General features: G+C 37.4%; 2 protein-coding genes and 1 pseudogene across 2 annotated transcripts; 2 read left to right on the forward strand and 1 right to left on the reverse strand.

The window, feature by feature from the left end:
- The first annotated feature begins 18,178 nt into the window (after positions 1 to 18,178).
- LOC118854063 (ATPase inhibitor, mitochondrial-like) lies at positions 18,179 to 18,684 on the forward strand. Its single transcript, XM_036764372.1, has one exon. The coding sequence runs from the start codon at positions 18,179 to 18,181 to the stop codon at positions 18,527 to 18,529; it is 351 nt and encodes a 116-aa protein (XP_036620267.1). The 3' UTR covers positions 18,530 to 18,684.
- Positions 18,685 to 25,224: 6,540 nt separating this feature from the next.
- On the forward strand, positions 25,225 to 28,590 carry LOC118854832 (annotated as a pseudogene).
- An 87,410-nt stretch (positions 28,591 to 116,000) lies between these two features.
- On the reverse strand, positions 116,001 to 235,247 carry GRXCR1 (glutaredoxin and cysteine rich domain containing 1). Its single transcript, XM_036762410.1, has 4 exons — positions 234,843 to 235,247; positions 165,811 to 166,053; positions 121,779 to 121,844; positions 116,001 to 116,180 (listed from the first exon to the last, which is right to left on the reverse strand). The coding sequence occupies exons 1-4, from the start codon at positions 235,233 to 235,235 to the stop codon at positions 116,001 to 116,003; spliced, it is 882 nt and encodes a 293-aa protein (XP_036618305.1). The 5' UTR covers positions 235,236 to 235,247.
- Between the last annotated feature and the right edge of the window lie 45,689 nt (positions 235,248 to 280,936).

The following is a 280,936-nucleotide window of genomic DNA, read 5'->3' on the forward strand; positions in this document are numbered from 1 at the left end:
TACAAAAATATAAATTCCGAGGTTAATAGATCAAGAAATAGAATACTTAAACAATTAAAGCCTATCTTGGAAAAAGAAATTGAACACACCATAAGTGAAATTCCTAAGGGGGAAAAAACCAGGAGCAGATGAATTTACAAGTGAATTCTACCAAACATTTGAAGAAAAATTGATTTCAGGATAACATAAACTGTTTGCAAAGATAGATAAAGAAGCAGTCCAAAAAATCCTTCTGTGATGCAAATATGGTCTTGATACATAAATTGAGAAGAGGTAAAACAGAAAAAGAAAACTATATGTTATTGTTTTATATTAAATAATGAATATAGAGGCAAAAATCTAAATAAAATACTAGAAAAGAGAATGTCATTATATATCATAAAGTTCATATATGATGAGTAGGTGGATTTTTACTAGGAATGCAAGGCTTGTTTAATAAAAGCAACTAAAAATTATGATTATTACAATAGATGCAAGAAAAGCTTTTGACAAAATGCAAATTCCATTGTTATTATTTTTTAAAAAGCCACTAGAAAGTATAGAAATGAAAAGAATTTTCTTTACAAGTATAAGTAGTATCTATCTAAAATGAAGAACAAATATTAACTGGGAAAACTTTTATGAACTGATGCAGGATGAAGTGTTCAGAACCTGGAGGGCAATCTCTGCAGCAATAGCTGTACTGCAAAAATAATCAAAACATGGTACTTCTGATCCACACAAAGACCAACCACAATTCCAAAGGATTGGTGATAAAAAAAAATCCTATCTACATCCAGATAGATAGCTAATAGACTCAGAGTACAGATTGAAGTGGATTGTCATCTATCTCTTTCTCTTTGTAGTTCTTGGTTGTTGTTTTTTTTTTTTTTTTGAACATTGCTAAAGTGGACTTTTTTTTTTTTGCATGACTATACTATTTGCAATGGTTTCTGTTTTTCTTGCATTTTCATTGGGTAGAGAAAAGGGGATGGAGAGAAAATGAAACCAAAAATAAAATAAGACTGCAAAAAGGAAAAAAAATTAAAAAGAAAATGAAATGATTACAAAGAACAATTTTGTGCTTCATCATGAAAAGATTGACAAAATAAGCTTTATTTCCTTTTTTTTTGATAGTATAACAAAGGTGATATGTCAAAGCAATGCTATAGATATTCTTGACCTAGATTTCTGTAAAACATGTGTCAAAAATCTCTCATGGTGGAATTACAAAAAATGGAGAAACTTTAGGTCAACAATAAAACAATTCAGTAGATTTGGAACTGACTGTGTAGCTAGCCTACAACAGTAGTAGTTTAATGTCAACTTAGAAGGAAGTCTCTAGTAGAGTATCCCAGGATTCAGTGCCTGGCACTGAGTTAACATTTTTATCAATAACTACAATAAAGGCACAACACAACGCTAGGAGGGAGAGGTAACACACTAGGTGCCATAGTCAGGATTCAAAAGGTTCTTTCAGGCTAAAATATTGCATTAAGCCTAAAAGGATGCAATTTAGTGGGATGAGTGTAAAGTCTAGTTCAGGTTAAAAAAATGAAGGAAGCATCATCAACTAGACTAGAAAGAATTCCCTGATGATTTCTATCAAGTTGGCTCAATGAATGCCTATGCCTAAATCCTATCACTTTTCATCACCTGAAAATAAAATGAAGAAGAAAGGATTTTCATGAGGTTTGCCTTGCATGAAAAATAAGCTGAAGAAATTATGTTAAAATGATAATAATGATGCATGGCCCTAATAAAATAAATAAGCAAATTCTATACTGTAAAAAGAAAGTGAGGAAAATTCTCCAGAAGAATGGCATAATATCCCAACAACAACAACTAATGAGAATCACCTACTTCCAAGAACCTAAAGCAAAAATAAGCAGCTTCACAAAAGAGTTAAAGGAAAAAGAAAAGTGAAGGGTTAGAGTTTTTTTTTTTTTAAGTAGAAGTTAGCATCAGATTGTCAAGGGCTTTAAAAAAGTAAATGGTGGCGTTTATATAAAAACATATGAATATGAATCAAACACTTAAAAAGAAAAAAAATTAATGCCAAAATACACACAAAAAGTTGAAATCAACAAAATTGAAAAGAAAATGAACCATTCTTTTCTTTAAGAAATTCAAGAGATTGCTTTAAAAAATATCTAGTACAGTACAATCCATATTGCCAAGAACAATTTCACAGTGAATTTATCTATAATAATAAAATTATCAGAAATCTCTACTAACAGGCCAACAAAATGGATAATGTCTTTACAAAAAAAAAGTAAAATGCCCCCAAAAGCCTGAAATAAATAACCTAGACAACTTGGCAATGGAAAAATTGAGCAATTCCCAAACTAATTACCCTTGGAAAAAAACTCTGTTATAGAATGTTTTACTTCTCCGATAAAAGTTTAATATTCACAATCTATGCCACAGATTTGTAAGGATAAGAGTCATTGTCCACTAGGCAAAAAAAAAAAAGGTCAAAAGGTATAAACAAAGAGTTTTCAAAAGGAGAAATGCAGGGGGGAGTAGAGCCAAGATGGCTGCTGAAAAGCAGGGACTTACTTAAGCTCTCCCCCAAATCCCTCCAAACACCTGTAAAAATGGCTCTGAACAAATTCTAGAACTGCAGAACCCATAAAATAGAAGAGGAAAGCAGGTCTCTAGCCTAGGATGGCCTGGATGATTGCTGGGAAGGGTCTATGGCATGGTGCTGGGAGCAGAGCACAGCCCAGCGTGGGCCACGCCAGGATCAACCAGACCAGGAGTCCACCTAGAGCAGGCCTTTGGGCCATGAATCATTGAGCTGTGGCAATTACTAGATTTGTCAACTCACAAATGCCAAAGACCACAGAGCAGGTTAGTGGGAAAACTGCTAGATCAGGTTAGACAGCAGTCAGGCCCCAGCCCTGGGGGTGGCAGAGGTGGTACAGTGGGGGTGACAGCAGCAGCAGGAAGCTCTTGTGGCTGCTCCCAGAGCTCCAGCATCAGCAGCTTCCCAAATCCCTGGCTCACATGGTGGGAGGAATCAAGGGGCAGACCAGAGCAGGAATGCAGGGCTTGCTTTGCCTTGCTTGGATCTGGGTTGCAATCCTGGTTGGCAGTTCTTGGGGGAGGAGGAGCACTGCTGTGGTGGAGATTGTGGTGACAGTGGAGTAGAAGTAGCTCTGAAAATGGCAGTGCAGCCACTGAAGCTTGGGACAAAGTACTCTCTACAAGCAGTCATACCCTGACAAAAAGCTCAAAGGTCCAGTAGTTGGCTGGGAATATGGCCAGGCAGCAAAAAAGGATGCAGACTCAGACTCAGACTCTAGAATCTTTTTTTTGGTGACAACGAAGATCAAAATATACAGCCAGAAGAAGTCAACAAAGTCAGAGAGTGTACATGAAAAGCCTCCAAGAAAAACATGAACTGGTCTCAGACCATGGAAGAGCTCAGAAAGGATTTGGAAAAGCAAGTAAGAGAAGTAAAGGAAAAATTGGGAAGAGAAATGAGAGACATGCAAGAAAACCATGAAAAACAAGTCAATGACTTGCTAGAGGAGAACCGAAAATATACTGAAGAAAATAACACCTTAAAAAAATAGAAAAACCCAAATGGCAAAAGAGCTCCAAAAAGCCAATGAGGAGGAAAATGCCTTAAACGGCAGAATTAGCCAAATGGAAAAAGTGGTCCGAAAGACCACTCAAGAAAATACCAACTTAAAAAATAGATTGGAGCAAGTGGAAGCTAGTGACTTGATGAGAAATCAAGAAATTATAAAACAGAACCAAAGGAATGAAAAAATGGAAGACAATGTGAAATATCTCATTGGAAAAACCACTGACCTAGAAAATAGATCCAGGAGAGATCATTTCAAAATTATTGGACTACTTGAAAGCCATGATCAAAAAAAGAGCCTAGACATCCTCTTTCAAGAAATTATCAAGGAAAACTGCCCTGATATTCTAGAACTAGAAGGTAAAATAGAAATTGAAATAATCCACCAATTGTCTCTTGAAAAAGATCCCAAAAAGAAAACTCCTAGGAATATTCTCACCAAATTCCAGAATTCTCAGGTCAAGGAGAAAATACTGCAAGCAACTAGAAAGAAACAATTTGAGTATTGTGGAAATACAATCATGATAACACAAGATCTAGCAACTTCTACATTAAGGGATTGAAGGGCTTGGAATATGATATTCTGGAGGTGAAAGGAGCTAGGATTAAAACCAAGAATTACCTACCCAGCAAAACTGAGTATAATGCTCCAAGGAAAAATATGGATTTTCAATAAAATAGAGGACTTTCAAGCTTTCTCAGTGAAAAGACCAGAGCTGAACAGAAAATTCGACTTTCAAACACAAGAATCAAGAGAAGCATGAAACAGCAAACAAGAAAGAGAAATCACAAGGGACTTACTAAAGTGGAACTGTTTTGTTTACATTCCTACATGGAAAGATGATGTGTGTAATTCATGAGACCTTTCTCAGTATTAGGGTAGTTGAATGGAATATACATATATATATATATATATATATATATATATATATATAGACAGAGGGCACAGGGTGAGTTGAATATGAAGGGATGATATCTGAAAAAAATTAAATTAAATTAAGGGATGAGAGAGGGAGAAAGGGAGAGATAAAATGGGGTAATCTCACATAAAAAGTGGCAAGAAAAAGTTCTGTAGGAAATGAAGAGGGGGCAAGTGAAGGGGAATGAGTGAATCTCGCTCTCTTCAGATTTGACTTGAGAAGGGAATAACATACATATTCAATTGGGTGTTTTACCCCACAGAAAAGTAGGGGGAAGGGGATAAAAAGTGGGGGTTGATAAAAGGGAGAGCAGATGGGGGAGGTGGTAATCAAAAGCAACACTTTGGAAAAGGTAGAGGGTCAAGGGAGAAAATTGAATAATGGGGGACAGGATAGGATGGAGGGAAATATAGTTAGTCTTTCACAACATGAGGATTGTGGAAGTGTTTTACATAATGATACGTGTGTGGCCTATGTTGAGTTGCTTGCCCTCTTAGGGAGGGTGGGTGGGAAGAGAATAGGGGAGAGAATGTGGAACTCAAAGTTTTAAAAACAGATGCTCAAAAGAAAAAGTTGTTTTTGCGTGCAGCTGAGAAATAAGATATATAGGGAATGGGGCATAGAAATCTATCCTGCCCCACAAGAAAGTAAAGGGAAACAGGACAGGAGTGGGGTGACAGAAGGGAGGGCTGACTCGGGAACAAAGCAATCAGAATATATGCCATCTTGGAGTTGGGGGGAGGGTAGGAATGGGGAGGAAGTTTGTAACTCAAAATCTTGTGGAAATCAATGTTTAAAACTAAAATATTAAATAAGTAATAAAATATTTTCTTAAAAAGAAATAAAATAAAAAAATTTTAAAAAGAAATGCAAACTGTCAGTAGTTACATAAAGAATAATTCAAATAAATAATGCAGAAATTAAATTAAAACAAATTAATGCAACCTTGAGGTAAGGCCTCACAACCAGCAAACTGATAGATGCTAAAAGAAGAAAAAATCATTTTGGGGGACCCCATAAAGACAGATACATTAATTCTTTCAATAGAACTCTGAATAATGCAACAATTCTGGAAAACATTTATTCAAGAAGTTCCCACATTGTTCATTCCCTCTGACTTAATAAGTGGTTTTATGCCCAAAGGAAGTTAACAGCATTGGGAAAAGAGCCACATGTGCAAAAATATTCATAACAACTGTGTTTGTAATTGTAACTTGTAAAATATTAGTCTATCAATTGTAGAATATCTGAACAAAATAGGTTCTGTAACAATTTATGCCAAATGAATAAAGAATATTAATATTTCAGAGAAATTTTCAAAAACTTCTAAGATGATATAGGATGAAGAAAGAGGAGCCAAAAGAACAATATAATGTAAAGCAGAACAAACTAAAGGAAAATAAAAGCTTGTGGCGAAGACAACAGACAAGGTTTGTGTTAAACTCTTAAAATTAAAGTGTACATTCTCCCTTTCTATTAATGAAGAAACTGAAATGAATTATTAGTCACAATCACTCTATTTAAAAGTGTTTCTTGACTCTGGGAGGAGACATACTTTTAGGGAAGCTTAGTTTGGTTGTCTATTAGTAAGTATCTGTTATGTCCAAATTAAATGTGTCTTTTTAGATAAAGTTTTTCTTCCATCAAGCCTAAATCTTCCTCTCTACAACTTTTGCCCACCGGCCTTAGTACTTTCTCTAAAGGGCCAAGTAGAACAAAATGGCAGCCCTTGAAATACTTGAAGACAACCAGTCTGACCACTCTCCTGCAAAGTTTTCTTTTCTCTGGGCAAAACTTCCTAAATTCCCTCAATCAATCCTGTTTGGGGCCTGTCATTACCTCGGTTGCCCTGCTCTGAAGCACTCTACAATGTATCTTTGTCCTTACTAAAATAGGTTGAACAGAACTGAACACAACATAGTAGGTGTGATCTGAATAGGGCAGAGTACAGCACCTGGAAGAAAATGAAATCAAAATATATGTATTTAAAAAAATGAAGAAATTAGAAAAAATCAAAAAGGTAATTGCCTCAAATATCTTCAAAAACCATAAATAGATTTCAATAAAACTTCCAAAATAAATCACCTAATGATTATTTGGGGGCTGAAGAGGGCACCCAACAATATATGCCATATATTTCAGTAGCTCCATATTTCCAGGAATGGAGACTTTTCATGTAAATGTGGACTTTTCTAAGAAACATAAGCCATGTAAAATGTTACAGTGCTTTGATTTTCAACTAAAAAAGCAAATTATTTACTTTAATAAACATTGCACAGAACACAGATAAGATATTATAGTATTATTTCACACATTTCTGCAGTCTATATTAATTGACTCAGCTCAGCACAGAACTCTAAAATAATTATTCTCACCTCTAAATAAACATATTCAATTTCTGTTAATATGCTGTCACTTTAAAGTAATGCTTGTCTTGCTAATTATTTCTGAAGAATTATTGGTTAGAAAGCAAGTTTGAATAAAAACAACTGAGAGTCACCCTCCCTGAATTAATTATGGAATCATAGTTATAGAACGAGAAAGGAGTTTAGAGGGTTTTCAATAAAACCCCTCTCCCATTTTCGAGATTAGGAGATGGAGTCACAGAGAGGTTAAATGATTTTTCCAAGGGTGAGACAGTAAGTTTATGAGGTGGAATTTGAACCCAAATCCTCTTGAATCCAAGTCCAGTGCTCTACACCATGCTGATCACAGAGAGAATGAGGGTAACGCTTTATTCCCCATATAAAGAGAACAAATTTCCACTATCTCTTCTTCTACTCTATCAATGTAACGGACTCCACATATCTATTTACCTCTGGTTTCCCATCCTTTCAACTTTAAATTATCTGGGAGTATATGGGGTTGTGCCTCGTATCACCCATTCTGGGTCCCATCTGACTCCCCTTTCCCCATTAGTAGGAATTACTTCAGGATGGCCAAAGGTAGAGGGGGGATACACTCAAAACTCTGAGGGCCAGAGACCAAAAAACAGTGTCAGTATGAGAAGCTGGCATTCAAAATGGGCAAAGCTTAGCCAGCGTCCTAAGGGTAGACAAAAGCATCCATTAAGCATAGCTCAAAGTCTAATCTTGAGGATACAAACACTTAAGAAGGCTTAAGTTAACTCATGTTGCAAGTATAAAGTTTCTAGCTGATTGCAGAAAGACCTGAAGAGATTATGAGCTAAGGGCAAAAAATAGTGCTTTAGGAAACCTGGAAGAGGGGGAGAACTAGGCATCATCCTTCATCCTCTCTGTAATCTCGCCATGGATCTCCATGAGTTACAGGTACTAGTCAAGGCTCAGGAAGACCCAATGACAGCCCCAAACTTTCTTTAAAGACATTCTCCTGAAAAAATGGCACAGAAAAGGATGCCTACAGAAAGTCTTGGTCAAATAGTCAGTTGAGTCAAGTAATAGAAACAATTGTTCAAACCAATTTCTCAGTACTGGGTAAACAAAAAGCTCAGATAAATTGCTGATTTTTTAGTTTGGAACTAGATGCCTGGTATTCCTTCAGTGTAGTGGGGAAGGGGTCAGTCAATGTTGGGGCAGAGGAGCTAGTTACCTGTGTTTGACATAGATCAAAAAAAATATCAACTGAAATAACCATTTTTCGAAGAGTCCTTGGGTCATTCTGTAGGTACAACCTATGTACTTTCCTGTACTGCTTACCTTTTTTAAAAAATAAGAAACAAGGAATGGAAACTTTTCTTGTACCTCTAACTTGTACCTATAACTTACCATCTAGTTTTCAAGGTGATCACCTAAGATATTGAACTATGGCTATAATTCTGCATTTCCCAGGTTTAACTGAAATGTACAAAGGCATCCATCATTTTTACAAGGCAAAGCTTGCTTGAAAGTGTCATATTTATACATTTAAATGTATAGTGTTTAATTTCCCTTAGTGTACTTCCAAAGGGCCCCATACGTAATCCTTCGTCTGTAACTTAGAAAACGAATTGCTTTAAACAATTACACTGATTTTCCTTTCATATATTCCTATATGCTGAGCATTGATAAGTAACCCCCATTTATCAATGATGCGCAGCTTTACTTGAGGTATATTTCAAGGAAGAAAGGGTAGTTTTTCTTTGGTAGCAGTTCTCTTTAATGATGCACAAATTAGCCATCTATAAAATATAAACTCTATATTTTTGCACTTTTATTCTGTAAGTTAAAAAAGTGCCCCAGAAAGTCAGGTTTGAATAGAATTAATAATACAAGTTCAAGAGAAAACTATGCAATGCCTATGTTAGATGAATTTTCCCTGGTTTCCCAGCCAAACTTTCTTTTAGATATTTAGCTAAGGACTAGCTGTTACCTAGCTTCATTTTTAGTTTGTACTCCATGATCTGTTGGTGCCTTCAAAATAATTTTGAAATTGGGTTCACTGTCTCAATCATTGTTTTTCCAACCACCATCGGATATAATGAAAAGGAATAAGATGCGACAGATACAGAACTGGCGCCAGATTCACAAAGACCAAGGTTCAAGACCTGATGACTCTGTGACTGAGGAAAAGTCACTTAACCTCACAGCTCTTCAGGCACCAACACTTCAAATTGCAAAGAAGATATCACCCTACACTGGGGAAATTTCCTCCCCAGGAGCCCTATACATCCATGAATTTCCAGGGTTGGTGAAAATAGCAACAGCAAAATAGGGACTACAATAATAGATCTAAGGCTGAAAAGGACCTTTCAAGGTCATCTGGTCTAAACCCCTCATGTTATAGTTAAGGAAACCGAGGCACAGAGAAATTGAACAATTTCCTCAAAGTCAGATTGCACTTAAGCGTCAGAGCTGGGATTGGAACTGGATCCTTCAGCTCCAAATCCAGCAATGTTTTCATTGCAATTTACTAGTGTTCAATAAAACTTTTATTACCAGAAGTCCTTACTTGATAAGACCTATGAAATTTAAAAAAAGAAAGAAAAACAAAAAACCTGTCTCTTTATCATCTCCCTTCCCTGACCCTGAAATCCTCAGCTCCAAGCTACAGGACCCTCTAATCTGAGCTTACATCAACTACCCCACAGAAGTTACATACAGAAGATAGAATCATTCACCACAGAAAATTTATACATTTTCTTAGAACAGCATAATTTGAGTTAGGGAACAGAATTCTAAATTGATTTGCAAATAGAACAAAAATCAAAGAGAAATTGAAGCTGGTACAAAGGAAAACAATCATGAAGATTTTCTTTGACATTTTTACTATTGGTATATAATAAGCAATCCAAGATCCCACTAAATCCCCGTGTCAGACTCTTCAGATAACTGTCCTGCCCTCCTTTTCCTCAGTAAGATCTCATTAGTCATGCAAAGCAATGTATCTGAGACTTTTTTTCCTCTTAAATAAATCTAGCACAACAAAGTGGGATAGGGATCTGAGGCTAATGAATTCTCCTATTCCCTAAGTACTCTATTTACTTTTGAAAGGAATTTTTTTAATGGCACTTTTCAAATAGTTCTTTTCCACCAAAACTAAAGGTGTGTTTACATACTAATGTGTATAAAATAAAGCCCAGAAAAATCGTGACTGCATTTCCCAAATGAACACATTATTTGCATTTGAAAATGATAAACCAGAATTGTACATTTGCTCCGCCCACCCCTTTCAATCTCACCCTAGAACTGTTTCTGATAAAATATGAGGTCTGTTTTTTCAACAAAGATATTAACAAGAGCTACACAACGCATTAACTAAAGACAGAAGCCAGTCACTTCAGAGAATAAAACTGGTCAGATCATCAATTGGAGTAAAATAGCTAGGCATTTCAATTGAAATATTACCACTAGCTCTTTCTAACACAGAGAGTCATGAAATCAAGGGACTGTACAACCCAATGCTGAAACAAAAATCAGATGTCCGGGTTCTATATGTGATACTTGTTCCCTTAGTAATGATGCTGACATAGTCAAATGAATGTATTCTCATCAGTATTCCTTTCAACAAGGAAGATTATAGCCTATTCATGTCTGTCCATTTTATGTGATTCTAGCTCATGTCCATTCTTAAGCATGTGCTAATGATACTTCTAACATGTTGGGTCTTGCTCAATTTCTCTTTGTTTTATGAGGACACCATGGAGTAATTATTCCCTAGTTTCTCCATGTTGCCAAGCCCTCACCATTTTTTACGGAAGATATTTGGTTTAAATAGTTTACTCTGTTGTGAACTGATCCAACTGATTTGGAGAGCAATTTGGAACTATGCCCAAAGGGCTGTGCATACCCTTTGACTCAGCCATTCCATTTCTAGGTCTGTATCCCAAAGAGATCATAAAAATGGGAAAACAATCCATCTGTATGAAAATATTTACAGCAGCTCTTTTTGTGGTAGCCAAGAATAGGAAAGTGAGGGGATGCCTCTCAATTGGGGAGTGGCTAAACAAGTTGTGGTATATGAATGTAATGAAATATTATTGTGCTATAAGAAATGATGAGCAGACAGACTTCAGAAAAACCTGGAAAGACTTGCATGAACTGATGCTGATTGAAGTGAGCAGAACCAAGGGAACACTGCACACAGTAAAAGCAACACTGTACTGTGCAATGACCATCTTAGATAGACTTAGCTCTTCTCAGCAATGCAAGGATCTAAGACAACTCCGGGAGGCTTGTGATGGAAAATACTATCACATCCAGAAAAAGAACTATAAAGTCTGAATGCAGATTGAAGTATATACTATTTGCTCCCTCTCTTTTTTGCTTCTTCTTTCTTTTGGTTTCTCCCACTGGGTCTAATTCTTCTTTACAACATGACTAATGTGAAAATATGTTTAATATGAATATATATGTAGAGCCTATATCAGATCGCATGCCATTCTGGGGAGGGGGGAAAGGGGAGAGGAGAAGAAAATTTAGAACTCAAAATCTCAAGGAAGTGAATGTTGAAAACTAAAAATAGATTTAAAAAAACTTTAAAGTACTAAAATAAATAATTTGCTCTACTTCTCCTTCATAATTCTTTTTTCTATAATGTGTTACAACTCCCCCTTTGCCCCCAACCACACACATACACACCACACACACACACACACACACACACACACATACACATGCATAAACACACTTGCCTCTTCTACTGCTTTGAGTGATCCAGTTCAGGTTTTTTAGAAATCACAGTGCTCCATGACATAATCACTCAACAACTCTAGAAGACAATTATTATTTTAAAAGATGAGCTTTTGATTCAGGGGAATCTTGGTAGTCATTAAAAGAACCTTGCAATTTCCTAAAAGTAATCCAGTTTCTTCTTTTGTGTTCAATTCTGGGTTTAACTAATTGTCCATTCCCAGTGTTTGTGCAAGACATAGATAAAGATGCATGTGCTTATACACAAGCTGTATAGTTTTCCTATTAACTGTCTACATTAATTTGAACAATAGACACTCTTCAACCACTTAGTGTTTTTCCAGTGTGAATAGTTAAACCAAGCTCTTTAAAGTAACTATTAATCTTATTAAAGAGCTCAGTAATATTTGGGGGCTTGATAGAATCAGTGCATTTTCTGAAAATAAGAGCATAAGGAAATCTTCCCTGGCTTGGTTTTCATACTGGATCTCCTCCTGGATCTCTTACTAACCAAAGGTGAATATCTTTGCTTGGTATATTTTGTGCACCTGTATGCCTCATTTGTTATTAACGATGAAGGGATCATTGAACAGGGCTATTTTCATTACTTCTTTCAAAGAATCAAGTAATATGTACATGCATAGGAAACAGCTTGTGGGAGAAGAACCTTCAAAATGAAATTTTGCTTCATTTTGTTTAGTTGAGTCAAAAGATGTTATATGAAGTTATATGAATCAAATATTTTTATAGTCAACAAACAAGCACAGTAGCTTATTTTTCTATATATATCAGTCAGTTGTTTGATAGAAAAAGCATGTTCTACCATAGGATATCATTTTGAAAGTCTGCCTATTCACTTAAAATTCCCTCAGTAAGGTTTCCTTCAATGTACGTGTAGGTTATTCTCATAAAAAAACTCATGCAGTTGGAAAAATATTCATATGGATCACATTTATCTTTATATTCTTTTTTGTTGCTGTAACAAGTCCAAGATTTTTCTTTTTTTTTTGTTGTGAACTTAACAAATACCACCAAACATAATTAAAGATATTTGAATATACAAAGAATAGCAAAGACAATCATACATGAAGCTATTACATATGAAATCTTCAATTTCCTACAGTTTTTAAGTATATATTAAATTTAACACAATAGTTCCAAACCTGACCTCCTTTTCTCTTTTTCCTTTTGAATTTCTTCTGTCTTCTTTGTATGTTTTATTGTTCAACATTTTTCTTTGTTGCATCATTAGTATGTCCTACCCATTTTGCCAACAATTTTGAGATTTTGCCCCCAACCACTTGGGCGTTAGTACCTCTTTTAGAAACCTTGAGAATGAGTCTTTTAATGACATCAGAATTATATTGGCTTTGGCAAGGACCTCTTCTGTTTATTGGTATCGTCCAGTTGCTTTTTTCATTTTTAAATTTTTTTTAAAGCTATTTCTACTTCCTCTGTTGGCATATCTGGGGCTATGACAGTAGGAGCTCTATTCCACTTGATAATAAAAAGAATTAGTCATAAAAATATTTGTAGATTATTGATATCTTTCACCTTTTCTTGTCCTTCTAGCTCCATCCTTAAATGTCCTCAGAATTACTTTGCTTAACTTGGTCTTTCAAAAGCTTCCTTTAAAATTTCCTCTCTACTGCTTCTCACTGTTTTATTAGATGTTACCGCTCATAATCATTCATGTCTATATTTGAAAGATTTCATGAATGAATTTATATTCTAAACCAGTGTTGCCCTTGATGCCTATATCTCTTAAAAAGGCAAGAAAAGTCTCATGTTTGCCATCTAAGGCAGTTTTGAGTCTTTTCTAGTCTCTTCCTTATAGCAATTGATTTGCATCAGCTAAGCATCTGTATGAAATTGTAATCAGTATTGTTGCTATTTCCTATATCCATTTCCAATTTCAGGGTATAAATAACTTGTCTAGATAAATCAGGATGTAATTGGCATAATTGCATAGCTTATAGTTTGCTCATTTTTATTCTATCAACTTTTTATTAAATTTAATATTTATTCTAAGAAGTTAGAGGTTTGACTTAGACAGGTGATTAAAGCCTGCCTGCTGCATCTCTCAAAATTTAATCAATTTTATTTTTTTTCTGACATTATTCAGTGTTTACCATGAGCAATGCCTTCTGAATCTTTCCAGAAAGAAAGCATTCATGAAGCACAGGCATGAATGTTCAAGTTTTTGGCTTCTCTTACCTCTTACTTTTGAATCCCATTTCCCCAAATAGTTTTCAATATCTTCACTTAGAACTGAAATCACTGCTATCAAAATTGGTTCTTGTTCAGTCATTTTTCAGTCATGTCTGACTCTATGTGACCCCATTTGGGGTTTTCATGACAAAAATTACTGGAATGATTTGCCAATTCCTTCTCCAGCTCATTTTACAGGTGAAGAAACTGAAGCAAACAGGCTTAAGTGACTCACCCAGGGTCACACAGCTAGTAAGTATCTGTGGCCACGTGTGAACTCATGAAAATGAGTCTTCCTTACTCCAGGTCCAGCACTCTATCCACTGTGCCACCTGATTCTATCAAGATACATGGGGATTAAATTGGGAGGACTTAGATTTTTTTCTGTCTCTTCATTCCCTACGACAGTAGTATCAAACTCAAAAAGAAACAGAAGTCACTTAAACATACATAAAGATCCCTGCAGGCCACATTTTGACTTAGAAAATCACCTATTAATATTATCTATGTTTTAGTATGTTGTTCTTTATTTTATTGAACATTTCTTGATTACATTTTAATCTGGTTCAGCCTCACTAAGGAGGATTATGAGCAGTATGCAACCTGTAGGCCTCATGTTTGATACCTCTACTCTACAAAATATGGTGGTACATAAGCTGTGATTATTTTAATTGTGATCATGTGCAAATATGTATTATTAACCCTATAATAAAAGGTAAAAAAATGTCCTATAAAATTATCTTTCTTGTTGCCTTCGAACACATGATAAAGTCAATTCTATCGACTCCTCCAAGAACTCATAGGCCATCTTTTTATTTAGCTGGAACTTGCTTCTGCCTATTGGTCTTTTTAGATCAAGAATGCCATGACTGATAGGATTTCAGTTCATCTTGGATTATATCTACTTTATCACTGAACAGCTGCCAATGCTATTTTCACATTTATGGTACCAACAGTTAATTGAATGCTTAACAAAGGTATAAAAAATGTGTTATTTTTTGTAGCCTATTCCCCATTTTTTTTTAGCATACCACTGCCATCACTGCAGTAGAGAAAAGAGATTGGGCAGAATTCAGGGTGACTGTATATTTTATTTTTGTTTCATGGATAGGCTAAGACAACTAATTGAACAACAGGAGGCCTGCCTCCTGGAAATGAATCAGTCTGTATTTCAGAGGTGTCAAGGACCAGGAGAGCAGATCAGACTCCTGATTGCAGCCCCAACTAGATCAAATTATAACTGGGAAACATTTAACAAAATTAATTTTTAAAATACAATAAAACATTGACAAATGTGCCCTGCAAAACTCTATTTGAGATTGATACCACTGTTATGTTTACCTGGGAATATTATTACAAAGGAAACATAATCTATTTCTGGGACTTTGCTTAAAACCTTTCTGACACAATGGCGTCTACCAAATCTTGTGATCTGCTCAAATAGCCTGCTAGAAGTCAGTTCCATGCTAGGTAGGATGAGATACAGAGACACAGTTTGTGAAGTAATAATAATGAAAAATGAATAATTAAATAGCAAAAAAGGAAATTTGAACTCATAGATATTAATAAGAATGGGGGGGGGTGAAACCCACGAGTGAATTGTAGTTCAGGATAGATATACTTCATTTGGAAAAAAAAAAAGGGGAATAAATAAAAGCAGACAAGGGGGCATCGTATATAATGAACATAGGCTAATATAAAAAAATCCAGTTTTGTCATCTATAAATTAGGATATTACCTACTGCAGAGAGTAGTTGTGAGACTCAGAATAGCACACAAAAAAATAGTTTGCAAAGCACAAAGTGCTATACAAAGTTAAAGCATTGTAGGATCATAAGTCTACTATTGGAAGGGACCTTGAGGCAACTCATTTTACAAGTGAAGGAACTGAGTCTCAGGGATATTCAGTGACTTGCCTAAATGTCAGAGATAGAATTTAAACCCAGATCCTCTGACTCTGGTATCAGAATTCTTTTTATTATACCACATGGCATCCTCTGTGATATATAAATAAATATTTGTAATCTAAATTATATTGTTTGTTAAATATTTAATGTGTCTTAGTTTTGCCCTAACTACTCTTCACCTACAGCAATAGAATATCTGCTCCTTAATGTCAGGGTCAGTGACACATGCATTATCTATATACAGAGTGCCCCAGTCTGATGTGGGACATATCTTCAATGGACAAAAACTTGTTGATTAAATTGATTAAATTCAAAATGTATTTTTAAAAATTGCTTTGATGATTAATTGTAATAACAATGCTACAGGTACCCATATTTTCTAACACTCAAAAATGACTGTCTTCCAATATTTGAGTAAATGTACATTAAATGTAGATTAAACAATTTCTGTTTAGCTCCCAAGGTGCAAAGTAGGACCAATGAGTGGAAGTTGTAGAGGAGACCATGTGGCACAATTTACTTACTTCATTACCAAATTTCAGTTCTTTCATATTCATAGAATCATGAGATTTAGAGCTGAATGAGACCTCAGAGATCACCTAGTCCCAACATATTCATTTTATGGATGAAGAAACGCAAATCATTTAAAGAAAAGTCCTTCCACACAATTACTGTCATTACTTTGGGGGCATTTTGAATGTTGTGTTCATTTTCAAATTCCTTTTGTCAAATGTTTTCCTCTCTTTAGCTTGAGCTTTATCTTAGTTCTAAGTTAATTGAAGCTAGAGAACTCACTAAGGAGCAAATGGTCTATTTTAGATTTACCCAAGAAAGTATATTGAATTCTTTAAATATGCATCTACACACATATATGCATAAATGTATATGTATATATAAAATTAGGTATAACTTAAAATGAACAGTGAAGGTCACGTTTTTCTAAGGATCTCTGAATGTTTTGCTAATTCCTTGAATTACACAAATAGGGTGAGAAGTAGATTATTAAATCATTCTAAACTGATCATTATTCTCTGCTAGATTTAAATGAAAAATCTGTGAGTTAAAACCCAGCTGTCATCAAGTTCAGGATCTATTACTTGATGGAATAATTAAAGAACTTGAATGCTAAAAGCATTCTGAGCACACTATCAGAATAATCTCTGTTATTTGCATAGTCCAGACACCTTTAAAGTTGAGTGGAGTCCAACTAATTTAATGTGAAGCTATAACAACACCATATCCCTTATGTAGCCTGCCAGTGGTTGATCAAAATGATTTCTTTTTTTAGCATCTAATGATGAACAAGTGTCCCTTTAGACCTGAGATTATCACACAGCATGTGTGACATGCATCAGGAACGAAGGCACATTGATTACAGAATGGAAATGTAGTTGGCTGTTGAGCTGAGGATTATGGAAATTGGTCCTCGTTTCTTCCACAGAGAGCCAGGCAGATTTTAGAATGTAAATGACCTGTAATTGCTTATGGATAATTGCTTCTTTCTGAGTTATGCAGGCTAGAAATTCATGTTTGAAATTTATAGATTATTCTTTCAAATAGTATTTTTCTTGGAGGACTATTGTATAGTTCTGTTTACTTGTGAGGGAAGGAAAGAAATTATATGAATTTAACACTGGTGCAAGCAAATCCTTGTTTTTTGGTGCAACAAAAATATCTCGCTCAGACTCCAATGCAAATGCCAAAAAAAGAGAAAATTTGCCCCCATTAATTCTAAAACCAATGTGGACATAGGGGTCGAGGGAGTTGAGAGAAAGGGACCATTGTATGTGCTTTCATTACTAAGTAGCCTCCAGAAGAGAGTTGTAGTACACAAATCTGGACCTGATTTTTTTAAAATCTATGCAATTTTATACTATGGTTCATAACAATATTTCTATGGTTGCCCTACATGTAATTCTCACTCTGTACACGTTATCAGACATAGAATAAACACAGAATTCCAGAGTCAAAAATATTTAATGGGCATTTAGTCCTATCCTGAAAAAAAAACCAATATTACCACCTTGCCACAACAAAGTGAATAATAGACTATTTCTCAAAGTGGCACTTTTCATTTTTGTGTAAGCTCCAAATTTTAACAAGTTTGGTTTTGTTTTGTTTTTTACTCTATTATCAAACTTAAATTCACCTCTTTGCAATACTCCCCTTGTCATGCAGTTCTGTCCTCTGAGACTAAGGAGAACATGTTTAATCCTATCTGCACATGCAAGAAAACACTGTGATAGCATCAACAAAGAAGCTAATGGGATTTTGTTCTACATTAAGCATCATAGTTTAAAGAATGAAGGAGAAATATTGTGCAGTGGATGAAGTGGACAGTGCAATGGATAGAGTCCTTCAAATGCTTAGAAATAGCTTCTATGATTCCTCTCCCTTCCCCTTGGTTTTGTCTGGCATAAACATCCAAGGTTCTGCCAAAAAAATTATAACACTAGAGTAGCTGGAGCAGCGAGCATGGCGTGTACTGCTGTGGCAGCGACGCGACTTGGACTCGGCCTGTGGGGCGCCCGAACCATGCAGGCCCGGGGCTACAATTTGGACTACCCCCGCCAGTTCAGCAGCAACCCTGTTGACGAAGTCGGCGGTGGTGCCGGTGCCATTCGAGACGCTGGCGGGGCTTTCGGCCAGAGGGAGAAGGCCGAGGAGGACCGATACTTCCGAGAGAAGAGCCTAGAGCAACTGGCTTCCCTGAGGAAACACCATCAGGAAGAAATTACGCACCATGAGAAGGAGATACAACGCCTGCAGAAAGAGATTGAGCGTCATAAGAACAAGATTAAAAAGCTGAAACAAGATCATGATTAAGCTGATTTTCTTCTTGTTCAGTGATCAGCCTTAATCTATGTATGGAATCATTGTGCACTACTTGTATGCCCGATGCGACATACTCTCTAGCTTGATATACTTTTTTCTGTGTATTGCAACCAAATGGTAATAAACTGTGGTCACTGAAAAAAAAATTATAACACTATATGAAAGAAATCAACGCCCTTCATTATCCTGGTTGTCCTTCTCTGGACATTCTCCAGCATATTCATGACCTTAATAAATTGATAAACTGTCTAACCAGGGCAGAGTACAGCAGGGAAGAAGAAGAGAGGAGAAACAAGAAGGAAGGAAGGAAGGAAGGAAGGAAGGAAGGAAGGAAGGAAGGAAGGAAGGAAGGAAGGAAGGAAGGAAGGAAGGAAGGAAGGAAGGAGAAGGAGAAACAAGAAGGGAGGAAGAAGAGGAGGAAAAACAAGAAGAAATGAAGGAGAAGGAGGAGAAAGAAGAAGAAACTGTCACTTACATAGCACTTTAAAGCTTGCAAAGTACTTTACAAATATTATTTCATTTTATCCTCATAATAACCCTGAGGAATAGGTGCTATTATTATTCCCATTTTACAGATGAAGACACTGAGGCATGAAGGTTAAATGACTTGTCTAGGGTCTCACTGCTGATAAGTATTTGAGGCCAGATTCAGACTCAGATCTTCTTGACTCCAAGTCCAGTACTCTATCCACTGAACTATCTCACTTAATTTTGAAACTATGACTCTGTTAATGTAGAATAAAATCACATCAGGTTTTTTTGATAGGTCTATCACAATATTGTTTTGTATTGGGAAGGAAGGTGGTTGTTGTTGTAGGAAGGAAGGAAGGAAGGATGGATGGAAGGAAGGAAGGAAGGAAAATCTGCAGTATAACCATGCTGTTCCTGTACTATAAAGTGGATTTTGTGAACTCCTACTGAAAGTACTCAAAGACCATATAGATCTAGTGACAAAAATGTCACCAAAAGGAAAATGAGCATGAAACGGGGTAGAGAAAGGTACATTTTCTGGAGTCATTTTTATTTCCATTTTCCTCTTCTATACATTTAGAAACCTTTCAGAACCAAACAAGTGATCCTCTAATCTTAGTATGGTTTTTATTCTCATCAATGGATTACATGGCTAACTGGATCAAACCTTTTTCCTCTGGGGAGAAAATGTTAAATTGCATAATCCTGTTTTGGAAGTGTCATGTTAATCTAAAAACAGTGTAATCTCTGAATATAAAAAGTAAAAAGGAGCATATATTGAGTAAGAAGAGTAGCGGTCCTTAAAACAGTGATCTTTACTTCCTCAAATAACTCATATTTATGTATTACAGTATATATTGTGAATCATATTGAAATAGCTCATCTTTCCTGTTCAATTAGTCATATTCTAAATAGTTTATCTCCCAAAATAGAGTGCAAGCTTTTTAAGAGAAAGGACAATATATTTTCCCCCATCTTTGTATTCTCGGTGTCAAACACGCAGTGGCTGCATAACACCTTCTTTTGACTTGAATCAGGCCAGGAAGGACCCTGAGAGGCTAGTGTATGTAGAGAGGAAATCAGTCACTAGCTGCCAAATTAACAGCTAGAAGAAAAATGGTGTCACAACACATAACTGGGAATGGGTCTTGGTATATACAGGCAAGACCATCACATCCCTGGCCATACCAGGCACTCAGCTAAGTTATTTCAGTCTTAATCAGAAGGGTTTATCAAGGTCCTTTTTGCTCTCAATATTTACCAACCCATTGGTTAGGTAGAAGGAAAATAACACTGAAAGTCTTCTGAAGTCTAATCAAGGCGATGATCAATCTTGACTTCAGAGGACTCATTGGAAAACATTCCTCCTTCCACTGAGGAGAGTTGGTTGGCTTTATGTGCCATGTAAGGTACACATTTGTCAGACACGGCCAATGGTTGGTTAGTTTTGCTTAACAGGATTTCTTTGCTACAGTGAAGAGTTCTGTAGATGAAGAAAACAAGGCAATAACATTTTTTAAAGATAAAATATTTTTTAAAAGGAGGATTGGTTTATTTGGTTAATACATCCTGGCACCTCTTTAATAAACCCTGGTAGAGGAAATAAATATCAAAGAAAGATGAACTTCCATATGATGAAATGTGACAGGAGTTAACCATTTCCCTTGGATATATTCTTCTCTGGTTTCAAGAAAATTGAAATTATGAATTTAAACCATACCTGAAATGATGAACATGAATTAATATACCCTCGTTGAAAGTTAGAATTGTTAATAAAAATACATCACCTGGGTAACCACAATTTAAGTCAAAATTAAGCAGTCATGCTAGAATCTGAGGTTCACTAAATGTTCACTGACAAAAGGACAAAAGACAAAGATTTAATTTTATCTCAATAACATCTGGCAAAAAACCCACATTTTTACATTAACTTCATGTTTCCTTTTTTAATGTACTTTTCAATGTAAGAAATTAAAGAAAAAAAATCCTTTGAGCTTTTGAATAAGATACCAACAAGAATGTTAGGCTGTATAACACATTTCTTTTCACAGACACGTCTGTTGATTCATTCTTTTGAAGCATTGAGTCCCTAAAATTTCAAGCACTAATTAGAAAGGTAACAAATGCACAAGACAATAAGCCTTCTGCTCCTCAAGGTTATACAACTGTGAGACATTTGAGCTTCCATTCATTCATTCAACAAATATTAATTCGGAGCAACCTGGAGGATGGAGCACTGGGCGTGGAGTCAGGAAGAACCAAGTTCAAATATGTAACCTTGACAAGTCAGTTAACCTCTGTTAAGTGTTTCAGCTTCCTCAATCATAAAGTAGGGATGAGAACAACACCTACCTTGCAGGGTTGTTCTGACACTCAGATGAGGCATCTATAAAAAGTGTTCAGCACAGCCCTTGGCACATAGAAGGCATTTTATATAAATGCTTAATCCACACTGCCACCCCCCCCCCCCGCCCCAGTCCTCAAATCCTGCCTCAGATATTTACTACCTCTGTGACTCTGCGCAAGTCATTTAACTGCCATGTGCCACATTCCCTCATCTTTAAATCGGGGATAATAATAGCACCAACATCCCAAGGTCTTGTGAGGATCAAAAGACATTTTATATATATATATATATATATATATATAGCAATTTATAAATAAACCTTAAAGTGCTGTATTAATGCTTATTATTATTATGTGCCATTTCTGTGCTAAATACTAGAGATACCAAGATAAGAATGAACCTCCCCTCCTTTTTTTTTTTCTTGAACAGTGTGTGTTAAGACAGGACTGGCCAGAATTCTAACCCAGGCTCTCACTCTCGTTGTGACCTTCTCCAGTTCACTTATTTTCTAGGCCTCAATTTTCTCATGTGCCAATGAGAAGCAGCATGGTATAGTGGAGAAAGAGTTGGCTTCTTAGTCAGGAAGACAGGCGTGCAACCCTGGCATCCAACACATAGCAGTTGTGTGACCCAGGGTAGGTAAATTAGCCTCTCAGTACCCCAGGGAGCTCTCTGGGTCTGTGACCTGTAGAACAGGGCAGATCTGCCTTACCAGAAGGCATTTCCTCCTCAGGGAGGTCCCTCTAACAGTGAAATCACTAATCCAGATCAAAAGAACTACCTTCATTACTACAGTATTCTAAAGAAAGGGCTATGTAAATAGGAAATGTTATTATAACATATTTGGAATTTTTTATAAAAATCAATAAGGAAGCACATGGTCAAAGCAGAAGAGGGGGAAAAGGATGAAAGACGAAAGACTTTATCAGCAAATGTCTGACCCACTTTCCTACTAATCTAATCCATCAGCAGGTAGGCTTTAGCTATCACATTACCAAATCATGAGTCATTAACGCCCTCCTTTTAATCACATACAAGTCAATTCATATGATCAAGTGATATGTAGTGATTTTGCTCATCCTCCACTCTACAAAAACGAGGTGCCCTTCCATTCATTTTCCATATTAGTTAAACAAATTGGCCATTGGTAGCTAGAGTAACTCACTTAAAAAATATTTATTTTATTTTTAATTTATGAAATAAAATGAGAGTTTCCAGAACACAGTAGGATAAAAAAAAAAGATGATTGCATGTGAAACTACAAATCTGTTTAATCAAGAGGCACAGCAAATCCCCAAATCACTAACAAAGGGAGGAAAACCCTTTTTATTTCATGAATATGTATCCACTGTGAATTTCTGCCCACTAGCCAAGAGTGATGGTAGGGAGGTATTCACAAGCTAATCTGCATTCCAAGGAGCTGCTGGCTATATACTATTAGTTATTTCCTTTATTAATAAGTAAAATATTAGGAATATTACAAACTTGTTATGATTTTAAGGCTTTCACAATTTCTCAAGCCTCTTTGAATCCCAGAATCATACATTTAGAACTGGAAGGCAACACTGAGGTTATCTAATCAGGACCCTCATTTTACAGATAAGGAAAGTGGGATTTGCCTGTGGTTGCCCAGGTAGTAAGCATCAGATCTAGATCCAGAGCCAGAGTTCTTTCCCAATGTGAATATCAATTGTTCTTTCGTAGATGTATTCAGTTATATTAGATGGTGAGCTCTTTGAGGGCAAGGACTGTTGTATTCCCAACACCTAGCTTAGTACCTAGCATGTAGTAGGTACTTAATACATGTAGTTGATTGATAAATACATAAATCTAGAAAACTTGAGAGACTGGAACGAAATACAGTAAATTGAGGACATACTCTGGAGATTTTTTTGGTTTGTTCTTTATCTCCTAATGTTTGATCTATTTTCTGGTAATTTACTTTTTCCTAAAAATAGAGTATAGAAAAATAATACTGCTTGATTAAAGATCCTAGTCATTTTGGCTTCTAGGAAATGATTTTTTTTGAGTCTGATGTTTAGTCACTAAGCCACAACTGCTTCCTTTTAGAATATTAACCTCAAAGTAACTAGGTCCAGAGTAAAGGGAAGCCACTAGCTAACCAAGCCATAACCAGCCCTAACTGAACCCCAGGACAAAGTCAGTAGGGAGAGGCTATAGAATGCATCAGTGAAAAGGAGTAGATGGTTGGGGATAGTGTCTTATTACAAGAAGCAGCCTAAAAGCTAATGGAGTTAGTGCAGTGGCAGAGAGATCAGTGAGCAGTCTGATGGGGGCAGAGAGAAAGGTTTGAATGTCAGAGAGGACAGAATAATGAGGTGGGGGGGCAGTGAATAGAACTAATGAAATTGTGGGGAGGAATTTAGCTTGACTAGCTAATATGATTTCTAAATTCAATGACAGAGGAAAACATTTTAAGTAATCCACCGCTTCCTCCCATCCCCAAACTTCTCCTCTAGTTGGTTGTTTTGGGTCTGAGTAATGCCAGTCTCTCAGAGGAAGAACTGCATTTTCATGTGGCCAGAAATAGATTGTGTTTGGAGTTAGGTCCTGAGGTGATAGAACTCTCTGACTGTAAAGTTGACTGACAAGCTGCCTGAAAGGTCAGCTTTTGAGAAACAGGTTGAAAGAGCTGCCACAGAGAGTGTCAAAAGGACTGACAACTAGAGATGAATGATTACTTCACTAATACAATTTCTTATTTGGAGGACGTGATCCAGACACTGCCCCAATATTATGGTTTTGTTGGTTGGTGCAGCATATATTTATATTCCTGCTGAGATAAAGAAAGATGATTTTAACAACAAATAATTTGGAGAAAGCATAGTATAATATAGTGTTAGATTTGCAGTCAGGAAGACTTGAGTTCAAACCTGGCCTCAGACACTTATCAGCTATATGTTGTTCAGTCCTTTCAGTCATGTCCGAGTCTTTGTGACCCTATTTGGGGTTTTCTTGGTAAAGATCCTGGAGTAGTTTACCATTTCCTTCTCTGAATCATTTTACAGATAAGGAAACTGAGGCAAACAGGGTTAAGTGACTTGACCAGGGTCACAGGGCTAGTAAGTGTCTGAGGCCAGATTTGAACTCAAAGAGGAGCCTTTCTGACTTCAGGCCTGGCACTCTATCCACTGTGCCACCTAGCTATTTGACCCTGGGCTTGGCAAATGAATTAACCTTTCTGGGTCTCAGTTTCCTCATCTATAAAATGAAAAGGTTGGGCTAGCTGAACTCTATGAGCTCTTCTAGTTCTAAATCTATAAACCAATGATCTTGAAATTTGTTTTGTTCATATTCACTTTTCATAAACCTGGGAACTGGAAAACAAAATTATATTTGTAGATAATCCATTATTTCTGGTGTCAAGTGTAGGGTTTCATATTATACTTTTAACCTGTATTAACACAAAGAATTTTATGGGAGTTACAACTTTCTTTACCTATGTTGTATACTAACTGATCGTTACCTATTGGAAGCACACTAGTGCCACCTGCTGAAACTGAAAAAGAAAAGCTATTTAGGTGACAACATACAATACTTAGTGGCTGTTGAAACTTTATCTGCTCTAAGATATTACACTAACTTCAGGTTTGTGTGGTTTTGTTTTGTTTTTTAGCATTCATTCTTTCTTCCTCCTCTTCATTCCTCTTCAATACCTCCAGGTTCCCACTTCTATGTACTTCCTAATAAGCAACTTTCTCTCACTTCCAAATTCCTTTCAACTCTAAGTAATCCCTTAGTAATCATAGTTGGTTTTACAAATATTCATAAGTTTGGACAATTTGCTTCCCCATCCACCTGTCTCTTCCTCCCTGCCCCAAAGTCTAATATATATCTGGTAGCTAAGATGTCTGGGGCCAATGTGATCACCATTATGGAGCAACCACTGAACCAAGCTGGCTGCTCTATCAGCTGCTTACTGTTAATTATACCAGTAGGACGGTACACTCTCTACTTTGTTTGCATTGTCTCTCATTGCTCTCTTCTACTATTCAGTACTCAGTTAATTCTACCATAAGCAAATCTCATTCATAAATATACCTGTTGTAGTTAGACTCCTTTCTTTCCCCTATCTCTTCTAATTCTTGCCTAGTTAATTTTTTAAAAAATCAACTCATTATTGATTACTCAAAAATCCACTACTTCCTGAAAGGAAATTTACTTTGAGAAAAGAGGAAATGACAGAACACTACCCTGCCCCCACTCCCAAACAACAATTACAAAAAGTTGTATTAAAAGGACTATTGCCATTGATTTCTAAAGTTATTATAAAAGTCCATTTAGAAATTTCCAGACAAATCTCCATGTACTTCTTTATTCCCCTTCTTAGGATGATAGATTAAGAGCTAGGAAAGGCCTGAGAAGTTATCTACTACAACTCCTTCATTTTCCAAAGGAGAAAAACTGAGGTAAATGAATGTTATGTGACTTGCCCAAGGTCATACAGACATGAGATATCAGAGATGGAATTTGAACACACTTCTCCTGATTCCAAAGCCAGTTCTTTTTCACCTACACCCTGTAGAAACTAAACCTCTTTGTCCTCAGTAGCAATATTCAAGGTAAAAAAATTTTAAATGTATTTTTCTATTTTCTTATGTTTTCTTACTGCTATCAAAACAAATATGTTTAATGGAATTTTAAGGTCAATATATGAACATGGCTTCTATGTTACAGGTTAATCAAGTTTCTTTGGGCTGACCTGGAAATCTAGCATTTACTTCATCAGAAAATGTATTTCAAACTCTAAGTAACAAACTTACAAACTAACAATTGGGAAAAATACATTTTTTAAAAATCAAGAACAATTCGTACCACATATTCTACCACTTCTGTCCCTTGTCTTCCTCCCTTCTCTTATCTGTCCGGAGTCACATTGTCACTATGCTGACCCACACTATAATGAACTATAAGAAAAAAATTGAGGGAGTATTTTAGTAAAAAGCTATAATAATGAAAGAAAATTACTGACAATACTGGAAAACCTTTTCATCAGATACATGTTTCAACTAGTGACAAAATAAAAGCAACTCCTTGAGAGACATGCTGGGGGGAGGAGAACAAATCGTTAGGCAAATTGGTGCCCACTGATCAGAGAATGACTATAGTAATTGTGATGTGTGAATGTAATTGAATGCTATTGTGCCATAAAAAGGGATAAACTTGATCTTTCAAAGAAAAGCGAGAAGATATGAATGAATGAAAAGTAGAGCATGAAGAAATGGGAGAACAATATTGTTGCAAGCGAAGACACTGAAAGACAACCAAACAGATTAATTACAAAAATCAATTTTGGTCAAAGGGAACAAATGCTGAAATATAAGGTCCTCTTCTCCACAGAGGTGTGAAAGACAATGAGCATGCAATGTTTCAGCAAACAGGGAAGAGTTTAGTGTGTATATAGTAGACAGGGAAGAAGAGGGGTTTTGTCCAATAATTTTAATGCAAAAATCACAACACATCAATAGTATTTTTAAAAATAGTAATTAGGGGAAATGTACAATAGAAATAGATATGAAGACTTTCTTCCTCAACCTTCAGTAAAGATTTCTTTCTTATCCACATTACTCACTGGGACTTAGAAAATATTATCTGACATTGTATTTGTGGTATGTCTTTTATGATGTTTTCTTCTCCTAACTAAACTATGAGCTCTATCAAGGGAAAGGGCTCTTCATAACCCCAGTGCCAACAAGTAATGTTTTCAGTAAACATATGATGATGATGACATTATAATGCCCTTCCAGCACCTTCATAATTGATCCCACTTAAGATGTAAATTCATCTCTTCTCTCTCCCCCAACTCTACCATACTGAACATATGTCTTGTGATATACGATTAGAACAAGCCAGGGTCTTTTTGAGATAGTAACTGAAATTAAAGATGCTTGTACCTCAACTTTTAACTGAAGCATCATAACAAAATATAAGAGGAAACAGAGATTGGAGATAGTCTACATCAGCTTAATTTAAGATAGCGATACGAAAGGTGATTTTTTAAAAGATGGAAGCTTTAAAATGTTAAAATACTAACTCATTAAATCATAGAATGAATAAACATTAAGGAGTATTAAAAGAACAAAATAATTTTTTAAAAAACTCTCAGGGGAAAAAACCTACATATAAAGTCATTCCAATTGAATCCTAAACCTATTCTGATTCTGCTTTTAAAGGTGTTAAGAAAAACTTAAGTATATAGATTTTCTTACATAATGATTAAAATGCTACATACATATTAATGGCTTGCCTCCCTAATTCCCCCCAAATATAACTACTTCTGCACGTATAAGGTACAACAATTAAGTAAAGAGACTGAATTTATTTCACAACTTTTAAAAGGCAAAACCAAATTGATGTTTTCAGCCATGGCAGATCCTTAAAATGAATATACATTTAGCCTACCAAAGTGACTAATTCCTTTGAAGAAAGGCATTCATAGCTTTTGGCTTTCAGAGTGGGATCGTGGCTGTGGGCACGAATAAATGCCTCACCAAAGGTGGCAAAAAAAGGAGCCAAGAAGAAAGTGGTTGATCCATTTTTGAAGAAGGATTGGTATGATGTAAAAGCATCAGCTGTGCTGAACAGTCACGATGTTGGCAAGACACTGGTTATAAGAACTCAAGGAACAAAAATTGCCTATGATGGTCTGAAGGGTCGAGTTTTTGAAGTGAGCCTTGCTGATCTGCAGAATGATGAGGCTGCTTTTCATAAGTTCAAGTTAACTGCTGAAGAAGTTCAGGGTAAAAATTGTTTGACTAATTTCCATGGAATGGATCTTACCCAGGACAAGATGTGCTCCATGGTCAAAAAGTGGCAGACCATGATTGAAGCCCATGTTGATGTCAAAACTACAGATGGGTAATTGTTCTGCCTCTTTTGTGTTGGTTTTACCAAAAAGAGCAACAACAAAATCCATAAAACTTCTTATGCCCAGCACCAACAGGTCTGTCAAATTTGTAAGAAAATGATGGAAACCATGACCCAAGAGGTGCAGACAAACGACTTGACTTCCAGACAGCACTGGAAAAGACATAGAAAAGGCCCTTTACATGATGTACTTATCCAAAAAGTCAAGAAGCCCAAATGTGAATTGGGAAAGCTAATGAAACTACATGGTGAAGGTGGTGACTCTGGAAAACTTTTAGGAGATGAAACGGGCACAAAAATAGAAAGGGCTGATGGCTGTGAGCCACCAATTCAAGAATCTGTCTAAAATAAGAACTTTTAAAGGTTGAAAAATAATGTCTCATTGTAAAAAAAGGCATTCATAAGAGTCACCACCCAAGCAAAAATTGCTGAAAGGATATGAAGAGGCCATTTCCTAAGGAAGAAATATAAGCTATCAATAGTCACACAAAAAAGTGCTCCAAATCACTGATAATTAGGTATGTGGAAATTAAAGCAAATTTCAGGTTCTACCTTATATCATTAGATTAATAAAGCTGGTAAAAATAGAAAATTATAAATATTGGAGAAGATATGGGAAATTAAGTACATTAGGGCACTCTTGGTGGAGCTGTGAATTCGTTAAGCCACTGTGGAAAAGATTTTGGAACTATAACCAAAAAGGCAGTATCATATCTTGTTCATATCTTGAACCCAATGACACTTCAACTAGACCTATTACTTGAAGGAGATCAAAGAAAGAAGAAAAGGATCCATGAACAAAAATACTTCTAGGAGTTCTTTTTTGTAGCATCAAAGGTGCACCCATTAGTTTGGGAATAACTGTACAAATTATATAGAGCATATGAAGGTAGTGAAATACTATTGTGCCACAAGACAAGATGAAAAAGGATTGGTTCATAAAAACCTGTGAAGATTTGTATGAATTGATGCAGAGTGAAGTGAACAGAATCAACCGAACAATTTATGCAATAACAACAAGATTGCAAAGACAAATAACTTTGAAAGACTTAAGAACTCTTATCAACACAATGACCAGCCATGATTCCAGAGGACCCGTGGTGAAGTATGCTACCCATTTCCTAAAAGAGAGGTGATGTACTCAGGGTACAGAATGAGAAATATGTGGTTTGATAAGGCCAATGTAGGAATTTGTTTTGTTTGACTACATATATTTCTTACAAGGATTTTATTTCGATTTGTTTTTCCCCGCAGTGGGGGAAAGAGGGGAAACTAGAATTAGGTCCATTTGGATGTATGGGTAATAGTGTGCTTGAGAGGTGTCGCAGACCAGTGGAAACCACACCAGACCTAGAATAAGGAAAACCAGGTTCAAATCGTGACACTTAATTACTGTGTGCCCATGGGGAAACTGTTTGATCTCTGAGCCCGAGTTTCCTCGTTCACAAAATGGGGATAATAATACCTGTAGGACCTTACAGGTTTGCTGTGAGGATAAAATGAAATAGTTATGCCAAGGGATTCCTGTGCTTCCTGTGTCTATGATCTGGTCCAAGTCATTTAACATCTCTATTTCTCAGTTGTCTCCTCTGCAAAATGTAAAATGAGGGGGTTGAGCTAGAAGCCCTTCTGTCTTTAAGTCTATGACCCTCTGACCTGAAGTGCCATTTAAATGTCAGCTATTACTGGCTTTTAAATTAGCCTACTTATTGTGTTAGTCTTCCCCAGGATAGGATTGATATCATATTACCTACCTCAGAATCCAAAATTTCTCATACAACATAGAACATCTTTTATAAGATTTTAGTATAAGATACTATTAGAAAATTTATGAAATATGGACTCTATTAACCAATTGATTCAAAAAACATGTATTGATTATGGGAAAGGAATTATTCTAGTAGCTATAGGTGATAGGAAATCGATTTGATTCAACAATATTAAGTGCATGATGTATATGAAGGTACCACATTAAGTACTCAGGGAGACACAAAGTTAAGATGATGCAAGATCATCTCTAATGATTCTTGTGAATACAACAGAGATAAAAGAGAAAGGAATGGGGAAAGAATAAACATTTATGTAGCACCCACTAAATGCCAGGCATTTGTGCTAAGCGCTATTTACAAATATTATTGGTATATGTAAAGTCTGAGGAGAAAAATGTAGGATCAAGAAAGGCTTCATGAAAGAGATGACATTTAAGTTGATTGGACTCTAAAGCGTAAGGCAAAAGGAGGAAGACAGCATTCCATGCCTGAACAAGGCAGGAAAGTGGGAAAGTATATGGCTGGGGCAAACATTTTGGGTCATAATCAGTGTATGGTTGGTTTTGTTAGATCACATTTATCTGTCATAACAGATTACTTGGGGGGTCAGCTAGAGGTTGATAGGTAGTGATATTGATTCAAAGGAAAAGAAAAATCAATGAAACACTTAAAATGTACAAAAAATAACACAAAAAAGTTCAGTAGATAACAGGAAAATTTGTTACTACTTTATAAATATACATATACACATATAATTAGTGCCTCAACTCTGGATGCTTTTTCTTCGAGAGAAAATAAACTTAATATTTAACATTGCATATTATGGGAGGAGAAGATATTTGTTTTGTTTCACGAATTTTTTTTGCTTCCTTAAAAAGTTCTTCAGCCTCTTCACTTTCTTTGCTGGTTCCCAGTCAGAATCCTCTTCTGCTCATTCATACTTTTCTTCTCCATCATCTAAAAATCTAGCATTCAAGCCATACTCATTAGATTGACCATTATTATCACTATCATCATTCAAAACACTTGTGCCTTTCTTAGTTGCTTGGTGTCTGGATCTCTTGATTTTCATCTCTGATGGTTTACTATGATTACATTCTATGTTGTGTGGAGGATTTTCCCTATAACAAGAAGCTCCATGTAGGCATTCAAGTCTGTTGTCCTCCACATGTTGATTCATAACTTGTTTATCTTTATAATCCTTCTCATCAGGATGGCTGAATTGTTGAAAATGGAGTTCTTCCTGTAGCAGCGTGTTCCAAACATGCAAGGTGTTCTTCTGAGACAATTTTTCCCAAAACCTTATGGAACTGCTATGCTATCAGTCCACCTTTAGCGTTCAAAGTCATAGCTCAACTCTGAGTAAAGCCCTTGGGCCTTATTCAGGAAAGCATATGTATATATGTATACATAATATAGGTCTCATACATAGTATATTCTTCTAAAATTGTGAAAAAAGAAAGCTCATAGCACGATATATGCTCCCCTTTTCTGCTCTTTGTATATAGAACTGTTCATGTTTGCTGACGTTAAAATCATAACAAAATGAATTTTGGAGGGGAGTAGAGGGCAGAGGGAATGGACTTGTTGGTCTCACTCACATAAGAAACTCCCAGTGAATAAACAAATACCAGTAATTCAGGTCAACACCATTCCACAACTTAAAAGTTTTAGACAGTTGTTTGGAACACTGTGAAGCTAAGTGGTTAACCTATGTCCACATGTCACATAATGATGTAACCAAGGTGGGAATTGAACCCAGGCCTTCCTAGCCATTCTCTATTGACTATACAATTTTATCTCTGTGAATTGTGTATATTGAATTGTGTACATGTTATATTAAATTCAAACTGAGAAAAATTGCAGCTCTCCTATTTTTCCCCTCACCTGGAATAGCAGATTTGCCATGGCAGCAGTTGAGTCAAATTCAGAAATCCCAGGGATGGAAACACAATTGCAATGTTAAAATGTAATTCTGTGAAAAAACAGGGTTTCACTATATCCAATTTTGCTTTTCAGACATTTTGTCAAAAATATATTTACTTCATATTTCAAGGGTTACCTATGGGTGCATTGAAATTGCAGTTATTGATTCTTTGGATCTTTATGAATGTTCGTATATAGACTTGGTGGGCCACAAACCTTCCAAATTTCAAAGGAAAAACATAAAAAGTGTATAGGTTCTGAAAAAGTATAAAGGTTTTTAATGACTCCCTCAATTCTTTTACCAAGGGAAATTCATATTTCTCCCCTGAAAGAACTTGATTTTTTTTTACCTATTCTCCCCAATACTCATAGCTGTAATTAACCATTTTGTTGCCTGGGGCTAATGGCACTAAACATGGGTTGAGAAGAGAAATCAGGAGTCCATTTCTGGGAAGGCTACCATATTGGACACAGGAAGAAAGCTTGGGGCAGCTCCAGAAAAGGCATGGCCCAATCAAAAAGAAAAGTTGTCTACGTTTCTGAATGACTATTAATACTATTTGAATCTTTTCCATTTAAAGCCCCAATTTTCATACTCTATACTTATGACTCTGCCAAAATTGATTGAAGAAATAATTTTCTTCTCAATTTGGACACACACACACACATATGTGTATGTATGTATGTATATATATATATGTATATATGTATGTATGTATGTATGTATGTATGTATATGCACTATGCTTGCAATGGAGAGCTGTTCTCCTGATATTTCATCCTGAAATGGGGATGGAATATTCTCACTTTTTGAATACCTCCCTTCTAGGCACTTTGTGTTAGAGAAAATAGTTTTTATCCAGAAGGGGAAAAAAATGACAATTTAACTTCTACTTTGTGACTTCAATAAATAAATCATAGTTACAACCTATATAGATTCTCATATTTCACACCGTTAGACTGTTGTATATTCAGGAAATTCAGGTCCCAATGGCATTGTACTCATATTTGATGAGTTCTCAAACAGGTGGTTCTCAAAATATTTATTAATGTTTTATTACTTCTCTATATTCTATATACTTGCAAACGTAATTCTCCAACCCAGATTCCTTATCAGTGTCTGTGAATGACCATTTGGATATTGTCACTTCATACTCAACATAGCTAAAACTAAGCGTGTTGCCATGAATCCTATTGTTGCTTATTCCTTTCATTCTCTGCTCTGGCCTCATGCACCTACTTGCCTACTTGTATTAGGAGGGCAGAGTTTATAATCTCAAAGAGGATTATATATATGTCTGAAAGGTTCAGAACTGCCGGATATAAGAAATTCTCAAGATAAGAGGCAGAAGAATCAAAGCATATATTTAGGCTCCACAGTAACCAACCCATGAACCAGCATCCCCATTTTGACATATTGATCAAAAGCTTCCAGGCCCAATAAGTACGCCGCACAAAAGTAACCAGGAGGCTACAGAGAAGCATGATGGTGTAAAGCAAAATCATGCTTCCCCCTCTATGGTAAAAAGATTACCCACTGGCCTCAAGTCCTTGTTCAGCTTCCTCCCGTAGGTCAGCTCTGCTACCGGCAGCTCCTGCTTCAGCTTCGGCTGTGGCTGTAGCTATAGCAGCCTCTGGCTCCAACGGAAGCTGTTTTTAACCATCCAGCTTCTGCGGGGGGTGTAAGGTACGCCGCGGAAAGCACAGGTTCTTTCAATCTGCTTAAGCAAGGTGAAGGGGTTGACCAGGAAAGCACAGGTTCTTTCCATCAGCTTAAGCAAGGGAAGCAAAGTGAAGGGGCCGACAAGCTTACTCCAGTCCAACATACAAACAGCATTCAGTTCAGGGGAAAAAGCCAAACTAGTCAAGGGCACTTGTTGACTAAGTGCTAAGGAGCCCATTTTTGGTTGCCAACACACTACTTCATCCACAATTTGTCCTGGTCCTGTTTAAGAAATATGTAAAGGATTCCTAACACTCTAAGCCTTCGACTTGGTACCAACTCTATTCTTTCCGCAGCTACCATGTAGTTATTGTTCAGACCTTTTTTCTAGATTTTAACTTTTGAGTGTCTGGAAGAACTTCTACTTACATACCTATCCGTTTGTTCCTCGAGCTTTTCACTGGAACTCCTTATTTCTTTCACTAACTGAGCAGTCTCTAAATCTCTTAGACATACAGACCAACAGTATATGACTTCTCTGTTTTTTTTTTTTTTTTTGCTGAACAAGGTATCTATTGTAACCCATAGTAATTTTTCACTCTCTAATCTCCAGAGTATTTGAGATCTGTATCATTGATTGGGAAGCATTATGACATAGTGCATACAAAGCCAGACTTCCAGTCCAAAAGTCCTGGATTTAAGTCCTATCTTGGACACATATGAACTATGTAACTATGGGTAAATTGCTTAATTTGCCAGTGCCTTCAGGAAACTTCCAAAGACTCTTAAGTTATAGGTTGAATTGCCAATGTCAGTCTGTGCTTATGGAAGAAGGTACCACCCTTGGATTTCCTCGTGACAATGAAATTGCACTCAAATCACTCACTGAGCACTTACTACTAGTTATACACTTTGCATATCCTGACGTCCCCTGCTAGACTGTAAGCTCCTTGAGGAGAGGTATACCTCATTTCACCCCAAAGTACCTGTGCAATCATTAATAAATAAGCATTTAGGAGATGTTCAATATGTGTCGATACATTGTAGTATTTTCTCCACTAAACATTACCACCACTATTTATGTATATACAATATATATGTACATAAATGTATATATGTGAACATATGTACATAAATGTATATATGTGAACATATGTACATTTAGATAGATAGATAGGTAGATAGATAGATGATAGATAGACAGACAGATAGATAGATAGATACAAACAATAGCTTAAAATAGTTTTTTAAAGCTAAGGTTCTTTTCACATCCAGTGCAGTGAGTGCAGTGAGTAGATATCGTCTTTTTATACTCACAAGCTGAAACTGATTCGCCCCTTTCAATTGCTTTATATTCACATAGTCTATCTGCTGTTTTACAATCCAGATCGATAACTAGGCCAAATGGCTTCAATTTGTAATTCAGTACATCATTGAAGTGTTTCTTCTGGCAGTCACCTTCCTTCCAACCCTGCTCAGCACTAGGTGAGGTACCTGATTGTCATCCATCTTCCTTATTTGTCCACACCAGCAGACCTAAGTCACAGGGGCCTGGAGCTGAAAATATGTGTCTCAATCATAGAAGTGAAGGTACCAAGGACTGTCAATAAGTGCCCTTCACCGGTAGTAAAAAGATATTAAGACTTTCTTACATGGGGCAAAAGCCAATAACTCATGAATTTCAGGACACTCTATTTACAGGCAAAAGTAATGAAACTTTGAACTGCTGTGAATACCATATCAAGGACTTTTAAGCAAGTTTATGTTGCTGAAGGTTGTTTTGAAGTTGTGCTACTTCTACTTTGTTCATTTGAGATTTGAGAGTAAAGATAGGAGAGAAGAAATCCATAGGTTTAAATGTGAAGAATTTAAGTTAGGGAGAATAATATATATCTCTCTGATGACAGCCCTTATGCTAATTCTACTACGCTATTCTTCATTTGTCACATATTGTAGCCACTTATGGCCGCTGGGTGTCAGTTCATTATCCTTTGGTCATTTATTCATGAAAAACATTGATATGTCATGAAGCACAGCCACACAGAATCAATCAATCGTCAAACATTTATTAAGCAACTATTAAGTTGCAGGCACTATGCTAGGTTCTGGGAATGAGAAATGAGACAGTTCCTGACTTTAAAGACCTTATGTTCTATTAGGATCATAGGACCATAGATCTAAAGCTGGAAGGACCCTCAGAGGAGATACAATACTATCCTTGGAACAATGCCGTGGTTTGTTTCAATGGCCCTTTGCTTTAGAGACAAACTTAATGAGATTAAAAGCACTATGATGGTTTCCAAATCAGAGACAGGCATGACCAGAGAAGAAGGTAGATCACCCATGTGGTAAGGGTGAAGGATATCTAATGGATAGTCCATGTGTTCCACTGGTATGCAATCAATATAAAGAGAACTAGAACTAGTAAGGCCCCCAGAGGGCTTCCAGGGTTCCAACTGCACTATGGGAGAGAACACCCCCACTGATGACAACACAGCTACATAAAAGTTTTGAAATAAAAATGGGGTATCTCATCAGTACGTTGGTTATTAAACACTTGATTGGAGCACTAAGAGGTTCCGAAGTCTCTTCTATACCTACTCAACAAAGAGCTTTTCATCTAGTGTAGAAAATGGAGAGCTAGCCTTGGAGATAGGGGTTAAAGTATTGACTAAGACACCCACTGGATTTGCGACGCTGAGGAAAGTCATTTAACCTTTCAGTGCTTTAGGCAACTCTCTAAGACTATCAGTGACAGAGAAGATGCCAACTTGCACTGGAGGAGGAAGGGAAGTTTCCTCACCTAGGAGTTCCCTATGTCTCTGAAATCACCGGTGCAGTCCCTATCCCTAGCCATTCGGTGAATTAGTGTGTGCTAGAAAAGCCAATGGAATATTTCCCTGCCCATGACATTGCTTAAAATTCATTTAAAAGTTAGGGGAAATGACAGTAGGTATTATACAGTAAAACTGGCAATAAATGAATATTATACATGATAAAATATATAGTTAGAGTTATTTATGTAAAGCTGTCTCCAATAAGCATTATAAAAAGAAAATACCACCATTAACTCTAATACTCAGGGGGAGGGGAATGAATAGAAAATATGCATACATTGATCTGGGCCTTGAATGATAGGTTAAATTTGGACAATAGAAATGAGGGAAATGCTCATTCAAGTTGAGGAAACAGCACAAGGTGAAAATGCACATGGTGTGTGATGAAACCAGGGAGCTGATGGACAGTTACACCCAAGGCCTATTGCATATTTAATCCGAATATGATATTATGTTCTAGGGAGATGGTTATATTATAGTGGATAGAGAGCTGGCCTTGGAGTGAGAAGACCTAGCTTCAAGCTCTGCCTCTGAAAAATACTGTCTGGATGACCCTGAGAAATCCACTAAAGGGCTCAGGGTCCACAGGCATCTCACTGAGACTATTAACTGCAGAAGAGGCACTAGTGTCATTGTCAGAAGTTTCCTCATCAGGCATTACCTATAAACAATGCAATCACAGCTCCAGTCCAAGAGCTAGCCAATAAACATTTATTAAGTGCCTACTATGCTCCAGGGACTATACAAAGTGCAGGAGATTCAAAGGAAAGCAAAAGGCAGTGCTTGTCCCTTGAAAAGCTCCCAATCTAATGGAGGGATACATGAGAATAACTATGCATTAATAAGCTATATATGGGACAAATAGGAAATGACCAACAGAGGAAAGGCACTAGAATTAAGAGGGATTGTGAAAAGCTTCCTATAGAAGGTAAGATTTTATCTGGGACTTGGTGGAAGCCAGGGAAAATCAGGATGCAGAGATGAAGAGGGAGAGCATTTTGGCGTGACATCAGCCAACGAGAATGCCAAGGGTCAAGGGATTGAGTATCTCATGTAAAGAACAAAGGAAGGTGTCCAGTGTCACTATGTGGAGAGGCATGATGTGTAAAAAGACTAGAAAGGGGGTTGGGAAGGTTATGAAGGGCTTTAAATTCTAAATGGAGGATTTTCTATTTGATCCTGTGGGTGAAAGGGAGACTCTAGGGTTTATTGAAGAGGGAGGAGGGATTGACATTGTCAGATCTTAGCTTTAGGAAAATCATTTTGACAGCTGAGGAGAGGGTGGACTGGGATGGAGAGACTTGTGGTAGGCAGGCTGTTACAATAGCCTAGGTGGGAAGCAATGAGGGCTTGAACCCCAGGGTGGTAGCAGTATCAGAGAAACAGGTATATATGAGATATTGCAAAGGTAGAATCAACAAGACAGCATTGGATTGGATATGGGAGGGGCAAGGCTGAGGAGTCCAGGATGATACTTAGGTTATAAGCTTGGAGTCCTGGGAGGATGGTGGTGCCTTCTGCAATAGTAGTTAAGTTTAGAAGAAGGGAAGGATAAGCCAGATAAAATGAACAAAAGTTTGTTTTGTATGTTTACCCTTTATGATTTATATTCTTTGACAGATGGCAGAAAAAGTTCCTAAATTCTCTGAAAATATCAAAAGAATCAGATTTATTCATTTATTTGTGTGAACACCACTGAAGATATTATGCTTCTCCAAACCAAAGACTTGAAAGTCCTTGAAATTTCTAAGTTGTCGTATACAGTGCTGACTATTTTTATCTTTACATGAAAATGCAGAAACCTTCACCTCTACCCTCCAGTTTTATTCTGCCTTCATTTTTCTCACTTTTCTGGCCTGACATAAATGTCTCTCAGTTTCCCTCTCTTGTGTTCTCTCTCTCTCTCTCTCTCTCTCTCTCTCTCTCTCTCTCTCTCTCTCTCTCTCTCTCTCTCTCTCTCTCTCTCTCTCTCTCTCTCTCTCTCTCTCTCTCTCTCTGCCCACCAATCACTTCCCCCTACTTAAGCATCTTTAGTCTCTATCTGTCTACTGGCTCCTTACCTTATGCCTACAGACACTTTCAGATCTCTTCTATCCTAAAAACCACAAACAGAGAAATGAACCCAAAACCCTCCTGTTGTGTCTAATTCTCAAGCTATGATCCCATTTATTTCCTCCCCCTTACTGACAGAGTTCTGAAAGGAGTAGCGTGATACTCAGCTGCCACCACTCATCAACCTTCTACTGTCTGGCCTCCATCCCCTCCATTCTAGAGAAATCAATTTCTTTAATGAAACCCATAACTTCATTTCAGAATTTCCAACTTGAATGGCTTTTTCTTAGTTCTCATAACCTTAGCTTTAAAAGGCCAAGGTCTTCTACCACATCTGGGGTTATCTCTAGTCATCCTGATGTGTATCTGGACACTGGACCCAGATGGCTCTAGAATAGAAAATGAGGCTGGTGATTTTGCACAGCCGTCCCTCACTTAAACCCAGTTCATTTGCAGGTCATGGCGTCACATCCATGATGTCATGGTCTTTTTTGAGAACAAAGGACAAGCAACAACACACAATAGCAATGGGTTTTTGTTACTATTAACCACTATCTCTACCATCACCACTACCCCTCTCCATTAATGATATTCTCTATCGCCTTGACTTTCTTCTATACCTCCAATTTATCCTGTCCAGTATCCCTCGATGATTCTTCTTATTCTACCCCCTGAGATATGTGCATTTTATATTGACATATTCATGTGAAAACGGAAGCAGAGAAAAGTATAGTGAGAAAACCACTCTAAAGTACAGAAGAGACTCTCTGAGTATCAAACCACCCAAAAGTAAAGTGACTTGCTCAAAGTTAAACAGACAGTATTAACTGAGACAGAACTGAAAGCCTAGGAATCCCTTCTCAGAACAATGTTTGTTTTTTAAATAATTGAAGGAAATTCTACACTTCAGTTAGAGGTTAGTGAAAATAAAATTGTATTTCTCCATCTAAATTCATGGAGCTGTCGAAATTTATTTTCAGACCTTGGACTTCAGTTTACGAACTCTTACCTTAGAGTTAGCTTTGAATCCTTCATCTTCACTGCCCACATGAATCATAACGAAGTCCTAGCTATTCTATCTTAGCAATGACTCTTGCATTGACCTCCTTTATTCTTTCCTCTTGCCACCACCCTAATTCAGACTGTCATGACCTGTGAGCTGGACTATTTTAACAGTGTCCAAACTGGTGTCCCAACATCTTGTTTGTCCCCTTCCTCCACAGAAGAATCCATCTATCACAAAGCTGTCCAAATTATCTTCATAATGCACAGGTCTGCTAACATAAATTTATGCTAAAAAATAAAATAAAACAGCAAAACAATAACAAACCTTTCAATGACCTCTCAATGCCCATAGAATAAATTAGAGGCTTTTTATCTTGACATTTGACATTCTCCACAACCTGGCTTTAGACTATTTTTTCTAGCCTTGTTTAATAGTAATGGTTTATGTAGCACTTTAAGTTGCAAAGCCCTTTATAATTTTTATCTCATTTTATCCTCACAGAACCCTGGAAGGTAAATGATATTATTATCCCCATTTTACAAAAGAGGAAACAGAGTTGGAAGTTAAATGACTTGCCCCACAGTCCCACAGCTACTATCTGAAGCCAGAGTTAAACCCTTTTCTTTCTGACTCCAGATCCAGTGCTCTAAACCCTGTACCCCTTTTCTGACTGTCCCCATTGCAGCCAAAATGTCCTATTAGCCACTCCCTCCCCGAACTTGTCCTGCACCTCCCTGGCCTCGTGAATCTGTCTATGTCATCCCCTGGGTCTGAAACAAATTCTCTCTACATCTTCAGCTATAGAACTATGCCTCTCTCTTCATGATCCAACTCGGGTACCATGTTCTCCGGGAATAACCTTCTGATTCTTCTACCACAAAGTAATTTCTTTTTCCCTCCTTAGTCTCTGAAGCATTTCTCTTTGATCATTTCTATGGGTTCATCGCTTAGTTTTTGCGTAGGACTAGAACTTTGGACAACTGTAATGATGAGCATATCAAGGCAATCAAAATACAGAATATGTTCATTGTTTAAGAGTTACTACATATTTTCAGGGAAACAAATCCTAGCATATGGACAAATGCTATTTGCCGATTGAAGATAAGCTTGTTTCTGTAAAGTGTTGGACCTTAAAGTATCAGGAAAAAGCATCGGGCATGTCTAGGACAAAGGGCATGAGAATATAAGAAGAATCATAGAATTAAAGCAAGAAGTGACCTCAGAGGGCAGTTAGTCCAATCCCTTCATTTTTCAAATGTAGAATCTAAGAAACAGAGAAATTAAGTCATTTGTTAGGTCCTATAGGCAGCAAAGTGGCATATCTGGGATGAGCATATAGGTCTTCTCTAAGTCCTGTAAGAAGAAGCTTTTACTTCCCCTCCACCAATAGAGGGGATTTACTTGATGAAAAGTGGGCAATGTGGGAAATGATTAATTAGAGAATCGTCAGGTTCAAAAGGGGAGCCCCTCCTTATAAAGGCAAGAGAATAGGTCACAAGGTGGATGGAAGGCAGGGAAGGAACACACATTCATTAAGTATCTACTACAGGCTAGACACTGAGCTGAGCACCTCACAAATATTATCTTATGTATTCCTCATAACTCTTCAGAGAAGGTGCTATTATTTTCCCTATTTTGCAGTCGAAGAAAATGAGGCAAATGGAGGTTTGGTGACTTACCCAGGGTAACATAGCTACTAAGTGTCTGAGGCTGTACTTGAACTCCAGTCTTTCCTGCTTCCCAGTCCAGCCCCTTATTCACTGAGCTACCTCTACCCATCGCTAGATGGAGATACGATATAGGTTTGGGGGTCAGAGATGTGGGCAATATTATCAGAATCTTTTTAAGAGCATACAAAAGAGAGTGTTGCCAGGAGTACAAGCTGTGCCACTTTTTTTTGTGGACTGCACAGTGAATGGCAGATAAAGTCATACCAAATGCTAACTAACATCTACAAAGTGTTCAGGTTACTTTGTGTCTCTGGAGTCACAACTACAGAAGGAGGTGAGAGCTCACAACTTGGTGGGAGATCAGTATGGGTAGGAGGATATTGGTACAGGGGTAGGGAACCTCCGGCCTCGAGGCCACATGTGGCCCTCTAAGTCCTCAAGTGAGGCCCTTTGGATCCAAACTTCACAGAACAAATCCCCACTAATAAAAGGTTTTGTTCTGTAAAACTTGGACTCAATCAAAAGGCCACACCCAAGGACCTAGAAGGCCACAAGGCTGCAGTTTCCCCACCCCTGCAGCTATTTGAAAAACATTGCTGCATTTACAACTTGAGTATCAAAAGGGAAAAGTGTGTTGTTAAAGACCAGATAGCCTGCCAGGCTTCGCTGGGTCATGAGGGATATTACCCAAAAGGAATAGCTGATGGTAGAAACTAGAAAAATGGGCTCTTGAGTAGCAAGTTACCTTGAGGAAGAAAATAAAGGTTGAAAGCAAGCTGTCAAAGGATGCAGGCTAATCAATGAATCGTTCTAAGAGGAGTAATAGTTACATGAGAAGCTGAGGCTCTAAGATAGCCACGGTTTCCTTGTCAATATCAGTTGCTACAAGCCTGGCATCAGTTATCATAGGAAGAATATCAGAATATCAAGGAAAAACAAGAGTAACATGTCCTTTGTTTGTTTTGAGCTAGTATTAAAATTAAAGCAGATGATGGATCATGTCACTGACAGTTTCTCTGCAGAGCACTGGATGAGTGGAGAGGAAAGCCTGTGACACCCAGGGAAGACTGATGGAAAAAAGCTGTTAGAGAGAAGGCTTCATTTGCATCCCTTTAGACCTAGGTTGGTAAATACTCTCCTGAGAGATTCTTAGGAAATGTCCTTTGATATATTCCAATAGAGAGAAAAAAAAAAGAAGAAGAAACAGATGAAAAACCCCACCTGGGAATTGTGGACTAAATTCCAAAGCAAGGGATGCAGGGCTTTGGGGATTAATGGATCGCACAGCTAAGAACTCAGAAAGCCTAGAAATTGAGCAAGGTAAAACACAGTTAACTGTGTACAGGCTTTGGGTTCCTGCCAGGCTGATGTTGCCACAGGTACAAAGCACAAATTGGGACTGCCATAGGTGTAAAAATGTGGATTTTTCTTGGTAAGGCTATCCGTTCTAAATTTGGGGTGCCTTTTCGCAAATAAGAGAGAGGCTGTGTTACTGATTAAAGTCCACATGGGACTTAGAAGGAGTATATAGAAGAGGCAGGAGCCAAATGGGGTCCAAGAACCCCGATAAAGATGTACAGGATACACACAATTATCCCGAGCAATTATCTAGAGATTAGAAAAACCCAAGAGAAGGAACAGCAGGTAGGGAAGGGTAATCTAAGTACTACTCTCCAGGAAATTACATATTCTCCTAAGTAGTGAATCTCCTGGATATATCTGTGTATGAATGTATACATGTACACATACACACATATGGCATTCGTATATATGGCAAATATACCTATGCCAAATACGTGTGTATACACGTTTGTATGTATGGAGAGAGAGAAACAGAGAGGCAGAGAAAGAGGCAGAGGGAGACAGAAAGACAGAGAAAGAGACAGAGAGAGAGACAAAAGACAGAGAAAGAGACAGAGAGAGTTTTATAGGTGTTAGGACTTGGCTCATACTCAGATTCAGAAAAACCGTCTAAATTCATAATGTGATACTATGTCTGTTTCTATTTTTCTGATAGACTTATTAGTCTCCTTCAGGAAAAATTGTTACTTTGAAAACTTTTATGATCCATTATTATGTGTAAAGAGATATGTAGGCATTTCTCAATCTCTTGTTTAAATGTGATGCTCCATCTCTGGTTTCTATGCCTTTGCAGTCCATCCCTGATGTTTGGAATGCACTTCATCCTTACCTCTGCCTCTTAGAATCTCTAGCTTCCATCAAGGTTCAGTCCAAGTGCCACCAACTCAATGAGGTCTATTTTGTTTCCTCCATTTACCAGACAGGCGGCCCAGCAGTTAGAGAATAGGACCTGGAATCAAGAAGACTTGAGTTCAAACCTGGCCTCGGACACTTAACAGCAGTGTAATGGTGGGCAAATCACTTACCCTGTCTACCACAATTTCTTCATCTGGAATATGGATCTAAGGATAGCACATGCCTCCCAGATTTGTAAAGATAAAATGAGATAATTTTAGTAAGTGCTTTGCAAACTTTAAAATGCTATATAAATGCTAGCTACCATCATCATCATCATTAGCACCCTCTTGCCACTGCCCCAAAATAACTTTGTGTTCAATTAATAGAAATGATAGATATTTTATATTTATGCATCATTTTACATAGTATTTCCTCCTTGTAGAATGTAAGTTCCCTTAGGGGAATTATTTCATTTTTTTTCCTTTTTGTTCCTAGTACCCAGCACAATGCCTAAGATATAACAGGGCTTTTTAATCAAAGCTGAACTATTAACTAATATACACTCATACGTCATATGCTTATTTCTTTGGGGAAAGCATTGTTTTTATAGCAGTGACAAGAAATATGCGTAGTTAGAAATGTCATCAGTCTCAATGTGGAAATATGTTTAATAAGATTGTACATACATAGCCTATATCGGATTGCATGCTAACTAGGGGAGGGGAGAGAGGAGAAAGGGGCGAAAAATTAGAACTAAAAATCTTATAAAAGTGAATGCTGAAAACTAAAGATGAATAAATAAGGGGGAAAAAGAAATATTATCAGTCTCCTAAAATGTTCTGCATGAGTAATTGCTATCTCTGTCAGTGAACAGGTAAAAATAGTTTATGGAATTCCAGAAGGCTAGAGAGAAAAAGTAGGGGAAAGGATGACCAATGAATAGGACTAGAGAGGTGATAGATAATCACATTCTAGGGCAGCTAGCTGTCACAGTGAGTAGAGCACTGGCCCTGGAATCAGGAGGACCTGAGTTCAAATCCAGCCTCAGACACTTCACACACTTACTAGCTGTGTGAACTTGGGCAAGTCACTTAATCCTAATTGCCCTGCCTTCCCCCTTCAAAAAAAAAAAGAGGAGGATAATACCATTCTATTGTGCCCTGTCAGAACATATCTGGAGTACGTTATTCAGTTCTGGGGACCATGTTTTTAAAGGGACCTTGATAAACTGAAGAGAATCCTGAGGAAGGCAACTAGAATGTTGAAGGTTCCTGAAATCACACTTTATGAGAGCTGGCTAAAAGAAATGGAGACATATGGAAAAATTTGGTGCTAAAAAGAACCAAAAATTACTTGGTAATTGATTGGTAAAGAACATAAAGTATTTTCTCTTTCACAGATGAAGAGTTTGATGAAAAGAGTAGGAAGGAAACTTTAATTTTTTAATTGCTAAAATCTCTATGTAAAGAAACAATTTTCTGATGTAATATGAGTAATTTGGGGGGGATGAGCTATGACATAAATATAAAGGCTTAAATCACCCTGTACAGGATATAAATTTACCACCTTACATCTTCTGTAATATATGAACATTTTGATGGTTAAAGGTGATAGAGAAAGAACTTTCATTTAAAAACTTATAAAATGTTAGTGCAGCAAAACAGAATTTTCATAGTCACAGACTTGAAAGAAGACTAATTTATGAAATGATAAATGGCTGAACTAGTTAAGAATAGGCAGGAGAATTAAAGCCTCAGCAGGAAGCATAAAAGATCACTATGTCAAGAGAGGTCTGAAGAAGTAACAGCCAGAGCAGTCAGCTGATAGTAATGTTCATTTACCAGATTTCTGACTGGCTGGCCGGAAATGGAGGTCCCTGGATGAGAGCATTAAGAGTTTTTGCCCTTTAGTGGCACCTAGCATGAGATAAATGAAGCCTCTCAGTAGTGCCTATTCAACTTGGTTACCCTCTGGCTTGAGAAGACAAAATAGAAAAGTGAAAGACAGGTTTTGAAATTTCTTTAGTGTATAAGAACAGATGCTGAGATCTTCTTAGATGATATATAATCCAGGTAAGGAAGAGCTGCCTAGGGGAGATTATAGTTCTCCTATTCATCACTCTAACTCTTGAGCCCCCAGTGTTAGGTTTCCATTTATACAAACTAGCCAGTCACATTGGCAACACTTTTATATCTTAAATGTAATCATTTACTTAGCAATAAGGCAAACTAAATTATAACAATGTCATAATACAGTTAGGTGACACAGTGGATAAAGTGATGGATCTGGAGTCAGAAAGACCTGTGTTCAAATTCAGTCTCAAATACTTAGTAGCTCTGTGGTCCTAGACAAATCACTTAACCTGTCTCAGTTTCCTTATCTGTGAAATAGAGATAATACCACTTACCTCCTAGGGTTGTTATGAGGGAAAAAAGATATAAAATATATACAGTGCTTTGTGAACCTTAAAGCACTCTATACATGCTAGCTATTATTATTCATAAATGAAGATGATGGAAAAGCAAAAGATACTAGTAAAGTTTTTTGAAAAGATGGTTCTCACTTTCCCTGCCCCCATCATATTATACACGAGCAATATTGATATGCTCAGAAATTATCCCCAGGTATCCTCCACAGATATACCACAAATTCAGATTCCCTATTATGTAAGATTCCTTTGTATTGCTCTTATTTCCAAAAAGGTTTATTAATTACCTCTGTAAAGCTTATAGCACTGCATTTTGGGGTACATTTACAAAATTCATTGCTTAGCATCAAGTCAACCTATATGATAGTGATGACATAAGTCCTTTCTATTTCCAGTAACATTCCTCTCTGCTCAGTTAAAGGCCCCTCTTTGTTGTTGCTTAATCATTTCAGTTGTGTCCAACTCTTCATGACTCCCTTTGGGATTCTCTTGGCAAAGATACTAGAGTGGTTTCCTTCTCATTTTACAGATGCAGAAATTAAGGCAAAAAGGGTTAAGTGACTTGCCCGAGGTCACACAGCTAATAATGTCTAGGGTCAAATTTGAACTCAGAAAGATGAGTCTTCCTAACTCCAAGACCAGCACTCTATCTATTGTGACACCTAGCTGCCCAAAGATCCCTTAGACTTGTCTTTCTGTGTGGCAGATGGGAAACCTCTTTATAAAAAGTCCCTTTCCCAAATGCATTTGCAAAACCTAGCTACCTCAAGTTTCAGGTGAATCAAAAGTTAATTCACCAGCTCTACAGAATCAGAGGACTGGGGATTGGATAACCACCAACCCCTTCATGGCCACAATTTTTTTTAATTACTGGCAAAAAGTAAGTGCTTAATAAATGCTTGTTGATGACTAGGAAAGTTGTCCAGACCTGTAATTGCATTGGTAAAAGGAACTCTCCCAGTCAGGAAAATCTCTCTGTCAGAGCACATATGCAACCATTCTGCAACTACCAGTCTTAGTTGCCTGGGGTATTAAGATGTTAAATAGTCAATAAGCATTTATTAAATACCTACCGTGTGCCATGGACCATGGATACAAAGAAAGGCAAAAAAGAGTTCCTGATCTCAAGAACTTCACAGTCTAATGGGAGAGATAACATGCTTTGGACATAATCAACAGAAGAAAATCTCATGTGTGTCAAAGGCACGCCAGTTCTCTGCCCATAGCATACTGCTATGCTGCTGAGTCAGCAATTAATGAGAGGAGCAGCTGTACAGAATCAGAGGGATTGGATTCTGTCCTACATTCCCAGAAAAGCAATTTCCCAGCAAAGAAACAGACGTACTCAATCCAATTTGGCAACCATTTATTAAGTACTTATTACACACAGAGTTCTGTGGTAGATGTTGGGGGAGATCCAAAGTTCGTTCAATTCAGGGTCTTCACCTTCATGGAACTCACAATCAAATGGAGATGTGGCAGGAGACAGTGGCTGTGACATATATTCAGATAATTATAATGCCAAATGATACATAAATGCTAATATGTTCATAATTAGACATGAAAAAATATAACCAGCAAATGGAAATGCAAAAGATATATATATATATATATATATATATATATATATATATATATATATATATATATATATATATATATGGAAGAACCGATGTAGTCATAGTGGTGAGATAATAGACATGAAATGTGGCTTTAGTAATGGGTTTCTGAAGGAAAATGTAGCATATAGAAGTTGGAGTACTTCCTGTACCATAGGAATTCATTCTGAATTTTGGTGAGAGGATTGAAATGGAACAGTTTTTTAAAGATGTTTGTGGAATTCTCATCTCCCGCTTACAGTCAGACTCTGGGGGCTGAGGTACCAATAGTGAGTGCAGCCCTTTGCATGTACAAAGGATTCACACTGGGGGATAGCTGGAGTCCTTCAGACATGCTCATTTTCCTTGACCTAGTGTCCTGCATGGCAGCTTCTTGTGGTATCTTGATGCTGATACATTTCTTCTTCCATTATTCCCAAACACTGATAATAGGGCTCCCCATGCTTCATGAAGTATTCCATTTTCTGAGAGTAGTGGTTGCATATAGAATATCTAAGTGTTCTCACATCTTAATTATTAGCTCCCTTCCTTAAGACTTCCAGTGCCATACTTAAAAATATCCTCCCTTCCCCCAGAACCCTAATAACAACTAATGACTTCCACAGTTCCTTCAGATCACTCCTACATAAGGAAGAACTTGGATACCAATGAAATTTCCAGGACAAGCAAACCTACATACTGTCACATTGCCAGCTTTCTTCATAGGGTACCAGTCCACAAAGGATTCCTTGACTTAACTAATGTTCTCATAATTACCAAGAAGGTCCTCCCAAGGCTTTTGTGGTATTTCTATCAATTATCAAACATTTGTTAAGCAGTTACTATGTATAACCCAAGAGCTAAGAATAAGGGTTTTTTTTACATTTTAAAACACAATAAAATTTTATTATTTTATTTTAAATAAAATGTTATTGCTTTTAAAAATGTAAAAACCATTCAAAGCTCTGGATGATCTGTGTGAAAACAGGCAGAGGATGGATTTGGTTCAAAGGCCATAGTTTGTTAATCCCTGTGCTAAGTACTAGGACAACAAAGACAAAAGTGAAACAATCGTGGCCCCCATGCTGTTGAAGAAGAGCATATCCTAACACATCCAAACACACATACCTAGAGAACCTAAGGAAGGACAAGCCCCCAAACACAAAGACTCTTCAATGTCCTCTTCCTCCTCCTACCCCTTACTCCTCACTCCCATTTAGAATACAGCTACACATAGACAAATCAACCCCCAGTAGTAATCACAGGCATCTCATTGTCATCCAAATGTAAATATACAAACATTCTAAGAACTCTGAGCTTCATTAGCAAGAAAACAATTGCAAATTTTGAAATCTGCCTGAATACCATGGAGAGACAAAGGAAAATCTGTTTTGATTAGGTGGTATGGGAGGAAAACTAAGAAGATAAGTAAATATTTTTCAACTCTATAATACCTTTTACCTACAAATCATAGAGCTCTGTGCCAATGTGAATTCATTAAGACTCATTACAGCCCTGTGAAATATGAATTATTTTTCTCTGTTTTGTATGTGGATGGGAGGACTGCACAAAGAGTAGACACTTCTTCCTACCCCCTTCAAAGGTCACAGATACGGAGGGAAGCAGAGTACAGTTCCCTTTCTGTGTTTCATGTCAATAAATAGTTAATTCTGAATGTCTAGTACATAGTCTATGGCTAAATTAAATTTTTTAATGTTACAAAGGCAATCCAAGATAGGCATTGGGGCAGTATTACTATAGTCGCTGGTGATTAAAGCCACTCGATCTTTGGATTTTGGTTTCTGAGGTTTCCTTAAAAAGCTAAAATGCTTATTGTCAGGCTCTATGGCATCTTCCTTCACAGCAGAGTTGACTAAAAGCTTTCATTTCCCCACATCAACTTTTCAAGGCAGTAAGTTTGCATAGTAAAGAAAGTTGCCATCCTGTCATTTTCAGGAAAGTCAAATGCACACCCTGATGAAGCTGTTGACAGAAATATCAGTGAATTATGGCTTGGCAAAGCATGAAGCCATTAAAGGGAAAATGTACTCCGAGTCATCCCTAAGGATCAGCAGATTTCATACTCGACAGCTTTTCTTTACTTAATGGAGTTTCAATGGGAATTATAGTCTCACAGTTTGTATTAGACTATTCTTTATTTAACACGTTGAAATATGGCTCCTAGTCAGGCAGGGCAGGCTCTAGAGACAGGAGGTAAGAAAGACAGGAGAGAACTGCCTTGAAACACATGGAGAATGAAATTCCACTTAAAGTCAGATAGTCACAACATAGCAAGTGATATTTTAGGGAAGACTGTCGCGTTGAAAGGGTGATGGACTGGAGGTTTCATTAACTTCTTCCCCTCTCTGCTCTCTCTGATTCTTCGGCTTTCTGAGAGGCAGGTAAGAGCTGCAATCTGGACTTTAAAAATCCAAGGACCTTTTAACTTGCTTCAGTTTCTTCCACTCAAAGACCTTAAGCAAATCATTGAATTATTCTCAGCCCAATCTAATTATTGGAAGTATCTAGAGAGTGCTGTTTGATTTTTTTTATCACACTTGTGATTTCATCTGTGTAACAAACTCCCACTACCAAGTCAAACTAGAGAGGTGTCGAGAGGCAAGCTTAAGCAACTTGCCTAGGGTCACACACCCAGTAAATGGAATTTGAACACAAGTCTTCTTGGTTCCAGTGTCATTTCTCTACCCACCATACCAGGAAGCCCTCTGCTTGATATCATGGGCTTAATTTGAACACTGAATCAGAAGTCTGTGCCCACTGGCAATGAAATTCATCTTCCCTGAAAAAAAATACTCCCTCTTCTTAATTTCTCTATTTTTTTCAAGGGCATAACCACGCTTTCAGGTACCCAGTTTCACAGCCTTGAAATTATGCTCAAAGTTTCATTCTCTCTCACCTCCATATCCAATCAGTTGTCAAGTCTTTTCAATTCATCCTCCATAAAATCCCTTGAATCAATTATCTCCATTCCTGCCTTATTCCTCTATCTTTCCACAATTCCCTGGAAATACTGAGTTATTAAATAATCCATTTTCTCTCACACAAATGTCAGTTAGTTATTCATGTCAAAGTTATTCATAAATGTAAACCAGAGTTATTGCTATTAGCATTTAATATTCCAAAACACATACCTAAAAATTATATAAGTTGCATAAATAGGGCTTCTTATCCTTAAAATTACTATTACACTTAGCATATTGTCCCAAACAAAATAGTGGGAACAGGTAACTGAATTTGCAAAATCTCCGACTTAGAAAGTTTCAGTCAAGTTATAAAAATCACATATATTTATAATGGGGAAAGTAGAAAGAATACTGGCTTTGGAATCAGAGGACTTGGGTTAAAATCCTTTCTCTGTCACTTACAACAGAAATAATTTCGGGCAATTCTCTTAACCTTGCTGGTCCTCAATTTTCTCATCTTTAAAACGGGGGGGGGGGCAATCTTAACTAGGTGACAACTAGCTCTGAACCTATTGTCTTATTCTTCTAACACAATAGGTGGTATTGCTAATGCCAACCTTTATTTCAGAAGAAAATAAAATATTTATGTAGTTAAGTTCAGGGAAAGAAAACACACTTTAAAGAATTGTCGCTGTCTTTCACCCCTACTTAAGCTTTCCATACAACTGTGCCTGTACAGGGTCACTGAATCTGCAAAACAGCAAAATATAGAAGTGAACCCCGGGACAAATACAAATACACTAAAAACGGTGAATTCAATGGTTTTGGCTCTCTGGACTCTATGGGAAAAGCAGCCACTTACCTAAGCAGTGAAGAGCAAAATAGAGGTAGGTGGCCCAGTGGCTAGAGCTCCAGGCTTAGAGTTGTGAAGACAGGAGTTCAAATCAAGTCTCCAACACTTACTAACTGGGTGACCCAGGGAAAGTCACTTAACTTCCTTTTGTCCCACTTTCCTGATCTGTAAAGTGGAGATAATAATAGCACCTACTTCCCAGGGTTGTTGTGAGGATCACTGGAGATGAAAATTGTAAAACACTTAGCACAGTACGAGGCACATAGTAGGTACTATGTAAATGTTGGTTGTCATCATCATCATCACCAGTCATCATTATCATCATCGTCATCTTCATCATCAGCATCAGCATCATCCTGGCCAGTAGCAATTGGAAGAAAGTCACTTTACAACTTTTTAAGTAGAGAAAGTTTCATCTGGAATGACTCAATCCTATTTTCTTTCTGACAGTATGAGTTTTCCTTCATTTCTTTCCTTATGTAATGACTCACAGTGAGTATAACAACTCACAATGAATAAATCTTCTCAAACTGATCTTGCATACAAAGTTGGCTGAATATTTTAATGGATTCTCACAGAATATTTCTATAATGTTGTCAGTACCAGACATTTTCTTATCAATATCAACTTAAGATTTCTTTTCTATAATCTTTAAATGTTTAGCATCCTCTTGGTGACTAATTTGGAGAATTAGACTCACGGTTTACTAAGTCTTCTCTATATTATTCCGATACATTAATAATCATCTTTTTTAACTTTCATTTTTATCACAATATCCTCTGTTGTGCAAAGTTTTCCAAGTCAATTAGCAAAAGTGAATCTCCTCTCTAATCTGTTCCCTCCATAAAAATTACACATTATACTACTCCATAGTATCCTAATTGACAGATATTGCTTTTTCCAAAATCTTACAAGATCAAATGATATTATTTCTTTGGTCCCACATAATATCTTGATGGCATCACCAGATTCAAACTGAGCATTCAGAGCTAATGAACACACACCGAGTTTTACTCTGAATCTCCTTTCGCAAACAATAGGTTACCAGAAAGCACAGAAAACAGCAACCCCATAGACTGATTTTCAGGCATGTCATATTTTGGTTTGACAGGACATAATTCAGATTTACTATCTGACTTGCAAATAGAAGCTATAAACTTCCAAATGAAACACAGCCCGTTGGAATTGGTGAGAAAACATCTTCATGCTGGTTCCTAATGGTTAAGCAGAAGACTAAGTACAAGTCAGTCTAAGACAATGAGAATGCTACCTTTCAACTTCCTGCTGCTGCCCAGGGGAGGCTTTGAAGGTGATTATAAGAAGATGTTGAAGTGAAAAGTGATGAAGTTCAGTGTTAGCTTCAAGGATGAGGAAGAATGAGTGGAGGCTAAAGGTCTTGATATTTCAATGACAGGATTTAATATTTGCATCACAAATTCCACAAGTGATACAGCTTCTGACAGTCTTTAGATGAGATTCTGTATTTTAAAAACATGTATAATCTTTTACAGGTGCTTTCTTTAGATTTAGAATACTCTTGAGGTTAAATACCTTACAAGACACACAGAAAAAACTCCAGCAAAGAATACTTAAAGCAAATATAGCATTTTGCCACATAGTCTTTTGTTCTTCTAGAATTAAAAAAAAATGTTAACATTTATTAAACATTTATGTGCGAATTGTGCCTAGTTGGCTAGGTGGCTCAGTGGATAGAAGGCTGGGCCTGGAGTCAGGAAGATCCAAGTTCAAATCTGACCTCAGATACTTATTAGCTGTGTGACCCTGGGCAAGTTCTTTAACCTCTGAATGCCTTAATCCACTGGAGAAGGAAATGACAAGCCACTCTAGTACTTTGCCAAGAAGAATCCATGGATGGTACTGGCATACTATGGTCCAGGGGGTCATGAAGAAGTAGACATGACTGAAGGACTTAATAACAACAAATTGCCAATTCCTAATTTCTGGCCATGCATTTTTTTAAGCAGAAAAAGTCCATGTCCTCATGGAACTGACATTCTACTAGGGGGAATATAAAATATACAGGGTGTTCCTAAAGTCTGGACACATAGGCAAAAATATATGTTTTCAAGAAATGAAATGAATGAAATGTTCAACATTTTATTTAATTGGAATATTAACAAACATCTTCAATATGATTTTCATCATTTGTGATGCAAAGGTTGATGGGCTTTGCAGGATTCACATGAATTTGATGCAATAACTCCACAATGCTGTCAGTTTTAGCACATTCCCTCTTTATGCATTCAATCAAGTGTGTTGTTGCATATGTGATTTTCATTGAGTACACCTTCTCCTCTAGTATACCCCAGAAAAAGAAGTCAAGGGGTCTAAGGTCTGTTAATATTCCAAATATTTCAAAATACGCATTTTTACCTATGTGTCCCAACTTTAGGGACAGCCTGTAGAGAGAAAAAGACCTAAGTGGGACAATGGAAAGAACATCAGGAGTCAAAGGACGTGGGTTAGAATCACAATCCTGCTACTTACCACCTGTGTGACCTTAAAAAAAGTCACACATTCTCTGAAACCTAGTTTTCTTATTGCAAAATGGCAGGTTAGAGAATGAAAGAATTGGACTTGATGACCTCTGAGATCCTTTTCAGGTCTAAGTTTGTGATTATAAGTTATAAAATTATAAGCATAATTCAATTGAGTTTATGATGGGGCAAGGAGAATTCAGGGTGGAGTATTCTGAGAAAATTTGAGGAAAAAAAACTTTCAGGTGTATTTCAAGAAGTGGGTTCCTGCATCAGAGAAGGCTTCACAGAGGTGAGCCAGACCTTGAAGGAAAACAAAGATTCTGAATGGCAGAGATGAGGAAGGAGTGCATTCTGGGAGTGAGAGGAGGCCTCTGCAAATGCTTAGAGGAAGAAGTCTTATAGAATTGGGGGAAAGAGCTTGTAGTTCCACTTAACTAGAAAGTAAAGTGCATAAAGGGGAATATTGTGGTCTGTGATTGATCAAAGTCAAAATACAGAAGGTCTTCAATGCAAAGAGTTTATATTTTATTTTTATAGGCAATAGGGAGCCAATGAAAAGTTTTGGAGCATACGGGTAATTTAAGGCTCATTCCCTTTGAATTTCTTCCCTTCCTTCCCAGTCTCCCACATTCCTTCATGTATGAGTATTTGACATATATTCACATTGATGAATAAAGTGTCACAAACATAATGAAAAAACCTAAAACAAATCTCAGCAATGGTAATGTGTGTTGATGTGTTTATATACATTCACATGGGGCAGCTAGGTGGTTGAGCAGATAGAGTGCCAGGTCTGGAGGTTATTTTAGTGGCTGTGTTGAAAACATTTCAGAATGAGAGGTAGCAGCATGGACATACATTAAAAATTACTTCTTGTTTTTCTGTCTGTGAGGAGATCATGGATGAAGCATTGAGAAGAAACCTAAGAGTTGCCAACAGGTAATCACAACTTCATGAAAACCTATATGAAAACTGGGTTTATTACAAGAGAAATGAATATGCAGGTAGAATCCTAAGCCGGGGCAGAGAGTTCACAATCCAAACAGAAGCTTGCGTATTTATGAAATTGGGACAAAGAGAGGAGGAGGAAAAGAAATATCCACCTAAATGGGAGTGGCAGAGGAGGAAAAACCACGAGTAACTAAGATGGCAAAAGCCACATTCTTTTCCCTTGGGAATTGCTGGACCATGAAGATAGGATGGTCTGCTTGTCTACAAGGGTCCCGACTACACAAGCAGCTTCCTAGCCTAGTGCAGACTGGCCGGTGCCTGTCTTGACTCCCAAGGACATGCTCTGGATACAAACAAGAAATTATGTCAGCTGGTGGTGGGGAGGGGAGAAGAGGAGAGTGCTCTGCCCTTAACGTGTTCAGGGCCAGGGCCAGTGTTTCTGGAAAATATGACAACTCAAAAAGACAAGTTCAAGGGACCCCTTAACAGAACTTAAGGGATCATGAGTCAGGAAGCCGATTACTCACATGCAAGGAAACATTCTCTTCCCAGCCCTAAAGTCCCACCAAGTACAGGAGGTGGCACAGGCATACATCAATGGACAGCCCAGATCTCTGGGTCTCTTCCCTTATATCTGACTGTTTCTGCTGGGCAGATTCAAAAGGACCAAGTGGGAGGGAGACTTAACAAATAGTCAGTCCCCAAAGGGTCTGAACTTCAATGTCTCTTATTGACTACAAGAGCATTGTGATCAGGAAAGTTTGCTAAGTGTGCATGTATGGATTAGATGAAGTTTGCTAAATAGATTATGATCAAGAGAGCTTTGCAATTCTTGCCTAAATGTTGCTGACTAAACCAATATTGGTAACATAAGAACTTTCCAGTACATCAGTATCAGTGGTCAAATATGGAGTTACTTCTTTCTGCCCTAGCTATTCTAGAAATAGGCCAATCCTCACACTCATATTCAACACAGAGAAAGCTAGAGGACCTGGACTGCAGTGTCTTTAATTCTTTAGAAATTTGGGTGTAAGCACTTTCTTGATGCTTTTATTTTTATAGAAATAACCTATTCCTAGACTAATTATTTGTCAAAGGACCCACATTTCATTCAAATATTAAAGAGGAAAACTGTCTCTTATGTAGGGAGTTGCAAGATGTCCAGGATACATGAAGCAGAGAGGGAAAGCCTTTATCTCATTCCTGGTGGTACATATGTTGTACGTCTACATGCCATATTCTGGCAATTTAGCCCATTAGGTATGACAAAATTTGAATATTTCTTTCTCAACCACTTGCAGGTAAGGTAGTGACTACTTTGTTATCACTGTAAGTTATTATAAAATAAGAATTTTTTCATCCTTGAATTTCAACTAAAGAGAGTGTGCATACAAAAATATATGTATATGTGACATATACATAATATACATATACATAACATACATCTATATACCATATATATATAATATACACATGTATATAAAATATGAGTGTTATAAAAATAATGTGCATCCATACATTATATGCATGTGTAAATTACATATGCTCATATGATGTGTGTGTATGTATGTGTGTGTGTGTAATTAAAACTTTTTGGGACACCTTGTATATATATAGAACATTTTTGCTGAAATCCAGTAATATATATTTGAAAAAAGGTACTGATTCTGTAGTGAGCAAACCTGGGTTTCAGACTTGTATGAGGGAGAAACTCACATGTCCTTTCCTTTAGGAAAACATGGCTCTCTTTCCAAACATCACTTCCCCATTCCTTTCAGGGCAAAACTTTCTTACCCGCTTATACTATTTCAGAGGCATGATTTTCCTTCAAACCCCGGGTGCTAATATGGTTAATCTCACGTTTAATCATTTCTGGGCAATTGTGGTTGTTGCTATTACTGTCAAAGATTTGCTCACATTTCAGGGAAATAAAGTCCCCAAGAACATTTTATTTTCTCCTTCTAGTAAATTCCCACCTCAGTTAAATATGAGAATCTTGAACCCTCCGCTAGATAGTTGTGGCAAGGTAACAAGTCCTGGGTAATTTAAAGCTCATCCCCATCGAATTCTTGCCTTCCTTCTCAGATTCCCACATTCATTCAAGTATGAATATCTGACATATATTCACATTGATGACTATAGTGTCAAATACAACAAAATCTAAAACAATTCTCAGCAATGGCAATATGTGTTTATATACACTCATATGGGGCAGCTAGGAGGTATAGTGGGTAGAGTGCCAGGCCAGGAGTCAGCAAGATTTGTCTTCCTGAGTTCAAATCTGACCTCAGACACTTACTAGCTATGTGAACCTGGACAAACCCTGTTTGCCTCAGTCCCTCACCTATAAAATGAGCTGGAGAAGGAAATGGTAAACTCCTCTAGCATCTTTGCCAAGATTAACCTAAATGGGGTCGTGAAGAGTCAGACATGACTGAACAACAACAAAATGCACTCATACATAGAGATGATTTGCTTCTCCTTTTGGGGTGCTCATATTATCCCGTTTCATCCTGTATCAGGAGGGCAGAGTTTATAATCTCAAAGAGGATCATAAACATGTCTGAAAGGTTCGGAATCGCCGGATATAAGAAACTCTCAAAGTAGAAGGCAGAAGAATCAAAACATTTATTTAGGCTCAACAGTAACCAACCCATGAACCAGCAACCCCATTTTGATATGTTGATCATAATCTTCCAGGCCCAATAAGTACGCCTTGAAAGAGTAACCAGGAGGCTACAGAGAAACATGATTGCGTAAAGCAAAATCATGTTTCCCCCTTGATGGTAATAAGATTACCCACTGGCCTGAAGTCTTTGTTCAGCTTCCTCCCGTAGGTCAGCTCTGCTACTGGCAGCTCCTGCCTCAGCTGTGTCTGTGTCTGTAACTGAAGCTGCAACTGTAACTGACGATGTAACGGTCGCTGTAACTGACGTAACTGTCGTAACTGTCGCTGGCTCCAACCGGAAAAGGAAAAGAAGAATCTTCAAGCTGTCCTCTCCCCTCTTATAGGGTTTTTGACATCATCAAGCTCCGCCCAAATGACCAGGGCCGATTGGTTCCTGAGTTGGCTCCTCCCCCTAGGGTAGACCAGGTTCTGGAGCTAACACCTCCCCTCAGCCAGCCCCATGACTCATCACACAGGAAGTTCTGGTCCTGCCCCGGAAGAGCAAGCCCCAGCGTCCAGGGAAGCTCAATGAGGTAAACTGAGTCATTCAAAGAAAACAAAGGCCATTCTGGCTACACTCCACCCCTTGTTATAGGATACATAATCTAATCAGCCATGTATCCTAGAACATACATTGTGATCCAATTACAAAGGAAACTAAAACATATCATTCATTATAAAGCAAAACATATCATTCAGTGACATTCCCAAACATTGGTTAACGATTCAAATGCGATCCACCCCTAGATCCCAGCAAAATAATCTCTTCAATCAATCATCCCCAAAATAATTATTAATAATTCAAATGTCCACCCCTAAATCCTTGTATCCATTACATAGGATCAATAATATCATAACAATAAAACAACACAGCAAGGATAACACAAAATAAGTAAACAGAACATTATCATCATTTCCACCCCCCTTGAACGATTGGGGCTCAAAATCTTGGGGTGAGGGGTGAAGGTCTCATTTTCCATAGCTTCTCCATGCTGAAATTGGATGTAGAGATGGCCCTGCCCCCAAAAAGTCCTATTCCAGAGGTCATTTCTTTAACGAGCTGGCAGGAATTCCAAGAATGCTACATGCTTAGGCAGTCACCGGAAAGTGCAGGGTGCTTAAGCCTGAAGGAAACAAAACTAGCAACAAGGTTAGCCAAAACAAAGGACAAAAAGAATAGACAAGTATGGACTATAATTCTTCAAATAAAATCATCTCAAGTTTGGTTGAGATTTCAGTTATGCAAAGATCCAACATCAGAGCCAAACTCAGGTGGGAAATGTTTCTTTTCAAAAGGAACATAATGAGGAAGCCAAGAGGATCCCACCCTAGATATAGACTAAGATTGTCCTCCCAGCCTTTCCCCAAATGTACAAGTTTTCATCCGTTAATCACACAAGGTCACCTTCAGTCTGAGTGGCTTGTGGGCTTGCAGGAGCAGTTCTTATTTCCCTATTTCTCGTGTTATCAAGTCCTCTATACATTCTGTATAATTCATTGGTTGGAATTCCATCTATCATTTCAAAACCTACTCCTGCTCTCAATAAAGCAGTAAACATTTCTTTCCTTGTTACTCTCCTTTGGCGCCAAGTTTGCTGGTTATTCACCCTTCTCTCTCGAGGAGATCTATCCCCTCCCCAGTCACCTAAGTCATATAACTGTAAAATCTTATTTATCACTGTTGTAAGACGGCTCCCTACTTCTCCAAGTAATAAATTCAAAATTAGTTGTTTATAAGCAGGGGGAGCTGTCCTAATTATTAAATTCCTATGAGGCAGTTCCATTGAATCATTGTAATATTTGTCTGCAGTTCCTACCATAATGGCAGTCTTCATTACCTCCTCCTTTAGTCTCATGATACAATCTCTAAGTGAATACCAGGGTCTGTGCTCAGTGGGCCACATAGAATCAGTAGCATATCTCTTATTGCATCCCACAGCGGCTAATGCCAACAGAGTAGTCCTGCTATCACCATCTCCTTGCTGATGATGTTCCCTAAAAGCTTGTTGAACTAGAGGATCATGGCTGATACCTATGAATCTCATGCAGTCTGTCCCATCTACTGATATTCCACCGGCCCCTTGATCACTGAGTCTTACCATCCAAGATATCAATGGTTCTCCTATTCTTTGGCTGAATCTACTCAAAATATCTGTGACCTCTTGCGGTGAGAAATCTTCCTGAATTTTCCTTGTAACTGAATCTTCACCTCGGGTTTCTGTCTTCCTCCTTTGTATGGGTCGAGCCCTTGTCTGATCATTTAACCATCTCCTATTCTCTGTGTGAGGCACATCCTGAACCCCAGTAGTGTTTTGTGCCTCAGCCCCTAACATTGTCTCATTCTCTCCCCACTCACTTCCTCTGCCACCATGGCTAGGACGAAGCAGGCAGTCAGGCTCTTTCTGGGCTGGGTTGAAATGCACTCTGGGCTTTTTGGTCTCCTGTTGCTCTTAGCCACATTAATAGAAAAGTTCTCATTTGAGTCAGTTTGGTCTCCTGCTATCTGAGATTCCTCTTCTTCCTGTGGGGTAGGAGTGCCCCCATGTCTTTCACTTAATCTCAATCTTTCGTATACTAGCCGGTAGGCTGATAACACTATCCAGCTTTGCCTAGATAGTGATGCCCCTGACTGAATCCCAACTTCTCGTAAACACTTTTCCAAATCCCTAGGATCTCCTCTCCGTAGCCTTGGTTCCCAGTTTTCACAGGGTCCAGCTTTTTTAGCCAATTCTTTTGCTAGGGAGGAATAAAATGGATCCTCCCATCCTGGGATATTCATCTCTTCCTCTGAAATTGTTCTGCTTCTAAATAGAGATCTTATACCTAGCGATCCTGTTCGTGACGCCAAATGTATCAGGAGGGCAGAGTTTATAATCTCAAAGAGGATCATAAACATGTCTGAAAGGTTCGGAATCGCCGGATATAAGAAACTCTCAAAGTAGAAGGCAGAAGAATCAAAACATTTATTTAGGCTCAACAGTAACCAACCCATGAACCAGCAACCCCATTTTGATATGTTGATCATAATCTTCCAGGCCCAATAAGTACGCCTTGAAAGAGTAACCAGGAGGCTACAGAGAAACATGATTGCGTAAAGCAAAATCATGTTTCCCCCTTGATGGTAATAAGATTACCCACTGGCCTGAAGTCTTTGTTCAGCTTCCTCCCGTAGGTCAGCTCTGCTACTGGCAGCTCCTGCCTCAGCTGTGTCTGTGTCTGTAACTGAAGCTGCAACTGTAACTGACGATGTAACGGTCGCTGTAACTGACGTAACTGTCGTAACTGTCGCTGGCTCCAACCGGAAAAGGAAAAGAAGAATCTTCAAGCTGTCCTCTCCCCTCTTATAGGGTTTTTGACATCATCAAGCTCCGCCCAAATGACCAGGGCCGATTGGTTCCTGAGTTGGCTCCTCCCCCTAGGGTAGACCAGGTTCTGGAGCTAACACCTCCCCTCAGCCAGCCCCATGACTCATCACACAGGAAGTTCTGGTCCTGCCCCGGAAGAGCAAGCCCCAGCGTCCAGGGAAGCTCAATGAGGTAAACTGAGTCATTCAAAGAAAACAAAGGCCATTCTGGCTACACATCCCTCTTGAATAGTGTTTATATTTAAATTTTCCCTTTGATTTAGAATCTGTCTTGATAACAACTAATTACATAGAGATATGATTTAAAGAACTGAATTAAGCAACTCCAAAAATCCTTTGCCAGTTTTGTCCATTTTTGCACCTTTTTCTGTAAGTTACGTATTTAGCTCCACTTGCATCTCATTTACAAAGTCAGCTCAATTGTTTTACCTTTTACTTTTACTATTGTGTATATGTGCATACATACACATGCCCACATATGTACGTTATATGTGTGTGAGTAACATATAGAAGGTGTCAAACAATCAAAAAAAACAACCCACTCATTCAAGCAGATTGAGTAGAGCAGCTGACCAGTTAAGGAGCAGGACACAAAGCTATCTTTTTCCATTCCACCTATCATACATATCTACCATTCCCAGAGGTAGCAATGGAGTAGAAGAACCATGATTTCTTTCTCAGTTGCTTTAATTCCCATCTAAACCAGTCCATTTTGAAAAATCATTGTTTATAAATTATTGACAACTCCATTTGTTTAGCAGCTATTCTGGGGTCCACTGAGGTAATCGTTAAACTGGGAGGCTATTGATCTGTGGAAAAGAGAGATTGAATCAATTTCGAATAAAATAAATGAAGAAGTCTAATCTTTGCCATTTGATGAAGTTCAATAGAGACTCAAGTTATTTCTATTCAATGTTAACAGAGACATATTTTTTTCCAAAGTTGCTGATAGAGTGTGTTTTTATGACAAAATTGAAACCATCATCTGACTTCAGTCAAATAAATCTAGGGATCCATGGAGGAAAGGGAAGGTAAGAGGGATTCATGAAGAGAGAGTTAGGACCACACCATAATGGCCTGAGGCTGACAAATGAATTCAACTTATTTTCTTGACACCTATACTCTCATTGATGTGCCTGACTGGTCCATTTCCAATTGATCAGCACTAAGGGGAAAAGAGTAAGTTTAAGGTCATTAAAATATAAAATTTATGTTTAAAATTCTTTCAAGTTTCAAGTATTAGATTTGAAAATTTAGAATATTTGACATATATATCGACCAGGGTGTCGATGAATTTGGCAGAGGAAAAAAAAACATCTTTATTTTCATTACTCTCTGAGATTTAGCATTTCCTTCAATGACTTAAAATATTATTCTAAGGAGTCCACAGCTTTCATCAAACTGCAGAAAGGGTCCACAACACAAAGGTTAGGAAGCCTTAGTCTGAGATAAGGAAACTCACATAGCTCTCTTTCCCTGACTTAGTGATCTTTTATCTGGCCAAACCAATTCATTAGAAGTCACCACAGCTTTTACTGTTTGTTTAACATGACAACCTGGGGTGGCCAAGAGAAGAACAGTTCAGATGTGAACTTTTTTGCTAGTTGAAAGGATCAGAAAAAAAGGATAATTGTGAGGGAAACACTAAAACAAATGGTCCATAGAGAAAAGGCAATTACTCAGGACAAAAATGGCCACTTTTTCCCTTTGCCCAACATCTAATTTGTATATGACTGACTTGAGGACTTTGAAAATAATATCTAGGAACCCCCAAGCCAAAAAAAATGTGTGGTGACTATGGTTCAAATACACACATACACACACACATACACACACACACACACCCCACAAGATAGATAGAAAGATAGATGATGGATAGATAGATAGATAGATAGAGGTGTGTATTTAAGAAATGAGGATTTTGGTTTGTCACCATGTGACAGAATGGCATCATTTAACTGAAGAGACTCAGCTATAGATTAATTAAGGTGGTTTAGGACTCAAAACAGAGCAGAGGGGCAGCTAGATGGTGCAGTGAGTAGAGCACCAGCCCTGGAGTCAGGAGGACCTGAGTTCAAATCCGGCCTCAGACACTTGATACATGTACTAGCTGTGCGACCTTGGGCAAGTCACTTAACCCCAATTGTCCTGCCAAAAACCAAAAACAAAAAACAAACAGAGCAGAGCCGAGAGTTTGGAAGAGCTCAAAAGAGCTTAGAGAAAAGCTGATCTCATGAGAGACCTATACTTGATTCTGGGAAGAGTCCTCGGAGTTTAGACTGTTACCTGATGCTTGGAAAGGCCATGGCCATGGAGGACAAAATGGCTATGCCTTTCTCTGCACTGTTGTCTAATGTTTGAAAAGTGGAAATCCATCAGAACCCAGCCAAAAGAACAAACTTGCGAAAGATCTGTTTTTGATAAAAGAGCATAGCAATACCTTAGCAGCCAGAGGAGAAGCACCTTGAGTAGAGTGGAAAAGTGACCTATCAGTAAAGTTTTAATGTAGATATGTCTTGAGGAAATTAAAGGGTATTAAGGCCTGCAGAATTGCCCCAGAGACACAGGGTACTTGCTCATGTGCCCCCCTGCTATGGTTCTGAAAGTTTGTGTCCATTCACCATCACTACCATGACATAAACACAAACCAAAAAAAAAAGCCTAGATATTGCATTACAAGAAACTATTTTAAAAACTGTCGATATCTCTTAGACAGAGAACAAAATCATAGAGTACAAAGAGTCAACCATGTAACTCCTGAAAAAATGACAAAAATGAAAATTCCCAGGAATATTGTAGCCAAATTTCAGAACTTCTAGGTGAAGGAAAAGAATACTGAAAGCAGTCAAAATTGTATTTTCCCAAGTATTGAGTAGTCGCTGTTAGTATCACACACAATTTAGAAGCCATGATTTTACAGGAGTGGAAAACTTGGAATGTGATATTCCAGAAGGTAAATGATATAGGCTTACAACACAGAGTAACCTACCCACCAAACTGAGCAATATCCTACAGAGGAAAAAATAAACCTTTAATGAAATGAAGGAGTTCCAAGAATTTGTGATGAAAAAAAAAACAGAAGTGAGTAGAAAATTTAAAATACAAATGCAGGAGACAAGAGAAACAGAAAAAGGTAAGCATGAACAAGAAATCAAATTGAACTAAATAAAATTCTGTTATTTATATTCTAATATAGGGAAGTGATACATGTATCCCCTCAGAATTCTATTATCATTATGGGTCACAATTAGACAGAAGGCCTCAGAGTATTTGTTATGTTTCAATGATCTTAAAAAAAGAATGGAAAGGAAGGAGAAGGAGAAGAGGATTACACTTTGGAGGAGGATGAGGAAGAAGAACCTTGCTCTCATCTGAACTGGTCAAAGGAGGGAAGAACACACACAGTTGAGTACAGAAATGTATTTTACTCAACAGGAAAATAGGAAGGAAAGGGGACAGCACATACAGTTTGTATTTCATTCAACAATGAAATAGGATAGGAGGGAAAGAAGAACAAAGAAAAGACGAATGAGAGGCAATATAAATTAGTGGAGAAGTTAGTCTTAAGTCAAACAAACTCTTAAAGATGAAATCAAAAACAGAGAAGAAGAAAAAATATGCAATAGAATGGGATGGAAGTCACAGTCACAATCATATCTGTGGATGTAAATGGGATGGAAGAAGGTAGCAGAATGGATTAGAAAGAAGAATCCAACAATATTTTGTTTATAATAAAATATTTAAAACATAAAGAAGTATATGAGTTTAAGGATCTAGAAGAATATCTATTATGCTTCAGCTGTAGTAAAAAAAAATGCAAGGGTACCACTAATGATTTCAGACAAGGCAACAGCAAAAATGGACCTTTTTTAAAAGATAAACAGGGAAATTGCATTTTAATTAAAGGAACTATAGACACTGAGGTAATATCAATATTAAACATATGCGCCAAATGGCACCATATCTTATTCTTAAAGGAAATGTTAAATGGGTTACATGGAAAAATAGAAAGTAAAATTATAATAGTGGGGTACTTAACTTTACCGAGGTTAGACCTAGTTAAACTAACAAAAATGAAATGAAAATTTTGAATTATTTTAAAAATAGATATAAAATTTCTAAATATTACTGAAGGGGAATAGAAAGGAGTATACATATTTTTCTACTATGTATGGCACCTTTACAAAAATTGATCATGTACTAGGGAACAAAAACCTCACAAACAAATGCAAAAAAGCAGAAATATTAAATGCATATTATATGGATCATAGCACAATACAAATTGTGTTCAAGTGCCTTGAAGTAAAGATTAAAAATTCATTAGGAACTAAATAACTTAATCCTAAAAATGGGTCAAGGAAAATATTATCAAATTAATCAGAAATTTTCATCAAAGATAAGGACAACAATGTAACAACACAGCAAAAATTATGGGATGTAGTCAAAGTAGTGCTTAGTACAGTCTTTACTTACTAAGTGCTAAGCCTGGGCCTACACCATTTCACTGGCTGGGTGTGGATCCCTCAGGGCCCTAAAGAGTGTATATATACTCTGAGGTTAGCATTTTGCTTTGGGGGCTTGCTCATGGGAGCAGTGTTCCTGTGATTTAGACAGAGGAGACTCTGGGTAGGTGTTAAGGAGCCCCCCAGCTTTGAAAGCCAGATGTTGGTGCTTCTCTCTCTGGTAACTACGTATATAATGTCTTGGTGAGACAGATAGAAGCCCTGCCTGTTGATTTGTGTTTATTTTCTCTGTTTACGTAATTTCTGATTGTAATTTCTGTTTGCATTTTCTATGAAATTCAGGGTGCTGGCTTTTCCCCTGAAGTAAGTGAATGATGTATGTATGTTTAAATAAAGATTGTAAACCCCTTAAAGTTGCTTTCCTTAGAAAAGCAGATCAAAATTGTGCTAGCAGCCCTCCTGTGTGCTGGTATTATTGGCCTTACACAGCCATAGTAGCTGTAAGTAACATTGTTGTTATAGCATGAAAACAAGATAATGAGAGGTGTTTAAAGTAATGGGTACCATACATAAATTATCACGATTCTTAACAGTAACTTTCATTTCTATAGCACTTTACAATTTATGAAATGCTTTCCTCAAAACAGTTCTGTGTAGTAGATAGTTATAATTATCCCCATTTTACAAGGCTTAGAGCGATAAAAAAAATCACATAAGTGACAGAACTGGCAGTTAAAGTCAACCAGGTCTTCCAACTCCAAATTCTGTGTATCTTCCATAGTCCAGCCTGATAACAGGATATCCTAGTCTTAGATTACATATGATAAGACTGTTTTAGAATTCTAATATCCCCCAAAAGACAAAGAAATGTATGTCATATTTTTAACAATAGTAATAGTTTACATGTAGATAGTATTTAATGATTACAGAACACCTTCATGCTGATTTTTTCAATCCTATGAGACAAGTAACGCAAGTGTGTTAGATCCATTTTATAAATGATGAAAGTGACAACCAAGCAATTATAAGTCTTCTGACTGAAGAGTCAATTCTCTTTCTACAACATACTGCTTCTACTAAGACAAATATCAGAGGAGTATATGTGCAATTTAACATTAAATGTTCAGATAAAATAAAGCTTAGATGTATGGCTAACACTGAGTGTTAGAGACAGGATCAAAAAATATCTCAGCAAGTTAACTCAATGGGATTAATTCAATAAAATGAAACTAACTAGGGACAAATGTAAAGTTCCATACTTGAATTAAAAATTAATTCCACAAGCATATAGTCATTAATGAAGGTATGACCAGACAAAGGATCTTGTTGAAAATGAGGTAAAATTTTAGTGGACTGAAAGTTCATCTGCTTATGCTCAAGTTCTTTAACTGAATGCTTTTGTAATTAACTGAAGTGTTTAGTAATTTCAGTCTTACACACACACACACACACACACACACACACACACACACACACACACTTTTATTTTTTCCGTATTGCTCAGTTTCATATTCCTTCACTTTTGATGGTGCTTTCCTTGGGGCGGGATATCAAAGTCATATCACCCTCCTCCTAGTCTAGGCAATCCTCTACAGCAATGATTGCTGGAGGAATAGAAATCCAGTGCCCGGACTCTCCCTCAGGCTTAGTGGAGTGTCACACAGCTATACATGTGTCCTGCCCCCGAGCCTTCTGTTCCTCAGTTCTCTGGCTGAGTTCTGTTACAACACAAAGCATTGCCACACTATCTGACAGGACAAGCTATGGACTTTCAGTTTTCCCCAGCCCTGTGCAATGGCAGGGAAAGAGTAAAGTTCTGTTGCACACTACTTGGTCAGCTTGTCCAGCCTTGATGGTGTGAAGGGCAGTGGGAGAGGAGGTGGAGCTGAGTGAATGGATTAGGGATTAGGGATTCCCCTGCTTTGCTGTTAGTTAGCCATGTTCTTAACCTCACATAGGTGGACCAGAAATTCAACATAAGCGATTCAACAGTATTACACAGTATCCAAAAAAATTAAAGCTGTTATTCTTGACTGAGAAAGAAGCATATCATTCATAACAAGGAAAGAACGGTTCCATTGTATTGCATTCTGGTCAAACCATATCTGTAACACTGTGTAGAGTTTGGGATACCATGCTTTTGGAAAAACCTCAACAAGATGGAGAACATGGAGAGGAGGACAACCAAAGTGCTGAGAGGACTTGGTAATATTCCGTAAGAGGATTAATTGAAGGAAGTGGGAGTATTCAGCCTGGAGAAAAGAAGACTTAAGAAAGACATAATAGCACAAATATTTGAAGGTCTTGAAAAAGGATATGTGATTGTTCTAACCGGAGCTATTCTGATATAGAATGGATTATGAAAAAGCAGGATTTCCCTCATTAGAGGTATTTGATAAAAAGACAGCATGACTGCCCTTCAGGTACGTTAGAGAGGGTATTCTTGTTCACGTGAACACCCCTCCTTCCAACTCTTACTTAGATTTTGTGAGTCTAAATTCTAAGTATGGTATTGGAGGGAGAAAAAAATTTCAAATTGCCTCTTCCAGAGGACATAAATGATTTAAAAAGCTATCTTTGCAGTTTATACATAAATAGATCCAATGAGTCTCAGAATGAAGGCTTCTCCTATTGCTTTATAAAGAGAAAGAGAAAACATATCCATAGCAGATTTCTTCCATCCAGCACCTTTCTTGAGTTCCAACAGGGCCTCGTGGTATTTCCAAAAATGTCTCTTGAAATACATCCCAAAAACAATAGAGCTGAACTGTCCTTGTAATGTGTTCACCTCTATGATTTTTATGGAGAAGTCCTGGCAAACAAACACAGACACTGCACAATTCAGGCAAATGGTGAATTAAAATCCACTATGTGTATTTATTTATCCTGAAGGTTATTCCTGGCTCTTCATAGACAGATAAAGGGGACAGTGCAATGAAGGAAAGAATCTCGGCAAAACTATGAAATTTCCTACTTATCTCTGGTGCCTCTCACCTCCCCATTTTGTAGCCTAAGCTTGGGAATCCTATCTTTTGTGTACAGAGATTAAAAAGTCATTATGATGCTCCTAAAACACTGTAGCTTTTCATTGAGGGTCATATCTAGACTCCAAAATCTCCCCTTCCTATATCAAAACTCCCAAATCTTTCCATTAACTCATCAAAAACTACTGTAAGGGGTAGCTAGGTGGCATGGTGGATAGAGTACTGGTCCTGGAGTCAGAAAGACCTGAGTTCAAAACCTGCCTTAGACACTTATTAAATATGTGACTCTGGGCAAGCCGTTAACTTCCAATTACCTCAAAACAATAAAAACTACAATAAAACTATTGTAAAGAAGAATGATATAACTATCAATAAGCAACAGATGATTAACTACTTTGGTTTAAAGCATTGACTGTCTCAAGAATACTTTCATTTTAAAAGAGGGCATTTGTGACTTGTTTCTGATGTGTTGATAGATTTTGCCAATTTTTTTTCTCTTCCTGTTTTTTAAATTAAAAAGTGCTTTGATATATGGAACAGATCTCTGGGAGCTAGAAGGAAGATGCAGGGGGAAATTTAGGTGATATAAAAACAAAAGATATCAAAAAAATGTTTTTAAATGAAGATCTCTTCCATCTCTAGCTTCCTAAAACCAAGAATGACTGCCTCTTTCTCTCTACTCATTTCCAAACCACCCTAGTTCAGGACCACTTCACTTCTGATGACTGTAAGAACTACATGACTAGGCCCCTTGAACTCAGTCTCTCCTAATTTTCAGTCCTCCACACAGCTGCCAAATTGATATTCCTAAAACTCAGGCCTGACCAGGTTACTCACACAACTTCTAAGCCTTGGTGGCTCTCTCTCCATTGTCTTTGGGATAAAATACAAACTCCTCTATTTAGAATTGAAAATCTTTCGCAATCTGGCCCTACCATATCTTTCCAGTCTAATTATGCATTTCTTCCTTTTTATGCTTTCTTCTTTCCAATAGAATTGGCTCATTTGCTGTTCTCTGTACTCAACATTCTCCCTTTTTCTCCACTCTATACCTTTGCATATGTCAGGAATTCTCTCCCTCCTTGATGCTATTTTTTGGAACCCCTAGCTCTCTTCAAAATTCATCTCATGTCCCTCCTCTTTTAAAAGGCCTTTCCTAATTCCCTGAATCATTAGTGGTCCAAAAAATCACTGTGTGTTTATTTGGAAAATATCCAAATTATAGCACATGATCTGGACCTTCTCCCAAATCACAATCATACTGACAGATTGTGTTCCCAGAGCTACATTGCCTGACATCCTAGGAGATAACCCTGAGTTGACAGCGGTTGTCTTACTAATGTTGCAGTTTACAAGCTCCTCCCCACCCTGGTGTGCTTCCACCCCATAATCATGATATCTATCAGTCAGATTTAATCAAATTATAGAAAGGGGTATTTTAAAAGATAATGTAGCAAAAAAACAAACAAAAAGTTAATTCAAAACATCATGCAAAACTTCCGTGATGAACTCTCCCATAATTACATACAAAGTCTAAGAAAAATTGGGCTGAATATTGAAGTACATGAGCTCCTGGATACTGCAAGCATTTTCTCCCTTTGTGGGATATTCATGAAGTCTTCCTTAGGCACAGCGTAGCTTTTCTAGGGTCTCTGCAGAGTCACAGAGCTGATTTTCATCAGTGTATCTACTTCATTTTCCACTCCCAATGCAGTCACTGCTACCAGTCACTACTGTCCTAGGGGCATGTTGCTTGGACACTGAGTAGAAATATGAATCTCTCAACCCTCCCAAGGTTACTAAATCCTCCTAAGGTCAAGGGAGAAGGGAAGGGACAAGGCCAAGGTGCTTGTCTCTCTCCTCCCCCAAGTGATTCTTTCTCAATGTCTTGGCTAGCTCCTCTTACTATTCTTCAACTAATCCAAATATACTTCCTATGCAATGTCATCCCCATTTAAAGACCTCTAAATTGATCAAATATTCTAGAGATGGAATATCTCTAGAACAGTGGGAAGAGAACTGTATATTCAGGAGACCTGAGTTCTAATGCCAGGCCTGTCCTGAAAGAGCTGTGTCATCTTCAACAAGCCAATTCACTCTTCTGGGTTTTGGTTTTCTTATTTGCAAAATAAGGAGTTAGAAGTAGATGATTTCCACGTTTCTTTCCAGATGAAATATTATATGATTCTACAAGATGTGTTCTCTACCTTCCAAGATTTTATATACTACATAGAATTTTTTTTTAAATTGAAAAAAGGCTAGTTTTATCAGAGCAGTGAAGCACGAAGGTATCAAGAGTGTGATTTGAGGATACCATGAATCAATTATTAATTCAGTAAGTATGTGTTAAGTACTTGCTTAACATGTGCCAGACACTGCACTAGGTGCGGAGTATACAAATACAGAAGTAAAACATCCTCGGTTCTCAAGGAGCTTACATTCCACAAGGGGGGTTACTCTATGTTCCCAGATAAGTAAATATAGCATAAAGGGGTGGGGGGGAGTTGACTCGGTCAATCAACCAAAACAAAGTAAGTGTCAAGATCCTGTACCCTGATATTTAACCAGGTGAGAACATAATCCTATTAAATGAATCAATCATAGGCTTTATTTAACAAGTAGCTAAAATAATTCTGAAAGGAAGCTATAGACTGGCCAAGTCACAGTAAAAGTAATTTTCTTCAAGACAATTTATTTTTACAATTTTTATTTTTCTTCTTCTAGGTTTTTAGCTCTTTTCCCTTAACATGTGTAAAGTAATAAAGAGTTTTAGAAGCTTCATCTAGGGACCTCTGTCCTTGTGCCTCACCATCAGGGCAACCTCAGCATTTAGACATGAGAGTTGTCCATGTATTCAATATAATTTGAAGTCTGCCTTGCCAAATGCCACTCAGTCATGATTTCACTTTCCCTTATTCATTATGTGTGAATTTTCTACTCAGCAGAGTGTTGACTCATCACAGAAATGTATGCTGGGATGAAACAGTGAGGCAGTCATGTATTGAGAGCAGGGATCATCTATGGAGAGTCCACACATTCCATTAGCACCCATGTGCTGGCAAAACAATGACAGAAAATTCTACCAGCATGATGAATGAGGGTAGTTCCATCATGGCAAATTTATGGTACAACATGGAAAAAAGTAGTGCTGGTTAAGCAGGCATGGGTTGATTTCAATGTGTATCCCTGGAGGTATATCAAAAAGTTCACAGACCAATTCAAGAATGGAAGTGTAGAGGCTTCCAGAAGACTACCACTAAAATGTTTTGATACACAGAAGTCTCCTTCAGACTCTCCTATTAGTATAATATCACAGATAGAACTATCAGATTATCAATCTGCCCCTGAGATGGTGAAATAGAGGATTATGGGAATTTAGAGGGTCATGGCAACAAAAAGCCTAGAGTGGTTCAAATGGAGCATAAAAGCACCAAGTCAATGAGAAGAAAGACAACCTGCAGTGAAGTAAACTCAGTTTCTCTGTAACTCTTTGAAAGTTTCTGTCACCTTCCTGGGTTAATTTACACTGGACCTTCTCTACCATACAAGTTCCAACACTATGCCTGGAAGCTCCTTCAGTCTAGTGGCATTCAGCCATATTCTAGTAATACCTTACAAAGTAAAAGAATGACCTTTACTAGTGAAGCAAAAATAGAATCGTGACTGAGAATTTCCAGATCAAGTAACTGTAGAGTTAAAGATGTGTTGTTATTTTTTTTTCCTTCTTCTCCCTAGGATTAATTTCATTTTATCATTTGCCACTGTCCTAGGTACAATGTCAAATGGACTATCTTTCTGGGAAGGAAATAGATATTGGCAGAAAACCCAAAGTGAGGAACAAAGTACAAAAGAACAAAGATGTCATGTTGGTCCCAATTTGGTAAATCTTCTCAGCATGGTTTGTATGAATTATCCCTACCCTCAAGGCCAGTGTTCTCAAAGCTATTGCCCAAACAGGCCTAAAGAGAGTTTTGAGTGACCTTCATAATTCTTTGCCCACTTCTGGCTCAATATCATTTTTACTCTCTTATTTTTGCTATTAAAAAATCAAGTCTACAACAGGGAGTGAAAGAGTATGAACAAATAGGAAAAATGATGAAATGGTAACCTTAAAGAGCAGTAATAATAATAGATATTGAAAGTCTGTTTGCTTAGCCCTGTGCAAAAGCGTTATAGGAGAAGCCAAGAAAAATAAAAAAATTCTGTTTTTAAGGAGTTCTCTTCTCATTGTCTTGTTGCAGAGATAAGTACACGAATATCATTCATTCATATCACATATCATCTAAGTACACAAATATCATTCACTCAACATATTTATCAAGTGCCAGCTATAATAACATAAAGGGACATTTGACAACTGTGAAATTAAAACGAATGTATAAAACCAAATGGTGCCATAGAAGAACACTTACAGTCTTTGTAAGCAAATGAAAGTAAGACCCAAATTATATTGCTATGCATTGATTCTTCTAAATATTTGCTAGACCTGTGTGGCTCTATAAGAAAAATCTGGTCAATGTGCTTCTGTCCTCAGGGAGAACAGAACATGGTGACATATTCTGAACTTATAGAATAAAATTTACTTTTTCAAAATTTTATTTTGGTTGCCCCCAGGTTTGGGCTCTGAAGTACAATGTCTTTAAAATGCAACAACGAAAATCTCTAGAGTCATGCAAGCTTAAACTTTCTGTCAACTAATCTAAACTTACACGCACACGCACACTCACACGCACACGCACACGCACACACGCACAGAGGAATAGCCTTACCAAAGTAGGTGCTTCCAAGAAGTGATCTCTTCTGTTCAGATTTGATACCTATGAGGTAAAAGAACAAATCTACTAGAATATGTATTATGGTTGTCTTGAAGTTGAATCTTCATCAAGGAATGAACAGTCCTTTCTTCCTACATGATGGTGGGCTTCATTTCATTTGTAAAATGAAGAGGGTAGTCAGAAATTATCTCCTAGGTTGCTTCCAATTCTCTATTATAAATCTACCATCCTACCCCCCACTGCTTCTCCTTCACATTGTACTCAGTTTGACTAACTAAAGACTGTTCTAGAGTACTGCTGCTGAGCCTCCTGGAAATGGGTGTTCACTTTTTAAAGGAAGAGAAAACTCCTAGGGCAAAGTTCCAGGATGGGTAGTCTTTAAAATAAATAAGCAACAGAGATTTTCTACCATTTTTTGAAGATAGCGATTGCATTCGATGTTACATCCAAGCACCACTTATACAGCCTAGTTTGTGAAACCTTCATTTGTATTCTTTGAACGTAAAAGGGTTCAGGTTCAAATGAAGGAAACACATTGTTTTTTACTGGGTGGGGTGGGGGCAGGAAGAAAAGGATTCCAAGAACTTTATAGCTCTTTATTTTCTGTTCAGATTTGCAGATAGATTTTAAAAACCTACCAATATGTCTACATTTGCATCAACCTTCTTAAATTCTCCTAATGACTCATTTCCCCTCCCCTCTGTTCTCTTCTTCCACCCCAACCTCAGCCTTCTAATGGTCTACAGGACGCCCTCTTATAAATAGGGCCAATCCTGCTACAAGTGGTCGGTCCACTGTTACTGTAGGACACAACACAGAAAGTCAGGTTTATATATGTGTATACATATATATATATATATATTTATATAAAAATATATATGTGTGTGTGTGCGCGCGCGTGCGCGCGTACATGTATGTATGGACATACACACACACACATATATACACACACACACACACACACACACATACATACTATTGTTGTTACTGAAGTTAACTTCTCTGTTTTTAAATTGCTTCCCAAAAATAGTTACCTCATTTAAAGAATCCCCACAAAAGCTTCTTGGCATGTTGTAGATTAGTTTCATTGTCAGGTTTGGGTGGGACTTGACAATCTCTGATGTCCCTTTTGGCTCTGAGATTCTGCCATTTTATGAATGTAAGGAATAATATTATATAACATTCTGATAACAGAGGAAACTTGGACCCAAAAGGTGGTTATTCATCAAAGCTGTGGCTAAAACAACATTCAGTCTTTTTTTTGTTGCTTACGGCAGGGCAATTGGGGTTAAGTGACTTACCCAAGGTCACACAGCTAGTAAGTGTCAAGCGTCTGAAGCCGAATTTGAACTCAGGTCCTCCTGACTCCAGGGCTGGTACTCTACTCACTACGCCACCTAGCTGCCCCAACATTCAGTCTTTTAAGACAGGGGTGCTTAGCCTTTGTTGGAGGGGAGGGTTGTCGCATCATCCCTGAGCAGTCCAGAAAACTCTATGGATGCCCTCCAGGAATAGTGCTTTTAAATTAATAAAATAAAACACATATGACTACAAAATAAACCAATTATATAAAAATACGATATTATGAAAACATTTTAAATCAAGTTCAAAGTTTCTAGGTTAAGAGCCCCTGTTATAGGACATTTGCCACAAATTCTCTATAAGTTTTTTTTTTTAGCAGAACTATCTAAAGTTTAAAGATCTTGAAAAGTTGAGTATGATATATTTTGATGGATTGCAATCTAATAAATGAGACAGATGCAGATTTTTTTCTTGCAAATTAGGGTATTTACAGAACTCAGAATACTCTATACACACTGATGACTTTGGGGGAACTTCAACTTAAAAATAAATCCGCTGGTCCACAAATAATTTTTGTAGGGTGAAAATTTAGCTGCAATATAAAAACCCTAGTCATTCATCCATAGAGCAAGCAGTCTTCGGACTTCTTGAAAACTAGATGCAAGGGAAAGCCTGAGCCAGGTTGTAGTGGCTCAGATAAAGAGAGAGAATGAAGAGAGAACCTGTCCTACAAGTATTCAGCTTCTAAAAACCACTGAGACAGAAAAGGTAACCTAGGAGACATTCCTACCTTAGAGTCCACAAGGCTGTAAGACTTGCAAAATGGAGCCCAGGAATATGTATTCCCAAGGGCATAGACTGAGAAAGGAAACTTATCAGCTCTGAAGATTAGTTCCTCCACAAAAGTAAATAAGTGAAAATGTAGAAATCATCACCCCTACTTTACAGTTTTATTATGAATTTATTTTTTTCACTTCTGGCCTAACAAAAACATTTCTCTCTCAGATTCTCTCTCTGTGCATCACACACACACACACACACACACACACACACACACACGCACGCACCATGCACTCTTGTGCATGCCAGAAATTATATCCAATTTTGTGAGCTTCTGTTCATCAAGAGTCAAAGCTCTTGTAGATCATACATCAACTCCTCCCATCATCTGACATTTTCTTCAAGAGAAGGTGAGCATGAGGTATACTCAATCTTTATTTTAATTACATCTACTTTCCCTACTTCCTTCTTGAAACTGGGCTGTAAAATTCTACTTTGTGCATCTCTGTCCTCATTCAAAAAGTTGATCCACAAGTTTATAGGGTGTCTTACCATTCTCAGGGAAGAAAAGCTGGCAAACATATAATTTCCAAGCCATCATCAACAAAAATCCATGCTCTAATTCAGTCATACTTTCTGAGTACACCTACCTCCAAGACCTTTACTCTGACTGGGTCTTCCCCTATGAATACCCCAGATCAGTGGTTTCAAACTTAAACAGAAATGGGGATCACTTAAACATACATAAGGCTCCCTGTGAGTTGCATATTGACTTAATTTTAAATTGTTATATTATCTACATTTTATCCTATTTTTATTTTTTTGTTGTTGCTAAATATTTCCCAATTGTATTTTAATCTAGCTTGGGCCTCATTTAGGAATGTTGTGGGATACAAGGCAAGTTGCATGTTTGATACCTCTGCCCCACATGGGAGATGAAGTAGAACAAGGTATTTATTGGTTCCTTCATGACTACGCTAGATGTCTAATAAACATGCTGTCAACTAAACACCTATTGTATCAGTAATAACACTGGGTTTACAACTGAAGACCTATGGTTTAGAACCTGTTAGATGGTGACACCTCTGGTCATTCAGGAACCTTCTCTCACAATAACTAAGGCACCGCTATTTACCCAGCCCCATCAGAGGGGCCAACAAAACTCATTCTACTTCTTTATCGATGCTTTAAGCTCTATGCTAGTCTCCCAGATACTCTATTCTTATGAGAAAAAGGGCCAAAGAACAGAAGCATCAGTTGTTTTGGGTTTTTTTGGGAGGAAAGGGGAAGGCAAGGCAATTGGGGTTAAGTGACTTGTCCAAGGTCACGCCGCAAGTACGTGTTGAGTGTCTGAGGTCAAATTTGAACTCAAGTCCTCCTGACTCTAGGGCCAGTGCTCTATTCACAGCACCACCTAGCTGCCCCGGAAGTTATCAGTTTTGACCCAGTACTGTACTCGCCTTTCCCCGCTTTCCCCATAATGAAAGAACTGGCAAGGTCAAAGAGTTGCTGGAAAATAGTATTGTACAATAGCTTCTCAGTTGGCAAGGATAGTCCCCAGAATTCAACCTTCAATCTATACAGGCTTATCTAGTTATTGCAACACATTTTATAAGAAAAGGAATGTAGGCAATGTTAAATCATTACAGCCTAGCATCATAGAAAAATTGAAGAGACTTTAGGGCTCATCATTTTCAATCATCTCCTCGTCCACGATGACGAAACTGAAGTGAAGTGATTGCTCAAAGCTACAAAGAGAGTAGTAGAAGCCCGATTCACACTCTGGTACTTTGCACGCCAGATATAGCCTATTTTGCGCCGGACTTCATTCCCAATTTCGTTTATAGAACAGGAGTGTGTCAAGTAAACATCGGCGCTATCTTGGACAAAGTTCTAAATTAATGAATGAAGGGGTTCTGCCACTATACTATATGAAAGAAACCTACTTTAGTAAAGCTGCAACACCACGGGAAATCAGGCTGTCTGGGTAATTAGAATGAATTAGTTTTGATACAACATTCCTATGAAATGGATGGAGGACTGGCTGGTGGGTCATAAACAAAAAGGAATGATAAATGGCAACGTGCTGAGTTGGGGTGATTTGAGTAATAGGCTCTGCAAAGGTCTGAGCTGTCTTCTATTTTGTTTAATATCTTCATGAATAGATTCAAGAAAGAAGTAAAAGGTGCCCATTAATTTAAGAGAACAGATCATATCGGAGATGAATGTTTTGTGCCTAAGAGAGGGCAAAGAGGATTCTTGGTAGGAGCTAGAGTGAAAGGAAAATGAGAGTGCAAATTAATGAGATGAAGGACTAACACTGAACAGCAAAAGGCTGCATTAATTGATGTGATTGATGGGACCCATAGGCAGAGAGACCTCAGTTTCCAGGGACTGGCAATTAGCGGCAGGCATGGAGAAAAAGTTGATCTCGTAAATGGCAGTCTAGGAGTTCCTTTGAAAACAGCAGGCAGAGGTCAATGGTCTGAGAGAAATATTTCCAGGTCTGAAAATCCTTCTTACTCTCTATCCCCTCATAACCCGTTCCAAAACAAGCTAAGAAGGGAGAGCTAGTCACTTTGCAAATAGTGGAAACGTAAATGTTATGGCTGTCTAGATGAGAAAGGTCTGACCTTACTGTGTTATACCACTGGGTATTTTTCCATTACTTAAGAAATAACTCATTATATAATTTACATTTTATTATTATGTTATAGATAATAATGCTATTAAATTATCATCATCATCATAATGACTTCTATTTCATAGTGCTTTATGGCTTACAAAGCAAGCATGTTATATAAACTACCTTATTTGCTTCTTACAGCAGTTTGTGAGGTAGATAACACAACTATAACTTTCCCACTTGACCAGATAAAGAAACAAAAGCCTAAGGGGCAAATTGGCTGGCCTAACATCATATACTTCTAGTCAATGGAAAAGGCAAGAGACCAACAGTTTGAATGTAAATATAGAAAGATCACTGGCCTGGAGGGTGAAATCTTCAGCTACAGCCCCAAGAATACCCTGACATTAGTTAGCTGTGTCGCCTATCCTACCTGAATAATAATATTCTCATCTGAAAATCTCATCTGAAACAAAATGATTTTAAAGATCCATTTTAAGCTCCAAATTTTGTGGTTCTATAAGGAAGCTATGCACAATGATGAGAAACCCGAGGGAACCAGTTTTATAGGCTTCTTCTCAGTTCTCATTCTCCTTTATGACTTCTTTGTATTTTTAATAAAAATTGTGGGGCAATTAGGTGGCACAGTGGATAGAGTGTCAGGCCTGGAGGAATGAAGACTTATCTTCCTGAGTTCAAATTCAGCCTCAGATACTTACTAGCTGTGTGATCCTGGGCAAGTCACTTAATCCTATTTGCCTCAGTTTCCTCATCTATAAAATGAGATGGAGAAGGAAATGGCAACCCAATCCAGTACCTTTGCCAAGAAAACCCCATATGGGGTCACAAAGAGACAGACACTTCTGAAACAACTGAACAACAATATGAGTTTTATTAATATCTTTTGTTTTACTATCTCCTAGTCCATTCCATTTCCCTCTTCCCTTCCCTGAGACTCATTCCAAAAGATAAATAATATTTTTTTAAGGAAAAAGAAAAAGAGGAAGAGAAGAAATCAGCAAAGTTGATCAATACACTGAAAAAGTCTGAAAATATATGCAACATGCCAGACCTATTGGCCTCCTACATCTCTGAAGGGCAATATCAAACCTTTATTGGATAAATTTGAAAAACTTCATTGCCTCCATTCTTAATCTACGTGAATTACCTTTATGCAGAAAGTTAAATTTCATATAATCAAAATTATCTATTTTATCTTTGAGAATATATCTACTTAAAGCTGTGAAAGGTATGTGATCTGCTACACACACACACACACACACACACACACACACACATTCTTCTTCTTTGATCTTTTTGGGTTATAGACCTAGTAGCATGATCACTAGGTCAAATAACACAGAGAATTTAATAGCTTTGGGGGCATCATTCCAAACCACTTTCTGCAATGGTTAGATCAGTTCACAGCTTCACAAACTCTGTATTAGTGTACCTGTTTTCCTAAGGCTTCTCTAGACTTTGTAATTTTCCATAGTTGTCACCTTAGTCTATCTGTTGAATGTAAGGTGTTATCTCAAAGTTATTTTAATCTGCATTTATTTTTATAGAGATTTAGGACATTTTATATGACTATTGATAGCTTTGATTTCTTCCTCTTAAAATTGTCTATTTATGTCCTTTGATCATTTATCATTTGGAGAACGGCTCTTTTTCTCATAAATTTGACTCAGTTCCCTATATATCTTAGAAATAAGACCTTAATCAGAGAAACTCCTCTTTTGTGCTACTTAATGAATGTTTATATCTTGGCTTTTGAAATTTTAAGAAAACACATTTTGAATTAGTCATCTCTTTTCCATTTAGTTAATGTATGTTAGGGAAGATATGTTTTCCCTTAAGCACTGCTTTAGTTACATTCTTGTAAGTTTTGTATGTTGTCCTATCACTGTCATTTTCTTTCATGTAATCAATGCTTCTTGATTTATTCTTTGACCTGATTAATTTGTATTTAATTCTGTTCTCGATCACCCCCTTCTTCTCTAAGCTTTCTCCACCCCTTAGATTCTACATCAGCATGACCACCTCTCTTCCACCTGCTTAATTGTATTTTGCTCTCTTTGAAAGGTCCCCTCCTACATTTTCTGACATCTCTACAAAAGTTTCAACCTCAGTTTTTTGCTCTCCATCTGCCTCTCCCCCTCCCTCACCCTTCTCATGAGCTAAAGACACTCAAATCTGAATTTTGATCTCCATAGCTGACATAGATTAGCTACATGTGAGGTTAAATACTCAAGATTGAGCAGGCAGACTTGGAAACTTAACTAGCATTTTAGAAAGCCTTCCAGAGAGAACTAGAAACATTACTATTCTAGTCATAGGACTCCACTGACAGATAGCAGTTGTGGCAGAAAGAGCGTGATGATACTAAGGGAATTTGATCTCTGCAGAGAGAGCTTTTCCTTGCCTCCAATGAGGGTCAGGTTGGCCCTTCATATATCCATCCTAGAATTGTGATTATATGCGGAACTGGCACCAATAAATGGAAAATCATGTCTCCTCCTGTGAGACAGAATCGCTTAGAAATAAATAAGGCAAAGAATACATGCTAAGATTTTGCACTTAATGAAAGATAGCAAGCCTCTCAAAGGCAGGGACTGTCATGCTATTGTATTTGTACCTTTAGAGCCTAGTAAAATGCCTTGCATACAATGTGTTCTTAATAAATAGTCATTGAATGATGTATGATTATTACAGTGATATCGTTAAGGTAAATTTCAATCAATGATACAGAGAAGTCAAAAATATAAACTGATTATCTATTATAAACTTTTTTATATTTAATGTCAGAACAAGGAGTAAATTGCCTAATAGAGCAATTCTATGTAAAAGATGAGAACTTTGAATTGTGCAGTAGGTGCAGTACAGCATAAGGCATATTATATTTAGAGTCAGAAGCCCTCAGTATAAATTACGGCTCTTTTACTATACTCACCAGCTAAGTTACCTCGCAAAAATCCCTTGACCTCTCTGATCACCTATTGCTTCATTATCTGTAAAATGGGAATTTTTTCTAGTTTTCAAATAAGATGTATATAAAATGCTGTATAAATCATTATTTAAGTGTAATCTATAATTATTACTAATAACAACTTTATTTTTGTCACAACAATTTTTCACACACCAAATCTATTGTTTCCTAATCATCTCATTAGTTCAATATCAAGGTAATTGTTATATAAAGGTTGCATTGCATAGATAGCTGTTAATGGGTACATGTGTGTATACACACACACACACACACACACACACACACACAGCGATCTACTCCATTTTTATTTAAATATTAAAAGTTATATTAAAGTCATATAAATAACCCAATTCACAAAATGCTCAAAACCCCTTTGTATAAGATATTCTCTTTCTTACTGGCAAACCATGCTTAAGAACTAAACCTTTACCTTTTTGTAGTTAAAGTAGTTCATTGACATTTGGAGACCAGATTCGACAAACAAAAAAATTAAACATAATCTCTTCTCTTCCTGGGTTAACATGTCCCAAATGTAAAGGTGAGAAAACAAAAAAAATTTTAAATATCACAGTTCCCCAACAGCATCTTCTAATTGAGTCATGTAACAGAGGAATAACTTTATTTTAGATTTTTTAAATATAGCAAAATGTGATTCCTTAAGGAGATTACAGAGCTATTTTATAAAATACACTAGAGTTAGCGTACAGCAAAATAGTTATAAATTTACAAGTTCATTGCTAGACAAATAATAATAATAAGTGAAATAATGGGATGAATCGGAGGAATTCAGGAAAGTGGGTGAATTGTGAAAACAGATCAATTCAAGAGCTGCCTTCCTGATGGTGGAAGGGAACAACTGGAATATCGTCTCCAGAACTGCCCAAATAGTCCTTCATTAGTAAGGAAATAAAGATACAGAAGTCAAAAGCATTGCACTTAAAGTCTGGGATGCCAACAGTAGTCTTTCAGCTGCTTCTCCCTAGTAGAATGTAACTTCTTTGAGAACAGGAATTATTTCATTCTTTGCACTAATATTCCAATGCCTATAACAGAGCCTGGCACATAGTAGATCCTTACTAAATACCTGATTAGCTGACTAATTAATACAACCAAACTATTTAAGGGATTGAGCCCTCACTACTTAGTTGCTAATGGGCTGGTTTAAACACAGTAATAGGCCAAATGCAGCCTAAAGCACTAGAAAACTGTACAGCTATACATTATACATGGCAACTTTGCTCATCACAGGTTCAATGTATCACAGATCAGCATAAAAAACTAAAGGGGAATTTGGGGGGAGTTTTGTGAAAGCCGCAGATGCCACACAAAGGCCAGCAAACAACACAGAAAAGATTTAAAAACTCAGAAATGCATAAAATATTTATAGTCTTGTATAATACCAAGCCAAATTTTACAATAAGGTACTCTAAATACCCCATAAAAGAAAAAGAAAAAAATTTTATATTTCTCTGGTAGGAAGGGAGGGCCAAAAAATTTTACACACATTTTCCAGGTCATGCCAAGCCCCTAACCCCCTTGATGTGGAAGGGATAGCTGTATTCAAAATCTAAGATATCTTGGGAATCCTTTGAAAGAAAGCCCTTGCTTCAGGCTCCAAATTCAAATTAGAGTCTCAGAAATATACCAAGATCTTGAAATCTTAGCCTTTTGTACCCCTCCTTTAAAATCCCAGATTCCTCTTATAACACAATTAGCTCACTATTATTTAGATTTTAATAGAGTGCAAATCAAGTTTTGACTCATGAAAGATAAATAATTGGGAGAAGGAGGAGGAGGTAAGAACAAAAGATCAGACAACAATATAAGGGTTAATCTATAAAGTGGTGTTTCAACAATTCACCTAGCAGCTGCTGTGGGGATGAAAAACCAACATGAGCCCAACAACAAGAATGCTGCAAGCCCAGGTTCTTTTGATCTGCTTTACTAAGGAAAGCAACGTTAAGAGGTTAACAATCTTACTTTAATCCAACATACAAATATCATTCACTCAGCTCAGGGGGAAAAGCCAGCACCGTGAGCTTCAGAGGAAATACAAACAGAGCAAATAAACATGAACCAACAGACAGATTTCTGTCTGACAAAATTCACAATATACAGTTACCAGAGAAGCATCAACATCCCGGTTTTCTTCAAAGCCGGGGAGCTCATAACAATGGCTTGCCTAGAGTCATGCACCACTCCTGCTGTGGCTCAGAGCTCCAAAAGAGAAAGCCAACCTCTGGGTTTATAAATCTTGCTCAGGGTCAAAGGAGAGTCACACATGTGATTCACCCACATGACCTAAAATCGTCACAAAAATATGACTTAAACCCACGTGGTCTAAAAGCCTCTGATGTCACAAACATGTCAGTCAAAGCCATGTAAACTAGGCTTTCCCTTGAGGCAAGGAGGTCACTAAAGACTCCTAATTTAATCAAGGAAACAAAGGGCACTTGGTTGAATAAATGCTAAGAGCGCATCTTGATTCCCAATACAAGGGGTAATTCTGACTACTAAAGCTAGGGCTAAGAATATTCCCCACTATACCCAATATTCAAAAACAATGGGTGTATGTGGATGGTTGACGAATGTTGAGATGAGAGTTTTCAGAAATAAGCAATATGGCTAGCTGAATAAAGAAAAATTATGCTTAGCCACAGCCCAAACGCTATGCCCTCCCCCCCCCAAAACGCCTTCTTTGCAGTCCCATGAAAGTTATAGGAGGAGAGGAAGCTGCAGTGCTATGCTTAGCTAAACAAACAAACAAAAAAGTCATTCATGCCCCCCAAAATCTGCCAACAGCCTTGTAAAATCCCAGTACAATAGCCAGATTATGACAAAAAAAAAACACTGAGAGATTTAAAAAGCAAGGATTAAAGACAAAACTCCAATTTCATGTTCAAATCCTTTTCATAATCAAAACTTCTCATCGTTTTGCAGAGAGTCGCTGGTGAAAATGAAAACCTAGATTTGTGTTTTAAACTGGGGAATCAATATCCTGGTAATAGCCAGCAAGGTGGCCAGGCCATCTTTAGAACTGCTGGGCAGGATTACACTTTGCAGTCTATAAAATGACATAACAAACAGGTCTATGTGATGTGGTTCATAAATCATGGGAAAGGAACACAGGAAGCCTTTTTATCGTTGCAGTTTTCTGTCTTTGAGAAAGTAAATTATGAGTTCCTGCTTTTGGTTTCTTTATCTGCAAAACAGAGGCATTTGCTCGTCAGAACCCCAAGGAGCCTTCTTTCTCCTCAGAACCAGAGCACACGTGCCCAGCTCAATGGCTGGTGCTCCATGACCACAGATCAGAGAGGCTTCTCCAATCTCTCCTATAACAGAGTTCATCAATTCTGCTGTCTTCATGTTGGCTTACTGTGTCATAGACTCTATGGAAGTTAATGAAGAGTGGGATAGTACTGGGAGCTTTCCAGCTTAAGGGAATTTAGGCCAATCTGGAGAGCCACCCCCTAGACAGGTTTAAAGATAGCATTCGCCCATGGACCTTAGTGATGACAAATAGAACCTTGAGGTCTTGGTTTGAATCAACTCCTGGTTTGTCACCTAGCATTGTACAATTACAGCCTGAAATTGGGGCCACGCAACTCATTTGCTCTCCTGAACTTATTGACCATAAGAAGCTTTGCAACAGATGACTCCAGCTCATTGTAGACTCTGATTGGATAAGCTCAGGTCTCCAAAGGGAGGAGTCAAAGTTGCCAAGAGGGCTCTGTGGAAAAAAAGAGGAAGAGGAAGGAGAGGTCAGAAATATTTGCTTTTCATTCTGCTTGCATTCCTGACACCATTCCTACCAGCGCATCCATATGTTTACCCAGGGTCTGGTACTGGCTTTAGCAATTCTGACAATATTTGTACTGTACCATATTACACTAGACTATTCATTCTTTGTTATCTGGATTTGCTTTAATCTCTGGGTCATTTCTTTTTTAAATCTAAGTTGGTTGGTGAGTTACCTGTGAATGCATGTTGTTTAGAAAGATCCCATGTTTCTTCTTCATTGGAATTGCTTCCCTTTGTGTCTGCAGAGTTTCATTCTTCAGTATCTCCCATCTCCTGAGACGATTTCCTCTGCTAACCCATCTTTCTACTGAATCCTTGGAAATATGAGTTTTTTTTCCCAAATATCTTATGTGTGGGTCTGAGACCACTATTCACATCAAAAGTAAACAGAGACTGTTCTTGAGAAAAGACAGAAAGGAGTTTATTGCTTTTTCATGAGAAAGGACACACCCCAGAGTGGTCCAAGATGATGCCAACAAATGTATGTGTCTTACATACAGCTCAAAGCAAGTTATATAGACCCTAACACAGAGTACCCCCAGCCCCTACTGGCTCCTCTTCCCATTGACTGGGTTTGGAGCTCACACTCTAAATGTGGAATTTTTTCCCCAGCAACGGAGAACAAAGAACAAAAAGACAAGCATGTGACCAGGGACAGGTATTCAGCAAAAAGGGAGTAAAAGCTAGATAAATAGGACCTTGCAAGGTTCTGTCTACTGATGTAATTTCTTATCTCTATTTTCTCAGGGGAGCAGTTTCTAAAAATATAGAAGGGGTAGACGGTGGAGGTGGATGGTAGGAGAGGTAAGGTCTTGTTCCCATGCTAAGGGGGCTTCACTATGTCAGCATTCCACTCATCTAGGATGTATGTCAGACTATGCCCAGATTTCCTCTTCTTTTTATCTCAAACTCTAGGATTCTTTTGCCCCTAGGTTCCCATCATTTCCACCTCAGCAAAAAAGTTCTTCCCTCTTAGTGAGAATCAGATCCAGAATAGAATTTCCTTTGTGGGCTCCTCCACCTTTTGAAAAAAGAAATTATCACTAAGGAAAGTCAAGAATTATTAACTGCTCTGTTTTTGTCACAGAGAGACACAGAGAGACAGAGACAGAGAGAGTGTGTTTCAGAAGATATCTGGATAATTGAAGAATTGAAATCACTCCTCACAAATCTATAATGCCCCTGTGTCACATTTGTAATCTATTCACCAAAATGTTCAGTTCCTTTCACTATCCAGGTGATACGAAGTAAACTCCATTGATAGTCATGTATGTTTTTCCCTCATTTGATCTTCATCCAAATACTATAATGCTTCTCCCCCATTCTTACTCCTTATTTGCTGATATGGCTATGGATAAAATACGTCCTGCCCCTTTTACCCACCCTGTTTCTTTTGAATACACATATCCGTCCACAGTCACAGTGTAGAAATAGGTTTTATCCCACCAACTATCAGTGATACCTATGGTCTAATTTATCTCCTTGTGTTAGGACTTCTTGTGCCTCCTGCTTAAACCTAAACTTTGGACATTTTAATAGATATTTGAGGCCGTGTTTATTTGGGTTTTGGGTTTTTTTAGGATGTTTTGTTTTGTTTTTACTATTGACTCTTTTCTTGGATTTTGTCCTCTGTGAATTTCTGATTGTCTAAGTAGCTGTTCTTAATCTTGTGGCAACTCTTAAAACATCTAACTTGTAAGAAATGTGTAGGCAGTTTTCTCTATTTCCCATGCTTTTCATTTTAGGATACTTTTGATTAGATTTGAAAAATTGTCAAGTATCTTGGCCAGAGATCTTTCAGCCTTGTAAGCTTTGACCCTAAAATCCAAACCTTGTTCAAAGATACCACCAGCTCTTCACTTCCCAAATTAACTTTCTGCACCCCTTTTTCTTAAATATACAACAGTGAAAGAAAAAAAAAACATCTCAACCTGTGCTGGCATGCCTTAGTTGGCCCAGGTTGAAACTAGCTCATCTTATCCTAGCTAAAAGTTACAAAACACAGCAAATATGAAGTTTGAGGGTTTTTTTTTTTCTCTTTAGCACATCAATAAACAGGGAAGAAACCAAAAGAGCCACAAACATGATAAGAGACCTAAAGGGAATTATTTGTAAATCAAAGCTTTGCTGAAATTACATGTTGAAGACAGTGCTTTTTAAAATGTTACAATAAATTTAGTTAATATTTCACCTGGGTCTTATTCAGAGTCTCAGGGTCCATACCTTTCAACTAAAATATTTTTCTTAAGTAAATAAATCTGTTAATAGTTTAAAATCGGTTCAATTTCCCCAATCTATCCCTTATACAAGGCCCATAAGCTAAAAATAAAATTTAAAATAAACTTAGGTTGAGGGTTTTTAAAAAACAGAAGTTATTTTTGCCTTTTATTTTTACAACACAATTATTCCTCCTTTACATTCTCTACCCTGTGAGTCCTTCCCTTTAATAAAGAGATTTAAAAAAGCTTTCTCAGTGAAAAGACCAGAACTGAATAGAAAATTTGACTTTCAAACACAAGAATCAAGAGAAGCATGAAAAGGTAATCAAGAAACGGAAATTGCAAGGGACTTACTAAAGTTGAACTGTTTTGTTTACATTCCTACATGGAAAGATGATGAGTATGATTCATGAGACCTCAGTATTAGGGTAGTTGAAGGGAATATGCATATATATATATGCAGATATATATGTTTATGTATATATATAAGTGAATGTGTATGTATGCATGTATCTATGTGTATATGTATGTATGTGTATGTATGTGTATATATATATATATGTAAAAGAAAGAGAGCAGACACAGGGTGAGTTGAGGATGAAGGGAAGATAGCTAAAAGAAATAAAATGAAATTAAGGGATGAGAGAGTAACTTACTGAGAGAGGGAGATAGGGAGAGATAGAATGGGGTAGATTATCTCCCATAAAGGTGGCAAGAGGAAGCAGTTCTAGGAGAGGAGGGGAGTGGGCAGGTGAGGGGGGAATGAGTGAACCTTGCTCTCATCAGATTTGGCCTGAGGGGGAATACCATACATACTCAGTTGGGTATCTTACCCCACAGGAAAGAAGAGGGAGGAAGATAAAAAAAAAAATAAAAGGCAGGGGGATGATGGAGTGGAGGGCAGATGGGGGTGGAGGTAATCAAAACAAACACTTTGGAAAGGGGACAGGGTCAAGGAAGAAAATTCAATAAAGCGGGATGGGTTGGGAAGGAGCAAAATGTAGTTAGCCTTTCACAACATGAATATTGTGGAAGGGTTATACATAATAATACATGTGTGGCCTAGGTTGAATTGCTCAACTTCTTAGGGAGGGTGGGTGGGAAGGGAAGAGGGAAGGGAATTTGGAACCCAAAGTTTTAAAATCAGATGTTCAAAAACAAAAAAACTTTTTGTATGCAACTAAAAAATAAGATACACAGGCAATGGGGCGTAGAAATTTATCTTGCCCTACAAGAAAGGAAGGGAAAAGGGGATGAGAGGGGAGGGGGGTGATAGAGGGGAGGGCTGACTGGGGAACAGGGCAACCAGAATATACGCCATCTTGGAGTGGGGGGGGGGAGGGCAGAAATGGGGAGAAAATTTGTAATTCAAACTGTTGTGAAAATCAATGCTGAAAACCAAATTTGTTAAATAAATAAATTGCATTTAAAAAAATAAATAAATAAATAAATAAATAAAACTGATATCATGACCACATTTGACTGTATACACTGTATTCTCTACACCTACCCTCATCTCTCTCCTGAGAAAATACAAATGTTTCATTATCAGCTCTCTCATAAGCAATTATTCATTACAATTCATCAGAGTTCAATTGCTTTTTAGTGTGGCTAACATTTACATCGTTGTGGTTATTATATATATGGCCCTCTGGCCTCCTCTTTCTTCGCTTTGCATAAATTCATGCAAATCTTCCCATATTTCTCCAATTCCTTATATTCATCATTTCTTAATGCTCAAGAAGATTCCATTACATTGACATACCACAAATTGTTCATCAATTTCCCAAATAATAAAGATTTGTTTTATTCTCCAACTTTTCATGACCACAATGAATGGTGTCATGAGTACCATGTTACATATAGGACATTTCTGTCTGTTAATTGACCTCCTTGTGTTCAATTGTGAAATCACTGTGTCAAAGGGCATGAAGAACTTAGCCACTTTTTAATGTGATTCCCTATTTCTTTCCAGAATGAGTGGACCAATTTCCAGTTCCACCACTGGGACATTAATGTGTCTTGACTCTCTACAGCCCATTCTAGCATTAGCTCTTTCCCTTTTATGTCAACTTTTCTAAGTTGATGGATTTGAAGTGAAACCTCCAAGATATTTTAACTTACATGGTGTGATGGTTACAATGTTGGGCTCTAATTCTGCCTTTGACACTCACTATGTTTCTGACCCAGGGCAAGTCATCAGCCTGAGTCTCAGTTTCCATATCTGTAAAATGGAGATTCTACTACCCTTAGTATCTACCTCACAGGGTCATTCTGAGGAACAAATGATGTTGTGTGAAGTAATTTTCAAACTTGAAATGCTCTATAAATGTACTTTGGACTAAAATTTTCTACAATGAGCCATTCCTATATATTTCTAGGAAAAAAGTAGCACCAGGTGGCATGCACAGGAGACAAAAGACCTAACACTGCAAACAGTATCAGACCCTAGGAAATATGCTCACCATGGCAAAGTGACTCCTCAGTCTCGTATTGAAAAGACTCCAAGATAAAATCTTTTCCATCATATATGAGAGGGAGTTGTTTATGTAGCTAACCACATGTATGTGGTGCATAGCCACACATTGGTCATGCATGATGGTGTTACATGAATAACTATGTCTGAGGGCACAGAGAGCTTCGATGACACACCCAAAGGTGCACAGCTAGCAAATATGTTATATGAATAACACCATCATCCATGAAGTATTTATGACTATATAACATATACAAGTGTTCAGCTACAGAAACAACTACTTGTCATATAGAGTCATGACCTATAAAGCCCTGAAGTTTGTTGATAGTAATTAATAAAATTGCTTCATTCCTTATTAGTAACCCTTGATTGAGATTAATTTTAATTAAAAGTAATCTTAGTAATGTAATATTCTATACTATAAGAGAAGACAGCAAAGAGATGATAAAGTATTGGGAGACCTAGGTTCAAATCTGACTGCTATATATATCAACTGATTGAATCTGCTCATCTGCAAACTTCAGTGCATTCCTCCAATCCCTTCAGCTCTGGCAGAGTTGACTGACCATGGAGAAGAAATAACAGTGCAACAGTGGCAGGAACAGGTGTTTTGATATGTGGTAGTTTTGTCCTTCTTGACCAAGAACAGATTACAGCAAGCTATAGCAGAGACAAGTACAAGCTAAATAAGAAATACTAAAAATGATACTAAGCCTAGTTGTGAGTAGGATCAAAATGCCCAGTCTCCTTCTGGGCTGGTGCTAACTAACATTCAGAAAGAACTAGGTAAATAGTAAAAAATGTACAAAGAGAAGTAGAAATGACTTTGATTTCTTAGCATATAGCTCTTACTTTTTCATTCTTTCATTTCTGATGAAAAAAACAAAATTTTCTAAAACTAATTACCTTTGTAGGCTCAGATGAGTTGCTGGACCTTTTAAGATCTCAGTTTTCTCATCTGCAAAATGAATATCTTAGATCTTAGATTCCTAAGCTCTTTTCTTCTAACGTTCTATGATCCTTTGATTCTAAAATACTTATCCTATATTTTTTTGTTGAACCCTATATTAGAAAATTACAAATGACTAAGCACATATCTTGGGAATCTGAAAAACAGTGAACTGATATTTTCTATGGGCCATTTGTACTTGATCTGTAGAGATGACTGTTTTTCTCCAGATTTGTCCCAGTTAAGATATTAAATTTCAAAAAAAGAGAGTAATAAAAAGTATTCATGGCATAAAATAAGGCAGCAATTAAATATTGATCACAATTATAAATAAAAACTGTTAAAACTATTCTCTGTGGCAGAATTGTTTAAGTATTTGTAATGAGCCATCATGAAATAACTTTTATTCATTCAAACTCCATCATTAATTAACTAAGCTTATTATTTTAATTTATTAGCTTCAAATGTTCTTTTTCTAAATAATTTCAATATAATCACTTTCATAAAAGCATAGATCAAATAGTATTTAGGGTAGAAGAGGCTTTAGAAATCATCAAGTCTAATGTCCTCTTTTTACAGATGAAGAGACTGGGACACAGAGAGCTGAAGTGGGTTTGCCCTGGGACACGCGGTAATCTAGTGATGGAACCAGGACTATAACCAAGGTCTCTAGACATATATGCACACATGTATACATATATGTATTTACATACACAAAATTTCTATATTAACTTAATTGTTATCTTCTTCATTCCTCTCTTTACCTTCCCTGTTGGGTTTTTTATAAACCAATGATTTTTTTCTTAAGTCAAGTTATTAGAGACACTGTGATTTACAGGTCTTAAGACTGTTCTCATGACCACATTGCCTATATGGTGCATGAGTTCAGGTAGCTGTTGTTCAAAAGCCCGTATTATATAACAGGGTTGACCTGAAAAATCATCACCTCTACTTTCTCTGAAATGAAAGGCACTTTTTAAATTAAAACAGTACTTACTAATTATCACTTAAAAGTAATTTCATATTTCAGGAGGACAGTGGCATCATATCAACCAATAAAAAATTATTAAGCACCTACTGTGTTCCAAGCATTGTGCTAAGTGCTAAAAAAATACAAATTGGGGTGTTGAGCATATCAGTAAAGGTGGATGTGTGGTGATTACTCTATATGAGACATGGCAATGCTGATTCCTTCAGCCCAGTCACATTGGTGGCCCTTGATCTTTGGGGCCCCTGTATAAGCAGCTTTTCCTAGCAGGACAAATCAACCTCTAAGAGCTTCCATGTCCACAGTGTCACTATCCATTCATTTCCTCTTCCTTTGCACATTCCCCCCTTACAGCAAAAGAGCAAAAGAGAAAAGAACTCTAGGATTTAAATACTAAGAATTATGCCCCATAATTTCACTTCTTAACATGTGGCTGGATTACAGTGCCCTTAAGTGCCACCCCTAAATTATTGAAAGAAAGCTGAGCAATGTAAATGCTTCTGCTGCCTAAATTATTTAGTGCATAAATATTTCCTGGTGAATGCTTTTGTGGTCACGTTATGTGTCCTCGGTCTAAGTGAATAAAATTAGCTTTAATGCAATAATACAAAAGCAATGTCTAGAAATAATACATGAAGTGGCTGCCATTATGTTCTTTCTTAAGAAAATGATGAAGCAGATACCAGCAATAAAATACATTTCTTATTTTCTTCAATAAAACCTAGTGTCTATATGGAATTTGTTACTTTTTTTTACAACATATGAAACGTCAACTGCAATAAATGTTCTTCTGCCCCTTTTATTCCACGCTGCAAAATTTGCCGCTGCTATTTCACGTTTCAGTATATGTTCCAATTTTTTATATTTGCAATAACATACCTCTCAATGCAGCCAATTACCTTGCTGAAGAAAGTTAGTAATCTGTCATTTTATTCAAAATCTAGTGCATTCTCTCCAGAGGGCTGCCATGATTTTTATTGGTTAGAACATATTGAACTTAATTTTCCTCTTAGGCACAGGAGGAAGCTGTCATGAGGGTATATAAGAACTTCATTTTTGTCAGTCACTTCGATTTCCTCACTAAAGTTTTTACTGTAGCTATTACTGAGTGCCAAGATTTTGTAATGCAGTTTCATCGTGCTTCATTGTCCCTCTCATCTTATGTGTGGGGAGGCAAAGGTAGGCCATGTACCCAAATAAAACAGTAGGAGGACAAGGAAGGGAAAACAGAGGGTCTGTATTGTTTATTTAATAAAATGTAAGGCAACCCCTCAGTAACTGAGTGTTGAATATATAATAAAATCAGTTCGTTCAACAGATGTGTTCCTGAAAAGTGTGCAAATCAAATCTTTTGTAAATTGAATACTTTAAATGCATCAGGGCATCTGGCTCTTTGGACCCAGAACAATGCTTGACAAATATTTGTGGGGTTGAATTGAAACTGGTACTGAATCTTTTTGTAAAATGGAAAACACATTTATGAAATAAATATTTACTCCCACACTACGCCAGCCCAAATGACAGCTGTATTGGTTCAGATCTGGAGGTATCTGCTTTTCTTAAAATAAGAGACATTTAAACTTAGCAAACACAATCTTAGGAATTAACAAAAAGCTAATTAAAGGCAGTGGGCCCTGTGTAAATGTTCATAAAATCAGGAGTGTTTCTATTTTGACACAATTCCCAGTGGCAGCTAAAAGCAAGAGAACTTTTCTCATGTTTCATGAATGAAATGTACACTTTCATCTGTCCACCATATGTTAGTTATGCCAGTTTCTGTTTATTTATTTTTAACCCTTAAGGCTAGATAGTTCAATTTACTTTTCTCTTTAAAATTACCTTTAAAGACGTGGTGGAAAGGACCATAAGCTTTGAGCTTCTATTCCTATGAAGTAAAATATACAGTAAAAAAACTCCAGCCTTGAATGTCTTTTTATTTACCTGTGGAGGTCATTTAAAATAGTCTTCTTGCTCTTCTTTGTCTTTCTTTTCCATTCTTGCTCCTTCTCATCTTACTTCTTCCTTCTCACAAAATCTGAGAGCTTGAAGGGACTTCAGGTATCATCTAAGACAACCCAAGCCTTAAAGGAGTCCTCATTGTAACCTATCCTCCAAGTCACCATCTGGCCTGTGCCTGAAGGTTTCCAAAGAAATACCTGCCATTTTCTTAAAGTAGCACATTTGACTTTGGTACAACTCTAATTGTTAGGAAGTTTCTCTTGGTATCAACCTTAAATTGGCTTTTTTACCCATCTTACCCAACCCACCCAACTTACACCCATCACTCCAACCTGAGGCTTTTCTTTTTCAGGCTAAACATGAATGATCCCTTCAAATAGACAAGCCTTTCACTAGCTGGGCTTCCTCCCCTGAACACTGTCAAACTCATCAATATCCTTCTTAAGCTGTGTCACTAAAAACTAAACATAATGCTCCAGTTGAAGTCTAACCAGGGTAGCCCAAAAATCACATTAACTTTTTTGACCACTGCACCATACTGCTAACTCATTGAGTTTTCAGTCCATCAAAACCTCTAGAATTTAAGGTTGGTTTGTTTTTTCCTTCAAAAATTATATATCACCATCTCTCCTGCCTCTTGACTTGAGAAGTTGATTTTTGTATCAAAGTATAAAACTTTACATTTATTCCTCTTGAATTTTACCTTCTTAGATTTTGCTCAATGCTCTAACCGTCGAGATCTTTTTTGAACAGTGGGTCTCTTATACAATGTACTAGTATCCTGCTCAGCTTTACATTATTTGCAAATTTCATAAACATGTCATTTATGGCATTATGCAAATCAGTTGAAAAGATATAAAATATTAGATAACCAAGAACAGATCCCCAGAGGTATTTCACTAGAAAATTCCTGCCCAACTGACAATGAACCATTAACATTTACTAGTAACTTTGAGATTAGCCATTGAATCAATTCTAAGTCCATCTAATTGTATTGTATTACCATCAATCCTACATCACTCCACCTTTTCCACAAGAATAATACAAGATACTTTATCAAAAGCTCTTCTATTCAAATTATTTCTATAGGTTGAATAACTTCAACAGAAACAGATAGCCTGGTATGATGTGATGGAGTCATGCTGGCTCTTGGTAATGTGTTATTTTAATGATCCATTCCATAATTTTCCCAGCAAATTGAGCCAAATTCACTGACTTACAGTTTGCAGGCTCTATTTACCTCTTTTTTTTGACAGAGTTAAGTGATTTGCCCAGGGTCACACAACTAATAAATGTCAAGTGGTTAATAAATGTCAAGTGTCTGAGGTCGAATTTAAACTCAGGTGCCCCTGATTCCAGGGTCAGTGCTCTATCCACTGCACCACCTAGCTGTCCCTGCCTCCCTTTTTGAAAATCAGAACAACATTTGTCCTTCTCCAACCACGTGGCACCTCTCCCATTTTCCACGATTGTTTAAATTATTGACAGTAGCTCAGCATATACAACAACGGCCAGTTCTTTCAGTTCCCAAAGGTGTAGTACATCTAGGGCAGATGAACTATATTTTAATTTGGGTTTTTCTCCCTTTTCTTTCTCCTCCTTCCTCACAATAACTGTCATCAGTTCATAGATTTAGAACTAGAAGATACCTTGGAGAACAATGAGAACCATCCTCTGACTTTACCTGGGTGGACATTAAGGCTGTGAGAGACTAAGTGACCTGTCCAGTTCCCCACAGCGAGTAAGGGTTTGAAGTGGGATTTAAACCAAGGCAGATCTTGCCGACTCCAAGGCTGGTGTCCTTTCACTATCCCTTTCCCCTTAAAAGGATACCTTATTTTGATTGATCTGGAGACCAGTTATTTTAAGCCAGAAATTCTGACCCATTTTCATAAGGAGATCAATTTCTCTTTTCCCTGAAATAAAAGCAACACGAATGGGGAGGAACAAGGAATCTTAGAGCATGGATACCAAGCTCTGCTTCAGTACACTATTCTTACTCATCACCTACCAACTTCACTTGCCTAGAGCAGAAATGATATATGTCACTATCTTCTAGCAAGGCCTTCCTTTGAGCTGAAAATGCCCCTGGGCCAAAGAACGGGCAGGACAATGAACCAGTTCAGTCACGTCCATTATGGGAGTTGATCATTGTCTAGCAAATGAGGCCCCCTGACTTAGATCCCTTGTATCTCCCTATCTGCCACCATGAAAATGACTACCAACCCTATTACACCTTCTGAAAGCTCCCAGACTTTTCTATTAGAAACCCAGAGGCAGAGCTGTCTTTATCTTTGGGCCTTCATTTCTATCCTGGTCTCCTATTGATCTAGCCTCTCACTTCTCTCATTCCCTTCCAGTTCTTAGTTTGCATTAAAGCAGATTGGAGCTGCTGGCTTTGCTTTAGATATTGAATTTGTATTATGTATACACCAGAAACCTTAGAGGACTAGGCACAATATAAATAAATCAAATCAAATGAATAAAGTATTAGGTGGGATGTGCAACGGGGCAGAAGTTTCTCTTAAGTTTGCTGAAAATTCAATACAGGATGAATGGACTTGGATAAAGTATGCTCAGCTAGGAAGGGAGTTCCAACTATGTAGGCCAAAGGCAATAACTCTTTCAGTCACACTCCAATGGGCTGTCCAACAGGAATTTGCATGGGTTTTGAAATGCAGCTGTTGCAATTCTCTTTTCTCTTTGAAAATGAATGCTTATGTTTCTCTGGTGAATACCTCAGCAAAAAAAAAATTGTAATAAATTACAATTTATTTTTCTTGGGGCTTGTTCTTAGAAAGTAACAGGAAGCGAATTATATTGAATTATAACATTATTGAGGAGATTTTTTCCTATGGTTTTAAGCATTTCCACTGTGCTTCTCTTTGTAATAATTTTATTTCTTTCTTACTTTCTTACAACCTATTCTTTTAAAGGGGTAGAGCTTCACTGCTGTTTTAAATGAATACTTCTCTTTTCCAGAGACAACAGTTCCCCTCAACTGAATCTCTTATTATTGAATAGGCTCCATGGTAAAACAGCAGACATCATAGTACGTAGGGTGCCAAGTAGTGACTCATCGCAGCAAATATTTCGATAGTAATTACAATACTGCACTAAGGCAAGGGAAGATGTGACTACATTTCACCCCATCCTTCTATACAGACAACTCCTTTGTTGGTAAATCTGCCTGAGAGGAACTGCCCACTGTGGCTCAGTTACAGTTTTGATTTTTTATCATACAAGTAAGAGGTTTGTGGTCTTCAATTTTCACTGTTGAGAAGAAAGGGCGAACACTGGTTTTGTCATTTTACTTTTAATTATTACTGCCTCCAATAGGTCTGAAATGGACACCAGACTTCAAAACTGAAAGTACTCACATGATCAGAAATAAAATTTGGAAAGTCATAAACTGTTTTTCCAGAGCTATAATGAGAAAAAAAACTAAAAACCTAAAACCTTTTTTTTTAATTCTAACAATCACAAGAGTATGTAATATATTTCCAAGCTAAGCCTCTGTGCAAACCAGAGCTAGAGCTGGATTGAGGGGGGGAGGTGTAAAGGGGAGGAGGGAGACAAGAGGGAGACATGATATGTGAAGGAACTGGAATGATTTTTTTGTCATTCCCCTGGGACTACCTGGGCTCACATCCTCCTCTGCTCCCCTACCTCCCAAGATTGTGTTTGTCCATTGTTTTCTGAAGAGCACCATGACATCAGGGAAATGATGACATGACTTGCAGTTGACTGATTTGAGGGAGGGAGGGCTGTGCAAGGTCGCCAGCCTCGCTTTCTCCTCCAGAGCCATCTGGATGCAGTAACCAGATATTAATCAAGATGACTGGAGATAACACAGGATGCAATGGGAGCCCCCTGGTCCTTTCAGGAGAAGGCCTTTTCATGTACTCACTTAGAGTGAGACAATACCAATTCAGTGAACAGGCCTCTTTAAGGAGTGAGTTCAGGGATGGTCCCTTTAAGTAGATAAAAAAAAATCAAGCTGGGAGGGGAAGACCCTCAGGGTTGCTGTTCCAAAGAGAAACAGTTACCAATGACATTCACTCCAAGCCTGGAGGTCCCAAAGTGCAGCCATTAAGTGGAGCCTGAGCAGGGACCTATTTATGAGCTTCTGAGAAGTAGAAAGCAGAAACAATGAAGGTGGAAAAGCTGTGGTGGATGTTCTCCTATGTTTCAATGGAACTTCTCTTTTAATCTAGTCAAAAGAAAGAGAATTAAGAGGCAGCACACTGTTGTGAATCACGTGGTAGACTTGGAATTAGGGAGACTTGGGCTCAAAACCTGCCTCAGAAACTTCCTCCTTGTGTGACCCCCAGCAAAGGAAACCACTCTGGGCCTCAATTTCTTCATATAAAATGAATGAGTTGGACTCAGTTACCACTCAAGTCCCTTCTGGCTCTAAATCTATGATGCCATGATCCTACAAAATTAAAAATCCTCCCCCAAAAGAACTAGCAAAAGGTCCTTCATAACTCTCCCCTACTCACACACATACACACAAAGTCCTGGTTGAATAACACTAGATGAGTCCTGAAGCATACATATAGGAAAGTTCACTTTTCTAGTTATGAAGAAGGTCACAGGTAGAATTCTTTGCAACATAAACCTTAGGCCAAGGCATTTCCCATTTGTACGTTAACTTAAGATATATGGAGTTCTCTACAGGCTAGAGAGCTTCTGCCTTCTGACCCTTGTGAGAGCTCAAAAAGCATATTGCATTCAAGAAAAAAGAAAAGAAGAAGACAGGAGAGAAAAGAAAAAGAAGAAAAGAGAATGGGAAGGGAAGGGAAGGGACGGGAAGGGAAGGGAAGGGAAGGGAAGGGAAGGGAAGGGAAGGGAAGGGAAGGGAAGGGAAGGGAAGGGAAGGGAAGGGAAGGGAAGGGAAGGGAAGGGAAGGGAAGGGAATTATATCCTTCAATACTTACTGTGTGGGTGGATCTTATTAAATAAAGGTGGATCCTTTTGGAAGCATTTTTCTGGCACAAACAGGGAACAAAACGTTCATTCCCTTAAATCCAATGCAAAATATTTTGGGTAGAATTGTCCAAATATTAGCTTCCTCTTTAAAATTGTTATTGTACCTGTATCTTGAGACCAAGTGAAGTATGGGCAATTATCAGATTATTCCAATAACAATTCTCCAGAGCAGCTTTCTGCACTGATAGAATTCACCAGATAGTTGCTGAATTACCTGTCTCATTTCCCTCAATACACAGCCTAGGAATTATTTGGTTTTTTTTAAGAATTATGTATAGCATTCTGAAGATGACCAGCACTTTTCTGGCTTTCATATTAGTGAGTCTACATGGATGGATAGATAGATAGATAGATAGATAGATAGATAGATAGATAGATAGATAGATAGATTTGGATGGATATAGATATAGACAGGTATAGCTATAGATATTTTATGTGCCAAAAGGAGTTGGGAAAGTTTCTGTCTCCAAGGTATGGGGCATGGTATACAGAACACTGACTCCCAGAATGCATGCCTAAGAAAGACCATAAAATAAGGTCTATCCATGAGTGAAATAAGGGTCTGGCACAAGGAAGAGAAGCCAAGGCATCTGTGTACCAAAAAGCTTCTGGAGCTAGGAATGGCTTCAGATATGATCACCAAAATAACAGGAGGAAATGGAGCCCTAAAGGGAAAATAAAGATTTGTGTGGCAAGGAATCAGTGAACCGAAGCTCATAGGAGAGAACAGAAGGAAGAAGCAATGAAGAACAAAACCTGGACCTTGGTTTTTTTCCTAGTACTGGGTCACAATAGAGAGAGCTAGACCAGGAATTTGATCTCATTTATTTAACCGCTGCATGACCCTAGGCTAATCACTCAACCTCCACCTGCCACAGTTTCATCATCTATAAAATTGAGGTATATGTAAGGAGGATTTTGTTATCCTTTTTAGAGTCCAGTTTCTCAAGAGCCATGTCCATGGCAATCCAAGTATTAGATAATAACTCCCCAAATAGCCCCAAGGACTCTAGATAGTAATTCCTAGAATCATAATGATGGGCAGTCTACTGGGGCTGCACCATGAGATACGGGGGTGACATAATGTGATATTTACTACACTTGCACAGAATGATGATATGGCTAAAGTTAACCTGTGAGCTTAATGTTGGCAAGATGCCTTCTTTGTCTGTTGCTCTATAAAGCAAGTGGGCACTGGTCAATGAGTGGGGAATCCATGGGGAACCCATGGGGGACACTGCAGGGAACCCATAAGGGAATCTAGGTGTGCCTTGACTGGCCCCCATTAAGGCTTGAGGGGATTTAGGGGAGTGCACAAGCTGTGCCTGTCTCCACTGACCCCATCGAGATATAGGGGTAGTTGCCTCCCCTTCTCGCGTGCCCCTGCAAGAAGGGTTATTAGGAAATGCTGTAGGAGCTGGTTCTCCCATTATCAGCAACCCTTTGAGAAGACTAGACTAGAATAAACTAAGATTATTAACGCCTCCGAAGGTGTCTGCCTGTCTGACCAGATCAGGAGTGAACCCGTTAGATGCTGGAGTCTAAGACCTCCAGTGCTTCCTGTTTGTTATCTGCAAAACAAGGTAACAGCAGCACCTACCTTCCAAAGTTGTTGTGAGTTTCAAATGACATAATATTTGCAAAGCTCATTGCAAACATTAAGCACTATATACATGCTAGCACTATCAACTGCTAGCTACAGGTTTCCTGGCAGGAGCGGGGAGGCTGGCTTTCTAATGAAGTCACACAGAGTAGTAAAATGCCATAAGGATTGATATTGGTCCTTGCGGACTCAATCAGGGAGTTTTTCCTTAACATTTTATTGGCTCAGGTACAAGCAATTTTTAACGTCTTTACATGCAAACAAAACCTTTCCTATGTTTAAGAAAGAACAGAAGGCCCTTTGGGGGAAGCCGGATAATGAAGTTCCCAGGGCTTCCCTAGGTTAAGACAAAAGTTGAAGAGATTTGTTGCTGTCCCTGTAAAGCTAGATGCTGAAATGTTGTGTCTCTATGCCAACACCTGTTTTAACCCTGATGATCTCAGTGTTCATGTTAATGACCTTTTGTTGTGACTTCCCAACTTATCTGTGGGTCTTCTTAACACCCATATAGCTCCCACCTCAACTCAGTCTCACTTCTCCAGGGGCTACATTGTTATTCCTTAGATCTTATCAGAACTTCAAAATGCTCCATCTCCAATATCTTTAAACTTGGAATCCCCCTGTCTCAGAACAAGGGACTGTCCTTCAATCTCCTGTGCTGCCTCACCTGTCTTAAACCTGCTTTTCTTCCTCACTGCATCTTCCAGGCCCTCAATCCTCCCCATTCTCTCAGTCTATCATCCTTACCTTTCCTCCTTTCATTGTTAGTATTGGCTTTTTAGGTATCTGTTCCAATACAACGGTGCACACTCCTGTAATTGAATCCATGTCCCCCGCCCTTTTTTGTCTTACTTGTTCAGATTTTGCTGATCTTTAGCTCTGGGACCACATCTTTGTCCAAGTTCTCCGCTCTTACTCCACAACTGCTTGGGGGGGGGGGGGATTAGTGAAATCATGGTAAACAACAACATCCACTATAAATTCATTTCAGCTGGTCTTACCTGGGTTTTCATTGCTACAACACAATTCTATTATTCATCTCTCATTAGCCAGCCATCATACATCCCACAGCAAATCTTCTAAAAACATTCTTCACCTCCATTCTCAACTCCCCAGTTGAACCCAATCACACTATGCACACCCCCTCCTTCTCTACTTGACTTAACTACATAGTATCGTGGCTAGAGCTATGGATTTAGAGGTGGAAAGGCCTGGGGGCAAACATTCCCTCAGATACTAAGGAGCTGTATCACCCTGGGCAAGTTATTTAAACATCCAAAACCTCAGCATCCTTAAAATGGGGGCGACAATAATAGCACCGGACTCATGGTATTGTTATATAGATCAAATAAATTATGTCTGTAAAATGCTTTGCAGATGTTGAAGTCCTAAATACGAGTCAGTTGAGCAGATAACTTTGCCTTTTACTTTCCTGAAAAAAAAAAAAAACAACAAAAAACTAAGATCATCTGCAATAGGCTCCATCATCTCTGCTCCTTTCTTGTATCTTACTTAAATTTACTACATTCTCCTTATTCTCATTTCACTGTCTCATAGGATGACTAGGTTAAAAAACTTGCCAAGGCTAGTCCCACTCTTTCTGCCTTTGATCTAATCATTTCCTATCTCCTGAAGGGGTTTGTCCCATAGAACATGCCTTCCCTGCCCCTCCCACTCTCCCTCCCCTTCCTATAGCCTGTTCTCCTTCACACGCCTTTCTCCCTCCTTCTTCCTTCTCCATCCTCCCTCCCCCTCCTTTTCTGCTCTCAAAACATAATCTCAGGCTTTGGCTATCTTTGGAAAACTCTTCCCTTGATATTGCCACCTCCTGTAGCTGCTATCCAATGTATCTTGCTTGGCTTTCACTGATAAATAGATCGAACAAGTTACCTCCATTCACGGCCTCTGCTTCATCACTATGTACTCACTTCTCACTACCGTATAATCTCTTTTCTAACATCACCCCTCCACTGAAACTACTACGGCAAAGATTATCAATGACTTCTTAATTAGTAAATATAATGGACTTTTTGGAGTTCTCTTCCTCCTCACATCTCCTGTCCCATTCCGCATCTACCAGCCCTCATTCTGGATCCTCTTTCCTCTTGCCTTCCAGTGCATTGGTCTTTGCTCTTTGTCCTCTTGCTTGTCTAACTCCTAACTAGTATTATTTGATTTCCTGCACTTCATCATTTTCCTCCTATTCAAGCATGGGTACAACTCAAGGTTCTCTTTAGGTCTTCTTCCCTCTCTAATTAGTCATTCCCATCGATGTCATCTGATCCTACATATTCTCTACACCAGTGGTATCAAATTCAAATAGAAACTGGGGCTAATCAAACCATCCCTACTAGCCCTATATTGTCTTAGAAAACCACAAATTTATGTCATTTTTGTTTTATTGTATTTTTAATTTTTTTTCACTATTACATTTTCACCTTGGGAGTGTTATGTGGCATTCAGCAGGCAGATGGCATGTTTGGCACCTACACAGATCATATACATATATGCCCATATACACATGTGTATAATATATGTATTGTGGGTTGTATATACATGTATGCTTATGTATATACATGTATTATATGTGTATATATATTTATTATTCAGTTCTAATCTATCTTGCATTTCAGTCATACATGTCATGTCTGATGGATGTCACCCATCAGGATGAGCCCCCCAGCACTGCAAGTTTGACATGTCTAAAATTGAAGTAATCATGTTTCCTGCAGCTTCCCCATTTCTGTTGATAGCACCACCCACCATATACTCTGTTGTCTGGGCTTGAATCCATGAAGCGATCTTTGATTCTTCCCCTTCTTAAACCCTTGCAACAAGTCAATTCCCAAGCCCTCTTGATTCCAAAGCATATCTTACATCTACCACCTTCTCTCCAGTCCCAGTACTACTCCCCTTTTTGACCCTCAACACCTTTCTTCTGGTAAGTCTATTGTAAGAGACTCCTTACGCGGCTCTCTATCCCAAATCTTATCCTTTTCGATCCACCCTTTACATAAATTACTAAATAATTTTCCTAAGGTACATACATTACCATATCATTCTCTTATTCACAAAACCCCGTTGGCTCCCTACTGGCTATAGATTTGTCATGGCAAGTAAATCTATTGTTTATTATTTAGAAGACAAGTCAATACAAGGTATTATTCTATATGTTCTTCTAAGGCCAAAGGTCTAAAGCCAAGCCAAGGGAATACATCAATCAACATATAGATATGCATCTCTATGGGATAAGTAAACTTCCTGAGATAAGCCACTTCCTACAGCCTTATGAGCAGTTTGTTGTGTTTTGGGGTGGAATAGTTAGAGATTTTCTAATCTGATAGTCTATCATTGGCCTTAGGTGTCTGAGACAGGATAGACTCTTTTGGCTGATCTTGCACAGGAATTAGAATAAAGGGGGACTAAACATAAAGCTTAGATGGGATTGCCCATTTATATTTAAAATGTGTCATTTTAAAATGGCATGATCCATATCAAAAATGGAAAATACATCCCCACAATGGCATTAAAGCCCTATCTCCCCCCACCTTCCCCAATCTGGATACAATGTACTCTTCCAATATTATTTCACATTAGTTCCCTTCATTCACTATCAATTCTAGCCAAGTTGGACTACTAACTGTTCCCTAAAGTTGTCTCTAGCCTCTCTAGATTTGTGTTGGCCCTCTCACATTCCTGGAATGCACTTCTTTCTCATCTCTGCCTTTTGGGGATCTATTTATTTTCCTTGAAGGTTCAGCTCAGGTGCCATCACCCCTGAGAAGCCTTTCGTGTCCTTCACCCCAGCTAAGAGTATCTTCAAATCTCAAATTCCTCAGAGTCCTTGGTCTATACTACAGTTATCCCTTCCACATCATGGGTGTTAGTGGCGCAGCACCCCTTCAATTTGAAAAATCTGCGTAAATGTTCTTGGTCCTCCCTTCATACTAGAGAAGAAGTTTGAAATTTTTTTTCTTTTGCTTTTATGGGGTGTTTATAGTACCTTCTTGTAAAATTTGGGTTGATAGTATATGATACATATTTATTATGCATATATTTTATGCATTTCTGAGTTTCTAAACTTTGTCTGTGTAGCCTACTGTCCTTCATGTGTCATCTGTGGCTTTTGCAAAACTCCAGCAAAAATTCCCATTTAATTTCTTCTGCAGACCCACCATATATGGAAACCACAATGGAGAAAGTTGCAATGTGGAAAGAAAACTGTAGAGCTTTCCCTCACTTCCACCACCAGTACTTGGTATTGTACTTGTTTATTGACATGTCTCAAGCTCCACAGTAGAATATGAACTTACTGAAAACAGAGACCATGTAATTAAAAATTATATGTAATTAAAAAACACATCCTAACATAATGCACCATCCCTTGCATAGGATGGGGCTTATTCAATGATTTTAATTGAATTTTACACAATATCCCTAAAATAATTTTTTAGGAAACTGCAGAAATATATAGTATTGACTTTGAACTATTTGGATACTGGCCTGAAATGTTTGAAACCATGCAATGATTCCATGGGCTATTTAAAATAATGTAAGCAGAGTTTTTGTTTCATTTTGGTTTTTTTGTTTTTGTTTTTGTTTTTTTGTTTTCATGTCTCTGCATTTATAATTGATAGGCCTTCAATCCTATTGTGTGATCTCACACTAATCTGTAAAATAGATGATGATTTCGAATGGTTCACCCATATGGTCCCATTCAGTTCATTGCAGAGGCCAGACCAAATATTCAGTGATACCATGAAGTGGGCCAAGTGACATATTAGCAAAAAAGGAAACTCTTTCTGAAGGGAGCCACAAAAGCATAGACTTTAGAGCCCAGATTTCAAGCCTTTTGGGGAATGAAGAATGTGTATTGATTTACAGCCATCATTGTGACTGTCTTTCCTCCATTTAGTAGAGTAATAATTTTCACAAACCGTGAATACAATTTAGGAATCGCTCTATCGCACTTCTACATATGCCCATTTAATTCCCATCTTAACAGCTGCACTCAGTCTATGAAACATTTATGGTAAGTTTGGGTTTTTTTCTCCCTGAAAGATGATCTACTCCAAACATTACTGTCAGTGTTTTCAACTCTATCTTAACAAAAGTGACATGAAGCTAGCCAAAGTCTCCAAGAAAGAGTTTTGAAGAAGATTGCACACTGGCCAAAACTTCTCCTAACTGATTTGTCTCCCATAGGTTTGGTCTTTGATGGTATTCAGTATACACAGTATATTTTAGGAAAAAAATGTAATTAATGCTCACTTTACCTCTAGGAGGCTGTATTAATGAATCTATAATATTGTTTTTCCTCAGATGTTTTTTAGCTATGTGATCCTGGCCAAGTCATTTGACCTCTCTCTGCTTCCTCATCTCTCTATGAGGATAATAACAGTACCTACCTCCCAGGGTTGTTGTGAAGACAAAATGAGATAACATCTACAAAGTGCTTTACAAACCTTAAAGTGCCATGTAAACATTAGCTATTATATTATTGTTGCAATACTAATAATAATTTGTATTTTCATTAAAGAGAGAGAGAAAGGGAGACAGAGAGAGAGAGGGAGAGAGAGAGAGAGAGAGAGAGAGAGAGAGAGAGAGAGAGAGAGAGAGAGAGGGGTCTTCTGCACTCTGCCCTGGTAAGATTACATTTAAATTATTGTGTCAGTTTTTGAGCATCATACTTTAGGAAGGATATTAGCAAGATGGTATGCAAATAGAGGAGGGTAACCAATGTAATGAATGGTTTTGAAATTATGCCATATCAAAATAGAAAATGGAAGTAAATGGGAGTGTTTGCCCTAGAGAAGAGAAGACAGAGGAATTAGCTTTCAAGTATTTGAATGGTTGTTGTATGAAAGAGGGATTAGATTTCTTTCACTTATCCCAGTAGGAAAGAATGAGGTCCAATAGAGAAAGTTTTAGAAAAGCAGGCTTTCAGTGAGTATTGTTTTCCTCACAATTAGAGCTATCTGAAAAATCCAATAAGGTAGGAGGAATGAGTCCCTATTACTTACTTGCATTCTCCAAACACACATTTGCTGGAGAAATCTCAAGGATGTCACAGGCAACATTTATGATTTGGTGAAGGGTTTGAATAAATGACCTCTGAGGTCCTGTTTGACAAATAACACACAGGAGGCACTGGAGTTCATGGACTCCAGCCTCTAACAGGTTCACTCTTGATCTGATCAGAGGGGAAGGACACAGGCAACTTCAGAGGGGTTAATAATCTTACCTTATTCTAGTCTATTCTCCTCAAAGGGAGTTGCTGATAATGGGAGCATCAGCTCCTACAACATTTCCTAACAACCCTTCCTGCAGCGGCTGATTAGAAGGGAGGGCAACTACCCCTACATCTTGATGGGGTCAGTCGAGACAGGCACAGCTTGTGTACTCCCCTAAATCTCCTTAAGCCTGAATGGGGGCTGGTTGAGGCAGGTACATGCATTCCTCTATGCAATTCCCAAATCCCAAATGGGTTCGCCCATGGCTTTCCCTATGAATTCCCCACTTACTGACCAGTGCCCACTTGCTTTATAGGGCAAGAGACAAAGAAGGCATCTTGCCAACTTTAAGCTTACAGGTTAACTTTAGCAATATCATCATTCCGCACAAGGGAAGTAAATATCACATTATGTCACCCCTTATCTCACTGTGCAGCCTCAGTAGGACTGTCTATCGCTATGATTCTAGCAATTACTATTCAGGATCCTTGGGGCTATTTTGGGAGTTATTATCTAATACCTAGAAACTAGACATTGCTATGGCCATGGAACCTGGAAAACTAAACTCTAAGAAGGATAACAAAATCTTCCTTATTTACAGGTCCTTTTCTTTCTTTAAGAATATGTGAAATTTTAGGGACTGTTGGTGGCACAGTGAATTGAGAGCACTGGCCCTGGAGTCAGGAGGACCTGAGTTCCAATCCATCATCAGACACTTGACACTTACTAGCTGTGAGACCTTGAGCAAGTCACTGAATTCTGATTGCCTCACCTCTACCCCTCAAAAAAATGTATGAAATTTTGAAAATATTTCCAGATATCTCATTTGTTTGTATCATATTACTATTAACTAGACAGATTGGTGCTTTTATAGCAATTTACAAACTAAGGAAACTGAGTTAGAGAGATATTGGTGTGATATAGAAGGAAGTAACAGGACTTGCTAGACCCTGGCTCTTATCCCCTTTGCTGTGTGCATTTCTGTGTAGCCTTGGGCAAGCCACATCATCCTTCTAGGACTCAATCTCTTCATTTGTAAAATAAGGGTGTTGGACTTAGATGACCCTTGAAATCCTTTCTAACAGTCTAACATAAGCTTCATTACTCTTCCATCATTGGTCTCTTTGAGGACATCATAGCTAAAGCCATTTTAGGCTATGCTGAGAGATTCAGTATCCAGAATAAGGCAAGTGAGGGTCCCATTGTCCTTGTCACAGAGGATTATGAGAGACTAAACGATGGCCTAAAATCACACTGAGAGTAAATTAAAAATCAGTCTTCTTTCTCTTACCATCAAATCAATTTTGCCTCGATGTATGTTTTTCAATCCTATTTTCAATCCTGCTAATTTCTCACCATCAAGTGAGGTGTTAAATAAGGAGATGCATGATAAAAAATTTGGCCAATTTAATGGAAGATGCCCTATCAACAGCCATGAGTTTATATCGGCATGACGGGAGATCTCTAATAGAATTCACAGGAACCTACCCCTTAGGTTTGTACTGATCAATAATTTTTATCAATGACTTGAAAGAAGGGTTAGCGACCTTATAAAATTTGCAGATAATTTAAAGCTAAAAAGCATAGCTGATGCTTTGTATAACACAGTCAACATCCAACAAGCTCATACAAGTTAAAACGTTGGGACATATCAGGAAGAAAGAAACAAAGAAAGAAAGGAGAGAGAGACACAGAGAGAGAGACAGACAGAGACAGACAGACAGAGACAGAGAGAGACAGACAGAGAGAGAGACAGACAGAAAAACAGAGACAGAGACAGAGATACAAAGACAGAGACAGACAGAGAGAGATGTAACAGAGATTAATAGATAAGTGTAAACTACATTTGCTTTCAAAAAATCAAATGCAGAAGTGCAGGATGGGGGAGGTAAACTAAACAATTTATTTGAATAATATCTGTGGCCTTTTGTGGACTCATTGATTGCCATGTGAATGCCACATGGCTGTTACAGAAGCTGAAGTCATTTTAGGTTGCATTGGGAAATACAATATCCAGAACTATAAAGGTGATGGCCCCATTGCATTTGATAGCGGTTAGACCAAAGACAGAGAATTCTGTTCTATTCTAGGCATCACCTTTTAAGAAGGACATTGAGAAACTGATGAAACCCAGAGGAAAATGATAGGAATGTAGAAGAGATTAAAAACTATCCCATATGAAGAACTGTTGAAGAAACTAAGGAAATGTAGTTTCCAGAAGAAAAGAATGGGGGGGGAGGGAGAACTGGATTGCGATCTTAAAATATTTAAAAGATTGTTTTATGAAAGAAGGATTAGATTTCTTCTGCTTACCCTGAGAGGAAAGGAATGGAAGGAATAGGTAGAAATTTCAGAGAGGAAAATTTGGACTTGCTTTAAGGAAAGGAAAAATACCCTAATAACCCAAACTTCCTAAAAGCCCCAAACCTGAATACGCTACCTTGGCTGTTAATAGGTTTGCTGCTCCCTTGAGGTCTTTAAGCAGCAGTGGGGAATGTAATACAGGGGATTCATATTGAAGAACTAGAGAGAGAAGACAAGCTTGGACGTCTTTCCAATTTCAAGATTCTATGATTCTTTCGTATTTGTTTCAGTGCTTCTTATATCATTGTGGATACCTCCTTAATCCCATTCAAATACCCTTTCTGCTCATGTTCTATGGTCCAACAGGAGTGAAAAGGTTAAGTTCAGAGAAGAGATAACAAAAAGAGACACATTTAAAGATAGAAAAGGCTAAAGTATGCATGTGTAGTAATGAGAATTAATATAGGTTTTCTAGATATTGATTAATGTGAAGAATGTGCTTTAGTTTTACCTCACATTAGTAATGCTTTTATGACATTTTATAGTCTCCTATAAAAGCTATATTGTCCCTTTTCAAAGTGACCTTGCCACAAGCTCACCACATTTTCACTCTTCCAGTATGATCAAATAGGTTTAATGAAAGTGAAAAAAAAAACCAACCTGATATTCAGCGATGACTCAGAATAGACTCAGAATGAAAATTTCCATCAGCATTGATGTCATTTCTTCTCCTCAGGGAAATATCCTTTGGAAAACATAATATTTTTTTCCATTTAACAAAAACTGCTGTCTACATGGAGAAGAGTAATCTCAAAATACCAGGAATTTCAGAGGGTTCCAGGATAGAATCCTGTAGAATAGTCACTTTTGTTTGATATTCATTACCTAAAAAAAATAACAATAGCCATTACCTATGGTTCCAATAAAGCAGAAGACAAAGAAGTCTTATGCACCAAAGAGAATACTATGTCTATTTAGCTGAGTACCAGCCAGATGTAGGCAACATACATTAAAACATATTGTTTCACCAAGAAAGACAAATACATTCTGTGGTGATTCAGTTTTTACTCATATGGATTCCAGTTTTAAAAGTGCTTATATCTAACAAATCTCAGCCCCTAATAAAGAAGGGATTGGGTAGTAAGTGAGAGTTCACAACTTATGCAATAATCTTGGTTGTAACAGCACATTACAGCTACTTGTTGATCAGTTACCTTCATCACTTTACTTTCCTGACCTGGTTCTAGTATGTATACCACCAGGTTGTTGTGAGGAAAACACTATGTCAAATCTAATGCGCTGGATAGAATATCAGAGGAGAAAGAGATCTCACCAGCCATAGAGCCCAACTTCTGCTGATGAAGAAATCCACTCTATAAAACAGTTGAAAAATGGACAGCCATGTTTTACTCAAAGACCCCTAGGAAAGGAGAAATCTATAACCTCTTAAGGGAACTCATTCCATATTTGGAAAATTCCGTTGAGAAATTCTTCCTTACATCGAGCCAAAATTTTCATCTCTACAACTTACACACATTGTTCCTATCCTTTGGGACTAAGCGAGACAAATCCAATCCCTTTTCTACATGTCAGTTCTTCAAATACTTTAAAAGAACTACAATACCTTACTAAGAGTTGTCTTCTCTAATTTAGACACCCCTAATTCCCTCCACAAATAATCATGTGGTATAATCCCCAGATCCTTTCCCATTCTGGTTTTCTTTCTCTGGATGAACTCTTGCTTGTCAATATGTGAGATCCAAAAGTAATCCGGATATAGACTGTCCAGTTCCCGGTGGGAGAATGCCTTTTGTATTCTGATCACTTCCTCTCTCTCAAAGCAGCTTAAGATCATACTTGCTTTTATTTTAGCTAACATGTCATATATAAATATGAATTATTATTTGATAGGCTTACAGAACAGAATAAAGGATAATGTTCTTTCTCCTATAGAAAATAAACTCTGTTAAAAGATGAAATTCACAATAACTATTGATCCATAATAATAACACCTTGCCTTTGAATGGTTCAAATGGTTCACTGAATGAATGGTTTGAATGGTTCATTAGAATGTAGTGATGGAATAGTGATAGAAAACTGGTCTCAGAGCCAGACAGACCTCGATTCAAGTTCTTCTGCTGACATATGCTAGCTCCGAGACCCCTGAAAAGTCATTTACCTTCACTGTGCCCTAGGCAACTTTCTATAACTGGAACTTATGGAGAAGGTGCCAACTTGCATTGGTAGAGGGATTTTCCTCACTGAGCCCTTAATATAAAAGAAAAATAAGGTTCAGTGCCTATCCTTCTCACAAAAAAACCCAATGAGGTAAATTTGGCTGATAAGTCTTATTCAATTACACAGCTAAGGAAACTGAGGCACAGAAAGATAAAATGCCCTGCTGGAAGTCACTCAGTAAGTCAGCTAGAGAAGACTCTCCTGAATCCAAGCATAATGCCCTTTTCACCACCCTCTGCTAGGAGTGCTCTAAATTGTCTTTTGTGAAGCTTCATTACTCTTCCACAATTGTTCTTCCTTGAGGACTTAATAGCAAGTGGCAGAAAACACTACATCTTAAGTCATGCAGTAATGCTTACTAAATGGAATGAAAGGCAACTGGGGAAATGTGTGGAAATGATGAAGAGAAAAGGAACCATTTCCTTACGAGTTAGTAGGCCACAGAAGGAGCCCATGGGATTTGACTACACTCATTATGAAAGTATTTTTGACATATGTCACTATGTCCTTAACCAGTGTAGAATGTGTGCAGTGTCTATACCCACACAATAAGAAGACTAGGCAACATGGTCAAGAATTTCTGGAGCACATCCAGGGTCCAAGTGGCTATGGAACCCAAGTACATTTCTTGTCCTGTAACATGACTTTACATGCTAACCTTGAAGCAAATGCTTGGAAGAGTGGAGAATAGAGGGAGATGATGGGTCAAGAAATGTAGCCAGAGGGGATAAATTATTCACTACTACAGTGTGTTATTAAATCAGTTTCAAGATGAGGAGAGATAGAATAATTAATTGAATGCCAAAATTGCTTTCTGCTTTGGTTGTTTCTTCATAGAGGTAATTGAAATTGCTTATGAGGAAATTCAACTGAGAAGTCTTCTATCCAGACAGAAAATTATATAGAATTGCAATGGATTATTTGTCCAATCTGCTGTTGCTTGTTTCTACATGGCCGAGCAGAGTTATATTGTTAGGGTCACAATTCACTTTCAGATTGCTTCTAGATAGGCATTGTAGCAAGAGAAAATAAACTTCTATTTGTTTTCTACACTAAAAACCTATCTAGTAGGTTTTTTTGCTACCACAATCTAATGAGATCAGTGATTGTCGATTCTAAGATTATCCTTTTGCCTACAAAGGAATTTTTAAAAAATTAATGCTGTTGACCTTATGAGGACAATATATGCTGTTGTGTGTTTAGTATATCGTAGGCACTTAATAAATACTTTCTTATTCATTTATTCAACACTATATTATTTGCCACCAATTTGGGCTCTCTTCTTTGTTTTTCCTAAGTTTTCCTTGTTTTCCTTGTTATGAAATTAGACAGTTAAGAGGCAACATTAACTTATTCAGATCACTAGGGCAGCATAAGGTACACGTATCAGCTACAAGGTGCAAAAAGGCTTGACTGTCAGCCCTTAGTACTGAATAGGGTCAGGCACTGGTGAGCAGTGCCCCCTGGTGGTTACACATGAGGGTTTATTTCAGGATTGTTTCAAATAGGGTTTTGAAATTGGCTAAAAAAAAAAAAAAAAAGACGCCTTAGCAATTTCACTAGGATTCTACAAAAGCCACTCAAATTTTTGCTTTCTGGAAACTTTTTTCCCCTTTTCTGTTTTGTTTCCTACTTTGGAATCCCTTTTTCTTTCTTTCATTTTACTTTAACATTTTGTGTTAATGCTACAATTTGATCCCAAATCTATATAATTTTGCTTATTAATTATCATGCTTATGTTCTTAAGTGTTCTATCTGTTGCATTTTTGTGTACCTTGTTATTACAATTTAAGTCAAAATAAGCAGCATAGGTATAAAAATCTGTAGCGTATAAGGGGTAAAACCACTGACAATGAATACCCACAAAAGAATTTTGATTCTAGGAGAGCTTCCCAGACAAATTTTAAATGATTCCCTTCCTGGTGCTGTGAATATTAAAGATGGGGGGAATACTGATTAAATTTTATAAAGAGGAAATTCTGTCTTATCTAAGACAGAAGAACATTCTAGAATCCTATAAAGACATGAGTTGAAGAGAAAGCATAGAAACTAGGTATTCAACCCTTCACCAGAGAAGAGGAAGAAAAAGGAAATGAATGACCAACCTGTAAAGGGGGGAGATGGTCTGGAGACATAGTGAGACTTGTATATAGAATAAAGTCAATACCTGGAGAGCAAACCAGCCAAAGATCAGCGCAAGGACTCTACTATACCAACTAACCAAGTTAAAATTTTCAGGACAGTATATCCACCTAGAGAGGAACCATTCAAATTTTGGAGAGAACATGCCATTGAAACATGATAGCAATGATAGCTGAATGAAATGAAGAAATTCTAGTGACTCATGAAAAGTCTCAATGGGCTGGCACTCAATCTGGTAAGTATGTGAAATCAAGGGAGCCTGATGTCATAGTGCTGGAATGCTTGCAAAGTTCAAAAAGGACATCACAGAAAATCTACTGTGCACCTATGCTGAGCTCAAGACAGATCTCATGGAGGGGATAAACAAGGCTTTTACCAATCCCATACGTGGTAGCAGAATAAGTAGTTGGTGCTCTGCAAGGCCTTGAAACCACCACTTGATTGATGACTAGATATCTGACAGACTTTACTGGCCCCAACAGGCAGGCAATATCTCTGACGGTACTTCTTAACCTGGGGGTCTATAAACTTTTAAAATATTCAAATTTTGATAGCTGTATTTCAATATAATTGGTTTTCTTTGTAATCATTTGTATTTTATTTTATGCATTTAAAAGCATTATATTGAGAATGGGTCCATAGACTTTCCTAGACTGTCAAAAAGGGTCTAGACAAAGCATAAGACTTGAGTTCTTTGAGTTCAGAGGAAAGTGCTGCTGTCTTATGCTGCATACTGGGAGAATGTAGGTACCAACAGGCCTTTAGGTCTTGTGCAAGAGAGTTTTTATCTCTGGAAGGAGATAGTTAAGAACATAAGCAACATCCTGGTGGTGAATAAATATTTTACCCAGTATGTATAAGTGTACATACAACCAGGAACCAGAAATCTCCTATGATTACCTAGATATTGTGAGATATAGATATATATATATATATATATATATATATATATATATATATGTATATATATATATGCCTGTCTATATATTTAGACACACACATATAAAGACATGTACGCACACGTGTATCTGTGTGTGTGTATGTATCGGTGTTTATAGTCCTTTTCTCTTTTCTGACAGGACATTGAAAGCAAGCTACTCAAGGAGGCACAGGCCTTGACAGGAATCAAAAGGTTTAGAACCACACCTTACTAACCTCATGGAGAACCACACAGCCTGAGCAAATCAGCCACACACCAGACTTTTTATGGTAGCCAGGGATGTGATCAATTACCTACTGTGGAGGTATAGCTCTGTGTATATGTGTTCATGTATATGAACATGTATGCAGTATATATATATATATATATATATATATATATATATGCATTTACATATGTATACACGTAGAATACATATAGTTGATATATACAAGCACATTATATATACATGTACGTCATTTGAATATACACATATATAGCTACACATAAACCATTTATCAGGTGCTTACTATATTCCAACCTCTGTGCTAAGTGCAAGGCATATAAACAAAAGCTTGCTAAATAGTCCCTGTCTTCAGGGAGCTTATGTTCTAATTGAGGGAAGGACCAACATATAAAAGGGAGCTGGAAAGTGGGAAGAGGGACTGGAACCAGAAGCAAACATTTTTTTTTACTTCAATTGTTGAGGCTTCTAGGAAACTAAGGTCACACATAGAATGTGGAAGCAGTGCTAGACCACCTCTGCCATCTCCAAACTCGGGAGGCCACAGGAGGAGTCAATTCGGCCAGTTGCCAAACTTGCTCATAGTCAATAAAAGAAACGGAAAGCTATTTCCCATATAGTCAAAAGATACTTTTTGTTGTAGTCCATGCATGCCTTTATTGTATGCTTTTTAGGCTAACATGTATAATGCTACTTTGTATTAATTAAGGCCCATGTGTTTGCTATGCAATTTGCTTTTCTTTCTTGCTATTTATGCTATTATGCCATGGCATGCAGGTGCATGTATGTGTTATATGTTTCTGCATGTAATCTATATATCTAGTAACTATATAATTCTAATATGATGTTACATGGCATGATATTTTTGTCCTTAATTTTATTCATGAAATGTTTTCATGTTTGCTATTGATCTGTACTGTTTCACAGACTGAAGCTAGCTGCATGCAATTCTAGTGTAAATATGGTATCTTGAATATCCATATATGAATTATATTATGTAGATGAAATCATTACCTGCGTCTGTTATATTGTAAGTAATGACACTTAAGATAATACCTCCACAGATGTTCACTTGTACTTCACATCTTCCTGGTGAGAGAATTATCAAGCACACCTGGTTAAGGAGGAAGTCCATTCGTCCAGCCTACCAAGCTTTGGAGCCAAGATGAAGGTTGAATGTTTTAAAAGAGGACATGGAGGAAATAACATGGGATACAGAATGCCTCAAATTTTGGTGAAGTAAAGAGAGAGGCAATATGGTGCTTGGCCGGGAGTCATCCTGCTCCTCAGCTTCCTGGTGTACTACAATTAGTACTCTGTAATTGTACTCTCTAGGCATGACCGAGACATAAAAGCATGCAACCAAAACAGGAAAAGCACACCGAAGAGGTGTCCAGAACAAAGCAAAAACATAGCCTCCATAGCAGCAAGAGCAGAGACAGAATGGGGTGACCTGGAGGAGGCAATCAGCATCTGCTCCATTTTGCAAATGGTGATGAGCTCAAGGCACTTCAAGAATAGAGACAAACCAAAAGGCCCAGAGTTCCTGAATTCCTGTCCCTGACTAGGCACTGACTCTTTGAGAAGTTTTTGTTCTTGTTTTTGTTTTGTGGATGAAAATTCAGATGGGTATATACCTGCTGCTTTCTTGTGGGGTTAACTGGAAAGAACTAAGTTCTCCGGTTTTGGCTTTCTTCCTGACAGAGGAGGGGAGCCTCCTGGTATTTGGAGGGTTGGAATGTGATAAAATCACATTGCTGGGTTCGTTAATGTGTTTGTTTTATTGCTTTCTAATGGGCTGAGTAATGAACTTCATGTGAATATGCTTTTGTATGAAAAATTTCCTCTGAAGTAGCTGGGATAGAATGAAGAGATGAGTTTCCCCGCGAGAGTGGCACTCACCCAATTCACTTTAAACCCTTAGACTTCAAAGACAAGACAAATATTGCCACACACAAAAGGGAAAGAGAGCTAAAGGGAGGGAGATAGTTGGGTCTCTGAGAGCCCAAAAGAACTTGGCAATTCCCCCAGAGTGAGTGTCTTCTGATGTTATTATGCGTAACCTTTAAAATGAGTGGTTGACAAGAAGCTCTTACTTAGTGAATAGTGTCAGGCACTGATCAGCATTACCCTCTTGGCGATGATTAAATAGAGAACCAAGCCTTAAGCATTTTGTGAACAGTATATATCTCTTTCTTAACACTTAGGGAAATACTTGACTTCAGTGATTTCAGCGCATAGTCAATGATTATTACAAATGAAGTTTATTAATTATCCCATAAACATAGCTGTTAAAAAAAGAATGTAACAAACTTTTGAGTGGTGTTAATAAAATGAGGCTCTGTATTGGAAGATGTTCTTAGCTTGTGCAACTCCTACAGCGCTGCAGTCCATTTTCATTACAAGCTGTGCATTTCAGGGCTTTGAAAGAGTCTGTAAAGCAGTTCCGAAACACTGACATCTTGCTTCCATGGCACATTGAACAGGGAAGGAAGCCAAAGCCCCCGCAGGAAGGACATTCATGTGGATGCTGAACTCTCTATAAGCACATGGAAAAAAAAAAGAATAAGAAGGTGGAAAAGTGTTAGAAAATCCAGTGCCACCAGGCCTTTGATCCCCAACTTTAATAATAGTTGGATAACAATCATGTCATGAAACAACTTTTGCCACTTTTTCTTACAAATTCACAGTATACCAAGAGGGTGAGAAGTAGGCTAATTCCCTCTTATGTATTATATTGCTCCTCTTTCTTCCCTTTCCAACTCACTTCCTTACAAACAATATCTCTCAGAAGACAAGAAGAGAGTGTCAATTATTGGGCAACCATTATATCTCTGGGAGAGGGTCCATGTTGGAGAAAAATGTGTACAATGGGAAAACTTTACATCATTTCTGTGAACATGAATTTCTTCATCTAAAAATAGGGATAATAATATTTGTGTTAAGTTAATCATAAAGTTTATGTGTGGGAACATGTTTTATAAGCCCCAAACATTAGATAAATTAAGTTAGAGGTGGGCCCCACTTGGAAAAACCCAATATATAAAAATCTAGATTAAAAAAAGATATATAGTAAGGAGGGAATTATTTGCACTAAAAGAGGAATATTCATCTTAATAAGAGATTTAATGAGACCATCCTTTAAGTATCAGGCATCTCCAAATTTGCTTTTGATAGAAAAAATTAGGAAGCAGTGGCCAGAACTGGGGAATGAACTTAAAAAGTACTGTATTAGATGCCACTACGTAGTGAAAAATCATAACCGTAATCATATGACATGCTCATACAAGTGCTTGATGCTTTTATGAGTGTTTTCACATAGATTACATCCTCAGATATTTGTCTTATTCAATATAAAGCAGATATTATCATTCTTATTTGATATACATGGAAACTGAATGACAGAAAGGTCAAGAGACTTGGCTAACATCAGATGGATAGTTAATGCTATTCAATGCTTCAAAATCAAGGAATGTATACCCAAAGTGATCAATTAATTCTTTGTGGAAATTATCTGATTTCTAAAACATTAAATATATATGCAAGATGTCTCAAAAGCCGTAGTGTAGTTATAGACTAACGAAACTTCTACACAACCTTTTACGGATGCATTTGTTATATAATATTCAACTACATCTACAAATGGCAAACAGTATGAGCATGGCAGGACACATTTATCAAACATTTGAAGGTTTGACTTTTTGATATCCTCCAAATTACTTAGATCTGGAAGGACCAAACCAGTCTGACTTACTGATTCATGATTAAGTCCCTGTGCTATCTATGGCACTATATTAAGGTGCTATACAGCATAGAGATCTTTGTTTTCTCTTTTTTTCTACCCAATGCAGAAGGATGAAAAATAATTAGTGAGCTGTTCATTTACTAGATAAGTTTATTAAAGTTTCATTTTGGAGCAAATGATATGAAAGGGAAAGGTAGAATAAGCATTTTATATAACACCTGCTATGCTCCAGGCACCAGGCTAAGTGCTTTACCAATATTATGTCATTTGACCCTCACGACAACTCTGAAAGGTAGGTGCTGTTATCCCCATTTTACAGTTGAGGAAACTGAGGCAGAAATGTTAAGTGACCTGCCTAGGGTCACACATCCAGTCATTGTCCAAGGTCTGATTTGAACTCAGGTCTTCCTGTCTCCAGTCCCGGTGTTCTATCTATCATGCCACCTAGCTTACATGAAGTGGTAAGCAAGAGTAATTACTAAAGAAGAGACTCACATCTGTTATAAGTGAAATAACATTAGGATTCACACGTTCTGGTATCTCCAATAATAAAATCCCTTGGACTGGATCCAGTGACAATCTTCCTTGAACCAGAGCACAGTACAATAGGAAGAACCCAGTCTGGGACCGTAGCAATGCTGAAAAACTGGACCACCACTGTCCTCTTTAACGATGTAGTGATTTTAAACTCCTGTTTCAGACTTCTTTAATGCCTCTCTCTTCCCCTGTTTGATGTTATTTCTGGCAAACTTTGGCTTGGTCTGAAGTGATTTCTGGGTTTCCCTTCTTTCAGGTCAGGGCTGAAGCCTTGCTCCTTTTTCCACAGGAGGGTTGTGCCAGCTGGTGCTTGTTCACCAGCACATGGTAGTCTCATTCCCCTCTGGAAGGGATTGGGCAATAAGGATTTTACTATTCCAATTAATCTTTTAAAAGTAAGAAATAGTATCAGCTACTGATGAGAATATTCATAATCAACTCCCAGATGTGTTCACTTTTCACAATATCATTTATATAATAAATTCTCAGGGTCCCTCTGAGTACCTCTCTTAGATACTTAATCTTCTGGCTTTTGGTCTAAGTTACCGATAACAAAGCTGTAATGAGCAATTTGGATGCCTAGGGCAAGCATCACAAAATGACCAGCTGTATGAAAGATATCCTCAAATAACCTTTTTTTTTGATTCCCTCACTTCCTTTATTTTTTTTAATTTTTTTTTTTATTTTTAGTTTACCACACACGGTTCTACATAATTTTGAGTTCCAGATTTTCTCCCCTCCCTCCCCCCTCCCTCCCCAAGACGGCATGGAATCTCATATAACTACCATGTATAACTTTGCATTGAATTAATTTATACACTAGTCAAGTTGTGGAGAAGAATTATGACCAATGGAATGAGTCATGAGAAAGAAGAGACAGAACCAAAAAAAAAAAACCCCAAGAACAAAAACAAAAGAGAAGAGAAAAAGGCGAGCATGAAGTGTGCCTCAATCTGCATTCAAACTTCACAGTTCTTTCTCTGGATGGAGATAGCATTCTCCATCATGAGTCCCCTGGAGTTGTCCTTGCACCTTGTGTTGCTGAGAAGAGCGAAGTCTGTTAGGGTTGGTCCTCACGGAATCCATATATCTGTGACTGTGCCCAACGTTCTCCTGGCTCTGCTCCGCTCACTCAGCATTATGTCATGTAGGTTTTTCCAGGTTGTTACGAAGTCCATATCATCCCCACTTCTTACCGCACAATAGTATTCCATTACCTTCATATACCACAGCTTGTTCAGCCATTCCCCAATTGATGGGCATCCTTTTGATTTCCAATTCTTGGCTATCACAAAAAGAGCCGCTATAAATATCCTTGTACATATGGGTCCCTTTCCCTCTTGTGTGATTTCTTTGGGATACAACCCTAGAAGTGGTATTGCTGGGTCAAAGGGTATGAACATTCCTATGGCCCTTTGGGCATAGTTCCAAATTACTCTCCAAAATGGCTGGATCATCTCACAACTCCACCAGCAATGTAACAATGTTCCAATCAAATAACCTTTTAAAGATAAATTGAGTTGAGTAGAGGAGGGGAAAAGAGACCTAAGGACACAAAGCTTAGTAGTAGGAGAGACGGGAATCCTGGGAAAGCATGAGACTGTGAGGTCACTGCTGATCCGTGCAGGGTAGGGATAGATGGAAGAGATGTGAGTTGAATATGATCACTAGAGAGGAAAAAGCATGCTACTTCCTAAGTTCCTGTTTTAATTAATTATTTCATAACATACATAACCCAATTTCTGCCTCCTGAAAGAATACAAATTCCTTCAGCCACCTCTGAATTTTGGCATCCTAGACTGAGCTCATCATCACAATTCAGACACAGCTCTGTCCACTAAAAACCTCCTGAGGAATTTTATAACAATAAATTAACATCTGATTTTAAAATACATTTTTCTTTTTAAGGAGAGTCATAATATATATCAATGCTCCGTGGATGTGGAGACATTACAAACATCTGGTATTTCCGTGCACTAAGACAAGTAATAGACTATGTACAGTCATTTGTAACAGTACCTCTGGTTATTTTTCCAATGTAATTTTCACACATAGCAAGCCCAATTGATAGGAGGTTAAGAACATATGCAATTAATTATTTTTGCTAATTAAATGCAATCATAATAAGCATGGTACAGTAGAAAGTATGCTGGATTTGTAGTCAGAGGATTGAGGTTTAACAAGATCACAGGTGGAAGGGACCTTCCTGTTCATTTAGTCCAATTACATATTTTAGAGATGAAGAAACTAAGGTAGAATAGGGGTGATGTGCCCAAGGTCAAGTAGGTAGTAGGTGATTGAGAAGGGCTTTGAATTTATGTCCCATGGCTCCACGTCTACCAGTTTTTGTACTGTACTCTGAATCCTGGATCTCCTACTTCCTACCATAGTCACCATAACAAACCATTTAGCCTCCATAGACCACAATTAATTCATCTGGAAAATGAGAGGGTTGGACTAGATGAATGCTAAGGACTTCTTCAGCTCAATAGCTTATCCACCTGTGAATATTTATTAAACACTTACTCTCTGTAGAGCACTATGTGGGTTCTGAAGAATGTAAGAAGTCTAGCAAAAACCCACTCGGTACTCATGCATTCTACAGAAATTCCAAGTAATTTAATGTAGACATAGAGCATAAGAAGGAGTGAGTGCTACCAGCAATGCTATGCCATGTAAGGAAACCAGACCATGCTAACATCTAAGTGGTGTTCCAAAATATCCTGAAAATCTCCTAAGAATTCTGCTACACAAGAACCATATTTGAATCTGTGGAGCCACCAACCACATCTGGCCAGGGTTTAGCCACTAAAACACCCTTATTTCTGTAATGAATTCTTAGCAACAGGCTATTTTATATACCTCTCTCTGACTTTATCTTCTCAGTCTAAGGGTCAAGTGTTTCATCCTATCAAACAAAATATTCTGTCCTATGAAAAACAGATCAAATATTCTGCAGGCAGACTCTGAGGTGACCTGCTTTTAGGAAGTTCAAAGAAATAAAGCCTGTGAGTCAGGCATGGATGAATCACAAGGAGTATGATATGGAAATGACTGATTCCCCCATGGAATCAGGAATAATATGGAAGCTTTTACTTTCATTAACCAACTAAAGGAAACTCTTCTTGGGTTTATAGGAGAGGGAAGGATAAACAGCCCCAGCCTCACAGGAGAACTGCTTGGTTCTCTATGTACTAGGTTGGCTTCCCCTCTGAATCCAGGAATCATCTCCCCTGAAGCTGAGAATAATCAGGAGGACTAGGACACATAGTACCGTTCCATAAGAGTATCCTCCATCATTTTTCTGTATGTGTCTCAGAGGCACAAGCAGAAGCTGGGCCTTTTACAAGGCAGTGTGTTCTAGTGGAAAGAATGCTGTCCTGCAAACTATTCAAGAAGCATATAGGAAGCATCTACCATGTAAAGACATTGTCCTAGGCTCTGAGCAAATAAAAATCAAACTGAAATAGTCCCTACCTTCAAGCATACATATATATGTATGTATGTGTATTGTGCATGTATATAAAGATGTATGTGTATACACACATGTGTGTATATATGTTGTGTATACAGGTGCATGTATATGTATATATACACACATATAAATAGATATAAATATAGATATCTAAATTCCTCCCCCTTACTATGAATTCAACTGAATAAATATTTATGAAGCACCTGTTATGTGCAAGATAGTATATTAAGAACTGAGAATACAAAGAACAAAGAAAAATAAAACAATAACGAGGAGCAGTACCTTCCCCCAGGAATCTTACATCCTAATAGGAGATACAATGCGATTAAAATATCTTTATATTGTCACTTACAAAAATAATTAGTTAAAGTCATAATTACCTCAATTTTAGTTAAGAGATCTTGCAGTTCACCTGACTCATTCATTGACAAAATTTTCTCAGCACCCTATAAACATGAAGAAAAAAGAAAACAGAAAATTCATATTGTTAGTATTTTGGAAAATAAAATACAACCCTATGAAATTAAATGCTTTTTCTGAAAGGGTGGAGGAGGTGTATGTGCACACATTCCACATACATTGATAACTCAAAACACAGGGAGGAGAAAAAAAGATCTTAAATTACTTGGTAATTAAACCATAATGATTTATCAATTAAAGTCATCAATTAACACGTACAGTAGATCTGCTTTCTGTAATGACTCTATGTGTAGACTAAGTGCCCATCCTTCAGAAGTCACTATATAAGACTGAGGAAGAAAACTAATATGTATAGTGTCAGTCTTCATGAAACTTATAAGCTAGTTAGGGTGATAAGGTACAATCATAAAATATAATAATACAAAGTGGTGAGCAAAACTGAGCTATAAATTTGTTTGTATAGATCCGATCATGACCCTATTGTGGTTCCTCATTGCAATTACAATTAAATAGAAAGTCCTTCTTTCACATTTAAAGTCCCTCACAACCTGTCTCCAGGCTACCATTCCATGCTGATTAAACAAAAATTCCCTTCACCCACTCTATTTCCTAGCCAAACTGACTAACTTATTCCCTATTCAAAGATGAGGCTGAAACCACCCCATTTGGTTCTGGTGCCTTGATTATCAGCAAACATTTACTAAATATTGAATCATTCAATCAGATCTGAGTGTGAACAAGGCTTATATATGTCCTTGTATGTAAATATATACATATGTGTGTATGTTTGTGTGTCTGTGTGTGAAGAGACAAGTTCATGCCCTACGTTCTTTGTATACAAGGGAGAAACTATCTCAGAAGCAGGGAAGAAGAGATTCAGAGCATCTAAATTCCATAGGTTGGAGCAAACACAGAGAAAAAGGAAGAATTAACTATAGCAGAGAAGGGCAATATCATGAGGGACTGTGGTTCTATGGGCATTTCTTACAGGAGGATCCAAGCTGAAGGAAGCCCCAAGCAAAACTCAGCCCTTTCCCCAAGTTCCTTTGCCAATGGCTGCCTACCCAAAGACACTGTAATATAATCTACCGTCTTGTTAACCAAGTGTTTCCAGTGAACTGAATTTGCCTCAACCACAAAGAAACCAGGGGTTTAGAAGTTAGAAATGTAAGGTTAGAGAACAAAATTTCTGCCTAAGTGTTAGGATTTTTTCATAACTAGAAGCTCAGAGCAATCATGACTCAACTTAGATATTGTCATCTAAAACAAACTTCCTAAAGCTGAAGAGAGGAAAAGCAATGGTATTTTATTCTCTTAAGCTTAAGATGAGCTACACATTGGAGCACCTGTTCTAATTGGAGTAGGTGTTGTACCTGACCCTGACATTCCATCTTTCTACCTTCATATAAGCTATTTGTCCTCCAAAACCAAAACTCAATCCCTCTTCACTTCTGCCCCTTAGAATAGCTAGTTTCCTACAAAGCTGAGTTCAAGTGGCATATCATATAAATGAGACCTGTTTCATTCCCCGCAGTCGTTACCACTCTTACCTGCAGAACAAGTTTGCATCTACTTTGTATATATTGTATATTTCTTATATATAGATTTCGTTTTCTATAATGGAATAGTAGCTCCAGGAAAGCAGGACTTGTGTAGTACGTAGCATGTCCTTAATAAAGGATATGATCGATAGATCGATTGATTGGTGCATAACGGTCACTTAATAAATGCCAGGTAGATCTCAGCTGAAAGAACATCCCTGGCCAGGGGAAAGAGAGAAGGCTTTGTGAAGGGATTTCAGCTGAGCTGTAGGGGATGGGCAGTATTTCTATCAGAAGGCATTTGCTAGAATGATTTATAACCAACTGGTATCTTGACTTCTTTTCACTTCAGTATAACCTAGATGCTTCATGCCTCCTTAATCACCAGAGAGAAATGTTGAGTTAATATGTCAGAAATGCAATGAATGAATATGCAGTGCTGTAGCAAATGTGTATAAGAAGAAGAAGCTAGCTATTAAAAAATTGTTGATGGTTTAGCTGGAATATGTCCCTAACATACCTAATGTGTAATAAAGTAAGTCTGAAGGTAATGAAAATACCATGACACAACATTAGAGGCAAAAACTCACTAATGACTGATAATATTTTAGTTCTGCTACATTCTATTTCTTTTAAGAGTTAGCAAAAATTGAAATAGGATAACCTCTGGGGAACTGGGGAGCCTGAACTAAGGCAGTAATGAAAGAATGTGGCTCATTTCTCTCCTGTGGAAGGAAAGATGCTGAAATGACTACAAATAAAATGAATGCACCAAAGTACCCATAAAACTTTGCCTGTTCTTTTCCTCTGCTTCACACTGAACCTGAGCTGGATTTATTCATTCAATCAATATTTATTAAACACTTTCTACAGAGTTTGACCCTTTGCATGGCATGGCATAGGATATACAAAGATAAATAAAACATGGCTGCTGCCCAGAAGGAGTTTATAGGATAACTGGGAAAATGAGATGTGCACAAATAAGTATAATTCATGTAAAATAGGATTTTAAGCACATTGATAGAGGTACAAAGAGCTAGGTGAGATTCGAAGAGAGTTATCTCCATGAGACTTTTCCTAACCATGAGTAAGGATGTTACCCAGACTTTTGTTTCACAGCTCTCTGATGCAATTATGCATTTTTCTGATAGTTTTTTTTAATTCCCTCTACTCCTAATTATACATGTAAGTTTAATGAGAGCAAAACACTTTTCTGATCTAGTTCTTCTAATTCTTATTCACCAAACATGTAAGTTATATGGAATCTTATCAAAAGTTTGTATTTCTACTAATGATCTAGCATGATGTTTTGCATAAAACAGTGCTTAATAAATGTTTGTCAAGTTAAATTTAAAAGAAGAAATTGGTTGAGGGGTGATGAGGAAGACTTTATGAAAGAAGTGGCATTTAAGCTGATTCTTAAAGAATAGATAAGTTAATAGAGGGAGAAACAGATTCTCAGGATTGGAGAAGAATCACCGACTCAAAAGTTGGAAGGGAAATCAGCAGCCATCTAGTCCAACCTATACATGAAAGGAGTCACCACTGTAATATACCCAAAATGTGGTCATCTAGCCTCTTCTTGAAGACTTCCAAGAGCCCATCACCTCTTGAGGCAGCCCATTCAATTTCTGAATGACTCTAAATTTTTAAAAATATTTCTTCACATAAGCCTAAATTTTTTTCTTTGCATTTATTTACAGGAAGCCCAAATTATCCTATCTGTAATTTCTGCCCGGTGTTCTAGTTATGCCTTCTTAGACCCAAGTAGATCAATTCTAATCCCTCTTCAACATGATAGCCAATCTAATCTAATGACCATTCATTGTGTCTGTGATGTGCTAAACACTGGTGATAAAAGGACAAAATGAAAAAATAGTCTCTGCCTTCAAGGAGTTTACATATCACTGATGGGGGAAAAGGGGAGGGGAGGGATATGAAACAGATAATTTTATATATAATCTGAAGAGGAAGTAGAGAGCACTAAATACCATGGAAATCAGAAAGGTTTCCAGTAGGAAATGACATATGAACTGAAACCTTGAAGGAAAAGAACGATTCAATGTGGAACTAAGAAGGAAGTATATTCCATGGATGGGGTGGGGGGGGGGCAGACTGTGCAAATGCGCAGTAGCTAGGGATGGAGTGTTTAATTAAAGGAAATGTAAGTAGGCCAGTTTAGTTAGAATATAGAGTGCATAAGTCAAAGAAAGACACCTTTTATGTCCTGTTTGAGTTTACTTTCTCTGTATTAAATGTTAGCAATTCTTTTGACAGATGCATGGACTTCAACGTCCTCAACCATCCTGGTCACTCTATTCTGCATATATCAGCTTGCCAATTTCCTAACTAAAATGTGGTACCTAGAACTGAACATAAAACTCCATAAAAGATAAGAACAGAGCAAAGTACAATGGGACTTCCATTGTTCCCTTGTTCTGGATGCTATGTTTCTCTTAAAGAAATCTAAAATTTTATTTTATTAGTTTGGGGTGGGGGGGACCAAGGGGAGAAAATTATATTTAAATGCTGGAAGTTTTTCACATGAATTGTTTTCCAGTCAAATCTCTCTCATCTTATATTTGTTCCACTCATTTTTGGAGCCCAAGTGTAGGACTTTATACCTGGCTCTATTAAATTTTATCACTGTTCTAATCACTGGCGATCTTTGGTTGATCCTGACTTCATCACTGAACCTGCCAGATAGACCTCTAAGTACCCTCTGTAGAGTTGACAAAAGGATATCTATGCTTTCATTCAAGTCATTAATTTAAAAAAATGCACAACAGGGTTAGAACAGATCTATTTTTGCAATAGTTAAGCTTATAAAAAGAATGGGTTTTTTTAAAAGTCAATATCTTTGTTGTTTTTTTTCCATTTCCCATTATTCAGCATTACTGTCTTGTTTGGATAGGTCAGGTTTAATTTCTTGCAATTACATGCAATGTCTTCATCTCATTATTCTTTCCTCTAATTTGATCTTCATTTTCGCTTTTAACTCATTGATAGCTTCTCAGGGCACAAACAACTGGTTCTAGTGTGACTTCCCACACCAGTAAGTCATCGATGATTTCCTGCATATTCATATAAGTAGTTAATTTTGTGATGTGTCTCAGTGCTTGTCAAGTATAGTGGCTTTCAATTCTCTTCTTAAATAAAGTATATACTGTTGTGAAGTTTCTAAGTAGTCCAACAAGCCTTTGTCATTTTCTCTTCTCAAACCTGAACCATGTTTCACAACATACTTTTATCTATTCTCCCCATACTCATCTTCAAATTGAAATTGCCAAGTATACAAACAGATGTTGACTTGATTTGTGGGGATTTGTTCATTTCTTAGAAGAATTTCTTTACCTTTTTTCTTCTAAAGCAGATGTTGATGCATAAGTTGCAATTAACATCTTTGTGCCCTTTTTATGAATGTTCAATATGAGCACTAGGACGAGATGAGCAAGTGCCTTATGAAATGATCATTTTTATTGCCTTTGAGCATAGAATGAAACCAACTCAACCAACTCCTTTGTTAGATTGACCAAAGAGAACCTCTGAGATACTCTGCTAAAAGGCAGGTAACTTTCCTGAGTTTTCTAATTTGGTTTATGATGAGGATGTTAATACTGAGTTGGTTCAATTCTCCCATTAACATGAAAATATATTGATTGTGAGACAAAGATTTCATGTTCATAGTCCATGGTCAAGTTAATGATTATAGATCATCTAAAAATGTGTTTCTTAGAACCCTCTGCCTTATTTTCTGATTCTTTGCCACTGCCATCGTGGAAGCAGAAGGACTGAAGAATATTTTAATACTGCATTTTTTCCTGTGTTTGCAGGATTAAATAATTCATCACCTAGTGGCCAACCTACCAATGAGGTATTGATATAGTTAGTTAGGCTGGTCCCTGTATAGCACATATCATTGGAGAAGTTTTAACCTGATAGACTCTTCCAGAATTTGCCTTGGCTCCACTGGTATATCCTTTGAGACCCCAGGTCTTCATTGCCAAGGCAAGAATTCTTGCTTCAGAAATGTATAATATGTAAGCACAAAAAGAAGCAGAACTGGTGAATTTGCTCATCATATTTTCCATTCTAAATACGATTTTAGTCTTTAGTTATTTTCCAGACATACGCACATGTGTGGAAAGTAATGCATAGGAATGTTCACACAGACAGGGAGTCTCCATCTTCTCCCTCTCTGAATTTCACTCTGCCATTCATTCAATGTTGTGTCATGGAGACTATCCATTCACCTTGTGGTTCCTGTGCTATTCAAATAGATGAAAACAACAGAATGTCATATTCAAGCCTTTACTTTATGGTTGTGCTTTGATTTGACTCCCATTTCTGTTGAGGTCACCATTATCTGTCCAGTCTACCAGGTTTACAATGTTGACATTATTCAGAACTTCTCATTCACCCCACCTGTTTAGTTAGTTGCCAAGTCTTTTCGTTTTTATCACAACCATGGCTCTTGCAACCATCCCCCTCTCTCTAGTCATATAGTCACCACACTAATTCAAGTCTTCAGCACCCCTCAACTAGACCATTGCAATTGCCCCCATTGGCCTTTCTGCCTCAAATTTCTCCTTCAATTCATTATCCACACAGCTAATTATGTGGTTTTCCTAAAACAAGTAACCATTTGACTCACCTATTCAATAAACTCTAATGGTTCCCTATTGCTACTAGGATAAACTATAAAATTCTCTTTTCGTCTTTTAAAGCCCTCCACAATCTGACCCTAATCTATCTTTCCAGCCTTATTATACATCATACTTCTTCCCAAAGTCTGTGCTCTGGTCTTGTTATTCCTCACATATGACAATCCCTCCTCTGTCTCCAGATCTTTGTATTAATTGTTCCATAACCATCAGTTAAAATTCCTTCAAAACTTGGCTCAAGCACCATCTTCTACATGTCAGTGCCTGGTACATAGTAGATACTTGACAAATGCTTGTTGACTGACTGGTTAATGTCTTTCCTGATCCTCCCAGAAACAATTGCCTTCTGCCTACAAATAACCTTGTTTTTTTGGTACATACTTATATGTGTACACACTTTGGACAGCCAAAATTAAGCTATTCAAGGGTAGGAGCTATTAAATTTTTCTCTTTGTATTACTAATATCTAGCAAATGGTAGTCATTTTAAAAATGGTTGTCAACTGATAACCTGATACAATCTCCAGTATTATATCTAAATTAGGAGCAGCACATAAGTATACATTTATAAACATGTCTCATATACACAGGCTCACACATACATATGTTGGTTGCTATATGTTTTATTAGCATAAACTTATTCCTTCCACATATATTTGTGATACATTTTATGAATTCATATTTCCTGGTCAAAATGTTATTCTCACCAGGTGTCACTGATGCAATCATTAGGCTGCATCATAGTCATAATTAAAACATTCTAATTAAGGGTGCCAGCTTCCCAAAATCAACCTAGATTTTTAGGAATGTCTACTTTTTACACTTTAAAAGTATGTAATTAAAAGTTGATGAAATTTTTCAAAGCAAAATATACAAAAGCAGTCACAGCCAAATCTGATGATTTGAGATTACTGAAAGGTATCACAAAGTCAGGATTTCTCAATTATTCATCAAAAATATGCATAGTTTGAAAAAGTATATTACTCAAGAAATGTTTATTTCATATAGTAGATTAGTATTGTTAGATAAAACTATAAGGTTCATTTGGGGGAATATAGTCCTGTGATTTCATCAGTGTCAGGAATTCCCAGTGTGGAAATTCTCTCAACCTAAACGGAGCTGCTAATCCTCTATAACTTTCAATCAGAAAGTTGTCTGGGAGTACCCAGAGGTTGAGTAGCTTGCCCACAGTAACAACAGCAATATATGTTAGAGGTGAGTCTTCCAGACTCTAAGGCCAGCCCTCTACTACTAAATCATACTACCTCCCCTTTGGGGTTTATAAAATTTTACTCTTTTATAGTAATGAAGTAACTGACCTCTTATCTTTACCATGTTCCAAGTAAATTGTCTCAAAGATACTGTACTGGTTACTTATAAAAAAACTTAATAATTACTTGAAAGATATGTTTCAAATTAAACTACCCCAATTTTGGCATAATGCATTTCAAAATCCAGAAATACTCATACTATCACAGGCAACCAGGCATCAGAAGATATAAATCTCTCCAGCAGATCCATTCTCCAAAAGTTGCACGTAAATTAAGATTTTGTAAATCAAATCATGTTCCCTATTTCATTTCTATTATAATTTCAGAGGTACATTCTCATGAAAAATCCTTCAAAACCAAGGACTAAGGCAAATCACACTTAAACTTGACAGCCTGAAAGATGAAAAGAATGCTGGATTTGGAGTCAGTGGAGCTGAGTTTGAATGTTAGCCATGGTCCTTAGTAAAAGTGTGATCTTAGACAAGTTGCTTAACCAGGGTCTCCAATTCCTCAAATGTAAAATGAGGGCCTTGGAAAAGATAGTTTTTGAGGGCAAGTATTACAAGATGGCCTCTAAGGACTTTTTCAGGCTTTCATGATCTGATCCTATGAATATTCAGGATAAATAGCTTATCTTCCCTTTGAGTTCACAGCCTCCCATTTTCTATAGATAGAATAAAACTTACCTCGAAGCATGCTGGATCAGCTTTCTACCATTCAGAGTTGCCCTCAGTCATGGACAAAATGATTCCAAATAAATAACCAAACACTATACCTTAAACAGGGGTGAACTGATCCTTTTCTTAAAGTCACAGAATCAGAGTTGGGAGGGCAGATATCTAATCCAATAAATATCTAGAATCCCCTCTACTGAATTCCCAGCAAATGGTCATCCATTTCTTCTCAATTTTCAGTGATGGGAAACCTGCTATGTCCAAAGATAGCTTGTATCAAAGATAGCTCAGCTCATTTCAAGTAATTCTTCCCCTTGGGTTTTTTCCCCTTAAAAAAGTTGAAATCTGTCTCTGGGCAACCTCCACCCATTCTAGTTCTACTTTCTGAGATCAAGCAGAACAAGTCTGATTCTTCCTCAAGATCAGTGGTCTCCAATGTGGGGACCTTGGCTCCAATGGTTCATAGCATGGTTGGGGCACACAAATAAGGATCTGGATCAGGCAGTTCAGTGGTCTTCTGGTAGGTCAAACCCTGGTTACTTCCCCCTTCTAGACCTTGCTCTAAGGATTAGATGGTTGTAATAACAATAGGGATAGAAACAGGTTGGATTAGAAATGACACTAGGGGTGGGAAGGAAAGAAGTAGAGGGACATAAGCTAAGAGAGTCTATGAGGTGGGACAATTGCAATGGGAGCAGACAGGTGGGGGTTCATGAATGGAATGACAACAGGGGTAATTGGTACTGAAGGGGCTGGGCAGACAGAGCTGCAGCAGAGATAGAACTAGGCTCAGCAAAGAGACAAAGTCCTGGAGACAGCAGACCAACTAGGACCAGGACTTCCAGGTGAGGGGTGGTAGCAACTACTAGACTCTTCTCTTCCTCCTCATTTCTCTCCACATGCTAGGCAAGTATTTGATAGTGGTTACAGATAAAGACAGCAAAAAGGGAAGAGGGAGGAGAGGGACACGAATGACAAGAGTCTATGGGCTCAGCAGACTGGTGGGACACAGCAATCTAAAAGCATTTATTAGGTGTCTACCTTGAGCCAGGTAACATGGCAGAGATATAAAGACAAAAATGAAACAGTCCCTGCCTTAGGTGAGTTTACAATCTAGCTGGAGGAAACCACCCACCCACACACGAGAGAGAGAGAGAGAGAGAGAGAGAGAGAGAGAGAGAGAGAGAGAGATGAGAAAGATGATAGATAGATAGATAGATAGATAGATAGATAGATAGACAGATGTTATACAAGTTAATTTTGGAGGAAGGCACCAATGCTAGGGGCAATCAGGCACAGCTTTAACATAGAAGGTGCCCCTTGTACTCAGCTGAACATTTAAAGAAAAGGAGAGGTTTAAGGAGTACATGCACATTTTGTTTCTTACCTGACCAAAAAAGTTTAGAGTTCTGGATAACGATCCTTCAAATACTTGAAGACAGTTATCCTATCCCCTTAAATCTTTTCTTCTCCAGGCCAAATATTCCAAATTCCTTCAACCAATACCCATGTAACATGGTCTCTAGTTCTCTTACTACCCTCTGGCTGGGCTCCAGTTTGTCAATGCCATTCCTAAAATGGGTTGCCCAGGACTGGTCATAACATCACAAATGTGGTCTGCCCAAAGCAGAGTGGTATGTATGATCATAATCTCCTGCCCCCTTATTAAGTACACTGTGCCTCTATTAATGCATCTCAAGAGCTCAGACCCTTTCTGCTACTCAAACTATAGCTTGCCCACACCTCCTGCATGCTGCACTTGTGAAGTTGATTTTTTAGCTCAAATGCAAGGCTTTCACATTTATCACTGTTAAATCTCACATTACTAAATTTAACCTATTGTTCTGATCTGTCAAGACTTTTCCAAATCCTGAGTTTATTGTTCAATATGTTAGCCATCCCCAGTTTTGCATCACCTACAAATTAAATATGCTATGTATGCCTTCATCCACTTCATGCCATATATACATTCATTCAAGGCATTTAAACCAAAGCACATGATTTATGCCTTCATCCAAATGGCAGCCAAGTGTCATGAAGGACAGAGTGCTGGGGCTAGAGACAGGAAGATGTGAATTCAAATGCAGCCTCAGATATTTACTAGCTGTGTGACCTTGGGCAAGTCACTTAACCTCTGGCTATCTGTTTTTCCTCAATGGTAAAATGGGGATAATACTAGCATCAACCTTGGAGGGTTTTTGCAGATCAAATGAGATAATATTTGTAAAACTCTTAGCACGATGCATGGAGCATAGTAAGTACTATACAAAATGCTTGCTACTATTACCCAAGCCATTCATTAAAAATGTTGAATAATATAGTTCAAAAGTTTGATCGCTGGGGTGGAGAAATTAGGGAATATGCAGAATATATGCAGAATCAGTCTCTAATTAAGTTACAAAATAATTTAAATGCCTAAAGGAGTTCATTAAACTTTCTGAAATTATAATAATCTGCATTTATATGACATTTTCAGGTTTACAGAGTCCTTTCTTCATCCTAACACTGGACAGTAGATGTGTTTCTATCTCTATTTTACAGATGAGGAAACTGAGACTCAGGAAGATTAAGTGGCTTGCCCAAAGTCATGTGATCAGTAAGGGGCCAAGACAGGACACAACCCACCTCTTATTACCCAAGGTCTGAGTTTCTTCTACGATCTATTACTACTGTACGCATTAATGTCAGGTGCATTTGTGAATAAACCGCCAGTTTACAAAGGTCCTAGAGAATTCAGTGTTGTGCACAGGACTCATGGGGCAAAACTATAGTATCATAACGCTCAATGCATGGCAGTGTAATATGCATTACTTGTGTAGAGAGAATCAGGAAGTGCATCACCAAAATGATTTACTGTTTCTAGCATCCTTTTCCTGAATGGAGTTTTTAATAACATTTTGAATTATTTTGTTAATTTTACTTGCACAGAAGAGAATGATTTTAAAACATATAATGCAAATAAAGAATCTTATTAGAAGAGTAAATGAAACTCATAGAGAAAGAAGCTGTTAAAATGTAATTTAAATTTCTTTTTTAAAAAAATGAACCAAAAAACTAGTACTTATATCTGCCCTGAAGGTTAGCAAGGTATTTTACATACATTATTTAATTTGAGCCTTCCAACAACCTAATGAGTGGGGAGTTATTATTATCACCTCCATTTTATTGATTAAATAACTGAGGCTCAGAGTTTTTAAATAGCTTGACCAGACCTATTGTCTGAGGTGAGATTTAAACTCACATATTCCTGATTCCAAGTCCAGCTATCTATCCAGGATGCCACGCCACCTCACTTTGAGTAATATGTAAATTCAAAATATCAGCACATACAGTATTAACATAGTTATTTGTTTAATGTATTTTTTATTCCTGATTTTTTTGCTCAAAGTAAGAAGACTCATGGGATGACAATATAATAATCAAGTGACTCTTAATTGTGAATATATGACAATGCAACATGATCTTAGGCTGACCTGTGTTCAAGTCTCCCTTTTGAAAAGTACTGGATATACAAACCTGGGAAAATCAATTGATATTTCAGTATCTCCCAACAATCTTCTAGGACAGTTGGCAATCTCCTTTGGAATCAATAGTGTCCTCATAAGGAGCTCCCCACACTGGATGCATTAATGGATGAATGAATGGATGGATTAATTAATTAACTAATTAATTAAGGAGAGGAGGACAGGAAAAATTACCCAAGGACATGGGTCCTGGTGTACAGCTACTACTCTCTGCAACCTTCATTAATCTTCAAGTTCCCTCATTGTTGCACAATATTTGCTAAAATTAACAGAAATCTAGAAGCAAAGGATTTAAGGACACTTTGAAGTTTATCATGTTTTGGAAGCACGCAAAGATACTGAATAATAATAATATTTAAAATTTAGAAATTTATATTCAGAATTTCCTATCAAGTTTTGGGTTTGATCTGAATCACTGTGATCTAAGGCAGGAAGAAGCTAGGGTTTATCCTAAGTCAATTCATTATTCAATATCTCATAATCTCTCCTATATTTTAAAGGATTAGATGTCACAGTGGATAGAGTGCAGGGCCTAGAGTCAGAAAGACCTGAGTTCAAATCTGACCTCCGACACTTACTAGCTGTGTAACCCTGGGCAAGTCACTAAGCTCCATTTGTCTCAGTTCTGCATCTGTAAAATGAGCTGGAGAAGGAAATAGCAAGCCATTCTAGTGTCTTTGCCAAGAAAACCCCAAACAGGGTCATGAAGAATTGGACACAGTTGAAACAAATGAACAACAACTACCTTAGGTCAGATGAGGCAAGAAAGAACCAGAGGACAGAAACAAAGAGAGGAATCTAGTTAGCGTAAAACAAGAGACTAGCTCACCCCTTTGCTTCACCATATTTACGGACAATCAGTCCTTTGATGCAACCCTTTATTCATTTACAAAAAAATAACTACAGATTCCCCAGAGAGTAACTTCTGATGGAATAAATAGATGCTATTTTAAGTCAAACTGTGTTTTATTGTGTTGGGGGCACAAACAGTGGGTGGAAGACATGAGAGAGAAAATTGTTGGGGGATATTTTTAATTAAAATATTTCCTGTCAAAACTAAGAGTAGGAAGGGAAAAGGAGAGGACATAAGTTAATGCATTAAGTAGACAAAAGGTCAAAGGCTTTTTCCCCCTAAAATGTATTTGAAATCTTTTTGTAAACCATCTGTACATTATAATTAAGTTTTTACATGAAAGCCTATTATTTCACTTCCCACAAAAAATAAATAAATTTCCTTGTTGCCGGTTTCTAGATATACTGACAGCCTTGAACAATATGAGGCAATTATCTTAACACTGCACTGGATCGAATCAAATAGAAATAACTAAGCACTGAGGGGGAGTTGAGACCAGTATCTTGAAATTACTGAGGGGCTGGCCTAGTCCACTGAGAGCATGTTCTGAGACTAACTAGCAACAGACTGGAGTTTTGTCTCCTTTGCTTTCAGCTTTCTACTGTGTTAGGCTCTTAAGAGACTTTGTAATGGTGAAAGACAAACTCTCAACCACACCAATATCAGTAGAGCAAAGGCTTCTGGATGCTAAGTGAGGAACATCAAGTGTGTTGTTCACAACAGAGAAATTAACCTGTAGCATGGATTAAAAATGTGCCCTGTCTTACTTCACAAAACCAAACCTGGAAAATTCCGTTTGGTCAGGCATCAGTGTTCTAATAATAACTACCTTTATAATAAATGGTATCCTTAGGCTAAAAAGCACTTTGCATATATCAATTTCTTTTTGAGCTGCACAACAACCCAGTGAGAGCATGACTATTATTATTATCACCACTTTACAAAGGAGGAAACTGAAGCCCAGAATGTTTATGTGACTTGCCAAGGGTTACTTTATTGAGTGAGGCAGGATCCAAACCCAGGTCTCTCTGACTCTGACTTTCAGAACTCTATTCACTATATTAAGCTGCTTCCAATCATCTCCATGGTGAGAGTGAAGTGGGCTGTGTTGAACACATGACTGGTTTGTTAATAAGTTTTGACCTAAACCTTGACTTGGAACAGACTCCTCTTGCTGCCACCTTGGAATTCTCCAGAGCAATAACTATCGATCACTTAAAATTGTTTGGGGATTTTGTGGTGGCCACATACCCCTATAACAACTACATTCGAGTATTAAGCCCAGCTTCATAAAAGTTTCATTTAACCTGTGTTTTTCCTGGTTGTCACCAAAAACAAGGATCAGGAGGACTGATTTATGTTCATTACTAACCCCTATTACCTTTTCCTCTGAGGTACCAAACTTCAAATGTGGTGTTATCTTGACTAATAAGTCTTCTAGGAACAAAATTTTATGATTAAAGTAAATCACATTTTAAAGAAAACAAAGCATAAATCCTGCAAAGCACAGTTAGTATATATCTTATGCATCAAAACTTTGCTGACACATGCACAGCTCTATAGGACCAAATAAATGTCTCTTCACTCAGTTTGTATCTGGAAAGTTAATGGAAATAGAGTTAAAGCAAAATTGTGAAGTAAAGTTTGTCTTAGATGTCTCAGACTTCACTTTTGCTTTTCCTGAATTAGGCATCCAACCTCCACTCTCCCCTTGACAGGAAAAGATCTTGATATCTCTCATTTATAGTTCATTTGCATCTTTACTCTCCTTTTGTTTTACTCAGCCCTAAGGGCCGACCTTTCTAGGCACCCAGTGACCACCAGTTCCTTATCTTTTTCGTCTACTAAAAGAGTAATTCCGAGTTGTCTCTATTATCAAAGTAATGTCTGTCAGGACTCACAGAACTACATGGTTTTAGGAATTGGAAGGTGACCTCAAAGGTCATCTAGTTGAAGCTATACATTACCTAGAATTCCTTCTTCAACACTGCCAACAAGCGGTACCCCAGACTTTGCTTGGAGATCGTTGGTAAGGGGAAGTTTGCTACCCTACTGAGACAGACAATTCCACTTTTGTCATCTCTATCGTAGGAAGAAAGGTTGTTTTTCCTTATATTGAACCAAAATCTGCCACTCTGTAACTTTCCTATACTTTCCTAATTAATGGAACACGTTTTCTCTCTTCTACAACATAGCCCCTTCAAATACCCAAGGACTTATCAGGCCCTTACTTGACTGTTATTTTACAAAACAAATATTCTCGTAGTGTCTTCAATTGATCCTCATTCAACTGATCCCATGTGGAAGTGGAATTCTTTCTGTTCTTGTAATCAGATGACAGAGGAATTAGAAGCTGCAAAGAGGCAGATTTAAGCTTTCTAACATTATCAAAGAGTTTAGTGGGATTCCCCAAGGACTGGTGAGTTTTCCAACCCTTGAGGGGTCTCAGGGTTGTACTAAATGGTTTCTGAAGACTTGTCCAACCCTAGATTACAGGTTTATACTTTTTTTATCTCTGACATGGCAGTTCTTGACAATGCACTGTGTCATTAAAGGGATTCTCTTCATTAACGGAGATATTACAGCTCAATAAATCAGTTTTAACATGATGTTCCCAGCATGTGAAGATACAGCAAAACCAAGGAAGTGTTTTGTCAAGATGTTGCAGGTCCTGTTGGCTTGGCAGAAGGAATTGTCTGAGGTTTTTGCTACTAGAGCCCACCTGTTACTATTTTCCTGGAAACTGGCAATGATGTTGGCACAGAATCAAAAGCAGCAAGGCATGAGAGTCTTTAAGCTACCTAACAGTGTTTAATATTATTTTAGATACTAAAGTGGAAAACACACATAGTCATCAAGGACAGTAACATTGTTCTGAACTAGAGACTATTATCCGAAATGACTAGGACTCTATAATGCTGGGTTGCTTGTGAATTTCTGTGAACCTGATGGCTAGATACCTGAGTTGTTTTTCATTTGAATGTATAAGCCGGGATCACTGACTTGGAACTAAAAACCTCTACTTATAGGAAAATAAATTGATTATAGAATACGTAATACCATCACAGAAGCATATAATACCAGCTATAAAAAGTACTGCAAAAACCATCTTGTCCAAATTTGTCTAAACAAAAATCTTCTCTTCAATATCCCTTTAACTCGAACACTTCAATCAGGAAGGAATCTCCCATGGTCTCCTAGTTCATAAGCCTTCTCTATTCCTATGACTCATGACTTAATCATACCTTGAATACTCACAGGAATGGGTTACCTCCATGATCCTGAATGCTGAAATTTTCTTTTCTGATCATAATTTTTCCATCACTGCTTCTGCCTTATTCTTTCTTAATATATTCTCCATCATCCTCATGGCTTCTAGTCCTTCCACCCCTACCTGTTTTCTCAGTCAATCATCACTACTCTGGCCACATTTTCCTTCCTTTAGAGCTTTAATCCTATACTTGGTACCAGCACCACTCACAACTAGTGATGGTTTAACTCTAGGATATTCTCACTATCTTCCCCTATTCCTATTTTCATGTTGCTGAAAAGGGCATACAACCATATCCACTAGGACTGGACCCACTACAAATTCTTAATATCTAATCTCAACAAGGCTCTCAAGGATACATGGCAATCCTTCTACTATTCCCTGATTGATTCTATCAGATTCCCCATATAGGCTGTTCAAAGCCATCTCATCTTTCCCTGAATCTTGTATACTATTCCCTTTCCATTCCATTTCAGCAAACCTCAATTTTTATGTTACTGAGAAAATTAAGGCCATCCATCATTAGTAACATCTTCTCCCCTAATTCACAACTCCAAAATGCATTACAATTAACTTGTGCTTATTCTCTGTTAGAAGATCTGAGAAAGGGGTGTTCCTTCCACCTTGAAAAGGCTAGCAGCTCTACTATTACACCCGATCACCTCCCTTTCCTATCTCTTTCAGGAGCTTGCCTCTTTGAAATTCCATTCCTCCTCATCTTTAATCTCTCTGTATCTCATGATTCCTTCCCTCCTTCTAAAAACCATTCCAGGTCTCCCTTATTCTTTAATTTTTTTCACTGACTCTGAGTTGCCCTGAAGTTATTGGCTTGGATTCTAAATTCTTTTTGAATGCATAGAAAAAATCTTACGGACACTTCCCCCAAAATGGCTCACCTCTCACTCCCTTTGCCATAAAGCTTCACATCCCTCAACTGAAACTGTTCACTCCAAAGTTTCCAATGATTTCTTAACTTCTATATACAAAATCCTTTTCTCACTCCTCAGTCTACTTGATCACTCCATAGCTTTTGACACTGTTGCTCACTCTTTACTCCTGAATACATCTTGTCACAGATTCCATGTCACTGCTATCTCTCAGTCCTCCTGCTGGCTTCTCCAAACCTACTGCTTTTCTCAGTCTCCCTTACTAAGTCATGGGCCATCTCCTAAACGTAGACGTTTCCATGTGGTTTCCAAAATGTTTCCAAAATATAGTTTCCACATGACTTTATCCTGGTCCTCTTCTCTTCTCTATGTATACCCTTTGCCTTGCTCATCTCATCAGCTCCCATGGCTTTGTAATGGGAAGCAAAGTGGGACTTTTTGTCGTTTTTTGTTTTGGAGTGCTTCTCAGCACTAAGGTCATCCAGTGCCTTTGATTCTTGTCTTTGTTTCAATCAAGAGCCTTTGATGACCTGCTTAAGTTATGAGAAAGCCCCGAGCCTACACCTTTTATTTACTAAGTACCAAGCCCAGGCCTACACCCTTTCACTGATTGGGTATGGAGCCCTCAGGCCCCTAAAGAGTGTATATGTACTCTGAGGTTGGCCTTTTGCTTAGGAGGCTCACTCATTGGAAAAGTGTTGGTGTGGAGACTCTGGGTTGCTGTTAAGGAGTACCCCCTGGCTTTGAAAACCAAGATATTGGTGCTTCTCTCTCTAGTAACTATGTATGTATTGCTATGGACAGATGGTTAGAAGTCCTGTCTGCTGATTTGTGTTATTAGCTCTGTTTATGTAATTTCTGCTTGTAATTTCTGTTTGTGTTTTCTCTGAAGTTCAGGGTACTGACTTTTTTCCCTTAACTAAGTGAATGATACATGTATGTTTAATTAAAGTGAGACAGTAAACCCTTTAAAGTTGCTTTCCTTAGAAAAGCAGATCAAAGAATCTGTGCTAGTAGCCCTCCTGTGTGCTGGTGTTTTTGGTCTTACACAGCCACAGTAGGGGCAAGCAGCATTGTTGTTACAGGCTTCCAACATCTTCTCTTCACAGATGATTCACCATAACACCAATCTTGCATTGCCAACTGCCTCTTAGCCATCTCCCACCCAAATCTCTCAGCATTTCAAACTCAACATATTGAAAAGAAAACTCATTATGATCCTCTCTTAGTTATCTCCCCCTTCAAACTTTCCCATCTTGATCCTATCATAACCTTACAATCACTGTATGACTTTTCTCCCTCCTTCACCCAGTATATGAAGTCAATTGTTAAGTTTTCTTGATTGTACCTCAATAGCATCTCCCTTCATACAGGCAATATCTTATTTTTAAGCCCTCCTAATTGTGAGGCAGCTAGGTGGCACAGTGGAAAGCATAAGGTCCTGGAGTAAGGAAGACCTGAGGTTCACATCTGGCTTCAGAAACATAGTAACTATGTGATCTAGACCAATTCACTTCACCTGTTTGCCTCAGTTTCCTCAACTGTCAAATGAGGATAATACCAGCATCTACTTCCCAAAGTTGTTGTGAGGATGGAATGAAATATTTGTAAAGTTTTTAGCACAGTGCTTGGCACATAGCAAGTACTGTATAAATGCTAGCTAGTATGAATATCAATTTTTCTCTATAGTCTAGTTTCTTCCCCTCTCCAATCCTACTTACTCAGAGGTACCCCAAATAATCTTTGTAAGGCATGGATTTGACCACATCACTCCCCTGCTCAATAAGAACTATTCCATTTTATGTAATGCTCTAACATTTATAATGTTCTTTCATTACAACATTCATGATAGGTAGTTAGCCCAAACACCATTACTTTTAATTTTATAAATGAATGATAAATAAATAAATACATTCATTTTATAAATGAGAAAACTGAGACATTAGAGGATTAAGTTACTTGTCCATGGTAACAGATGCTAAGTTCATGGGGCAAGACTTAGACTTCTGTCTTCTTACTCCAGGGGTGACATTCTACTCTCCATCACATCTCTCAAAACTTCAGAGGTTCTCTATTTGCTGGAAGGGTAAAATTCAAACCCCTTGACCTGGAATTTCAGACTTTCCACAATCTGGCTCCAAACTACTTTCCAGCCTTTCCAGCATTTCACAGAACTCCCTTTCATGCATTCTGCAATAGCCAAACTGGACTATTCGATGATTCCCAAACTAATATTCCTTATGCTGTCTCTAGGTTGCCGCCAGGCCCCAATACCTGGCGTGCACTCCCTCCTCATCTATGACCCTTAGATTTTTTACCTACATTCTCGCCTCAACTGAAATGCCATCTACCATATAAATCATGTTCCAATTCCACCAATTTCTAATGCTCTATTTTCCTCAAGATACCACATATTTATTTGCCTAGGTCCATTTTGTCTCCTCCTAGAAGAATATAAGTTTCTTGAAGGCAGATCCTTTTTGGTTTTGATCTTTCTCATCACAGTGCCTGGTATAGCAGGAAAATAACTATGGCTTGTCAGATTGAATAAAACATTTTACAGAATTTATTCTACCCTTTGAGCTTCATAGACTGCTCTTAAGATGGTGGCTATGTCCCCATCCTTTCTAATTCTAGGTCCTCTCCTTTACCTCAAGTTCAGCTTTTGGGTAGAAAGTGCTGTAGCAACTTCATTTACAAGAGTTTTTGCAAGGTACTGAAACAGAGAATAGATCCACTCATCATCATGCAAATATAATTCTTCTTCCTCTGAAGAACCTAAAAGTGCATATCAGAATCTCTGCAAGTTATCCTAAAGCCATTTCCTCTTTTGGTTTGGCTCAAGCCATGGGGCCCTAGAAAGCTGAGTAGATAATTTTTTGGTCTGGTCCTCTCCCACATAAGATGAGAAAGTTCCAGTTTACATTTATTGCTGGAAGGGACCTCAGCAATCTTCTAGTTCATCAGTCCTCTCATTTCATAGCTGAGGAAACTGAGTTTTAAAGAGAAGAAATTCCTTTGTCCAAGTCATAGGGATAAAAACAGTCAAATTAAGAAACAACTCAAATCATATGACTGCAAACCCAGGGCTCTTGCACATTAGCAGATTTATTACTCTACACCAGAGGTGCCAATCCCCAACCAAATTAAAATGTAACTGAAGATAAATAAAAATAATACAAGATAAATAAAAATACAATACAACATAGATAAGGTTGATTTGTGATTTTCTAAGTCAACATACCATCTACAGGGGTTTCTGTTTGATTTTGATACCACTGCCTAAACAACTGTTCTTTTGTTAATTCATCATATGCAGAAAACCTATCCTGGAACCTATTTCTTACTATTCAAATCCATAACTAAAGTAAAATAAAAGTGAACTTCAGGAATTTATGAAGCAGCACCATTATTTTAGTTTTAAGTATCAAGTAAAGATCCAAACACATGTGATGCTTGTTGAATTGAACCGATCTGTTTCAAGTGGGAGGAGCCTTCACTAATATCCTGAATTGGAACTTTGACTTACAGAGAGCCCTGAGTCTTCTGCTACACCTAGACCAAAGCTTCTTAAACTGTGTGTCACAGCCCTGTATGGTGTTGTGAAAAATTTGGCAACAATAAAGGGTTTCTGGACATGCAATGACCAAAAATTCATTCAAAAATCAAACTTGTAATGAATCCAAAGTGTTTCTGGCAGCATTTGCTGCATTGTGTTGCATTGCACAACTTCACTGCAGCCTTGATTCTGAGCACAAAGCATGCCCGCTTTGCACTATGCATGCCTTTAGGCCATGGAACACAGTGCCAGCCAATGCTACCAAAACTCAAAAAGAGGTCTCCAGTGGAGAAAGCTTAAGAAGCCCTGGAGACAAGCCTCAAGGTTTTCCTGAGCTGACAACAGAGATAAAATTTGATACTTGGATATTCTGAAAGATTCATGATGTCATCGTTGTTAGCACTCCATCCACTGAGGCCTGCCACAACCTTTCCAGGTGTCATAATTACTGTGGCCAAGTAACCCACCATCTGGTAGCTATAAAGACTGATCACCTATCTTTCGTATGGATATGAAATGGAAAGCCTCTAACATAACTAGAGTGCACACTGACTAGCAAATCCCAAGACCATTATTCAGTGAAAATTGGATTATCTTGTGTCCCCAGAGGACCAGGTTACGACCTTGGGGTGCCCCTATTATCCAATGACAAGACAAAAAAGCTTCTGCCCTAGTATTTCTGGGTAAAGAAGGAAAGGCCAGATTCAAAGTGTATACATAATAGATAAAAGTAGCATAGTGGTAAAGTTGAAAAATATTTCTTTCATAGCAGGTTGGTTATTTCTACAGCTGGACTACCCAAGTTGCCTAAGACCTTAGAAGTCTTTTCCTTTAGGGGCAGTATGGTTTAAATTAAATTAAGGTGGGCCTGAGGATAGCTTTCTTCACAGATTCCAGGATCATTAAAACCAAAATCATCCTGCTTCTTCACTAAATAGAGAAAAGGGGGGTAAATCTCTTAGGCTTCCGAGAGCTAATGGAGGAATCCCAAGGAATAAGACTAGAGAAATAAGACTAGAACCATAAGACTTTTGAATGTGGGAGCTTCCCTGAAGTTGTGAACTTGTCCTGATGTCCCAAGTGAGTCTGCTAGAATGGTGCTTATGTTTCCTTCTCCAGAGTTTATTGAGATGCTAACAAGATAATCTATATGGGGCAATATTCTTATAATATGAATGAATTAATGAAAAAATATTTACATGATTACTTTATGCTAGATACCATGCTAAATACTGGGTATACAAACATAAGAAAACAAGATAATCCCTGCCCTCAGGGGGTTTACCTTCCCTGTTAGGGAAGATGGCACATAAAATAGAGCTAGAAAGACTTGTATATGTATATATATATATATATTTTTATGTGTATATATATATTATATATTGTTTATGTTTACACATATATATGTGATATGTTTATATGTCACACATATGTATATGCATATTCTTATATCTAGCCCTACTGTCAATCTACCAATTAAGTGGCACTGGAAGGGAATGAAAGCAGATGCCGCTGTGCCTGGATGGCTAAGCTGTGCCTAGTATCCATCTCTAAGTACAACTACTTCATCATAGGATGTGTATCATCTTTATGTTGGCGGGTGTTGGGCACACTGACTTTGCTGCTTCACTTGGCATGGAAACATGGCTGGCCTCATCCAAATACACTTCTCCTTAACCATTATTCTTTGCTACTTTTCTCTACATGGTTCCTAGAAGATCCTTATCTGCTTCATTATACAGAAGAACTCCTCTCTGTCTGCTGTGCCAGATTTTCTACTGTTCCCACCTCTGCCCCTGATACTGATTCTTCCTGTCTCTTACCTGACATAGCCCCACTGTCCCTACTGTAACAGTGAGTAGCCTTCTGATAATGAGCCTCTCTGAACATGCCTAGGCTGATTTTCAGATAATAGACATTGGCCTTTCCAGCTTTCAAGTAATTTACTCCATCAGTATCACATATAGAGAAGGGAGGCTAAATATAGGCCTAGAAATGTCAAGTGGAAATGAGACTTGGCTTGGCACATAAGATTAGAACCCTGGTTTTTGACAAAAGCCTTGGCCTACTACCTTGAAGAGTAGATGAAGCAACAAAAAAGAGGTTTTATGCTCAGTTCCAATAGCCTTCAAGTCACATATAAATTGGTGGCTCTGACTCCTTTGTACATGTTTAAGTTTTCTTAGAAGAAAAAAAAATCCTGAAGTGAGGAATCTCACTAGCCCAACCTTGTTCCCAAGTCCCATTTTTTTATTTATTATTGTTTGTTGTGTTTTTTTCTTAAATACAGTTGGTTCTGGAGCTTTACTTATTTCAGTTTAACCCAAAGACCAGGCGAGGTATTTCATGTATTGAGTGTTATTGGAATATCCCAGATAATTTGGTAGTCAAATATCCAGACAATTCATGATGAAACATGCTGACTACCTCTGCACAAATGGCAAATAAACTTGGAGTGCATGAGAAACATTGTGTGTGGGTGGGACAGGGAGAGAGAGGGAGAGAGGAGAGAGAGAGGAGAGAGGAGAGAGAGAGAGAGAGAGAGAGAGAGAGAGGAGAGAGAGAGAGAGAGGGAGGGAGGGAGGGAGAGGGAGGGAGGGAGAGGATCAGAAGGAGGGAGGAAGAGAACTCACCAGTGAGGGAATTTGTTTTGTCTGACTATACATATATGAACAGGGATTTTGCTTTGCATGCTTTACCAATGGGTTGGAGGGGGTAGAATGGGGTGGGAGGGAGAGAAGGTAGATCTTTATGGGAAAATAAAATAAAACTTACTTTGAAAAAACTCAATAATCATATGCCATCAAGAAGTTAACACACAGGCTAATTATATGTAAGGGGCAGGCACATGCAAGGGTTTATTCTCTATCACTGGAAAACTCTGGAAAGACACAGTCCAGTTTGGAGTTTTCTTCCTCACAAAGATCCTATCTGATCCTAACTGAATTCTAATACTCTACACTAAACTAAGTCTAGGGGCTTTCTCATGCTGTACCCCAACTCTTAATTCTGTCCTAATCCAAGAATGGACCAGGATGCATCCAGGTCAATCCAAAGAAGAATAAAATCCCAATGCTGCTAGCAATAAAGTGACTCTCAGGACTCTGAAAATGGGATGAAAAATGGCATGGAAATTGGCATGTTTAGGTTGTTCATTCCAGACATTTCAAAATCAGGACCCCCCCAAAAAATATCTGAAGAAGCCTGGAATCTGTGGAAGGAGATATCCTTTAGTCTATACCATTTTAACTCTAACAATAGCATTTTCCCCTACTCTTACAGCTAAAAAGCCCTCGTGGGCATATACTCCTGGGCAATCATTTCCCAGAAACAGTAAACTGTTATGTTAGAAGTATTCTAGATTCTACAGTTGAACAAGTTATTTCCTTAATTTTATCTACTAAGTGCACACTCTGAATTTGGTCTTACCTTCCTCATCTACAAATGTGCATGATCTCTAATGTCTATTACAGCTTAAAATCTATTGTTCACATGATTTTTCATTTTTGATTTTACAATGATTATGATCACAGATGTAGAACTGTATAAGACATAGGATCTTAAGATATAACTTCATCTAGTACAATCACCAATTAATGACTTCACAACCACACATTCTACTTTAACTTAACTAAAAAAATTTTTTTTTAATTCTCTGACTTTGGTGGAACTTACAGGCAGATGTTATATTTTACTTAAGAAATGTAGGAGCCCTCTGGTGGCTAAAATAATAAAATACTTCTACATTCCTGTATGCTGTAATAATTTCCATACTAACCAAAGCTTCCCTCTTGTGAGTTACTGATTTCAAATTCTGGTAAGACTAGGTGCTCATTAAAAGTTTCTATTAACTTTCACCTAGTCATAAAATTATAGATTAACTTTTTTAATAACTTTTCTTAGATTTAGAAACCTGATCCAAAGGACTTTAGATTTTAAAATAGGAAAAATTCAATCACGTACAAATACATTTAGCCCAAAAATCAAGCACAGTGAAAGTGACTTAACCATTTACATTTAAATTGGGAGGCAAGGAAATTGGTTTCTTTCACCTTAGTCCATCAATTTAGTGCTCCCTAACATGGAAGTATTTTTTAAACCAACTGATGGATTTATGACCTGTGTTAACTTATTGCCAAATAGCTGGAATGGCTTAATACTTTTGCAATGCCTAAAACCCAAGCTATGTATAGCTTAGTGATTAAAATTAACACATTTCATTACACTTATGAACAGTCAGGTAACTTGCAGAATCTAAAATCTGGACCACTAGCCAAGGGGGTAACTCTTTTGGATATATCATTAACTTCTCAGATGACCTAATGAAGTCCAGAGGGGACCACAGTTGCCAAACACAGAAGTTAAAAAGACCTGAATAGGACTTCCAGGGACAGAGCCAAGATAGTGGAGTAGAGAAAGCACTCAGACAAGATCTGCCAACATTTCCCTCCAAACAACTTTAAAATAAAGTCTCAAATTTTTTTGGCAGAGCCAAAAAAGGTTGAGGTAAGACATTCTTCTTGCCCATGTCAACTTAGTAGGTTAGAAAGAGAGATCTCTGACGTGGAAGTGGATGCTGGCCTGGAGTCCAGTTGGATGAAACACCAGTGGTCGGGTGAGGTGGTGGCAACAGAAGCAGTAGCAGCTTCAGGAGATCTCTACCCAGAGAGGGTAAGGAGAACTGGCAACTTGCCAGAAAGAAGTTAGAGGGGACCCCTGTGTTATTAGTAGACTCAGAAACAGACACTGTTTGCCAAATCCAAGACACAAGGAAGAGCTTTTACAATGGAAGGGAAAATAGTAAGCAATAATAAAATAGCCAAGCCAATTCTTGAAACTTAGTCATATCTAAGTTGGTTCAAAGAGGGAATATATATATGTGAGCATGCACTTGCGCATGTGTGTGTGTATGTATGTGTGTGTGTATATATATATATATGTGTGTGTGTGTATACATGTATATGTATATATGTGTATAAATATTCATATATACATATATATATATATACATACATACATACATACACACACACACATACCCAATTGGTAATAGAACTCTATCTTATGCAACAGGGAAGTAGGAGTGGAAAGTGATAATGGAAAAGGGGGGAGGTAGATAAAAGGGAGGGAAGCTAAAAGGTGGTAGTAGTCAAAAGCAAAGCAGACTTTAGAGGAGGTATAGGACAATAAGAGAGAGAGACAGAGAGAGAGAGAGAGAGAAAAGAATAAACAGAAGAAAATAGGAAGGAGAGAAATGCACAGTTAGTAACCATAAATGTGAAAGCTAATGGGATTAACTCACTCATAAAATGGAAGTTGATAGCAGAATGGATTAGAAACTGAAATACAAAAATACGCTATTAACAAGGAACACACATGAAACAGAGAGACACACACACAAGACTCAAAATAAGGGACTGGAGTAGAATCTATTGCACTTCAGCTGAGGTAAAAATAAATAAATAACTGAATAAATAATAAATGAATGAATGAAGAAATAAAAGGCATGGGTGGCAATCATGATCTCAGACACAGTAAAAGCAAAAGTAAACCTAATTAAAAGGGATATGCAGGAAAACTGCATCTTGCTAAAAGACAATGGAATAATATCAATATCAGAGATATATGCACCAGATGACATAATATGTCTTAATTCTTAAAGAAAATTCTTAAAAGAAAAGTTCAATTAATTCCAGGAGAAAATATGCTATAAACTATACTAATGGGGGAACCTCAAATTTCCTCTCTCAATGCTAGATAAATCTAACCATAAAATAAATGAGAAAAAAATAAGGCAATGAATAGAATCTTAGAAAAGTTAGATAGACCCCTATAGGAAATGAATGGGAACAGAAATGAGTATACCTTTTAACAGGTGTACATGTCATCTTTGCAAAAAAATGACCAAGTAATAGGGAATAAAAAGCTTACAAACAAATTCAGAAAATCAAAAATATTAAATACATCATTTTTAGATCATAATGCAATAAATTACATTCAATAAATTCTGTAGAAGCATAGATTAAAAAGTATTTGGAAACTACTAAGTAATTAATCTTAAGAAATGTGTGGATCGAAGAACAAAACATAGAAACAATAGATAATTTCATTAAAGAGAATGACAACAGTGAAACATCATTCCAAAATCTGTTGGATGCATCCAAAGCAGTACTTATGGGAAATTTTATATCTCTAATTGTGTATATCAGTAAAAGAGAGACAGCATAGATTAACGAATTGGGCATGCAATTAAAAAAACTAGAAAAAGAACAAGCTAAAAATTCCCAATTAAACACAAAATTGGAAATCCTAAAACTGGAAATTCTAAAAATTAAAGGTGAGAATAATAAAATTGATTAAAAAACCCATTGAATCAACAAATAAAACTAGGAGTTGGTTTGTGAAAAAATTAATAAGATAGATAAACCATTGGTTAATTTGATTTTTAAGAGAAGAAAAACAAATCACTAGTATTAAAAATGAAAGGGTGAATACACCACTAATGAAGATGAAATTAAAGCAATTATAAGGGATTATTTTGCCCAGTTATATGCCAAGAAATTTAACAATTTAAGTGAGATGGAAGAATATTTACAAAAATATCAATTGCCTAGATTAGCAGAAGAGGAAATAGAATATCTAAATAGACCTATTTTAGAAAAAGAAATTGAACAGGCCATAAAAGTGCATCCTAAAAAAGTGCCAATACCAGATGGGTACAAGTTAATTCTATCAAACATTTAAAGATCAACTAATTCCAATAGTAAATAAATTATTTGGAATAATAAGCAAAGAAGGGATCCTACCAAACTCCTTTTTTGAAACAAATATGATACTTATACCTAAACCAGGAGGGATAAAAACAGAGAAAGAAAATCATAGATCAATTTCATTAACTAATATGGATGCAAAAATCCTAAATAAAATACTAGATAATAGGCTACAACAATATATTACAAATAGTATACATCATGACCAAGTGGGATTCATACCAGGATTGCAGGAATTGTTTTAAATAAGGAAAACTATTAACATAATTGATTGTATAATAGTAAAAGTAACAAAAATCATAGGATTATATCAACAGATGCAGAAAAAAGCTTTTTTTAAAAGTACAATACTTATTTTTATTAAAACTCTTGAAAGTATAGTTATAAATGGATTAGTCCTTAAATTGACAAAATCACTTATCTAAAACCATGAGCAAATATTATTTGTAATGGGGGATATGCTAGAAGCCTTACCAGTAAGATCAAGTGTGAAACAAGGATTCCCATTGTCACCAGTATTATTCAATACTGTATTGGAAATCCTGGCAATAGCAAAAAGAGAAGAAAAAGAAATAGAAGGAATCGGAATAAGGAATGAGGTAATAAAACTATCTCTTTTGCAGACAATAAATGAAAACCCCAAAGAATGAACTAAAATGTAATTTAAAACAAGTAATAATTTTAGCAAAGAAGCAGGATATAAAGTAAATCCAAATAAATCACTAGCATTTCTATATATCACAAACAAAACCTTGTAAGAAGAGATAATAAGAGATGCCCCATTTAAAATAACTCTGGGCAGTAGAAAATACCTAGGAGTACATCTGCCAAAAACAAATCCAGGAATTCTATAAACAAAATTATAATTTAAAAAAGCTTTTTATACAAATAAAATCAGATTTAAATAATTGGAGAAATATTAATTGTTCATGGTTAGGCTGGACCAACATAATAAAATGAGAATTTTATCTAAACTAATTTAAATATTCATTGCCATCCCAATTAAATTACCAAAACAATTATTTTACTTAACTAGAAAACAATCATAACAAAATTCATTTGGAAGAAAAAAAGTCAAGAATCAAAGGAACTAATGAAAAAAATGTAAAGGAAGGAGGTTTAACAGTACCAGATCTTAAATTATATCATAAGGCAGTAATTATCAAAACTATCTGGTATTGGCTAAAAAATAAAAGGTAGATCAATGGAACAGAGTAGAAATACTTTACAACAAAAAGTAAATATTACCTTGTATTTGACAAGTGTAAAGACAATACTTTTGGGATAATAATTCATTATTTGGTAAAAAAAAATTATTGGGAAAACTGGGAAGGAGTATGGCAGAGACTGGGCATAGACCAATGTCTTATATCATTCACCAAGATAAGGTCAAAATGGATACATGACCTAGATATGAAGAGAGAGATTACAAGAAAATTGGAAAAACGTGAAATATATTACTTATCACAAATAATAATTATCACTTTGAATGTTAATGGGATGTTTATAACAGTTCTCTTTGTGATAGCAAAGAACTGGAAATTGTTTTGATACCCATCAATTGGGGAATGGCTGAACAAGTTCATAATATATTATTGTGATGGAATGCTACCATGTTATAAAAGTGATCGGCTTGTTGATCTTAGAAAAACAGACAGACTTGCACAAAATAATGAAGAGTGAAATGAGCAGAACCAAGAGAATACTGTATACAATAACAGAAATATTATTTTAAGAACATCTTTGAGCAAATAAGTTATTTTGACTTATTACAAATACCCAAATTAACTACAAAGGACCTATGAAGGAAGGTGTTATCTGTATCCAGAGAAGTGATAATGGTCACCATCTCTAGGAGGGAGGGAAGAAATAAAGGAAAAAAAAGAAATTTACATGATAATCTTATTATATATTTAAAAGGAACAGCAAGTTGTACACAATAGATTTGCAGTTCCATATGCAATCTTTTTATTATATCATGGAAATGCGTGTTTTATTCTATAAATTAAAAATAAAATAAATAAAAATTATCAAACAAAAAACTCTAAGGTATTACTTCACACCTATCAGATTGGCTAACATGACAGAAAAGGAAAATGACAAATGCTAGAGAAGATGTGGAAAAATTGGGATTCTAACACATTATTCATGGAGTTGTGAACTAGTCCAGCCATTTCAGAGAATAATTTGGAACTATTCCCAAAGGCCTATAAGATGGTGCATACCCTTTGACCCCACAATACCACTACTAGGTCTGAATCCCAAAGATGTCACAGAAAAGGGAAAAGGACTTATTTGTACAAAAATCTTTATAACAGCTCTTTTTGTGGTGACAAAGAATTGGAAATCAAGGGGATCCCCATCAATTGGGTAATGGCTAAACAAGTTGGGGTATATGATTGTGATGGAATATTATTGTGCTATAAGAAATGACAAAGAGGATGGTTTCAGAAAAATCTAGGAAGACATATATGAACTCATGCAAATTGAAGTGAACAGAACCAGAACATTGTACCCAATAATAGCAATATCTTAAGGATGATCAGCTATGAAAAATTTAGCTACTGTGATCACGATAATGATCGAGGATAATTCCAAAGGATCCATAATGAAAAATGTTATCCACCTCCATAGAGAGAACTGATGAACTGTGAATGAAAATTCAAGCATCACTTTTTTTACTTTATTTTTCTAGTCTTTTTTCTTGTTTTCTTTTGCAATATGGATAATCTGGAAATATATTTTACGTGACTTCACATGTATAGTTGATATAAAATTACTTGCCTTCTCAAGGAGGAGGAGTTATAGATGGGAGGGAGAGAATTTGGAAATAAAAAGTCTTTAAAATGAATGCTAAAAATTACATAATTGGGAAATATTTAACAAAATAAAATATATTTTAAAATAAATTTGAAAATATTTGAATAATCATTTTAAATGAATTGAGGGGGTTGTGTGTTTTAAGTAAGAAAATTAGAATAAAGGAAATGAGAGAAACTATCAGATGCTAAAAACTAATCAGACTTACACTTTTGTATGTAAAATTGCACCATAGAGGCAAAATAATTTTTTTGGTCTTGTTTTTAGTGCAGACCTGAGATTTCATCGCTATATGAAACTATCATCATGGAGGAATTCTGAATATAAGTTCCTCGAAGGTGAAGGCTTTTTGTCTTTGTAGCCCCAGTGCTGAGCACAGTGTCCAATACATAGTAAGCACGTAAATGCTTGTTGATTGTTTAAATGCATAATGGCACCATCTCTGAAATTTAAAGAGCTAGCACATGTAGCAAGTATGTTTTGGAGATAGAACCAGGGAAAATACCATAATAACTTTCATTTCAATAGGGCGTAGGTACTAGACCTGTGATTTCATTGGTACAGGAATCACTCGGGGGAGGAAACTTCATGTAGCACTGTGAGATACTACCTGCAACTTAGTTTTCAGGAGTTGCCTACAGGGACTTGCAAAGGTTTTTATGTGTCGGAGAAGGAATTTACACATTTTATTGGGATGTTAGTATTCACAAGGACAATTATTATTAGACTAAATTTAATTAAACAGAATAATAATGAAATAATTTTAATAAATTTTTATTTAACAAAATACACTCACTGGATGGAAAATAGCAATTAACTGACTCTTATTAAATACCCATTATGCTATCCACCTCCAGAGAGAGAACTGATGAACTGTGAATGCAGATTCAAGCATAATTTTTTTACTTTATTTTTCTAGTCTTTTTTCTTGTTTTCTTTCACAATATGACTAATCTGGAAATATGTTTTACATGACTTCACATGTATAACTGACATAAAATCACTTGTCTTCTCAAGGAGAAGGGAGTCATAGATGGGAGGGAGAGAAATTGGAAGTCAAAAGTTTTTAAAATGAATGTTAAAAGTTATGTAATTGGGAATATTTAACAAAATAAAATGTATTTTAAAATAAATTTTAAAATATTTGAATAATCATTTTTAAGTGAATTGCATTACTGTGCATTCTACTCACAGCTGTTAGTTAGGTCCTCTGGGAAATTAAATAGGAAGTAAAGGGCCTGATTCTTTCCTTTCCTCCTACATGTTGCTGTTGCTGTTAATGATAACACACTCACACAGTGCTTTGAAGCTTACTAAGTGTTTTCCACACAAACACCCAAGTTGGTTTGAAGGCAGACATTATAACACTTTGGGAGAGTCCACGAAGGCTGAAATTTAAGTAAGGATAAGAAAGTAATGAATAAAACATTGGCTTTTGATCAACATATATTTACTGTCATTAGGACAAGTGTAAGAAGAGGATACTTTGAGTATAAATATAGAATTGAAAGAAAAGGGAATTTTGAAGCTTTCTCCAGAAATGTACACCCACAACCAGACCACAGGCATGCTTTATTTAAAGCACACTCTACTGATATGTGAATGATAAAACCTGGTATAAATAATTCTCTCTGGTTTTGGGAGGTCAGCTAGGCCATATAAATACCTTCAAGAGGGAACATTTGTTGAGAAATGGGAAGAATATACAGTGTATTATTGGTTAAAGCTCCGCGTTGAAAATAACTGACTCATTCAACAAATCATAACTGAATTCAAACCCAACTTCAAGCATTCTAATTGTGTGGAGTTTTGCTTAGCTTTCCTTTTCCAGCCATGGCTGTTTAAAATGACCTTGCAGATTTCTTCAGTGGAGATATCATTTCACTGAAGCAGTAGAACCTCTAGAAAGGCAAGTCTCCATCTGAGTGAAAAGATTGCACATTTCATATGGATGTAGATGGAAAATGGCAACTACACAACATTTTTTGAGCACTAGCTATATAGAGAGCATCTTACAGAGCATTGTGGGAGCTACAAAGGAAGTTATAGAGTTAGCACTGGAGGGACTTTATGATTCATCCCAATCCCTTCATTTTATAATTGAGGAAAATGAGATCTGAAGAAGTTATAACTTGCCCAAACTTAAACACCTGGCAGAGCTGGGATTTGAACACTCCTCCCCCTGCTCCAAATCCAATGCTCTTTCCTTAGACCCATATGCCAAAGGTATCCTGACTTTATAATATTTATTAGGCTTTGAAACAAATACCCTGAGTTCCATGCTCAATCAGCTCAAGTGACTCCTCAGGTAAGATGCAGATCTCAGGGGCATAGATTAAATACATTTCTTCGTCATTTCTCTAAACACATTATTGGGATTCAAATCCAAGTAAATCAAGTATTATTTCAAATACTCCTTCAAACACAATTAGAGTTCTTTAAGAAAGACTTTCAAGAACTGCTTCATGATGAACAATTCAGCCCTGAAGCCTACATTGGCAAGAAGATATGTAAAATACTCTGGGCTGATAATCAGGCTGATTAAGACCAAAACACTATATGCCAACCTGCTTTGAAGAAGCCCTGCAGTCAACCAAAGATTTCCATCAGTAAGCCAGAATAGTAAAATATCCCTGAATTATGCAACCAAGTGAGCCTACAGTTTAACTATGTACTGAGAAGTAGAAAAAGAAATAGAAAAACAAAATATAAAGCTGAGTGGGTTGCTGGTTTTTTTTCAAGATTGTATGAAAAATCCTAGGCCACTGACTTAACTAGTTTGTCTATGTAGGGGTTATAGCGTCCTGTGTTCTTTACCGGGGCAAATTATAGACCTGAATATGTGCATTTTATTAAGCACACTACATATCCACCTTCTTAAGCTGTTTCATCAGCACCACCTACAAGGAGAACCAGTCTTACACATGAACAGAGTACAATATCAACTGCATAATATGATTTGGAGGACACTGAGAGCTCATAATTAAAATCTGAGTTTTGCAATGGACAAAGCCAACCAGTCCAGCTTCCTACCTAAATTGACAACATCCTTGAAAGACAGTCATCTGTGCTTGCAGTGATGTGGTATTTAATACTGCTGTTGGTGATGTAGTAGATAGAGCACTGGACCTGGAGTTAGAAAGACCTGAGTTCAAATCTAAATTCAGATACTTACTGGCTGTATGTCTCTGAACAAGTCATATAACCACCCTCTGCCTCAGTTTCCTCAACTGTAAAATGGGGATAACAATAGCACCTATGTGACAGGGTTGTTGTGAGATTAAATTAATATTTGTTAAGTACTTAGCATAATTCCTGATATGTAGGAGAGGCTTAATAAATGTTTGTTCCCCCTATATTGAGCTGAACTCTATTTCCCTGTAACTTCCATAATTCTTCAAAGTTCTATCCTTTGTTGTACTTTTTTTTTGCCTAGTCCCATAATTTTATTGGTGAACTCCTTAGGGAGGATTCTCCCTCTACAGATAAATTACATTCATTCTGTGGACAAGGATGTCTCCATTTAGAATCTTACTAGACAAGTTAATGTTTATAGATGAACTACAGACATTATTAGCAAGCCTTTCCCCTCTTCTGCCCCCACTCTGCCAAACACAGAAACAGAAAGGAGTCACACATGACTGAGGGCCCTTTTATATTTTTCCTTATTTCATTGTATTCATCATCTGTGGCCAGTTTACTGGCCTCTCTGCATGTAGCCACTCTGTATTCTACTGCCGGACTTATGTTCAAAACCTTTCTGTCAGAGTGGAACCTTTCAGAGCTTGGGCTTCCATGGTAGAAAATTCAAGAAGGCATGGTCACCTACATATTACAAATGAGGTACAAGAGTAGGATGGATGGAGGATACTGACCTTGTAATCAACCAAAATCTTTTTATATGAAGTGCTGCCAAAGCCATATCTCATTTATTCTGTGCTTGTACAATTTGATTTACTTAACATTAACAATGGGTTTAAAACGTTTATCTTTAAATTCCATCTTCTTGGTTTCAACCCAGTGCATTTAATCTATCAAAATTTATTTCAATTCTGACTCCTATTTAACAGAATTTCTATCTCTCCCCACTTTGTGTCATCCACAAATTTAACTAGTATGTCATGTGTGTTCTCATTTAAATCTATTTAAAAAAAAACTAGAGCATGGGACAGTACCAAGGACAGAAACCAGTATCAAGAGACTAAAGACTTTCTTTGAGGTTGCCAAAAGTAGGTATCTTTCAGATACCCTGGGGGCAGAGTCCAAGGTTCCAAAAGTCTTGAAGAGAGCTTATAATATCTCCTTTCATGTTTTCTCTTCTCTAAATTAAACACCCCCATTTCCTTATATTGTTCTTTATGTGACATGAACTCACATCATGTTTTTCTTCCTTTGGACACTACCCAGCATCAAGAATGTCATAGACAACTCACATCCTTAGATAACTAAGAATTTTATTTTTAGCCCTGAGTTTTAAACTCTCCCCACTCACTTTCTAGAAGAGGGGGGGAAGTCCGAAGACAAGTCATTGAGGACCATATAACCAGTTTAGAATCACAAGTTCCAGCAATCTTCTGTGCTGTCATTCTCTTTTCTTTCATTCTTTCCTCCAGTCTCCTTGACAAGATTAATCACACTTCTACTTGTGCATTTAATCCCACCCCTACTACATCTTCTGGGAGCTTGCCTAACCATCATTCTATTTCTCTTTCATCTTCTGTCTCTCCCTATCTCCTGATTCCTTCCTCATCAACTGTTTACAAGCATATTCACTTTTTCCCCATCCTAAAAAAGAGACACAATTCTGCCACATCCAAAAATTTTCATCATACATCTGCCCCTTCCTATGCCAACTTCCTAAAAAATTTCAATACAGTCTCTGTCTCAATTTTCCTATCAAGCAATCTGAATTCTAATTATACCACTCTCCTCAAACTGCTCACTGAAAGGTTATCAATGGCCTCCTAATTATGAAATACAATGTTGGGTTTTTTTCTCCTCTTCTATGACATCTTTGCAACTGTTGACATTATTAACCATTTCCTCTTCCTGGATACTCTTATTTATTGGTTTCTGTGACACTGCCTTCTCGTATTTTTGCCTACCTGTCTGATCTTTTTATATTTTTATGTTGAATTATCATCTTCTAACCTTTAAGTATGTGTCCCCAAAGGCTCTATCCTAGAGATCCTTTTCTTTCTTATGCTTTTTCCCTTTGTGATCTCATCAGATTTCACGGGCTTAATTGTCTCTGTATGAATAATTCTATTCTCTGAACCCTGATTTGTCTTCTAAACTCCTGTCCAGCATCACTAGCTTTCTGCTGAACATCTCCACTTGGATGTTTCATCAGCATTTCACAATCAGCGTGTCCAAAAGAGAATACATTGTCTTCCCTTACAAATCTACCTATGTTTCCAAAGTCCCCATTTCTCTTGAGAAGAATATTGTTCTCCTACTTAGTCGGGAGTTGTATTTGATTCTTCTCTTTTCCTCATTTTCCACATTCAATGAATTGATTGTCCCCTTTGCTCCTATCTCTCCAATAGCTTTCATGTCTTTTTCCTTTCTCTCCACTTACACTGCCACCATCATAGTTCAGATCTTCTTACTTAATAATTTTGTGGTCTCTTTACCTTCTTTTTTCTTTTGCTCCACACAATCGACAAAATAATATTCTTCATGTGCAGATCTGATGACATAAATCCCCAACTTAACCACTATCCTTTCCCTGTATTCTACATTTCATCTCTAGACTCTGCATTCACACAAGCTGGGCCCACATCTCTACCTTTCAAAGTGATCTCTTCTAGACATAGCTCAGGAGACACCTTGATTTTTAAATTTAGCACGGATTGGCAACTCTGTTGCCTATAAGCAGGTCTGGGTTATAATTCCAGGATGAAGAGGAGTGCTTGTGATTGGTCTCAAAGGAGCAGAGGCTCTAGTTCCAGTTTTAGAACCAAGAGAAGTACTAACACAACTGCAGAAGAGCAAGGGACCTGGTCACAGTTTCCAGGGCCAAGAGGAGCACTAGTACTTGTGGCTAAAGGCTAAAGTGCTTCCTGGGTTAAGAGTGAAGTGCAGACTAGGGTAGAAGTGACCACACCTCCCTGGATAACACCACCTTGGAAGCACCAAAAACTAACAAACCCCTAGAACTAGCTCTGAAAACAATAGCAAGAAAAAAGCCTGAAGTTTGGCACAGCGCCTCCCCACCCAGAGGTGAGCAAAGCCCAACTGTAACAAAAATTTCACTGTGAAGAAATAGGCTAGAAAAATGAGCAAAAAACAACAACAGGAAGAACATAAACATAAAAAGTTACCATGATAGCTGGGAAGAACAATACATAAACTTAGAAGACAATAATTAAAAAACAACTACAAGCAAAGCCTCAATGAAAAATGCTAATTGGATATAAGCCCAACAAGAATTTCTAGAAAAGTTAACGAAAGAGATGAGGGGTAAAGGAAAAAAATGAGAAACAAAATGAGAGTGATGCAAGAAAATCATAAAAGGAGAATTAAGGTTGGTAAAAGAGGCACAAAAAATTACTGAAGAAAATATCACCATAAAAAAAAGCAGAATTGGCCTCATGTAAAAGAGGCACAAAAATTCACTAAAAAAAGAATTCCTATGGAAGCAGAATAGGTCAGATGGAAAAGGGATTACAAAAATTCACTGAAGAAAAATTCCTTAAAAAGTAGAATTGGCCAAATAGAAGAGGAGATACAAAAAATTACTGAAGAAAAAAACTCCTTAATAAGTAGAATTGGTAAAATAGAAAAAGAGGCACAAAAGATCACTGGCTAAAATGATTCCTTAAAAATTAGACTAGAAAAATGGAAGCTAATAACTTTATAGACATCAAGAAACAACAAAACAAACTCAAAAGAATGAAAAATAAAAGAAAATGGGAAATATTTAAAAACTGACTTGGAAAATAGATCAAGGAGAGATAATCTAAGAATTATTAGACTACGTGAAATCCATGATCAAAAAAAAAACCCTAGACATCATATTTCAAAAAATTATTGAGAAAACTGCCCTGATACCTTAGATGCAAAGGATAAAATAGAAACTGAAAAAAATCCACCAAACACCTCCTGAAAGAGATCCCAAAATGAAAACTCCCAGGAATACTATAGCCAAATTCCAGAGATCCCAAACCAAGGAGAAAATATTGCCAGAAGTCAGGAAAAAACAGCTCAAACATCATGGAGCCACAGCCAGGATAAGACAAAATTTTGCAGCATCCATGTGAAAAGAGCATAGGGCTTAGAATACAATATTCCAAAAGGAAGTAAGCTAGGAATACAATCAGGAATAACTTACCCAGCAAAACTGAATATAATTCAGTTTTGGGAGAGGGGCAAATGGATACTTAATGAAATAGAGGACTTTCAAAAATTCCTGATAAAAAGACCAGAGCTAACTAGGAAATTTGACATTCATTCACAAGACTCAAGAGAAGCACAAAAAGGTAAACATGGAAAAGTAATCATAAGGAACTCAATAAGGTTTATATTTGTATATAGGAAGATGACACATGTAACTCCTAAGAACTTTATCATTATTAGGGCAATGAAAAGGAGCCTGCAAAGACAGAGGGCATGAGTATGAGTTATGAGATGATTATGTTGAGATATCTCCCAAAAAAGATACGGGTGTGAGAAAGAGAGGTGCAGTAGGAGAAGGGGGAAGGAAAAGGTAGAATGGGGCAAATTTTCTCACATAAAGAAGGCATGCAAGGAAGAGTTTATATAATGGAGGCAAAATTGAGGGTGACAGTCAATGCTTGAACCTCATTCTCATCAGAATTGGTTCAAAGACGGAAGAATACGTATACACACTCATTTGGTTATAAAAATCTATCTTACCCAATAGAGAGACAGGAGGGGAAGGGGATAAGAGATATGAGAGGAGGAATGACAAGGGAAAGGGCAAATTTGGGGAGCTGACAGTCAGAAGCAAAACAGATTTTGAGGAAAACAACCTGGACCTATGGCCCCAGGACTATAAATTGTGCATACCTTTGGATCTGGCAATACTTAGGTCTATACCCCAAAGAGATCAAAGAAAAAAGACCTATATGTACAAAATATTAAAGCAGCTTTTATTGTAATGGCAAAGAACTGGAAATTAAGAGGATGTCCATCAATTGGGGAATGAAAGAACAAATTGTGGCATATGACTGTAATGGAGTACTATTGTACTAAAAGAAATGATGGAGGGGGTAGAAAAAACATGGCATGAACTATATGAATTCATATAATGTGAAATGAAAAGAACTGGGAGATAATTGTACATAGTAACAGCAATGTTATAGTGATGATCAACTGTGAAAGATTTGACTACTCTGATCAACACAGTGATAAAAGATAATTTAAAAGGATTCATGACGAAAAAATGCTATCCACCTCCAGAGATAGAACTGATGAAGACCGAGTGCAAATTGAAGTATAATTTTCTTGCTTTATTTTGCATTATAGCTAATATGGTAATATGTTTTACATGATTTAACATATATGATCGATATATTGTTGGCCTACTCAGTGGGTAGAAGAGTATTGGAGGGATGGAAAGAATCTAGAATTCAAAATTTAAAAAGAAAAGAAATGTTAAAATTAAATTTTAAAAAAGAAAAATTTATGTAATTGAGTCCCTGATAAGAAGATCATTGAGAGAATCTACAGAGAGAGGAAAGGAGAGAGCCCAGTCCAGATGCCTAAAGTACACAGGATATGGGTGATGATCCATCCAACAGAGGAAACTGAACAGGAATAGTCAAATAGACAAGAGGAAAATGAAGAGAAAACAGAGGCAGAAAAATTTAAGGAGGGGAAAGTATCAAGGAACACAGATGACCTAAACCAAAATAGACTTCTCACCAAAATTACTTTTCTTTTTTTCCATTGCCTGAAATTTCTCTAATTAGAGATTGAATGAAATTAACAAGTGTCTTATTTAAAAAGCATGATGGGCATATCAGTCATTCACACATTAACATGAATAAATTCTATCTTTGTCATTAATATGAATAAATTCTTTTTTTCCTCCTTAAACTCAAATGAGATTAGCCACATTGAGATAAGGAGAGTTTTGACTAGGGGAGAGGTAAAAATAGATAATTTGGGAGATTGAAAATCCAGCCTGGGGAGAGGGCTAAGGACAATATGCAAATAAAACATTCCTGTGGAGAACAATAGGAGATGATAGAGAAACATAAAAAGAGAAGTAAGAGAATAGGAAAAATAAACTTTCTTAATTTCAAAATTTTAGCTACATTAACCACGCACCCCCTGAAAGGATAAGAAAGGAGGAGGGAATTCTCTGGGGCTTTTTTTGGTCTCCTCCTCCTCTTCTTTGCACTATACGGTTCTCTATCCTCAGGGTACAGAACTTTTTCATTTTATGCTGAAATTCAAGTACATTATTAGCTAAACAGGTTTTCCTGGTAGCAAAATCTTTCTATTTTTATAGTTATTTTCTGTATAAGAAATATCCAGGAATTCCAAAAAAAGAAACAATATAACAGGTAGGCTTAGAAGTTTCCATGTTTCTGTCTGGGTCTCCCTCTTTCTTTCTTATTTCCCTCTTTCCCTCTCTCCATCTAGCTGTAAAGAAGAGGATCACAAATTTAGAGCTGGTAAATATTTCAGAGCCCATTCAACCTCCTCATTTTATAGATAAGGAAACTGAGGAAAAAAGAGGGTGTGTAAGTGACCTTCCCAGAGGCATCCAGCATGTAAAGTGTATGAGGAAGGATTTGAATCCAGTCTTCCTGACACTGGGTCCAGTGTCTTATTTAATATGTGACACTGCCTATTAAATCCTAACAGTCATCCATCATTTGTTACTACTAAAAAGGTGGCTATATATTAAGAAAGAAGATTCCACATATGGACATTTTCTTACTTTAGAAACTAAATATGTTAAATAAATAAATTTAAATTTAAAAAAATTTAAAAATAAAAAAAAGTCAGTACAAATATAAGAGGTTCCCTACTACTGCTTGTAATATCTCTACCAATAGCTTCTTTTACTCCCTAAAAATTATTTTCTACTACATGTCAGAGACCAGTAGAGGGCATCCTTCCATTTCAGATGCATGAATCTTTCAAGAAAAGGTTCCTTTCTCACAGCTTTTAAATTAGATATGAAATAAAAGTACAACTGTAGCTGGGAAGAAAATAACCCTGTTTATTTTATTGAGGCAGTTCCACTCTTCTGAAATATAGGGGCCATTCCCCACGTGATAAATGTTCAAACACTGTGAATGGGCAGTTCTTCGATCCAAGCTATTAATAACCATATGAAAAAGATTTTCCCAAAATTTTAATAGATAAATGTAAATTAAAGCAACTCTAACTTCCTCCCTCTCACCCATCAGATTGGCCAAGTTGACCACAAAAAGGAAAATGACAAATGTTGGAAGAGCTGTGGGGAGACTGGTACATTAAGACATTATTGGTGGAGCTGTGAATCCAACCAGTCCAGAAAGCAATTTGGAACTATAATCAAAAAGTCACTAAAGTGTGTATACCTTTCAAACCCAGTGATGCTTCTACTAGACCTGTACCCACAGAGATTTTAAAAAAGAAGAACAGGACACAGGTATACAAAATAGTTGCAGCAGCTCATTTTGTAGTGTCAAAGAAATGGAAACTAAGGATGCACCCAATAACTAGGTAATAGATTTAGAAATTATGGCATATGAAGGTAATGGATTAAATTGTACCATGAAAAATGGTGAAAAGAATTGGTTTGAAGACACCTGTGAAGAACTGTATGGAATGATGCAGAGTGAAGTAAATAGAACAATTTATACAGGAACATCACTGTGAAGATAAACAACTTTTAAAAGAATTAAGAATTCTGACCAATGCAGAAGTCCTAAAATGAAGCATTCTGCCACAGAGGTGGGATGGATTTAAGATGATATAGAGGTGATGGATTCAAGATGGAAAATGAGACATACATTTTTGAATTTGGACAATATGGGAATTTGTTTTATTTCATTATACATTTTTGTTATGAAGATTTTGTTTTACTTTTTTTCTTTTCAGTTGGGGGTGAATGGGAGGTTTAGCAACTAAATACTTATTCATTAAAAAATAAAGTATAATTTTTTAAAAGAAGGAAATAGAGATCAATATGACTTGCGGAGGGGGGTGGAACAAAATGGAAACCATTGTGCTTTTGGAAGTCTGGGATGTTGGTGTTCAGGTTAACTGGCAGAAGTAAAATACTTTCTTCTGTCAGAACTTAATAATATGTGCAAAGAGAATGATCACAGGCAAAGGGCAATAAAGACATCAACCTGCCTTTTGCTGCATGGGTCCATAACACTCTCCTGTCATCCCTCACATTGAAATGCAAAAACCAGTAATGAAATTGTACCCCGCTGATTTAGTTCTAAAGTATGAAAAGTGCATGAAAAAAGAAAAAAAAGGTTCTTAAAATGGGCAGGAAGCCAGTAAAATGAAAGCCAAGGGGAAGCTTTAGCCTGAAATACTATAGGTGTCAGACTATGTGATATATTTTCCAATATACTGAGAACATCCTACTGCCCTTCCCCCAACCCCCAAAAATAGGACTGCCACATTCTCCCTGATATTCTGCAATTTAAGACTTTCTTAGAGTGATCTGCTTTGTTAAAATGCAAATAACCTGAAAAAGATTAGACTTTAAACCCTATCAATCATTTACACATTAGTGTAAATGTAGATACTTTCCTATAAGAAGATATTGATAAGAGAAGGGAGAGACAACCTGAAGAAATAGCAATAGCATGTGACAAGATAAAAGAATGCAGGAAGGAGAGTCCAGGGCAACTCAGGACAAACTGTATCTACTCCATCCCTGTTTTCCCTGAGGCTGGCCCTCCCTAGGGAGACTGTATCATTTCTTGGCTGACAGATGCTATGCTTCAACTTTTCCATTTTTCCAACATCGATTTTCAGAAAAAGCATAAGATAAGATGTGAAAGCATACAAAATCATTCTGTAACTCAGTATATTCTCGAGTATTTTAAATTTGAGGCATATTCATGAAAAGTCAAAAGAGCCAGTTGCTAAACAAATCTAAAAATCAAATGTCCACTGATTAGTTGACAACTTTTGTAGACTTAGAATTAATTATCAAGAGATAACCTCCTTACCCAATGTTTTTTTACCACCCATTTTTCTTTTAGATAATCTTAATATACAATAAAATGTCTATTAAAATAATTAAATGAGCTAATAAGACATAAAATAACAACCAATAATTTAAAGATTGCCAAAAGAAAAAAATATATAGATATAAACTTTTAAAAAATGATAACATAGCTTTATTGGCTTTATGTCCTTTTCTGGTCCTCCTCCATTTTTGTACTCAGCATACTTTTGCCATTGTGCTATAGATATAGGGCCACCTAAAAATTTTAATGCAATTCTAAGCTGCACTAAGACTTTTGGGATGCCCTGAATATGGATATTATATAATATCTATGTAAGCTATATAACACTACCTGTAGTTATGTATCATAGCTATATGTCAGTATGAGTATGTATATCTTTATACATGTATGTGCATGGACATGTATTTGTGTATATGTATATATACATTTATACACACATACACACATGTGTGATATAGATGTGTATTCATATGTATATATGTGTATATGTATAAATGCATATTGTGTGCATACATACACACAAATGCTTGCACATGCACATGAACACACACACACGCACACATACACACACGGCTCCCTGCTGATGCTCACTTTGAATGATCATCATAGAGCCTATGTTTCAGCAGAGTTCCTAAGCCAGATATGTCTTTATTCCTCTCCTGGCTATACCTCTCACCTCCTTTTTTCAGCTTCCTTTTAGGTGTAGCCTTTCCCCATGAGAACTGTAAGTTCCTTGAGGGTTGGAATTGTTTCTTTCTGCTTGAGTTTTATATTCCCAGGTTTAACATGATACCTACCACATAATAAGTGTTTAATAAATGTTTGCAAGTTGATTGCGATATCTTCATTCTGAATCATTTAAAATTCATTTGTCTATGTCTTATTTTGGATAAGTCATATTATAAGCTTCAGGAATACCAGCGGACAGAATACCAGTGCTCTGCCAATATGCACAAAATGTCAAGAGAATTAGAGGAAAATTCCTTCCATGTTAGATGACCTAAATCTTCAGGGTACATGTGCTACAAGAATAGCACATGTGAAAAGAAATGAATTAGTTGTCATTCATATTTTTATCTCATCATTTCATAATGATCAGAAAGTGATTTAAATACCAAGAATATTATATTCTTCATACTTGTCATTTTATGACCCAGTGATATCCTATCAGGATGATACGACATTACTTTTTCAATTGATCTGCTCTTTTGGAAGTTTGGATTGTTTCCAATTCCTTACTATTACAAATAAAGGCATTATGACTTTGTCTCCTGAGGAGAATCTTAAGGACGTTCTTCTAATGTTATGTATGTCAGACAAGGCTGACAATTTTAATAAATGACATTTAATTAAACTATACTTTTCATAGAGATGGGAAGCAAGTATGCTATATTATTGCCAGGGATGATTATTTCATTGCTGTCTTAATCTTACACCTATTTGTTTCCCACTATAGACATGGTCAGATTCAAGAATAGATTTTTAGCAAATAGCAATTTTAAAAGTCTGTCCTCCTAAAACCCATTTTATACTAATTCCATTTCGGGATCATCTTCATATGTTCACCAGGTAGGAACCAGAGCAACAGGTGATGGGCCGTAATAAAATCATGTGTGTCTTTTAAAGAATGCATCTTTTTGCCTGCACTGAAAAATTCTAATTCTGATATGGTTGTGCAAACTTCCTAATACAGAGTAGTGTCAGTCACCAATCTTGTTCTTTTCCATAAGTAACCATTTCAAAAGGCAATTTAATGATGACTTTATCTTATTCTCAAGCTTCTCAGGGGATGAATAGTCTATCAACTCATTGATGTTGGAGTAGAAATAAGTCTTTCACTCCCTCTGCTTAAAGTTCCAAAGGAAAAAAAAATTCTGGTTTGTGTTTTCCTTTCACCTTTCCAAGGGCTTCTAGAAATCTATACATCTTGTATGAGGTTTTAAAAGAGCCCAATTTCCCTCATGGAGTACTTACCCCCAGGTAATGGCCATCAATAAACACAACAGGCAGAGAAGGTGCTTCAGATACCCTCCTGCATCTCTCATCAAGCTCTTTTCCATATTCACCATTCAGAGCAATATTTTTCTCTTCAAATTTGACCCGATGATTCTGGAAGATTTTCCTAACAAGTTCACACCTTTCAAAAGTTGTCCTTACCACACGAAGGCAAGTTGTGTAAATCACTATCCGATCAAATTCTAGATCAGTTGATGGTTGCTGAAAGGGAGGAAAATGCAAATTTTCATGTTAATCATAAAGAGACAAACTCTACCTCATATGCTTGGGTTTTTAAGCTTATACAGTCAATCCAGCTACATTCTGATGACCAAATCAGAGTATCATATGTTATAATATACTCATTGCTAGATTTTAGTCTTAGACTCTCATGGTGGTGAGTGAGGCTTTGATCCTAAAGATCAGAGGAATTGTTATCTTAGTACATAATAAGTATTTTTTTTTGTTATTGCCAATTCGGATGTAGAGAATCGTTCACTTCGGGAGCGGATCATTTGGGTAAGGGTATGAACCATGTATAGTAGTCATAGCCAATAAAAAGAGTCCTTGTTCAGACTCAGATGACCTTGTTTCAATTCCTACCTATCATGTATTCCACCAGTGAAATATTGAGTAAAGCCAACCAAATAAATCAGTTTCTTTATCTATAAAACTAAAAAATGAAGGATGTGGTAAGAGTAATGTTTATCCTGTAGGCTAGGTTAGTTCATTTTTTCCTTAAAAGGTATTGAAACTATACTTGAGCAAAGTCCAAGACTGTCGTATAGTTTCTGGTTGCCTGACCAAAGCTAGCCCACGAGGAGGAAGGAATTGCTTTTTCCTAAGACTTCTGACCGAAAGACCAGCACGACCACCACAGAAGTAGGGAAGATGTACCCTATTGAACAATGTTGTATCTTTACTAAGTATCTACACTTCCTCGTATGCCTAAGTAATCCACTTTCTGTTAATTGTTAATTGTTCTGTTAATTGACTATGAATATCTCATTCCACTATAGTTCTAAACACAACACAGCATGCTGCTTCTAACAAAGGGATTGGACTAGATGGTCTTTGAGGTCCCTTTCACCTCTCTATCATTGATGATCCTTAAAAAAAGGAAGAGATTGGAACAAATAGCTGGGACAGGTATCCTGTGATCAATGATCCTAGGGAGTGTCTATCACTTCTCAATCAGTGAGTAAGATAGAAGACCATACACATTGGTAGAATCAAAGAAGTAGGTTCTTAGAGGAAATTTGCTGCTGGGAATAGCATGAACATATCAGGAGATAATATAAAGGACAATTTAATTCTAGCAGGACCCAGCACATATTGTAAAAACAATGTCAATACTTCCATCTAGTTGCATTTATAAGCAAAGTTTCTATCAGAATGGGAACTCTTCACATGAAGACAGATTGCAACCCATCTTAAACACAGTAAATGTCAGAGAGTTGCCTGAGTCTTATAAAGTAACTTGCCTATGGTCATACAGTTAGTAGCAGAGGCGGCGTATGAACTCAGAACTTCCTGACTAAGAATGACATCCTATATCAATTACACCATGCTTAAGGCAAAATAAGAGGATTAGACTAGGTGACCTCTCAGGTCAGTTCTAACTCAAAAGTCTATGTTATGTTGGCTTTGTGTTATATAAGATTTTAGTTATCAAATATTTGTAAAATGAGAGATTTATAAATATATAAAAATGCTAGTTTTCTTTTCCTGTTGCTGGGTATTATTCCTGTTCGTGACATTTATACACATATCAACAGATCTTCAAAAAAAATGTTTAATTCAGCCAAGTGAGTTAATTGCTAACTGGGCTGTCTCCAGTCAATAACAAGTTGTTTAACTGAATTAAACTACCAGGTTGCTTTGTTTGTCCTGGGTTGTGTATATATAGACACAGCATCTGATTTCAGAAGGTGACATTTTCATTAGAGTCCACAGAGTCTTGAAGAGAGACTAACTTTCTGTTCCATTATTATTCCTGAAGCACGTCTGACCTTTTCACAATAGGAAACAGTATTGAATCACCATGTGAAGAGATGGTAAAAGGTCATAGGATCATAGATTGAGAAATGGAAGGGACCTTAGATGCAACTGAGTCCGAAGTGTTTTCCCCTCCCCATTTTACAGATGAGGAACCTGAGGCAGAGAAAGGTTTGAATGACTGTCCAAGGGTCACACAATTAGTAAAGTGTCTGAGGATTTGAACCCAGTTCCTTCTGCTTAGTCCACTGTTCTGTATGATTTTCACCAGGGTACAAGTTTTAAGTGATTTCCCTGAGTACAAATGTTAACTAATTATTATGAAAAAAATCATCAAGATGAAGATTCCCACACTTGTATAGCACTTTCTAGTTTTCCAAGTGCTTCTACATACATTTTCTCATTTGTTCCTAATAAGAATTTTGTGCAGGGTAGGCATTACTATTTATATTCTACATGAGGAAGACACCAAAGCTCAGAGTTTAAGGATCTTAGAATCATATAAGAGTTGGACAAGACTTCAAGTGTCATCTAGTCCAAGCACTTCATTTTATAGATAGGAAAAGTTGCCCAAGGCAACCCAGCCAATTGGTGCCACAGCCAAGTCAATCCAAGGCAAACTTATAATTTGAGAAGGACAACTGAGATTTCGTCCCAGGATACTGTGAGGCACCATGGACAGAGCTCCAGGCCTGGAGTCAGGAAGGTTCATCTCCCTGAGTTCAAATTCGGCCTCAGACACTTACTAGCTATGTGATCCTGGACAAGTCACCTAACCCTATTTACCTCAGTTTCTTCATATGTAAAATAAACTGGAGAAGGAAATGACAAACCACTCTGGTATCTTTGCCAAGAAAACCTCAAATAGGAATGTGAAGAGTCAGACACAACTATTAATGACTAAAGAACAAAACCAACTTCTAAAAGAGGGAAACTTTCTCCCTATAGTCATCCTCCACCCAGGGAAGGGGAGGGGGTAGAGGCTTCACATCCCCATGAGGTTGATCATCTCTTAAGTAATATACAAAAATGTGGTCCAATAAAGAAATGATGCCCTTCAGGTCCAAATCTGGCCCCAAGCAAAAGGCGAGTAGAGCTTCCAGGCAATTCAGAGGAGCGGAATAATCCTTGACCATGGTCCACACAAGGAAAGGGAGCACTTCAGGTCCACTGGACATCCAGGAAAGGGGTGGGGTTACACTTCTCTGAATCATGTTCAGTCCAAGGCAAAAGGTGGCACAGAAACCATGTAGTCCTGAGACAAAGCGTAGCCCTGGAAAAGAGTTGTCAAATACCCAGGGTGCATGTGGCCAACAGCACCTCCCCAAACCAGATTAAAATGTAACTGGTGAATATTTAAAATAATTTTTTAAAATTCAATAAAACTTAGATAATGTTGATGTGTGTTTTTCCCGTGACTCACAGGGATCCTTATGTATAGTTTAGTGGTCTTCATTTCCATTTGAGTTTGACACTACTGACCTGGACCACAACCTCCACTCTATACCTCAATTAGACGTAGGGCACAGAATCCCTGGTTATGGCTTTTAGCCCAGGTGTTCTGACTCCAGGGCCAATGCTATGCTACATTTGTCTCCACAGCTATTCACAGAGCTGAGTCACGCATCTGAGATGCTCTACTGTAAAACAGAATGGAGTGGAGAGAATTTCTGGTTCTCTATGCCAGGACTTCCTTGAAGTTAAAAAAAAAAAAAGATAAGGTCCATGGCATGTGAATCTATTTTTAATGCCAGTAACCTTGAATTTGATAGTAAATACTCTTAAGAAAACATATTTTTATGAATGTGCATTGTCATTTATACCTACAAATGCTAACAGGGACGAATAATTATCAGTAGTCTGTCTGAATCACAAACCAAACCAAGTAACCATTGCTGTTAAAATCAGTTCAAACAAAATAATCCCATCAGAAAGCCACTAAATCAGGGGTGGGGAACCTGAGGCCTTGAGGCCACATGGGGCCCTCTAGGTACTCAAGTGCACCCCTTTGACTGAATCCAAACTTCACAGAACAAATAGTTTCGTTAAGGGGCATGATAGGGCCTAAAACAGGAAGACAGAAACAATATAGTCTTTAACCTGAGAGAGGAGCTAACAGAAGACTGCATCTGATGGAGAGGTGATATATAAATATCTCCCCAGTTTTTAGCTCTTTTCCCTCCTCAAATTACTCAATACTATTCTCCGCCCATGTTCACATTGCATTCTCCCAGCATAATGCAAGCTCCTTAAGGGCAGGTACAGTTTCATTTTAGCCTTCTGTTTCTAGTGCCTTCCGCATAGTAGGTACAGGGTAATTGTTTGATGGATTTAATTAATGCATTCAATAAATACCAAGAGTACTTACTCTAGAGAATCACTATACTAGGTTAACTATAGAGTGCAATAGGGTATTTGCTATGATGGAGAGCTCACTAAATCGAGAGTCGTGAGAGTGAAGGTTGAATTTGATTCTATCACCAACTAGCTCACGCGATAATAAATTTATGTAGCACTTCAAGGTTTGCAAAGCACTTGACTTAAACCAGCTTTGTGAGGTTGACAGTACATGATTATATTCTCATTTCATGGTTGAAGAAATAAAGGCCTAAAGAAATTGCCCAAGGTCACATAGCCCAAGTGTCAGTGCCATGATTTGAACTTAGGTCTCCCAGTTCCAAGAACAGCACTCTTCACAACATCCATGTTGCCTGTCTTCGGCTGTGTCTTTAGCTATGTCCAAAGTGACAGAGCTCAAAGAATATGAAAAAATGAAGAAAAGAAATCAATGGTTTTGAGAATTAGTGGAAAGATCACTGAACTTTGAGGGTTGAACTTGGAATTATGGGACCAGAATTTAAATCCTACCTGGGGGCCTCAAGTTTCCTCATCTACAGCACCAGAGGATTATAATAGATCACCTTTGCTATCAGGTTCCTTCCAGTTCTAAATCTATAATCCTATGATCTTTGAGAGAACACCTTGAGTATAATGGTAGGGATGAAAGCCAGGAATTGAGGAAACCAAAAATAGGAAGGAAGTGAAGGTATCACGTTGCTGTTGTGTTTATCCTTCATTCTCGAAGAGGACCATGACATCAGGGAAATGATGACATGACTTGCAGTTGATTTTGATTTGAGTGAGGGAGGTTGTGCAAGGTCACCAACCTCATTTTCTCCTCCAGAGCCACATGGTTCCAGTAGTCTGATATTCACCAGGATGACTGGAGATGGGCCAGGATGCACTGGGAGACCCTGGTCCTTTCAGGCTAAGGTCTTTTCAGGTTGTGACTTTGAGTGACGTAACGCCCATTCAGTGAATAGGTGTCTTTAAGAAGTTAATCAAGGGATGGCCCTGAAGGTAGAGACATTTTCAAGAACATTTCCTAATTACATTTTAATCAGACTTGGGTCTATGGGCTCCATGTTTGACACTTCTGTTCTAGATAAATAGAGCAAATGATTCCTATAGCAAGATCCAGTACGGAGAAGGCAGTAGCAGCATCAAAGTACAATACCATGAAGCACATAGCTCTCTATAATTGGAGGGAAAGAGAAGAGAGTTGAAATGATTCTAAGATTCAAAAAAAATTAAGAAGGTGGGCTAAAGGAGTCCATGTCAAACGGCCTCCATCTTCTCAGTAGAGTTGGAGACCATCTTTGATCTTACGTGGGCCCGTTTCCTCACCTATGAAATGAGCAGCTTGGATTGCTGATCTCTAAAGCCTATCTTGCTTCCAGGAATTTGGGAAACTTGTGTTGAAGAGTAATAGTCAGTACAGCAGCCTCGAGGTAATTTAAGCCAACAAACATGAAGCTGAAATAATCACTAACAACAAGGACCCCAGATCTTAGACCCACAGGTATAAAAGGCACTCATGGCTGAGCCCAAAGAATGCTAACAATTTTCCCTTTCCAAAAGGTCACCATCTCCCCATGTCCCCATGTCCCAATCAACTGACCTGTATAGTATTCTTGATTCACAGCATGAGATGTGGGGCATTAGCCTCAGGGCTCACTCTCAATCATAATAAAGAATCAAGTTTGACAATTAACTGATTTTTTTCAGTCTTTGACTGACAAAACATCTTTTTGCTGTTCATATTGTGTGAATTATGAGGGGCTGCCTCCCTTAAACACAGATGACTACTCTGAGCGCTTCTACTTCTGCCCCTCCTCTTTCCACTTTGGAGACCTCAGAGCAGGCTTGGACAACCTGTGGTCCACGGGCCACTACATTTTTCAAGAGCCACCCAAAATCCTTCGGTATGTTGCAAGTAACCCATGGGCCACAGGTTGTGCAGGGCTCCCTTAGAGGAATAATCTGAGTAATTTATGCAATATAGCACAGCTGCCCCAGAAGGAGGGACAAGAAAGACAAATGGGATGATATTTTGGAGAGTCTCTCCAGACCCCAATTGATCCAGTAAAAAGTGCCAACATAAACAGAAGGAACTTTCACCCAGACCCTGGAGGAGAGAGAAGGCAATACCTATAGGTGCTACATGTATGCTGACAATAAAACAGAAACAGAGTTGCTTGAGTAGCTCTTGGTAGAAGTGTTCCGATAGCCCTCTAAAATATCTTCTGTGAAGATGCTGGGGCTGTGAGACAAGGGTGTAAAATTCTAAAAGGTTAAAATAAGCCATAAGCCCTCAATGTCAATCAGCTTTAGTACTGAGGACTCTGTCTATTATGTTATAATGCCATTCCAGTTGCTTGAGAGCTGGTATTTGGAAAAGAGGTAAATAGTACCAGATCTGTGGGAGGAGATTGGTAAGACAAATCCACCACACACCTTGAGCCAAGAGCAGAAGGTAGCAACTTTGGAACTGTGGACCAATGATGTAGTGACTCATTGCCAATGATAAAGCTATGAGGTATAAATGACCAAATTCCTGCCATTTCCCTTGCTAGGGCCCCTCAGGCTTAGAGTTATGAGTCATGGGGGCTATATAAATCAGCTGCTCAGAGGCAGGGTGAGGCATAGCAACTTACTGGAAATTATTATTTTTCATTTGTATCAGTTGTGTCCAACTCCTCGTGACCCCATTTGGGATTTTCTTAGCAAAGATACTGGAGTGGTTTGCCATTTCCTTCTCCAGCTCATTTTACAGATGAGGAAACTGAGGTTTCAGGGTTAAGTGACTTACCCAGGGTTACATAGCCAGCAAGTATCTGAGGCCAGATTTGAACTCAGGAAGTTGAAGCCTGTTATTCTTACAGCCATGAATTAGACAAACCATTCTAAAAAACATTATTTTAAAAATCACTAAATTGTACTATGCTTTGACCCAAGATTACCACTACTAGGCTTATATACCAGGGAAGGAAACAACCAAGATAAAAGTTATATATTTACAAAAGTGTCTATAGCCATAATTTTTGTGGTAGCAAGTAACTGGAAGCCTAGTGGGTAGCCATTAATTAGGGAATTACTGAATAAGACGTGGTATATGCATATAATGAATATTATTGTGCCATAGACAAATGGAAAATATGAAGAATTTGGGCAACATTGGAAAGACTTTTATAATACAGAGTAAAATAAGCAGGACCAGAACAATTAATGTCATGTCTGCAGCTATATAAAGGAAAGACACAAGAACTTTAATTAGCGCAGAAGACAATCTTTATTTCAGAAGATTGAGAGAAATGAGACTCATGTTGACAAAAACAGACATTAGATTGTTTTGTTTTGGTTTTGCTTCATTATACATCTTTGTTATAAGAGATTGATTGAGGGGGCAGGTGATCATTAGAAAATGCCAGGTTTTTTTTTTTAGCATCAATAAGTCATTTAAGGACTTTGTGTTATTTTGGTCAGTCCTTCCCTCCCGCCCTTCCTTCCTTCCTTCCTTCCTTCTCTCCTTCCCTCCCTTCCTTCCTCTCTCCCTTCCTTCCTTCCCTCCTTCCCTTACTTCCTTCCTTCTTCCTTTCCTTCCTTTCTTCTTTCCTTCTTCCCTTCCTTTTTTAAAGCAGTGTATCTCCCAATTCTTTCTAGGCAAGGTGGATGTAGTCCAGTCCAGTAGGATAAGAATGTGGTGGACAATTTCTGAGTATCTTTTTCAGTTCCCTAAGTATATGTATAATTTCTAAAATTCTCATTGAATCCTTTAAGACATTGCTACACATTTACTTCCTTATAAAAACACATGAATGACCAAAAGATAAATATCATGTAGTAAACAGAATATTAGACTTAGAGTGAAACACCTCAATTTGGTACCTGCTTCTAATCCATGTTGGGAATGTAACCCTAGGCAAGTCACCTAACCTTCTGATCCTCCAGGCCAGAGCTATCAAACACATGGCCTGCATTTCGGCAAAGCTCCTTGGATTAGCAGTCCTCCTTTCTATGTGAGTTTGATACCACTGCTCTAGGTGATTCAAACTCTAAGTTTCAAAGAAAGTATTAACCTAGACTGCTCGAGTCAGTTTCCTCAACCAGGAATTCCCTATACCAATGAAAAGAAGAGGGGAAGAGAAAGAGAAGAAAACAAGCATTTATTATGTGCAACTATGTACCAGGCACTATTATAAGCACTTTACAAGTATTCTCATTTTATGACAGCAGTATATTGTAAATGAGAGACAGCCACCTGCTCCTTCTGAGCCCCCAGTGCATTGGGTATATTCTTCATGAAGGATTTCTGGGAAAACAGGAAAAATAACCTCAAAGGACGATAAACGTGGAGGGCCTACACCCTACACGGAAGGGATGAGAACCCACATCAATGAAAACATGTATCCGGAGAAATGTCCAAATATAAATACATTTACTTATAGCCTTTTCCCTCCAACAAATTTGCCAAATCATCTGGTGAATTTTTTAAAAATAGTATACAAACAGTTAACTTGCTGCTCTTATCAAAACCTGAATGTTACTATGACAATAGCTTAAAGAGGGAGAGTTATGCCTGAGACCACGCCAAAAAGCCAAAAAAAAATGCAGCTGGCTTTTTTTCCAGATACAGAGCTATATAGCAATAAAAGGAAGCTATACGGCTCACCCATTTTCTTGATTTTATAAATGAATAAACTGAGGTCCTATGAAATTCCTTGCCCAAAGTAACATAATCGAAAAACATCAAAGGTTAGATTTGAACACAGATCTTTGACTCCAGAAACAATGCCCTTCCTACTGTACGCAAGTGAGGCACACATTCGGTGTCTTTTCCTCTTGGCCATATCATCCTGATATCTCAGAAGGTGAGCAGGGTCAGAACCAGTTAGCATTTAGATAAGAGAACAAAAAAAATGCTAGGTATTGTGGAATCATGGAGCAACTTTTCAGGGTAGAAAGATTACCAGCTCTGGAATCAGGGGACCTGAATACAGATCCCACCTCTAACCCTTATTATTTGTGTTATTTTGGGCACAGCACTCAAGCTTCCTGGGCTTCCCAATCTAAAATCTGAGAGAGTTACACTCTATGGTCCTGAGGTCCCTCCTAGCTCTAGGACATTATGATTCCTCTCACCTGCCAAAGGTAGTTACTACCTATGCTTGTCTGCCTTTCCCTCTATCTGCTGTCCTGTGATGATGTGCATCCCAGCCTCACAAGCTGTGAATCAGGTCATGGAGTGATTCTGTATTCTCCAGAAATAAGTTCCACTTCCAAAAGCCTGAGTCAATACAGAGTCAAGTCCAACACTTTCCTTAGTCACCAGGTGACTATATTTAGTGAGTATATTTTGAGCAAGACCAGTGCCTAGAACTTAGGAAGGAACCTTGGCAGATAATTTCAATGCCATCCTTCTTATAAGAGACAATAAGGGAGGGAGCAGGAACAGCTAGATGGTGCAGTGGATTGCTGGGCCTACAAGTCAAGAAAACTTGAATTCAAATCCAGCCTTAGATGCTTCCTAGCTGTGTGACCCTGGGCAAGTAACTTCACCCTGTTTGTTTCAGTTACTTCATCTATAAAATGAGCTGGAGAAGGAAATGGCAAACCACTCCAGTATCTTTCCTAAGAAAACACCATATGGGGTCACAAAGAATCAGACATAATGGAAAATGACTCAACGACAACAGAAAGAGAGACAGAGAGATAGACAGAGAGGGAGGGAGGGAGGGAGGGAGGGAGAGAGAGGAGGGGCGGGGACTAGGATTTGGAGTCAGAGTTTTAGTACTTGAGTTAAGTTCTGGGACTCAGGTTGAAGTTCTAGCTCTGCCACTTACATGAAACCTAGGGAAAGTCATCTAGCCTCTATGAAGATCAGTTTCCTCACCTTTCAATGAGGATAACAACAGCATCAATGCTTGGTCTACCTCTTTTACAAAGCTGTTGTGAAGACAAAATGAAATTGTGTTCATAAAGTACCCCATAAAAGTGTTATTATGGGTTCTCCAGAGTTTTAAGCTGTTCAGCGTTCGTAGAAGACCTCTTAAATAGGTCTCCATGCCCAGGCTGACAACCATGACTGGAAACACTCTAAGTCACTTCTGGATTCAGATGTGAGTAAGTATACACCACAGGCACAAATATACCTGCATGTCTCCTGGAACAAATTAGATTTGTCTGAGCAGTTGCTGTGTGGCAAATTGGAACAGATCCAATTAATTTTTGGTGAGATAACTAATATGACTTAAAGAAATTGTCTTGTTTACTAACATATGCTACCACACATCTAACAATATGTCATAACAACTACTTCTGTTTATGAAACACCTATCTCAAAGGAGCATCTTGACATTTTTTTCTTAAGTCTAATTTTAGGAAAGCTTCTGTAAGATAGGCACAGTGGTGATATTCTCAATTCTTCTTCATGAATGAAGAAATTGAAGTCAATAAGAACCGAGATCACCTGACTTACAAGCCATAGATTCATTCATTGTTTTAGCTGGAAAGGACCTTAAAAAGTCTAGTTTGTTTTACTCTCATTTTATGCATAACTCACAGACGAGTCCACAAAGCTTCAAGTTTACAGAGACCAGGCTACCCCAAAACATTTTGGCTCATTACTCTGTAACCCAGAGTTTACTATAGGAAAATTTCCAAACATAACTCATGTCTCAGTTTTCACAGAAATTCCCAGAAAACAAAATCCAATAAAGGAAGGAGCCAGGATTAGAACTCATGACCTCAAATGTCTAAAGGCAAAGCAGGAAGATGAACCAGAGCTCCTAATGCAAGGAGGCTAACTTGGCCTCATTGGTATCACTGAGACTTGGGGGCATGATGCTTATCACTGGACCACTCCTCTGGATGTGAATGATTTATTGAAAACAAACAGAATATGTAAAGCTTCTTTGTATACAAAGGAGCTATGTGAATGTGAGGAAATCTAGGAACCACAGCTGAGAAACATGGGTGGACTACATTTTTGCATGAGGATTAATGGAGGGAACAACAGAAGTGGTTCTTTGTCATTAAGATATACTACAGATGGGGCAGCTAGGTGAGGAAGTGAGGAGAGCACTGGCCCTGGAATCAGGAGGACCTGAGTTCAAATCTGGCCTCAGACACTTGATGCAATTACTAGCTGTGTGACCTTGGGCAAGTCACTGAACCCTAATTGCCCTGCCTTCCCCCATCAAAAAAAGATATACTACAGTTAATGGTGACAGAAACAAAAAAAAAAAGATGACAAGATTGAGAAACAGGTCACAAGGCTGGTAAAGAGACATGGTTTAGCATCGATTGGAAACTTCAATTACCCAGACATCAGCTGGAGTTCTCTCTATAAGGAGCAAAATAGTTAACAACTCCTAGACTTTTAATCTGGTTTGGGCTAAACTGAGACCCACACAATGTATTTGATGCTTCTAGTTTAATAGGAAGGAGAGAGAGAATGCATGGATTAAAATTCTGTGGAAATCAGTTCAGGAAGATGGGAAACACAAGAATGAAATTCTGATTTGGCTCCTGTTTTTCCTCCTTAATGGACTATTTCCATTTTGGTCTTCAGAGTTGTCTTGGATCATTGTATTGCTGGGAATCATTCATAGTTGATCATCCTACAATATTGCTGTTATGGGGTACAATGTCCTCATGGTTCTGTTCACTTCATTTTGCCACAGCTCAAGTAAGTGTTTCCAAGGTTTTTCTGAAATCAGCCTGCTCATTATTTTTTATAGCACAATAGTGTGCCATTATAATCATATACTGAAATTTTTTCAGCCATTCCCCAATTGATGGGCACCTCCTCAATTATTTGCCACCACAAAAGAGCTGCTATATTTTTGCTGGATCAAAGGGTATACACCTAGTAGAGGTATTGCTGGATCAAAGAGTATGCACATTATTATAACCCTTTGGGCATAGTTCAAATTGCTCTTCAGAATGGTTGGATCAGTTCACAATTCCACTGAAAGAGCATTAAAATATTGATCTTCCCACATCCCCTCCAATTTTTATCATTTTTCTTTTTCATAATATTAGCCAATCTGATAGGTATAAGGTGGCACCTCAGAGTTGTTTTAATTTGCATTTCTCTCATCAATAATGCTTTAGAACATGTTTTTATGTGACTATAGATAGATTTGATTTCTTCATATGAAAACTGTCTATTCATAGCTTTTGACCATTTATTAATTGAGAAATTACTTGTATCCAAGTAAATTTGACTCAGTTCTCCACATATTTGAGAAATGAGACCTTTATTGGAAACCTTTACAATAAACAAAAAATTTTCCAGCTTTCTACTTTCCTTCTAATCTTGGTTGCATTGGTTTTGTTTGTGCAAAAAAAATTAATTTAATATAATCAAAACTATCCATTTTACATCTCATAATGCTATCACCTGTTTGGTCACAAATTCCCTTATCCATAGATCTGACAGGTAAACTATTCCTTGCTCTCCTAATTTGTTTGTAGTATCACCCTTTATGTCTAAATTGTGTACATTTTGACCTTATGTTGGTATACAGTTTAAACAGTAAAAACTGTTTTCCAGTTTTCCCAGCAAGTTTTGTCAAATGGTGAGTTTTTATCCCAAAAGCTTAGGTCTTTGGTTTATCAAACACTAGATTAGTATGGTAATTTAGTACTGTGTATTGTGTACTTAATCTATTTCAATGATCCTCCGTTTCATTTCTTTGCCAGTGCTAGATTGTTTTGATGATTACTGCTTTATTATATGGTTTGAGATCTGGGGGGCTAGAAAATCCTTCCTTCACATTTATTTTCATTAATTCCCTTGATATTCTTTTGTTCTTCCAGATGGGTTTTATTATTTTTCTAGCACTATTTTTTTTTGTTTTTTTGATGAGTGTGGCACTGATTAAGTAAATTAATTTAGGTGGAATTTTTATTTTTGTTATATTGGTTTGGCCTACCCCTGAGCAAATATTTCTCCAATTGTTTAGATCTGACTTTATTTGTGTGAAAAGTGTTTTGTAATTGTGTTCATATAGTCTCTGGTTTTGTCTTGGTGGGTAGACTCCCAAGTATTTTATATTCTCTACAATTATTTTTTTAAATATGAGATAGGCTTTATTTCACTCTTTTTAAAAAACATATTTTATTTTTCCTTCAATTACATGTAAAAACAATTTTAACATGTTTTTTTTTCAAATTTTGAGTTCCAACTTCCATCCCTCTCCCTTTTTCTTCCCCTCTCCATGAAACAGTAAGCAATAAGATATAGATTATACATATGCAATCATATAAAACATTTCCATATTAGTCATTTTATGCAAGAAAACTCTAACAAAAAAAGAAACTTAAAAACAGTATGATTCAGTCTGTATTCAGACAGCATCAGTTCTTTCTCTGGAGGCAGATAGCAGTTTTCACCTTGAGTCCTTTGGGATTGTCTTGGATCATTGTATTGGTGACAATAACTGATTCATTCACAATTCTTCATCTCGTGATATTACTGTTACTATATATAATGGTCTCTTGGTTCTGGTCACTTCACTTTGTATCAGTTCATATAAGCCTTTCCAGGCTTTTCTGAAATCATCTTACTTGTCATTTCTTATAGCACAATAATATTCTATTACAATCATGGACCACAACTTGTTCAGCCATTCCCCAACTGATGGGCATCCCCTCAATTCCCAATTCTTAGCTACCAAAAAAGAGCTGCTATGATTTTTTGTACAAATATGTCCTTTTTCTTTTTTTAAAAATATCTTTGGGATACAGTCTTAGTAGTGCTACTGCTGGATCAAAGGGTATACACAATTTTATAGCCCTTTGGGCATAGTAACAAATTGTTCTCCAGAATGCTTGGATCAGATCACAACTCCACCAACAGTGCATTAGTGTCCCTGTTTTTCACACCTCTAACATTTATCATTTTCCTTTTTATGTCATATGAGCTAATCTGATAGTTGTGAGGTAGCACATCAGAGTTGTTTTAATTTGCAATTCTCTAATCAATAGTGATTTAGAGTATTTTTCATATGACTATAGATAGCTTTAATTTCTTCATCTGAAAATTGTCTGTTTATATCCTTTGACCATTTGTCAATTGGGGAATGACTTGTGTCCTTATAAATTTGACTCAGTTCTCAATATATTTCAGAAATCAGGCCTTTATCCGAGATACATGCTGTAAAAATTTTACCCAGTTTTCTGCTTTCCTTCTAATTTTGGTTGCATTGGTTTTGTTTGTGCAAAAGCTTTCTAATTTTATATAATCAAAATCATCCATTTTACATTTCATAATGCTCTCTATATCTTGTTTGATCCTAAAGTCTTCCCTTATCCTTAGATCTGTCAAGTAAACTATTCCATGTTCTATTGATTTGCTTATGGTATCACCCTTTACATGTATATTATGTACCCATTTTGATCTTATCTTGGTATATGCTGTGAGGTATTTGTCCATACCTAGTTTATGCTGTATTGTTTTCCAATTTTCCCAGCAGTTTTTATCAAATAATGAGGTTTTTATCTCAAAAGCTTGGATCTTTGGGTTTATTAAACACTAGATTACTATGATCATTTGCTTAAAATGTCTTGAGTACCTAATCTATTCCACTGATCTACCACCCTGTTTCTTAGCCAGTACTAGATTGTTTGGATGATTACTGCTTTATTATACAGTTTGAGGTCTGGTAGGGCTAGGCCACCTTCTTTCAAATTTTTTTCACTGATTCCCTTGTCAATCTTAATCATTTTTTTCTTCTAGATGAATTTTGTTATTTTTTCTAGCTAAATAAAATAATTTTTGATAGTTTGATTCATATGTCACTGAATTAATTTAGGCAGAACTTCATCAACAATTAATGTTTTCCAATATTTTAGGGTTGTATTTGTGTGGAAAGTGTTTGTAATTATTTTTATATTGTTCCTGGGTTTGTATATGGTCTACAATTATTTTAAGTGGAATGTCTCCTTCTATCTCTTCCTGCCAGACATTGATGGTCGCATATAGAAATGCTGATTATTTATGTGGGCTTATTTTATATCCCACAACTTTGCTAAAAGCATGAATTATTTTATTTAGTATTTAATTGATTCTTTAGGATTCTCTAAGCATCCCAATCATATTGTCTGCAATGAGTGATAAATAAATAATAAATTTGTTTCCTAATTGCCCATTCTCATTCCTTCAATTTCTTTTTCTTGTCTTATTGTCATAGTTAGTATTTCTTGAATAAAACTGAATAATGTGGTAATAATGGGCATATTTGCTTCACTCCTGATCTTACAGAAACACTACTAGCTTATCCCCATTACAGATAATGCTTGCTAATGGTATTAGATGGATACTACTTATCAAATTGAGGAACATATATTAGGTAAATTGGTCTATATTTTCTTTCTCTGTTTTTACTCTCCCTGGTTTATGTATTTTATTACATAAAAGGAATGTGGTAGGACTCCTTCTTTGCCCATTTTTTTCAAATAGTTTACATCATAGTGGAATTAATTGTTCTTTAAACATTTGGTAGAATTCATTTGTGAATCCATCTGGACCTGGGGATTTTTTCTTAGGAAGCTCATTAATGGCTTGTTCAATTTCTTTTTCTGAGATGGGATTGTTTAAGTATTCTATTTCCTCTTCTGTTAATCTGGGCAACTTATATATTTGTAAATATTCACCCATTTCATTCGGCTTTCCAAATTCATTGGTATATAGCTGGGCAAAATAGCTCTTAATAATTGCTGTAATTTCTTCTTTATTAGTGGTGAATTTATGCTTTTCATTTTTGATACTGGTAATTTGGTTTTCTTTCTTTTTCTTAATTAAGTTAACCAATGGTCTATCTATTTTATCAGGTTTTTTTTTTCCACAAAGCTAGCTCCAGGTTTTATTTTTATTAGTTCAATGGTTTTCTTACTTTCAATTTCATTAATTTTTCCTTTAATTTTCATGATTTCCACTTTGGTGTTTATTTAGTTGAGGGGTTTTAATTTGTTTTTTCTCTAGATTTTTTTTAGTTGAATGCCCAATTCATTGATCTGCTCTTTCTCTATTTTATTGATGTATGGGTTTAGACAGATAAAATTTCCCCTAAGTTTTGCTTTGGCTGCATCCCACAAATTTTGGTATGTTGTCTCACTGTTGTCATTCTCTTTAATGAAATTATTGATTGCTTCTATGAATTGTTCTTTGATACACTCCTTTTTTCAGATTAAATTATTTCATTTCCAATCAACTTTTAATCTAACTGTCCATGGTCCTTTATTAAATATAATTTTATTGCAATATGATTTTAAAAGGATATATTTAAAATTTCTGCTTTTCTGCATTTGATCGTGAGGCTTTCATACCCTAATAATGCATCGCAAATTTTTGTGGAGGTGCCATGTACCTCCAAGTAAAAGGCATATTCCTTTCTATTCTCATTCAATTTTCTCTGTAGGCCTATTATATCTTGCTTTTCTAAAATTCTTTCACCTCCTTAACTTCTTTCTTGTTAATTTTTTGTTAGATTTATTTAGGTCTGAGAGGGGAAATTTGAGGTTCTCCCACTATTATAGTTTTATGTCTATTTCTCCCAGTAACTCATTTAACTTCTCCTTTAAAAATTTGTATGCTTTACCATTTGGTACATGTCTGTTTGATACTGATATTACTTCATTGTCTATGGTACCTTTTAGCAAGATACAGCTTCCTTCCTTATCTCTTTTAATTACATCTATTTTTGTTTTTGCTTTGTCTAAGACTGTGATTACTACCCATGCTTTTTTGCTTTGTTTTATTTTGCTTTTACTTCAGTGGAAGCATAATAGATTCTGCTCTGGCCCCTTTACCTTTACTCTGTGTGTGTCTCTCTACTTAAAATATGTTTCTTGTAAACAATACATTGTAGAATTCTGGTTTTTCATGTACTCACTATTCATTTTGTTTTATATATGAGTTCATCTCATTTATCTTCACAATTATTATTACTGTGTATTTCCCTCTATCCTCTTCTTCACCCTGCTTATCCTACCTCTCTCTCCTTTCACCCAGTTCCTCCTAACAAGTGTTTTTGCTTCAGACCACCACCTCCCCCAATCCATCCTTCTATCAGTCCCCCTTCTCTTTTCTCCCTCCCCTCCTGCTTCCCCAATGAGTAGAACAGATTTCTATACCCATCTGAGTGTGTATGTTATTCCCTCTTTTGGCCAATTTTGATGAGAGTAAGGTTCAATTATTGCCTGCCACCCCCCATCTTTCCTTACAAGTAACAGGTCTTTCTCACCTCTTCATGTAAGATAACTTATCTCATTTTACCTCTCCCTTAATTTTTATTTTAGTGCTATCCTCTTTTTTATGCTTCAAATTGGGGAGAAGGTGTGTTGGATATCAACCCAACCCATCACAATCGACTTTCACCCATACCCTCTGTCTATGTATACTCTGATTTAATAGTAATAAAATTCTTAATCATTATAAGCATCATCTTCCCATGGAGGAACATTAACAGTTTAAGCTTATTTAATCCTTTATGTTTTCTCTTTCCTGTTTACTCTTTTATGCTTCACTTAAGTCTTGTATTTGAAAATCAAATTTTCTGTTTAATTCTGGTCTTTCATCAGAAATGCTTGAAAGTCCTCTATTTCATTGAATATCCATTTTTCCCCTGAAGGATGATGTTCAGTTTTGCTGGATAGATGATTCTTGGTTGTAATTCTAGTTCTTTTTTCTTCCATAACATTACTTTTCAAGCCCTCTGCTCCTTTAATGTGAAAGTAAGTAAATCTTCTGTGATCCTGACTGTAGCTCTACAATATTTGAATTGCTTCTTTCTGGCTGCTTTTGAATTATTTTCTCTTTGACCTCGAAGATCTGGAATTTGGTTATAACATACCTGGGAGTTTTTGTTTTTAGATCTTCTTCAGGAGGTAATTGGTAGATTCTTTCAATTTCTAGTTTATCCTCTGGATCTAAGATATAAGGGTAGTTTTCCTTGATAATTTCTTGAAATACAATGTCTAGGGTTTATTTGGTTGATTTTTTTATCATGCCTTTCAATTAGCCCAATAATTCTTAAATTATTTCTTTGATCTATTTGCCAGGTCAATTTTTTTCTGATGAGATATTTCATATTTTGTTCCACTTTAAAAAATTCTTTTGAAATTTTTTTTCTTTCTTAATGTCTTATGGAGTCTTTAGCTTCCACTTGCCTAAAATCTAATTTTAATGAATGATTTTATTCAGTGAGCTTTTGTACCTCTTTTTCCATTTGGCCAATTCTACTCCTCAAGAAGTTCTTTTCTTTAGTGAATTTCTGTATCTCCTTTTCCATTTGGCCAATTCTACTTTTTAAAAAGTTGTTTTCTTTAGTGAATTTTTGTACATCTTTTTCAATTTTTTGTGCTTCCCTTACCAATCTGTTGACACTTTTTTCATGGTTCTCTTGCATCACTCTCATTTCTTTTCCCAATTTTTCTTCTACCTCTCTTATTTGATTTTTAACATCCTTTTTGAGCTCTTCCAGGAGTTCTTTTTGGTCTTGAGACCAATTCACATTTTTCTTTGAGGCTTTACATGTAGCTGTTTTGACATTGTTGCCCTCAAAAGAGAAAAAGAAGGGGAAGAAGAAGAGGGAGAGAACATTGCAAATTATGTGCCACAGTGCTTGACTTTGATCTCTAGGATACTTTTAGAATAGATCACAAGGAGATAGTTAAAATTTAGAAAGAGAATTAGTGACATCAAGAATACAATAAAACATGTCTTTATTATAAAAACAGGTCATGGAAGATTAATTTTACATTTTTTGACAAAATTACTAAAAGTATAGATCAGAGGAATGTTAGAGATAAAGTTTACCTAGATTTCAATAAAGCATTCAACAACCATCTGATTCTATAATGGTAGGAAAAGAAGATATGGAGTAGACAATGATACAATTAGATGTATTTAGAATTTATTAAAGTCTAGATTAAAATAAAAACAAATTTATTCTTCAGATCTGGAAAAATTTCCTGTCAGAGTTTTCTCAAAGTAGAACAGTCTGCCTCAGAAAGTATTATGTATTGCCCCTCTTGAAAGTGATGAAATACCTAACTACTTGTCAGATATCTTATAGTGTTGATCATTTTCTGGTATGGATTGGACTAGATATCCACTGACATCCTTTCAAATTCTAAAATTCTATTATTCTAGATGTAGGTAACAAGATTTCCACATCCTACACAAGCACTAAAAGTAACAATCAGGTACAGAAAAGCCTTTTATTCCCATCCCAAAAAAGTTTAAAGGACTCACACTTCTCTCAGAATAGAGACATACTTAGAGGTTCTAGAGAGGCAACCCAATCCCACTCAACCAGGGAGTTGGGATGTGGCACCAAGTTCATAGATGAAAATAACACTAATGGAAATAAATAGATATATCAGTTAACAAAGTCCCCACACAATGGTGAATGTTGATATCATAATGAGTCTCATACCCTGATTATTTGTTCACACCCATATGTTCTCCTTGGACATAAGAAAAAAGATCAATACATTCTTATATGCTAGAATATCTTTTGAGAAAACATTCTCTCTTTTCAAGATGTTCCATGATCAAGGAAACAAATTGATTTCTGTGCTTTCTTTTATACTGTAGCTAACTTTGTATTCAAATCAGTTACTGGATCTGTAATAGCAGAGAATTGAAAATTCATAAAGAGAAAAAATTTATCTTACACTAAATTTCCTTTCCCCCATGTTTTTTCATGGTCATACCAAACTACTGCTACCCTTCAACATATCTCAGAATAAACAATAAGTAAGAAACTAAACTTTAAACACCAAACTCATTCATTTTCCCTGAAATAGTATAATGCCAAAATGTTACCTACCATGTTTTTCAGGCAGGAGAGTAACAACAGCACAGGGATTGATAGGATTTGTCAATATCTGAATGTTAGGAGGTATCAGGGAACACAGCACAATCAGATGGTCCCACAAAGATATTTCCAGCAACTCAAGACACTAGTGTACTTAAGCCATGACATCACAAAGAATTGACTATGACATCTGAGTTAGTCCTGTTCATAGCAAGGATACATAAAGACTTTGAGTATGGGGTAAGGAGGGACAAAGACAGAGACAAGTTAACCCTAGGGTATGGGAGGGAACAGAACAAGAAGATACCAAAAAGGAGTGTTAAAAGATGGCTATAACTCATAATAACCGGTTACTTAAATCAGATAACATCTTGAGGAAAGGAAGAAGACTACACAACCCTGAACAGCAAACAAGTCTGAGAAGGACTCATATCAAAGTAGGGTTCAACTATAAGATTAGGATTAAGAGCAAGACCTATAAGATGAAAAGGCATGAGGGTATGTGATATTTTGCAGTTAGAGAGGTACCTCTACCACCAACCATTTATTTAGGCCTATGGTCTCCAGACCTTTTGGATCATTCATCCTATAAGTAAAACAAACAAACTAAACAGAATCCCTCAGAATGTGTGTCTGTGTGTGTGTGTGTATACACATATGCATACATATATTTATAAATTATATATGTGTACTACTATATTTATAACTGAATAAGTTATAAACCGTATACAATAAATAGACAATTTGAAAGGGTAAGATAAAGATAAATACTTGATTCTATAGTTCATAGGGAGCCAAAGGAGTTTACTGAGTAGGGCAGAAAATGCTTCATGTGGAAAGTATAGGCCAGATGGAAGGTGAAGTTCACCCACTCCTAGAAACCCAGAGCCTCAAATGACAATCTGCTTCTGTTTAACAACTGTTTACTGAGGACCTAACTTTATGCAAAGTCCCATTGAAGTGCTAAAAGAAATAAAAATAGAAAAGAGTGAAAGGCCCAACCCACAGATAAACTAATGCTAGAAACAGAGCAGAACTGCCTCTAGGCTATGGGGTGCTGTCTTTCTTTTTGGGTAGGAAAAATGCATACCTTGGCATGGGACCTAGAAAAATATCTTAGAACTCTTGGCTCTCAAATTCTAGTAGTTTCTACCAAGCCCAATGATACCATCTTGTTCTAGACAGACTTGGCCCTTTGTGCCTAGGTTGGGGATCACGGAACTCACATATTCGTGAACTCTACCATTGTACTTAGATATTTAAAAATTACATGTCATGGACTGTCATATTTGACAGAAAAAAAAACCTTTCATTTCTAACCCACATTGTTGGATCAGAAAAATGTGCTATGAGGTTACATAAGATACACTTAGAAAAATAAGAAAACTATAGACACCAACAAAATAATTTCTGATATGGATTTTTTTGGTTTTATGGATATCAAATGGGTCCCTGGTCTCCATTTACACTGGAAAAAAAATGTTCTTCTCAGTTATTTAAGATTTGGCTTGTCTTTTCATACAAAACTGATGTCACATGGTAACAGAGCCCAAAGTAGCTGACTTTCATTGTGATCTGTTTACAGCAGTGAATAACTAAAGGAAATAAATCCAGAATTTTACTGTGGCCAATAAGAATGAAACAAATAAGTGGAGAACTTAGAATGGAACTTGTAACAGAGATGATTATGATCGATGAAAAGTCAAAAACTCTTTGAAGTGTCCTTCCTTTATCTAAATCTACCCCTGGTTAAAAATCCAGACTTATATGTGACTCTATAGCCTGTCTTGTTCCCAGGCTCAGCCTCACTCTCTCAACTTTTATATATACTGTGACTACCACCTATGTCACAACTCTGCTTATATATGCTTGATCTCCAGACCCCTTTTATAGAATAAAAACTCAGAAGGTATAGAGATAATAAGTAGCACAAAAGACAGCAACAGAGAAATGTAAATGTAGTTAGTAATCATAGACTCTATTATTATACGATGTCAAGGACTTGAGGAAAAGTCAGAGAATGATTAATCCCCTAAGGAGATTTTATAAGAAGACATGGATAGCAGTCACATAATGGATAAGTATGATTGGGTTGTGATGTGTACCATTCAAGGGGAATGCCCAGAAAATCAAGGGACCATTAAAGTATTAAGGCAAGTAGGAAAGTGTAACCAAAATTAAAAGACAAAGGTAGATTCCCAATCTTAACTGTTTATAATTCTTCCTCTTCCCTCCCAATTCATCTGTGGGAAGAAAAAGATCATATCCTTTAAATTGACAATGTTCTCTGCAAACATTTCTCGTCTCATTTCACTATCCTCCAGTGCCATAGTGCTGGCACTAATTTAAGACCAAGATGATAACGCATAGAGAATTTAAATAAAGTATTGATTAAATGTGAACATGAGCCTAGGTTTCTCTCCTCAAGATCTTGGGTTGGGAAGGCCAGACACATAAAAAGCTCACAGAGACAAAATAAAGCAGTACAATGATTCGGTCCTAGAAACTATGGAAGCTAAAGAATGAACACAACTGAGGGTGTGGAGCCAAGATGGGAGACTAGAAGCAACCTAGCTGAACTCTCTTAGCATTCCCCTCCAATTTTAAAATAATATTTTGGAGTGGCAGAGCCAAAAAAAGGTCAAGGTGAAACTTTTTTTGGCCTAAGAAAACTTGGGAGGTTGGGTAGAGAGGTTTGTGACACCAGAGCGGAGGACAATCCAGGGTTCAAACATATGACAGCAACAAAAGCCACCACAGCAGCAGTAGCAGCAGCTTCAGGAGCTCTCAGCCCAGAGACAGTAAGGAGCTTAGGCAAATGGTCAAAAAGAGATTACAAGGGACCCTTTGCTGGCACTGGATACAGGTGGCACTGATTGGTAACTCTGTTGCCACATACAGTTCTGGGTTACAGTTCTGGGGCAGAGAGGAGCACTGGGGATATGTCACAAGGGAGCAAGGGCCCTGATCACAGTTCCAAAGCAAATTGGGGACTCGTTTGTGGTTGCAGGGGAGCAGGGACTCTTCCTGAATAAAGATCAGGGTACACACTAGGAGAGGAGTGACCACATCTCTCCCAGCATCACACCACCTTTGAAGAACCAAAAACTTTCAGACCTCCAGAACTAGCTCTAAAAACAGCAGCACAAAAAGTCTAATGCTTGGGAGAGTGCCTCCTGACCCCCAGGTAAACAGAGCCCAACTTTAATATAAAGTTCAAAGTCGAGAAATAGACTGGGAAGATGAGCAAACAACAGAAAAAGAACCCGAACATAAAAAGCTACTATAGTGGAAGGGAAGATGAAGACATAAAACATAAAGAAGATCACAATGTGACTCTAAAGACTCCATGAGACATCAAGGAACAATAAAACAAAGTCAAAAGAATTACTTAATAGAATGAAATGTGAAATATCTCATCAGAAAAAACAACTGACCTACAAAAATACATCGAAGAGATAATTTAAGAATTATTGAACTACCTGAAAGCCATGATAAAAAAATTCTAAAACCTAGACATCATATTTCAAGAAACTGTGAAGGAAAATTGAGAAAATTGTCCTTATATCTTAGATCCAGAGGGTAAAATAGAAATTGAAAAAATTTACCAATCACCTCCTGAAAGAGATCCCAAAATGAAAACTCCCAATTATATTATAGCCAAATTGCAGAGCTTCTAAGTCAAAGACAAAATACTTCAAAAGCAACCAGAAAGAAACAATTCAAATATTGCAGAACCATGTTGGGATCACACAAGATTTACTGACTTCCACATTAAAGGAGCAGAGGTCTTGGAATACAATATTCTGAAAGGCAAAGGAGCTAGAATTACAAGCAAGAATCACCCACCAAAAAAGTGAGTATAATCCTTTAGGGGTGGGGGCAGGGTGGGGAATGGATATTTAATGAAATAGAGCATTCCTAATTAAAAGACCAGGGCTGAATATTAAATGTGACATTCAAACATAAGACAAAAATAAAAAGGTAAACATGAAAGAGGAATCACAAGAATCTTAACAAAGTTAAAACTGTTTACATTCTAATATGGGAAGATGATACATGTAATTCCTAAGAACTTTATCATTATTAGGGCAGTTAAAAGGAGTTTACATAGACCAACAGCATGGATATGAGTTGATTATGTTGGAAGGTACTGGGAGAAGGAAGAAAGGAGAGAGATAGAATGGAGTAATTTTCTAGCATAAAAGAGGTGTATAAGGAAGTGTGTTTATAGTGGAGGGGAAAATGGGGTAAACTTTCATCTCACCGGAACTGATTCAAAGAGGCAAGAATATACATACGTACTCAGTTGTCTATGGAAATGTAACTTACAAAATAGAGAAATAGGAAGGGAATGGAATAAGAGAAAGGGAGGGTGAAGAAAAGGGAGGAGAAATTATGGGAGACAGTGGTTAGAAGCAAAATTGACTTTTGAGGAGGGACAGGATCAAACAAGCAAGAGAGAAGAAAGAGGAAAACAGGATGGATGGAAATATACATTCAGTAATATAACTGTGCATGTGAGTGGGATGAAGTTACCCATAAAATAGAAGTGGACAGCAAAATAGACTACAAATCAGAATCCAACAAGTAAACAATTGTTTACAAGAGACACAATGTATGTGTGTATAGTATAGAACTGAGTCAAATTTAAAAAAATAAGAGATATCTCCCAATTGATAAATGGTCAAAGAATATGAACAGTCAGGTTTCAAAAGAAGAAATCAAAACTATCTATAGTCATATGAAAAATGCTCTAAATCACTATTGATTAGAGAAACACAAATTAAAACAAGCCTGAGGTGCCACCTCGTACCTATCGCAAATAACAAATGCTGGAGGACTTGGGGGGAAGACAGGTACACTGATGGATTGTTGGTAGAGTAGTGAACTGGTACAACCATTCTGGAAAACAATTTGAAATCAGACCCAAAAGGCTATAAAACTATGCATATCCTTTGATCCATCAATACTGCTATGAGGTCTATATCCCAAAGAGATTTAAAAAGGGGAGAATCTATACTCCAACTTTCAAATTCTTTGATTCTATCATTTTATGATTTGAGAAGCATTTATGTGCAGAACATTGTGTTAAACCCTCGAGGACATAAAAAAGTTTATCATTGCCCCCATGTGATTGCCATTTAGAGAAGAGATAAGACAGATAAGGGGGATATAAAATATTTTATAAGTGCATTGAGAGATACAAAATCAAATTGTATTTGCATCAAAATAGACCTCCATGTTTTTAATCAATATTCATTTCAGGGTTTTGTCCAATAACTCAAGTGTTATTTTCTAAAGGAACTAGCTAGGACCTGTGTTGAAGTTGGTAAGAATGCTGCTTGTATTTGAAGAATACTTGCCTGTAAATTCTGGCTCTGCCCCTTCCTGTGTGATCTTGCCCATGTCCTTAACTTCTCTAGGCTTAAGGTTTCTGTAAAATGATGGTATTGTACAAAGTCTCTAAGGTCACTTCCTGCTCTGAATGTGTTATTCTAAGCTCATGCAATCCTAAAATTGTTGCCTAAAATAGGCTTCGCCAGCGACACATTCTGGCTCTGTTAACACAGTCAGAAAAATAGCAAGTGTCACCAATCACCCTGATGAGTTCAGCGCTGTCTCTCCCTCTGAGGCTGTCCATAGGCAGTCTATAAAATCAAGGTTAGTTTTTGCTTCTGGATCAGTTTTTCTATACTGGTTCTCATAGTAAAAAACTGGTATTTACAGAATTAATTATGTTGTCAGCTGATTGAGCAAAAGAGCCAGATGAGACACTGGTGTGGCAGAGCACGGCAGCTCTGGAGAATATCATTATCTGGGTGGCTTTCCCTCTGTGTCTGTTTCTTTTTCTTTCTACTAAAAACTGCTGAGAGGCCTAAGGCACAGGAGAACATACCACCTAGGCCAGGAAATGATGATACTCTATCAAGCATCAGCAACCAAGTAATGGCTCCCTGACACCTTTTGAATCAATCTGTATTGTCTGTACCGGACATTACAGGACATTGACTAGAATTATTTGGTCTCAGCCATCACTCTGGGAAGTCAGGTATCAGCAAAATCATGTAACAAAGTGATTTAACCGCAAACTATAGCCTACTAAATTTCACTTATGTAGAAAAAGCTTACTGAACAGTAACCCTGTTTATAGCTACAGTTACATAGAATGGAAATAAATCTAAATTACACTTTCAGGCCTGACTTTGTGGTCTGGAGTGCTGTTTTTTTTAATGTCCACATCATTGTATATCACTAAGGAAATATATTCAGTGGAAATCTGTCCTTTCTCATTGACCAACGTCATATCCCACAATGGTAATTATGTGGCTCTTCTGTTCATTCCTTTATTTAGTTTCTCCAGAGATGTGTCATTCCAAATGGAAGAAACTGGAACTCTCCTCTGTGATTAATCTGAATTCATGTTGCCAGACTAAAAGAGGCAAGACAGCCTGACTGCTGCATAGCATCCAGAGACGTTTGCATGAGTGCAACAAATTAAACTAAATCATCAAAATGACTTTTTATTTTCCCATTTTACCTCCATAAGAGATTGTTGGAAAGACAGAAGCAAATATCTGTCTTCTATAGGCATCTGCTACAGGTAGCCATAGATAAATTAGGAAGAATTTTGGATAATGGGTTTTCCTTAGTTTTCAATACATTTTATTAAATATTTGAAGACATTTAGTTTTTTATCTGAATTTGATAGGAGTAATACTAGTTTTGATAAAGCTACTTAGGTAAATCAAGCAGTTCTAATCACATAATCAACTACAAACCATACAGTTTGACTAGTTTGTAACTTAAATTATTTTTAGTTCAACAAGATTTTTAAAAAATGCAATCGCAGGCTACATGATAAGATCAATGATCCCCAGATGAAGGAAGTGATAGTTTGCACTCTACTCTGGTCAAGATGGTCTGAATTAATATTCCCACTACTGAGCATCTCATTTTAGAAGGAACATTGATAAGCTAGAAGGTGTCCAGAAGATAATATCTGGGATGCAAACAGCCTCAAAACCCATACCATATGGCAATCCGATAAAGGAACTAAGAAAGGTTAGCCTGGAGGATGGAAGAGTCAGAAAGGAAACAAAAGAGCTGTCGAGTCCTACTTCTCCCATATAATTCTTTGTCAGGAGGCACTACAGCCTATTCACATCTATCATGCACTTCTCCATTGCCATTTGGGTGACCCAGAACTTGAATTCCTTTGTTTTCATTCTAGACCTGTGATGTCTTCAATATAGAGAACTTGATCCAGGTTCGTACAGTAACTATCCTCTGGATTCCTGTAATGACTGAGCACAGTAGTAGCTCCAAGAAGGTGGCATCGGACTTGATGGCTCAGATGTGTTTCTATTTGAATAGTTAGGTTGACCTCTTTTAAGTGACTAGGGATCTCATTTAGGAGGCTCTGTGTTGTTCTGGGTTTTGGTACAATTAACTTGTCATCCACAAACATTTGGAGGACTTCATCATTCATCTATGGAGAATCCCTATTACCTTAGACTTTATGCTGAACATAGCCGTATCCCCGTGACAATGGTAAACTCCTTTGGCAAGCACACCACACTTGATCTGTGCCTTCAGTGAAAAGGCTGTCATACAAGAAAATGATTAAAATTTTTAGAAAATATGGCTCAGGATTAAGACAGAGAAAGTGCCAAAGGCATATAGAATATGTGGCATTCATAATTCCACATAGCATAAGTAGGCATTCATAATTCCACATAGCATAAGTATTTCCTTCAAGAAGAAAGAGTCAGAAAGCACTGGACATAACCATCACTGACCATCACTGAAAATGAAATTTATCATAGTTTTAAAGGAAACGTCTAGTTACTAGTGTGGGAGTGATTATTGAATTAGCTATGTGTGTGCAGTAAAAGTATGAACTTGTTAAGGATCAAAATTAATGCCAAATTACAGGAAAGTGTAAAGATGAGAAGGAACAGCATACAATTACAACAAATCCAGGGTCTATTCAAACATTCAACAAGCATTCATTAAGTGCCTACTATGTTTTGGGCCTTGTGCACCTTACTAGGGATACGGAGATAAATCCAAGATAGTTCCTGTAGCATGAACTATCACTTTTTCCTACAGAATCTTAACTAAGGTAAAGCAATCTAAAACAAGAAAACCAGAAGATTCCAGATACCATTTCTACCAGCAAACAGTTGACCAACTGGTCAAACAGAGACATGGCTATCCAGGGAAATACACTACTAGAGTATAAACTCATTTCTAAAACTTTATTTAGGAGAACTATGATCTTATGAGTAATATTATGCCTCCAAATAAAGAAAAGCAATGGAGGGAAAATGTTTGTAGAAAACTTGGAGTGAAATTCAGTTAAGCCAAATCATTACAGAAGTGTTTAAAGATGAAACTTACTAGATAACAAACTTAAGGGAAATGAAACATTTGTCACCACTTCTATGACAAACTATTTTTTCTCATTAATAGCAGTGGAATCACTATATTAAGACTCTAGCATCTCAGTTCCTATTACACTGACTAAATGAAAGGAAGTCAAAATGGCATTAACAGAAATAAAGATAAGGACAATTGGACCAGACCAAGTGCACATAGAAGAAATTCATGCTGTAGACCACACAATTTCAATTTCATTGTTGAATCAACTGCTAAGATATTTAGAGGGGAATAATTGAGGTAAAATCACAGGCTGTATCTTTTTAAATGCAATGACGTGGACACTAATTCTGTATCCTTATTTTTCTATTTTGATAAAAAAATAGAATTATTTATGCAAGTTTAGATGAATTACATGTTTGATGACAATATGAGAAAGGAACAAGTAAGCTTTTGTAAATTATTCTTTATCTTTAAGATCACATAATTAATTGAAAAGTGCAGATTTGTAAAGCATTTTCTTCTTTATAGAAAAAATTTTTGAAGCTTTTCTTCCAACAAGATGATGCCCATACTTATGTTATGATCATACTACATTGCCTAACAAACCCACCTAAATAATTGTTGGATTTTCTGATTATCAAGCAAGGCAAAAAAAACCAAGAAGACATATGCTCATTAAAGGTACTTGCTACTGCAATAGAGAATTATTATACAGAGTTTAAACATAAGAAGGGAACCCCTATAGACCATATGGTCCTCCAGATGTTCCTATTTAGGGATGATATTATGCTCATAATATTATATAAGCCATAAGATACTACTGGTCCTCTAGAAAGAGGTCTACAATCATTTAAATGACTTCAGCTTATAATCCACAAAAGAAAAACTAAGTGGATAAAGAATAATTATTGTCCAGACTATGATATGCAGTTGGAAGGACAGCCTGTTATGCTAGTGCATCAGTACATGTAGCCACTAAATATAGACAATGAGTTAGGACCAGAATTGAACAGGAGAAAAAGAGAAGACAAGACTGCATTTAAAAATTGCATAGCATTCTCAGTGATCCAAACCTCGTATGAGAAAGGTCTCCATTTTCAACACCATTATCATTCCTATGATGTCATGTGGTTATAAATCAAAACCATAGATTCTGAAGAATAAAAATTATTGGCAAACCAAAAGGCAACAGAGATTTGTGTTTGCATGTGTGTCTGTGTGAATTACATATGCATGTATATATGCATGCATACATGTGTGTATGGTAGCCATAAGTAGGTGGCAGCATACCACCGGGTTGATGTGTATGTAAGAGATTTGAGATCAGAAAAGGATGTGAGAAGGTCATATAATAAAAGTAAGGGACAAATGAACAGCCCAAGTATTATACTGGTAACTATGAAATGCCAAAAGACTTTTTAAAAGACCCAAAGAAAGGTCTTCAAACACATTTAATCAATCACTTATGAAGGATTTATTGTGGGACATGGACAAGAGATGAAAAGGTCAAGATAAGTTTTTATCAGTATTGTCGGAAGGAAATACCCAAACTGTTGACATCACAAATCTATTAAGATATCTCAGTAAACTCTGTTTTTATCATATCACCCCCTGATCAAAAACCTCCAATGGCTTCCCATTTCCTATCATATCTAATATAAATTCATATCATACTATAAATTATAAATAAATTCATACCCATAATCAGCTAATCAATCCAATTATAGTTCTCACTACTCCCTTAATAATCACTCTCAGATGATATTAGAAAAGTTTCCTTCAGTTGCCTCATAAATATGTTCTATCCATTCTTGACTTCCACATTGCCATCCGAGTATTTTTCCCTGCAAGGAATTTCTTCCTTGTACCCAGCTAAATTCTTCTTATCCTTCTCAACAAAGTATTTTGTTTAACAGCAGATGTGGTCATGCTATTATTATTAATCAACAAATTAAATTCAACAATCATTTATTAGGCACCTACTATGTGTAAGGCTCTATGCAAGGCTCTGGGGATGTCTTTTCGAGTACCTTACATCATTCATGGCCCAGATCAAGTTTTAGAAGGCTCTCCAGCCCCTAAACACAATCTCACTATTTTCTCTATTCCGAAGAACTCCTACACTTAAGAGTTGTTAGGATTGAAATCCCTGGAAGAAGGCAGATAGTCATGTGTCTATTTTCCATCATTAATTCCAGATCCTCCCAAAACAGATGTTTTAGTAATTATTTTCTAGAAGAATATTCAATCAAGTCCCTGGATATGGAGGTAGAATAATTGAGAATGAGTATAAGAGAGGAAGGGCATTGAAATGTGGAACTTGAGCACTGACTTGATATTTAGAGTGAGTTGCTAGTGCATTGGGACTAAGCTGACTCTGGGACCATGCAAAGGCAGATATCTCCTGACCATGTATATAGCTGGAGAGGCTGGACAGTTCTGGGTGCTAGTACTGCACTCTCAGGTATTGATACAAGCACCTGAAGACACTGGTGACAGAACCCTGGTAGATGTAATATCTGAGTAGCATAGTTTTGAGCCCCCAAGAGTCTCTACAATGGGAAAAGAGGGTACTCAAGGAGAAGCTAAGAATTTAGAGTTTGAACATGAGCATAATGATTGTCAAATGGTGAAGTGCCTGTCAATAGTTTAATATTTATGGTTTGTTATAGTCTTATTTTATTTGCTCATTGTTTTATGTCACGTCTTTCTCTGCCCAAGTAGATTGTAAGTTTTTGGAGGGCAAGAGCCATATCTTATTCTTCTAAACCCTCCACCTCACCTAGAACATTCCTAAACACATAGTAAGTGCTCAGGATAAACTTAGTGAATAGCTGGATATGGAGAGATGTGATGCTTTCACAAAGGACAATTTAAAACACCTGCTAGAATAGGCTAAATCAGGTAAAAAGTATGAGTAACCATTTGAAAAAGCATATTCTATTTGAACATTTCCAAAAGCAAATATATTTTTGCAACAAGTACAACAGTTCACATGCCAGGGTGGGAGGTGGGAGGGGAGGAATTGTGTTTGTCTCTATTTTCCATCTTTGTTTTAAAAAATTGCTTTCTCCCACACCAAAGCATATTTTCCAGACAGAAACTTCCCAATGAGCTTTTGACGGGTTTGATTCCTACCATGCTTATCTCTTGATCTCTATAAACAAAAATGAGCATCAAAATGGGGAAGAGAAAATACAAGAGACAAAGGATAGTTGTTTTTTAGCATGAAGCTGATGTTAAAATGAGCCTCTCTTTCCCCTCTTTTCTGGAATAGTTCTCCATCCAAACAGTTAATCAGTTCTGCAGACTGATTATTCCCAAGTGATTATAACTTACCCTTCCCATTTTGTCTTAGCAGAAATGATTTCATTGTTGTTGCCATGACTACAACTAGAAATAGCTTCCTATTGTGATACTCTTTTCCCGACACAAACAATTTTAACTTCTCCTCACTTCACAAAACCAGCACAAAAATCATGTTGTAGATAGAGTGCCAAGGTTTTTCCATTATGCATTCAATTTCATTTTCTGGAAATTTCATTTTCTCATTTTAAACCTTCAACTTGTTACATTAAAAATTTTTTTAAATTATTTTTAGAATGTTAACTCTTTGCTTGACCCCTCTATATCACAAACAGAATGGGGATATCCTGTTCTTCTTTCACGTAGTCTTGTAATAAAGGGATCACCTGCATCGTCAAAGACAATGCTATCAACTCACCACCAGAAGTACATTCAATCCAGTTCAACAGATAATTGCTAGTTGCCTTCTATTCACAAGACACTTCTTTTAAGTGGTTTTTCTGGAGTGACTGTGGGCTTGTGCTGAGCCCTTCATATTCTCTTCCAGCCTCCCTGTGGTCATTGATGTGCATTTGAGATGACTGGTTAGTTTGAAGGAGGACAGCCTATGTGACTGTGGAAGACAGCATTTTTCTCGACTGATAGAAGGGGGCATTAGGCCATAGAGTCCACTCATAAAAGAGATCATGGGAGGATAGTTTATGACCATGTACAATTCAATATTCAATTCTTTAGTTTTCCACTTAAGACATTTTTACTGACTTACCTGAGTAGCTGTTCCTCTCATTCCATCTCTTCCTTTCAAAGAATGAAATTTGCAGCATATCCTGCCCAGATACTTCTTTTACAGAATAATACTTCCAGCAGATGACTAGGTAATTCAAGTTTATAGCTTGCCCTTGGGCTAGTCTGAAAACAGTATGACCTTAAATGCTGGCTCTCTGATGCTAAAGGAACAAACTATATTACTCTCATTGACAAAGCCCAAATGGCAATAACATTAAGGAATTATAAAACTGGAGGTAGTTAGAAGCCATTTCAGTCCAAACTCTTCTACCTGTGTGAGACATATCAATTCAAACTTATTCCGGTTGTTTGTTGTTCAAGGGATTTACCAATTTAATTTAACTGGCAAACCAAAATGCCAAATGAAAATTTTAGTCCTTGAAAACTGTTAACTCTAATACAGCCCCAACAATTATTACCTAAAATTAACAAAAATCAATGTCATTTCCTCATTCACAACCAATTTTCAGCTTAGCATGACGTCTCGAAGATCAGACGATTCTGGTGTGCTGGAATTGTTATTGAAATGTTAGCAACATTTTTAATAGAAGGGGAAAAGGCCTAGCTCCTTGGTTTATGCCAGATATGCTGACTTTAACAAGTATTATTTGGGAATTAGGGATAGTGGAAGGTGCTGCAGGTGACATTGTAGTAAAGGCCAGTTCTCCCAAAATCTAATTAATTTCACAGGGCAAGAGTCTTTAATCCAAAATACAGTGAAGGGTCCAGTCAATTATTCAGTGAATTCAGCTGAAAGAGCTTAGGTAATTCAGGCTAAGCAGCTTTACTAGACTTAGCCCAAACTGGCTTTCTTCGTTGCCCCAAATGACTCTATCTGACATTCAGGGTCCTCCGCATTGTCAATAAAACTATCCTCAGAACTGAACTCCTTCCCCAGCCAGGCTTGTTTTACTATGGATTGATCAGTCAACATTTGTTAAGCACCTACTATGCAGCCATGCACAGTGCTAAGTACTAGAAGTACAAAAGGGGTCAAGAGATAGACCTTGACTTCAAATAACTTACAGTCTATGCTAATTCCCACATTGTTCATGCTACCCTTCCTGCCTGAAACCCCTTTGCCATCACTCCTCTCTACATTCTACCTCTATACCAGGGCGCAGTTCAAATTCCTGTTTTTCATTCAAGACTTTTCCTGACCACTGCAGCATTCACTAAGCTCTTCATTATCAGATATCTTCTGCACTTACACAGGAGCTCTTAATTATATACTGTCATATTGCTATTGAGCTACATGTGAATATATTCTTTTTCTCCTTAATTATATCTCAAGCAGTTGAGAGCAAGAACAATATCTTATACTCGATGTTCCAAAAATCTTAATGCAGTTTTAACCTGTTAAAGCTTAAAACTGTACTAAAACTTTTGAACACCCCATACTTCCTTATAAACTCTAAAGCATCAACCACAGTCTTATTCACAGGATTGTTTAGTTATGTCCAACTCTTCGGGACCCAGTTTGAGGTGTTTTTCACAAAGATGCTGGAGTGGCTTGCCTACTATCTAAGACCCTCCACAATATGGCTCCAAGCCTACCTTCCCAGCCTTATTTCATACAGCTCCACTTGCACACTCTTTATCCACCCACTAATCCCCAATCTCATCTGTCACTCTCCTGCTGCCATGTATCCACACTAAGTGGACTGTTCCCTCATTCCTGACATACACTGCCCCCACATCTTTTCCTACTGTGCTTGTTCTCTTCCTTCCAGTATTAGCTCCAAGGAGGCCCCTTCAAGGAAGCCTACCTGATTCCTCCCACAACTAAATATAATTTCTTTCTCCTCCAATGTCTTCTAGTACTTTGTCTAGGCTTTTTCTTGGCCTTCACCACATCTCTCTATACTTCTTTGCATATGCATTTTATCCTTTCCCTTAAACTATAAACTCCTTGAGCACAAGGACTACCATTTTTTCATCTTTGTATCTCCACTCCTGGCAAGTACCATACACACATAGTAGGCAGACACTTACTACAGAGTTGTTGAATTTATTTGAATGTGTGACCCTGGCCTACTAAGGGCTACTTCTAACGTACCCACTGCTTTACCTCTTATTAATGACATTGTCAACTTTACCCATATTCTTTAAAAGCCCAGTGAGAGGCCTTGTATGAGAACCACAGTACATTCCTTCTTAGCAGTTTTGTTTCAAAGCCCATTTTAACTGCTTCCCACATATTTTCAAGAGTTTGCAACTGTGACAATGTGTGGGATAAATCAGATCATGAACTTCAGTACACCTATAAAATCTTCCCTTAAATGAGTCTCTGTAGAATACAAATGGTGTTTCTTTAAAGGACTGGCAGATAATAACATCTATATTCAAATGACATTTGTGAAACAGTGCTCTGTGTGCTTTTTAGGAAAAGCATTAAATAATACGGACTCTGACCCTCAACTTTTCCATGCTATTGTGCTGAGAAACAATTTATGTCATGGCATTTCCCAGATTGGGGTTTAGGATTTCTTTTAGGTAGAAGTAATACGTTGCTATCTACGTAACAAAATGCACACGGCCAACTGTAAAATATCCTCACTCATTAGAGTTATAAAGTCAGAACTAAGCTAGTACCAAAGAGACCAACAATGAGCAAAATTAACTTATCTGGTCCCAGGATCATAGACTCAGACCTCAAGGGACCTTGGAGTCCAATTAATCCAGGGCAACTTTGCACCTTGTGTATTCAGATTTATCCGTGAAATATGTGCCTAATGTCTCAATGAAACATCCAAAAGGAAAATAGAAAAAAAAGAAAAAAAAAAGAAAGGGTGGTATAGATAATTCATAAACTAAATAATTAGTCCTTAAATATCCAGAGTTCACCAGATACTATTTGATTACACATAATATTTGTTTCAAGTTTTTGAAAGATTTATTGGCTACTTTTCCTAAAGAATATTAGCTAGTCACAATAAAGTGGAGCACGGAGATGATAAAGAGTGCCAACAAACAGCCAAATTATGATGTATGCCAGTCTTACATCTTGGAGAAAACAGTTGAATATATGCTTTTTCCAAATGGAAAATAATATCTTCAATTACTATGATTAAATTTAAGCAGGCCTTAAAAAACTAACAGGACAAAAGAAAACAGACTTTGATTGCAGGTATAAATTCAAGGTAGTATTATTGATAATATTTTCCATTGTGAATAAAACTTTATTCAAGAAGTTGCCTGCTGTGGGGTCAGCCAGTCAATTACTCCCTTGAAATTAAACTTCATCTGAGTATTTCTATTACTAAATCATAACTAGTGGTTGGGACATCAGTGCCATACTGAATATTGAATGGATTCTGTCCAGTGGGTTCCTGCCCTTCTAATTCAGATGTTAGATTTCTGAAATAAAACATATCATGCCCTGAGTCCAAGAAGACATTTGTCCTTTAGGATTCAAAAGAGAACATGGTAGCTACCCAATCCAGATTCTGTTACTAACTAGTGATGTAATCTTAGGCAAGTCACTTTACCTCTCTAGGCCTCAGGGAGCTTGACTAAATGATCTCTTAGTTGAAGGCTGATCTTATCATTCTAATTTTCTTCTCTGGCTAGGCAAATAATGTGCCTACACACGAAGCATAAAGGAGGATGTACCTCCATCTTTTTTCCTCATCTGCTTATCTATATTGTACAATTCCAACCTTGGCTCCTATTTAGATGCTACTCATTGGCTTGTGACTCCCTTTGCTCCCACTCAGTTTTCAAGACTGAATCCCTGAATCTTGACCTATGGCCTAGCTACACTTGGCCTGTGGCCTACTAAACATTCGAAAATGAAGGACAAGCACAACTAAACATTATAGGTCGCCTAGTCCAACACTCGTTTTTCAGATGATAAACTGAGGCCTAGAGATGCTATGTGACTTACCCAAGGTCACGCAAGTGGTAAGTGGCAAAGACAAGATTGAATCTAAATTTTCTGACTCCAATACAACTCTACGTTATACCATACTGGCTACAAAGGTAGAGCTACCTTCCTTCTGCAAGAATTACAAATGGGCGTTGAGCTGGGCCAAGAATTGAAGAAAAAGAGGAGGAGATTGAGCTGGACAGTATTGGAGAAATTGCATGGTGCCTTTGTTTTGTTTCAACTACTCACCGAAACAGAAGTACCCTCAATTATATCTCAAAACCAAGCATCAAATTTCAAGTAACACAAGAACAATGGAAAGAGGCAAGTAGGACTGAGTAGCCAGCAGCATATTGCCAATGATGATACAGGCAAGTAGCATCAAATAGAAACATATTAGTAGTCATGTAAAGACAGTGAGAGATAGCTGATGGACAGTTTAGGTATTACAATTTTATCTCCAAGATATGAAAATACCCAAAAGAAAGACTCTAGCACACTTGGTGTATCCTCTAAGAAGTAAAGATATAAATGTACATAAATTGAACAGGATGAGAAAATATCAGAATGAGTTCCCACACTATTGAAATGATAAATCTACGTATACAAGTAATCTCAATGTCCAAATGAAATTTTGAAACAAAAATAGTTTTTTTTAATTATTTGAAACAATGTTAGAAATAGTTGTTATATTCTCAAGTTAATCCCCAAAATTCCATGTGGCTAAATTATACAAGCCACCCATATCTACTGGGTATACGAATAAGTTAAGTGTTTTTCTAATAGACCTTATCTAACACTTTTTTAATGGCAAGGTGTTATTTGGCATACATTAGCTCAGCAGCAAGAATGTAAGTTCTTAGGTTCAATAAACTTTGATTAAGTGGCTATCACTTAGAGAATTTCCATAATTGTCCTTACTGGAACAGAGTTGATGCTAGGTTCTCAAGATCTATGCCAGGAAGTCAAAAGCCCTGACATTTCTACCAAATTGGAAAAAGGTTTGAATACAATCCTGGCAATAGTTTTTGTTTATTATCCAGAACCAACCAAGTGTAGCACAAATTTCACCAGCAGCAGGTTGGCTACTTGGCAAAAGTGTCTTTGGCAATGATGACCCTCCAAACAGATGAAAATATAAAACTGCCCTCAGGTCTGTGAAGCCCCCTTCCAATGAATAGATTGAGGAGTCACAAGTCTTGCTAAGAATCAAACAATTTTGGGACCTCCTATATGCACTTATTTTTCCCCTTATGACAAAAAACAAATTCCCTCAATGGATATATACAAATGTTATACACACATATATATACATACACAGATACATATATATATATATATATATATATATAGACATGTACATAGGTCTATATATGTATATACATATGCATATACATACACATGTGCGTATACATATATATATGCATATACCTATACATTTCTCATTCTGTACCCTAAACCCATCATCTCTGTCATAGATAGAAAGTTTACTATCAGTCCTCTGGAATCATAAATGGTCATTGTTATGTATGTAACAATGTTATTGTTACAGGTAACAATGGTTATTGTATTGATCATAGTTCTTACAGCTTTCAGAGTTGTTTTATTTTCAATGTAGTTGTGATTGTATAAATTGTTCTCTAAGTTCTGCTCGTGTCATTCTTTGTCAGTCTTCAAAAGTCTTCAAAATTGTTCATTTTTATAACATTAATATTATAGTATAAATTGTTCTTCTAGCTCTGATAACTTCACTCTGTATCAGTTTATATGTCTTTCCAAATTTCTTTTAAATCATTTCTCTACATTTCTTATAGCATGCTAGTAGTCCATCATATTAATACAACACTATTCATATTTGTTCAAAATTTATTCATGTAAATTTTGGTACTTTGAACATGAGATCTTGGTCTAATGACTAACAAACTAACACAATACTGAATGAATGATATTTATTTTAATATTCTCACTATTAATGAAATTAAAATATGTAAAGATATTGCAGCAAAATAGAATGATGGTTCATGAGATCTCCTTGGAGGGGCAAATAAGGTAGTGTGTAGGTGGTTTCACTATGTGTCCAAGAACGACATGAAATATGATTCTATTGTATTAAGGAAGTTTTATCAATTAATTTGATAAACTTAAAGCATAGTGAGTTTTTTTAGGGACTTCTGTTAGTGCACCTCCCTATGGACTTTCTCATTGGCAACATGTTCAGAGGTCTAAGACAACTCCTTTAGGTCTCAGAAAAAGCAGCAACCCCAAAGTGAATTGGCTGGTTTGGAGCTACCTCTTGGACCTTCCTAGTAGAGGAGTTTCAATAAATGGGGCTACATACTACATGATTTGATTGATTAGGACCATTTAAAGGATCACCTTGCAGCCCCAGTGCTGGTCTATAAAACAGAAAGATCTGTCATACCTTTCTGTCTTTCCTGTTAATGGAAAACTATTTTTCCTGTTAAGAGAGCAGACCAGAGTATACTAGAAAAGAGCTATTATTAACTGCCTTGGAATTTATATGTGTTGCCTCAATATTTTCTTATCACTGGGACAGAAAGAAGAGTTCCTGATAATGAACTTTCCCAGCCCAAGACATGGTAGTAGCTGGAGTGATAATAGACTATAAAGAGTTCCTACGGAAAAATATATCAAACCAGTATTTTTCCACACAACCTGAGAAGAAAGTTAGTGAGCAAAGTTCTTGAAACTTCTCCTACGAATAATGTCTTCCCTCTAAAATTATCTCCCATTTAGCCTGTATAATATATGTACATAGTTGTTTGCGTGTTGTCTCCCCCATTAGAATGGAAACTTTTTGAAAGCAGAGATCATATTTTTGTCTTCTTTATCCCCAGTGCCTCATGTGTGATCAATTAATTAAAGAAAAGGTTAAAATTAACACCAAGTTAGAATAAAGGACAAAGATGGGAAGATAGCTGCATGCTTCAAAGCAGCTGCATCCTGAAAAACCATTAATAATAGTACCAAAAACAACAAACACTTTAACCCCTTAAAGTTTGCCAATTGTTTACTCAAATAAAATTCTTATTCAGAAAAGCAATAGGACATGAATGAAAGTAAAGATATTGATAATTATTATCTCCATTTCATGGATAAGTTTAACTGATGTTAAAAGAAATTATGTACTGAAGAGGCTAAACAAACTCAGAAACCATGTTAGCCAACAAATGCTTGATCTCCTTGCCAAACAGGGACATGTGGTAGTCAATGGCAACATCACTTCGTAATATAAGCGCATTTGTAAAACATACAGAGAGCAGGGTAAAAAGATTATGTCACAAAATAGCAAAAAGCAGTGAAGAAGAAAATGAAACTTTAGAAAGATTTGTGAGGCCTAATTAAGTCATGTCATCCTAGGAAGTAAAAATGGTAGAAAAATAACAAATAGATGTGAAATGAAAAAGATTGCCTTGTATTTTAATGATAGGAAGTCTTTCATTTATTGTACTTTTATACTTGTTGGTTTATTGATTTTTTCTCATAGTCAATGGCAATAGAATCTTACATTCCTCAATACTACAGTCCATGATGTGCTATATGTAAACCTGAAAATGATACTCAAGAAAATAAAGTCAGGAAAAAAACAGGCATGACCAAAAATATGAAAAAGAAAAGGCTCCTCAGGAGATTAAACCAGGCCTCATTAAGATTCCCCAAACTAGTTTAGACCCAATTGATTTCCTTCATCTTTCCCCCTTCCACCTGCTGCATTGGAAGGAGTACTGGAATAGGAATTAGGACCTAAACTCAATTCCTTAATCTGTCATTTGTGATCTATGCTTCCTTGGACAACTTGTTTATTCTCACTAATCCTCATTATCTGCAATATGAATTAGTTAGACCAGAAGGTCCCTGAGATACCTTCCAAATCATAATCTATGATATAATACAAAATGAAGGTGACTAGGAAAAAAATTTTTAGAGTTATTGTCTGTCCTTCCTGAGAATATCCATGGTAATCTCTGTTTGAAGAACAAATAACTAAGATAACATTTTGGAGGATAGGAAGCAGTTACTTCCAAGAGAGATTACAAGCAGATAGAACTTCTTTTAGTTAATCCTGGTGTTTGATGGAGAATCTGTGCAAATTAGAAATACAACTACACAGTTTTCTTTCAGATCAGTCCCAATCAGTCAACAGCTATTCCTAGCTCTGGTACAAAGAATTACCTTCAATAAAACAAGGGTCAAGGACTTTAAGGAACCCTCTATGAGACTTTAAACCTTTTACAAATGACCAAGATTAAAGATTTTGCACCAGGTATAATATATTCAAAAGTATATAGTACAATAGAAATGAAAGCATAGACGATGAAGGAGGCCGATAGAGTCAAAGGAAAGCTTTCTAAAACTTATTTTTCCCTAATGACAGCAGAAATTCAACATTTGGGAGAGGAAATGATGAAGCAGCACCCTCCCTCCTTTGGCCATAGAGTTGGGAATCACCAATATGCTTATCACAGTACCTGACACATAGTAAGTGCTCAATAAATACTTGTTGCTTTATCTGCAATTAACCCTCTTCCTTAGGATGCACAGGTGCACTTTGGACCTTCTATCTCCCACTTCCCTCCTATTTCTCTCCCACTTCCCTCCTATTTCTCTCCCACTTCCCTCCCATTTCTCTCCCACTTCCCTCCTATTTCTCAGCCACTTCCCTCCTATTTCTCTGCCACTTCCCTCCTATTTCTCTCCCACTTCCCTCCAACACATAGGAATGGAACTAGCTCAATTAGACACCAAGGGACAGAGCTCTAATATCGGTATCAGAGCGCCTGCATTCCAATCCTGACTCAGACACGTTTATATCTTCCATGATTTTGGGAAATCACTTAAGCTCTGGTCCTCAGTTTCATCATCCATAAATCAAGGATGGTTGAAATAAGTATCCCCTAAGCTCCCATCACTCTGTAAGCCTAATAACCAATGAGTGGCCAGAGCATTTGGGAGCCCCCAGTACAGATGTCTGAGGATAGTAGCACACTAATGACAAATCATTAATATAAATGTTTCCTAAACATACTCAAACATAAACAACATACTGAAAATGATGAATGATGATGCGCGATGTAATCATGATCCATATACACACTTCAGGGACAGAGTAGCAGCAGGTCATTTTTATAAATACGACATTTGTAACAAATGTCACAAGTATGGTAATACTGTGAGGTTTTCCACTGTGGAAAATGTTGTTGTAAGGCTGTGTGTTGTGGAAAAGTAGCTATGCTTGTAGGAAATGTGTCTTATATACAGGTCAGGTTTTCAAGGGAATTAAATGTTTGAGAAGGAACTTTGCGCATATGTGTGGGCAAATGTCTAGTCATATAGGAATCAGTAAATAATGAGAAGACAGCTAAAAGGACAGGGATTTAAATTGGCAGAAGTGGCTGTAATCAGCATAGCTATGACTAGGGTAGGATATCTGGGAATTTGCTCATGACACAATTTAGAGGCACTGATGGCATTTATATTCCTCTAGCAGCATAGAAACAACTGTACTTTGTACCTAGTTAGCAACAAAGATTAGGGAAAGTAGGAAGCTACCAGGTGGTTTGCTTTCTCTGACTTCAATCCCCAGACTCGTGGCATCCCAGGTGAATCCTGGTTTTTCTCTACCAGTCCCTCTACTCCAGGCACCTTTTCCCCCAGAAGCAACCTCCTGGTATCCTAGGGTCTTTCCTTAGTGCACCCTCCCAGTTGAATGTTTCTTTTAAAGTTGACTTGAAGACCTGTTTCCTACTGCTTGCTCTAAGTGCCAAAATTCGTGATCATGGTCCTGGAGGTGAGTGAACAGTTTTTGTACCAAGTCAAGGAAAAGAATTCCTCCTTACATAAAAAACATAACATTTTTAAAATAAATGGTGATGCTTTAAAGGTCACCTAATCTAATCTCTTTCAACTTATAAGTAAGAAAATTGAAGCCCAGGAAAATTTAAGTGACTTGCCCAAGATCAAAGTTAGTCAGTAGCAGAACTAAGATTAACTATCTAACAATGATAAAAGAGAAAACAAAATGCTAGTTTGTTTGTAGATAAAATTGTGATAATTTCTCTTTTTAGAATTGAGTTCTAAAATTTGAAAGTAGCCTCATTATTTGATTTAATGGGAGATAGAGATTCAACTTATTTGGTGGCAGACACCATGGGTGTCATGGGTACAGAATCCTCATTGTCCTAAAACTGACTAGAAAACTCTACCTCTGCCACATATCTCAATTTCCCAGACTGAATCCAAAACTGTAGAAGAATATTTCATTTGTGAGTCCCTAAGATAGAAGACGCTACAGGTAGGACTAAGTAGTCAATAGGGTAGATAGACAAAGAAGGATGGAAGGTACAGTTATTATTAATAGGGGCCTGGGAAAGTTTTACAGATAAATATTTGGGATAGAGAAGTTGAAACAGGAGATTATCACAATCTCAAATGATAACACCATGGCAAAGTGAAGTGATAATTTATTGCTAGTAATAATCTTATTAGGACCAGGGGCTTAAAGAGAAATAATGAAAAAAGTGGGAAAAAATACCAAGTAGAATGCATACCCTTGCAAAGAATATTTTAAAGTCTCCTTACGTAGAAATGAAAAAAACAGACAAAAATTGATAAAGCAGTATCTGTCATGGAGGTTTTTTTCCCAAAAATTCATTTTTAGGAAACTTACAAAAAGATCTTGTTTTCCCAGTAGGCTGTTATGCTACCATGTAGGGAAAAGATTACAATACATTTTAGTCTATACAGCCAAGATTAAGTCAAAATCTCCCTCGAAATTAAATATGTGCTTCACAACCACCACGTCACAGCATTTTCTAAAGTTTCAATTTCTTTGGGGTTGTTTACTCTAAGTTATTCTGTTCTTTGATATTTATTGTAGTGAAAGTTGTTATTTAGGCAAGAAATATACTGTAATGGCAGGAGCAGCAAATTCATTCCCATATTATTTATATCACATGCTAAGGAATTTGTTTCCTCAGCAAAATTAAATAAGAAGTATCCCTCATGGGATGCTCATCAATTGGGAAATGGCTGAACAACTTGTGGTATATGATTGTGATTGAATACTATTGTGCTATAAGGAATAATGGGCAGAAAGCTTTCAGAAAAACCTATGAAGACTTATATGAACTGATACAAAGTGAATTGAGCAGAACCAGGGAAATATTGTACACAGTAACAGCAATATTGTATGATTATTAACTGTGAAAGACTTAGCTATTCTGATCAATACAATGATCCAAGTCTGACAATTCCAAAGGACTAATGATGAGAAATGCTCCCCACCTGCAAAGAAAGAACTGATGGAGTCTGAATGCAGATTGAAGCATAATTTTTTTAACTTTCTTTAACTTTCTTGCTTTTTTGCAACATGGTTAATATGGAAGTATATTTTACATGATTTCAAATGTATAATTGATGTTATATTTCTTGTCTTCACAATGAGTGGGGGAGGGAAGGGACAAAGAAAGAGAAGTTGGAACTCAAAAGAATTAAATTATTATTAAAAATAAATAATATTTTTTAAAAAAAATCAACTATCCCTCATGTGGAATATGAAAAGGATCTCTTTAGTTTAGATAATTGTGAATCCTAAACTTCACTGCTATGTCTCCCCCTCCAACTCCTCCTTCTATCCACAAATTGCTGATTCAAAATGGGCCTTCATGGTTAGATGTACTCTTTATTGGACTATCTGTTGCATTATAACAAACTTTCATATACCTACAGGTCAACAGAAGCACATGGCAGAATGATACTACCAATATACTAAGGTAAAAAAGCAATTCCATAATTGCATATTTTTTCCTTCATAACTGGTTATATTATGTAGTTGTGATATATTCATTTTCCCTCTCCCTCTCTAGCATCTTCCTTCTCTCCTTCTTTCCCTCCCTCTATCCCTCTGTCTCTTTTGTCTCAGTCTCTTTCTCTCTCTCTCTCTCTCTCTCTCTCTCTCTCTCTCACTCTCTCCATCTATCTATCTCTATCTCTACCTCTATCTCTACTCTACCCTTCCCTTCTCCTTTCTTCCCATTCCTCCTTCCTTAACCCCCTCCATTCTACCATAAGGAAATATGATTTCCTCACAACAAACCCATAAAGTAGCTGATGTTGATAGCTATGGTTGTCATAAATAGCTGAGAAAAGATGTCTGACCCAGGGAAATCCTAATAATGTCTTGCACAAAGTGAGGTGGCTTCACTCAGGTCTGTCTGATTCCAGGTCTGTGACTCTAACCATTTGTGTTGGTAAGCAAAATGGGCTCTCATCACTCAGTTCAACCGAGTGCCCTGGAAGAGTTTGGCTTTTGTCTCCTTTGCTTAATTCAGTGTATTTCATTGAGTTTTACTAGGTGCTAAGCCCCAGACCCAAACCCCTATTAGGTGCTAAGCCTATGTGGGTGTGGATTGGTAACTAGGGTGGGGCCCAAGGTGGGACTAACTAAGGGGAGGTGCTAACTCCAGATCCAATCATAGCAGCCTAAGTTCTGGTCATTCAGATGACATTTGATGACTTCTGAAACGGTATAAGAGGAGAAGACAGAGCTATTTGCGTGGGGCTCTCACTCTTGGTGGCTCGCACTGATGCGGAGACTCCGGGCAGCTGTCGTAAACTCAGATGCTAGGACTTTGCTAAACTCTGGTAACTATGTATTGGGATTTGAATCAGACAAGGTCTGTCTGTCGATGTTTGTACTTTGTTTGTATTTTGCTCTAAAGTTCAGGATGCTGGCTTTTTCCCCTGAACTAAGTGAGTGATATTTGTATGCTGGATTAAAATAAGCTTGTCAACCCCTTAACATTGCTTTCCTTAGTAAAGCAGATCAAAAGAACCTGGGCTTTTGAAGCATGCTGGTAGCGTTCTTGTTGTTGGACTTGTGTTGGTCTTCCACCTCGCCCCCAACAGCTGCTAGCCAGATTGTTGAAACACCATTAAGCAACCCACCTGCCAAGATGATTGTGTAAGAGAAATAGGAATAAGGACTCGACTTGTGATTTCATTGGTATGGGAAGTTCCCAGTGAAAAACTCCTTCAACCAATATAAATATATGTTCTCTACTTATAGTCTTAGACCAGTGACCTCAAACTGTGGCAAGTGAAGGATGAAATGACTGAGGAAAAAAAAGTTCAATCTTCCAAGCATATCAATTTACTAAGCAATGCATGCCATTTGCCAAACAAATCAGGACAAGGCCTCTTCCCCAGCTTAGGGCCAGACCCCAAATGCCAGCAGAGAAAGATTTATACGTTAAAAACAATCAATTAATTAAAAGGAAACAATACAACGTTAAGTAATTTGATTTTTAATTGCAGGAAAGATAAGGGACTTTCCAAGTTGGGAAGGGGAGTGAATAGATGCGATTCTCTGAAATCAGGAAAGGAGGGGTCCCATTATCCCCCAAGTGTCTATAACAAAGGAACATGGAAACAATAACTGATTGATCAGTTCGGGACCAGTTTTCAGATAAAATATATGGGTTGCTTAAAATGTACAACTGTGAGAAAACTCCTTGCATCAATCTTTGAATCTGACTGAGTTTTTGGCCAGCATAATCTAGGTCCTTGGTAAATGATCTCTAAACAGGTAGAGTTAGTAGTTTCTCAGTCATGCAGGGCCAGGTTCAAAATAATACAATAAGATTGTCTCCCAGTTCCCACAATTGAATAAAGTTTTCTCACAGGACAGAAACTGGACTAGATCCATAACTGAATAGAAGGGAACTGAGCTAGCTCTAGAATTAAGTCATGAGACAGAGTCAGTGTGGTTCACTCAATTTCCACAACTAACCACTTGTTGTCCTAGTCCTCTCAATTTCCTCAAAACTCAGAAATAGGATCCTTTCAACCATACGTAAGAATCTCCATGGGCCACTTATTGACTGAGAAAACTACACATTTACACATACTTATACATATACACATGTGTGGGTATGTGCATATAATGACAATCAGGTAGGAACCACATTTTAATCTGGTTTGGATCACACTCAGAAATGTTGTGGTCCACATACCATCTGAAGAACATGTGCTTGATACTGCTGGTCATAAAGAGTCACCTAGAGAACTAAGAGGTTAAGTGACTTGCTCAGGGTCGATATAGCTATTATGTGTCAGAAGCAGGATTTGAAATCTGAATCTTCAAGACCAGGTTTCGATTGACTACACCACACCTTCTTTGCTCATTATAAAAAAAAAATTATCTTTGGAAATTTAGTCTATGTATCTTAGTGCTAGACTACCCAAATTCATTTGCTGTAGCATTTCTCATGGAATCTGTTTGCCCCAGGCATTTCTCTATTGGGCAATAGTGCTTCCTCTAGTTGGCCAGGAATCCCACCCTGTGTTCCAAAGAGCGTAAGATGTCCCATAAAGGATGAAAAGCCCGATATGCAGTGTGCATGCCACATTTCATGGATTCGGTACTAACTGATGTTTTCTAAGCCATGAGAAAGACTGATTTGTGCCCTTGATCATGCTGTAAGATCTGACTTTTTCTAAAAGAATCCCTTTCTCTATCCCCCTCTCACACACTATGGGTGAGGTCAAAAAACTATTCTTTCCCAACATTATCTATTAATAAGAAATTTCTGCCCTTTTCCCAACTGGAATAGTAGTAGTTTTATACCTCTATTCTAATCACTCTCCAGAGAAATTTTAGGAGAGTAGCATTAATAAGAAATTTTGAGCTCTGCGAGTTTGCAGTGGGATGAAAACTAATCTACATTTCATAGCCACTGAGGCACAGAAACTAGAATAAAAAAGGAATTTCAAAATCACCTAGTCTAACACCAACATTTTACCGACTTTATAAGGAAACTAAGAATCAGTGATATAACCAGTCTTACACAGCTTTACCAAGATCAGCTTAGAAGGACATCTGGTACCCTAGGCACCTGGATTTGATTCTGGACTATTTAACAACTTTATCAATGCCTTCGATAAAGGGACAGATGACATACTTATCAAATATACTAATTATGCAAAAATGGGAGGAATAGCTGTCATATTAGATGACAGAAAATGACATTAACCCATCTAGAAATCCCAATTGCTCCTTATCTTTGAATCCCATGTTTAAATAGCCTATAGCCCCTTTTGGGACTAATGATTACTACTTGTCACGTTTGATAGATTCAGGGGTGGGTATCCTGCGGCTTCAAGGCCAAATGTGGCCCTCTAGGTCCTCAAGCGTGGCTCTTTGACTGAATCCAAAAAACAAATAGCTCTGCACTTGAGGACCTAGAGGGCCACATGTGGCCTGGAGGCAGCAGGTTCCCCACCCCAGTCATTATACCTTCATATTCTTTTCTTCTCCACCATGCTAGGCTCTAAATACTTCTCAGAATATCTTGCTGCTAGTAAGCATTCCCCTACCCCAAAACAGACACAATTAGTGGAGATTTGTACTCTCCAAAAGAGACATAGAGATGAAACCCTGGGATTTCTGACCCGGGCTGACCCAATGTTGATCAGAGAGCTGCAATATTTACACGAAAAAGTGGATGATGGGGGTAGTGGTTATGTCTTTCCCAAGAGCACTCACTTGCCCTGGCATACCAGCCCAAAGACTGTTCCCTAATTTTTCTTGTACATAGGCTACTTTGTTTTATATGCTATTTCTTCAAAATGCTGAAAAAAATTCAAATTCAGTTCTTCAATTTGACAAATATTTAATAGATGCCTACTATGTGCAAGTAGTCTCTAGGAACAAAAATACAAACATCAAACAGTCCTTGTCCTCAAGAAGCTTCCCTGCTTCTGAGCATTTCAGACACTATAGATGATTACCACTCTTCTTCAGGGCAAAACTTGCATCTCTTCTATTTGCCAGGCACATGCATTCTGATCCGTCCTTCTCTGAAACTGAAAACAAGGAAGGGGAGACCATGTTCCTTCCTACTGTTGACACAAGTGGATCATATCTTGTCTTAGTGTTATTGAGCTATCTTGTGTATAATGAATTCTTTTGTGCGAGATTCTTAAGCATCAAGAAACACAAAGAACTACTGCCTAAGCAACATTGTGAACGTTAGATCAGAAATGAAAGTTACTCCAATGGATCCCAAAAATACAGCTATTCTTTCCCTTGGTGTAGATCATACCTTTCTATGCCTTTCCATATGCTCAATTTTTATCCATGTCCTTTTATAGTTCCCCAGAAAGGATCCAACCAGTTAGAGACCCTTCTATAAATTATTACAGTAATTTGACTGGTCATTATTGACTTGCCATATGACTGGCCCCCCTCATTTTCCAATCCTTTATTTCCTCAGTGGTAAAAGTGTTCCCAGGCAACTATTGAAGACTCTAAGTTACAAAACTTGTGTGAATCTCCACCAGTAAAAGAAGTTTCCATGGAGGTATTCCTTCAGCCAATAGAATCACAGGTCCATTTCCAAGATCTTTTACACCATTTATCAACATTGAAAATATACTACAGTCTTACTTGTGCTGACCATGCATCTATCCCTTACCCTTTGGGTCACTTGCAACTTTGATTCCTTGGAGGCTATGGTATTCCACAATTTGCAATCAGACATTATTACTAGGAAAATGTTCAATTAAAAACATGTGTCTTTTTTCAGGGAACAAGTTTGGATCATGAAAAAACTGACTCCATCTACCCTTTTCCTCCTATTCAAATCTGAGTCAAACCCATGTCCATCTGCAGTGGTTGTCCCAGATGTCCCTACTAATGTAATAACTCAGTGGACTAGCCATCTAGGTAGAGAATAGTACCCTCATTTTACAAGAAGAGAAAGTTGAAACTCAGAGAATTGATTTGCCCAAAATCACATGAGTAGTTAACAGCAGCACCAGTATTAAAACCCAGGACTTCTAGCTTCAAATGCAATGTTCTTTTCACAACATCCAACTATCTACCTCCATTTTGATTTGACAGTTATTTCAGAAACTCTATTAATTAAAACAAAGGCCAGTGGGTCAATTTAGCAATTATTCCACTGTAAGGGAGAGCAATCAGGCAGTGAGAAACAGGTGCCAATAAAGCTCTTAGTGGTTAGATCACATTCAGCTGAAAATAGAGGACATTTTCGTTGGCGCTGCTCCAACTTTTCATCTGGGATTAATTACTCTCCAGGAGTAGTCTATCTGGCACAACAAAACAATTTTCACTTATCAACTGTAAGAGATTAACAAAAGTCACAATATCACTGGAATGAAACACCAGGCTATAATTTATGCTATCAATAATGGAGTACATAGGACTTTTTTGTTTCTTTCCTTCTATTAATAGAAAATATTTTCCCTTTTAAAAATGTGAATGGACTAGGGCTTTGACAGAATTTTTAGTCTTTACATTCTACATCTGAGAAATTTTTTCAGTGTTTTGTCTCTACATGTTAAGTCTCCCAGTGCAATGCTCTAATCACTTCACACCCCAGCTCTAAAACCTTTAAAAGATTCCCTCTCCTACCAAATAAAGCTCTCATTCCCAGGCCCTGCACAAGTCAGCTCCAATCTTTTTTTCTTGCCTTATTTTATCCTGTTCCTTGTTCACATATTCTACACTGCTCTGAAATATAAATTACCTTCATTCTTTGAATATATTCTGTCCTCTCTAAGTTGGCTAGCACCATTGTCTTTCCAACTTATATGCTAAAACATTGATGATGGTGGTGGTGGCGGTGACATTAACCAATATTCATTTAGGATTTCAAGCTTTTCAAAGTGCTTTATGTATAATTAATTCATTCAATCCACACAGCAATCCTATGAGGTTAAGTGCTATGATTATGATGAAGAAACAAACTGAGAGGTTGTGACTGCCCAGTGTCACATAACTAAGACAGGTCTGAGGCAATATTCAAACTCAAGTGTTCCTGGGTATAGGTCCTATAGTCTATCCACTATGCTACTGCCAACGGACAGTTGTGATTGGTCCAGGATCATCTGAGAAAGTAAAGGTGAGGCAGATAAATTGCTCAAGAAAATCTCTCATTAGTTGATGCTGTATATGATTTCTTCCTTAGCTTTACCTCGTCAACTCCAGGCTATTCTCCACTGTAATATACTTTATATCTGACTGTACTGGACCAGTGAATTTTTTGACAAGGGTTGACATGAGCTTGACCCCAGTAAAGCATCTCAGATCAAGGCTTTAATCACATATTTTGCCCGCTGTTTGCTACCTACTTGTATGACCTTTGGAAAGTCACAAAATCTTTGAGCCTGTTTCCTTGTCTATAAAATGATGGTGTTAGATTAGAAAACTTCTAATAATTCACCAAGTTCTAAAGTCTATTGTTATTTAAATAATGTGAATAGACAATAAAAGAATCATAGAATTTGAGACTTGGAGGGGACTTCAGCAGCCATCAAGTCAAACTCACACACAAAAGGCATAATATGACATAATATGAGAGAAAGTTTTAATATGGGGGTTAGGAGAAAGGATACAAGGATGTCTTCTGCATGAAAGAGGAAGGATAACTTCACACCTAAATTTGAAGAGCAATTTTTTTTGTTGTTTTCTCCAAGGCAGGACTTAATACTCTTTGCCTCTTCTCTCTGATAGTTCACTGGTGTTTGCAAACAACATGTTCTGTGCCCAGCTCTTAAAGATATAAAGACATAAAGAAAATAGTCCATGCCCATAAGGAGCCTCCATTTTGTCATGAGATACAACATGTTCACATATATAAAAAATTAATAAGCAGTAGTCAAATACCAAGTAGTCTGGGAGGTAGGTCACCAGCAGTTATGAAGATGGTACATTGAACAGGGTTTTAGAGGAAATGGGAGATTCCAGGCTTCATGTATGGCCAGTGTAAAGGCACAGATATTAGAGATATAGTCCTCTTTGCCCCTTAATGCTCTTTCTGAGTAGTCCTCCAAGAACATTGTTGGGGTTAATTCTGGGTTTCCGGAGCTAACTTCCTACAGTGGTGACTACAGATTCCCATTCCTGTATTCAGGGCTCCATTTACATGGGAGCATAGAACAGATTCCTCCTGAATCCTATTGCACTCTGGTTTTAGTTGTTGCTTCATTTTACTATGAATAACATGTACATGAGTATTTCAATATAATCAATAGTATCAGATCATTCCTAGGAAAAGTCTGATCAAAGACTTTAACTTAATTTTCTAGAATCTAGTCATCCCTCCTTCCCCATTTATTTTGTGCTAATAATAGCATTAGTTCAAGTTCACCACCAAAAGGATTATGACAAAGTAATGTTAGACTCCTCATGCTAATTGAATCTGAATTTGCAATTCAGTCCTTATGCTGATGCAGTAATTGATTTCAACAAATAGACTTCTCCAAAAGAAATTACAGAAATTAATTTATTTCCATGACCTTGAAACAGCTCAAAAAGGGAAAACTGTCTATGTAAAACCCCAGCTCTGAACAACCTATTATATCACTTATAAAAGAACAGCAATAGCTTTCAGTCTTCAAACATAAGCTCACCTGCTTAATATGGTTTATGTGATATCCTTCATGAAGACAGAGATCGAGTACGCAACTGTTCAAAGTCTCTCTCCAATTCTAGGACTCTTGGGACATTACTAAAGTGCATTTTGGAACCTTCTGTAGCAAGTAAAGAAAGGTCACCAAAAAAAGAAAGAAAACCAAATCAGCAATTCTTGACATTTTTTCCCCTTTTGGTATCTCACGATCTCCTTGGCAGTCTTGTCAAAATAGCTTTTTAAAAAACAACCACAATTTCACAGATGTCAGGTTAAAAACCCCTGCTCTAAACTAATAGAATAACTTTATTTGGCATCAGTGAGAGGAATAATTCCAAACCTAGAAACCTAACCATATTTTATCCTGGAAAAAGTTTAAAGCAACAGCCTAGATGAAGGTGATTATTTTCCATAGAAGGAAAACTCACTAATAATGGCTTTCAGTTTCACTCATAAAAGCTGCTAATTCAATAGATTAAACCATATTTTATTTATGACAACAGCCCAAATTGCAATAGTCTTGCTCGCTTTCATAGTCAGTGTCTAATTAGATCTTATTTGTAAAAGCACTTAGCACAGTGCCTGGCAGATGGTAGGCACTTAATAAATGTTTTTTTTTTTCCCTCCCTACCTCCCACCCCTCACTGACCCCGTTACTCTGAATACAAAGATAAAGACTAAGCTCTAGAAGCCTTCCCCCATCTTTGAGGTAATTGAACACCCGACATTGTGAAGGTAATTTTAATCTCTTCTCGCCCTTGCATCTAAACTTCTAGATATTACATATAGGTTCTCAAAACGCACCCTCAGGGCCATGGAACAGACTCTCAGAACAACAGGTTAGCAAAGCAACTGCTGTTGTCTCATCATAGCTTTAATCCTTCCTGGAAACATTGATCCCTTGTTACATGGAGATAGTACCTAACATACCACACACTGTGCCTACAGGAAAAAGATAAAGACATGCTATTCCCCAGCTGCTTCGATACTGAATAACAACCTAGAGAAAAGACAAAATCACATAACCAAGTCATGGAAATTTCTTGAGACAGAAAGGCAAAGGAGTGGTTCTCTTCTGCTCCAGAGGCTCAGAGAGGTTTTACTCTTGCTCTGTGAACAATCCAGAGCATAAAAAGACAGAATATTGGTCCATTCTAATTGAATTTACAGGCACTGGTAGATTTTTTTATGTTCCCTCAGAGAACATTGGGTTCTTTTCACACAACGTAATATCAATGCAATACCACTTAATCAGGAATGGTTTGTCACTGTCCACCACCTCAATACTGACTCAACCAGCCTCACCATCATTGCTACCCAGGATGCCAACTGTTGTCTGATCAAAAGGGCTAAAACTAGAAAGTATAATCTATATACTCACTACACCTATTATAATTACCATACCATCATTCTTTGAATAATCTGTAATCTGGTTTCCCTTCTCTCCATAAACTATTCTCTCAAAGTCAGCATATATTTTTTTTTTGTTAAGTCTGGTGACCTTACCTTAGTCTTCAGCCTCTTTGATGTTTTGGCAGTTTATGACATTAAACATCCCTCTCCATTTTGTCTGAATGTTTTATCTTCCTTTGACTCCTATGATGCTGCTGTCTCCTAGTTCTCCTCCTGGAAGTTTAACTGTTCCCTTTTAGTCCCTTTCTCTGGTTCATCTTCTTTCTCCCACCTCTAAGAAATAGTTATCCACCAAGTCTTTGACCTCAGCTTTCTTTGCTCCCCATATTTTGTGCTTTGACATGCTCAGTACAGAGGTGTGAACTCACACTTCCGCACTGATGCCACGATCCCACTTTCTCCTTTCTGCTCATTGAAGACTTCACTGTGTTGGATTTTTCCCCTCAAGTCCAAGTCTAGGTGGCACCTCCTCCAAACTAAAAAGATATTCTTTCTTTCCAAGTTCCAGTTCTCTTCTCCCCCCTCTCCCCATCTCTCCTACATCTCCCCACCTTCTCTCTCTCTCTCTCTCTCTCTCTCTCTCTCTCTCTCTCTCTCTCTCTCTCTCTCTCCCTCCCTCCACCCCCCCTCTCAATTGTTAAGCTATATTAAAAGACTGTTGTTTTTCACCTTTGTATCCTTAGCCCTTAGTAAAGTCTGGTTCCTAATATATATTGGTGGTTTAGTCTACAACTAAAGTGGCCTGATGATAAATGTTATCAGGGACAACTAATATTGATGCTAACACCTTTAACACTTCATTTGATCAACTCTTTAACTTAGTGTTCATGATCCCCCACAATCCGGTCAAAATCTACCTTTTTAGCCCTATCTTCCACACCAATCTTCAATATAAATGTTCCAAATAAATGAAAATCTATTTGTTATATTTCAAACATGTTTTATACTTTCCAGCTTTTCTGATTTTTCTTGTGTCTTTCCACATTCATTCAATGCCCTCCCTGCTTCATCATCCTGTCCAAATTTGTATTATTCAAGGCCTAACTCTAGACCTTAGCCTTCCTCAAGCTTTCCTAGTCCACTGCAGCATTCAATGATATCGTCTTCATTTAAATTCATAGCACTTACTGTCTAACACCTCTCATTTCCTGCACCATTTCTAGACAGCGTTTATAATGACATCATGGAACAGACAAAGGAATGCTGCCTTGAAGTCTGGCAGAATTTAATTTAAATCCTTGTTCTGATATTATACTGTGTGTAAACATGGTTAATTAATTTACTTTACCTCAATGAGCCTCAGTTTCTTCATTTCTAAAATGGGAATTATAAGGTTTATAGTATCTACCTCATAAGTCTGGCATGAAGAAAAGGCAGTATAAATATTAAACCACCATCAGGATATTACAGAACTTTTTATTTTTATACTTGAGCAGTGGTGTCAAACTCAAATAGAATCAGATCCCTATGGGCTATTAACTGACTTAGAAAATCACAAATTAAGAATATCTATTTTGCATTGTATTTTTATTTATTTTCTTCAGACATTCCCCAATTACATTTTTATCTGATTCAGGCCACACTTAAGTGTTTTTGTTGCCTGCTCAGCTTGAGGGTTTTGAGCTTGACATTTATGGACTAGAGTATAAGCTCTTGAAGATAGATATTATACTTACACATCTTCAGATCTTCAAAGTGCCTTGAAAATGGAAGATTTAGCCCAAAAGTGGTATGTTCTCTCTCACTAGAAATCTTCAAGCAATAGCTACATGACCAGTTATTGAGGATGCTAAAACAGGGAACTTTGTGACAGAAATAGGTTAGAATACATGGATTTATTTCCATCTCTGAGATTTGGGGATAAAATCTGTAGAACAAGTAGAATGTATACTCCTTGACAGAAGGGATGGTTTAGCTTTTGTCTTTGCATCCCCAGAGCCTTTCACATAGTAGATTCTTTTTTTTTTTTTTTTTGGAGAGAGGAAGGCAGGGTAATTTGGGTTAAGTGACTTGCCCAAGGTTACACAGCTAGTAAGTGTGTCAAGTGTATGAGGTCACATTTGAACTCAGGTCCTCCTGACTCCAGGGCCTGTGCTCTACCCACTGTGCCACCTAGCTGTCCCCACATAGTAGAATCTTAACAAATGTTGAGTTGAGTTGACCTATCTCAAAGGGTCTCAAATGAAATGATGTATGTAAGTTCATTAAAGGCTAACATTTATATATTGTCTTAAAATTCTCATTTGCCTTTAAGTCCCAAAAGTATTGAAGAAAAAGGAAAATGGTCTATATGTACAAAAAAAGCTTATAGCAATTCTTTTCATGATAGCCCAAAATTGGAAACTAATGGAGTGTCCTCCTGTTTGGGGAATGTCTAAACAAAGAAGAGTATACAAATGCAATGGCATGTTATCATGCCATAAGAAATGATAAAATGGACAATTTCAGAAGATACCAGGAAGACCTCTATAAGGTTGTGCAAAGTAAGCAAAAGTAGGAGAAAAATTTATGTAATAACAAAAGCATTATAGAAAAATACAACTTTGAAAGACTTTAGGATTCTGGCCAATGTAATGCTAAACCACTGATCCAAAAGGCTGAAGGTGAAGGCCTCCAAAGATATAGTTTGGGCATGGCCAATATAAATATTTATTTTTCTGGACAGCATGTTTATGACTCTTTTGTTTGGGGGAAGGAGGTAGTGGGAGTGACAGATTACAATGCATATAAAATAAATAAAATATTGAAAAATAAAATTAAAAAACTCTCACTAGCAAATTCCTTTAAAAGTGTATGAACATTTTAATTAGTTTGATTCAGTTTGCAATTTTTTGGCACATATATATACAAATCTTATAGCCCGTTATCCAATATGCAAATAAATAAATGCAAATGAATTTGTTTCTAGATATAAAGGCATGTACCACTGAGGCAAATGTATGGATTTGTTTTTTATTTGATAAAAATACACTTTAGCAAATGATATTTTCTCATCATTAGTTATAAGAAAGGGGAAACGCCCCAATATTTAAGTAGATAACTTCCTACCTAACTTTCACATACTCTACTACCCCCACCACCATCACCACCACTACTTCCCAATTTTTATTCTCTCATCAGATTTCTAGCTGCCTCATATTTTGTATTAATCCCCTAGAAACAGCAACTATGCTGCTCCATTCTTCAAACCTTTCTTTCCCCTCTCACCTCTATTAAAGTTCATTTGTCTTATCATAGAGGTGTTGCTTTCTAAGCTAATATCTAGGTAATCTGATAAACAAATTCAAATCAACAAATTATTCATCTCTTGCCATGTGAACAGTACTGTGATAGCTCATTACTTGAATTAATTGATTCATTATTCAACAGATATCTAAGCATCTACTATATGTATTGCTTTGTATTTGGACACTGGGGAAAAAATGTATAAGCCACAGTCTCTGTCCTCAGGGTAAAGATGACATAAATATAAAGGAAACTATAATATTATTAGTGCAATTAGTGCAAAAGACTTGTATGAAGCATTAAGAGATCAAAGGAAGAGAAATCACTTCCATCTTGGGGGATCAAGAATGGCCCCTCTCTTTGCTCGCATGAGTCATTGACTTAATGCCTTACCTCACTGGTAGCATATGTTAATTTTTAAAGTAGTCTTCTATGTTACTCAAAAAAATAAGTTTAATTGTTGGAGTTTAATGCATCAGGGTGTATCTTATCAGAGTATCTACAATATGTAGATGATCTATTTGAGCACAAGCAGACTTTAAAGTGGTCTCCAAAAAACTCCAATATGATACCGCCATCCTGCTTTCTTACAAGCCTAACCATAGCCAGTATTTTTGTGACTCAGCTGATACAATCTACAGAGAAGTCTTTCCTCTTTAACATAAATCAAAAAAATTGTGAGGAGGCCAGCTGAGGTTGGGTTAGCTGAGACGGTGCTGCTAAAATGCTGGCCATGACTTAGACCTACCCTACAGTGCTTGCAAATGGCTTTTCTGTCCTTGCTTTTTCTCAAGTGTGAAATGAGTCCTGCTTCACTAACTCTAGAGTCTCTTTAGCAGTCAGTTTCTATTGGTATGAGGGAAGGGTTAGGTTATGAAAAAAAACATCCTTTCTACTTATGTTGTTGCTTTTTTATGCTATGGGAATGATTAGGAAAAAAATTAGTGGCACATACTATTTGGTACAGGGTCAGCTTTCCCTATAGCCTTCCTCTCACCAAGGAAAAAACTATAATCTATTCTCCCACACAGGTGGTACTCAAGCACAATGGCTAACTAGAATTCCTGCAGTCATTCTCTATGTCATTCCTTATTAGTACCAGTCTACATGTTAGAAATGTTTCTGCTCTTAATTTTAAAATGACTGAAAGCATCTCAGGTTTGGAAGATAGCCTAGAATAGGTAATAGGGGGAATAAATTTGAAGAGGAAGCTGAAATGATAAATTATCATGAATAATAATATCATCTCTATTAATGTTGGGAACATATGATCATAGAATCATAGATCTGGAGCTAGAAGGAATCTTCAAAGCTAGCATGTCCAACTCATAGCAGTGATTTATATGATACATTCTCCCTGCCTAAAAATACTTCTTGTGCAAACATCTATACCCTTGATTGCACTTGAAAGTGTTATTTTGGGATAAAAAAGATGCTACTTTTTGAATTAAAGCATTGTGTCCAGAGAGTCTCTACCAAAACAGAACTCTATCACCTGAGAGATCAACCTGAGACATGCTATACCAGGGGTGGAGAACCTGCGGCCTCAAGGCCACATGTAGCCTTCTAGGTCCTTGGGTATGGCCTTTTGACAGAGTCCAAGTTTTACATATCCTTTTATTGAGGATTTATTTATCTATTCTGTGAAGTTTGGATTCAGTCAAAGAGCCACATCTACAGCCCTAGAGGGCCACATGTGGTCTTGAGGCCACAGGTTCCCCACCCCTGTGCTATAGCAATGTCGATCAACCATAAAGTGAACACCCTGATGAGAAAGTATGATCTGGGGTCTCTGAGTAAACCAATTTCTTGACAGCTTAAGCACAGAGGTATCTATTGGAGGCTGCAGTGTGGAAGTGAAAGCAACCTCCCCCCAAAAAATCATACACATAAAAAGAAAAATACTGTAATTGGAGAAGTGTCAAATTATATGATTTAGTGAAACCTAAAGCAACAAGAGTCGGGTTGTTTGTTTTCTGTGTGGTAGAGGTCTTAGAAATTAAAAAAAGATCACATTAGTCTCTCCCTTAAAACTACTTCCTTAAGATGATTGCATGGTTTATTCTGCGATTTGATCCTTTAATCAAATTGCAATCAAGTTAAGCCAATCTCTTTAATTCCTGGTGCTACAGAAAAAAGGACAGATCTCCATGGACAAGGACTACAAAAATGTCATTAAATTTCAGTCCTGGCTTGACTCCTGATATGAAGAATCTTTTTTTCATTTAACCAAATGTGGGGTTCAAGTGAATGAAGAGTCTTTTGAAAGTCATAGAAATCCAACATTGCTGAGAACTTTTGTTGGATTTCATCACTTTAATTATTGTTAAATGTATTTATAGAGAAGAGGTTAGAATTTATTCTAATAAATAATCTTCTCAACTGATATTTATACATTATTGTATTATTGTGCATATATTATGTCATTGTGTATGTAATATTGTTATACATACAACTGAGGCATACATATTATTGAATACTATAAGCAATTTATACTATTGGTTGGCATCTCCACATTCATTAGTCCCAGAAATACAGAGAGTAATGATGGCACCAAAACATTACTGCAGTCAGGGCAGGCAGAGAATTGATGGAAGGGAAAGGGAACAGTAGTAAAGCCAAGGTCTCAGATGCCAGTTCAGGATCTCAGGAATGGGTGAGTTGACTATAGGCTAAAATAAGGAATTACTCAATGCAATTTCAAGCATCTGTGATTTTACTAATGTGGATACAGCTTCCTTAGTGTTAGAACCATAAGTCTAGAGCCGGAAGGGACCTCAGAGGCCAACTAGTCTAATGTTATTTTTAAAATGAAGAAACTAAGGCCCACATAAGTTAAGTCACTTGCCCAGACTCACATAGGGACTTCCCATCAGAGGTGGAAATTGAACCCAGTTCATCTATCTCCAGAGTGTTTAGACCTTAGGAAATAGTCATGAGTCACTGTCACCAAAACATTTCCACATGGTTTCCAACCCTATAGTGATGAACCTCCTTTCTTAGATAAACTGGTCCTTGGATATCAGAAAGACTTTCCTAGAAAAATTTTAAATTAAAGAAACAGCTTTAGAAGCCAAGTGAGAACTAGGCAATAGGTCAGATAAGAAGAGAAAAGCCAGAGAAAGTTTCAAGGTAAAGGAAATGAAATCTGAAACTTTGACAAAGTTGATCTGGTTTCCTGAGGTAAGTAGTAGATAACCCTCTACGGGAAATCTGTCTGGGCCAACACAGCACCAGATCTTTCCAGTCATTACTGCTGATAGCCAGTCAAGAGCTAAGTGATCTTGACCATTTGGATTCAGTGCATTAACTTTGAAGTGAATGCAGGTCTCAAAGTGCAAATGAAGCACTCTAACTCTGGAAGTAAACATCTAGCCATTGCCCCAATATTATTAAAAAGAGGACTAGAATAGTAATAGTTGATTTTAGAAACAGCTTAGAAATCAGTAGAGGGGAAGCACAATTGCAACTCTAAATCTCAAACTTGACCAATATGCTGGATATTGAATTAAGAAAATGCAACAGAATCATAAAAAATAAAGGGATGAAAATAGTTTTCTAGGGAAAAATAAATTATAACACTCTCTACTCCATCATCACACGGCAGTGTATATTCTTTGGCCCTTCTCATTCCACGTTTGGATCAATGAGTTGAAAATTGGCCATATTTTAAAAGTTTACAAGCTATTCTCAAATTGTACTATATTTTACTCACTTCACACACAACCATTTTTTCTGGCCTCTAATCATGAGGAGGTGGCTGACAAAATAATAGTTTCATATGTACAAAAATATTTATAACAGCATTTTGTGGTAGCAAAGATCTAAAAACAAAATAGGTGTCCATTGGGGAGTGACTAAAGAAACTGTAACACATGACTGCAATGGACAGTTACTGTGCTATAAGAAATTATAAATATGATGAAAAAAGAGAAGCGTGGAAAGACTTCCATGAACTGATGTAAAGTGGAGTAAAATGACCGATATATGATCACAACAGTATATAATGGAAGGAACAACCACCACAACAGAGTCAAAATTGAATGTTGCAAAATTATAAAGAACAAGCTTGCTCCCAAAGAGATATGAGAAGACATCTCACCCCACTCCTTTGTAAAGGTATGAATAGGTCCATAAGTATGGAATATTGTATATAATATCAGAAGTTTTTTATATATAGTCATTTGGTTTTGCTTATTTTTTTTTTGCTTCTCTTCTACCTCCTCTTAAAAAACGAAGATAGGACCTGGGGCCCATGAACATTTTAAAAAATATTTTGATAACTGTATTTCAATAGAATTGGTTTCTTTTGTAATTCTATGTATTTTATGTATTTAAAAACATTATTCCAAGGAATCCATAGGTTTAACCAGACTGCCAAAGAGATAGATGTCACAAAAATATGTTTAAGAACCTCTATTCCAAGGGATGACTCTCTGGGAAAGAGAGGGAAGGGATACATATGGAAATCTAGGTGCTTTAAAAACCAAAATATCAATAAAAACTGTTTTAAAAAATAATAGCCAATATCAATGGAGACTGTGCTTAAGGGAATATTTACCTGACTAATCTTTTGCTTGTCTTTCTTCTGCACCTACAGTTAGAATATCTCCTTCTATTGCAAACTTCTTTATAGCCATGGATGTGCTAATTGTAGAAAACTTAAAATGGAAGCATTCACTTCTGCCCCAGTAGGCCAGGAAAGCTAAAATTAGCTAGATGTCAGTTTTAATTTCTTACCTAAGAGAAGCAAAAGGTCTTTGGGAAGTTTTCTCATGATCATGAAAATTTCTGACCAAGCCTGTTGTGCTGATAATGATAGAACTAGGTTTACAAAACCCTTGACAAATATTATTTCACTTTTTCCTCACAACAATCCTGAGAGGTAGGTGCTAGTACTAGTCACATTGAACAGTTAAGGAAAATGAGGCAAACAGATTAAACTATTTGCCTAGGTTCACATAGCTAGTTAGTGTCTAATGATGGATCGGAACTCAAATAGTCCTGATTCTAGGTCTGGTGGTCTCTCCACTGCACCACCATTCTTTAATATATTGAATATTCAACCTATATGTTAGTGAAGCTCTTGGAATTTAGGGATTACAAGCATCTTTTATTCCTTACTTACATTAGATGAAATGAAAAAGCTACATATTTGGAAATGTCATTTCCAAGGCCACTTACCCTTGTAGAATGCTGGGAAAACCCTTTGCCCTTCTTTTATTGATGGATAGGTACAAAAAAAGAACACAAGAAAAACTCGTTCTTCTTCCCATAAAAACAAATGCTGTCAAATTACTATATTAGTAATGTAACCCTAATCAAAGTAATCCCAACGCTCAGATAAATGTTGCTTGCAAAATTCTCCTAAGCCTAAAATATCCAGAAGTCCTCTTATTCTATTTGGTGTTTTAAAAAAAGAAAAGTTCCTCTCAGATGCTATGACTGATATATTTATAGGATACATCAATTTTCAGCTATTAGGTGTTATAGAGCTTTTGTATTCATTCCAAGTACACCATTTCAAATGAAATCCTAGAAATTTTGCCGGATTGAGCCATGAGACCACAATAATATTTGTGAAGACCTGCTGTTACATTGCTTTCTTCAGTTTTTGGAAACACCAGGTGCTAACTTACTAATTAGAGATAAGCCGGAGGCTGCCACTAAAAATAATTAACCAGAGCCTAAAGTCATCCTTTCGAAATCATTGCATTTGTTCAGCCTTCAGAGCTTAGCATTACTCATTCAAATGACAACTGCTAGTGATAGTTTGCTATGAATTTAAAATGCCATTGAATTAGAGCAGGAGTGGGGAACCTGCAGCCTCAAGGCCACATGTGTCCCCCTAGGTCCTCTGGTGTGGCTCTTTGAATCCAAACTTCCAAGGGCTGCACTTGAGGACCTAGAGGGCCACATGTGGCCTTGAGGCCACAGGTTCTCCATCCCAGCATTAGGGAATATCTGGTCAATTAGATGAGATGGCAGGAAACAGGCACTTTCCAGCAGGAGCTATTTTTTATTTTTTTCTACCCCTAGCTATTCCTAAAATTGAAAGTTAATAGAATCAAGAAAGTCACAGGACTAAACAAGTCAGAATTCATAGCCAGAGCTATTCTCCACAGAACTTATAACTATCATCGTCTGAGATTAACATCCCTGGATCAAGACAAGGGACATTAACTCTGCAGGACACTCACTCTCTTATGATCTAAGTCATGGAACTTCACTTAGACTAGAGAGAAAACAGAGAATCAGAAAAAGAAAAGGCATAAAGGGAGCAAAGGCATCTACAAGGAGTGCAAGGAAAGGAGAAATAAAAGAACAAAAGAAAGTGATGTTGACAGCCTTAGGAAACCTAGTGGGCAATGGAAGGAATGGGCAAGCATCACGTCCAGACAGGGAAGAGAGACAGAAGAAGGCTTCTAGGTTTGGGGTTTCTTACTCACATATCTGGATTTTAGCAAATACTATTATTCCAGCTCTCAGTGGACATTGTCAAACCATGAATAACAAAAAGAATGGAATGGAATAAGCTATTGCCACTTTAGAATGCAGACGTTAGTCTACTCGTAAGAATTCTCCAGATTCAAAAGAAGTGGTGGGAGAGAGAAGCTGGATGTGGAGAGAGAATTCTCATTGTCTCATAAACACCACAAAAAGTTGTGATCGGTAGTAGTTGGGGAGATAATATAGAAGGTAGAAGTCTAGAACTTTTTACCTCAACAGCATTTAAAGGCATACAAAAGCTACAACACTGCTACACACAGATATCTTATACATGCTTGTGCCATGAGGATGTACTGTTTGCCATTTCCCAAGCCATGTCTCACATTTTTCCATCTCTAGGTCTTCATATCATTCCCTGTAATTAGAATGCCTCTATTACCCTTGTTCATTGTTGAAATCCTATCCTACCCTGTAAGGACCAACTTGACTTGTTTCCTTTAAAAAGTCTTCTTTAACTTGCCCAGTTTAAAGTGCCACCTACCCTCCCTCTGAATTTTCACAGCACTTTGTTTCATACTTTTTATGCATTTGAGGTGCTTTATAATATATTTACTTTTGTTCATGTCTTACCTCTCCCACTAAAGTATAAACTCAGTTGAGGCAGGAGCAGACTTTTGTACCACCCCAAACACCTAGTACACTTCCTTTCACATAGAGTGCCCTAAATAAATTGTTATTGCATGGATGGATCAATTAATCACTCCTTTAGAGGAAGAGGTAATTAATTCTCTTTTACAACTGTTTTGCTGAATGAAAGAAACTGGAACAATTATTTAAAACTGATTAAAAGTTTTCCATTCTTAAAAAATAAGCAAAAAAGTTGTCTAATGATCATTGTGTATCTCCATTTAAGTTCTATGTGGAGGACTTACTGTGGCACAAGAGTGACTTTGGGTTCTTGAAAGTTATCTCAGTGAAGCATAAATTCTGCCAAGCTAGAAGTGTCATGGCATAGAAATGATGGGGGAAAAAAGATGTACGTTTGTCATCCAAGAACTAGCCTTGCTATATTCAAAGAGACCTATCACCAGATGACTAGCCAATAAATGCCAAACTTTTGACCATAGTAATTCTGGAACATGACAAAATGCTCTTTGTGTGAATGGAGTCAGTACCCCCAGCAATGAAATTATTTTTCTATTGAAGTATATAAGAACTGTTAACAAAGCTAACACTATAAAATCACCATGCCTCCTATAACATAAATGTGTTTCAAATTGGAAACCTTCAGACTAATCACCATAATACCTTCAAGTCAGAAGTTAGAGTAGTTTATATCCTTTATACCTTATTATTGGCTTTTTAAAAAAAAAATATATATATATATATATATGTGTGTGTGTGTGTGTGTGTGTGTGTGTGTGTGTGTGTGTGTGTGTCTGTAATGGCAAACAAAATGGGACTTTTCACTGTTCTTTGGTTTGAATGGGGTTGGTACAGTGGGATCATTTTTGTCCTGGAATGTTTCTCAGCACTAAGATAATAAGGGTCATTGAATTGTATATGATGTGGTGCTGGTGATTGGAGCTTTCCCACACTGATTTCTCACACTCTAAATGGTGAGCCTCAAGTGCCCCAGGGCCCTGAGACAGGTATACAAGATCTGAGGTTGGCGTTTGACTTTTGGGGGTACACTTATTGACCAGACTCTGGGCAAGTCCTTGAACCTGCTCCCTCAGCTTTGTAAACCAGATAGATAGATGTTGGTGCTTTATAACTATGAATTGTGATTTGAATCAGACAAGGTCTGTCTGTTGATGTTTGTAATTTCTGTTTGTATTTGCAAGTTCAGGAGGCTGATCTTTTCCCCTTGAACTAAGTAAATGATATATGTATGTTTGATTAAACTGAGATTGTTAACCCCTTAAAGCTGGCTTTCTTTAGAAAAGCAGATCAAAAAATCTGTGTTGGCAGTCCTCTGTGTGCTGGTGGTTGTTGGTCTTACACAGCCATAGTAGCTGCCAGCTAAATTGTTGCTATAATGTCCCATACACTTTCCAATTCCACTGCAGTAGACTAATTCATATCCCAAACTCTTTTCATCTAGACTACTGGATTATTTTACTACTTCTCATCAGTTAAAGGGTAATATCTTCCTGACTAAAATTCTTATTTCCTATCTCCTCTCCAAGTCATCCTTCATACTGCTGTCAGAGCAACATTCCTAAGGCACTACTCTGATCAAATCATCCTGCTACTCAAATACTATTGATGTCTCCTCATTGCCTACTGAATAAAATATAAACTCCTGATTCTGGCATCCAGTGTCATCCACAATCTGGCTTCAACTTTCCTTTGCAGAATCATCTCATGCTACACCCTTTCATATACTTTACAATCCAACCAAACTGAATGACTGACTCTTAATATTTTAATCCCTCCTTTCCATGCCTTTGCTTAAACTATCTTCCATGCCTATAATAAACCTCCCTAGCTTTTCTCCAATTGTTGAAGTCTCTACTTCAAATCAAATCAAGGACCAACTCAGATGTCATCATCTTCCATGAAGTCTTCCTTGATCCTTCTTCATCAGAAACAGATACCTTCTTCCTCAAATTTCTGGTAGTCTATTATCAAAACCTCTCTTTTGCCTCCACACTATTCTACCTGAGAGTTATTTGTGTATAAATCTTAACTGTTCTATTAGACTATAAACTTCATTAAAGTGGTGCCTATGTTGTCTCTCTACATCACCAGTGGTCCAGTGATTTGTATATATTAGGCACTCAATAAATTTTTTTGAAGTTTTATTAAACTATAATCATGTCTATAAAATCAAACATGCTAAGGCCATAAAAGAAGCCTACATACACAATTTAAGTTATTTAAACAAAGGCACTTTAAAAATTTAATAAATTGCCAAATCAGGATAAGATTATGCAATGATCTGGGTCCATTGCTACTCTCATTAAAAATAATCTTGAAGATCCTGATTAATCTAGCATGGCACAAGGTTAACATTCTTTAACAGTTTCTTGTATTCCTTAAAAGTGCTGAGTGAAAAAAATGCTATGAACAGAGAATTTCAATGAAGAATCCATGTTTGGAAGTCCAAGTATGTGTAAGAGAAAATACAGATGGTAGAAAGTTAGAGAGGAAGCAAAATGATTTACAAAATGATTAAAAGATGCTACTAATACTTAGGATCTCTTTTTCTCCAAGTTCCACACCTCATGCTTCTATAATCATTGTTCTAGAGGAAGAGGAACAGGCAGTTGCAAAAGTGCAAGGTAAATACTTCAGGGTCTCTCCACAGGATTACAGATGCAAAAAAAATTTCAAGATGTTACTACCCACTTTGGTACCTGAAAGAACCCTCTCAATGGCAGTTACACGTTAAAATAATAATAATAGATAGCTAACCATAGTGTTTTAATAATATATAATATTTAATAATAAATAATTAACCATAGTATTTTAATGTTTGCAAAGTGCCTCATAAACATTTTCTCATTTGATTCCCACAACAACACTGGGAAGTAGATGCTATGATTGTTCTCATTTTACAGACAAGCAAACTGAGGCTGAGGGGTTAATTAGCTTACTTGAGGTAACACAGCATATAGTCTGTGAGATGTAAAGGAAAAAAAGAGGAAAGAGATAGATAAGCTTAGGGCAGTAGATAAAAGAATAAAAATTAAGTGGTTCTCCCCTCCCCTGTACTCCATATCAGCCAAGAAACTAGATCTAACTTGTTAGTCCTTGAATTTCACCTTTTGTCCTCACAAGGTCAAAGGATGCTTCATTCAATTTTTGAAATGTTTTCTTAGCGATGCATCAAGTTAAGAAAAGGAAAACATCTTATAAATCACTCTTCCTTGGCTACAAAACTGATTAATGGTCTTAAAGTCCCTTACAAGTCTCTGGTAGCAGCCATGGCTATTGTTTTAAAGCAAAAACAAAAACAAAAAATAAGGGAATGAAATTATAAGAGGAAATTATAATTATAAGAGAAAATGAAATTATAAGTACAGGTAAATATTATGTGAGGGCAGAAAATATACAAAGAAATAGCTTACCTAACCTAAGATTAAACCCCCAAATTTAGGACTTTTTTTTCACAAATTCCTATTTGTAAATTAATATCATTAAAGGGGCACATGTCTTCCTTTGTAGGCTTTAAGACTTAAAATAGTCAAAGTAATTAATTTTAGCCAGTAGAGAATGAATAAAAAGTTCCCAAACAAAAGATAAAAATTAGATACAGTAATATAGTATAACACCTCCATGAAGTATAATACAATTTAAATACCTCCCGCTGGAGGGAAGAGAAAAGATGCACATTGAATGTAAACATTTCCAAAATTTATCCATAATGCAGGTTAAAACTACAAATGATCATCATTCAGGAATGTTGCAGAAGCATTTCCTGCTTTGGATGAGAGGTTGAACTACATGACATCAAAGGGGCACATGGCACATGTAGTCTATGAATATAATTTTAATTCAAATTTATGCAAAATAGTTTCTAACCTCCTACATACTGGACATCATTTTCCCATCTGATTTAATTTTTTTTAAATATAACAAAACTTAGGATCTTAGACAGAAAGGACATCAGCGATCATCTAGTCCAACCTCCTCGTTTTATAGATAGGGAAACTTGCACCAATTCGTCTGCCAAAGGACACATAGGTGATAAGGGCAGAGTCAAATTTTGAAGCCAAATCTTCTGACTTCAAATACATTGTCTTTCCACTTCACTACATGGCCTCCAAGGTCTACATATATGGAGAATCATGTCTAAAACCTTCTGCTTCCCAGTATGCATTCAGAAAAGAAAATACTTTGCGGTTTTTCTATAAGGAAAAAATTGTCTTCCTTTGAAACAAAAATATTCAAATACATTTTGCTGAAATTCCCCACTCTTATTACCACCCCCTCACAGCACACACAATTGGGGGCCCTGGTGAGACATACAAAATTTTCCAAAAGATGATTTTCCAAAATGTTAGGAACCAGAGAAAATGGAATTATAATGAATATTAGATTACCATCTTGGAGAGAATCATCAAGGCTTCCTTTTCTGAAATAATGATTCATATTTTCACCAGCAAACCTTTCATCAAAATAATCCTGACCAAACCAGGGCTCTCTTCCATTTATAAAATGTGCCTTGATATTAAATCATTTTGAATAGAGGATAGCCAAAGATCCCAAAGCTTTTGCATAATACATTCTTATGCTAATATGTGAAATCTCTCATATTTTAGAGAACTGTTTATTTACTGTGAAACTAGTTCTCAGCCTGTGCCTTTGCATTGGAATAACCTTTTCCAAATCTTACTCTTGAATTCTTGGAAGTAGATTAATGGAGTTTGGGGACCCAAACTGTAATCCTTTTAGTGTTAAAATAGGAGAAATGTCACCCTCAACCAAAATGTCTTCATAAAATTGCATATGGTTTCTTTGGGCCCAATCATTAGCATTTATAAGTATTTATATGCCTGGAAAGGGGGGTGACTACTAAGCTTCCAGAACAGTGCTACAGAACCAGAGAGCTGGCACAGAGCCCACCATTTCTCTCCTAGGGCTTTGACTCTAACTGAAAATGTATACTTCTGTCATGTCTTGTTCCTAGGCTAGGGAAAAAATTATCCTGTTTCGTCAGCACACCCTGGGGGAGCAACACTCCAGAGATTTCACAGCAAATTTGGCTTTGAGAAATAGGTCTAATTTACTAAGTGCAGTGACCCTATCCTCAACTTGGCTGACTGGGGAGACAACATCTTAGATGCACACTTAGATGCCACTGTGAGTCATGAAGTATGTAAGAGGAGGCATGAATAAGAGAGCTTCAATTTAGAGCGGAAACTGGAGGGAGCAGGGTCCAGATGGCAAGCTCAGAACAAACTCGTGGGAAAGGAAAGCTATATTACTTACCTGTAGCACTTTGGTTAAGTTGTTAAAAAGGGCTTGGCCAGCACTAACTTTGTATTTGATGCCTCTGACTGTACCATTTTTGCTTAAAATGTTGACTCGTCTTGTACCAAATCCTTTCTCAGTGGTAGCCCTTGCTAACACAAGCAAATTATCTTGGTCATTTTCATTTTCATCCCCCTCTGATCCTAAATGGCCATTTTGCTGTCCTTCTCCTTCGCTTGGTCCACTATTGGGATCTGTCCCACAGCTACTGGCACATTCAGAATCCAGTGAGTCTGAAGGTTCTCCATCCTCGTAAACCTCCTTTAGGATTCTCCCACTGTGAGATGAAGCAATCCGAAATCGGACTTTCCGCTGCCTGTCACCTTCAGACTTCATCTCACTTCTAAACATGGTCCCATCTGCCCAAATGAACAAACAAGTTTACATCATTCTGGTTTCAGTTGGTATTATACCTGCCAGCTTGTCACGCTTACAACAATATCCGGGCTCGTTTCGAGGGATGGCAGGTCACATATGGAGTAATCCTGTCAAGGAAAGAGGACTCCCCAGAATGGACAGCACATCTCTGCAATGAATAATGAATGTAAGGGTGTGTGCTATGGTTACCTTTAAACTAAAAACTGCAAAGTGATCCCATCCATTAAATATTGAACAGGCATGCTTTGACTTGAACAGTGCACACATGAGTAAGAGGGCATGCAATGAAACAGAAAATAAGTGTAAAATAGGAAAATGAACTTAGCATGTTTGAAGCAAATAGTGGTAGAGGGAATATCTCTTTCAATGTCCGTTGACTAGAGGAGCCAGAGAGAAGATACTGATTCAGAAAGAAATGTAGATGTGTCAAGTGTCAAGAATCATGCTCTCCACACCAAGGTGATGTAATTTATCAGAAAACAAAGATGCATTTTTTTTCTCTTCCATGCCCCTTTTCCAGGGTAAACCTAATAGGCCAGTGTATACAATATAATTATCTCATACAGTAAAACTATGTAAATTAATTCCCTTACACTACTATTAACGCAAATGTGTTGCTTTCTTATTAGTATGTCTTCTAGTTAGCATAAGCTCAGTTCCCAGAAGATAGCATTGGGTTCAATCCCAGCTAACTAGAGGAATATTCCTTAGGTTGTGTAGAGTAAAAGCTTTTCTGTCGATGCTATACCAGCCCACAGGTTGGAGAACATTGTCTACTCTACCAAGCAAACAGCTTTGGAGTACAAATGGAGCAATAAGAAAGGAAAGGGAAATCCATCTAAGCAGCCCAATCAGCACAATCAATCCTGGCAATCAATGGGACAATGGATATTGCATCAATTGCCTACCCCATCAACTTGTACATTATAGTTTTCCTTATGCATAGACTCTTTCAAAGGCCCGGATGTTCGTTAGAAGCCTGCCACTTAATTCTCCTTAGTAATATCCTAACTGACCCCTCATTAATTTCTAGCTATTGAGAATGTGGGTGTGGTGCAGAGGATAGAGGCATTAACATGCCCCTTCTCCCACTTAACCTTGACTGGAACAATAGGTCTAAGAAAAGGACATAGGAATGGGTGGTATGATCATATTAATGTGATAGTTTCCTGTTGTTAATAGCATTTGACATCCTTTATTTTTCAGAATTCATCTTTCCTGTAAAAGGAAGCAGCACTCCCAATGGCACTTACATCTGGCATAGAGGTTGGCACGCAGAAGGTACAATTCTGCCTCTATCGATCAAGAAAATTGAACAGCAAACTATAGAAACTGCAGCAAGAGAGAAGGTAATTACATAAGCCCCAACTTGAGTGGAAGCACAAAAGGAAAGATATAAGGGTACATGAGATTTGTCCCTCTCACTCTCTTCTGTCTTTCCCCTTTCTTCCATCTTTTCCCAGTGAATAAAGCTAGTGGTAACAGCCATGTGGCTGCTCTTCTGGCAGGCAAAACAGCAGCACTTTTCTGACCCCCTACCCCAGCTCCTGCCATATTTATTCTCCTCTCTCTTTCAGTGGCCTCATGTCATGATCTTATTGGGCTGCCCAAGAGAAATGGCCTAATTCTGTCATTTTGGCAGAGAGGACTTGGAATCAGGACTCCTACTTTAAATATTGCCTTTGATACTAGCCATGTAACCCTGGGCAAGTCTTCTCTGAGTCTCAAAATCCTCATTGGTAAAGTGGGGACAATGATATTTATATGCCCTTCTTCACAGGGCTGTTTTCAAGTCATCCTCATTATTCTATCTACAGGAAATTATAGTGGCCTGTGACTTTAGGGTTATTGTCAAGAATAATAAAATCATTTCTGACAGATTTCCACATTTGTGCTTAAATACAAATTTTCCAGGAAGTCCATACACTAACGTCTTCATATATTTTTCATTTTCTCTTGAGAAAAGAAAAATTGTCCTGATTTAGTGCACTGCAACAAGCCAAATATATACACTAGCATCCACCAATTACAGATACCAAGAGTTGTGACTGTGGATGGGGAAGTCCATTTTACCATCCAGTTCCTCCCCAGAACAGTGTTGCTAATTAACCCTACTCAGGTGCTACCTCCTCAAAGAGGCCTTCCCTGATTTCCCCAACATAGAAGTGATCCCTGTCTGATTTCTCCTAGAACATTGTATCTCTATTTTTTATTTATCCCATTAAATCTTATGTGGTAGTTATTTATGTATATGTTTTATTTCCCCTATTAAAGTGTTTTGGGATTTTGTTTTGTTTTATGAAGTTCACAGATCCTTTAAATCTACTCTTCAACCCTATGGTAATCCATAAACCCTAAGTTAAGAACCTCTGCTTTAATAGACGGTCACCATCTGGCCCTTTCCACTGGCCTCCTTCTCTCTGACCTATTCAGTTGGCCAGAAGTATGCCAATGTTAGCCCATTTCTGGGTACTTTAGGGGGTGTGGTCAGAATCTTCTTCGAAACATAGCTAATGAGGCTTCACCAAAGCATTTATTTTTGTTAGTCATATGGAAGACTTGGTTCAAATATAAGGCATTTCCTGATAAACAAATGTAATAAAACAACAATAGAACAATGCCGTCATAAGTCTTGAGACCACCCTACTAATGAGGGTACATATACCTCACTTCACAGCAAATTACACTTTGAGAAATAGATCTAATTTACTAAAAAGCTCATACTCATTAGGAAAAGTAGATCTATATATTTGAACAAATCAATAAGTATTTAGTAAGTGCTTATTATGTGCCAGTCACTGTGCTGGAGTTATAAAGAAAATTTAAAAATAGTCCCTGTCCTCAAGGAGCGCTAATGGTGGAGACAACATGGAAACAACTACCTACAAATAAGATATATATATATATATATATATATATATATATATATATATATACATAATAACTTGTTGGTAATTTCAGAGGAAAGACACTAGTATTAAGGTGCACCGGAAAAGGCTTCTTGCAGTAGTTGAATATTAGCTGAGCAATTCTCAGCTGGGGAAACCAGAAGGCAGAGATGAAGGAAGAGAACATTCTGAGTTTGAGAGACAGCCAGAGAAAAAGTCAGAAGATGGAGTGTCTTGAGTGAAGAACAGCAAAGAGGTCAATGTCACTCATTTGTAGTTATGTGGAGAGGAGTAAAGTCTAAAAAGATTGGCTTCAAAAGGCAATAATAATATTGGAACAGACAAACATGAAACATGTTCCCAGGATTCTCATGTGAGGAGTTACACATGAGTAATACATGACTAAGGTACACAGGAAAATCAGTTAATACCTCCAACATTGCAAAGCTGAAGTCATTATGTTGTTCTGTCAGGCCTGCTTGCTGCCTAGTGTGGATCGTCACTGATTTCTACCAAGCATTTCATCTTAGCTACATTTCTGCTGATCCCTAGCATGCATCATTTCTCTGCTCTGTCGAGTCTTCAGCAATCCAGTTACCTTTAGCATTGCCTAATTTCCTGTCCAAATGGAAGATATGGTTAAAAGGCAAGAAGCTTATGTGGGACATACAGACATAAAACATGTGTCCAGGGACCTCTGTGAAGAGGTATGCATAGGTAATAATACATGACCAAGGCACCACAAGGTAAAACAAGGCTCTTCCCTAAAGGAAAGGCTATGACTCTGTCAAACAACTCTTTCAGCCACCTTGACTTTCCACTGGAGAGTGCTGTGGTTAATAAGCCTCTCTTCTACTGAGCCTCATATAGGTACTAACTTCAGGGTCACTTGCTATAGTCTTTCAATTTTCTGTTGTCTCTATTAGTAGCAAGTCTTTCCATCTACTCCAAAGAAAGGGGCTCTGAAATTCTTTTCAACTTTCCTCCATCAGCCCTCTCACCCAATTGCCATGAAGATCCCATCAGGTCACTCAGCAATGAGTATGAAGCTCTTCCTCTCAGTAGGATTATGGTAGAAAATACAGAGTCCCAGGCTAACATCAGGTCTACCTTTCGAACTCTTCCTATTTGACTCTTCTCTAAACTGAACTCTGATTATTTGACATGACTCTACTGTGTTTTTTTTTCCCCAAATGTCTTAGTTTGATTGTCTAACTTATGGGCACAAATCTATATTAGATCTTAGGTTTTATCATACTTTTCTCATTAGATAAATTTCCTCATGACTCTGCTTTGTCAAATGGAAAAATCCTTATTTATACTGTATGAGGAAATTGTTATAACCACCCTTGGCACCCTACTCTGTTCTGTAAAAATAGCAACAATGTGCTGGCTAGGGAAAGCTGAAAATGCTGGTGACCTTTGCCCCACTGCTCCCCCAGAAACACATCACAGATCGGTCTCTCCCAGGTCTCTCTAAATGTAGCTTGCCCTTGTGAATGATTCTATACTTTCTATAAATTTCAGCTTTTTTCACCTCCTATTCTGAGTTGCACTGGCTTCTGGGCCTAGTTTCACTAGTAGCTATGTGGCACTGATGAAGGCCTCTCTCTTTCCTTTGGAGTAGATATTCATCACTTCAGTTTCTCTTTAAGGTCGAAAAGAGGCTATTCTATTTCAAATCTAGAGCCAAAAGTTTGGGCTAAAAAGAAATTATCCTTTCTCATTCATTGGCTGAGAAAAGAGGACTGACGTGCCCTGAGTCCAATGAATAATAAGTCTTTCATGGTTCAAATTATCAATACTGTCTGGTACCCCCAGATTCTCATTTGTGCTTTATCCTTCAGATGTCTCCAGGGAGGGGACCTTGAATTAAGGGGAGGGAAATGCTTTATATCCCAAGGAGAATTCTTTTGCATAGTGTTAATGGGATTTTTCCCCTATTCAGTTACTACGTGTGGATTTTCCCCCTTTGGATTCTTAATTGACTATTGCAGTCATCTCAGAACAGCTAATTGGCATATACCTCTTAATTGCAGTGTCTTACCTCTGTTAATCATTTCTTATTTATCCTGTACATAGCTTGATAGATAGAAATGGATCAATAGAAACACACACACACACACACACAAACACATATATATACATATATATATATAAGCATATGTATGTATATGTCTGTATACATATATACATATACATGTGTGTGTATATATATATGTGTGTCTGTGTGTGAATATCCATATATATGTTTGTTTGCATGTTGTTTCTCCTTCCCATTAGATTGTGAGCTCCATGAGGGCAGGGACTATCTTTTGGCTCTTTTTTGTATCCCCAGCACTTAGCAAAGTGCCTGGCACATAGTATGCCCTTAATAAATGCTGATTGATTGAGAGTGGACAGAGTGTTGGACTTGGAACTAGGACGGCCTGAATTTAGATCTTGCCTCAGAAAATCACCGTCTGCATGACTAGCAGCTTATTTAACCTCTCCCGACTTCATTTTCCTTGTAAAATGAGGAGAACAATAGAACCCACTTCTCAATAGGATCAAATGAGACCATATGTTGAAGTATTTTGTACACTTTAAAATATTATATAAATGCAAGCCATTTAGGCTTAACATAGCAGTTTTTAAGCTATAGGAGATTTTCATGTTCATGGCCTACTGAATCCTTTGCCTTGCAGCTTCAATAAATATATATATTGAATGAATTGATTAACGTCTTTCCAGAATCCATTCATTACAGTTTCACAATACCTAAATTTTTTATTGTTGTTTGGTCATTTCAGTTGTGTCTGGCTCTTCATGACCCCATTTGGGGTTTTCTTAGCAAAAATACTGGACTGGTTTACCATTTTCCTTCTCCAGTTCATTTTTGCATATGAGGAAACTGAGGAAAACAGACTTAAGTGACTTGCCCAGGTTCACACAGCTACTAAGTGTCTGAGGTTGGATTTGAACTCACAAAGATGAGTCTTCCTGACTCCAGGCCTGTAGTAGCAATTTAGATTTGAAAATCTTTCCCACCCATTAATAGGCCATGTGACCTGCTTACGTCACAGGAAGCCTAATTTACGTGTGGTGGGAGGAGCTTCCTGACAGGAAAAGGAAATTATGTCACGGGAAATGCTGAGAGAGAGAGCAGTTATGGCTGCTGATGGCCACTGTTGTAATAGTTAGAACTGAACAGGCTGACTTAGCTGTACTGTGAGTTTGTTTTTGGGAAGACCCCAGCAGGGGGTCAGAGAGGTTTTGGGATGGCGAGGCTCCATGTTGCAATATTGTGTATTGAATGTTTTACTGCTCTGACAGATTGGATAAATGGCTTGTGGGATATGGTCCTCCGGTGTCTGAATAAATGGTTTACTTCTTCTACCTTCTATGTGCAGAGTCTCATATACTTTGCCATACAGAACCACATACGCATTTTGACAATCATCATCTACATTGTTATTATTGCCTTACTGATACAAGGCCCCAGCTGCACCACCTAGCTCCCTCTAACCACAGTTTGGGACCCCTCTGTGATTTCATACATAATCTCTGAGAACAGCTGTGGCTGAAAAAAAAATGAAAATTGTTGATGTCCACTTGCTAAGGAGCATTTTCAAAAACCATCCAGGCTTGTCTTCTAATGATAGACCCATAGTTTATATCAATGGAGTAAAGCTCTCAGGACCTACAAAAATGGAACTCTTCAAGCCAACCCTCAATACTGCCCCCCCCACCCCCAGGATCATGAGCTTGCAGACATCAGGTCACACCCATGCTACAATGAGGAACTAGTGAAGGAAACACCAGGATGATATTGGGGTGGGGGGAGGCACTGGTTCTAGGGACCAAGGACCCAGGCTCAAGTTCCACCTCAGACACTCCCTACATCTCTGACACTGCATCACCTTGGCAAGTCCCTTAATTTCCATGGCAATCAGTGTCCTCGTCTGTATAATGAAGGTGTTGGATTAGTTGGTCTCTGAGATCCCTTCCAGCTCTATATCTATGGTCCTTTGGCCTTCGATAGTGACCATAAGAGAAATAATTTTCATTAAGAAAGTAGGTCATTGTATTACATTTCAAGTCTCCTTTTTTGCCGATGAATCATCTGTCAGGAGAAATGGGAATTTTCTTCTCCATAAATTAGAAAGTCCATAAGGACAGGGACTGAATCTCCTCTATACTAAGAAAAAAGCAAAAAAAAAAAAAACAGAAAACAAAACAAAACAAAAAAACCATAACAACCTTGGACAATCAGGAGACAGTCCTACATTTATTAATGATAATCATGATATTTACAAGGCTACACCTCTGAAATCTCTTCTCTTCACCTCTAACCACTAAGTAAATTTAGACAAATTGCAGAGAACATACAGAGAGGAACAAAAACAAAATGATTAGAGAGGTGGGTACAGCATGTGAGAGGAAAGATGAAAATAGCTAAGTCTAGTCTGACTAAAGAATGACTAAGGGGAAACATGATTACGGTCTCCAAATATTTTTAAAGAGTGAATTTCAAAGAAAGAGCTAAAGGCCAAGACTCAAAATGTTCAAATAACACTTTGAGTTACAAAAATTTGGCCTCTTCCGTTAAAGAATCAAACTAATAGAAGAATCATGTTTCAAAAAAAATTTTTTCAAATTTTGAAAAAAAAATATTTTGGAGGTGGGAGTACTGTGAATCCATCTATATAAGAAACTCCATCAATGTAAAAGTGCAATGTAGTCTGAGTGGGGAACTGACAAGTTAAGTCACCTGCCCATAGACACACAGCTAATATGTGATAGATGTAAGATCTGAACCTTATCTGTTCCCAATTTTGCTGGTCCTCTATTAGGCTGAAAGCTAGCTGTCAGTAAATGCAGATAAATGTATGCTGGAAATTCATTTTATATTATCCAGAAGACAAATTCTCACGAGCTAATAGTAGTTTACTAGTGCTGTTTCTTATTCATCTATATGATTATCATATACATATTTTCAGGTTTAAATAAAACTAAATCATGCCTTTCTGTGACTCTCTATGTGGTATTCCACAATCATTCGTATAAAAATACAAGAAGTATTTTTGAGCATCTTTGATGTTCAAGACAAAGGTAAAGTCAAGTATAAAAGTATAAAATGCAGTCCTGGCCTATAAGAGTTTACAATCAAGTTGGGGAAAAACAATGTAAACACAAGTAATTACATTCGAAGGAAGTATACATTAATGCCATGTGAATGATACAAATGACAAGTGGTCTAGAAATGATATTCCTTCTTTTGTACCTACAGTAACATCTCCAGTCATCCTGACATATGCCCTGCTACTGGACTCATCAAGTGAGTGAGAATAAAGAGGAAAGAGAAGCAGACCCAAGACAGAAGCATGGAACATCCACAATTAGTGGGTATGTCATGGAAGATCCAGCAAAAGAAACTCAGTTTCTAACCTCCTAGAGGGTGTAGATTTTGTTATAAAATATGCAGCACATTGCTATACATATACACAGACCCTTAAGAAATATTACATAGTGATGAATTCAAAGATGAGAAACATTCACACAAATTTCCAAAATAACCAAAGAAAGTAAATCTTCTGGCAAAGAGACCTCAGGTCAGCTATTTTGTTTTGAGATTAGGTGGTCTTTCCATTTAGGTGTCTAATCCCCTTTTATCTATGACAAATGTGACACCAAATGACCAATATTATTTTATTGATAAAAGCATAAACAATATGGCATAAATGCTGTGTTGCAGATAATCATGAAACAAGTGAGAGTCAAGTGAGTTTAGCTGAGTTGTGGTATTTGAAGTAATAGTGGCAAAAAAACCCATGAAACCATTCATAGTAAATGCATGCCCTATGCCCCTTCTGTTACTACTTTTTGGATATAACTTTCATCCTCTTATCTTTCAATCTCAGAAACACTAAAAATTGATCGGTACAAGTGAAGTAGGTGTTTCATTCCAGTACTTGGCAATGCAATTGTTTTTTTTTCCTAGCATCACTTGTCACTAGTATAGGAATAAACCATTAATCAATTCCCAAATGCTGTTCTTAAGGCCTCCTACCTGATGGAGAGAAAACATGTTTGGATTTTTTAACAATATGGGGGGAGGGTTAAAAAAAAAAGCAATTTAATACCAGTTCTAAGTAAAAGAGTAGAAATAACCTATAAAACTTCTGGGTCCATAAAATATTCAGTCTTATTTAATCCTTGTATTATATACAAGGCAACATGAAAACACAGAACATAGTTCCCTATATTTGAATTCATTATTCAATTATTTGTGGCAATTCTGGATGTCAAGAGAGAAAAATTTCTTATGGTAAGAAGAAAAGAATTAGGGGAAATTTTAAAAGACAGACTTGGAAATGTTGTCTCTGACAAAGGGGCCATTCTTGGGTTAAGCAACTAGAGGAAGCATGAAAAGTTTCTGTATTAGTTCCTTATTCAACAGAATTTTGTTGGAGGCAAAAAACACTGGAGACAGGGTTAGACCAGGAGCCCATAGGAACATAGCACCCAAGTGCTGAGAGAAAGCTGAGAAAGGGTACCAGTGCAAGAAGTACCAAGGCAGAAAGAGATCCCAAGGGATCCCTAAACAAGTACTAGGTCTAGGAACAGGTACCATCTGGCAATGCTGTCACCCACCATCCTGGTCCAGGTTGCAGATCCAGGGTGGACAAATACATTTGTGAAAGTTGGACCTAGCTATATACTGAGCAAGGAACAAGTTCTGGGAAGCAAATGGTTGTGTGGTGCTGATCCTAGGAGCAGAGCAGAGAGTATTCTAGACCAAAGGGGAGCACTCTCTACCTGCAGAGTCTCCCATTTGGCTTATAGTGGCTGAGTCTAGCAGCAGTAAACTGAAATTGCCATCAAGTTACCAGCCAATAGACACAAAACTTGTTTGTCAATTTATGAAACTAAGACCTGAAAGGCAACGAACAGATTTTGCCCTAAATTATATTACTTTAGGTGCACTGAAAGTCTATAGGCCTCCAGTAGGAGATGTGAAAGCAGCAGAAGGATGTAAGAGGAGAAAAGTTCAGACCAGACATAAATGTTCAGAGCCAAGCACTAAAAAGGATAAAAGTCAAGAAGTAGACTAGAAGAATGAGCAAATAAAGAACCAGACAACAAAAAGCCATTGCAGTGACAGGGAAGCCTAAGATACAAACAGAAGAAAGCAAAATATACAAGCAAAACCTCAAAGTAAAATGCAAGTTGGACACAAATCCAACAAGAATTCCAAGAAGAGTTAGAGCAAGAAGTTGGGGAAGAAAAAGAGCAACAAATTATTTTAAAAACCAAATGAGAACAGTTAAGGGAAAAATAGGAAAATAAGCGAGAACTAGAGAAGAAAGATGTGAAAAGAGAATTAATGACTTGGAAAAAGTTACAAAACCTTAGTAAACAAAATAACTCCTTGAAAAGGAAAATTGGCCAAATGGAAGCTAATAACCTCAAGAGACATGAAGAAAGAAAATTAAAAGATGGAAAAGGAAAAAAATATGAAGTAATTTATAGATAAAACAACTGCCTTGGAAAACAAATTGAGGAGAGAGAACAATCATTGGACTACCTGAAATCCATGAACAAAAAAAAAGCCTATACATCATATTTTAAGAAATTGTAAAAGAAGGCAAAGTAGAAACTAAAAGAATCTACTGGTCATCTCCTGAAAGAAACACCAAAATGAAAACTCCCAGGAATATTATAGACAAAATTATGAGCTCTCCAGTCAGGGGAAAAAAAATACTGCAAGTAACCACTTCCCAGCTCTAGAACTGTGGTTGAATGGATATTGTTATTACTCTTAAAAAGGACAATGTTATTCAACTTCCCTTTGACTCAATTTACCATTCTTAATGACTTAGCAAGCCAAACCTTCACCCACTCATTCAACAATATGTGTTGTCTCCCCCTTTTAGAGTATAAGTTGTTTGAAGGCAAGCACTGTCTCATTTTATATTTTCACCTCTAGCATTTAGCACAATGCTTGATACATAGTAGGCACTAAGAAAATTTTTTTTTCATTCATTCATTTCATTCCCATCCTGACAATCTATAACAAGTTTTCCAAAGTGTTATGCTGCTTCATTTCCACTGACAAGCACACAAAACCCTCCAACCAACTATTGTTTGATGGAGATGTACCTTCTCTGTCTCCCTCCTTTCTCCTTGATTTATCATGGAATACTAGACATCCAGAGGAGGATCACAGAATGAAAATGGATTGACAAGCACTGATCTAAATGAAGGAAAGTAATTATGTGTCAAAGATGATTGGACAAGTCTCTCTTCTCAATAAATTCCAACTGATATTTAAAAAGTCAGGCTTGCAGAATGTTATTAATTTTTGCATGAGTATTTCTGCTTATTGCTCAGGCAGGGATAAAAACAAAACAAAGACAAGAAAAACATCCAGAGTCGTGTTCTCCTTATTTATTCTTAAGATTTTGCCACTGTAATAATAGCAGAGAGAAACTGAGAAATAGTGCAGGAAACTGAAGCCAATCTTGCTGATCTGAAACAGGCTTTAGATTGGCTGCTATGTGCTGACAAAAGGGGCTCCTGCTGTTTACATTGCATATAGCTGGTCTGTTTATAGGAGAAACTGAAAGATCTTAAAGTATTTTCAACTCTATTTAAATAAAAGTCATAGCTCTAATTTGAAGTCAGGGGGTCTGAGTTCAATTCCCTTCCTTGCCAATTAACTAAATAACCTTGGACAACTAATTTAAGCACTCTGGAACCCAGTTGTTGTCCTTCATTCTTGAAGAAGACCAAAATGACATCACTATGCTAGAGTCAAGTTTTCAATGTGTCCGACTGTGGCTAATCAGACCAACAAGAGCTCGGAATGCTCTACCACAGGTCAGGCACAAATAGTCCATGTGAATATTCTGGGTGGATACTCTAAATTTGTGCCCCCTGTGTTTCCTTTGATCTGTTTCAATTCTGCTTCGCTCATAGAGCGCAGCACCTTCTTTGATGTGGGCACACCAGGCTGAGCAGTCCTGTGCCAGTGTCTCCCATGTCACACAATCAATTCCAAAATTCTTGAGAGAAACCTTGAGTGTCCTTGTATCACTTCTTTTGACCACCATGTGAACACTTCCCTGTGTGAGTTCTCCATAAAATAGTCTTTTGGCAAGCATGTTTTGCATTCAAACAACCTTGCCAACCCATTGGAGTTGCACTTTCTGAAGCAGAGTTTGAATGCTTGGCAGTTTAGTTCGAGTAAGGACCTCAGTGTCTGGTACCTTATCCTACCAGGTGATGTTCAGAATCTTCCTAAGACAATTCAAATAGAAGGGATTGAGTTTCCTGGCATGGCGCCGTTAGACTGTCCAGTTTTCCCAAACATACAACAATGAGGTCAGCACAATGGCTCTGTAGACCTTCAGTTTGGTAATCAGTCTAATACTTCTTCTCTCCCATACTTTCCTTCAGAGCCTCTCAAACACTGAGCTAGCTCCGGCAATGTATGTATCCACTGCATTATTAATGCGTACATCCGTGGAAAGTACACTACTAAGGTAAGTGAACTTGTCCACAGCATTCAAAACTTCTCCATTTGCTGTAACAGATGGTTCCACATATGGATGGTGTGGAACACCTGTGTTTTCTTGGTGTTAATTGTTAGGCCAAAATTAGCACAAGCAGCAGAGAATTGATCCATACTTTGGTGCATCTCAGCTTTAGAGGCTGCACTGAGTGCACAATCATCTGCAAACAGAAAATCATTGTAGCCTTTTCAAGTTGAAGAATTTACCATCAGTGTGGTAGCCAACCTTGAAGCCATGTTCATCCTCATTGAAAGCATTTGACAACATGGCTGAAAACATGCTAAAAATCATGGGAGTAAGCACACAGCCTTGTTTCCCATTGGTGACTGAGAAGCTGTCACGAAAGAACCTTAAAAGCATTCTTCTCTAATCTTCTAATTTTGTAAATGAAAAAAAACTGAATCCCAAGGAAATTAAATGATTTGCCTGAGGTCATAAAAGGTATGGCAGAGACAGGATTTAAATATAGGCCCTCTTATTGCTATGTGGGGCAGCTGGGCAATAGAGTGGATAGGTTGCTAGACCTAGAGTCAGGAAGACGCAACTTTGTGACCTTGAATCTGACCTTAGACACCTAATGGCTATGTGACCCTGGGCAAGTCACTTAACCCTGTTTTCCTCAGTTTCCTCATCTATAAAATGAGCTGGAGAAGGACATGGCAAACCACTCCAGTGTCTTTGCCAAGAAAACTCCAAATGGGATCATGAAGAATGAGACATGACTGAAAAATGACTGAAAGAAAACCAAGTCTTATTCTCCTTCCATCATAGCATGCTGCCTTTCTCTAGAATGAAGGCCTGAGAATAGATCTCTAAATCTATGAACCAATGAAATGTGCTATATGAATTCACTATAGACTGAGGATGAAAAAGGTTCTAACCCTGAGAAACAGGCTATTATCCTTTTTCTGTGGTTGTAGCTGTCATTCCCCATTCTTCAGCATAAAATCCTCCAAGGGTTAGGATATACAGAGGACCATGCAATCATAGATTTCAGATTGGCAGGGATTGTAGTGGTCATGTAGTATAATCCCCTCATTTTATAACTGAAGAAAATGAAACTCAGAGATTAAGTGACTTGCCCCAGATCATTGCAGGCAAAGTGAGAATATGGAACCAATTCCTCAGACTCCAAATCTACTGCTTCCTTTTTCATCTACATGACAACTTAAGTTTGAAATCATTGGGTCCTGCCATTGGTATGCACCATTAACAATTTCTTTTTAAAATATTTTATTATTTGATCTAGTATGAAAGTATCAGAATAGAGCCCTGGGACATTCTAACTCTGTTATCCTATCAAAAAGTTACCAAGGTAACAAGGGACTGTTGGATCTGCTGTCTTTGGCAGGAAGGTTAAAACTGGCTGGGAGAGGGAAAATAAAGGAGGTAGGGGAGGGAGAGAGAAGTCATGTCTGTTTATATGTGCCAGAGGTTTGCCCTTGTGTATGGGATGTTATATTATGGATTGTAAAAGCACACGAAAATGCTTTTTTCACTAGTCTTTCATGAAAATAACAATGTAGAAGAGATAGTCGCCTAAATAAAAAATCCAGGGTTTTTTTTTCTCTAGTGCCCTTAAGGGCTGGAAAACATCACCCTGAGAATGTTCAATGTGCTATCAACTCTGCCAGACCATAAATTATACTCTGCAAAAAGGAGGCTCTTCCATATCAATGATAAGGGGACCCCTGAGCTCCCTACAGCAAGGAGAAGCTAACCAGTATCCCGTCCCAACCCCCACCCCCACCCCCTCAATGAATTAGCACACCTCTCAGAAGGACTAAAACTCAGCGGAGGGTTTTGCACACTGAGACCATCTGGCTAATTGGGCTTTTGACCTGCTAAGTTGTCAGTGGGGTATTTAAGGTCAAAAAACACTTGCCATAGATCAGTTTGAGTATAACTAATAATCAGTCAGCAGCCAGTGAAGGAAACAAATGACCACTGGGGGAAATTCCAAAGTTAGTAGTTCCAGGCTCTGACTTCAGGGAGCTTATTGGGGAGGTCAGAGGATAGTATATATACAGAATGTCCCCAAAATTTAATGCAATTTTAAGCTTTAATAGTGTATAGAACACAGGTACCACCTTTTGTTACTGTTCTCCTGCCAAGGAGGTACACACTTAAGAGAAACCCTAAAAGTCCAATCACACTCTGTGCCAGGAAAGGAAAAGTAGTTTTGTCTGCAATTTTTTTAAAAAGCATAGTACATATAGATAACTTCAGTACCCTAAAAAAAAAGAAGGAAAAAGCATTTTGGCGGGGAACTGGTTCTCTTTATCTCTTTCAGGCTAGAAGGCCAGTAGCCACTCACCTCATTGGCCTGACCCTACTGCCAATTAGCACAGAAGCCCCAACTGCAGGCAATGATGGTTGGAGGTGGGGGGGGTGGTTCCCATTATTGGTGCTGGTCCAAGAGAATGAAGGGCAGATATCCAATCAGCTTTGGCCCTCAGAACTCCCAGATTCAAACAATCTATTGGCCTCAGCCTCTCAGCATCAGAGATTATAGGTTGTGCTTCCACACCTGGCAGTGCAAATTTTTTTTGAGGGGGGAATGCAGGGCAATTGGGGTTAAGTGACTTGCCCAAGGTCAAACAGCTAGTGTGTCAAGTGTCTGAGGCCAGATTTGAATTAAGGTCCTCTTGACCCCAGGACCGGTGCTCTACTCATTGTGCCACCTAGCTGCCCCCAGTACAAATTTTTGAAAGGAAAATCGTAAGCCTAAGTTCTAGGGCAATATGGGCACAGCTGTACCGTGTTGCTCAGGGACCTCTTCAGGCCCTCCTCCCTCTCCCCTTCAGTTTCTTCATCTATTAAAAAAATATTACTATCGATGTTTTCTGCCTCACAGGGTTGCCATTTGAAAAGCATTTTATAAATCTTAAAGTGTATAGAAATGAGTCAATGTCATCAATAAATGAAGGATAACCTGGAGGATAATGGCTAACAATGTGATATGCTTATAACACAATCACACTATTTAAGGCATCAGGGTGGTACTCCTTTGTTTTAAGGAAAGCTGGAAGTCCTGGCACATACGTCTTTTTTCATTTCTCAGTGTCACTCCATTTTCTAACTTCCTCCATTCAAACAACACATAAACTATGCTGCTTCCTTTGTTCTGCCCATTCAAGCACCACATCAGTTGAAGCACAGACACAGTCACCTCCTGAAATCTGACCATGATTACACCCTCATCAAAATAGCCTCAAACTATCTGACATAGTTTGAATTTTAAAAGTGATATTTTAATACTAAATAAAATACTCTCCATACTATGAAATCAGTTCTCTGTGATTCCAATAAGAATACGGAAGGAGGAGAAGTTCTCTAGTATCATCAGCCCTGTGTCCCTTTATTAAGAGAATTCTTCTTGGAATAATATTTTTTAAATCAAGAGGCCACTGTGGAGACATGTGGTCACCACAATGACTGTCCCAGGACAGGATTAAGTGACTTGCCAAGGGTCACAGAGCTAATGACTGTCTAATGTCAGATTTGAATTCAGGTCTTCCTGATTCCAGTCTTGGTGCATTCTCCAGTGCACCACCTAGCTGATTTATGTCACTTTAACCCCAACATCACTTCTGACTCCATATTCCCCTATGAAAGGCATAGCTCTAACAATTCACCCTAGTCAGATATAATAGGAAAGGTGATCTGTCCCTCCAGAGAGTCTCTCCCATGCCCCTGAAACCAAGATGTGGCAATTCTCTTCACTAAGGCTAACTCTCCTAACTTGTGCCTTTGGTTCCTTCCCATGCTCTTGTCTTCTGGGAATTCAGCACATTGACCACTCCACATCTCTCTTTAATCCTTAATCTCTCCTTATCTTCTGGCTCATTCCCTATTTCCTGCAAATTTGCCCAATTCTCCCCCATCTTTAAAACATCTTCATTTGACTCTGCTATCCCTTCAAAAGACTCCTGGAGCTCTTCTCCCTTTCACAGCCAAATGCCTGTAGAGGAAGCTCTATACTCATTGATTCCATTGACTCGCTTCCTGCTCAGTTATCAACCCATTGCAGTTGGCCTTCTGATACCACCACTAGATTGACACTGTTATCTCTAAAGTTACCAATGATTTCAAGTGATACATATAATGGACTTTTGTGAGCCTTCATTCTTCTTCACGTTTCTTCAGGTGTTGATGTTGTTGACCATCTCTTTCTCTTCCTGGATACTCTCTCACCCTTTAGCTTTTATCATTCTAGGTTGTTCTGGTTCTCTTCTTTCCTCTTCTTTCCTTTATTGGTTCATTGTCCATGTCCTATCCCTTAAGTATGAGTGTACCAAAAGGTTCTGTTCTAGATTTGCCATTTCCCTTTGCCTCTCTCCCTCTCATCCACTCTTTCCTTCCCCCCTACTCCCTAACCCATTCTCAGTGATCTCACCAGCTCCCATGGGTTTAACTGTTGCCATTATGCAAGATGACACCCAGAGGCCCCATTTGAATGCTGAATTTTTGAATTAGAATATATCATTTCAAATCCCAGCTCTATTGCTTATTCCTTTTATGACCCTGGGTAAATCATTTAACCTCTAAGGGCCTCAATTTCCTAATTTAAAAAAAATGAGAAGGTTGGGTAAGACAATTTCTAAAGTCCTTTCTAGTTCTAAATCTATGATCCTATGCTATCTCTTCTGAGCTGTCCTGCATCACCAACTACCTCACTGATATCCCTGTTTCAATATTTCATAGTCATCTTGAACTCAACAATTTAAAAATAGAACTTATCTTCCACACTAAACTTCCCCTGCTTCCATTAGGTATCTGTTGCCATTAGGCATCTGTTGAAGATGCCTCCATGTTTTCAGCTACCTAGTTTCAAAATGGTGGAGTCATCTTCAACTTTTTACTTTTCCCCTCACCCTCATATTCAATCAATTTCAGGACTTACAAATGCTACCTAAACAATATCTCCCACAACTGTTCTCTTCTCCCCATTCTCCTGGTCCACATCCAAATCCCAACACTCATTCCCTCTCTCACAGACAACTGAGGCACCTCTTAATTGATCTCTCTCCTTTGTATTTCTCCCACTATGGGATCCAATCTCCAGGTTGCTACCAAAATAATCTTAGAGCACAAGGATGACTGTATCCCTCTACAGATCAGAAATCTTTAGTGATTTCTTTTTTGCCTCTAGGATAACATCCAGTTGCCTTGCTTGGCTTCAGGAGCCTGATGCCAACCTTCATTGACAGACTTATTTAATCATTTATAATAATAATAATAAGTTTGCTTAAATTTTGCAAAGCACTTTAAATATTATCTGATCCTTATAACAACTCTGTGAAGTAGTTTTCATCATTTTAAAGTTGAAGAAACTATGGGAAACAGGTTATCCAAGGTCACACACATCTACTAAGTGTCTGATGCAGGATTTAAACTTCAGTGTTTCTGACTACATTCCATCTAATACATCCATGTCTTACTACTCATTGGTTGTCCTTCGTGCCTGAAATTTCTTCCTCATTTCCACTTCTCAGAATCCCTACCTTCCTTGAAGGCTCAGCTTAGTTAGTGGTAGTCCTTCCCAAAACTACTTTGAATTTGTTCTATTTGCTTATCTTTTGGCCTTTGTATCCCTTTGCGCATAGTAGGCACTCAAATAATGTTTGTTGAATGAATAAATGAATAGTGGATCGTATTGTACCATTGAAACCAGTGTTTTCTCATAGGGACATTGCATTTTAATCAAAAGTTTTATTTTTCTTTGTTCAAATTCATCAACTTGAGTAAAGAAGGATGAATTAGATTTAGGATTTAACCATATCCAATAGCTGTACCTACTCTTCCTGCTTCTTTATCACAGGAGCTTTTGGAGTGCTTTACTTTTTTTTAATGTAACTGGAATTCATACTGCATGGAAGTAAACACCATGGTCCCTAAGAAGTAGAAGTCTCCTCCTCCCAAAGGGGATACTTGACCTGACAGCAGTTCTCAAGCTTTTTGGTCTCAAGACACCTTCACACTCTTAAAAATTACTGAGAACATCAATAAACATTTTTAATGTGAGTTATATTGATATTTATCATATTAGAAATTAAAACTAATAAATATTTATGATATCTATTAATTCATAAAATGAATCTTTTCTAATGTTAATCTAAATAAGATAATTTTATTTAAAATGTCCATTATGTAAAAAAAAAACACTACAAATTAACAAGAGTCACATTGTTTTATATGTATGTGCAAATCTCTCTAATGTCTAGCTTATTAGAGGGCAGCTAGATTCTCACATATGATTCTCCATTCAGTATGTTGCAGTGTTATTTTGATTGAAGTATATGAATTAAATCTGGTCTCACACACACACATACTTGGATAAAGGAGTGTTTTAATAAGCAAATGGCATTTAAGTATTACAAAATAAGTTTTGACCTCGTAGAATCCCTTAAAGGTCTCAGGGTCAAACTTTGAGAACTACTGCTCTAAGACATTCTTAATTCATCTTTGGGTCTACAGAAACTGTAGAGGTTACACACACACGTGCATGCACACACACACATGCACGCACCCACACATACGCGCACACACACACACGCGTGCACACATATGCGCGCCCACACACACACACACACACACACAACCTAACCCCTGCCAAGTTTCCATTGACATTTCAAAGGTAAATTTAATGTAGGTCATTAGTGAACTGAAAGTTAAAATTCTGCATTTTGCTGAATACAAAGGTTTCTTTTAATGAAAAAGGTTTGATGAACCCATACATCAAGTAGCTTAAAATCCAAACCACAAAATGTTGTATAACTGTGGGGTGCCATGGAGCAATGTTCATGATTTTCAATCAATCTCAGGGAAAATTGTAACAACTTCTTACATGTAATAGGGAATATATAGCATTTGGAAAATAAAAGCAAGTCATTTGGGTATTTCATAAAATTGCATCCCATCCTAAGGTACTTTTGTGCAGTGCCTAGGAGTGAACTAATGTTCTAACTTTCTTATGACCATTTTTCTATCATAAGATATGGCATATCTCAAGCTGGCTTTCTGCCTTTCACTGACTAAATTTATACTTTGTAAATATTTTTAAATTTTATATTATAAAACATCTTAAAGGATTGTTATAGGCAACATAATATCATAAGTAAGAAGCATAATAAGGAGTCAGGAAGACCTGTGTTCAAATCCCATGTCTGAAACATAGTAACTGTGTGACTCTGGTTGAGTATTTAATCTCTATGGGACTTAAACAACACCCTAACACTCTATCTACAAAATCATAAATAGACGGTAATCTGAACTGGTGAAAAGAGTTCCCTACCCTGAAGAAATCACAAATCTCATTTAAAGGATGGAATATCTTCAGAAATTTTAATTCCAGGATTGTTGGCTAACTTGGTCATTGAATTATAGAAAGTCAGAGTCGTAATAAACCTTAGAACTCACTGACCCCCATCCCTTTATTTTACAGATGTGGAAAAAAATGAGACTGGAAGGTAAAGTCAGATATGCCACACAAGTGGTAAATATTAAGGCCAAAATTAGAACCCAGCTCTTCTTACTCCAGATCTCATATGCTTTCTGGTACAACAAGAAGGCAGGATTTTCTCTTCTCTTTAGACCTAGGATTCTTAACCTTTCGCATCTATGTAGATGACAGATGCCTTTAGCAATCTGGTGAAACCTATGGACCCTTTCTCAGAATAATAAATTTAAACATATAAAATAAAATGCCTAGGATTTCAAAGGGGGAAGGAAATAAGCATTTATTCAGTGCCTACTATATGCCAGCACTGTTCTAAGTGCCTTATGAATATCTCATTTGGTCAAAGGAAGCCAATTATATTAACATACAGTTATGAAAGTATTAAAAAAAGTTCACAGATGTCAAGAAAAGATCCTTGATGGAAGCAGACTCCTTAATATTTCATTAATTGGCCCTGGATACAGAGCAGCATCTTGAGCCGGACAAGACATTGGTTTCTACCCACAGTCAAACATTATCAATTCAGTTTATTAACTTCTAACACCTACCTTAAAAAGTGCCCTGCCTTAGCTTTGCTGGAGACCCACTTTGAAAATTTCTCAAATGACCTCACTTCATTTTGACTCTATTTCATAATCATACCATAGACTTTTTACTCTAAAAATTAATTGCTATAATCAAAGTCTCCATACAACCTCAGGTGGGAGGACAATGTTAGGTAAGCCTTTTGTTATATGAAACAATGGAGTTGAGCAAAAATATATATATTTGGCAGTTAAGAACAGAGACCAGACTGGAACTCAGGAAACATCTACTCTGGCATTTTCTTTGGGGAGACTTAATGACTAGTATTCTCCTCAATTAACATCTTACCTTTCTGAAAATATAGAACTTCATAAATATTAAATTACATCACTTTAATGTGTCTGTGTGACAGCTTCTAATTCTTTATTTCTCTTTTTAAAACAGAAAGCCATCATAGATAGTTTCCAGCATTTCCAAAGAGTCTGGGCAGTAGCTAGGAAGCAGAGACAAGCATCTAGACAGGCACGTACAATTACAGTAATGTTGAAGGGTAAGAAAAATGAGCTGCTAGTGTCAAACTGGTGCAGTATGTATAGGAGAGCCCCAAGAAGATGGATATGATATTGGGGTCAGCCAACCAGACAACGGATGATATTGCTGCAGCTGTTAGGGCATTGTTTGAGCCCACACTGGCAACAGCTTGTAGTCTAGCTTAGAAACCAGATCTCCCTCACCCAAAATAAATTAATTAACATCAATCTTTCTAAATTAGAATGTCCAGCCAGTCAGCCTGCTTAGCTTCTGTCAGCTTTCTTCCTTAATCCTTGGGTCTACTCTGTGTTTTCCAATAGCCTTTCAAGCTGCAGACCAAGTAGTTCATAATATTTAATTCAACTGTACCATGCCAAGAGATTGTAATCAAGCTTTAAGAAAACTGCAGTATTGGAGCTATGTGAGCAGCTCCCAAAGCCCAGCTTTCCTTTGTTCTAGAGGCATCCATTCAAGAAGGAGTTCAAGACTCCACCTGGAATTATCTGGCCAGTAAGTAGATCAATCACTCACTCTGTAGTGCCAGTTGGAGAACACAGATGAAGGAGTATCCATTTGGAGCTTCAACAATTTCCATATCTCCCTTATAAGAACTACAAAAAAAGTTTTGTATGATATGCCCTAATCTAGGAGAACACTAGGGGAAGTTAAGATTATAATACCTGAAAGCAATGGGTTGCTGAAACCAGCTCCTATGGCTCCTGAGAGACAAATGTTCAATTTTTAGTATGAGAATTTTCATTAAAAATTAGTAAATCCTACAAATTAAGACTTGATTTATTGTTTTGTTGATTGTTTAGACTTATGAAAATGATAGATTAAAATGTTAATACTATAAACTAAAAAAATGTGCCATGGCTACATTTTTTTAGAGAGGCAGATGTTAATATTTGCCATCATGTCCCTGCTTGAACATATGGCGCTCTCTAGTATTCCAAGAGTCCAATGGATCTGTGATGCCAGAGACATGGTTTCTCACTCTAAGGATGCAGAACCCAACCCATACAGGCCTTCCTATCCTTTATGAATTTTACCTATGTCCTCCCATAAATTTGCTACAAAGCATTCCCCTCAATGTGTTGGGGACCCACTTCATTCACAATCTCCTGACATCATGAGGATACCATGGAGTATACATACAACTCATCTGATAGATTGGACAAATGGCTTGTGGGATATGGTTCTCTGGTGTCTGAAGAAATGATTTACTTCTTCTACCTTCTACTTGGAGAGTCTAACATACTTTGCCATACAGAACCACATAGGCATTTTGACATTATCATCTACATTGTTATTATGGCCTTACTGATACATTACAATGTCTCGATTTGCAAGTGATTTAAGTGAGGGCAGAGCTGTGCAAAGTCACTAGCCTCACTCTCTCCTTCAGAGCAATCTGGGTTCAGTGGCAAGACATAGATCAGGACCACTAGAGATGGCTCAGGATGCAATGGGAGACCTTGGCCTTTTTAAGCGAAGGTCTTTCCCAAGTCTCAGTTTGTCTGAGACGATACCCATTCAGTAATTAAGGCCAGGTAAGAAATGATGCAAAAAATGGCCTCTTTTACCTAGGAAAGAGAGAGAGAGAGAGAGAGAGAGATCAGTCTGGGAGGGGAAGACCCTCACTATTTCTTGCCAAAACAGAAACAATTGCTGTTTACACTCACTATGAGCCATTAAAACCCAAACAATGACCAAGTGAGGCTTGGGCTGGGGACCTATTGTTGGCCAATCAGTAAGAGCCAGAATGATTTGGGTTTGAGCATGGCCCAATAGCTCTTTTTGAATCCCAATGGACTTTATCAAAGCCTGAGTTTCCAATGCTGTATTTCAAGAAATCATAAATGAAACTAAATGGGGCCAAAGAGTTAATTATTCTAGTTTTTTTAATGATAGAATAAATAAGTAGGCAAGAGAAAAAAGAAATTTAGCCTGTAAACCCCAAGATATCTTTACAAGGTTTTGGCAATCAAAATTTATATTCCTTTGGGCAGAGCACCCACAGGTAAAGATATGATACCCTATGTGGATAGAGGGAGAGAAGGGAGGGAGACAAAGGAAGGAAGGAAGGGAGGAAGGAGGGAATGAATGAATGAACGAATGAATGAACGGAAGGAGCAGTGTACTGGCCAATTGGGTTCCCAGTGGGCCAGCTTCTATACTACGCACAGATTGGTTTTTGTCCTTCCTTCTTGAAGAGGATTAATGACATCAGAAAGGTAATGTCCTGTCTTGCAAGTGAAGATATGTCAAAAAATAACTTAGGTGTCTGTAAATGCCTCAATATAGAGAATTCTTAAAAAAAAAAACTCCATCAACTAACTGACTTAGTAGATAAATCCTAGGGAGATGCCTGATACATATAGAAGTCAAACGACTTGCCCAGGGTCACACGACTAGTAAATGTCCTTTGTGGGATGTAAACCCAGGCCTTTCCAACTCAAAGCTGAAAGCCCTTTATACTGTACCATTTTAGAGTTACATAAAATATAATCTGTATAATTTTTATGAGGAAATTTCTACCAAAATAATTTCTAGTTGAATTAGCTGTCAATATTATCTCCTTTTAAAATATATTCCAACAATTTTAAAAGTTAAGGTGGTTGGTTTGCTTGCTTGCTGTTCTATTCCATTTCCCCCCATAGTGGTGCATTTCGTAAGGGGAAAAAAAGAATGGCTTCAGAGGAAATCTGGTTTCAGAAATCAAATTCAAGCATAAGCTCTCCAATAGGAACTTCTCCTTGCCCCAAAGTATATGTATGTGTGTGCATGTGTGCATGCGTGTGTACATGCACCATCCTTCACCCTTCCAAATTTGAAGTTCTTTAAGTCCTTTAAAGTGAAATATGCCACCCAGAAAAGGCATTTGGAAAAATAGCAAGTGTTTGATTAAAAAAAAAACACCAAAACACCCAAGAACAAAAACCTACTTCATCACTGATTTTCAGGCCCCAATTTCCAGCTGCCTTTAGAATATTTCCACTTGAATCTCCCACTGTCACCTAAAACTCAACACTTGTAAAACCAAACATCATCTTCCTCACTACACTGGCATCTGAATGGAGTGATTGTTTTATTCAACTCCCAGTCCACTTAAAGTAAGTGATGTGATGCCTGATTAAGTTCAAATATAGGCCTTAGATTCAGTGCAAAAAGTGCTTTGAACTGGAATGATGTTGCACAAGAATCCTGGTTGATGGGCTGAGGAAACTTAGCCATGCTCCTTATGACAAATATTTATAAATGCTTCCTTTAGCTGAGTTAAAGGAAGTCCCATGAAAACGTCCTATATTCCCAGGGCCTAATATTCACAAATGTTATAATATAATCAGCTATTTTGTTAGCCAAATTTTTCCAGTAAATTGAATTTTGCCTCAACTACAAAGTGGTCAAGGGGTTAACTAGAGATAAATATAAATTTAAAGGTAGGCAGAGAACCCAACCTCTGCCTAAATTGTTAGGATTTGCCTAGTTAAGGTGCTCAGATTACGACTGAATTTATAACTTCATCTGAAATAAACTCACTAAAAGCAAAGAGAGAAGAATCACATGGACATTAGGGACCATCACATTCCCATCTAGGCCCAAATGAGATAATTATTGTAACAGGCTTTATCTTTTGGTGTGTATTATTTTATTAAATATTTCAATTTACTTTGGCCATTGCCTATAATGAAACTGGTTTTGGGAATTTTGGAATCGTGGTTGAATTTATTCTATGTTGTCTTACGTGAGAGAATGACATATTTATCTATATTTCTTTGTCTCTTCTCTCTTTTTTCTTTGAAAAATTTCCATTTCTATAAATGACAATATTTTGCTTTGCCCAAACATATATGGCTCTTTTAATTTTCCTTCTGATTCTTTCAGCCTCCCCACCACCTCTCATTCTACCATATTCAATCAGTCACTGAGTCCTATTGATTCACCCTGACTCCAGTCTCATCTAACTCAAATCTGCTCTGCACAGAGCTGTCAGATTAGTTTTCCTGTAAAACCATTTCCATCACATCAATTCTGTCTGAGATTTTTTTTTAATCAAGTCCAAATGCTTTTTTTTCTGCCATCCAAGAGGCTGCTTGGGCCCTGCCTGCCTATTGGCTTGTACCACTGACAGTTGTGCAGCCCAATCCTCCTACTCCACCCCAAGCTGGTCTCCTTTGGGAGCTCTGTGTGTCCTTGCCTTGGTCATGTTCCATTCTGCTTCTGTACCTTTTCTCTTGCTGTTTCTCCCTCTGTCCTCCTCTTCCTCAGTTCAACCCTAAAGTCACTGCCACATCCCAGATAAAGATTCACCTCTACCAAACTGCCTGTGACAGCTGCTTGCCGTTAAGCTGAAGGAGGGGGAAGGGAATAGGGAGTGTGCAATAACCAGGCACAAAAGAGGGCACCCCAGGAGAAGCACTAAATGAGCCCCAGTGTCTCCCTGAACCTGGTTTTGGTTTTTCCTTTGCTCCTGTCCCCAATCTGCCCCACTCTGGTTTGTCTTATCCTCAAATGAGCCGTACTTTAAACCATGATACCTGACTCCCTTGCCTTCCCCACTGTTTGTAAGGTGGATTTGTTTTCTTTTTAAGATACTAGTTCTCAGGATCCATGGCCATAAACAATCTACTAGTTCCCAGGCTCCTGGTATGTAAATATCTGCACCACACTTGTGCATCATTATATAATCTTAAATAATATAAACATTTGAGTTAAGTTGTAAACAGCACATTGCACGTGCTCTGTGCTAAGTCACCACGATATTGCTAAAATTGACGTAGACTTGTAAGGCTGTTGTTAGCAAATTGTCTTCTTTGTGTGCTCCTTTACAAATCAAGTGAGCACTGTTTAGTAAGTGGGGAATGTAAAGCTTTGCCTGTCTTGACCAGCCCCCATCAAGGCTTAGGGGGAATGCATAAGCTAGAAAGCTGTGCCTATCTTGACCAGCCCCCATCAAGGCTTGGGGGTGGGATTTGTAGAATGTGTGTGCTAGTCTAAACCGGCCGCCAGTGAGGTGTAAGGGATGTGGTAGGAGTTGGCGCTCCCATTACCAGCAACCCCCTTGAGAAGAATAAAGAAATTAACCACTTATTATGTCTCTGATGCTGTCCTTCTGGCTGCCCAGTTCAAGAGTGACCTGCTAGAGGCCGGAGACCAAAAGTTCCTGTGTGTACTATCTGACAACTACAGTCTTTTTCCCCGACTACCTCTTTTAGAGGCAGTTAGGTAATACAGGGGATAGAGCTGAAGGCTTGGAGTCAGGAAGAACTGAATTCAAATATGATCTCAGATATTTACTAGCTGTATGATTCTGGGCAAGTCACTTGATCTCTGTTTGCCTTGTTTCCTCAATGGTAAAGTGGGGATAACAACATAAGGTTGTTGTAAGGATCAAAAGAGATATTTGTAAAGTGCCTAAGTGCAGTGCCTGGCACATCATCGATTCTATACAATTGTTCATCCCCTTTTCCTGACTGAGACTGAACTATTCTTAGAATTTAGACATTTTGAATCAAGTGAGCAGAACCAGGGGAACACTACATAGCAACATTGTGTGATGATCAACTTGGATAGACTTAGCTCTTTCTCAGCAATGCCGTGATCCAAGACAACTCCCAAAGACTCATGATGAAAAATGCTTTCCTCATCCAGAGAAAGAACTATAGGAGTCCGAGTCTTTCTCATGGTTTTCCCCCTCTGTTCCGATTTTTCGTTTACAACATGACTAATGTGGAAATATGTTTAATGTGATTGTACATGTAGAGCCTATATAAGATTGCTTGCCATCTTGGGGGTGTGAGGGGGAGAAAAAATTTGGAACTCACAATGTTTAAAAAGTGAATGGTGAAAAATATAAAAAATAAAATACTATTAAGTGAGGGGGAGGGGAAAGAATTTAGACATTTGCCCCAGCTTCTCCTCTGGTTGCTCCTTCTAGCTGCTTGATCATTGACTGACAGACCTACGCTTTGATGGAAAACATATACTCCCTACTTTAGTCACCAGCCTGTCCACTCATTCATCCCTTCAAGAAGTATTTATTAAGTTCCTACTTTGTGTAAGGTGGATTGGCAAAGTAGAGTGCTGGGCCTGGAGTCAGGAAAACTCATCTTCCTGAGTTCAAGTCTGACCTCAGACACTTACTAGCTGTGTGACCCTGGTCAAGTCATTTAACCCTGCTTGCCTCAGTTTCCTCATCTGTAAAATTAAATGCAGAAGGAAATGACAAATCACCACAGGTATCTTTGTCAAGCAAACCCCAAAATGGGTTATGAAGAGTCAGACACAACTGAACAACAAAAATGTGTAAGGTACTGTTCTAGGCACCAAGGGTATAACAACAAAAATGAAACTCTTCTACCCACCAGAAGCTTACAGGTCCTCCCTTCCTGTACTAGAGCAATATATGCACAGCATGCACTATTCATTCTGATGCTAAGCTTGATGATAGCCTTGTCATTGCCTATAAATGCCAATTTTCCACCTCACTGAGGTGCCTGCCTGAGGTTTGTGCTTCAGTCCTGCCCAGGCTGTGTGGTCCTGGGGAACCAATAGAGTCTTTCCAGAAGGAGCACTCCACATATTCCATGTTCTTGCCTTCATTTTAAATGATCACAGCACGTAACAGTGTACACACCATGCCCATACATCACACTTGCTATTCTGTTGCATTCAAAGTATTTCCCAACAGTTTCATCTCTTTTTGACATCTGTCCCAACTAGACCACAAGCCCACCAAGGGGACAGACTATATCCACTACTGACTGCATTTGTTTCCTATATAGTATAGCATTCAACACAGAATGGACATTTAGTCAATGATTGTGGAAGAAGAAAGAATGGAAGAGAAGGGACAGGAGAGCAGGGAAGAAAATATCTAGGCGTCTATCTTCACGTCCTTTCCCTCACTCTATGAACAAATCCTGTTTTCACAGATAGGATAAAATGTCACGTTATTTGATTTGAGGCAACAAATCGGCTAAACTTAATGAAGCAATAAGGAGAAATGATGGCCACTTCTTGCCAATAAAATAACTCACATTGAAACAATACCAGTGTTCCTTGGCCTCTGAGATTTTTTTACATAGAGACATTTTTTTCATACTTCTAATATTTCTTTTTTTTTCTACCTAGAACACTTCATACTGTTCCCACTTCCACTTTCTATTTTTGAAATGTCTCTTTTCTTACTGTTTCACCTTTGGTTTTCTTTGTGTCCTGGCACCTGGCAGGACGTTAATAAGATTCAGGTTTAGGAGCTAAACTTTTATGGTGAGTACAAAAGGGTATGGCACCATTGAACAGACTGAAATTTAAGGTCTTTGCTGGAAATTTGTGAACTTTCTGGCCATTGGCTTGTGTTTTTATTTTTTTAGCTATACTCATGAAAGCCAAGAAGCAAAGGCACCAAGGCCAGTAATAGTTTAATACCATGTGGATAAATGTAGACAGGAGTAAGAAAAAACATGCTTGTAGGTTTCAGGACTGATTTGTTAAACCAGAAAATCATGAGGAAGGAAGACTACGCCAAGTTCAAAGACTTGGGTCTCACCTTTGCCCCTTACTCATTATAGCATTTTTTTCACTATTTGCTAAAGATGTGTCAGGTTCTTCATCAAAAGAGTAAGGAGGTTAACAGTAGATTAATTTGCAAGACTCTTGAAGAAACGCCATTATTGTATGGTAACACTTCAATATGTACATGATCTCATAGATATGAATATTCCCTTCAGCAGTGCAGAGTACAACCCATCCACACTTTGTAACCTGTGTAATCCGGACCTGTCTCCTTCCATTGATACGTCTGTTGAGAATATCCTGATTTGGATACAGATCTAAGATTCAGGCTATGTTGCATTAGCCCTGAGTTAGTGGAAAGCTCTCCATGCTGAATGAAAAATAGCTGAGAGTAATGCAGCCTTCACCAGGAACTTTTAAAGAAACAATTTTCAGAGAGTTGGTGATGTGGGAGGCCAAGGTACAATAAAGCAAGGTTGATGGGTAAGGCAAAGAAGGTTGAGGGGAACTGAAGGGAGCGTGCAGTTAGTAACCAAATGGAAAGAAGGAAAACTGCTCATGCCAGGACCCTTTGGCCTCAGCTTAGAGAAATTAAGGGTCATTCTCCCTTTCTTCTTCTGCACACTGCTAGAACATCAAAGCCAAGAGAAGGGAGGTGGAGGTTTCTGTAACAACAATGTTGCTAGTAGCTGCTGTGGGGGTGTAAGGCCAACAACACCAGCACAAAAAAGGGCTACTAGCACAGGTTCTTTGATCTGCTTTTCTAAGGAAAGCAATTTAACAATCTCACTTTAATTAAACATACATATATCATTCACTTAGTTCAGGGGAAAAGCCAGTATCCTGAACTTCATAGAGAATGCAAACAGAAATTACAAGCATACCTTATATAAACAGAGCAAATAAACACAAATCAGTCTATCCATAGCAATACATAGTTACCAGAGAGAAGCACCAACATCTGGGTTTTCAAAGCCAGGGGGAGCTGCTTCAACAGCTACCCAGTCTCATCACCAACTCTCAATGAGCATGCCCCCAAAGGCAAAATGCTAACCTCTGAGTTAAATATGCTTCTTCAGAGTCAAAGGGCGTTGCAACTGTGCAACTCAAACCCACCTGACTTAGGCCTTCCCTTGATGTAAGCAGGCCATCGAAGACTCCCAGTTCAATCAAAGATTCCTTAGTGCTGAGAAGCACTCCAAAACAGACAACAAAAAGTCCACTTTGCTTGCTGTTACATTTGAAAAGCAAAACTCATCAAAGGTACTTGATTACCTTAGCATTCCAAAAGAGAAAACAGTAAAAAAAAATCCCATCCTAATTACCGTAAGTAGCAGTTTCTGAGATCAGCCCATCATTCTAACAGCCAAAATGGCCCACTTGGTGTTCCCTAGCAAACCAAAATTCGATCCCCTGCTGATAGTCTTTGCACACAGGCTGTCAATATTCGTCCTTTTCGCCTCTGCCTCCTGGAATTCCTAGCTCTGTTTAAGGCTCAGCTCAATGGCTACCTCTCACAAGGCACCTTTCCTTATCCCATCCCCCCACTTGTTAGTGTTCTTCCCCCAAATTTCCTATCTTATTTATTTTGTGTGATGTTTTCCCTATTTATCTATGTACATGTTTTCCCCCAGCAGAATATAAGCAAGAACTTTTTCATTGTTTATCTCTGCATCCCCAGTGCCTAGCATCATGCCTGGCACATAGCTAATACCTAGACTATAACCTACCCAAGGGTTTTCTACAATACCTTAGATTTTGGATCTTAGGAGGCAGCATGTGACCCTGGGCAAGCCATTTAAAATCTCTGTGCCTCAATTTCCACATTTGTTAGAATAAATGGCCTCAAAAGTTCCTTCCAACTCTAAATCTATGATCATATGATTTGCACATAGTAGGTACACATTAAACAATTGGATGGAAGAATTCATAAATGAGACCATATTTTCTCAATCTGTAGTATTCGTGTATCCCTCTTCCTTTTTAAAATTGGTTTAACTTCAGGAGTGCTCCAATAGCCATGAAAAAAGCAGAATGTTGGAAAACTTAGAAAATAAAATGTTTTACTCTACAACCTTCATAGTCAAACTTCTGAGCTTGAGGGAAGCTACATTTTAGTAAGGCAGGATAGTTTAGATAGTTTAGAGCACTAATACAAGGAGGGGAAAAACATTACAAAACAATGATTATGTCTTACTGCAAAAATTAATGACTCCTAGAAACTCCCTAGGCCTTGGGGCTACAGGTTCTGAAAATTAACTGAAGTGCCTCCTTTTAGTCCAGTGTGATACACTAATGGCCACCTGAGATCTACTGTTCTAACCAAGCAAAACTGTCATTAGAAGACTCCTGTTTCAGATGTTTGGTTGAAATAGAATGTGTAGATTATAGAAACCTGGGTACAAACAGTGCCGAGACTGCATCCAAAGTAATTTTGGGGTGATGGAGCATACAAACACTGATTGAAGAGATGGGGTTGACACTTATGTCCATATTTCCTAAAATGACTGATGTCAGTTGAATTATGCTACTAGTATATGAAGAACTGATTTCAGATTCATAGAATTTTAGAGCTAAAAGGACCTTACAGATGACCTCATGCAATTTCCTCATTTCACAGATGAGGAAATGATTTTTGAGGGTTTTTTTTTCCTCTTTGTGTGCACTATTTTAATTTAACGATTCAATTCCCCCACTGCCTATAATGAAATAGGCTTTGTGAACTTTGGGGATTAGCTGGTAATGGATTGTAATATAGTGTTTTCTTTTAGATTAGAGAATGCTGTATTTATCTATATTTCTTTTGCCTTCCCTTTGAATGGGGTTTAGTGAAGCAGTGATGGAGTAGGAATGTACAGTGACAAGAATACTGACTCTGAAGTCTGAGGCCTTGGGTTCAAATCCCTCCTTTGATTATGATTACTTTTGTGACCTTGGACAAGTCATTTAACCTAGGTGAACCTCAGTTTCTTACTATGTAAAATGAGAGTGTTGCACTAGATAGCCTCCGAGGTCCCTCCCTTTCATCTCAAGATTCATGATCTTATGATCCTGAGAAAGCAGATGAAGCACCAAATAGCTGCTAACGATCAGAAAACTTTCCTGATTAGTGAGAGGTAGCCTGGAATTTAGAATGATGTGTTCTAACCAGGACTTCTCCTCAAAATAGACAGGCTTTGAGTATGACCAGTGATAGACTGCATGATTGTTGTGCAGCCAGCCTGGCTAAGTTGTAGATACTTTTCACCAGGTTGGCTACAGAGAGATTAATAATTCGACCATAGCAACTTTCTAATACCATGTCCTTGGCTATTGGGATCTACGTTGCTCTACATTAGTGGAGGGGATACTTACAACATAATCATAGATACTTTCAGTATTGCAATATGTCTAGGAGGCATAGCATGGGGCTGTGGATAGAGGGCTAGCCTAGAAATTGGGAAGATTTAGGTTCTAGACCTGCCTTGGTTAGATTCAAGATTCACCACAGGACTTTTTCCCAAAAAATCATAGAAATCTCTTCACCCTGCTAACTCACTCCACCTCTGGACTATTCCTCACAATAAAATTACCCTCAACTCCACTCCTATCCCCTGAAGACTGTCCCTCTGATTGACTGGTTCCTCCCAGAACCTCCCTTTTATTGAAACCCAGGCCAACTGTGTCATCATTCCTTTACAAGCTGCAACTGAATACCAACTATCCACAGGACCTTCTCAACCATGATTCATCACTGGCTACTTCCCTCCCTTCGTATCTCTGTTTTACGTGTTGCTTTCTCCCATTAGAATGTAAGCTCCTGAGAGCAGGGACTGTCATTCTTTCAGTTTGCCTTTGTGTTCCCAAAGCTTAGCATAATGCCTGGAACACAGTAAGCACCTAATAAATATTTCTTGACATGACTTACAGATGTTCTAGGCCAGTGAAACTGGGGTGACTTGAGTTAACCCCAATACTCCCACAACAACAACTAGGTCTATTATGCGTCAAGACACTGAAGAGCAGATCTGGGCCAGTTGGAGCTAACTTTGTCCCCAGATGAATAGATCTGGGCCACAGCTGTGGGCCCTTTGACAAGAAGTACATGAAGACAACTCTAGGACTCTGGAATGGAGCTCCTGAGACTCCTGGGAATATCTTTGCACACTGCTTTTCTCTTCTTTTTAACACTTTGTGGACCACTTTTACCTAGGGGGCTGCTGAATACATTTTTATTAAAGAAATCACATATCCTAATCTTGAGGCTCAGATGTGAAACCAAGACTGGGCATGATGGGCAAGTTAATGAACCTCTCAGCAATCCAAATCCAAGACTTCAAGTTGTAGATGACATATATGCTGATGAACTCACAAGTCCTGCACCCCCCCCAAATAAATATGTATATATATATATATATATATAGTTATGTGTATGTGTGTGTATACATCACATACAATACATATTTTCCCTAAGAGGCTGGTGATATATAGATATATATATGTACAAAGCAAGATTATTTAAGTGATACATTAAAATACAATACATATTTTCCCTAAGAGGCTGGTGATATATAGATATATATATGTACAAAGCAAGATTATTTAAGTGATACATTAAAATAGAAGCAAATCTAAGTAAAACAAATGCACATATATGCACATTGGAATAAAAAAGGCATAACAGTAGGCAGTGGGTTGTAACAAAAAGAAATAGAGAGAAAAAAATCCCACTAATGTACCATGTCTGATAGGTGACTTGCATAATATGAAATATTCCAATTCTTTCATGCCATTTTTATGCAAATGTGGCACAGCTTGCCCTGTGTATTTATGAGACTGTGTGCCTAGAGTACCAATAGGCAGCCTTGGGCAAAAGCCCAGCCCTGAAAACCTCATAAGAAGGAGAACTCAAAAAGACAGCTATATGACCATGAAGTTTTCCAGCTTCTTTTTTCAGGCTTGGGTTGGAGCTTAGGTGCTTGGCTATTCTGTACACTGTTGTAGCATTGCCCCTTTGGCCTAGAGGCACCATGTAAATTTTTGCTCTAAAAGAGTGGCTCATTTCTAACTGAAACACAGCAGCTTCATCTGCCACAATATAAATTCAATTCTGCTGGCCTGCATGGAAACATTCATGTCCTTACGGACAACTACTACGAGCTACATTCTGTATAGGGAGGAGGAATCCAATCAATCAAGGATAATATATGAACCATTTGCAACATAACCAATGTTCCATGCACTATGCTAAAGACTAGGGACACAGAGCCCCTTGTTTCAAGGAGCTGACATCCTAACGGGGAGAGGGGGTGGGGGACAGCATGAACATACGTAGTTACATAAAACATTCAAAAGCAGATACACGGTAGTTTTGGCAGTGAGGATTCTAGCAAATGGGGGAAATGGGCACAGTTTCATGAAGAAGGTGCCTCTTGAGCTGAGTCTGAAAGGAAAACTCACTTCTCTAGTTTATTGAAGAGCAAGTTGTTAAAGCTAGGTTCTCATTATAACAAATGAATCGGAGAAGCCGTTGTACACATTCAAATTTGGACTATTCTAAGTTATAAGTACGTAAAATATGTTCATTGGTTCCAGCCTAATTGAAATAAGCAGTGCAAATTCAAATAATTCAACCACTTCACGGATTTATTGTTTGAACTAATGGTAGTACAGCTTGATACCTTTGTTTGATTTGCTGCTTCTCAGTCTAGTGCCTATAAGTCAACAGTGTGGCAATGCCATCAAAAGGAATTAGTGACTTCAACTCAACTCAACAAATTTCTATTGAATACTCCAATTCACAAAGCACCATGTATCCATAAGTGAAAAATCTGTAGCTAGGGTTCAATATAATAAGAAGTGAGCTCTCCAGCTGACTGCTTCTGACTCTCACAGGATTATGACACATCGATAGCTCACCATCTAGTTAGCGTCTGTCCCCAAGTTCTGGGATTTTACCTAAGGTTAATAGGGCTATGAGAAATTGATGCACTCTAGGACCCCATATCCAGGCACAAAGTCAGAAGCCCGTGACTAACTGGATGCTAAGCTTCTTAGAAAACAGCACAGACCAAAACAGTGGATGAAGGACTACGTACGTATCTAAGAGATAAGGACAGTTCAGTCTAGGCAAGCATTATAGAGAGGCACATGGCAGAGACATAAAATTGTTCATAGTACTATCTTAAGAGAGGAAGGGAAAAGTTTTTACAATGGGTCATTTTCTGTCTCTGCTGTGTGCCCATATAGAGCCTTACGCAACTTGAACTGTCCTCATCTATTAGATACATACACCAAGTTCCTTACGAAAGAAATTTTAATCGGAAAAATTTTTTAATATTAACAGCTTCTTGGGGAAAAGGAGCAACAAAGTACATTCTACCAGTATTCCTGAGTCTCACCAGGTCTCTGTACCTTTCAAATAATTTATTTCCCTGGCATTCATTTTAACGCCCGTCACTCCCACTAACCCTTCACATGGTGATTTCTCCAATACTGTAAGAGGGGAAAGACTCTCCCATTCTGTCCTCAACTTCATGCAACTATTGTCCCACAAAATCACCTGTGTAGATAAAATAATAACAAAAATAATATTGGAAAAAGACTTTACAGATGAAGGGAAGTGAGGTAGCACAGTGGATAGAGCACCAGACCTGGGAACAGGAAGATCCAAGTTCAAATCCAGCCTCAGACACTCAGTAGGTGTGTGACCCTAGACAAGTCACTTAACCCTATTTGTTTCAGTTTCCTCATCTATAAAATGAGCTGGAGAAGGAAATGGCAAACCACTCCAGTATCTTTGCCAAGAAAGCCTCAATACTGTGAGAGGGGATATACTCTACCATTCTGGCCTCAATTTCATGCAACTACTATCCTCCCACAAAATCATCCCATAGAAAAATAATAATAATATATGAAGAAGACTTTAGAGATGAAGGCTGTTCAACCGATATAACATAGAAATCTAGATTCCTGATATTAGTGTGTTCAGAAACCATCACACCCTGGGGCTCTTCCTAAAAGTCTGTTCAATACCTGAATCATCACTAAATATTCTTCTTCTTCTCCTGTTTTAAATTTAAAATAATTTGAGTTCCCGTTTAATAAAATTAATGGATTAATTCACCCTCAGGAAAATCTTGGAATGTGACCACCCAAAATAGCTACTGTGCCCTGAAAAATCCAATATCATCCTACCCCAATTGGATTTCGTTACTCATGCATGGGAGTTTCAAAGCAAGCCCGTATCACTATTCTCTACTCAGCCACCATTCCGGCAAAGTGCTCCCTATTTACTATCCATTGTGATATCCACTTTGTTCACAGCTATTCCAGCAGTTAGTAACTATTAACTTGGCAAATCTGGATATATTTCATTGTAATATATGAATGTAATTTTACACTATAAGAAATGGCAACAGGGAAGAACCTAGGAAAACATATGTGACATAAAGTGAGCAGAATGAGAATAATGTATACAATAACAACATTGTAAAACAACTTTGAAAGACTTAAGGACTCTGATCCACTCAATGAGTATCCATGATTCCAAAGTACCTATGATGAAGCATGCTGCCCAATTCCTAACAGAGAGGTGATAGGTATAAAATGAGACATACGTTTTCAGATGTGATGAATGAAGGAATTTGTCTTGTTTCACTGGGCATATATTTTTATAAAAGTTTTGTTGGGTTTTTTTTTTTCTCAGAAGAGGTAAGGGTTAAGATTATCAGTAATGTTGCAAAAAGAAAAGGAAAAGAAAGAGTAGTAACTGAAGCATTTTTAAAGTGCTTCAGAGAACAGAGGGGAAAAGAGAGAAATAGACAAACAAGACAACTTAGAAAGTTACATTAGAAGTGTATTATATGCTTAAAAAGAAAAGGAAGCTGTACGTAGTAGAGATTTGACATTTTACATACAATCTTATTTTTCTATTCTGCTTGGTACATGGAAATGCTCATTTTCTTTGGCAATCGGTAAGATAATTTAGTTTCCATTGTAATCTTCTACTCAAATTACAAGTCATCCTTAAAGAGTTTTCAGAGACCTGGAAGGCCTAAGACAGCAAGCATTGCCCTTTAGAGACTGATATATGATTATCTACTCACTACTACTGAACTAGTGGGTCTAGTCCACCTAGTCATCATGAAATAAGACAATCACTTTTTGATCTCCTTTCAGATTATCAACTTCATTATCCTAGAGGATGGCCAACTATAGCCCCCACTAACACCCCTAACATAACCTGTGTTTCTTTTTTCCCATCTCCTTTCTGCTAAAAGAGACTAATTGTATCCCTCAATTGTTTCTCAGCCTCTGTGGGAATAAGTGGACTAGAAGAGCTATCTGTCTGAGGATTAGACATGAGGAACAACTCCTCTCCTTCATGTGTCCATAATTGGTGAAAGTCTTCCCCTAAAATAACCCATTATACTAGATCCGTACCATGCTGAGCAGAGAATACTAGGAAGTGTCTTTCTTCCTTATATAGTGACTTCCTCAGTTTTCTGACCAGGATTGGATTAGACTATATCAATAAGATCTTACATCTGCATTGGTGAACTCTTCCTAGCCTTGGATTTGCTTTTAAGTACTTCCTGTTGTTACTATTTCCTTCTCACCTTAATTGGGCCAGAGAGATTTGGTTGGCTCAACTACATTGTATTGAAGTAACCCATCCTCCTGCAGTGGAGGACAGGAACTATAACCAGCCATCTATGGGAATGTTCCCATTCTTCTTCTTCAGGCCTATTCTAAGCAGATTTGAAAGGTACCAGGAAGTTTTCCTACCCCCAAAAATATCTTTTAATGCCTTATTATATCTGTAATTATGCCATATGCTATTTGTTTCTTTATATTAAGCATTATCCTCTTTCCCTGGCTCTTTTTAAAGTGTAAATACATAGAGATGGGTAATAGTAAATCACTAATATAGTCATTTAAATTCCTTTTAATTGGAAATTTTCTTCATTAAGAAAAAGCAATAACAACTTGAGAACACTTCTCTAGAAGAGAGAGAGCAAAGTGTAGTAGAAAGAACAGTAGACCTCAATTTAGTTAAAGACCTGAGCTCAAGTCCTCTTCCTGGCACTTAGTAGTTGCATGAACATGGACAGGTCTCTTAAATTTTGTTAACCTCAGTTTTCTCATTTGTGAAATGGGAAAAATAATATCTGTACTGCCTTTGTCACAGTCACAATGTAAGGGTCAAATGAGATAATGGTTTTGTTTGTTCACGGCTTGAGGGGGGGGGTGATAAACTTTAAAGCACTATATTAGTTATTATTAATTATTATTAATATCAATTATTAGAAAATGCAAATGAAAGCAGAAATGGCAAAAGTAAAGAGAGCTAACAAGTGCTAAGAACAAACTTAGGAATATTAGAATCTCACTTCTGTCCTTTTTAAAGGGATAATGCAGAGAAAAGTAGACCAATACCCTCCCTTCAGCATTGGGCAAGTAGGTAACACAGTGAATGGGGTGCCAAGCCTGGAGTCAGAAAGACCTGAGTTCAAATTCAGTCTCAGACACTTACTAGCTATGTGACCTTGGGCAAGTCATTTAATCTGTTTGCCTCAGTTTTCTTCTCTATAAAATGGGGGGTAATAATAGTATCTACCTCTCAAGGTAGTTAAAAGGATCAAAGGAGTATAATTGTACAGTGCCTGGCCCAGGGTAAACACTATATAAATGTTAGCTATTATTATTAAAAGAAAGCAGTTCTCCTGGTGTCACTAAGGCAGCTGGGGTGTGCTCTCAGCCCTAGATTCCACAAACCTTGCCACTCTCAGTTCCCATTTGCCTGTTCCCTCTGATGATTCCATAATATACCTCTTTTTTCTCTGTCCTTTTTGTTAATGTTGACTTGTCTTGATTGCCCACTGAACCAATCTTGCACTGCACCTCAGCTCCCAGATTAACAAAAAGCATCTTGTCTGCTAACTGTCTTCTTATGATTCTCAGTCAGCTTTTTGGAAGCCATTCAAAAGCTAGCTAATTCAAAGTAACTCTCTCCCTGACTACTCTGGATCCCGAGTCTGGCTGACCACAAGACCCCACTCTGTAGCTCAGGCTAGAACAGCTAACTTCACAATTCTGTAAAGGTATGTGTCCAATTTGTATACACCAGTCACAAAATAGGACATATAAAACCCATTACAATGATATTATAGTCTTATCATGCAGTTTGTTTTAGCAAAACATAGTCACATGCAAATTCTTTTAATTAATAACTCTCCCCAAGATGCACACATTATGACTCTTCCATCTGCCTTCTAGAGAAAGCTGCTAGTGGGATAAGGGAGACCTTGTGGCATTGTTTAGCTGAGTATGCCACCTGATTCAATGTTAACATTAACTTATGTCTCTTCTAGGAAGAACAAGATCTAGGATTAAAAATCTTCTACCTAGATGGAAAAAAGGGTGGAAAAACCAAGCCCAACAATCATCTATCCTATTTGTACTATCCAGCAATTTTTAAAAGTGCAATAACAAATTATTTTTACTTCTTAGTGTTATTTCTAATTCTTCATACACTTGCACAGCAGTATAAATAGAGATGTTTTTAAAATCCACACACAGTTTGTTAGTAAATTTACTAACATAGCTCCAAAATGACCATCTGTACTATGTGATGAGAAGACTGGTAATATGTCTTACAAATTCACTGATTACCATGTGAATTTAAAAGTTGAAATTCAAAATGACAGAATAATCTCTAATGTTCAAGCAAAATTATAGTTCCAAGATGATACTCAAGTACATCTGAAAGTAAACATTAAAACATTTGATCACTTGGAGATTATATGGCATTGGGGGATTCAGAACTTAGACATACCTCAAATTTGCACCAATCAGTAGCTACAAAGGAAGCCATTATATTTTGAAAGTCTATGGACTTTCATTTTAAGTTTTTATAAACTATCTAAGCTAGTGTCTCTCAAATGTATTTTGCTCACAGCACAATATTATTCCTCTCTAAAACATGCTAAGGAAATAAACTTCCATATACATATTTGATTTCAGGTCTAAGTTATATAGAATTTTCTGTACCACTAGCTGAAATCCATGGCCCAGCACATTCTCTGAGAACCACTAATTTAAGCCAATAATTTCAATTTATTGACGAGGAAATTGGAGCCCAGAAAGGTAAATTGATTTGTTCAATGTTACACAGGGAGTCATCAGTGAACTAGCATTCCAACTCCAATCTTTTGAGTCTGAATCCAGTGCTCATTTTATATTATTCTGAGATAGAAGCTACCTGAATACATACTTACGTGGAAAATCAGTAGGAGACAACTTCTAGGGGCAGAGTCAAGATGGCTGAGTAGAGAAAGCATTCAGTTGAGATCTCCCAACATTACCCTCCAAATAGCTTTTAAATAATACTTCAAATTGAATTCTGGAGTGGCAGACACAGGGGTTGAGGCTGACCCAAACCCATGTGGATGAAACAACAGTGATGGACCCAGGTGATGGTGACAGAATCAGTGCAGCTTCTCCAGCCAGAAATGGTAAGGGGACCTGGCAACTGGTCAGAAAAAGGTTACAGGGGTCCCCTGTGCTGGTACTAGATGCAGGATAAGATACTGTTGGGCAGCTCCATTGCCTATACCACTTCTGGGACAATGCCCCTGGCTCCCATGCTGAGAACAGAGATCAACTTTAACATAAAATTCAAAATTGAGAAATAGGGTGAGAAAATGAGCAAACAACAAAAAAAAAACCTAACCATAAAAAGCTACTATGATGACTGGGAAGATCAAGACACAAACTCAGAAGAAGACAATGAAGTCAAAACATCTAGAAGAAAAATCTCAAAGAAAAAATATGAATTGGACACAAACCCAACAAGACTTATTGGAAGAGTTTAAAACTGATTTTCAAAATTAAATAAGAGTGGTAAAAGAAAAATTAGGTAAAGAAAAGGAAGAAAAGATCAAAGGAGAGATTAATAAAATTGAACGTGAAAAAAATTGAATAAATAAAACTAGGAGCTGGTTTTATGGGGGGGGAACATAAAAGAGATAAACTATTTGTTAAAAAAAGAAAACCATTTTACAAGTATCAAAAATGGAAAGAGGGGACACACCACCAATGAAGATGAAATGAAAGCAATTACTAGGAGTTATTTTGCCCAATTATGTGCCAGTAAAACTGAGAATATAAGTGAAATGGATGAATATATTCAAAAATATAAACTTCCCAGATTAACATAAGAGGGAAAATAATATTTAAATAACTTTATCTTAGGAAAAAAAATTAAACAAGCCATAAATTAAGTCCTTGAGAAAAAATCCCTAGCACCAGATGGCTTTATAAGCAAATTCTACCGAACATTTAAGGAACAATTAATCTAAATACTATATAAACTGTTTCAAAAATAGGTAAAGCAATCCTACCAAATTCCTTTTATCACGAAAATATGATTTTGACACACAAACCGGAAAGAGGAAAAACAGATAAAGAACATTATAGACCAATTTCCCTAATGAATATTGATACAAAAATGTTAAATAAAATACTAGCAAGGAGACTACAGCAATGGGTCACAAAGATCATAAACTATGACTAGATGGGATTTATACCAGGAATGCAGGGCTGGTTCAACACTAGGAAAACTATCAGTATAACTGACCATATCAGTAACAAAAATGGCAAAAATCATATGATTATATCAATAGCTGCAGAAAAAGCCTTTGACAAAATACAATACCCATTCCTATTAGAAACACTAGAAAACATAGGAATAAATAGGAATAAATGCCTTTCTTAAAATGATAAGCAGTACCTATCAAAAGCCATGTACAAGTCTATATACGTATATATGTACATATATATGTATATATGAATGTATGTATCTGTGAATGTGCGTATATGTGTGTATGTGCATATATATACACGCACATACACACACATATATACATATATTCTCTGATTTCTGTCTTGCTATTGAGTTGATAATTGTATTTCTTTGCTAATTGCTATGTGTGTCTTCATAAAATTGTTATTTGGTGGAAAGGGAGTCATTCCTTGGATACAAAGCATGAAATCTCCTTTCTCCACTATGGAAATGATCAGTAATCTAGCTTGAGCCTAAAAATTATGTCCCCTAGATTAATAAGATTTAAGGAAACAGATAGATATAATTCTAGCCTGCTATGCCTATCTGTCTGAGGAGAATAGAGTGATGGCCAGCCTCTGGTCCTAAACTCCTGTTTCCCTTATTGGAAGGAATTTGAGTGTCCCTTGAAGAAAGATGGGGAAAAAGAGGCTAGAGATTCTTGCCTCCCTGAGAGTCACAAATGACACCATTTGCTAATCTAGCAATAAATTACTCTAGTTCACATTTGTGTTTGCTGCTTGGGCTCTGAAATAAAGGGAGAAGAGACCCCCTGGGAATCCTCCAGCAGCCCTGTGTACACTGATCAATATGTGAGCCAAATATTTCCATAATGTGAGCTGCTCTCAAAAACTAAGACTCTACCAGAAGCTGCATCAACTCTAATTACTCCCAAGTTGGGTTGGGGTAAATTTTGATGAGGCCAAATCATTTCGGGGAAGTAAGATTTCTGGGGACAGAGAATTTAGGGAACCTAAAAAGTAAGATTTCAAAATACTTTGCATGTTTTGGAGCAAACTGCTCACCTCCTTTCATGGTGTTTAACAATGTTTTGAGGAAGTCTTGGAAATCACTGAGCATAAACCCTTTCTACCCTTACCCTACTTCCATTCAGTTCACTGACCTTTCACTACATGAAGCAGCCATAAAAAGTAGTCTAATATATTGTAGATTCAGGGTAAAACGTAGCAGAGATTGATCTGGAGGATTCAACCCATTGATTGAAGTGTATACCCATTCTAAAGCAAACAGATAATAAAATCATAACCATCATAATGATTTAACTGAAAACAATCTCTGAAACCAGAGGACAGAGTAGCAAGTAGCATGGAAAACACAGGGCTTTGGCCCAGGGAGCTAACATGGGGGTTGGGGAAAGGGATGTTTCTTTACTCAGTTCTTATATTGAAATTATTCTCTGAGCATACTACAGTGGAAAGAGACTGTCTGGAGTCAGAAGGATTGAACTGAGATCTTGTATCTGAGGCTTCCTGCCTTGTAACTTTGGTCAATTTGCTTTACCTTCCTTGGCCTCAGTTTCCTCTTGTGTAAAATGATATCATTGGACCAGGTCACCACTGATGTCTCTTTTAATTCTTGATCTATGATCCTATATAACTCCCTCTCCCAGGAGCACCTTTCTCTCCAGTACTCAAAAAGGTTCAAAGTCTTGGATACAAAAGTCAATCTTTCTCCCAATATGGCTGCCTCAGTGGTTAGATTGTCACCTATGCCCCTCTCAAGCAGAATTTAAACTACATGTTTAGATTCTTAATATTGCTTAATGGAGAGTATGGGAGAGTTCACTTTTAGAAATTTCACAAAGTTCAAAGGAAGGAATTAACTCATTTCCAAGCTGAAAATACTGTTATCTTGAGTAAGCTTTATCCACATTTCTAGTTCAGTTATTTTATTCTTTAATCAATGTTGTTACTTTAAGGGAGAAAAAAAGATCATGAATGTCAGGTCTAGAGGCAAAGAAAGGTGAGTGGCTTGTAGCATCACAGCAAGAAAACTAAATGTCTACTCATTCGGAATCTTCACTTTCATTCCTTCGGATTGGCGGTTACTCAGGCCATGAAATTTTGACAATTGAGTATTTTTTTTCCTTTTTGAGATGTAAACCTGGCTCTGATTTATTTCAATGTTGTGTTATTGTTTCAGATTCATTTTAATGCCTGAAATGGTGAGTTATGGCCTGCCAGGGCCACTGCAGCAGTGGTGGTGGCAGCAGGAGTAGCAAAAGCTAGCCACAAGTTAATCCTGTTGTGATTTGTTTTTATTTCAACATGGATGCTGAGCAGCCACTAAGCTAATGCAATTTTCAGGCCCATTAATCCGGAACTGCAAATCAAATAGGAGACAATGTGTCTCCCTGATGAGTCTCAAAAAGCAGCAGCAGCATCTTGAAATCTCTTGAGCTGCCTGCTGATTGACCCCGATCTCAGGGACCCTAATCTCAGGATGGCATGACTTTCTAAATGACAGAGAAGGAAGGAAGGATGAAGCAGAAGAAATGGGGCATTGTACAGTGCCATTTTGAAAAATAAATCAAGTATACTGGTGTGTGTGGGTGTGTGTGTGTTAAATAGCCCTCCCCACCACCACCGCCACACTCCCCAAATGATATCATGACAAACTAGAGGATTAGAATTTCCATCATTAACCAGCTTTATTTCTCATTCAAATATACAAATATCCCTGGGGAAGGCCCTGTGTAGGAAGTCTCTCCAACAACACAGATTTGACTTGGGAAATAAATCCTAGGGAGTTGCACAAGGCACTTGGAATTTAAGAGACATGTTCAGGGTTACACAGCTAGTAAGTGTTAGAGCAAGAGTTTAACCCAGGTCTTCCTGATTCAAGCATAACACTTCATTAGCTACACCATGTGCCCCTTTCATTAATACAGAGAAGAAAAAGTAAGTGTGGCCTTACCATCCATGCAATCAATTCATTCAACAAATATTATTGAGCATCAACTATGCTCCAGAAAATGCTAAGTGCTGGGAATACAGCGACAAAATGAAATAATCGCTTCCCTCCAAGAATTTGCTTCCTATTAGGAAAGCCTCTTTCATTTATATATTATCTCCTCCTTTAGAATGTAAGCTCCTTGAAAACAGAGGTTGTTTTTGCTTAGTCTTTGTATCCACAATATTTAGTGTCTGAATGATTGATCAGAAACTTCATTCAACTCATGCCAATCAGCAGCTAATCTATAACTAAGTAGACCTTAAAAGAAGAAGATTCTTCCCTCTGGTGCTCTCTCTCCATCTCTCTCTCTGCCTCTCTGTCTCTGTGTCTCTGTGTCTCTCTCTCTGCCTCTCTCTGTGTCTCTCTGTCTGTCTGTCTGACTGTCTCTCTCTCTCTCTCTCTCTCTCTCTCTCTCTCTCTCTCTCTCCCTCTCTCTCTCTCTCACACACACACACACACACACACACACACACACACACACACACACACATATTTCTCCTCCACACTCATGGTAGATAAAGCAAGGAAGAGGATTTCTTCTTCTCCCCTTCCCCCTGTACAGCAGTAAAGATGGTTTTGAATACCTGTGTTAGCTAGGAAAACCTGAGCTGAGCCTCAGAGCTTTGGAAGCTTTTTCTGCTATTTATTTCCCTGAGCTCAGGTGACAAAATTCTAATCCTGAGATGGCAGTTACCTTATTAGTTTAAAACATCAGAGCCTCATAGGTCCCTCTATTTATGCCAGCTACAAAACAGGAGAAATCTGCTGCAACTATACCTTTCTCAAAGATGGCAACCAGCAAGAGAATCAGCCTTAGCTATTGCCTGGCAAGCCAGAAGACATAAGCCTGGAGAGGATGATTCAAACAGCATAGCACCAAGGTGAAGGTGAAATTCCAACTCAGTCTCACAAAGTCTGATATATACTTATACATGTATGTGTTGTTTCCACCTTGAAAGTATCAACATAAATGAAATCACATCTGTACCTAAACACATACACATGTACGAATTTATCAGATTCTTCCCCCTATATGTCAGGGCTAATGAACAGCTGCATTTTATTTAAGGAATGGGGAGAGGAAAGGGAAAGGAAGGACAAGTTTAGTTAAGGAATCAGGATGAAGGAGATAGCATTGGACCCTGGAAACAGTGTTGAAATCAGGAAGAGAAAGGGATAGCTGTGAGACAATGATTCCATAAAAGGAAGAGAAGACATTAAATAATAATGTTTACTCTGAGGTACCACATCACATCTATCAGATTGGTTAACAAGACAAAACAGGAAAATGATAAATGTTAGAGAAGATGTGGGAAAATTGGAACATCAATATACTGTTGGTGGAGTTGTGAACTGATCCAACCATTCTGGAGAGCAATTTGGAACTATACCCAAAGGGCTATAAAAATGTGCATACCCTTTGATCCAGCAATACCATTACTAGGTCTGTATCCCAAAGAGATCATAAAAAATGGAAAAGGACCCACATGCACAAAAATATGTATAGCAGCTCTTTTTGTGGTGGCAAAGAATTGGAAATTGAGGGGATGCCCATCAACTGGGGAATGGTTGAACAAGTTGTAGTATATGAATGGAATGGAATG

This window comes from Trichosurus vulpecula, chromosome 6 (assembly GCF_011100635.1).
Source record: "Trichosurus vulpecula isolate mTriVul1 chromosome 6, mTriVul1.pri, whole genome shotgun sequence".
Classification (NCBI taxonomy): Eukaryota; Metazoa; Chordata; class Mammalia; order Diprotodontia; family Phalangeridae; genus Trichosurus; species Trichosurus vulpecula.

Coding starts and splice junctions, on each gene's coding strand:
- LOC118854063 (XM_036764372.1), top strand. CDS start 18,179: ATGGCGTGTACTGCTGTGGCAGCGACGCGACTTGGACTCGGCCTGTGG.
- GRXCR1 (XM_036762410.1), bottom strand. CDS start 235,235: ATGTTTAGAAGTGAGATGAAGTCTGAAGGTGACAGGCAGCGGAAAGTC. Junction 121,845..165,810: donor TTGATGGCCATTACCTGGGG/GTAAGTACTCCA, acceptor TCATGTTTATAG/GGTGCTGAGAAAATTTTGTC. Junction 116,181..121,778: donor ATCTCTTAACTAAAATTGAG/GTAATTATGACT, acceptor ATGTGCTTATAG/AGAGTTCAGCATCCACATGA.